At 44.0% G+C, this 288,358-nt stretch overlaps 2 protein-coding genes across 5 annotated transcripts; both read right to left on the bottom strand.

Moving 5' to 3' along the window:
* Positions 1–72,891: 72,891 nt before the first annotated feature.
* Positions 72,892–214,804, bottom strand: TAFA4 (TAFA chemokine like family member 4). Its single transcript, XM_080995943.1, has 6 exons — positions 214,596–214,804; positions 159,601–159,736; positions 156,737–156,852; positions 95,391–95,546; positions 78,279–78,403; positions 72,892–73,439 (listed from the first exon to the last, which is right to left on the bottom strand). The coding sequence occupies exons 2-6, from the start codon at positions 159,678–159,680 to the stop codon at positions 73,428–73,430; spliced, it is 489 nt and encodes a 162-aa protein (XP_080852069.1). The 5' UTR covers positions 159,681–159,736; positions 214,596–214,804; the 3' UTR covers positions 72,892–73,427.
* A 39,753-nt stretch (positions 214,805–254,557) lies between these two features.
* EOGT (EGF domain specific O-linked N-acetylglucosamine transferase) lies at positions 254,558–285,431 on the bottom strand. Of its 4 annotated transcripts, none has more exons than XM_080995804.1 (17): positions 285,116–285,431; positions 283,876–284,024; positions 281,128–281,352; positions 279,484–279,584; positions 278,783–278,891; positions 278,578–278,672; positions 277,542–277,646; positions 275,299–275,405; positions 272,527–272,630; positions 268,751–268,810; positions 267,560–267,631; positions 267,248–267,334; positions 259,791–259,859; positions 259,587–259,648; positions 258,201–258,320; positions 255,807–255,909; positions 254,558–255,417 (listed from the first exon to the last, which is right to left on the bottom strand). In XM_080995804.1, the coding sequence occupies exons 3-17, from the start codon at positions 281,335–281,337 to the stop codon at positions 255,271–255,273; spliced, it is 1,551 nt and encodes a 516-aa protein (XP_080851930.1). In that variant the 5' UTR covers positions 281,338–281,352; positions 283,876–284,024; positions 285,116–285,431; the 3' UTR covers positions 254,558–255,270. The 4 variants fall into 4 exon arrangements, with proteins under 4 accessions (XP_080851930.1, XP_080851927.1, XP_080851928.1 ...); XM_080995801.1 differs by having other exon boundaries at positions 268,718–268,810; positions 285,116–285,429; XM_080995802.1 differs by having other exon boundaries at positions 268,718–268,810; positions 285,163–285,429.
* Between the last annotated feature and the right edge of the window lie 2,927 nt (positions 285,432–288,358).

Below are 288,358 nucleotides of genomic sequence, written 5' to 3'. Positions count from 1 at the left end.
TTGCGAGATTAGCTTCTTGGCTCTGCAAGGAGAAGCCCTTGACTCCCAAGTATGGGGTTTGCACAGCTGGACTATGGAAAGTGACATAGAAGCCAATCTGGATGGCGGTGTAATTTTTATGCTGGCGCCTTTCTCACTGCTGCATACAGATATTTATAATTTAGAGAGCGTGGGTGGAAACATATTTGTAATCATGGAATGAGTTCTGCACTCGTGCTGGGACAACACTGCACACTTCTTTATTTATTTTAAATATTTAGATCCTGCCTTTCTTTCAGGTGCGTGTGTGTGTGCTTATATACCCCCTTCTCAAAATATCAGGGTGATGTACAATCATTAAAATGGCTGGCTACGCACATACAAAATATCCTTCATAGGCCTGCCTGGTGGCATGAATCAAGTCTTCATGAGAAACCTGGAAGTCAAAAGCGAGGGTGCCTGCTGCATCTCTGCTGGAAGCATGTTCCACAGCATGGGACCACTAACACTAAATACTTGACTGCTGGTTGAGGCCAGTTAGGCCTCTGCAACTTCGGGGACAAATAGTAGCGCTCCTCCAGATGATCTTAGTGATCAGGCTCAGGTGGTCCGTAAAGTATCCTGGACCCAAGGTGTTCAGAGTTTTGTATATCAACACAAGACCTATGAGAGAGAAGTGGGGGGAAGGGAGGGAGAGAATTCTCTGAAATTCCTCCTGTTTTGATTCATCAGAGTAGTTTGGTGTCAGAGCCATTGGGACCTGGTGCCAAAATCCAATGAAACACCACTTCTGTAATGATGGGTGCCAGTCTTGATTTTCTACAAGATGCCATCCAACTGTCTTTAGGACCCTGGATTTCTGTAGGGTTTACTCTGTAGCCATTTCTTCTCCCAAAGATATTTCACAAGGATCTGAGTTCTCCTTCCAGATGGGCTACCTTCCCATGTTGATGAGCCCCCTCTGCCCCACATTTCCCTCAATAGCACATGCAGAAACTGCCTTCTTGACCATTGAGCCCACTATTGATCTTGTCCTCTCAATCTGTTGGAGCCTATCTTCACATGCAGAGGATAGACAAGTCCCTAACTTACTGGTTTAGCCAGCCAGTCAATGTCATTCCCGGTGCGTGACCACTGTCACATGGTGACAGCTTCTAGGAGCCACAGGTGAGAGCTGAGTGCAGGGTAGAGAACCAATGGTGGACGAACTACCCAGAAGCAGCATGATGTGTATTGCACCACCGTGCATTGCAGGAGGGTGGACTAGTTGAGTCTCAGGGTCCTTTCCAATACTACAATTCTATGGTTCTGTGATCCCAGCTGCTACTATTAGCATACAGCTGCAAGATCTGGTCTTCCCCGGTATATGAAAGTTTACTTACTTTCCCTGAAGCCTTGGGGAGCGGGAGGGTATTAACAACAGCTGTTGTGAACAGTGTGAATCCAAAACTGTCAGGTGTAAGGCAGCTAGCAGTTTATCAGCCCCTGCTTATCCAAAACATCCCCAAACATGTCAGATACAATGGCAATCAACACCGAGTTCCTAATGAACAGGTCAATAGGAAGCTGCAACCTCTGATTCAGATGCTGGAACAGGCAGCTCCAATGCTTAAGCAGCAGCCATTAAGCCACAAGCCTCGGGTGGGAAGAGATGGCAAGCAATTGTTAACAACTCTAAGCATACAAGTGATCTAGTTCCCTAGCTGCTTCCAAGTGACACCTTGATAAAATTGGTATTGTGATTTCTTTTGATGGTCAGCTTTTTCTTCTTCTCCTTCGCTGGATTATGCAAGAGTCTGATGTTCAGCTGGTGTTTTTTTAAAACAACAACACTGAGTAAGTATATTTTAACAGAGAATGTCTTGGGCAGGCTATAGCGGATTAAAAGGCCCTATTGTACAAAAGAACTGAATAATACCAGAAGGGAATGAGAAGTACAGGGAGATAAGCAGGATGTCTGCTGACCTGCCAAGGATCAAGCCTTCAAGATACAGAGTATATTGTATTTCAAAGGAGGTGCTGCTGGCATAGCAAACCTTGCTAGACTGCGGTCATCTTATAAAAATATATGGGTCATGGACTGTAACAGAATGTGCTTTTGAGGACACACTCTAGCAGACTGGTTGCACCTCAGATCAAAAAGGCCACAGGGTAACTTTTAAACTCGTTTGGGATAGGGAGAGGCAATGGAAGCTGGTTAGTCTTGAATGATCTATCAGGATTGTATTATAGACTTCTGAGCACCCAGGGCTGGAGACATACTATTAATGGTGGCATGCCCTGCTTGTATGTTTCCCAGAAGGAACTCATTGGCCACTGTGTGTGAGAGAAAACGCTCATCTAGATAGATGGACCTTTGATTCTTCTTATATTCATGTGTTCTTGATAAGGCTTCTCTCAAAGGAGAACTTGAGCCTAAAATTTTAGTGTACCATCTAGAACCAAGAAGTGAGGAGGATGCTTGCGTATATTCCTCAGACTGAAAAACACGACCGCCAGCCTTACTCCTTCATCAAATTCCTCCTTTCATTGGGTAGTTCAAGACAATTGTTAAGTCCTATTAATTTCCGCATGAAAGTTAAGTGTGGCTGATAACTCACACTGAAATAAAAGGGCTTCCCGTGGTTTGATTACTGGCAAAAGAGGCCTGAATTTGTGTGCCGTTAATTGAAATTTATGCTTTGTGATTTTGGTCCATGTTTCCTACTGATATGCAATGCCTTTGTCGTACAGTCAGGGCCGGATTTAGGTTTGATGAGGCCCTAAGCTACTGAAGGTAATGGGGCCCTTTGTATGTCCGGCTGTCCTTTGTCAACAGTAAATTGTCGCTGTTTTTTGTGTTGAATATATGCTATATGGTAATTTATGGACCTAATAGGTATCTAAAGCCATTTGCACATAATAAAATATGTATTTTATCAAAGTAATTGCTGAACTGAAATACAATTAAGAATAAATATATTAACAGTGAAATACAATTAAGAAGAAGTATATTAATAGTGTTTTTTATCTTATATTTTGGAAATGTACATCCAGTTTTTTTATTCCCCAAGAGAGTAGGGCCCTAAGCTATAGCTTATTTAGCTTATACATAAATCCGGCACTGCATACAGTGGTTAGAGCACTGGACCTGGCGAGGACTATTAATATTGGTGCCAATCCTTGTTGTGATATTTGGTCAGTCAGTCTAAACAACATTAGGGGGGGGCAGGGAGTCTGTGCTCTTGGGGAATATGCAAGTGGTGTGTGCAATCATAGACTGTAGCCAACAAAGTTCTACTCGGTGTAGACCCATTGAAATGAGTGGGTCTCCTCTGTATATAACTAACATTGGATACAACTTCCTTCCTTTCTTTTTCTTAAAAAAAAAGAAGAGAGAAATTATGTCATTTCTTGTACTACATTTTGCACTTGATAAAATGTTAAAGTGCCCAAGTGCTAATTTCCTGTAAATCTGGGTGTTCTGGAAATGCTGACAGACCCTTAACTACAGTCCCGCTGCAGCTCTTTATAAATAATTCAGGTTTTGTGCTACTTTGACTAGTCCTTTCATACAATAGTGTGAATGGGTAAGAAAGCATCGTTTTTCAGCACTATAATTTGCCTTCCCTACATATGCATTAAAGAGCTGGGAAACAAGAATAGATGCCACAATTAGAGGGGGTCCAGGAGAAAGAGATTTCCTTTACAACAATCCAGCATTTTCAATATAACTTTGTGATTCCTGAAGCCTCATTAGAGAACACTTTTCAGCAGCCTGTGCAGGCCCATGGCACTACACAACATGGCCGAATCCCCCCAGTTATTTATTTGTTTGCTTCTTTGTTTAACCAGCTCATAGATTCTTTAAGAGAGAAACAGCAGTGGGAGCAGGAAATGGCCTGTTCTGGACATGGGGAGGAGGGAAGGGTTGTACTCTCCTGGAAGGAGTAGTTCCATAGTTTGGAGGTGCTACTGGATCCAGTATGGCAGACTCAGATACTACTACAACTACAACAACAACAACAACAACAACAACAACAGAGTATTAAACAGAATAAAACTTCAAACATTAAAAACTTCCCTAAACAGGGCTGCCTTCAGATGTCTTCTAAAAGTCAGATAGTTGTTTATTTCCTTGACATCTGGAGGGAGGGTGTTCCACAGGGCGGGCACCACTACCGAGAAGGCCCTCTGCCTGGTTCCCTGTAACCTCACTTCTTGCAGTGAGGGAACCGCCAGAAGGCCCTCAAAGGAGGACCTCAGTGTCCAGACTGAGCAATAGGGGTGGAAATGCTCAACTTAGTAGGGCCAGCTTGTAGCAGGAACCCCCCCCCCCATCATTCAGTTTGTATAAACTTCACACACACTCACACTACAAACTACATACGCTACGCTTCTGTTATAAATTCATAGAAAATCAACCATACATCAGATTTGCACTGTTCCACTTTTATTTTACTCCATGAAGGAAGGACTACAAAATGGGGAAGGTTTGATACAGGCCAGCCATAATCCCTTGAACCTCCCAGCACATCCACAGGAGTCCTGCCCAGTTGCTATGCCAACCCTGATGGTCCTAGACAGAAGACAATCAAGATCACAAAGAACTTCCATATGGGAGTGGATTCAGCATGGACTGAAACAAAGGACAATGATCAGATCTTCCCTCAGGGGGCAGGAAACTGCGACTACCTTTTGTCTTCTGAAAATGACTCATGGGGAGGGGGAGAAGGGAACCAGCCAGGTGACAGGACACTCAGGTTACCACCACAACTCCTCCCTCAACCCCTCCTTTCTGTAATGTTTGTTTCTGGGGGTGGGCTTGACCTACAGGATGGGAATTTCAAAAAGTTTTTATAAGGTCTTGCACACCATTTTTCTGTGTCTTTCCTCTCTCCTGCAAGTGAGGGGAACACCCTGTTGCAACAGTTCAATAAAGGCCAAGCCTACAGGCTGCTGTTTTGCTCCAAGTTATCCTGGTTGGTGTCTTTGTTTTTGTCCAAGGGAGCCCTCAGATTTTTCCGGTAACAGTTTGGCGACCATGCTCAGGGACACTTGGTCCTCCTGTGAAGGTGAGGGGGGAGATAGAGGGGATCGGGCGCCACTGGGCAACCTTAGCCCAGGGATCCTTCTTCCTCTCCCTGCCTCCTCTTTGTGGGCGGTAATCAATCGTCACCAAAAGCCCAGCCAGGGGGAGCAAAGGCAAGGTCAAGCCGGCTAAAGAGAAAGGATCCCGGGATCCACGGGGGACATCTACAAACGTGAGTATGGTTTAAAATTAATACATTGGGAGGGGGTGGAAAGGTAACATCTCCACGACAGCTGGACTTTTCTTCTTTCCATCTCTGATGTTTCCCCTCAGAGTCGACTAGGAACGTCCTAAACTCTCTCTTTCTCTCCCCCGATTTCCCTCTCGGAGTTTGACCAGGGAAACCGTGGAACTTTTGTTGTTTTCTGACGTCTCCCCTCGGAGTCGACCAGGAGCGTCCTAAAGTCTCTCTCTTTCTCTCCCCCGATTTCCCTCTCGGAGTTTGACCGGGGAAACCGTGGAACTTTTGCTGTTTTTCTGACGTCTTCCCTTGGAGTCGCCCGGAAACGTCCTAAACTCTTTCTCTCCTTTTCTCTTTCCCTCTCGGAGCCTGACCGGGGAAACCGGGGAAAGTCTCCTTTCCTCTTTCCTCCACATCTTCCCTCGGAGTATTAGTCTTGTAAGCAGCGCTGAATAAATTCCAGATCCGTGGTTATTTTCCGGGTTAAAGAGACCCGTGGTTTTCCAGGCTAGGGCCTGTGGTTTTCCGGGTTAAAGAGACCCGTGGTTTTCCAGGCTAGGGCCTGTGGTTTTCCGGGTTAGAGGGACCTGTGGTTTTCCAGGATAGTGCCTGTGGTTTTCTGGGTTTGAGAAACCCGTGGTTTTGCAGGCTAGGGCCTGTGGTTTCTAGACAAATTGCTTGTAGTTTACTGGTAGGCAGGGATTGCTTTAGCTGAAAGATAACTTGAATACTGATAGAATATTCTTTTCTCTACCCCCCCCTTCTTTGTCCCTTTCTTGTACCCGTTCTTCTACAGTGGTACCCCGCAAGACGAATGCCTCGCAAGACGGAAAACCCGCAAGACGAAAGGGTTTTCTGTTTTGGAGGCGCTTCGCAAGACGAATTTCCCTATGGGCTTGCATCGCAAGACGAAAGCCCATAGGGAAATGCTGGCGGTCGGGAGCAAAGACTTTCGCCCACAGCCGGCCTTCAGAAGAGGACCTCTTCTGAAGGCCGGCGGGGGGCAAAAGTCTTTGCTCCCCCCCGCCTGCCTTCCCCCCCGCCTGCCCCGGGCGATCTTAAAATGCTGGCGGGCGGGAGCGAAGCGTTCGCTGCCGACCCCCAGCATTTAAAAATCTCCCCGGGACAGCAGAGAAGTCTCTGCTGTCCCGGGGAGATTTTAAAATGCTGGGGGTCGGGAGCGAAGCGTTCACTGCCGACCCCCAGCATTTAAAAATCTCCCCGGGACAGCAGAGAAGTCTCTGCTGTCCCGGGGAGATTTTAAAATGCTGGGGGTCGGGAGCGAAGCGTTCACTGCCGACCCCCAGCATTTAAAAATCTCCCCGGGACAGCAGAGAAGTCTCTGCTGTCCCGGGGAGATTTTAAAATGCTGGGGGTCGGGAGCGAAGCGTTCACTGCCGACCCCCAGCATTTAAAAATCTCCCCGGGACAGCAGAGAAGTCTCTGCTGTCCCGGGGAGATTTTAAAATGCTGGGGGTCGGGAGCGAAGCGTTCGCTGCCGACCCCCAGCATTTTAAAATCTCCCCATGTCCCGGGGAGATTTTAAAATGCTGGGGGTCGGGAGCGAAGCGTTCACTGCCGACCCCCAGCATTTTAAAATCTCCCCGGGACAGCAGAGACTTCTCTGCTGTCCCGGGGAGATTTTAAAATGCTGGGGGTCGGCAGCGAACGCTTCGCTCCCGACCCCCAGCATTTTAAAACGCTGTTCCGAAGCGGGGCGGGGGGCGGGAACACCTGCCCCAGCCGCCCCGCTTCGGAACGCTGCTCCGAAGCGGGGCGGGGGGCGGGAACACCTTCTGAAGGCGGGCGGGGGGCGAAAGTCTTTGTCCCCCCTGCCTGCCTTCCCAGGGGCTTTTAAATCGCCCCGGACAGCGGAGAAGTCCTCCGCTGTCCGGGGCGATTTTAAAATGCCGCCCGCCAGCATTTTAAGATCGCCTGGACAGCGGAGAAGTCCTCCGCTGTCCTGGGGTTTTTTAAAATGCTGGGGGTGGGAAGAAAAGCCCTTGTCCCCCCCCCCCAGCCTTCAGAAGAGGTCCGGGGACAGACTGTCCCCGGACCTGGTCGGAAGGCGGTTTCCCTAGGAACGCATTGATTGATTTTTCAATGCATTCCTATGGGAAACCGTGCATCGTAAGACGAAAAACTCGCAAGACGAAGAGACTTGCGGAACGAATTAATTTCGTCTTGCGAGGCACCACTGTATCTCCTAGTGTAATCTACTGAGCAACCCCCCCCCCTTGGTATTAGAGGGAAAATGGGAGCTCACTTTTCTAAACACCCTAGTTGGACTCCTCCTGGCAACAAAGCTTCCATGAAGCCTTTTTGCCCCAGAGAGGATTCTGATACGCCCCTCCAGCTTGTCATCTCCAATTGGGAAAAATAAAATAAAATAAAATAAAATAAAGGGGCAAAATGGTCTTTCCAAGTACAAAGTACGAGACTGTTGTAACTTTTAGTGGGTGGCTTAGGCCCACCACCTGGAGCCCAGGGCACAGCGGCCACCTCAGGGATCCTTCAACAAAATCAGGGTGTGAACCCTTAGGGAGAGCTGAACACATCAAATTTGTGTTGTTAAACTATAACCTAAAGCTAGAACGTGAAACCGTAAACTTAATGGTGCTCAGAAGGCAGTAGATATAATAACAGCCCAGCCTGAGAGCCCACGCATCAGAGATCTTAGTTTTTCTAAAAAAAATGAATAAGAGATGTACTCAAAGATGTAGAAATATTTAAAGGGTTTGTGTTTACATTGGCCTCGGCATCCACAGACTGTTCTTAAATGCACATAGTTTTTAAATTGCAAGCTTGCTTCAAAAAAATTTAAATCTAAGGAAGCCATGTTGGGCCTTATCAATCTTAAACAGGACAAAAAAGATAAAAAATTGAGAATGAAGTGTGCAAATGTTTGTTATTTGAGAGAGGCTCCAAAGAGTCTTCCTCCGAGTAGCTTAAGTGAGGAGTATGATTTTAAGTTGATGGTAGATGATGTTTTGCTGCAACTTTTGAGTTTGTGAGTCTACATCCGTGTTCCAGTCTTTTTGTTCCAGTATTTTGAAACGTGCTGTGAAGAAACTAATGTTTCTGCTGCAAAAGCCTAGTTGAGCCAACTGCTCTCTCAAGTTAAAATGCAGTGTATGTATTTCATTAAGCATATGCCTATGAAAGTATGGCGTTCTTTCTAAGAAAATTGTTATTAAATGTAGAGGCTTCCATGGCCAGCAAAATTGTCTATCTGAGTCCAGTCCTGATATCAGTCTCTATAAGACTTCCTGGCCTCTTTTTATTAGAAAATGCCCCCCCCCCCCTTGTTTCATTCTGTCTCTTTCAGTTTTTTTTTTCTTTCTTTCCCTTCTTACTTCTGTGCCAGGTAAATTTACTCCCAAGTAAGCGTTCTTAAAAGGAAACTACGGGGAGGGGGGGCAATCTTTGCTAAAGGTACCCTGAATCTCACTTTCCTATGTGAAATTTCAAAAAGTTTTTATAAGGTCTTGCACACCATTTTCCTGTGTCTTTCCTCTCTCCTGCAAGTGAGGGGAACACCCTGTTGCAACAGTTCAATAAAGGCCAAGCCTACAGGCTGCTGTTTTGCTCCAAGTTATCCTGGTTGGTGTCTTTGTTTTTGTCCAAGGGAGCCCTCGGATTTTTCCGGTAGCAAGCTGGCACAGGTGGGTAGGTGCCCGTGCACACGTGACAGAGCAGCCATGTGGCCAACTTTATGTTTGAAAGGAAACAGTCTTCTCTTTGAAGGTGACCTCTGTCTGAGGCCCACCCAGTCCAAGTCTGGTTTAAAGATTAGGAAAAGTGGGGGAGCCCTGAATTTGCCCATCAGCAGTTAGCAGCACCTGGTCAGTGAAGTGAGCGAGCAGGCACACAAGTCACCCGGTGCCTTTCCCACTGTGATGAAGTGTGTTGTATTTCCATCTAAGTTATATTAATTCTGTTTAAATTTGCATTTGCACATAGATATTACCATACACAAATTTCATGCAAATTGGTCCCTTCTTTTGTCCTTTTCTGGCGATGCGCAGACATGCCTTTTGCAATGCATAATAGGCCACGTGTGTGTGTGTGTGTGTGTATGAGCTTACTTTACAAAAGCGAACAGAGCAATAATATGATTCAGCTAATCTGAATACAGAACACAAAATGGCATTAGAGCTAATATAATTTAATCCACTTGCTTATTGTTATCATCATCAATTATTAGCATCTACAGATTTATATGAAGCTATAAGCTCATGAGCTTATCTCAGAAAGCAAATTGGATGCTTTCTCCATTCCCCCCCCCCCCTTAAAGCCCAGAAGCATGTAACGTTCTGTGCATCCTTGCTATGTCGACATTAAAATGCAGCACGGGCAAATTATTCCGTGCTTGCATCAGCCTTGCCGAGAATGACCCACTTAGTCTTTTCTCATTTGACTATTCAAAAACCTATCTGCTCCATTTTTCAAAGCTTTAAGTGTGATGAGCTTGTGTAAAGATCTCTATTACAGCATAATAATAATGAAAAGCCTTCTTGCTTCGAAATGTCATGCAGTGCCCTACAGTGCGCGCGAGGAGTAACATACCCCCTTGGACCGATTCCTGCTACAGAGAGCAAAAGAGGCTGCATACTTCCGGAAACACATAATTGACCAGGGATCTTCTTAACATAACCAGCCCTGGAGCTCACTTCCTACAGCACAGATCCAGGTACATATAGAAAATACACACAGTGGGTTCTCAAGCTAAATGCAGGCACAGTGCACTCCCCTTATCTATCCAATAATGACATGCAATTTCTAAAAGGAAGAGTTCTGGGGCTCAAGCCATATTAGCTGCCTTGCTTCTTAATCCTTTCAAAAGAGAAACACAATCGGAAGCTTACTGTTTTCCCTACTGGCAAAGGCCATAATAAACTGCTTAGAGATTTTTAATTATATTAAGTGGCATAATTTTAAAAAATAAATAACTAAGGAGCAGAGCGTATGCTTTTGTATGCAGAATTTCATAACAACATCAGAGCCTGTCCAGGGGCAGGCTTTGGTCTTTCATATTTCAGTGGCACCTTGTGCAAGGCCAAAATTCTCCCCCTGCCGCCTTTCGTCTTCCTTTGTGCTCAATTCACTATGTCATCGTTGTGGCACCCCTGCGGCATCCCCAAGGCTTGGCACCCAGTGCGGCAGATCTGGTCGTACTGCCCCAAATCCACCAGTGTGGTGCAGTGGTTAAGAGTGGTAGTCTCGTAATCTGGTGAACCGGGTTCGCTTCCCCACTCCTCCACATGCAACTGCTGGGTGACCTTGGGCCAGTCACACTTTTCTGAAGTCTCCCAGCCTCACTCACCTTACAGGGGGTTTGTTGTGGGGGAGGAAGGGAAAAGGAGATTGTTAGCCGCTTTGAGACTCCTTAGGGTAGTGATAAAGCGGGATATCAAATTCAAACTCCTCCTCCTCCTCCTCCTCCTCCTCTTCTTCTTCTTCTCTATGAAAGGCATCTTTGTATGTTTAAATGTCCTTTGAAAAGCTCTTTTTTCAAATCCACCCTACATCTTTTTTAACGGGGGGGGGGGCTTAATGAGAAGGAAAGGGGTTCAGAGGCAGCTTCTAGGACGGAGAATGGATGAGAATGAATGGAAATGGGTGAATGCAAGCAAGATGCATCACATGAATTGTGTCTGCTATTTTAATTAGGCAAGCTAAGCTCAGTGTCCCTATTTTCTCTTTTCCTTAGGATGTCCCTATTTTCATTGGAGAAATGTTGGGGGGTGGTATGTTAGCTAATGATTCTGAATGAGTCTCCTGTCTATTAGAAAAATCAGAAGGTCTACTAGCCCAGAAAGAAACTGGCAGATGGAACTGTTTGCTTGTTTCAACAGAATTTATAAACATCTTACTGGAACAAAAGACCTTTATGCCATTTGCAGCAGACAGTCTAAAGTATTCATTTAAAAAACAGCAATACAAAACAAGCAATTAAAAACAGATTTAAAATACAGAATAAAAGCAATAACGTTAAAACATGTTGTCTAAAATCATAGACTATAGGGAGGGAGTTCCGAAGTTTAGGTGCTGCTACAACACAGGATCAAGTTCTTGAAAGTGCAGAACAAACTTTATGTGGCGCTTGTAAACGTGGCAGTTCCACAGATCTAAGCAGTCAAACGGGCACACAGGGCGAGGTGATCTTTCAAGTAAAGCATATAAACTGCAAACAGAGTGTTATGTACTGAGTTTGGATCCTAGAACAATAGACAATTAGGATCCTAGAAGGCAGCAACCTGATTGGTCTGCAGAAGCCGCCCAATCCAGCTTCAGGAGGAAGTGAATCAGCAACCCGATTGGTCTGCAGGAACAGTCCAATCAGGCTCCAGGAGGGGAATTGAATCAGTCAATCACATGAGACCCATTGTGTAAATAATGTATATATAGTCAGAGGGTTTGGGGGAAAGCACTCACTCACTGTTTACCATGAGCTGAAACAAAGAGCATGAAATCAGCACTCAACTCTTGAGTATATTTCACAGAGGTTGCTGATTTTAGCCAACCCTGGTTTAATAATTTGGTGTTTTGACAAGCCATGTGGCAGGAGGATAAAAAAAAAAAAAAGTAACTTTTAAAAAGGAAAAATAGGAAACGTTTTGCATAAATGACGACTTAAAAAAATTAAATAAAAAGAGAGGAGGTATTTGCTAATTTTGAAAATAGGCAAAGGTGTCCTGTCTATGAGTTTACATTTATCACACGTAAATGGTGATAGATTGCAAGGTATCTGAAGTTGTCATTAACATTCACGGCAATGTGACTGCACTTTTACAGTGCTGGAACTTCGCATTTTTAAAGAAAGGCGCTGTCATTAGCAAATGTTGCTTAGGCTAGTTTATTCTTGAACTATGGTGCTGACATTTAAAAGTGTGAAATGGATGTTTTAAAAAAGAGAGAAGAAAGCCACAAATAAGGCTGTCCACAGAGTATGGATGAATCAGTAAAGATCCTGTTGTAGGTTGATCTTTACAAAACACAAATCACAGGTTCCTAAGAGTTGTAAGTCTGACTGCTTTCTTTTGAACAGTCCAGGTGTTTGCTCTCAAGGCTGCCCTTCTGTGTTGCGGGTGTATTATTACCACTCCCCAGACACAGCATCTATTCAGGCCCTATTAGGCCTGATCACAGCAAGAAGGCAAATTTGAGTTGTGGTTTGTTAATTGTGTCTATTGTTCTTCCCAGCCAATCAATTGCTGCATGCTGGGCTCTGCTATGGGGTGCATAAAATCACCAAGAACAGAGCAAATCAGCCCTCTTGACACGTAGGCATTTGCCTGGAATATCATTCTTCCCCACTGTTAAGCCTACAAATACCATAAAACTCTGATTTGATTCAAGGATATTCAACTCAAACTTTTTAAAAGTTTCATTTAACTTTTTTCTTACCCTTGTGCCACATGGCTTGTCAATGCACTGAACCAGGGTTGGCAATAACTGGCAGTCTCTGTCTGCAGTTTATATGCTTTATTATGCAATGTTAGTTAAGAGAGTTCAATATCATCAGTAACAAATGCATCAGTGGGGTTGATATACCAAAGTTTCCAGGTGATAGATCCCCAGGTAGCACTATGGAAATCTCCTGCCTGAAGCCCTAGGAAGATGCTGCCAGGTACAGTCTCTTTCTTCTCTTCTCTTTGGCAATCATTTGTAGCCAAGTAAGATTGTAGGCAACCAAGCAGAGACATCACCTTGCCGACAAAGGTCCGTATAGTTAAAGCCATGGTTTTCCCAGTAGTGATGTATGGAAGTGAAAGCTGGACCATAAAGAAGGCTGATCGCCAAAGAATTGATTCTTTCAAATTATGGTGCTGGAGGAGACTCTTGAGAGTCCCATGGACTGCAAGAAGATCAAACCTCTCCATTCTGAAGGAAATCAGCCCTGAGTGCTCACTGGAATGACAGATCCTGAAGCTGAGGCTCCAATACTTTGGCCACCTCATGAGAAGAGAAGACTCCCTGGAAAAGACCCTGATGTTGGGAAAGATGGAGGGCATAAGGAGAAGGGGAGAACAGAGGATGAGATGGTTGGACAGTGTTCTCGAAGCTACCAACATGAGTTTGACCAGAGTGCCTGGCATGCTCTAGTCCATGGGGTCACAAAGAGTCGGACATGACTAAACGACTAAACAACAACAACAAGATTGTCTTCCAGCTGTCTTCCATAAACACGGTTTTAACAGTGGGTCCAATTCTGGATCCACACGTCCTTCCATAGTGGGGACATAGGTTTCTGGGCAGGAGTTGATTACACTGTGTATTTGCCAAGCATGCCTTCCTCCTAGCACATTTCTCCCTTTGGTCCTGAGTTCGAGCATCTTCAAAACTCATGACACCTTTGGTAAAGGCTGTTCTCCAATTGGAGCACTCACAGGCTAGTGTTTCTCTGTTGTCAGTGTTTATACTACATAGCGTCCAGGTGGAATTTCCAGAAATGGCTCAAATATCCAGGAAAACCCCAGATATATGGCAACCCTAGCCAACCCACGGCCAGAAAGCCTGAGCCAGGAGGGATTGTGGCGGCTCCTGGCGCTGCTTCCCCCAGGTTTGCAGTGGACTCGTAATCTGGTGAACCGGGTTCAATTCCCCACTGCTCCACATGCAGCTGCTGGGTTACCTTGGGCTAGTCACACTTCTCTGAAGTCTCTCCAGGCTCACTCACCTCACAGAGTGTTTGTTGTGGGGGAGAAAGGGAAAGAAGAATGTTAGCCACTTTGAGACTCCTTCGGGTAGTGATAAAGTGGAATATCAAATCCAAACTCCTCTTCTTCTCCTTCTCCTTCTCCTTCTCCTTCTCCTTCTCCTTCTCCTTCTCCTTCTCCTTCTTTGGAATATGCCAGCCCTAACCTTGCCAGTGCAGCCAGGCAACAAACTCTTCCCACAATTCCTGAAACAGATTTTCATCTCTTTTAAAACAGTTTTAATAAGGTAAACGATGAAAACATGTAAACTTGTCTTTTAAAAAGGAAAGAAACAGCCTGGGGTTACTCATTTCTCTCCACACAAACTGCCCCATTATTTGAACTCCATTTCCTTAGCTTTTAAAAATGATTTTGTCACTGAACAGAGAGCTGCCGCCACCTCCAGCACTAGGACTAACATTGTCAGGCCTCAGCTAACCCTTGGCTCGTGGAGCACAATTGCAAGCTGGCCATGTTCCTGTTTTGAAGGCAGGCGTCTGTTTGAAGAGATCTCGGAGATGGCAGTTCCTCAGTTTGAAAGTGTTCTCTATTTGAAGGCTAAAAGTCTGGCTAAAATGTTTTTTTAAAAAACAAAAGGTTCCTTGAAGTTGCCCATCAATGGGTAGCCTAATCCAGCAGGCCATTCTTACGTTCTCCGCCATGGCAAGATGTGTAGTATTTCACTTTAAATGACATTGAATTTGAAAACTTGCATAGCTACCTATAAATTTGCATAAGCAATTTGCATAAGCAATTTTTATGCAAATCAGTGTCTTCCCTTGTTTTCTCTCTGGCTGGTGATGCATGCCCTTTTCTAATGATGTGTAAATGGCCATCCTACTTACTAGGTGCACAGGATCAGGCCCATGCCCCATCTACTTCAGAGGCCTGTGGGAAACCCACAAGCGGGGCCTGAGCATAAGAGCACTTTCCCCACCTATGACTTCCACCAAATGGTATTCAGAAGCCTTGCCACCTCTGACCATTGGCCCAAGTATCTCAAGACAAGTTCTGTTTTGACCTCCAAACTCCGCCTTGGAGCTCATGATTATCCATGAGTATACTCATGAGTATAACGAGATTATACATTCTCCTCAGCTGCTTTTAGGGTCTTGAGCATGGACTGTCCCCGGAGAACAAAAATATGAAAGGCCTTCTAGCTCACTGGGCCAAAAAGGCACCTATGGAGGCATAGCTATCTACCATCAGAGCCAACTCCTAGGGGCCGATGGGTCTTTGCCCCCCCCCAATAAAATATTTGAGGGGGCTGTCGTCGTCCACCAAGTTGGTGGGCATTGCCATTTAAATAGTGTGTGTGCACCATGTCATGTGATTATGTGGGACAGGGCTTACCTGCTCCCTCCCAATATTTTATTCAAGTAGGCATCCCTGCTATCTAACAACCCCTAAGAGACTCAAAACTTTTCTTTGCTTTTTAAATATTTTTATTTATCAAATTTTCAACACTTTTTATCATGCAATTCATATATTTCCATTTATACAATACTAAAAGTTTCCCTCCCCACAGACTTCCCCCCGCCCCTCCCAGGTTTCCATAAAGAAAAACTTTTATTCCATGCATCTAATTATATTTTCTTAATTCTCAAATTCCTCCATTTTTGTATCTAAATGTTTTTTCCAGCATAAATGTTATAATAATCCTGCTAATGTTTCTATGTAATTAAAGTGAGCCTTCAGATATTCTATAAATTTTATCCAGGCTCTGTTAATTTTTTTGTCATTTTGATGTCTGATCCTGACAATCAATTTTGCCATTTTGGCATAGTCCATCATTTTTTTAAAAATCCAGTCTTCCTTTGTTGGTACTTTCTGTTCTTTCCACTTCTGGACAAGTAGCATTCTTGCAGCAGTTGTCACATACATAAAGAGTCTTTTAATATCTCTTGGTATTTCTTCACCTGTTGTACCTAGGTATAATTAGGTATATTAGGTGAGACTCACAACTTTTCTTTGCAGCACCCACACTCATCTCACAGGATACAGCTATAATTCTGGATGCAGCTATGATTAATTCTGGATGCAGCTATAAACAAACAAGCCTTGCTCTCCATTTGCAGTTTTGAAAGTATCTGTTCCTTTGTGCAAAGCTGTGTTTACATTTTGCCTGAGATTCTGGAAATATGAAATTTTCACACTCAGTCTTAGCAACATGTGGTGCTCAGACCTTGTGTATTTTCCCCAGATTTCCTCACTACCAACCACACACCTAAACACACACACAACGCCAGTACAGAACCAGCCATCTTATGTGAAGGGTTGGTTGTGGGGGGTGGAAGAAGATGGGGGGGGCTCACCTTCTCACTACTTGTCATTTCTCTATTTTCCACCCCACCCATTCCTTTAATCTGCTACCTAAATTCCCATTTCCCTCACCCTACAGATTCAGTACAGCTGCACTGCAGTGTAGAAGGCACTGACATTTCATTCAGAAACCTATAGCATAAGAAAATATGTGGTCTACAGGGGGAGGGACTACCCCAAATAAAACTAATAGTCTGAAAATACTGTAGAAAAGTTTAAGAACTGCTGGAGTAGGGTGTTGAAATTAACCTATAGTGGCCTTAACTGTTTGGCAGTGAGATAAAATGTTGTTCTTGTTGTTTTGAATATTCTGCATTTTTATGGCAACAATACACTTTGTCTAGAACCCAGATGAACTTTGTATTGTTAATACTTTAAATATTCATTAATGCCACAGTCCTGCATGCAGTTATTCATGCATAAATCTAATTAAAGCCTGATAGCAGGGTTGAACCCTAAGTTATCTCAGACTGCTACGTAAATGAGATCCAGATTGCAAAGTACCTTGTGTATTGTAATGCTGTAGAAATGATGAATACTACTACTATTAATACTAATGATAAGCAGGAAACAGTGGAATTTGTTTGTGTATTTAGAACAAAATAATCACACTCCGAGAAGAGTAGAGTTGTGCATCAAATGATACAGGAACAAAACAAAGTACTTTTCATAAATGGCAATATGCATCTTTAATCAATATCAACCCAGGTTCCCAAGAGGACCTTAGTATATTGCTGCTTTCATTGATTCATATATTAATATCATTTTGCATTCAGCTAATACAAAATTGATGATACAAAAGTGTTTTTCTATTACAGCTCCTCCACTGGATAATGTAGCCCACTTTTCATATTTTCTGTGTGAAATTTAGAAAGTTCATAGATACATTATACACTGAAATGAGCAAATTAACTATTGAAAAGCCTAGTACGTCACCGGGAGAAAAAATATCCTGTGTCTTCTGGAACCTGCAAGTAATATACCATGTGGAGTGGTGATTTTATATAAAAATAGGAACATGATTCTATGAGAGGCAATGGACTTCATAGATTATCAAGTCCAGCCTTCTGCCAGAGACAGGATTTTTGCCCAAAGCTATTCTACTCAAAGTAAGATAACCTTCATCCCTATTGATGGGCAACCTGAAAGATTAAACGGCCTCAAGTGGTCCTTTGGTCAATCTTCCTAGCTTGGGCATTGAATCCACCTGAATTAATCCAGTGTATTTCCATTTCTTCTCTAACTCCTTCTGATTGACACTAGCATGCCACTAAGTGAGTTGGCAACTGTTTCTAGACCTCCTCCCTAACGATGAAGGATTCACAACAAATCTTTCAGCTGTGGTATAATCTTCACATTGCATTGCAACTGAAATTGCAGGTATGGATACCAGCAAAATGAAACCTGGCTCAACCATTCTTGATCCTCATCCACATGCTTTAATTTTTCAAAGTGTTACATTCATTCATGCTTCACTTTATAAATAAAAAGACAAACTTTTAAAAAGAGAAATACTGTTTTCAGAGAGTAGGCTTTGTGTTGACATCATGAAGGGCAGTGCGTCAGCTTAGAATCAGAGGGATGTATCCAACTAAGTCATTGCACAAGCACAACATTCTGTGCTCATGAAATGGAACTTCCCTGCCCTCTCCTCCCTCTATGTGAACTCCTGTCCCCCGCCTTAAACAAAATCTGCTCTGGAGGTTCTCCCAACCACCTGGAGCAGATTTGAGGATGATGTGGAGGGCAAGCACAGAGAGAGAAGAGGGAAAGGAAGTTCAATTGCATAAGCAAAGACCTTTCTGCATGTGCAATGACTAAGATGGATTCCATCCAGAGAGTGGGAGAAGGAGATTGCGGCCCATCTGGTCCATCTCCTGCCTAAAGATTATGATCAAGCCTCTGCTTGAAGACTTCCAGTGAGATCCTTCTGCTTGACACTTGCAAGACTTCTTTTATTAACCAAGGTTTACTGCAAATTTTATTCTGTAAACTGTTTACAGAACGCAGTCCTTGAAAACAGATAGGAAATTTTGAAGCAAATGGGTTGCATTCAACACAGCGCCAAGTAGGAGTATGCAGATGTGGAATGGCGTCTGCTGGATCGAGAGGACTTTTCTACCCTTCTCCTCCCTTTGTGCACCCCCTAAACCTTTTATGGGAGTTCCCCCAATCCTCCAAAGTAGGTTGAGGAGGGGAGTGGTGCACGCACGAGGAGGGGGGAGGGAAGGAAGTCCCATTGCGCTAGTGAACCTCGTTCCACTGATGCAGAAAGATGAAAACTGCTCAATGTTGTGAGGGTGCTTCCAGGGCATCCCTGCTGCTCCAAGAATGTTCCATGAAATAATGCTAGCAACTGTTTCTGAATTTGTGTCTCTATGTAAAAAGTAGCATATGCAAATCTGTGCCTCCTTTTATCATCTTCTTTGCAACGTGTCTGTGGCCTACAGCTGTCTGTGAAGGCTGCCAGAGATTCAATACTGCAGATTCTCCAGCATTGGAGCACAGGCAACAGAAGACATCCATAGACTAGTAACAGTAATGTTCCATAACTAGAGCATGGCATGTCACTGATCTTCACTTTAAAGAATATACCTTCCCAAATGGCTGTGGTTATGTTGGATCACAGGCCTCCCATTCACAGGTCTCACCGAAGGCGCAAAGAGTTCTATCTAATACCTAATAAACACAGCAGGAGTCTTTCCTAAGTGAAATAAGATTGCCGCTTACCTTTATAAAGCCTTTCCCAAGGATCCCTGCATCCCACACTTGCTTAATCGTACATCTTACCCTTCCAATATGCAGCAAACAATTTCATTTCTTTTGTTCTACTTTTTAAAGAGACTGATGACTGCAAAAAGGGGGGGGTGAATACTCCCTCCAATCCATATAATTTAAATACATGTGAATATATCAGGACAAACCATATTTTAACTTTCTCTCTGCCTCCTCCCCATTTTTTTGCACCCTTCTGCAATGTTACCATGGCTTCCCTGAAGTGTCAGTTGTCAGGGATATTAGTTTCAATACCCACCCCCCCTTTGGAATTAGTTCTCCCCATTTAAACATATGCATCTTGGCAAGGGGGCACAGCAAAGATTCAATCTAGAGGTACAATCCCTGCCTACGGAGGAATCTTAGGAAGCTGCCTAATGACGAGTAAGCCCAAGATCCATCTAACTCAATATTGTCTATGCCCAACCCTCCAAGTGTCTTGATTTTCCAAGGACAGCCCCAGGATTATGAAATCCACTACATTGGCTACCCCTAAAGAATCATAGAATTGTAGAGTTGGAAGGGACCCTGAGGATCATCTTGTCCATGGCAAGGCAAACTAAGGTCCGTGGGCTGGATCAGGCCCAATTGCCTTCTGGATCCGGCCCGCGGACAGTCCTGGAATTGCCACCTTGCCTAGAGGAGGAAGGGGGCTGGGCTTTCTTGGTACCAGCAGCAGCAGCACTCGAGTGACCACCATTTTAAGCAGCCCCTCTCCGGAGTCCTTTCGCGCGCCGCCCATCATCCCTCCACTGCCACCCAGTCCCTGCTGCTCGCAAAACACAGGTAAGCAGCCACCGGGGCTTGTGGTGCTCTTGCATCATTCCCCCCCCCAAAAAAAATATAGTCTGGGCCCCCACAAGGTCTGAGGGACTGGCCCCCTGCTGAAAAAGTTTGCTGACCCCTGATTTAGTCCAACCCCCTGCAATGCAGGAATTTGCAGCTACCCCATACAGGGATTGAACCTGCAGCCTTGGCATCATCAGCTAAGCAGCTGAGCTATCCAGCCAAGAGTACTATCCTCTGTGAAGCAGGGCACTTGGCAACCCTAGATGTTGGAGGCCCTGATTGCTGGATTGCCTATTGCATGCATTCCACCATTTAAGGGGCAACCTAAGAACCAGTCCTCAAACTCCTAGGTGCGTAACGTGCTTCTGAGCGGAGACAGGGCATTTAGCCTACGCAGTCGTATTTCAATGGCGCGGGTTTGCCCCAGTTGCTTCATCTCTCCTTTCCCACCTCCTTGTCATTAATGTGCATCCAGCACTCAGAGGGAGAGTGTATTAAAGATTCATATCTCTCAGGAGCAGGTTCTGCATGCATAGTTCTAACAGCCCGTACAGTAAGTTATATCATTTCCATCAATTCCCTCTCCTCTTCCCCCCACCGCGCTCCCCTGGCATAATTTATGGCAGTCACAAAACACAAGTTAATGCATCTTTTTCATTACACCCTCGCCAGAAATTTATTATATATTTGAGCTAGTTGGACGAAGAGCAGAGGCACCTAGTATGTTTCTGAGTTATATACTGCATTTCAATAAAGCATGATGGTGAAGTACGATTCTCAGATGCCTTTGATATGCTGGGCCCCTATTCTTTAAAATGTCTCTTCCTTGGCAATGGCAGCAACATCAACAGTCCCATTAGCTTGAATAATGAAAGATGGTGGGCTAAAGGAGTCGTACTTGCTCCTTTCTCCCAAGCATATAAATATTCTTTCTTGGACTTCATGCTCCACACAAAAATAAAGCCCTATTTGCTCATTTTCCCGTTTCCAACGCATGAGAGGGGGAGAATAAGGTTGGCCCAGCCAGCCCAGACCCCTCCGGCACATCCCCATCGGAGTTCCTGGGGGATAAATGGCTACAGCGGGCAGCATGTTCTCTGCAGGATTAATAACTCTGGGAAGTCCACTGTTCTAAATTGTTTGGGGAATCTATTCAAGGAGAAGGAACTCCCTGCTGCAGACATTCAGGCAGGGCATACAGGAGTGGGCAGAGCCAACTCCTGCCCCTCATGTGACAGCAATCATGCGAGGGTGAGAGGGTAGAACAGGTGAATATATTTAACTGAGATTTTTAAAGTCAAATCCAAAGCTACTTAGATTTATTTAATGTAGCTACTGGGTCAGGCTTCGGGGAATCCTATCCCTCCCACGGTGGCAGCCAAGAAGCAGATAGACAATAAAAGTTCTTACCAATTGACTTATTCAATATTCACAGCGAGAGACGAAGGAATGCAGTCTTCCCGAGATAATGCCATTGCTCTGAGTAAAGTCCCACTCCCTCCGTCTCTCCTATTCTACATCATCGCTGTGCCGGCTTATCTGTGCTTTCTGTCTCTAAGCTTTCTGTTCTACTACTCTCAAAGCACTCCGGGTCCTGGGAGGAACGGGGGGGGGGGACAGGAATGCTTTCCAAAGACACTGAGTCTGGCAGCTGTCTCTCCCCTGGAGTTTCTTCTTCCTGCTGTTCCTCTTCCAATATTTCCCAGCTTCTCTCCTCTGCAGCCTCTGAACTATGACCTTCTGCAAACCACTGTTCTTAATCTATATTGTCTTCTTGTTCTCAGAAAGGTTCGGGGGGGGGGCACCATTCATCTTTAGTTCTGCCCCTGACATACTGATTATTTTGTATGTTTTATGTGTTTAATTTGTCTGAATTAGCAATGTTTTATGGATGATTTCTTTTTTCTCTGTTCTGTTATGATTTTTATTGTCTAAATTATGCCAATAAAGGCTGAATGAATGACACAGGTTGTCAGGGAACCGCCATCAGCTCAGAGGCGAGGAATAGAAGGGCAGTTGTGTTACAGGGAGCCTCCGAAAATCTTGCGAAGCAGTTCCTCTTCCGGGGAGGAGGAAAGTCCCACCTCTAGTGGGAAAGAGGTGCAAGGACCAGAGGATGCTTGTGGGAGCCTTAACACAAGGGCAAGGCGGACAGGAGGGAAACACGCCCTTGCCATCGCCCATCCTGCGCAGTAGCCTAAGGCACAAAGAGGGAAGGAGAAGGTTGGGGGTAACGAAACTCTTATATTGGGGGAGGTCCAAGAAAAGACCACTCCCAGATTCTGCTAGCATTTGAGCCAGACATGAGCTTTGGGGCTCTTCACTGTAAATAGTTTGCACCAAAATAAAAACCAGTAAAACACAAGTTTGGAGTCCTGCCTGGTTACTCTCAAGCAACTGCAACAGCCATCTGATGCAGGTGAATAGGATTTTATTAATCTAAGTGGTTGTTCCAAGGGGGGGGGGGAATGGTTGGTTGATTATTGCCAGTTACCTGCCCACCTGAATACAAAATTCAATACATCCATAAGCTGTGAGCCTACCAGCATTTCTACTCTCTGGGTGCTTTCATATTGAGGTTTAATTTGCAAGCAAGTAAATGAGATGATGCAGATGGGTTATTACTGTAACATGGGCAGTGCTTTCAACCATCAGGGGGTGTAATTGTCATTGACACAATAGTGATAGCAGTACCAAAAGGTAACAATGACAAACAAAAGCAATAATGTAACCATGTGTGGCCATCTTTATGGCCCCATATCTTCCTCTAAATATGATCTTGGATGCACTGAGGATGTAACGTATATGGATGCAGTCCTGACTGCAAGGTGCTAGGTTGCTAATAGCAACCCCTGTAATATTTTTTTAAAATTGGTTTAAAATACCATTATTTCTTTGGTGACATTTACTTAATATTTTGGGGCCTGGCAGTGCCTTTGGGCACTTCCTGCAGCTGAAACATTTCAGATTTGCAAACCAGATTCAATTGTTTGTTTCCTTTGAGAAATTCTTGAATGTATAGCATTCAACTGAGCATTTGTGTGAATATTTATGCCAGCATAACTCAGGTAACTAGAAGCCACATACTTTGGGGAGAGTGACATTTTACTGCAGCATTTCTATCCGTCGAAAATGATCTGTGGCTCTGCCGTGAACTTTCTTAGGAGTCAGCCCCACTAAACATACTGAGACTTAATTCTGAATAAATGTGCACGGATTGCGCAGAAAGCTGCGACATTTCTGACCTGGTGATGTGATGGTGAATCTCCCCCTCCCCTTCTGAGACTCCCCCTCCCCCTTTGTGCACAGTTCACTAGACACATTGCGTGGCTGTTTCAAGGCTGTTCCAGGGCTTGCTTATTCCACTGTTGTCACCTGCAGGCGTACCTAGCTGTGCAAAGAAATTGATAGATTTGAGAACAGGAAGTGAAAGCCCCGTGGGAGGAAAATGCAATATAGGATCATGTCAAGAAGAACTAATTAAACGGAAAAGAGTTGAAACAGAATTTAGAATGATTGGAATGAGTTTTAAAGCATAGAGATAAACTCTCCCACATTGCACCAATGTTTTCATATAGAAATGAAAAACAGCAAAGGAAAGCGGGGAGAAATAGAACAGGGTCAAATCTGGTTTGAAAAAAGAGCAGAAGAGACCCGAAAACGTCTCTATTAAGCACTGTGATCAGTCCCAAAGAGGCGAAGCTGGAAAAATATAATGGGCTTATTTGGCTGATGATGATATATGTGGGAGTCTTGGTCAATCACATATGTGCAAACATGGAAAACAGCTCATTGTTAGACTTTGTTTTTTTTGAAAGGGGTCATATGTAGGACTAGTTACTTAAGCAAATAACATAACATTAGGAGAATTACATCCAAACAGTGTCAGAAAGCTCATAAGACCAGAATACAACAAGGCTTTAAAAGATCTTGTTAGCCTAAAGAGAAACGGCAGCTCCACAATGCATTAGCATCAGAAATGGAATCCATCATATGGCATCTGGGAAGGTAAGAGTGCCATGCCTTGACCTCAGGCCCTGACCGTGGCCCCCAGGAGATTTCCCACAGGACCATGTGGCCCTCAAGCTGAAAAAGGTTCCCCACGTCTGGACATTTCCCACCATCTTCCCCACGACTCCTTCACTGGGTCCTCCTGCAATCAGGAAGTGGTAAGCCAGGATCTGAAGGCTCTCCAGCTGCCCATGGGTAGAGGTGCCCCTTCCCCAAAGACCAAAGCATTTGACCCTACCTGATCCTAGTTTCTAGATAGCAGGCACTGAGGTGGGGGTGCTATTGGCCCCGTGGAATTTTCGAAAAGCAGCAACTGGGATAGCAACAGTAGCAACATCTAAGGCAGAGGTGAAATGGTGGGTTCATCCTGAGGACTGAGTGCAGCAAAAATGAGGAATGTCAGCAGATCAACTGGTGTGAGCCTTACCTGTGTGCACAGACACACCTCTCCATCCTTCATTTTCAGGAGAAGAAGGAGCTGGCCACTGGAGCTGTGCAGTGTTTGGCTCTGTGCTTTTCCCCCTCAACATTGGGGGAGGCCCAGCCTCCTCCCAAACGATATCGAGGGGACCCAAAACAGCTCACCCCCCCCCAGGAACTGGCGCCCCTGCTAGCATGGAAATCACAGGTCTGAAAACAGGTGTGCGTGTTCCCCTGCTGACCACTGGCTAGCTATTCTGTCCTGCAAAGGTTTGATATATATATTTGATACTGTCTCACTTCAATCATCTAAACTCAGTGACGAGGAACAGAGTGGCAGAGACAGTTCAAACAGCCGTTCAGCACATGCCAGCTGGAAGAATAACATCAATATGTGCTGGCTGGTTCCTACATGAACCAAGCCTAGCAGGAGAGATGGAGGGCAGCACAGCCTGTAGCTGGGCAGTCTATTACAAAAGGACATTTTCACACAATTGGGAGTGATGGCCAAATATCCCATCCCAACTTGAGCACAATCCTGGGAGGATTTTGTGAAATGGAATCAGTAGAGCAGGGATGGAGAATCTGTGGCCCTTCAGCTGTGACAGGACTCCAGTTCTCACGAGTCCCAGCCAGCAAAGGAAATGATCAGGAATCATGGGAGTTAGAGTTTGATGACACTTAGGGGGTGCACAGATTTTCCCTCCCTGCAGTAGACGCTGATTCTCCCAACACACCCACATTGCTGACCTTCATGGAGCAGTGATGTAAAACCACTCTGAGCCCACATTTAATTATTTGAAGTATAAACTTCTGGTCGTCTTGCAGGAATTTTAAGCCTCAGATAGAAATATCAAAGTCTTTCAAAATTAACTAGGACTGAAATATAACAATTCCCCCCTTCCGGTTCCTGGATTTAATCAAACCAAATGCTTTTTTGTTATCCAGTGAGAGTAACAGGCTTGGCTATTAGAGAGGCCTGGGCTGAGTGGATTAATATTTTGCCTTATGCTATCAAGAGAGCTTCATCTACAAATAAATCCGGACTGATCTCTGTATATAAGAAACCAGATTATTCCAACTTGCCTGCAGGCTGAGATTTTTGTATTGGAACTGACTGGTGAACTGGGGCAGAAGGAAGCAGACAGTTTTTAATAGGCATATGCAGGCAGAAGACATTCTGACTTCTTCCTGAATCAGTCTTTCACAGTATAAGCACAAGAAGCCTTTGCCTGTCAGAATCATAGAGAAGAATACATTGAAGAAATGCCACCGTGAACTTACTAGCTTAACTGAAAAACAGCCTGCTGGACTGGGCCAGCATCTTGTTTTCACAGCGGCCAACAAGAGATGCCTATGGAAAGCTTGAAAGCAGGACCTCAGCCCAACAGCAATCTCACCCTCTGGTGGTTTCCAGAAACTGATATTCAGAAGTATACAGCTTCTGACAATGGAGATAGCACAGAGTCATTAGGATTAGTAGCTACCATTGGATAGCCAGCCTACCCAGACTAGCCATCAATAACTGAGCAAGATCCAGAGAAGGAGATCTTGGTTTACACTTAGTTCAAAGTGGGTAGGCATCCCCGAGACATTTCTAGGCTCTCTCACCAGAGGAAGGTTTTATATCCAGTAGCTCGCAATGCACATCAGGTGGGCATCGCAATCAGCCACCTCAAAAGGCCTTGTCAATAGAGTGGCCATGTGAAGGGCAGTGCTCTGTTTCAAAAGGCTGTCAGGGTCAGTGGCGTAGGAAGGTGGGGTGGTAGGGGCAGTACGCCCCAGGTGTCACTGCTGAGGGGGGTGACAATCTGGGGAAAATAAGTCTTTTAAAAATAAACTTATTGAAGCTCCTCTCCGAGAGGTAGTTGGGGCTTCCGGGTCCCGGATGCCACCCTCCTTGTCTTGGGACCGTCACCCCGCCCCCAACCCAGCTGGCCAATCAGCTGCGGGCTGGGGGTGAGGCAAAGACAAGGAAGGGGCTGCTGCTGCTGAGGCTGACTTCCCAATGGTTGGTTTTTTGGGGCTGCTGCGGTGGCCTGCCAAGGAAGCAGTGGCCCGCGGAGGCCGCCAACAGCAGTTGGGCTCTGGGACTCGCAGGTGCCACGGACAACCTCCTGGGCTGCTAAGCCAAAGCTGCTTATGCTCACAATGTTCAGTAAATAAAACAGAAATTAACACCTGCGACTGTATCTTATTTTTCCTTCTTTTAATAATTTGAATGTGGGGGAGGGTGACAATAAATTTTCCACACCGGGTACCACCTGACCTTGCTACGCCTCTGGTCAGGCGACATTCTCTGTTGGAAGGTGGCCTCTGCCTGAGGTCTTTTCCACACTTACCTGTAGTCAGTGCTTTTTTCCTTAAAAAAATGTTTACTCTCATTTTGATTCATTTTGACTCAAGAAAACCACCATTTTTTAGTTCAAATCGGGGAAAATAAATACAGTAAATGGATAAAAGTACGAAGATTCACAAAACATTTAGGGGTATGCATACCCCTTCGTACCCCCAGAAAAAAGCACTGCCTGTAGTCTCACTCTGTCCAGGCACAGGCCCATGCTTTAAAGCTCCACATCAGAGCATCTGGTTCTTTGCTATGGAGCTTTCCCCGCAAAAACACGCTCTTTAAAGCAGAATTGGAGGAAACGGCTATTTGGGTTACGTGTTACATGGTGTCTCCCCCACTACGGCGAGATGCGTTGTGTTTCTATTTAAATTGAAGCAGTTAGTTCTCCACTTGCCTCTGTGCATGTCAAATGCCATATACAGGTGGTATACAATTTACGCAAACTGGTGTCAATGCATAAGTGTCCATGTTGTTTAGTCGTGTCCGACTCTTCGTGACCCCATGGGCCAGAGCAGGCCAGGCACTCCTATCTTCCACTGCCTAACGCAGTTTGGTCAGACTCATGTTTGTAGCTTCGAGAAAACTATCTAACCATCTCGTCCTCTGTCGTCCCCTTCTTCTTGTTCCCTCAATTTTTCCCAACATCAGGGTCTTTTCCAGGGAGTCTTCTCTTCTCATGAGGTGGCCAAAGTATTGGAGCCTCAGCTTCACGATCTGTCCTTCCAGTGAGCACTCAGGGCTGATTTCCTTCAGAATGGATAGGTTTGATCTTCTTGCAGTCCATGGGACTCTCAAGAGTCTCCTCCAGCACCACAGTTCAAAAGCATCAATTCTTCGGCGATCAGCCTTCTTTATGGTCCAGCTCTCACTTCCATACATCACTACTGGGAAAACCATGGCTTTTACCATACGGACCTTTGTTGGCAAGGTGATGTCTCTGCTTTTTAAGATGTTGTCTAGGTTTGCCATCGCCTTTCTCCCAAGGAGCAGGCGTCTTTTAATTTCGTGACTGCTGTCACCATCTGCAGTGATCATGGAGCCCAAGAAAGTAAAATCTCTCACTGCCTCCATTTCTTCCCCTTCTATTTGCCAGGAGGTGATGGGCCCAGTGGACATGATCTTCGTTTTTTTGATGTTGAGCTTCAGACCATATTTTGCGCTCTCCTCTTTCACCCTCATTAAAAGGTTCTTTAATTCCTCCTCACTTTCTGCCATCAAGGTTGTGTCATCTGCATATCTGAGGTTGTTGATATTTCTTCCGGCAATCTTAATTCCGGCTTGGGATTCTCCTTCATGGATCACTGCCTTGCCGTGGCGAAGGGGCTTGAATAACTCAGAGAAGCCATGAGCTATGCCGTGCAGGGCCACCCAAGATGGACGGGTCATAGTGGAGAGTTTTGACCAATCGTGATCCACCTGGAGCAGGAACCGGCAAGCCACTCCAGTATCCCTGCCAAGAAAGCTCCATGGACAGAGACAACAAGTGTCCATCCTACTTGTCAATCTATTCCATGCATCTTATGAATCAGGATTATGTACATGCAGTTCATGGCCATAATGAAACGGGCCCTGTAACATTGTAAACTGCCCAGGGAACTTTGGCTAGTAGGTGGCATAGAAGTATAGCAAACAGGTAAATGGGCACATCTCTAGAGTGCCAAAGTAACTGCAGACCAATATTGCTCTTAAAATGTTGCTATCAACTAGGGAACCATTCAAAAGTACAGATCACTCGAAATAATCAAAAAATAACTGGGACAGTAAAGCTTCATACAGGAAGTATGTGAGGAGAAAGAGTCACAATTAAAAAAAAAATTCCTCCACAACAGTGTTGTGCAGTGTTTAGAGTGTGAGCCTAGGGCCTGGGCAACCATGGTTCAAAGCCCCACTCGGCCTTGAAGCACACTGGGTGACCTTGGGCCAGTCATTGCCTCTCAACCTAGCCTACCTCCCAGGGCTGTTGTGGGGGGGCGGATTAACTGAGGAACAGGAGCTCCTTGAAGAAAAAGCTGGGTTGAAAATGCAATAAAGAAACAAAATCTAGGAAACCAGGGTGAAACCTAGGCTGGAATCCCTATCCTTTATACGCTCATCTTCTTTTCTGTGCAGCCAGAAGTTATTTATGTAGTGAAATGATTAACGATCCCCCACTTTGCAGTCTGAACTAGTACAATCTGGAGTAGGGCTATTTCTGGGTGGTACATTTGCATGTATGAACTGGCTTTGACGAGGCTACTTTTCCAGAACTTGGGTCGATTTGTTCCCAATGCACTTCTCCTCCCAACAAAGCTTCATATATCTTGACAAATAGCCCAGAAATAACATTTCCCCCTGGCACTTGTTCACCTGGTTATTTCCTAAAGTTTAATGTCTCCCTTGGTACCCCAGGCAGTCTTTCCAGTAACTTCCTTGGGAGGTACAAATACTTGTGCTCGAGATCTTCACAAAGCAAAATCTAAAGAAGAGAAGGACAGCTGTCCGCCTGAAAAACATTGTTTCTAAGAACATAAAAAACAAAGTCAGCTATCTAGTTTTTCCTTGAGCTCACAGAATGTGATCTCTGGCCATATTCTGCCAGCTTTGAGTTGTGCCTCTCCCCCTGCTTCTGCTCAGAGCTGTGAAAGCATTTTAGCAGATATCAACCAAAGAAGGGGTAGCCAATGTGTTGCCCTCTCTGTGGTTGTTGAACTGCCAATCCCACTGACCCTAACCTCTGGCCATGCCAGCTGGGGCTGATGGAAGTTTGAGTCGAACAGCATCTGCAGGGTATCTCATTGGCCACCCCTGAGCTAAAGGGCTTTCAAAATCTGGACTCTGCTTGCATTAGCATTCATCTCAATTGCTCTCTTTGCCCATCTCAAGGTCATAATACTTTCCTGGCTATATGCTATGGTCACCCTCTATGGCCTACATGGCCTCACAGGCTATGAATCTCTGCCCTGCGAGATATCTTGGTTACATTTTGTGCATTAGTCCAAATCCATTTTGCTTGCCCTTTTCTGTCCCTTACCCTACTGCCGTATCTAGCTTTGTTGTTGTCTTTACTTACAAAGACTTCGTTGGGTTACAATAAGGGAATGGGAGGCGTGTAAAAGGAAGACATGTTAGAGATGTATAAAACTATGTGCGGCATGGAGAAGATGGATAACAGGATTCAGCTACATTGGTAAAGAAAAAACGCTTTAGATGCGTTATAACACTGTGACACCAGATGGCGCTGTGGAGTCCCATCTTTTGCAATGGGATTTCCCTTTATGAAGTTTCCAATGTGTTTAACTGAATCACTTTTTTGATGTGTCTAGTAGATCCAGCCACAGACCCTCCAAGTGTCCCTGTTTTCCAGGGACAGTCCCGGATTTACAGAAGCCATCCCGGTTTCTGATTTGATCCCGGAATATTCTGCTTTTCCTTAGGACATCCCTATTTTCATCGGAGAAATATTGGAGGGTATGGAGTTCTGCGACCCCTGAGTCAAGGAGATAAGTAAGTATGCAACCTTTCGAAGACATCTGAAGGCAGCCCTGTATGTTTTTATATATGTTGGAAGCCATCCAGAGTGGCTGAGGCAACCCAGTCAGGTGGGCAGGGTATTATTATTATTATTATTATTATTATTATTATTATTATTATATAACAGTTCCCTATTTTCATTGGAGAAATGTTGGAGGGTATGAGATAGGGGGAAAGTTACTTCCTGATCGCATAATACTAGAAACTGGGGTCGTACAGTGAAGCCAGATGTTGAAAGATTTGGAGCAGAAAAAAAGGAAGCATTTTTTCCTGCATGGCTACCAAGATGGATGTCTTCAGGTGGGGAGGGGTGTTAGACAAATTAATGGAGGTTAATTATCAGTACTAGCTTACTAGCTACTAGACACAATGGCTGTGTTCTACCTCCATAGAGTCCTCCCCACCCTTGCAAGCCTGGCCTCATGAGGAAGCTAGCCAGACTTATTTCCAGCTCTTGCTGAATTCATGAGTTTATGAGTTTGCTCAAATTCTACTCCTTCACTGAATGTGGAGATTATAGGGGTCTCCCACCCCTGCCCCCAAACTGGGCTCCTTCCTGAGATAGTTGGGTATCCTCACTGTTAATTTTATGCATTTAGGATAACCTTCCAGGAGTGTCAAGAATCCATCATCCATATTTGTGATGAGTTGGATGCAAGCACATTCATTTCCACTGGGTAGAAGGCAGCTTTATGCCTTGACATGCAATTAAAAGCATTCCATGGAACAAAACGATAAAGTGTAGAGGAATATGAAATACATGTAAAAGATCAGTTGTTAATATCCGAGTTGACAGAAGAGACATTAATCTAGTGTTTCCCTCACAGATTTTGGAAATCGCTCAGTACAACAAACGTAATGTTCATTTTCTGTTTATCATATAAATGCCATATGATTCATCAGCCTTCTATTCCTAGAGGCAGAGCTCTTGATGTGCCGTGAGGTGTTTCTGGAGCAATTACAACCGTAGGTTAGCAATCAGCCCACATTTGCCTCTGACACAAAAGTATGGCTCGTGTGAAGAACTCCCCAAGTAGACTTTGACATAAACACAGATGTAGATTCCAAAAATAAGAAGACCAGAACATCTAACTCATTCTTATTTTACTTTGGTAAAATAATTTAGCAAACTGAAATCTCAATTCATGACAAGCTGGAGACACTTCCAAAATATAGCTACTGAGGTCATTCACTGCGTGAACTGAACTTTTTTTAAAAGAAATATCTTATTGGTGACTGTAAGCCAGCACAATGCCACCTAGATGTTATGAAGTACCACCTCCATCATCCATTGGCCGTGCTGGTTGGGGTTGATGGGAGTCCAACAATGTCTAGAAGCCACCATGTTGGACACCTGCTGTAGGCTTAGGTGGGCCAATTAAGATATCAAATATTTCAAAACTGCTTTTGATTATGAGTTTTCCCCATTCAAACAGAACTCTCATTCTGCAATGTTAGAGACATTACATCGGTGAAAAGGTGCACCTGTTGTCTGCAAACAGCTCATTTTAAACACAAACAAATGTTGGATCTGTGCTTTCAATCCAGCCGTGGCAGGTATGGGAACCTTTGCCCCTTCAGTTGTTGCTGAACTACAACTCCCATCATCCTCAGCCATTAGCTAAGCTATGCTTGTGGGGGCTGATGGGAATTGTAGTTCGGCAGCCTCTGGAGGTCCAAAGGTTTCCCCCAGCTGCCTTATGGCAATGAATTTCATAGTTTAACTATGTTGGAAGATGTAAAAAGTCCAACATACTTTTTCTTCTGAAGTGGGGGTTCTTAGCCAGCCAGCCTACTGAAACTTTGAAGGGAAAAATCTTTAAACTCCATTAAATAATACAGTTTCATAGCAGGGATTTCTCTTGGGAAGGGCAGTCTTCTGTTCAACTGCCACATTATGACAAGCATGACAGAGCTGATAGCAATCTATTCCAATTCATGACATTGTTTAAATTAGGTCAGATGGAGAATATGTGCAGGCCTTCCAAGAAGAACTCCCAGGAGTCTGAGCACTTTTGCTAATGGCAGTGAATCAGGATTTCTTTCCAGCCTCATCTAAGGAGTCATAAACTGTGTTAACATGTCATGTTACGTATGTAACACAATGCTCAGCAGCAAGAAAACCAGCGTCTTCTTCTTCTTTGCATGTATTATACAGCCCAGACGGGCAATTGGAATGCATGTCTTTCTCCTTGGAGTGAATCACTTGACTGACCCTAGAGCTTTAAAAGCTAAGTGACTTATTTCTGTTTCCCCAGTCTTATTATTCAAAGGAGAATGCATGTGGCCTTTTCAGAGCCTTGTTTATTTGCAAAACACAAAATGAATTACCTTGTGCTTTAAATTGGAGAAATGAGGACCTTTATCCAACAAGGACCTCCCCCTCTCTCCCAACAATGTAATTATCTAAAAAGGCCCCTGTGAATGGATTCCGGAGCTGTAAGGATGAGTTAGTCTAATATAACGAAAACAGGAAAGAATATGTTTGGCACCAGAGCAGTGTTCCTAACACTGAGGTATTAAAGAAAGGAGAAGCATGGTGAGATACTACATGAATCAGCGGGATCTAGTAAGCATTTGATAAGCCCCTGTGTGTAGCCACTACAAGGAAGATGCATTTCTTAATCATCTTCTACATGGCTTCAGTAACGGGCAGTTCTAAGCCATATTAATTTACAGATTAGTACCAGAACCCAATGAAGCAATCTGCATTTACAGGTGAAGAAGCAAGGAGACATGCAGAGTTTGGGATAATGCTTTTACTTCAGGAAAATGCATGGACAAAGAGAGAAATCGCTTTGCGAGCTGGACCTTTTCTCTCTTCATCACTAGGAATTCCTACACTATTATTATTATTATTATTATTATTATTATTATTATTATTTATGTACCGCCCTATACCTGGAGGTCTCAGGTTCACAGAACAACTAGCAGCCACCCCGCCCCCATATATATATATATATATATATATATATATATATATGTTCCAGCAAGTAGCACTATCTAATGTTGATTTGCTGAAGTGGGAGGAATGCTTCTTTTTAAGGGAAGAAACATAACTCTATGGTAAATCACATGTTTTGTGTCCATAAGGTCTCTTGTTCAATCCCTGACATCTCCAGGTAGGCCTCAAAAAGACTCCTGTCTGAAACTGCAGAGTTGGCATATACCAATATTTCCCAAACTTGGTTCTCCAGTCGTTTTTGGACTTCAATTCCCATCATCCCAGGCCACTAGTCCTGCTAGCTAGGAAAACTGAGAGTTGTAGTCCAAAGACCGTTGGATTGATTCAGCAGAAACACCAGAGTGTGAGGAGATGCTGCGAACTTATAGAGGGGAATCATAGACATAAAATCCACGCACAAACACGTCATTGCTTGTTTTAACTCACTTGTGGGAACAACTCAAAGACTGTGAAAGGTTAACAACAGAGGAACCATCGGAAGTGACTATGAAAAGCAGTAGAAGTATGAGATGATCAGAACCCTCCAAACTTGAAGCATGGAAAGTCCTATTAAAAAAATTATAGTTTGGCAGAATATTCGGATTATTTGATATGTATATGTATAATTTGGAATATTTAATGTGATTTGATTGGATTGTTCAAGTGGAAAATTTAATAAAAATTATTTTTATAAAAAAAAAAAGAGAGAGAGAGTTGTAGTCCAAAAACAGCTGGAGACCCAAGTTTGGGAAACCCTAGCGTAGACCATGGATAAGGAACCTGTGGCCTTCCAGATGTTGCTGGACTGCTTCTATCATGCCTGACCATTGGCCATGGTCTGCAGAGGATGATGGGAATGGTAGTCCAACAGGCTCCCCATCCCTGGGGCAGGCAATACAGAGTGTAATGGAGCAATGGTCTTTCTCAGCATAAGGCAGTTCCTTCTGTTCCTGCTTCTTCCTTTTGATGGGGAAAACAAAGCATGCACATGTGTACTACTTTGCTAGATCTTGGCCTAGGAATACGAAATTGTAGCATGATGGATTTAGTAGAACATAGCATATGATGATGGTGTGTCTTAATAAGTCACCATTAGAATAAGGGCTAGTATAACCAATATTTCTGTGATGCACGCTTTGTCCCACACCCAAGATTGGGAACATGGTTGCAAATGCTAACTGCAAACTACACGGGGCTATTGCAGTCTTTCTAATAATAAGGGTGCTTTCTTTTCTTTCTCAGCAATAGTAATAAAAAGTCCAGGAGCAGGAGATTGCATCGTCCCAGAGGAAACAGCCACTGATTTTGTTCTGCCCTATTTTGTGAAATCTTCTTGCTTAAGGCTGTTGTTGTGCCGGCTCATTGCGAAGAGAATTACACCTTCTCTTTGCCAACCGTAAAAGAGAAAGGAAAAGCAGGGCTTCTCGACGTGGGCAGGAAAGGAAGAAAAATGTCCCCCTACGACACCTGGGGATTGTTAATGGATGGCGAGCAGCGCACATTTTGTGCCAAAAGAGCTGTCAGCACAATGCAAGCCTCTTCCGTGCCATTTCCCATCTGCATGTCTGAAATACACAAATCAATAGCAGGTAGTTTTTGTTTTTCTGCACTAATGATGAATGAGTCCCGGGCTCTCCCAGTAAATAATCTGAGGTGGAGAATTGTATAAAATACGCTCCCCTTGAGGTTTCGCTATAAAAAAGAGGGGGGAGACAAATTTCACTCCATTTCTTTGCCACATTGGGACTTGAGCCTCAATTTTTGGCACACACAACTTCTGCTGCCCAGGTAGGCAAAATCTATGCAGCTATGGGGAAGGGCTACTTCTGCAAGAAAAGGGTTGCAGGATAAGATCAGGGGGAATATCACACTAGATTTTGTGGATGTGACACCTGAGCTGGCCTTTCAATTAGGCTATAAAAAGGCAGAGGTGAGAGAGGAGCCCAGTTTTGCCAATACAGTGGTACCTCGGGTTAAGAACTTAATTCGTTCCAGAGGTCCGTTCTTAACCTGAAACTGTTCTTAACCACTTTAGCTAATGGCGCCTCCTGCTGCCGCTGTGCCACCGCTGTGCGATTTCTGTTCTCATCCTGAAGCAAAGTTCTTCACCCGAGGTACTATTTCTGGGTTAGCGGAGTCTGTAACCTGAAGCGTCTGTAACCTGAAGCATCTGTAATCCGAGGTACCACTGTATCTTGCTCTCAGAGTAAATACAAATGGAGAGAAATTGTTGCAAACAGAAGGTGATCCAAGGCTTCCTTGAGCTCTCTGTGTGTATTTCTCTTGCATCTGGTTCAAACAGGTTGTTGAAAACTCAGAACGTCCTGTAAAATCTGCTTCACAGAGGCAAAAGCTGGGTGAGTATGCACCAGGTGTGGGGAGCCCGCAGTTCTGCAGACGTTGCTGGGACTCCAACTCCCATCAGCCCCATCAAGCAACATCAGTGGTCAGTGATGATGGGAGTTGTAGTTCAGTCAAATCTGGAGAGCCACAGGCCCCACCCCTGGAGCTTGCACAGGTTGAAATGGGGGTGTATGTGTGGATTTCTTGAACATTCTCTTCCTGCACAGAATATGCCTCGCCCCATTTTTGCCAGTATTTGATAAAGCCTGCAGAATGGTTTAAAGGGGACATGTGTTGAGGGGGAAAGAATGTGTCCCCATTGCCAGAGCAAGTGGGCTTGTCCTTTTTTGTGTGTTGATCCAGTAGAATGTATTTGTTTGAGTATCATTTATCAGGGGTAGCATGCAGATAGGAGCATGCATCTGAATACCAATGCTGGGACAGTGTGTTTATTTCAACTGGTCATGCATTCAAGTGCGCATGCCCATTCACATCTTGCAGCAGCTACTCAAACCTCAAGCTAGATTGAAGTCCTGACATGCACGCACTCAGAATGAGGGCAACGCAAGGGTTTTGTCTGCCCTCTGCCGTGTCATCACGTAGCTTAATCTGAGTTGTTTGGTAAAGATATGATATTCACTGATTGCCTGGGATCGTAGCCTGAAAAAGCACCTTCAAGTTTCAAAAAAGGGACTGGGTAGGCTGCAGAAGGAACAATGTCTGCAAGAAGCATGGGGAAATTCCAACCCTCCTCCTTTTAAAATGGCAGCTGTACTAGTACAGTGGTACCTCAGGTTACAAACGCTTCAGGTTACAGACTCCGCTAACCCAGAAATAGTACCTCGGGTTAAGAACTTTGCTTCAGGTTGAGAACAGAAATCGTGCTCCAGCAGTGTGGCAGCAGGAGGAGGCCCCATTAGCTAAAGTGGTGCTTCAGGTTAAGAACAGTTTCAGGTTAAGAACGGACCTCCGGAACGAATTAAGTACTTAACCCGAGGTACCAGTGTACTCATCACTCACCCTAATTCCACTTGCAGACCACCTTCAGACTCACGAGAGGTGGGGAATTATTCTCTATCTCCAAGCTAAATTCACCTTAAAGAAAGATTTAGGCATTTATTGCTCATGATAAGCGATAACTCGGCTATTTTGATAAGCATTCCATTTAGGTTTGCCGTGCATGTATGCCAAATTACCCTATAAAGTTGTTCTTAAAGAAAAATCGCATCAATCAAGAGCAAAATGATGGGAAGAACCCCTTCCCTCTTTAAATAAATTGCACATGTCATATCAAAGCCGCAGAAAAGCGAAAATGAAATGCAAACTAATGCTGGTGGGTGTGGCACGTGTATAAGCAAGGAAAGCCATCCAGGCCCAATTTCCACCTTAGCTATAATCCACAAGGTTTCGGAAAGACTCGATTTAAATTCAGTCTTTGTCATCATCAAGAGGCAAAGGGAATGGGAAACGATGCACAGTCGTTCCTTTTCTCTGGTGCATTGATTTTGAATTGAAATGCCACCGCAAAGATTCATGAGATCTAGCCACACAGTAATCGCCACGTGTGGTGAGGCATGAATAGGGCACTGGTGCATTTCCTGACTTCTGAATATCTGCGTGTTGAGAATGGACATCTGCAAAGGAACACCCACAGGGTAGCATCTGCTCCCATGATGGACTATATCAGCCATAGGCAAACTCAGCCCTCCAGCTGTTTTGGGACTACAACTCCCATCATCCCTGACCACTGGTCCTGTTAGCTAGGGATGATGGGAGTTGTAGTCCCAAAACATCTGGAGGGCCAAGTTTGCCTATGCCTGGACAACTGAGACACCCACACAGTCAAGGTGTCCCAACAGTGCAGAGGCCTTGGTCCCATGCATAGGGTTTGCAGTTGTTCATGCTTCAAATGTGGAAGGCAGGACTGACCCAGGGATGGAAGGGCCTCAATAAAGTGCTTCGGTGTTTTTCACCAAAATTGGGAAGAAATGTGTTCTTAAAAATGAAGGAGAAATGAGTCATAGAATCAGAGATTAATAGAGCTGGAAGGGACCATGAGGTCCAATCCCTTGACGAGGCAGGAATCTTTGGCCCAACAAGGGGCTCAAACTCACAACCCTGAGATTCAGAGTCTTGTGCTCTACCAACTAAGCTATCAAAAGTCGTGTACACACCATATATTTTCAGCATATGGCTTGCTGCAAAGAATCCTGGGTACTGTATTTTACTCCTCCCAGCGCTACAGTTCCCAGCAGCTGCAACAAACGACACTTCCCAGGATCCTTTGGGGGAAGTAATGTGCCTTAAATATATGGTTCGTGCACAGCCAAAGTGTCTGTTTTTGGGACTTTTAAACGTTGCTATATCTGTGGCAATTTTTATTGGATCATTTCAAAATTTCACACTTGCATAGCCCTCATCAGGTATATCAGCAATGAGCCTGCTGGCTGGATCCACTTCACTAGATCAGACTGTGTATGCCAAGTTTCAAGCTCTTAGTCCAACAGATGTCAGCTTTATAAACTATAAGAATATTGGGGCTTATAAGGAGTGAACCTTGTTTTTGCTACACACCTTAACTGTAGGAGTGCTCTTGTGCTCCTATAATATAATATTTAGCATAATTTAACATAAACTAGCCCTGTTCAGGGGATGCGGGTGGCGCTGTGGGTTAAACCACAGAGCCTAGGACTTACCAATCAGAAGGTCGGTGGTTCGAATCCCCGCAACAGGGTAAGCTCCCGTTGTTCTGTCCCATCTCCTGCCCACCTAGCAGTTTGAAAGCATGTCAAAGTGCAAGTAGATAAATAAGTACCGCTCCGGTGGGAAGGTAAACGGCGTTTCCGTGCGCTGCTCTGGTTCGCCAGAAGCGGCTTACTCATGCTGGCCACATAACCCGGAAGCTGTACGCCGGCTCCCTCGGCCAGTAAAACAAGATGAGCGCCTCAACCCCAGAGTTGGCCACGACTGGACCTAATGGTCAGGGGTTCCTTTACCTTTAGCCTTGTTCAAGCACAGTCTTTCCTGAAACAGTACATTTAAGCTAACATCCTCATCATTCACAAAGTATCTAACATTGTTTCAAGGGCAGACAGTGAGATAGCCAAGCCCCTCTGTGTGCATCTGTGTGTGTCTATGCCTCCCTTTCTAATATATGCTGTACAAATATTTGAGAGGAAGCCGTTTCTCCAGTGCCCTCATATCAGATCCATAAAGTTTGGATGCTGTGGTTTTGCCTTGAGAGACTTCTCTATACACATGGTCTTTTCAAAACATGAAATACAAAGATCCCCAGATCTCAACAGCAAACACCTCTCACTAAGTGGAAACAGTGAAGCAGGTGTTATATTTAATGCAGAATGCACTCCCATCAAAATGGCGGTCGAAACTCTAGCCGTCTGTATCAATGGATAAAAGAGAGACAGTTTCATTCTCCCGACTTCTACAGCTGCATCTATGACATGAAAGCAAACTGGCCCAGCAGTTGCCAAGGAATTTCAAGGTCAGAAACTTACTATGGAATATTCTCAAAGTCGTGGATCCCATTCATAGCCCACCAGGATCAGAGACTCCTCAAGCCTTATGCAGGTGTAACTCATATGAACGAAATGGTTCAATCCTGCAGGATGCAGAACAGGCATAGGCAAACTCGGCCCTCCAGATGTTTTGGGACCACAACTCCCATCATCCCCAGCTAACAGGACCAGTGATCAGGGATGGTGGGAAGTGTAGTCTCAAAACATCTGGAGGGCCGAGTTTGCCTATGCCTAATGCAGAAGCAAGTAGGGGGGAGCCCAGAAGTGGAGACACTGAGTCGGCTTGCTCTGCTGGAGGGCTATATATATCACCTTGGAAAAGGTGAGTTGGAAGCGTGCATATGCATGGTTAATTAGCAGGGGGTGGGAAATCAGAGCTTCTGTATCTGATATTATTTGTTATACAGTGGTACCTCAGGTTACATACGCTTCTGGTTACAGACTCCGCTAACCCAGAAATAGTGCTTCAGGTTAAGAACTTTGCTTCAGGATAAGAACAGAAATTGGGCTCCGGCGGCACGGCAGCAGCAGGAGGCCCCATTAGCTAAAGTGGTGCTTCAGGTTAAGAACAGTGTCAGGTTAAGAACAGACCTCCGGAACGAATTAAGTACTTAACCTGAGGTACCACTGTATTTTTATTGTGATTGCGGCACTCTGTCCTTCAAACTGCAAATTACAAGTTTGCCATTTCCTGCACTTGTCCTGTTGCTTTGGGACTGTTTGCAAAGAAGAATCTCAGAAATATCCCAACACCTTGGCAGATTAGATGAACATTTGGACTTACTGACCCCGAGGTTCTCTGGCAAGAATTGGCTAATTTTCTCTTTGACTCAGAAGGACTTCTGCATTTTCCATGCATTACCTCCACATTTACCTCTCTGTGGGCAATTCCTTAATTATGATGGATCCAATTTAAGAAAAATTGCCAGTTTTATTCTACTGAAATCCCTTAAGACCCACACAGGCAGAGGTTAGAAAATTGGTGCCCATTGAGCATGGGGTCTGGAAGGGAATTTGCAAGTGTAAATTGCTGCAAAGAATACATGCAGGAAATTGGGGGTTGATCTATACAGAACTGCTTAAATGTTGATGTGAATTCCAGTGCTGTTAGAATAAGAAATTGGGGGTGGAAAATGGGAAATAATCATGGTTTTGCAATGAGGAAAGTGATGGGAGAATTCAGTAGAATGAGTGGAATAAGACTTGCTTTGTCACTCCGTCGTCTAACCTCCCCACAAACAAACTGGAACAAATGCCTATGAAGTAGCCAACGTTGTCTAATCTCCCTGCAAACTAATCAGGACAAATGTTCAATAGGCAGTTTATCTGGAAACACCTTTGTTCCCTCTGTGTGTGCCTTATGGTGTCCATTTAAAACATTGATGTTCCAGAGCACTTGCCAGTAACATAAACCAGTAACTGCCCTGAGATCTTATGAGGAAAGCTGGTATATACATTCAACAAGTAAATAAAATAAATTTGGAACACCCATGGTTCAATAAAAGCTTGTACAATGACAGAAAATATCAACACAAAGCAATTAAACAGAGCAAGAGCAATTAAACCAGCAGCAAATAGCAAGCAGATTTACCTGGTGTGGATTTAGTCTTGCTATTCAGGGAATGAAGGTTATTACTGTTTTTGTTGTTTTATAGCTTCACGGTAGTCGCCTGTAGCTTCTCCAGGATGGAAAAGCAAGGTATGTTAGCAAATAAGCATTTTATTGTCGAGGAAACACTATCCAGCACAGGGCATGTCATTTGGAAGCAACATGGAGATAAGTCTCTCTCCACAACAGGCCAGCCCACTCTCATAGGTGCTCCACGTCCACCTTTCATCCTATGTGGAGCTCCAGACTGGAGCGAGAAGCCTCTTTATCAAATGCTTGCCAAATGGAGCCTAGTGTGACTCAGGCCCTTCTGAAAGGATATGTTTTTGAAACAGCTTTATCCAGGATTTATTCCTGGCTGCTACATTTCTAGCTAATTAGTTCTTTCGGAGGATTCGAGATGGGGGGAGGGGATTCGCTTTTTGAAGTTCATGCTGTCAAATTAGGAAGCAACCTAATTCTCTCTGTCTCCAAACCCTGCCTCTTAGCAATTACGCATGCACGGGAAATGACTCGGGGCGGTGTTTTTCTTTCCTTTCCTTTCTGACAAACCCTCAGAGGCTTCTATTTGTCATGACTAGCGAGGGAAGCAGCTTGCAGCCCCACACGCTCCCCGGCTCCTGTTTTATCGCACTCAGGTGGGAAACAAAACTTTGCTGCCTGTATTTCACTTTTATGGGACACGTGGGTGGGAAAGTCCCTGTTCTAACCTAGAAAAGGAAAACACCCTGATCCTACAGGCACAGACACCTCGCATCTTTCTTTTGAGAAGAAAAAGCCAGTTGCTGCAGCATCATTATTTGTTGTTAAGGAACAGCAAGGGGGAGAGATGGCTGTCAGGCCTTGAAAATGTTAACTGTGTGCGTTTTCCTAGTACATATAATGTATGCTTGCTCATAACTGCTATTAGGAGGTTTCAGTGACACTCCTATATTACCATAGATGCAGAGGGAGCAGGTAGATTATGGATTAGCAACATTATCCATCCTTCATACAGCCCAAATGAGGAGTGGAAAGAACCACAGATACCAAGTGTGTCAATTAGGCTGCATGCTGCCATTGTTGACATTTCCATTCCACCTTAAGGAATAGGCATAAGATTGTTGCATGTCATATGTCTGTTTGCACTCCAGCACAGTATTTATGTTTAATAAATCTGTAGCTGTAGCATGACTTAATATGCCTCACGCCTACTTCTGTGTGTGCAGTACACTCTGCTAATTGCATGCCCTGGCTTCTAAAGTCCGGGTCGCTGACTTATGTTGGAGCACGGGCCAATGGAAGAAGACGTCCAAGTTGGGCTTGCCAGCTGGCCTCCCGACCCCTCTGTATGTTGACAGCAATGAGTGGTTTTGCTTGTCATGGGGGTTGCCAGGTCAGGAGCATCCCAGACTATGAGATTTCATGCCCAAACCTGAGACCTAGGAGATGTCACCTAGGGATGTCATGGAGGCAGGTACTGGCGATCCTTTCTCTACACTCCATTCCACCACTAAACCCTGGAGAGGGAGGTTAATTGGGAGAGGGGAGGAAAGCAAATCACTCCCCCTACAGAGTCTATGCAGCAATTTGCAGCCAGTTTCTGCTGGGCTGAAGCTTGCAAATTGCAGTCATACTCAAACAAACAAACAAATAAGGCACTCTAGCCCACCTGGAAATTCAATTCCTCCCCCAGCCAGCTGGAGAGGGGCAGGCAAACCTGGAGACTTCTGATCATCTCTTGAGGGCTAGCAACCCTACTTGTTGTCCTTTCCACTGCCATAGCAGGCCTACTTTCTACCAGGGTCGACTGAGCGAGGCAATTTAAACCAGTGATTTCAGTTGACAAGAAGAAAGACTGATGTAAATCAAGTTTCTCATTGATATTTGTTCACTTGTTTCCTAAACTTCTTGGGACCTGTAGTTTGCTAAGGGTGCTTGTTAAATTGTTAGATTCCCTTCAGAGAGCTACAATCTTCAGAGTGGTTTAACAATCAATCCTTCTTCCCAGGGAACTCTGGGAAGTGTAGTTCTGTGAGAAGAATAGGTGTCTCCTAACAACTCTCAGCACCCTTAACAAACTACATTTCCCAGGATTTTGGGGGGAAAGCCGTGACTGTCAAAGTGGTATTTCAGTGCTTTAAACGTATGCTGTGGATTCAGCCCTGGTCACTTGAATTAGATCATATGTGAAGATGATGTCACCCTGTTTGAATGAAATTGAATTCAGTTCCTTCATTTTGAGTAGGGGTGTTAAATGACAAGATTCCAGGCATGTAATTGATTTTTGTACTGCTCAGCTAGTTGGTGCATAGGGGGAGGAGAAATTTCAGTTTCAGATAAATGAAGAACTGGGGTGTTTGCAGAGCCTGGCCTTGTGATGTACATTATCATTTCAAATCTCTTTGATCTCTGCATTATTCCTGATGGCTCAATAGAGAAAGTAAAAGAAGTGGTTGAACCAATAGATCACACTTTTGAAAAAAGAAGAATTAAACTCAGCAGGGAGTCCATCCCTGCCAGGAATTTTATTGTGTTTTTAGCCTGATGTCTTGGACCTCTCTAGGTGCAACTTGTAGTTCAAGGAAAACAGTTTGCTCTGATGTGATAGTATTAGGTAAATTAGTTTGCAAAAACTCTGTAATGTCAGCAGTTGCTGGCCTCTGGAAAGTAGGCAAGGTTGCATATTAATTAGCAGATGCTTCATCTGGTTCTGAGGATTTGGTCAGGTAAGTATCTTTTGAGCTTTTTAATTATGGGAATCATTCCCATATCGATTTTCCAAGAGAGGCTTTTAGCCAGGAGAGGTTATCAGCTGCCTGTTTTCTTATGATCTCTCTGATTTCAGAAAAGAAACAGGCTCTTCTGTGTTTATTTCCAGTAATTTAAATTTGTTTTCTTTTTTTCTGCCTGGAAAATGACTGGTGAGTTATAGCACTGAGACTTTAAATCAAAAGCCATTTACCTTTAGAAAATAATAATCTGTAACGTATATTTTTTTTAAAAAAATGATTACTTCACATGTCTAGTTTCTAGGGTGACTATTTCAGCAACTATCTCTAGTCTCCTCTTTTGCTTTCTACAAAACTACAGGTGACAATGAGTGTCTAATTGACATGTGACTGCGGTAACAGGGAAATGGCCAGAAAAGGGGGCAGAGCAGGGTGGGATGGGGTGGTGTTGTAAACAAAAATTGCCCTTTTCCCTTATAGGGTATCCAAGAGCCCATATAGAGTCCTTACATAGGTTCCCTATTGGTAGGAGAAAATAACAGAGGCCAACCAGAGAATATTGAGAAGCAAAGCAGCTAGTAAGCTTGATCTTTATTGAACTGTTGCAACAGGGTGCTCCCCTCGCCCGCAGGAGAGAGGAGGGACCCAGAAAAATGGCACACAAGGCCTTATAAAGGCTTTTGAAATTGCCACTCTGTAGATCAAGACCACCCCCATAAATATCATACATACATCACAGAAGGGGTGTAACCCAAGACCACCCCTCAGATACATCATTCCTACATCACAGAAAAGGCGGTGTAAAACAGAAATTTGAATGTTGTTTTTCTCCTGTCATTGTTTATCTCCTGTCTGGCAAGTTACTTGATTGGATTGCCTGGGGAGCCTGGCCAGTCTTTTGTAATGATAAATACTTAGTTCCTGGGCCAGGTCACAGGCTCACACCCTATTCATATCTTAAATGTGCCCTTAAGACAGGATTTGTGAGGAAAGAGACAATGGGAGGTTTCCCACTTTGACCTTGCAGAGAAAACATTTGCTCAGTTTAGGAATCAAAATGGTTCCAGGTTGGTCTTCCAGTGCTGATCTATGTACGTGCTTGGTTGGTACACTTATGAACATTACCATATATCTAAGACCATAAAATTCCTATCACAGTGGGGAGGAGGTGTAATAGAATGGAGTGAGCTTATGCACAGCGGCAGTGCGGTGGGGGCAGTCTGCTCTGGGTGTCACCACTGAGGGGGGTGGCAAAATGCCAGGCGACATTCACTATGGGGTCTGCAGTGCGCCCGAGCCACGCGTCTCTCCTGGGAGTGACGCGGTGGCTTGGGCACCCGCAGGCTCCACGCTGCCCTAAACGGTCCGCCCGCTGTCTCCCCCTCAGCTGTAGGGTGGCTGAGTGTGAGGAAGCAGGCAGACTCCTTGGATGCCCTGTGAAGCATCCTGCCCCAGCTGGTGTTGGTTTCTGTGTGTTGCCCAGTGCAGCTGCTTGGAGTCACAGGACTCTGTTTACATTCCAGGGATTCCAGACTGTTGGAAGTCTCACGGAAGACGGGAGATGGAGGTGATGTTTACTGGTTTCCTGTTCCTTTGTTTCAATTGCTCTTTGCTTTCACAGAGAGAGGATGTATTTCTTTTCTGTCTTCGTAACTAGAAAATAAAACCTTGCGATGTAGCTCATAAATCTCATCACTTCTGCTGCTTTGATACTCTTTGTAATGGGAACATGCTTGGAGCCTTATCAAAGGCTCAGGTCGTTAATCATCGTCAGAGGCGATTTGGAAGGACTCGACCGGAGAAGGAGTAGCTCGGTCCAACGCAGGTTCTGACAGCTGGCCCCACCCCTGTGGGCAGGTGGTCCCGCTCCTGGAAGCAGGGCACGCGCGCTGCCCCAGGTGCCCAATCGGCTTACTCCGCTGCTGCTTACGTGTGCACCACCGACATGCACAATGACCCAGGATGCAACTCCCATGCAAATCAGAGTTGCCTGTACACTAATTCATTTGCCCTGTGAACAGATATACCGTAAATCTGTCAGGTGCTATGTCTTCCTCTAACCTTACTCCACAGTCCATGCTTCAAACATTTTTTAAGCAAGCCTATCAACATCTACATGTCTGGATAGGCTTCCTTAACATGTAGATGTTGATGTCTGGGTAAAGGTAAAGGTAAAGGGACCCCTGACTATTAGGTCCTGTCGTGACCAACTCTGGGGTTGCGGTGCTCATCTCGCTTTACTGGCTGAGGGAGCCGGCATACAGCTTCCGGGTCATGTGGCCAGCATGACTAAGCCGCTTCTGGCGAACCAGAGCAGCGCACGGAAATGCCGTTTACCTTCCTGCTGGAGCAGTACCTATTTATCTACTTGCACTTTGAGGTGCTTTCGAACTGCTAGGTTGGCAGGAGCAGGGACCAAGCAACGGGAGCTTACCCCGTCGCAGGAATTCGAACTGCTGACCTTCTGATCAGCAAGTCCTAGGCTCTGTGGTTTTACCCGGTGTCTGGATAGGCGTCCTTAAAAAGGTGCCAGAAAGAGTTCAGCGAAGGCGCCTGACTGATGTCAATAGGCAGGGAATTCCAAACTGTAGACTCTGCAACAACGAAAGATCAATTTATTATAACTGCAAAATGAGTAGCATGTAAAAGGTAAAAAAAGGTAAAGGAGCCCTGGGCAGTTAAGTCCAGTCAAAGACGACTATGGGGTTGTGGCTCTCAACTCACTTTCAGGCCGAGGAAGCCGGCGTTTGTCCACAGACAGCTTTCCATATTGGCCAGAAATAAAAAACTCAAGACCTCAGAATCTGGACCCTGTTTCATGCATGAGCTCTGGCACAATTGCACCATTATAAATCTGGCTCTAGCCAGAGGGAAGAGAGGAAGCAAGAAGATGATCAATATGGAAACAAGAACGCTGAACATCAAGAAGGAAAGTGCAATCTTTTTCCTACAGTGGATGGAGAAAAATACATCCACCAAGTTGTAGCTTTTTAAATAGCTTGCTAAAGAGAGACACCTCATGGGGGTCCCCCCCCCAAGTCTCTGGTATCTTAGACTTTAGCTCCGTTATAAATCAGTCAGTGGACTGATTTATAACAGAATTAAAATCTCCACCAATTAGCAAAGTGTCTTCACCAGAGGTTTCAGTGTGTTTTGTTGTTGTGTGGTTTTTCTTTTTTTGCAAAGTAGCCTGAATGAATGTACATTGATTAGAATCTAGGGTATATAATGAGTAAATAGTTAACAGAGCAGCTGAAGGAAGCTTTAATAAAAATAAATCTGCACTTAGGATGTATTTCAATAGCCATAATTCTGCAAGGAACATCTCTGGAAAGAAGAATGGCTCCCTTCTTGCCTTTTGTAGAGCCGGCTCTGGCATACTCGCTAACAAACCGTTCCACATTAAGAACAGAGATATGGTTCTTTTTCCAATGTGTTTCCTGCCAGCTTCTGGAGAGGCCTGTGTTAGACGTCAGCAGTTGGGTCAGCCTAGTCCCCCTCCCCACTGATGCTACTGCCAAATGTGAACATTGGGGACCTGACTTTTGTTTGTTAATTAATGTTACCTTGCATGGTGTGTTTTTTTTTTTGTACATCTAAAATCAGTATAAATGTGTTTGAGAGAGAGAAAGAGAGAGAAACCCCAATTCCTGGCATCTCAGTGTAGGCATTGGAAAGACTCCTGTACAAAAACCTGGAGAGGCACTTTTAGTCAGCGCAGACAGTAGGGAACGAGAGGAATCCATGGCCTAACTCACTATGAGCTTCCTGTTTTTCTACGCCAAATGGCAGTGGAAGAGCCAGGAAATGTTTGTAAAATAGACCAGGAAATGCCTAGCTAAAGAAATAGGTTTTGTACATTTAAAGCAGTACCGTACCACTTTAGACAGTCATGGGTTCCACCAAAGAACCACGGGAACTGTAGTTTGTGAAAGGCACTGACCACCCCCCATTTCCCTCACAGAGCTACAATTCCAGGAGAGAATTCTGGGAAGATGGATTGGTTGTTAAACCACTCTGCAAATTGTAGCTCTGTGAGGGGAAAAGGGGTCCCCCTAACAACTCTAGGCACCCTAAACAAAAAAACTTTCCCCAAGATTGGGGGAGCCATGACTGTTTAAACTGATATTATACTGCTTTAAATGTATAGTGCGGATGGGTTCTGAGAAGAGGTTTGACAAAAGGTGGGAGAGAGCGAGAGCAAGGGCCATTAAAACTGTTTCTAAACAGTATTCTGTTTTATTACACCTGCAACCTTATAAACCTTTTCCTACAGCCAAGTTGCCGTTGGCAATTTCCACGCGTGCACCGATGGTGTGTGCTCACGGAGTGGTCTCCTCAGAGTATTACCATTCTGACTCTTGGGGAGCATTGGCTGGCTGTCAGCATTTATTTTATCTGTTGCTGTTAGGCTGCACCTGTACTGGGAGTCTCAGGAGAGTGTCAAAGTAATAATCCACCTGACATCTCCTCTGTCTGCTGCACATTTTATTGTTTTTATAGCATACTCGTCTATAGAGTCACTGTAAGCATACATTTTGTGCAGGGTGACCTTGAGGGGAAAACCCATTGTCATGTAACCAACTCCATAAATCCACATGTACCACTTTATTTCTCCAGTTCCCTTTGTTTTGTGCCCCTGCAATGAGCCAAATGAACAAAAGTTCAGTTATCCAGCCTCTTCCACAGATGTGCTACCTGGCCTGAGTCATGGTATTGGTTGATAATTATTTTTATATGTCAGATTTTTGTTGTTAAAGTTTGGCTTTGCATAGCTGTGCTAGCTCCCCAGACCAAAGACACCAAAAATGTCCAATGAAAGCTGAGCATGCTTAGTGGCCATGAAATGACAGAAAACAGACAACCTGGAGGAAAGGAAATAGAAGAAACTTAACAGGAACACTCTGTGCTGCAACAGTTTGTTGCAGACCCCACTTGTGTTTGAAAAAAATTAATTTCCCCTTGCCCAAAATCACCCTTCACATAGAAAAGTAATGTGTTCCATCAACTTAAGCAGGAGCTGTTCTCCGGAAATAATAATTTTCTGTGTGCAAGGAGGTTTATTTTCACGGGCAGCATTTCAATGTGTAAAATTGCAGTCAGGAAACCGATTGTTATATAAACACATTGTCAAACAGCTTCTGCCTGTAAGGTAGAAGGTACTAAGTCTTGTGCAGAGGTGCTGTTGAGTTATCCAAGCATTGTGATTCTTTGGTCATTTGACCTGCAGCTGATCCAAAGGCTAATGTTGGTAAATCGAGAATAATGATGAGATCAGGAGTTAAGTGAATGAGATCATAAATCTGTTTTGTGTTGGGACACTTTGACACGGTTAATCTGTCTTACGCTGCATACCATTCAAGCCACCAGGTCAAGAAGCATCCTTCAGAGGGACTCTTTACCCATCGCTACAACCAATCCCTTTGCTTAAAACACTATGATAAATCATTGTCTATATATGTGGAAAGGTTGTAAGAATCATGCATCCCTTTAGCTCTCTAAAAGTATGAGCCCCATTAGTACAGTACAAGAATATTTCACGAGATGCTTAATATTGATTTAATGAAGGATTAATTGACGTATCAGGGACGTGGGTGGCGCTGTGGGTTAAACCACAGAGCCTAGGACTTGCCGATCAGAAGGTCGGCGGTTCGAATCCCCGCGACGGGGTGAGCTCCCGTTGCTCGGTCCCTGCTCCTGCCAACCTAGCAGTTCAAAAGCACCTCAAAGTGCAAGTAGATAAATAGGTACTGCTCCGGCGGGAAGGTAAACGGCGTTTCCGTATGCTGCTCTGGTTCGCCAGAAGCGGCTTACTCATGCTGGCCACATGACCCGGAAGCTGTACGCCGGCTCCCTCAGCCAATAAAGCAGATGAGCGCCGCAACCCCAGAGTCGGTCACGACTGGACCTAATGGTCAGGGGTCCCTTTACCTTTTTTAACTGACGTATCTGTGTCCTTCATGATATCTTGTAAGAACATAAGAGCCTGCTGGATCAGGCCAGTAGCTCACCTAGTCCACCATCCTGTTCTCACAGTGGCCAAATAGCCTTTGGGAAGCCCACAGACAGGACCTGGGCACAACAGCCGTCTCCCTGCTTGCAGCCTCCAATGCTGCCTCGAACAGTGGAGGTAGAACATAAGCATCAAGATTAGCAGCCACTAATAGCCATCTCCTCCGTGCATTTGTCAAATCCTTTTTAAAAGCCACCTGAGCTGGTGATCATCACTGCATCCGGCGGGAACAAATTCCATGGTTTATGTGCTGTGTGAATAATTTCTTTGCCTGCCCTGAATCTTCCAACATTCAGCTTCCTTCGGCGGACCTGCGTTTCTGGTGTTCTGAGAGAGGGAGAAAAACTTTCCACTTTCTCATCCACTTCTATCATGTCTCTCCTCTCACTCGCCTTTTCTCTGAACTGAAAATCCCCAAATATTATAACTTTTCCTCATAGGGGAGTTGTTCCATCCCCTTGATATGCAATGACTCATACATACATCACAGATCAAACGCCACAAGCAGAGCCTTCCTATTGCCTCATCCCAGCTCAAACAGTGTTCTTTCAACTACCCCATAACTGAAGTTCTCATGAGTTATTCACTGTCAGATAATGCCTTTTGCAACGGAGTCTGTTCTCTCTCTGGGCTCTTCCACACATGTTTGTGCCATGCCTAGAAAGGATAGGTCCAAAAGGTTTTCTGCTCGTCCCAAGCTTTCTAGACATGGGTCCGAGCAGTTTTGCGTTTGCCCCACAGCTTTCCCCAGGAAAACACACTACAGTGGTGCCTCGCAAGACAAAATTAATTCGTTCCGCGAGTTTTGTCGTCTTGCGATTTTTTTCGTCTTGCGAAGCACGGTGTTGGGAAAGTTTTGGAAAAGCTTCAAAAATCACCAAAGTCTTTAAAAACCTCAAAAAAGGCTACCACACCGTGTTCTATGAGTTGCTCCTCGAAGTCAAGTCGCAACTGTATTAACGGTGTTAAGAAAAAGGAAACAAACTTGCAAGACGTTTCCGTCTTGTGAAGCAAGCCCATAGGGAAAATCGTCTTGCGAAGCAGCTCAAAAAACAAAAAACCCTTTCATCTAGCGAGTTTTTTGTCTTGCGAGGCATTCATCTTGCGAGGTACCACTGTATTTACTGCTGAATCAGAACAAATGGCCATCTGTAGAAAACTTGCTTGCTTTTTGGTCCGATTCAGTGGTACACCACAGTTTTTCCTGGGCAGAAGTGGCGGGGCAAACAGAATTGTGGATGGGCCCTCTGAGATGATACATGTGTGTGTCCGGGCAACACTGCTTTGGACTGGAGGTCGCTTGATGGGATACTCCTGTACAAATAATCAACGAATCTCTGGACTTAGAAAAATAGCTTGAGCCGAAGAAGGCTAGGCTAGACTCCTTTGGGTTTCTACCTGGAGGGAATTTTTGGATGATGTGCAGCCTGAAACTGGTATCCTTCAGATCCTTGTTTACCAGGGCAGTGAGAACTGGGCATGTAACATGGTTGAAGTGGGATTATCAGCCAGGACTTGATAGATCTTGACACAGTCACAGTCTCTACTTTGCCCTCCAACATTTGCCACTAACAACAACAAAAGACAATTGTATCGCATGTTGCTGTTTTGGGGAGAAGTTGCTGTTTTATATATTCGTTTTAAATGTTATTATTCTGTTAATGATAAGCCAATTAATAGGCAACTGTGTATCCAGTGCTGCACCAATGGGGTTCCAGAACAGGACTTCTATTTCCTCTCCTTCCCCTGCATGCCCCCCCCATGATCTGCTCTGGGGGTTCCCCCAACAGTCCAGAGCTGCCTGGCTGGAGGGGACAGGAGAAGAAGATGAAGATTTCTTGTGCACGCAGAAGTCTGTTTTGCCAGTGGAGCTGTAGCATTGGATAGGGCCCTATGTTGTGAAGGATGTTTCCCAAATTGCATCCAAAAATAAGCACACAACAATGTGTTGTGGTTCTCATCACATAAGAACATAGGAGCCCTGCTGCTATGGGACCAATGGCCCATTTACTGCAGCAGCCAGTTATCACATTTGCCAATCAGATGCCTAAGAAAAGGAGCCAAGTACAAGAAGAAGAAGAGAGAGAGTTTGGATTTGATATCCTGCTTTATCACTACCTGAAGGAGTCTCAAAGCGGCCAACAATCTCCTTTCCCTTCCTCCCCCACAACAAACACTCTGTGAGGTGAGTGAGGCTGAGAGACTTCAGAGAAGTGAGACCAGCCCAAGGTCTCCCAGCAGCTGCATGTGGAGGAGCGGGGAAGTGAACCTGGTTCACCAGATTACGAGTCCACTGCTCTTAAGCACTACACCACAACAGGACTCTCCCCATTTGTGATTTGCAGCAGCTGGTTTACAGAGGCATACTGTCTCTGACACTGAGGGTAGACACTTTCTGCATCCCTTCATTAAGAGAGCCATCTTATTCTTCCCCCTGTTCCTTAGCCAGTTACTGATCCAGAAGAGGATCATAGGATATCCCATGATAAACATATCCCATGATAAACATACTCAGGAGTCTTGGGTGAAGGATTTTCTTGAAAGGCTTTCTTTCTTCCTCTTACATCCTCTGTCAACTGCATCCCCCTCTATCTATGTGTGTGCTTTTTGACACTTCCAAAGTACTCCTAAAGGTTATGGAGACAGGCCTTGCAGGAGCAAGGCTGGTTCTGCTTCAGCAATGCTGGTTCTTCTGAATGCTTGATAATTCTATACAGTGGTACCTTGGGTTAAGAACTTAATTCGTTCTGTAGGTCCATTCTTAACCTGAAACTGTTCTTAACCTGAGGTACCACTTTAGCTAATGCGGCCTCTCGCTGCCACTGTGCAATTTCTGTTCTCATCCTGAAGCAAAGTTCTTAACCCGAGATACTATTTCTGGGTTAGCGGAGTCTGTAACCTGAAGCGTCTGTAACCCGAGGTACCACTGTACTTAAGATTCAGCAACTGCAGACCCTACTAACACACTATGAGGCTTCTGAGTGGCCAGTGCCACATCAATTGACAGATGTGGAAAGAACTGGTGAGAACTGCTTGCAGTCTACTTTAGTAGACAACAAAAATGGGGCTGGCAGGCTTTGTCCATCGCCCTCCCTCCTTCCTCAAAGAAAGTGGGGCAACTGGGTCAAGGAGGAGAGGCTTGGGAAAACATTCATGCCACAGCTCACCAAAGCTATCTCTCCCCCCATCTTCCTTTTGGTGTTTTGCTTTCAGCTCCATTTGATTCCTTGCCTTTGTGCCTCTCGACTTTGCCGCGCCGTTGCTGACCAGCTCTTTAAGATATTCAACATGACATTTTAGACCTGCCTGCCTGCCATTTTTATTTGTTTATTCCCAGCGTTTCTACCCCTGCCTTTCCAAACACGTTGCTGCGGCAGCTTCTGCACTGTAAAACAACAATAATGAAGAGAAATCAAAACTGGCAGCAGACAGCCATTTAAAAGCAGCAGCAGCAGATGACATGTATTTAAAAGCGGTATCCTGAAATCCTGATGTAGCATTGTTCCCGCTTCCTGTTGGGAGTCCAGGCTATGACCTTCCCCGGCTGCCATGGAGTCATTAATAGGTAATGATTTACCTGCCGCACCGCAGCTATATTTGTGAAGCCCATCCACTTGGCTCGCCTGAAGTGCTGTCGGGGACACTTCATAAGCCTACTCCATTCATCATTAGTGGGATTTGCACTGTAAACAGGACGGCCACATTACCAAGTCTAATTACAAGCTGGGAAGACAAAGCGCTGCATCCCCCACATCACGTTGGAATTAGAAGTCAAGGTAGAGGAGAGAGGAAAGGGGCTTTTAATTAAGCCGTGACAGCTCCCTTTCTCAGAGAGCCGGCAATTTTAATTTAAACATTCTCACGGCAAGAGCACCAGGGTCAGGCCTCTTCCCTATAATCTCGTAAACCTCGGGACTGGCGATCTCAGACGAAACGTAATCATTGCCACTCAGCAGCAACCGATGTTTTTGTCGTCGTTTCAGCTCAGATATTTGCTGTTCCTGTTGCCCTAATGTTGGGGGCAAAGAAAACGCGGTGGCAACCTTCAGAGCGTGTCGTTTTTAGTTCGGGCACAATTCATCACCTATCACACAGGTGCGCAGAATGTTTCCGTAAAAGCTTATGAGGTGCGCCCGATAAGGCCAGTGTGCTATCATTGCGGCTGTTTTTGCAGTCAGAGGCCCACATTGTGCCAGACCCGGCTCTGGCATTTATGACTGTATAAATAAAAACCTCTGGAATTAAATGTGGAACAATGAAAGGAGCCGATCTCAATTGCCTGTGAAGTTTACTCTAATTTGCACTGTTGATAGGACTAAGTAAGCTGTTTGCGGTAATGGAAAACCACAGAAGCCATGGCTCTGAGTAGTCAGCGTTGACAAAAAAAAAAATAATTCTCAATATTCCTCGATGTTATCGGCTAATGATTTTCATGCCAACAAGCTAATTATAAAACCAAAGTACTGCGGGAATATCAAATTATAGCTATAATGCTTTGTATAATTGCTTCATATTTAATTAAATGAGATTCATGCTTTTCAAGGGGGGTGATAGCTCTCGTTGCAGAATAGGCTTCTGAGCGGCTGGTGGAGAAAATAACAACTCGGCTACAAGGGCTTCATGCAGGCCCACTTCGTGGCTCAGCAGACTGTACGGCTGCCACCCACAGTGGTTTCTGCTCAGTGTTGCTTCCATAATATATGTACTACTCTCATGTAGAGATGCGCAAAGCTGTCAATTTCCATTTTTCACAGCTTCAAGTTTCCCACTTCTAAGTTCAGTTCTCCTCATTTCCACATCTGTTTGCAAATTCTTTTCTTTCTTAAAGTCCTCATGAACATCCATCAGCATTTGAGTATGAATCTCTTACAATAGATACTTCCTCTGTAATTCCTCTGTAATCTGTAATTTAACTATTATATACACTTTTGTGAGGAAATTTCCTCAATATAATGTATCTTCATAAGTTGTTTTCATCGATGCAATGCATTTTTATGCACGCCTCAGATAAACTCTGCACCTCTTATTTAGAAATTAAGCCATTCCACATGACTTAAGTTTTAGAATTCATATATTGTTTACACCAACACATCCATTCTCAGAAAACCAAACTCACACAGTATGAGGAACATGTGGTTTCATGTGGAAAGTCAATGTAACTTTTCATGATCTAAAACACTTCTTTCTCTAAATTAAAAGAACAAAGTATTCTAATCAACAAGCCAAAATAATGCTTCTTTCATTTGAACCATGGCACAGCAGATCACAGCAAAACAAATTTGCAATGCATGGCTCTGTCCTGAAAATATGAAGCACAGTCACACTTCGGTTGTCAAACTTAATCCGTTCTGGGAATCCGTTTGACTCTCGAAACTGTTTGAAAACCAAGGTGCAGCTTCCAGTTGGCTGCAGGAGCTTCCTGCACTCAATCGGAAGCCGCGTCGGACATTTGGCTTCCAAAAAACATTTGCAAACCAGAACACTCACTTCTGAGTTTGCAGCGTTCAGGAGCCAAAACATTTGAGTACCAAGGCGTTTGAGAACCAAGATACAACTGTAATAATCTCTGCTCGTGTGCAGTGTGCATCACACCAAGGAGTAATCATAATCTTCTCATGTCTGAGATTATGGTGACTATCTTCCAGATTTGGGGAAGGATGTGGAGTCAGTCAGTGTGATATTCAGACAGATGTAGAGCCCAAAGTTTTCATTTTAGAAATTTGCTGACAAATTCACACAAAAAACGAGATTGTGGCTCTGAAAAAAGATTTCAAGGGAAATCTTGGTGCAAAATATTGTGGCATCCAAAATGGCCACCTTTCTCTCACAAGAAGAAACAGGATGTCCCAGTTTTTCCGGGACACTTGCAGGGCATGCGATTGCACATAGCCGTAACATACCTTCTAGTTGCTGGAGGGGTAACTGCAACCTGTGTGCTCACTCTCATTTGTAAGTATTTCCCAAAACTGAAAGGGGGTCTAAATGACCATATGCTTAGGCTGCAGCTAAACTGGTTATAGAGCATTATCTCTGAATCAGGCAATGCTTTGCGTCCCTCGTCTTTTCCATTGGGTAAATCTAAAGGCTGGAGATCAGTGTCTGGGTTGGAGCCAAATGGCATGTGCCAAGTCTGCCTGTAGCTCTGAGCTGCCTCAGAACAATGATAACTAAGTTGGTAATGAAACAGCTAGATATATGTAGAGCAGTGGCAAATGTTAATAGGGTGGCTTGCCTGGTTAAAGCATTTTTATTAACACAATATATTGCAGCTCAGGGTAATTATTTCCAACAGAAATGGCCCCTGCAACCATGACCCCGTGACACGATCTCATATCGGTGATTAAATCCTCATGTCACTAATAGACATAAAGACACTTACTGATGCTTGAGAACTAGTTAAGATTTGCAGAGCCATCCACTAGAATTTTGATCTTGGGTTGCCAAGGAGGGGGAAACATTGGAAGGAAAGCACCTGGTGATATCTATAGCTTTTATAATTCCAGGAACGGCCTGGCCCTGATCCAGTATGAAACAATTGTCCTGCCTTCAACCTTCAATGAACTGTGGGGCTGGCATATTTCAAGAGGTAAAAATCCAGACACGAAAAGTGGTTGAGCTTTCTTAGGGCAAACGCCGAGCCCAAGCCGCCCACGCCAAAAAAAACCAAAATCCAGTGCATTTGCTTTAAAGTGTAGAATTCCCCCCAGGTGGTCATGTACAACCCCCAAAAGAGGACATGTTCGGGAATTCCCAGACATATGGCTACCCTAATGAACTGCAACCCAAAGTGAAGGCATGGGAACATCATTTTGACGATTTACTTGCAGTCGGAACATGACTTACCTTTGTGGTGGTAGAGTTGATGGGGTTTTTGAATTGCAGTGGTACCTCTGGTTACAACTTAATTCGTTCCGGAGATCCGTTCATAACCTGAAATCATTCTTAACCTGAGGTACCACTTTAGCTAATAGGGCCTCCCGCTGTCGCCATGCGATTTCTGTTCTCATCCTGAGGTAAAGTTCTTAACCTGAGGTACTACTTCTGTCAGTGTTTGTAAAAAAAAAAAAAAGGAAAGGGTTCTGACCTCCCTTTGTCTCCTCAGCCTGGTCCTCAGACCCTTGTCAGCATAAAAGAGTCCACAAGAATATCCTTGCAGAGTGCTTTCTGCTTTTATTCTTAAAAGTCTTTGTGCAAAAGCAACTGACCAACTATACACATCAACACTTCCAGCTTTCACTAACCAACCAACCAACCCAACCAACAACAAACTAACATTTCTCACTCTATATATACAACCCGGTGCAGGCCGCTGACTCATGCTGACCCAGCTTTTTAAGCATTAAAGAAACAGCGGCCATTTTAGCCGTGACAACTTCCGGGTTAGCAGAGTCTGTAACCTGAAGTGTTTGTAACCCGAGGTGTTTGTAACCCGAGGTACCACTGTATTATTATTTTGCGTACTTCTGAGGACAATCCTATGCCGAGATCTGCTAGGATGAACAGCTTAGGATGCAATGGATCTCCAGCTCAGCCAGCTGATTCCTTGCTCATCCAGTGTTAAATTGCCATTGCCATCCCTCAGCTGGAGATACACCAGCATCACTTGCTCAGCTGAAAGTCCCCCAAAGCGGTGTTCTAGGGGTGAGGAGGGTTGGGTCTGGAGAGGGGGGACTTAGGCTGGATCCTAAGCCCATTCATCTCATTCATGTGACCTGGCAACCCAGCAAAGAACTGGATTATAAAGGCTTGTTTTCCCTTGGCAAGGCTTAGGCAGAGCAACAGCCCTGCTGCTGAATGGGGTTTGGATCTGGTGCAACTTTAAACTGGTCTTACACCAGCATGCTTTGCGCCAGCTTCTTGTTTGATATAGGATTGCTCCCTATATTGCTGTTGTTGTTTAGAATAAACGGGCTGCACTGGCGCTGGAAATGCAACCAGATGCAGAAATACTGTTGAGCTGTAGCTGATTTATTATGCAACATCATTATTCAACATCTGCCTCTGTCATGAATGGCTGTCTATTGTGTGCATTCTTCACATAAATTCGGCTAATGAACCACATTGATTGGCAAAAGCAGATTCTAACATATTTTTCACAATTGCTCAGCAATACTCCAGAGCTGTGTTCAAAGGCTTCTCGTTCCCTAGATCTTCACTTCCTTGATCAGTTGAATTAAGTGGATTCTGCCACATTTGACAGTCATTGGGAAAAGCAGCGAGGCTATTCATGCCCCGGCTTAGGAGTTTGTAGAGGTATAGGGGAAATGGGGGGAATGAATGATAAAAGCAAAGCACTTGAAGTCAGGACCAAGCCAGTTGGATATCTAGGGGTTTGCTTTTTTAAAAAAAAGCAGAGCTTTTATCTGAACTCTTAATAAAGGTACAATGATCAAAGCAGTCTATTTCTGAAATGGGAAATTATGGGACACAGCGTATTTCCTGGAAATTCTTCATCAGTTCTTATACCATCATTGAAAGTTGTGAGGGATCCAATGCTTCTCAAATTTTAATGGTAATGTTCTGCTGACCCTTGGCTGCTTTAGAGTCTCCACATGAGGAAAGAACATGCAATATCTCCATGGAGGTGTGGCCCTCAGGTGAGATACTTGGAGGAAGGGATTGGGCTGCTCCAGGTGATAAGTGGAATGCGAACCGTTGCTAAAACCATTTGCTTGTTCTATCCAGTTGGATAGTATTTAATTTAAATTGGAAATGCCAACTTTTGTCCTCACTGCTGTTTAGTTTTGTTTAACTTGCTTTTTATGGATTCTGTAATTTCTGCAATTATTTTTTTAATCCTTTTTCTGTATCTTTTTAGTGCTGTTTTATTCCTCATTCCGGGATTGAAATACTCAATAAAGAATGGGTTACAAATGCATAACAACAACGATTTAAAAGCTAGTCTGAGGCTCTCTGCTGTAATTGCAGCTTTAAAGCAACAGCAAGTTTTCTATTCACTTTTGTATTGTTCTTTTTAAACAAAGGCAGCTACCCCAGTCCAGTAGCTCTAATCTAGAGCCTTAGGCTGGTATAAAGAACACAATGGAAAAAGGCTTCTCTGTTAATTTGGGTGCATGGGGCAACACTTGGTCAAGTTGCCAGTTACATTGCAAAACAAACCCAAGATGAGAGAGTTTGGATTTGACAGATCTTAGACGTTCTAGGGCCATGCTGGCCTAAATCACTCACCACAGCTGAGCCCAGGTCTGCTGGCATAGCATAAGCCAGTGTAAGTAAAGCAAAGGGTGTGTGGCAGGGCAGGGTGGCATGGAATGGGAGAAGAAGAGATTTAAACCTATTCCAAAATCTGATCAGGTTGGTCATGTGACCTAGGGCCCAATAATCAAAACTCAGGCCCAGCTCAGCTGACAGTAGCCCCTCCCAGATGCTCCTGAAAAGATTTTTGAATAAGGATAAGTCATGCCAGCTTCATGTAATTAGAATTGTTCTGCTAGGTAATTTTAGACTCCAAATTTAATGGTCTTACGCTCCTTTTTTCTTTACATTGATGACCTTTAAATGGCTCTTGAAGACTTCTTTCCCACCCCGTCAACCTCCCAACCGTTTGGTACTGATATTTCTGTTGGTACTTTTCTGTTGTTGGCCCTTTTGACTGCAATCCTATACATTTCTACTTCTGAGTAGTCATGCAAAGGATAGCACCGTTAATATGATATTTCTACCATCTGCTATTTTAGTCATATGACATCATTGCTGTCTGCTTCTGTGGTGATTTTCAGGTGTGTTGTTGCACACCTGAATGATTTTAATATTTTTTGGTTTGTTAATGTCAGAAGCTGTTTTTAATGTGTCGGGAGTTGGAAACTGTTTAACTGTAATATGGAGGGAGGGGGAATCTCCAGACAATAGTCTGCTTGTGCGGTGCTCTTGCAAATTATAAATTATTAACCTCAGCCTCTTGTTAAAAGTTCCTGTTTACAAGGTTACTCTGTGAGTTAATATGCTTGTTTCCCCTCTAATCTCCTGGAAAGCATCAGTACACAGCTTTGTATGATGAAGTTGACAGTGTTGCATTTTGACAGCACATCTGTCATCTTTGCATTCTGTGTCAAGGGATCAGATTAGCCTTTGCTGTTGGTCACTTGAACCATTAGAGCTTACAGAGCTGAAATATCCTCTTGCACACAATTTTTTTCCAGACACGCACACACACACATACACATGCATATGCATACAGGAAACAGACTTTTGTTGACCATGGAGAATCATTATCAACATCATGATTTGTTGAATACCTTCACACACTAGAATATGCACATATTAGAATCTCTTCTTCAATCTACACTTCCCTCACTGTACATAGGGAGGGTCTTGTCACATTCCTCTCCTAATCTCCCAAAGCCCTACTAACTCCCAAGAGCAAAGGCTGATGGGAACTCTGGCTCAGCAACACCTAGAGCAGGTGGTTAAGAGTGGTAGACTCGTAATCTGGTGAACCGGGTTCGCGTCCCCGCTCCTCCACATGCAGCTGCTGGGTGACCTTGGGCTAGTCATACTTCTCTGAAGTCTCTCAGCCTCACTCACCTCACAGAGTGTTTGTTGTGGGGGAGGAAGGGAAAGGAGATTGTTAGCCACTTTGAGACTCCTCAGGATAGTGATAAAGTGGGATATCAAATCCAAACTCTTCTTCTTCGGCCCTCTAGATGTTTTGGACTACAATTCCCATCATCCCTGACCACTGGTCCTATTAGCTAGGGATCATGGGAGTTGTAGGCCAAAACATCGGGAGGGCCGCAGGTTGGGGATGCCTGACCTAGAGGGCTGTCGGTTCTTCATCCCTGGGTTAGAAGCATTTTGAAGTTAGCATTTCCTACCAAGAAAACTTTGAAATGTTGTCGCTACCCCAATGGCAATAGTTTTTGTCTCCTCCACCACCATATCAGAAGTGGGCAGGGTAATTCCTAGCATACAGGGGGTGCTGCCTTTTGTAGATGCCACGTGTAGTTGCACCATAGATTTGTATAACAGCATCCTGACACTGGCAATTTAACTTTCAATCCCATTCCTAATGATCCCTTACATGAATTCCCTACCCCCTTTTTTTATAGCCGCTACACTCCAGGTTCATATAATAGCACCAATGTACAATTCCATATAAATGGCACCAACGTACAATTTCAATAAGGGTCCATCAGCCCAGCACTTTCTTGGAGATTACCATGAATGAATTAATCCATTTTCCAGCTTGCTTGGTGTAATAAAAATAATTCCGTGTTAACTCTTTAAAAAAAAGCACAAAAATCCAGTAAGTGCACTTGTTTTCCTCCATCAAATGTTGGACCGTATGCTATGCTTTAAAAAAATCTAATTATAATGAAATATTGACAGTCAGGCTGATCTGTAGACCTGCTGTTCAAAAACATGACCTTTAGTTGTACAAAATTCAATTGTACTATAACTGGCTATAATCTAAGTACTCCATCTTAACTGTAGATGAAAGTAATAAGTTAGCTCATTAGAAGACCATTATTTACTTGCAAACATGTGTAGCCAGACCTAACTTTTCCTGCTTCTGAAAAGTCAGGGTTTGTTAAAAAATAAAATACTGCCTTTCTAGCGGATTCTCTCCTCCCGAGCCAAATACGTGACATTCAACAACATACATGACATGCATTCTGTAAAATGAACTTAGTAACGTTACTGGAGAACTATATTTTCTCAGAATGTTGCTTCTTAATGAGAACACACCAAAATGACTAAGACTTCAGAGAATTTTTTATTTTTATTTTTAGGATGGAGTATTACTGTGAAATACACTGCCATTTTTCTTTCATAAATCTAAAAAATGGGATGAAGCTCACCTCCCTCTAGGCATGCAATTTACCCCCTTTGTGTCTCCATCAATTTCCCCTGCCCCAAGTGCCAGTTGAATTCAGGGTGAAAATCAACATTGTAGAGTATGGGAGCAAATTTGTAAGTTCAACGAACTCAGTCCAAAAAAGCCACTTCCGAGCTCAAGAGGAGGTGGGGTTGGGGGCTGGCTCTCAGCCTCCGCGCGATTGAGGGAATTCCCGGCCGCGTCATCCCTTGGCCAGCCAATCAGCTGACCTAGGGGGTGTGGCCTGCGCTATTTAGTGCTGGCGCGGCCGGGGATCTCCCTCTTTTGGCCGCCTCAGCTGCTCCGGTTTCCCACCCTCCTGCACTTTAAGGTTTACCTTTTGACCTTGCTATGGATCTCAGTTGGTCGCCGTTAAGGGGCCTGGTAGGAATTTTTTCCACTTGGCAAATTGGCACCAGCCACTTGGTTTTTCGTCTACCTCATAGCAAATCATCACAACTTCCTCGGCATTGGCAGTTAGGCATTAGTATGGGTATTGTTATGTAGATGGGAGGGGGGATGCGCCATCACCTCCCCCACATATTGAAGGGTAGTCTGATGAAGGATTCCAGGGGGTGTGGCCCTGTCCGAAGCCTATGGAGGTGAGGGCCTAAGGCACGCCCCCGAGCGGTGACCCCGGCGGAGTTCCTAGTTGATGTGCATCAGCAGGACTCCCCCTACTGGTGGTTAACCCTTCCCGGACTTCAAGCAGACAGGCTGAAGCCAGATAGTTGGTTAGGACCAATGCCTAAGCCAATACCGCTTATTACCTGTAACCAATAAAGTTGTGGCCATTTTAGCCCATTAACCTAAATAATTGTGTCATGTGTCGTTATTTCCACTGGGGGGAGACGGGAACTCGCCACTCAACACCCTTACTCTGCATTAGCCAAGCACTGGGAAATCCAGTTCTGCAAATTTGCCATAGAAACCAGTTCTGGACAGATTGGGTGGTATCAATGATGCCACCAAGTAGGTCTCTGAAGAAAACTATTGAGGCAAATAATGAGGAGAGCATATATGTGACACATTTTAACAAATTCTACAGTGATTAGCCTTCTGAAACTTGAAGGAGGGGAAAAACCAAAAGTCAAACCAGTTAGAGTCATTGATATGTATGTCCATCATTCAAATTGTTAAGATCGGGGAAAGCCCAGATCACTTTGCAGCTGAATTTTCCTCTTATAATACAGCTGTTTTCTCCTCAGCTGCTGGTTCTGTCTTTAGTGTAGGAACGGAATCAGCTAAAAGAAGCAAAATATGCCTTTGTAAAAATTGTAGCTTTCAGCTTACCATAATTCTTTAGTTGACTGCCATTTTTTAAAAAATTCTGGGTGCCTGATAATTTTCTCCTCCTCTGAATTTCGGTTTGTTGCATTTTAATGCTAGATAATGACATAGCCTTGATCTATGTCTCAATATAACTGTAAAGTAAGTCTTGAATATTATAGACATGAATTGCTTTGCAAAATAAAAATTTGATCAACAGAATCACAAAAAGCACTTGCCTTGCCATAACATCGCTAAAAGGAAACCTGCCCTGTGCTATTGTATCCCGCTGTTTTGGTTTCTGATTTGAAGCTGGATAATGGCTTTGGAGGAGTTTTGGCATGCCTGGTGCGCTACAAAAAAAGTCAAAGAGTGTTTAGCAGCAGCAGCAGCATTGCTTTGAAGCAAACAGTTGTGCTGACAACTGCCTGCTGGGCGAGGCTTTCTAGAGAGCTTAAAAAACACCAGCTCATTCCTTACTGGAAAGTCTGTCAATAGTAAACCCAACCCTTCCTTTGTTGACTCGTAAAGACGCAATGGAAATAACCAGCTACAAAGCTAGGAACTAGAGGATACAGAATTAAGACAAACACGACGTCTAGGAATGGGACATGGAACAGCTGCAGTCCAGAGGTGGGAGGGAGCTATTTTATATCTGAATGATCAGATTTTTTAAAAGCAGCCTTTTAAACACAGAGAGCAGGATTAGCAGCTCACCCAACAGCAGTTGTTTGCACAGACCTGTCAGTTTAGCAGGACACGGTTCACCTTAATCACTCCTCAAAAATACAAGATCTATTTTTTTTATTTAAATACCTAGAGGCTTATTACAACCTAGAGGCTTTAAGGAATCAAAAAATGCTTATGGGAACAAGTGATCCATTTAAAATATCCTTTTGAAACCTTTAAAGGTAAAGGGTAAAGGGACACCTGACCATTAGGTCCAGTTGTGACCGACTCTGGGATTGAGGCGCTCATCTCGCTTTACTGGCTGAGGGAGCCGGCGTACAGCTTCCGGGTCATGTGGCCAGCAGGACTAAGCCGAGCAGCACACGGAAATGCCGTTTACCTTCCCGCCGGAGCGGTACCTATTTATCTACTTGCACTTTGACGTGCTTTCAAACTGGCAGGAGCAGGGACCGAGCAACGGGAGCTCACCCCGTCACAGGGATTCAAACTGATCGGCAAGTCCCAGGCTCTGTGGTTTAACCCACAGCGCCACCCGTGTCCCTTTGAAACCTTTAAGTTGGCGCAAATGTTCTAAATGGGTTTGCTAATGCTTTTTTTATCTCCAGGGGCAGTGCTTTTTTCCTGGTGCTACTCAATGGTAAGGACCCCTGGATGGTTAAGTCCAGTCAAAGGCGATGGTACACCGTACTGGCACCTTCCCCCCCCTCCCTCAAATCTTGTGATATGGGAAATGGACAGTGGGCAAGCAAGCAACCTTGGCTAAAAGGGGAGTTGCAAAAGGCAGGAGACTGAGGCGTTGGCGGCGAGGAAAATTGGAGGCTGTAGCTGCCGCTCTCAGTCAACAGGTTGCACTCTTCCCCCCTCGGCTGCCCCTCAATGCGTGGCTCCCCCCCCCCCCGGACGTGCTCCTATGCCACTGACTCACTGCACCACGAGCGGCCTGTCAAACGTGAAGACTGATTCCCTTTTAACTCTGCTCACCTTTTCCTTGTCTGTGGGGCAGCGGAGACGGAGGAGGCAAGTGCCTCTGCTGCTTGCCCTCCCTTCCGTGGGGCAAGCAGTAGAGGCAATCATGGACGGTGCAGCTGGGGTCTGGGGGAAGGGAGGAGAGGGAGAAGGGGTTTGGCAGGATGATGGCTGGTCACAAAGAACTGACAGGGCAAGGTGGGGGGAGGAGGTTGAAGAAGGGGGAGCACACATAGTGGGACTTTAATTAATTGAAAGGGTCTAACCAAGCTGTTAGACCAGGCTTCCACTTCCTCAACCTCAGCCCTCCAGATGTTTTGGGACTATGATTCCCATCATCCCTGGCTGCTGGTACTGCTAGCTAGGGATCATGGGAGTTGTAGGCCAAAAACATCTGGAGGGCCAAGGTTGAGGAAGCCTGTGTTAGACTATGCTGAAATGGCAAAACTGACCGGAAAGCTCAGGGACCAAGAAGACAATAACTTCAAGAAAGAATGGAGACCACTGTAAGTACAGTGGTACCTCGGGTTAAGAACTTAATTCATTCTGGAGGTCTGTTCTTAACCTGAAACTCTTCTTAACCTGAAGCACCACTTTAGCTAATGGGGTCTCCCGCTGCCACTGCACCACTGCTGTGCGATTTCTGTTCTCATCCTGAAGCAAAGTTCTTAACCTGAGGTACTATTTCTGGGTTAACGGAGTCTGTAACCTGAAGCATCTGTAACCTGAAGCGTCTGTAACCCGAGGTACCACTGTAGATGAAACCATTAGCAGGATTTTAATTAGCAGGAATTGATTTAACAAATACTATGGACAATATGGATATATTATGAAATAATATGCAGTTGAAAACGTTGACAATAGGACCCATGGAGGGGATGAGGGGAAGTCTCGAGATTCAGAGTAATCTCTCTCTATGGATATGTATTTGATTTTGTTATAAATTTAGATCTGTAAAATCAAATAAAAGAGATTTTAAAAAAACCTCTGGAACAGCTTTTGGGAGTGGAAGGAGAATTCCCATTGTGTTACCAGAATTCCGTTTGCACTGCATTGGCTACAGCTCTCTCCACTCTGCCTTTTCTACTTGTATGATATTCTTTTCTGGCGGATGGAGTGGCCGAAACTACACGCTATTTCAAATGCTGCTGAACCATCCTTTTCTACAACTGCCTGGTGATATTTTAAGGTATCTGAAAGAAGTGTGCATGCACACAAAAGCTCATAACAATAACAAACTTAGCTGGTCTCTAAGGTGCTGCTGTAAGGAACTTTTTTATTTTGTTTTGACTACGGCAGACCAACATGGCTATGTACCTGTAACTTGCATTATGATACTGACAGTATAAATTTCCAACCTTTCCCCTAATAACCCTAGGCACACTTACCTGGGAGTAAATCCTAGTCAACTCAGTGCCTTGCAGAGGTCTGGAAGCAGAACGTCGTCATCTGGAATGCAAGTGTTGTTTCAAAGAGCTCTACTTTTACTACACTGGGACTTAGATTAATGTATTTTACATTGATTTTGCCACTACAGTAGATTACTTTGAGGGTTGCTTAATTTAAAGGGTAAGCAAACAACAGGCGTGTTTGCTTATAAATCGGCCGTGAGGAGTAAAATAAATAAGAATAAAAATCTGGTGTTAAAACTCACTAAATAAAAGCAAGAGGAATACTTTTCTAACCTGGCAAAAACAGGTTGCTCTGTGTGCAGATAGGTGGTCTGATAGTTATATATCTGTTTATTTTATAGTGCCATTGTTCTGTATGGCACTTTGCTTAGTTTCACAGTTCAGACCTGTGAGGTGGCTGCTTTGTGCCTAGCTAGAAAAAGCACCTTCACCCCACAGTGTTGTGGTTGCTAATTCCTGACAGAACTAGCCACTTTCATCCACAGTGATGTGGTTGCAAGCTGTGTCTGATATGCCATTCTGTGATACACAACTCCTAAGGGAACAGACCCCCTTTCAGACTTGAGATGACTTCCTGGCCTGCCTTCCTTCTTCAGCCACCCTTGAATCCCTCTCATCTCTTTGAAACCCATAGTTTGTCCTCTTCTCCTTCTGAGGAACTCAGCCTTGCTGTCATTTTAAGCATTCCTCTTAGCCCCTTGATTCCTAAACCTTCACTCTGCTTATGACTGTGCCAAACAAAGGATTTCTGCCAATGCACCAGCACAACAGATGACCCATAACCTATGACTCAAGTACCAGGCAGTGTACGGCAGGGGACTCTGATGGTGTTTAGGCTGCTTCCTGTGGTGGGGAGCCATTGGTACTTTATTCAGGGCCCTCCTGGCCAGGGGCCACAGCCCTGCTACCATCCCATGGTTTAAAAATACTGCAGAGGACTCGTCCTCTATCTCTCCAGCTTTGCAGGAGTCAGAGACTGAAATTGTAGCCCTTAATGATCCATTCAAGGGAAGCAGGGTTTAGCATAAAGGTAAAGATAAAGGGACCCCTGACCATTAGGTCCAGTCGTGACCGACTCTGGGGTTGCAGTGCTCATCTCGCTTTATTGGCCGAGGGAGCCAGTGTACAGCTTCCGGGTCATGTGGCCAGCAGGACTAAGCCGCTTCTGGCGAACCAGAGCAGCGCACGGAAATGCCATTTACTTTCCCGCCGGAGCGGTACCTATTTATCTACTTGCACTTTGAGGTGCTTTCAAACTGGTAGGTTGGCAGGAGCAGGGACCGAGCAACGGGAGCTTACCCCGTCGTGGGGATTCAAACCGCTGACCTTCTGATCGGCAAGGACTAGGCTCTGTGGTTTAACCCACAGTGCCACCCGCGTCCCAGGGTTTAGCATACTCCGAGTCTTATCAGCTGCATAAGGTTCCAGTCTGCCAGTAAGGCCGCTTTGGAGCTGTCCAAGGTCTTGTTTTTATCTGCCTTCTGCTTAGACCTGACTTGTCACTGTCTGCTTCCACCTTGAGTCTTCAGCACTCACGGGACTGGACAGTTCTAGACTGAGAAGTTGCTTGCAGTAGCAGTCCCTGCAAGAGCATAAAAAGAACCCTGTTCTATCAGCCCATCTAATCCAGCATCAAGTTTTCACCACCACAGGTCAGAGATCTCCGGTAAGCTATAAAGAAAACCTACTTTCCACCCCCCCCAAGTTCCACTTTGCTATCATGGCCATTAGCTGTTGGCAGATCTGCCCTCTATGAATTTGTCTAACCTCTTCTTAAAAGCAATCTAAGTCAGTGGTCATTTTCACATCCTTGGATGGTGAATTACCGCCACAGGATGACAGTTATGAGAGTTAACTGCGTGTTTTGTGAAATACTCTTTCCTTTTGTCCATTCGGAAACTCCTGAAAACCTATTTAACTGGAAGGCTGTCGTTTGAGTATTATGAGATCTACTTATCTCCATACCATTCAAGTTGCTAATTAGACATTTATAGGACGACGCAGTGAATTTTCAGTGACCTTCTCGCCATGAGCCCAAGATCCTTTCCCTGGATGATCCTTGCCAGTTCACACCTAACAATATGTTTTTTATTATTATACAGCAATTATATAGAATTTCATTTCCCGTTTTCTTTCCTTTCCACCTAGTTTGGAGATGTCATTCCAGACATTATGAATAATTTGGTGCTCGCCACAACTCTGGCTAACTCCATGCCATTTTTGAAAAACCTAGCACCAGTCCCTTGAGAAGGATTCCTGCTTACTTACATCCAGTGTGAAAACTATCCATTTATTCCTGCACTCTGCTCTCTGTTTTAATAACCAGTTATTGATCCATGAGGTTACATGGCGTGGAGCATAGTTCATGGGCTTGCACTTCTGGTGGCTCTGCTAACCTACCCAGGAGTATAAAGAAGAATTAATTGCATTAATCTGCCTTCCTTGTGGAAAAGATACCGCCATATCCAAGCACTAGAAATCTCCAGGTCCATCTAGAATCTGGCAGTTTTATCTGCTAGATTCAATTTCATATTATTCGGGTATAGCTTCCTGACACAAACAGTTTTATCCGACAGATTTTTCCTTTCCTTCCTTTTGTAAAACTGGCACGTAATTGCTGTTAGTATTATGGAGAGTTAAAAGTGCACATATCAAGGCTAGATTAGCCCCTTAAGTGTTTGAACTGTAATATTAATTCTTTCTGTTGGGAAGGTTTTCCCTCATGCCTATAATAAAACTATATAATGGTGCATAAAACAGAAAGGTCTCTGAAGGTTGGTTCAGGCTGTTATTTTAAACTATTATCTAATGTGAAATTCTGTCCAAAGTTTAGCGGGATCATATGACTTAGCAGAAGTCAGCCATTTAAAGAACATTAACGGAGCCGTTCCTTATGTGGAAACTTACCAGTCTTGTGGGACACGATGTTCTTTCTTTGAGAACCAACTGAAATGACACGGCCAATTGTAGCCACTTTGCAGAACCTCTTAGGCTTATTGTGTTTCTTCAAACAGAATATTATGGGATGAGGGGTTTGAGTCAATATCAGTTCTACCCATTGAAATGAATGAACCACTACTAATTCAAGTCCATGACATTCAGTGGGTTTACTCTGTGCAAAAGTTACGTTGGATACAAGCCGAAATATTTAATTGCACACACATTTAAATCCTACCCTCTGTGATCCAAGAGAATAAAACCTCCATGGAATTCAGCATGAGAGATACGTTTTGTATAGTGCAAACCTATACATGTCTATTCAGAAGTAAATCCCACTGTAAGTGGGACTTATTCCCAAACCCTGGATGACTTGGAACTTTGACATTTGAAGAAGCCATTCCACTTATACCAGCCTGAACCATAAAGCTGGCAGGGGGCTGCTTGGAGTCCCATCCATGAGTGTAGCTCATCTTATGAGGACATGGAAAAGGGCCTTCTTTGTAGCTTTGGGGCTCTGCCTTCTAAGATAGTGACAATATTTATGGGATCCTGTCATATGGTAAATACATTTTTGTTTTCTCGTGCTTTTGAAAGTTCAGTTCAGTTAGCCACTAGTCTCTATTTCCATTGTTTGCTTTTATCGTTGATACTAACATTTTAATTGTAACTTGGATAGCTTTAAAAGAGGATTACTAGGGTTGCCATATTTCAAACAGTGAAAATCTGGACAGAGAAGTTGTTGAGCTTTATTTGGCCGAAGTTTTTGTAGTTTTGCCCAGCCCAAAGTTGTTGAGCTTCTTGGGGAAATCACAAAAAAATGCTTTTTTATGGGAAAACAGCAAAAACGGCATTGCCGACATGGGCTGCCATACATCTGTATTTTTTCCATTTTCCTGATTTCTGCCCGGACACTGCTGCCAACTTCAGTATTCCACGTATGTCTTGGGAAATCCGGACGTATGGCAACCCATTAGACACATTCAAGGAAGAGAGGACTAGCAATGGCTACTAGCCATGATGGCTATGCTCTGCCTTCTGTTAGAGGCAGCAAGGCTCCTGAATAACAGTTGCTAGAAACCACAGAAGCAAAATGTACTCTTGTGCTTGAATCCTGCTTGCTGGTTTCTCACAGGTATCTGGTTGGCCACTGTGAGAGCAGGATGCTGGACTAGATGGGCCATTGGCCTGATCCAGCATGCTCTTTTTATGCTCTTAACTTATAAAGTTTTTATTATTATTATTGATTTGCTTGTTGCATGGAAACTGTTTTGCGGGGTGTTATGTACTGAGTTGAATAGGATCCAAAAGGCAGCAGTCTGATTGGTCCTAGAACAATAGGATTCAGAATGCAGCAGTATGATTGGTCTGCAGGAGCCACCCAATCCAGCTCCAGGTGGAAGTGAATCCGCAACCTGATTGGCCCACGGGAGAATCCCAGAACTAGCCAATCACGTGTGGCCCACTGTGTAAATAATGTATATAAAGCAGATATTTTGGGGGAACATCCATTCCTCACTAATATGAGCTGAATAAAGAGCATGAAATCCACACTCAAGTATATTTCAGGGGGTCACGTGTGATGCAAAATGGTATACACAAATCTTTTAGCATACAGTTTTATATACAGTGGTACCTCGGGTTACATACGCTTCAGGTTACATACGCTTCAGGTTACAGACTCCGCTAACCCAAAAATAGTGATTCAGGTTAAGAACTTTGCTTCAGGATGAGAACAGAAATCTTGCTCCGGCGGCACGGCAGCAGCAGGAGGCCCCATTAGCTAAAGTGGTGCTTCAGGTTAAGAACAGTTTCAGGCTAAGTATGGACCTCCAGAATGAATTAAGTTAGTTAACCCGAGGTACCACTGTATATAGTTTTCTCAGTAGTCATTTGCTTCGACAATTAGAGCGGGTTGAAAGTAAAAGAATGCTCCAACCAGTCTAACAAGGTGATGCAGGCTGGGAAGCAAAGGAACACAAGATGCTGCCATATATATATATATATATATGTGTGTGTGTGTGTGTGTGTGTGTGTCAGACTGTTGGACCATCTAGTTCAGTATTGCCTACACTGGCTGGGAGCAGCTATCCAGGGTTTCAAGCAGAGGTCTCTTCCAGAATATGAGGATTGGACTGGGACCTTGCTGATGCCTGGGCAACAGCACTGAGCTATAGCCATTCCCCAAAGGCCATCTTTGTCTCTAGAAAACTTTGGCTCCAGGTTGGAATGATCTTTCAAGGCATTTGACATGGGGAGGGTGGTGGTGGAGAGAAAGTATTTAATAAACAAATGCAATAATCACCAGTAACCCCAACTAAGGATGTGAAACAAAAAAAAAGCAGGACTTTATTCTGGTTTTTAAAGGAGAGAGAGAGAAAAGTTCTACGAATATCTTTGACCGAATGAACATTGTATGAATATTTCAAGATGTTCCTTACGGAATAAGAGTCAACAATGACTATTATTCTAGACAACTTCACATTGTAGCAAAGACATCCTGTGCACAATTAAATAAATTAGTGCAACACCATCTCCATTTTTTTGGCATTTCTGGATCTCTAAAAATCGGCCTTATGTTAACACAGTGGAATTTACATAAAGCATAGCAATGGCTGGGTCAGTGACAGTTCATCTGCAGAGGGATATGTGTGCATCGCTGCATCTGAATGCATTCCAACGTATCTTAAAGTCAAATGATGTAACCAGGAACAGATGGGCTATAAATTCACCTCCTTTTACATTCCCACTTATGCAGGCTGATGACAAAACAAAAACGTGTAGCACTTAGCGGGGGTAGCGGGGAGGAGAGAGATGGAAACCAGAATGAGATACAACTAAAATAATAGGAAACAATTACATGTCATAAATTGTATGAGCTAGAAAATGTGGTCTGTCAAGGAACTGGACGTTTAATTATTATAATCATTATAAATAGCAGCTAACCGAAAGTGAAGATCCCCTTTCTATCTAGAACTTTGCTCATGAGCGTTTAATACGCTCCCTATTAGGATGCAGTCAGAGCAACAAAAATCCAGATGTCTTCCACTAATCTTCCTTGGTACGGTCTTGACAATTCGATCCCAAGTCTAGTGTGCTATGCAATTGGTCCTGCATTCTCCATTTTACTGCACTTGTGCCATGAGCAAATGTGAGGGTGTGATGGCCTGGGATTCGGACTCAGAGGCTGAACCTGAGGAATCACAGCCTGCACAGGAGTCCCCGCCTCCAGAACCAGCTGAGCCGGGGCTGGGGCTTGAGCCTGAAGGGTCCTCACCTGTGCTGGATCCTCAGGTGCAGGCACCAGCTGAGTCTGCTCTGGCTCCTGAGGTGATGGAGGACCCATTGCCTGCAGGTGCTCCACTCTCAGCCCCATCAGGGGAAGAGGAGGTTGCCTCTGGGTCTGGTAACCCTCCAGCCTCTCCTGAGCTGCAGAGGCTCAGGGCAGAGAGGCGGAGGGAACTAAGTTCCCGCAGGAGGAGTGCTCGCCTCCAGGCCAGGAGAGGCGAATCACCTGTGGACCGGGGCCGCCCTATGCCTCGGGGCAGATAAAAGCCAGCCAGCCCCAGTCCCTGGTTGCGGGAGCAACATTGTTGAGCTGCGTTGCTCTCATATTCTGACAGCCTGTTCCTGCCTGCACCCTGTCCTGCTCTTCTGCCAGAGCTCCTGACCTCACCGGACTCCCTGCCTTGGATCCAGCTTCAGCGTTGATGGACAGCCTCCATACCGCACCCTCAACCTTGGACTGGACTCGGACCTCGCCGCATGGTTAGCCCTCGGAACCAGCACAGAGATACTGCAGTGTCGCAGCAGCCAGGTCAAAGCCACTAGGAAGAGCCGCCCTACCCAGATGCAGCAAAGCACCAATGCACAAGTATTCTAGTGCAGCACAGAACTTAAGATGCTAAGGCCTCACCCTAAAGACTTTCTTGATGCTCTAGAGCCATCTATACAAGTGCATGACAAGTGACATTTAAGAGATTAGAAGGAAACTCATACAGCAGTAGTATAGTGTGCTTCATTTTCTCCTTTGCCCTATACATTTTGCTGCGGGAAAGAATCTAATTGTGCCTGCGGGGTGTGCAGTTCCAGTGTCTTTGACCTTTGTACTCCAGGCAGGCAGGGGGCTTCATCCCTCAGTCCTGCGCCATTGCACAATGCCAACAAGGTTCACTGCGGAGATGACCTAGCAAGCTAGCTAGCCCTACCATCCATTGGTGGAGCTGTCTTAGAGCAAAATGGTACCAGACTTGCTTAAGACACACCTCACATTTGTACGTAGGAGAATGTGAAGCCGTGACCCAAATGTTCATTGACTTGGGTGAAAATACCAATTTAATGGCTCCATTTTCTTTCAATTTCTGGCAGCAAAGCAGCAACAGTTTCTATTCTGCTGGACAGAATTCTCTGGCGTGCTAAAATCTATCTACTTTTCAAATGAGTGTTTTCATTACTGTCCTTAACACTGAACAAATGGAGGGGAAATATAATTGCACACACTATAACAGAATATGAAGATTGGCAAGGGGTACTTATTTATTAAACATCATGACTGACTTCTCTACTTTGATTGATACTTAGTAAATCGCAGGTAAAAATATATTGAAGCGGGTGTTCTAAGAGCAATTCGATTGTCTTCCCTATCATTTTCATGGTGAGGCTCCTTCATCTGAATTACCCTTGGTTTTTAACCTCACCATTCCTGCCAAGTAATTTGAATCAAGGTTTCAGGATTTACAAAGTCATGAATAAAAGTCCTGGAGATCTCTGTTGCACTTTGGAAGGAGTTCTGGTTACAGATGTTCATCTTGAGCATGAAAGGGTTAGACTCGGAGCTTCTGTCTTTAAAATGTATTCCATTCTTTGTAAGAAAGTCATAGACTGAGAAGTGCGGTCTCCTTGTTAAAAAGGAGCACTGCTCAAGTTTGTGCCAGCTGTTTTGAAAAGTTGGCAGTCCAGACTTGATACTTTTTTTCACAAAATGAACGTCTCTGGGCAATGCAGCTGTAAATCCCATCGGTCCAACTTTGGCACATGTTTACATTTTGCTACCGTGTTACCTGCAAACAAAGAAAAAGAGGAAAGTGACAATTGTGTATAAATAGTTTGATAGTGGCAAATACTGGCAGGAGGAGATGGATTCTCCAGAGATTTCACAAATTCCCACACGTTCAGGGTTTCAACTGCTGACCTGTACTTGCTAGATTATGCACATTTCTGAGCAATGTAAGCATTCTACATGCATACAGAAAGAGGAATAGAGAAAGGAGGGAGCTGCTTTGGGAAAGCAAGTCAGTATTAACAGCCAATTGGTGACAGCTTTTTCTATGTATGACCACAGACGACCATAGCACCTGGAGACAATCAGTCAGGTCATATATCCACAGCAGTGACCACAGGAGAAATGAGTGCTGGGAGGAGCACAGAAAGAAGAAGCACCATGGTACACCCACATCAGCACAACTGGATGCCTTCATCTGCCCCAGCTGCAACAAAACATGTCTCTCTACAGCCACAGGAGGCACTGTAACTCTCCAATGATTTGGCTTCATACCCAGAGGCACACTCTTCCATTGTCTCCCAAGACAGATGGATGCCAACAAGTTGTTTTTTCTATGCATTGCAGCAATTGCACAGATTGCACTGATATTTGTTCCAATAAAACAAATTTTTTTTATTGGGTTTTTTATTTTTGTCTGTGTAACAAAGCAAACAGATAAACAGGGAAAGGCACACCTATTGTCAGGAGTTCAGCCTACACTCGAGTAGGACTCTGGCAGAGACACATGCCCAACTGGCATGTTCTCTCCCTCCTGGTCGATCGTTCAGGAGCTTCATAAGCTTTCTTCAGCCCAAACATCACAGCGACACCGGCACACTTAGAGATCCGCAGAGTTTGCGCACCTTGCGAGACAGACCTCAGCAAATCAGCATTTTGGCTAATCTACTTTATTTACATATAAACACACACAGAGCACTGCAACATGGCTCCCTCTCTCTCTAGCATCAGACAGCAAAGAGAAAAAGAACAAAGGACAATAGTCCCACTTCACGGAACACAGTAACCCAAACATCCTGTCTCCATCACTTCCCACTCTGTGGAGTCAAAACATACACCATCGTGTAATAGACAAAAATCCCATGACTGCAATCATGGAGCAGGAATTCTAATACCTATTGCCTCCACTTTCAGTTCATAGTCTTTTTCACAGTTCGTTTGGTGAGAGTCGTTTTTGTCATAGACATCTTGCAGTTGGGGAAAAGGTGAGGGGGGAGAGAGATGGGGGATATTGTTCTTTTGTTTTATTGCCTATTCTTAGCGTCGGAGGGTTGGGTCCGCATGTTTGTGTATTTATTTATTTTTATCGATATTGCGTGGTTAGGGATTCCCAAGCTTGGTTGGTTGTGCTTAGTTGATTGTGATGCGGCTTATTTGTGTGAGAAAGGCGGGCTAGGTTGTTGGGTCAGGTTAGCCATATTGGATTCGTATTGGAGGGGATAGGCCATTGCTCTGTTGTGCTGTATGTATGTATTAAAGGGGAACCACAATGAGGTCAAGGCATCCTCCGTAGCATGTCCCCTTGCTACTTCCAATAAAACAATTCTGACCCCATTTTTGCATTTCACATCCGTGAACACAGTTTATTAACTAATGCACCGAATCTTCAAACTGGTTAAAAAATAATAATTCAACGTCCTGAAATCATTATCACCAAATTTGCGGTGATTTGCAAGCAGATGCCACAAACCAACCAGAGCCACCATGTACTTCACTGGAGATAAGAGACTTAAAGTGGAATTCACCACAAACGTTTCTCTGGAGGAACAGAAAGAACGTCCAGGCTCCAACCCCAGGAAGGGTCGTAAAGACATTTTGGAGGAGGAGCCCAACAACCCACTGGTGACCCAAGACCATTCACTATCCTGTTGCTGTTGGATCTGTACCCAGGCACCAATGAATGACCTCCATCTCAAACTCCACCTTCTGCTGAATCCCAGCTAGTGCATTGCCACATTCATTCCATTGCAGTTGTAGATCCCTCAGACACTCACCAAGGTCCTCCTTGGGGATATGAAATGCCATGCAGGTTTTCATCTACTACCTGTTATCACCAAAGAATTGATGCTTTTGAATTATGGTGCTGGAGGAGCCTCTTGAGAGTCCCATGGACTGCAAGAAGATCAAACCTATCCATTCTGAAGGAAATCAGCCCTGAGTGCTCACTGGAAGGACAGATCGTGAAGCTGAGGCTCCAGTACTTTGGCCACCTCATGAGAAGAGAAGACTCCTTGGACTCCTGATGCTGGGAAAGATGGAGGGCACAAGGAGACGGGGACGACAGAGGATGAGATGGTTAGATAGTTTTCTCAAAGCTACCAGCATGAGTTTGACCAAACTGCGGGAGGCAGTGGAAGACAGGAGTGCCTGGTGTGCTCTGGTCCATGGGGTCATGAAGAGTCGGACACGACTAAACGACTAAACAACAAACAACCTGTTATCTACTATCTACAACCTGTCGTTGGTTGTTCTGTACCCCAGGTCAGTTTCCTGAGACTTTGCTCAACATGGGGAGCCTCCACAAGCACAGGCCAGCTCTCCACTTCAGACAGTCACCCTCCTTTGTGTGGGAGCACTCATCCCTGCTGCCTCCCCCTTGCATGCTTATTCAACCTATTTAGGAAACACCTGGAGAAGGTCACTGTCTCCCTACTGCCAAGGCTGCAACCTTGTTTTGGAAGTGCAGTTTGGACAAGTTCTGGCTGAGATCAACCAGACAGCTCATTTAGAACCAGCAGCTGGCCTAGTGAAGTAACAAATGTATCAATAAACTGGCTAACTTTATACCATTATATATTTAAGCTATGTACTAGACACCAGTATTCAGCGTCGGCAGTACCGTCCTTTATCATTTTTAGAGAGAGAGAGAGAAGCTATTTATGACTGCCCATAACCCAAATGAATTTACTGTTATGGAAATCTTATTCCTACACAGAACTAAAACATGGTATACAGTGCTGGGCGTTTTTGCTTAGATTGACAGCAACATTTTAATGAATCCAGAATGATGATGATAATAAAGACCTTATATTGCTTCATGGTGACTTGGGGAATTGTTTCCTTCTTTAACTTACAGGAGTGCCATATACAGTGGCTGTACTTTGGGGAGTCAAAAGTAAAATCAAAATTTTATATTTCTCTTCCCCTCCTCCCCCCTCCCCAAAAGCTGGAGCCTCTATACCCTAGATACATGAGTCCACACTATAAAAGGTGGCTTTTGAGCCTTATCTGGATATCCCTTGCCCTTGCTTTTTCACTCCACAAAAGTATACTCCACAAGATAACAAGAAAATGGAAAAGGCCTCTTATCAATTAAAGATGCTTGCAGCACCTTTGGGTGCAATGCTAACCCATTAAGATCAAAGTAAGCGTTGCCACTGACTTCGATGGGATGTGGATTGCACTCTTGGGGAATCTCTTCTTTGAAGAGGGGAGTTAATAGCTTGTTACTTTAATGAGGCAAAGCCAGTTTAGGGCACTCCTGGGTGCTAATTCAGCACAGTAGTTGATCTCAAATGTGTGCAGAGGCCTAAATCTGAACTGGAAAGTTCCCTATGCCATGTCTGTGTTCCATACTCCACACATGTGAAGAAGAACAGTTCCTGCTCATTGTCAACCTAAGCTCTGCTGAGTCCTATACCCCCAACTGCCCCGGAATGGCTCTACATAGACTTCCAGTTGTTTCTGGTCACCTGTTCCTTCCTTATTCCTTTCTCTCTGTGCCCAGGTGCACTGCTGGATGCTTCTCATGATCAAGAATACAGCCGCTTCTGTGCTCCTGTAGCTTCTATCATCATTTGTGCTGTGCTGGTTGTTCCCAGGGCTTTTGTATGTGTACAACAGCTAGAGGGTGCAATGTGCTGGAAGTGAAACAGCAGAGATCATTCAGTGTGTGGTTTAAGGGTTAATTCTGTTACTTTAAGGTGTTGCAAAGCAGCTAGAGAAAGTGGCATGGTCTTTGGTGAGAGCTAGTGTGGTGTAGTGTTTAAGAGCAGTGGACTTGTAATCTGGTGAACCGGGTTCACTTCCCCACTCCTCCACATGCACCTTGGGCTAGTCACACTTCTTTGAAGTCTCTCAGCCCCACTCGCCTCACAGAGTGTTTGTTGTGGGAGAGGAAGGGAAATGAGATTGTTAGCCACTTTGAGACTCCTTAGGGCAGTGATAAAGTGGGATATCAAATTCAAACTCCTCCTCCTCCTCCTTCTTTGGTGAGGTAGTATGTACTCTGATAGGCTGCCAAGCTTTGAGGGAGTTTTCTTGGGGAAGTTTAGTTGAATTGAATTCTGCTCTCAACAAGCCTTGTCAGAAAAGCAAAACCCTTCTGTTTTTTTTCTGCTCAGCAGATATATTCTGTTTTGTTCGGTAAATGTTTATTTTTCTCTCTCAACTCCCGTCTGCATTATTCAAGTGCCTCTGCTAACAACAGCAGGTTGATGAAGGCTACTCTAGCATGACTCCAAAACAGAACCCAAAAGATGACCACACTGTTAAAGATATAACTTTAATATGCATAAAATGCTACGTTTGACTGCATTGTATTTAAAATGCTATGCAGAGAAGTTTGCATTAGGCACGAGAGGTTTGTCTACAGCAAATGCGGCAAGGAGAGTATTTCAAGCATATTGATGGCTCATCGCTGGAAACCCAAACTTCATTATCAGCAGGAAGATGTCCCTGAGTGCACTCCTGTACTTGAAGCCATTCACTCCTACAGGGAAAAGCAGATTGCTCCCCTTGGCTGGGGGCATTGTTGGGGCATTGTACTGGTAAGATCTACCCATGTTACCGAATGACCTAGTATTCACTGATAGGGAATGAAAAGGGTACATGAACTTGCCTTGGTAGTTTTGACTTTGTTTCCACTGCTGCATGACCAACCTGAGTAATCTGGAAGCACTTTACAGTCTTCTCCATCCAGGCAAGGGTTCATATGACACCACCACTTCTGGATGACAATGGCAGCTGGAAGACAAAAAGAAAATGGCTTGTCAAAGAGCAAAATGGAGCAAGTGCCATCACGCTGATTTATAAGCAAAGGCAATGCCAACAGAGTAAGTTCAATTCTCATGGGAAACTGTGGTTTGATGAAACTAGAAAGGAGAGGGCAGGGGGAGAGGGCAGAGGGAGAAGAGATACTTCAAGCTGTTGCTGATCCTCCAAAGCTGACAGCATACAGCAACTGGGCAGACTGAGAACATGGCATCTGAATGAAATCATCATGTTTAATTCAAGCTGAGTATATAGACCTCGTGCAAAAGTCATTCTAGGATCACTCCTCCAAAAATAGTTTCATAGATGGATCTTAACCATGTTTACTCAGAAGTAAGTCTTGCTAAAGTCAACGTAAACATACTTGCCAGTGTGGAAGTGCTTAGGACTGAAAACTCAGAAGCAGAAGAATGGTTTTCAAAGCAAAAGCCTGGTGTAACAAGCTAGAAATATATGGACCTTTACCAACAAAGCAGTTGAAGGTCAGACTATCAATCGCTTTTGTAAATAGGAGTAAAAGGCTTTTCTGAAAATAGGAGTCATACCTGCAGGTAACGGAAAATACAAATCTTACCCCAAACCACAGGAAATATGAATCCTTGACTTAACAGTTGCAACTATTTGGGGGGGGTTAAAAAGTTTTAACATTATATTACAAATGTCGGAAATTGATACTTTTTGTAGGTCACTAAAATTGCATATAGGGACACGGGTGGCGCTGTGGGTTAAACCACAGAGCCTAGGACATGCCGATCAGAAGGTCGGCGGTTCGAATCCCCATGACGGGGTGAGCTCCCGTTGCTCAGTCCCTGCTCCTGCCAACCTAGCAGTTCAAAAGCATGTCAAAGTGCAAGTAGATAAATAGGTCTGGCGGGAAGGTAAACGGTGTTTCCGTGCGCTGCTCTGGTTCACATGGCCACATGACCCGGAAGCTGTATGCTGGCTCCCTCGGCCAATAAAGCGAGATGAGAACTGCACCTCCAGAGTCTTCTGCGACTGGACTTAACTGTTAGGGGTCCCTTTACCCTTTTAAAATTGCATATATTGCTTTAACTGTTTTTATATATGTAGCTGTCTTATATAAATGAAATTAATAATAACGATAACAGGCAGCAATCCTAGTCCTACCACCTGACTGAGCACAGAGTAAGCTGAACCCAAGGACCATGCCAGCTCTGCCACACCTTGTAAAACCCCAAATTCAGCACCTGGTTTTACTTTCTTAGCAACGAGTCTCATTGGAATGGGCTAATCAGGATCCCTCCTTATGCAGAGGAGGTCTCTTCATGTACATTCTCGTGCTTGTCAAATGTGTGACTGGTGGGTTCATGAGCAGGGACCGTGGCAGGAACAATGGCAGAAGGCTAGCCCATGTGGCGCCATGACCTTCTCGCACATTATTTTAATGTGTGTGGGAGGAGTAGTCCGAACCCCTTCTACTGTTATCTCAGCCAATTAAATATCACCTTGCGACTGTGACACTGGTGCTGTGTAGCCAATCACATTCTTGCGTCAGGGATGGAGCATCTCTGGCCCTCCAGGTGTGGCTGGACTTCAACTCCCATCATACCTCGCCAATGTGGCAAATGTTCAGAGATGATGCAGTTTAGCAACATCTGAGGGGCCACAGGTTCCCCAATCCCTGGGTCTGCATGGTGATGTCTGCATGGTGGTCTCCATTGCCAGAACCACTAGACCAGGGGTAGGCAACCTAAGGCTCGGGGGCCAGATGCAGCCCAATCGCCTTCTCAATCTGGCCTGTGGACGGTCTGGGAATCAGCGTGTTTTTACATGAGTAGAATGTGTCCTTTTATTTAAAATGCATCTCTGGGTTATTGGTGGGGCCTGCCTGGTGTTTTTACATGAGTAGAATGTGTGCTTTTATTTAAAATGCATCTCTGGGTTATGTGGGGCCCACCACATGGTCTGAGGGATGGTGGATCGGCCCACAGCTGAAAAAGGTTGCTGACCCCTGCACTAGACTAATGCTTCTGCTGTTACTGCACACCATAGTTGGTTTCTTTTGCCTGCCAGAAACATAAGACATGGCAAGACAAAGTGTGTAGGCCTGTTTGTCTGTGTTCCACCTTCCTCACACAAAGCCTTTCTATTTCTTTTCCTCAGCAGGTGGTGTGGTGGGGAGATGTATTCCAGTTGCCACCAGAACCAGCCTGAAATTCCCTGTTTTGGTGTGCTGCAGCTGTTTCAGCGCATCCATCGACCAGCCCAGGGAGCACTAACCCAGCTGGACTGGCAATGGAGATTATGGCTCATATGGTACCACATCTCTAATTTTATTTCTAAGCTATTATGAGAACCATTGTTGGCCACTGGACATTTTATTCAGTTTACAAAGAACAAGATAAGTAAGTAATAAAATATTCTGAACACAGATTTTAGTAAGATACGTCTCTTTCTTTTAAGTAATGCTGTTTTATGCCCATGATGCATTCCTGCATAATATTAGGCTGCTTAAGAGTGCAATCCTGTGCACTTTTACTCAAGTATGTTTTCTTGTGTTGAGCTTCAGCCAAAATCCATTTAACTTCAATGAGATTCAAGCAGCCTCTGTACATGATTGCTGGCAAAGACAGTTGCCCTTCATCAGTCTTCTCTTTCATTTTCATAATGTGATCATTAGTATTTTCATATTTTTTTTCCTGTGCAGGGAGACCCCATAAAGCGTATTTATATATCCCTTATTAGATTTGATTCAGTGGGTGCAATTCATCAATTCATATGAAATTACTTTACAAATTTAAATTGAATTTCAAGCTAAAATATGGAAATAAATGATAGATAATAGATAATAGATAAATTCTGTTATCTAACATGATTTTACTGTGTATAGCTGATTAAGGTGACAATCCAAAATCCACTGACCTGGAAGTCTGTCCCACTGAGTTTAGTGGGACTTATTTCTGGGTAGACATACATAGATTCTTTAGTCTTTAGTCTACAGTAGCATACCAAACCACAATTCTTACATGTAAAGGACAAAACAAACTATTATCTCACAGGGTGCCCCCCCCCCCTATAAATTATGTAACAGCAGGTTGGCAGTGGTAAATTCAGTAGCTTTTGATACTGATTCAATTATTTCATTTCTGCTATGCATTTTCAATGTGGGTAACAGGGGTGTCTTTGGATGGGAGTCTATCATTATGTATTGTAATTTCGTTACCTGAAGTTTCATTTAATAAAATATGCATACAATCTACCAGATCATAATATAATGCTACCAGCAAATATTTATTCCAGTTCCTTAGTTGGCTGCTACTTAGTTTTTGTAGCTTATGAAACTGTTTAAATGTTGCGATCGTTTTGAATGATATTTGTGTCTGTTAAGTTACTGCAAGCTACTTTGTTAGGGCTTGTTTCAAAACTGGGAATCTAAATCTGGAACATACCTTGTGAGGGTATCCACTCTATTTTAAATAAACAATAAATAAACAATTTCTCTTGAATGACTTCTTTTGCTGATCTCCCAGATGCCACAAACATCAAATTTTCCAGGAGCAGGTTCTCTCATCCTAGGTACCATGGCTTATGCAAACAGCTACTGGTTTAGCAGTGCAGTCCTAAACAATGCCTACTCAGAAGTAAGTCCTGTTTGGAGGTTCTAGCTGGGGAGCACATCTATCGCATACCCTTGACAGAAGAAGAAGAAGAAGAAGAAGAAGAAGAAGAAGAAGAAGAAGAGGAGGAGGAGGAGGAGGAGGAGGAGGAGGAGGAGTTTGGATTTGATATCCCGCTTTATCACTACCCGAAGGAGTCTCAAAGCGGCTAACATTCTCCTTTCCCTTCCTCCCCCACAACAAACACTCTGTGAGGTGAGTGAGGCTGAGAGACTTCAGAGAAGTGTGACTAGCCCAAGGTCACCTAGCAGCTGCATGGAGGAGCAGGGAAGCGAACCCAGTTCAGCAGATTACGAGTCTACCGCTCATAACCACTACACCACACTGGCTCTCAACGGTACACGCCTTCTATCTGGGGTGGTCGTCCTCTTCCACCGAGTGCGCAGCTTCAGGAGGGATGCACATGGAGCAGTGAGGAAGGGGACACCCGCCTAGCCAGCCAGATCAGCTGAATCAACCCTGGCTATCAATGGGGTGACAGATGTGCCAGCCAAATCACCCTCACAGCATTTGGGGAATTTCAGTAATAGTTGCAAGTTAGACATGAGAGTTAAGATATATTAAGAAAAAGTTAAATTATGATAAAAGTGTGTATTGGCAATAAGTAATATAAAATCGAAATAAGGAATAGACGGGAGGTTGGGTCTATAGTGCTAAGACCAATTTATGTTTTATTGTTTGTTAAGAAAATTTTGTATTTATTGTTATTCTTGTGTCTAATTTTGTATTTGTGTTTTCCTTTTTATGTATCAATGTATCAGTCAACAAATAAAAAATTTAAAAAAAGAAGTAAGTCCTCTTGAGATCAGCGTAGCATATTCCCAGCTATAGGACTGCAGGCTAAATTGTGTGTGTGTGTTTTCTTTCACAGCTAGAAACACACTAAGGATAACATCTGTTGTCACTTTTTTTGTCAGGGAATCCCAGTGGGGTTTAGAACTACTCTTGTCTCGCTAGCAGTGTTCAGAGAAGCTCTCCTAATTACGGTTTTCTAAGGAATGAAGATATCAGAAGGCTGCTTTCGTTTTGACAAAAGACTACATCTTGAAGGCGAAGATTTACCAGTATACTGGGATTAAATCCTCTGGGTTTCTCTAGTTCCCTAGATGCAACAGAAGTTTTCTTTAATGGAACTATTGTTAGTGCAGAGTGTACCACCCTTCAAAGTCCTTTGGCACATGGAATACTTCGGCTTGGGAAGATTTACTCACAGCCACATTTTACACACTGGGAGAAGGCAGTTACACAAGGCTTATTAATGCTTTATCTTCTCGTAGCGGCTGCCAGCCAAGTTCCAGGTACTAACCCGAGAGTGTTTATTCCCACAAAAGAGAAGGGGGGGGGAATAAAGCCAAATCCCTTGATGATCGCTTTAAAGTCAAGTGTTTGCCGCTTGTTTAAGTAACACAGAAGAGGTTGACCTTTAATGAAACACAATAGTGTGTGGCTCTGTTGGACTCCTGCAACTGCAGCGCAAAGGCAGTTAAAAGCTGCTGCTATCCCTTCCCTTTCTGTTAAATGTTTTATTCTCCCTTTTCATTTACAACGCTGCTTCCAGAGCTCAGCAGATCGATACATCTGTGGGTCAGCTGGTGGGGAGGAGAAGCATGAGTCAGGCCCATTTCTGGAGACTCAAGGAGCCCCTAGGAAGCAGAAAGGGGTACCGTAAGTCCACCTATAAGGAGCTCAGAGACAGTGGCGTGTCCTGTTCTACTGCTCGGACAATGCTTTCGCCTGCCCTTCTTTCCCATATTTTGTAGCTTGCAAGATTCTGGCCTGTTTTCAATCCACAGGAGAGCGTGGCCAGAGAGTAGACTGAGACCTGTAATGGGAAAGAGATGCCGTAGACCCCAGCATCTTTAGAGGGGGTGAAGAATTCCTTCCGAGAAGCAGATCAATAGGGCCTGCCAGCAGTTTCAAACTACCCCCAATTTTTCATCTGTTCTCTTTGTTCCTTGCTATCCTTTTTCTTTTAATGAGCTGCTTTTACTTCCATCACTATCTACATTTCGTAGCTGAACTGGGGAACGGCAAAGTGCTGCACTAACATCAATTAAGCCTTGCAACATGATGACTATTATTAGACCCATTTCACAAATGAGATAGTTCTTAAGGAAAGACTCGATGGATAAGGCTGGCGTTTCACTTATTTACAGCACGCAAGGCTTTGGGCCGGATGGATTTCAAATTTTAATTACTGTTTGTGTTTGTTCCTGGTGAGTGCTATTGGTTCCTGACAATCTACTTAAACAAAGTTTCCCATCCTAGTTAAATCAAAACAGTGCAAATCTCTTTGGTTGTAACCAAAGTTTGCCCAGCTTAGGCATTTATGGCCTGTTTGAATCCACAACTTCCTTGAAAGTTACAAACTGGATTTTGAACCCTTGCCAGTCCTGCAGGTAGTTCAGCCACAGGCACCTCAGATGAAACTTCATCCATTTCGATCTGGATTCAGGCTCAGTTTGGGGAAGGGAGAAGAACAGGACGAGTGTGATACTGCTCATTGCCCTTGATCTCTCAACAACGATGGAGACGTTTAACCACAGGACCTTCCTGGACCATCTCTGTGAGTTGGGGACACTTTTTTAAGGTGCTCACTCTTATTTATATGAGTATTGGGTGCTTGTGCCTCTGCACCCTGGCAGGGTGCTGGATTTAGGGCAGTGCAGGCAATTCCCCTGCACAGGGCTCTGAGCTGAGCAGGCACAAAGCTGAGAAGATCCATAACTGAGAAAATCCATTTGGCGATGCCAAATTTTGGCCTTGCACAGGGCGGCATACTACAAAAGATGACCAAAGTCCGCCCCTGCCACAGGGCATGATTTTGTCCCCAATGCTAGTTAGTGTCCTTACAAAGCCCCCAAAGGCAGTCATTAGGAGATTAGGAGCATAGTTTCACTAGTATCCTGATGACACCCAGCTCAATTTATCTGTAACATCTGAATCAGGAGACACCATGCATGACCTAAACTGGTGCCTAGCAGTTCGAAAGCACATCAAAGTGCAAGTAGATAAATAGGTACTGCTCCAGCGGGAAGGTAAACAGCGTTTCCGTGTGCTGCTCTTGTTTCGCCAGAAGCGGCTTAGTCATGCTGGCCATATGACCCGGAAAAACTGTCTGCGGACAAACGTCGGCTCCCTCGGCCAGTAAAGCGAGATGAGCGCTGCAACCCCAGGGTACAGGGGTACTTTACCTATACCTTTTTAACTCTCGCTATGGGTTAGATCAGGGTGAAACCTGACAAGTCAGAGACCCTATGGATGGTTGGTTCCCAGGTCTAGGAATTGCATTGTTCATCTGCCTTGGATAGTGTTGGACTCTCTCTGAAGGACCAGGTGTATCACTCAGGTGTGCCATGTCGCTAGAAGCCCAGGTAGCCTCAGTGGCTTGGAGCACCCATTACCACCAGCTATCATAGTTTCTAAGACGACTTCTCCATCCAAAGCCTGTGAAGCCTGCATATTGGGGGCATTCCAAGTATTTCTACTGCCATATATGAAAAAGCATGACTATAGCCTACATTTATTGATAGAGAGAGGAGTAAAATGAAATCATTCCAAAGAAGCCAAACAGCTATGTTTTTCTTTTAAAAAAATCATTTACAAAATAGGTTCAAGTTACACAGTGCAAATCGGGGGTGGGGTAAGCTCTTTGAAAGGGAAATGAATAATGAAAGTCTTTCATGATACTGAAAATAATTAGTTACACAAGTGGGGCCAGGCGGAGACAAGCTTAATTAAAAACCTCCTTCAGGCTTCTGCAGCATGGAGGCCTCCACAGGGTTGGGTTAGATCACAAAAAAATAAAAAATAAAAAATTGCAAACTGTAAATGGACATGCATGGGTTTCTGCCCTAAAGTACCTGAATAAATTACCTCAGTGCTTACAGTATAAATAAAGTATGCTAAGCCATCACACTACAGGGGGAAATACAGGGGTGTCTGCTTTTATACCTCTGGTTCTTGCATCCATAATGCTTTCCTTATTAAAATCTAGAGTACAGGCACCAAACTGTTTCAGCAAGGATTTGTTTTGACAAAAAAGATGTAATGTCCAGTTTACCTCTGCAATTAGGATATCGTCACAAAAGCCAAGAGCTCTACCTTTCCTACGCTGATGCATATTTTAGTAAATATCTATTTACTGTCCACCATAAAGTCCTGCTTTAGTGTTGCAGGGAACATGGCATAAAATGTGCAGGCATTGCCTAGCATTCAGCGCTCACACACACACACACACACACACACACACACACATATATATATAATGTATATTGAGTAATTAAATCTGAGTTGCATGCACACATAATACGGTATGAAAAATGTAAGCATCAAGGCAAATCTAATCTCTAAATAAAAGAAGAGGCTATGTGGCATAGAGAATATGTAAATATCTGAAGAAAGTCTTTAAATAGCAAACGCTTGGGCAGCTCATGAAAAACATTTCTCCCACCCAACTCCTGAGTAGCGTACTCATGCAATTTTTTGTAGGTGCAGGGAGGAGTTCTAGACTGCCAAGGAAGCACCATACTACCTTGGGTACAGCCACATCCACAGCGCTCAGAGACGCCATCCATTATGGCTTGATGCCATAGTGAACAGTGGACATGTTAAAGAAGGTCTCCACCATTTATTGGTATCCAGCCTTATGCACTGCGACATCACCATATTCCATATTGTAGGAGAATCATTAGCATAGCTGTCAACTTTTCCCTTTTCTTGTGAGGAATCCTATTCGGAATAAGGGAATTTCCCTTTAAAAAAGGGAAACGTTGACAGCTATGATCATTGCCAAAAGGCTGGAGAAGCCTATGGCACTGGATAGCACAACATAATACAGTGAGGTCACATGGGAGTACATGGTAGAGGACCCAGGTGGGTCTATCAGCTGCAGAAGCTCTCCAGCTGCCCCCTAATAACTCTATAATTTTACCTCTGTTCTCATGGCTACGGGGGTTTCTCCACAAGAGGTTTCCCCACAAGAGGCTGGGTTAGATCATCAGATAAATATAAGACTTCCACTTACACACGTCAACCTTTTCCCTGTCCCTCCCCTTCAAGAAGCCCATCTATTGTGCGATTATATCCAACTAGCGCAACCTCCAAGGTTGAAGGGTGGAAGCTGTTACCATAAAGCACCAATGCTGCAGCAAGCAAAGACTCTAGCAGCTCAGCCAGCTGCTTGTGGCTGGAAAGCCAGACAGGATGTTTGTGACTGTTGCCATGGGAACAAAGGGGCAGTCCATTCTGTACTGAGCACCGGATGTTAGCTCAGTGTGTGTGTGTCATATGACCCGTACTGGATGTACTTGGGAGGAGTTTCTTTCTTGCTGTTGTTGAGTGCAGACATGATTCTCTGTACTGATGTAAGAGGCAGAAATAAATGATGTAAATAGTTTTCTGTCTGCTTCTTTCCCCTCCCTGGGGACACCAAAGGGGAGAGAGGAAGAACGGTGTGTTCCTCTCATACATCTGAGAAGAATCGCCGGACCTCGCCTGCTTATCAGCAGAGGTTGGGAGACGCGGGGAGGTCGACAGGAATATCTGCCGGTGCCTACGCTTGTGGCACATTCCTCTGACCCAGGCAGAATTCCAACAGTGGCAGCCTTCGGATGGTTGCGATTCATCAGACATCTGTATGAGAGGCTGGTGGATTGTCCTCCTCTGCTCCAAGGAGGGAGAAAAGCGTCTGAGAAAAGCTAGAGGCTCCACAGACAGCTGGTGGAAAGAAGAGGTGTTTTCCAAGCAACGGAGTTCAAGGTATGCTGCATTTCGGGCTAAAAGTGTGAACGCAGGAAGATTAATTCCCTGGTTCACGGAGCTGCGTTTCAAAGAAAACAAAAGCTCCGGAGGAAGAGGCCTGCAGCTTGGAGGCTGAAGCCTGCATTCCACAAATTTTTGTGGTAGATAAGAAGTCCCATTGAAATGCATTGTTGCTAGGTAACGGAAGTGGAAATTTACTGGCTGCGCAGAAGGCTCTGAGTGTAAGCCTGGGAAAGCGAAACAAAACCAGAGAATGTTTTGGCTACAAGGTTTACGTGCTCTTGGAAGGGACTTTTCAATAGCAGCCTGAGTTTAGCTGCCAGGTGCAAAAAGCACAAACAATTTGCAGTTTGCCTGCGTGAGAAAGAAAAAAACAGCTGTTGGATTTTGCAGCTTGTTTGGAGGTGAGAGAGGCTTGGCTTCAAGATGGATGCCAAGAAAGGGGGAGGTTTGCCTTGCCCTCCTTGCTTAACCAATGACAATTATTCATCTTGGTCTGTAAAGATGAAGGCCCTGCTGCAGAATCAGAGGCTTTTTGATGTAATTGAAAACCCCATCCCTGCAGCACCAACCAGAGGTTGGGAATCACGGAATGTAAGGGCCAGGACTGCTATAATTCTGTGTGTCTCAGATGATCAGTTGGTGCATGTTCAGCATTTAGAAAATGCGAAAGAGGTATGGGACACGCTGCGTACAACGCATCAGAGAGATGCTGGTTCTTCAGCGTTGCTGTATTTTGAGAAATTGACCAATCTGAGACTTGCGCCTGATGGAGATGTTCAAGCGCACCTGACAGAAATGAAGTTTCTGCGTCAACAGATGGTGGAACGCAATTTCCGTCTTCAGGAGGAAGTGTTTTGCTTCATGATGATAAACAGCCTTAGCCGCACCTACAAGGTTGTTGCCAGTCAGCTTGGTTCCCTACCGGCCGCGCAGCTGACCGCGGAGAGAGTTTGTGCTGTGGTCCTGAATGAACACGACAGACTTGCTGCACTGGAAGAAAAAGACAGGGGGAGGGAAGAACAGAGTTCTAATTCCCCCACTGCTGATGCTACTGGGGAGCATGGTGTAGCATTGAGTGCTGTCCGATGCTACAATTGTGGACAGACTGGGCATCTACAGCGAAACTGTAAGAAGCCGCGTCAGTCAAGAGGAGCAAAGAGCAGCTCTACGAAGCCTCAGGCGTCAGGCAAAAGCCGTACCAAATGCCAGGTGAAACCTGCAAAGGCTATGATGGCGAAAGGAACCACGCCAGATGTTGGGAACTCGTTCATAATCGACACGGGCTGTACAAAACATTTGTGCCCGCACAGAGGACTATTTTCGACGTTGAAGAAGCAAAGCTTCACTGTGAAACAGGCCAACGGTCAGGAGTTGGAAGCGACTGGAATTGGGACTGTGTATCTTGAGAGTCTGAACTTGACTATAAGTGATGTTTTCCTGGTTCCAGAACTGAGATTTAATCTGCTGAGTGTGTCGCAGATTGCAAAGAAAGGACTGAAACTGTCCTATGATGCTAAAAGCTGCAAGATCTACAAAGATGGAGAACTGTTTCTTACTGCCAAAGAGAAAGATGGACTGTATTTGTTGACTTTTGATCAAAGTGATTACATGAAATGTAATTCTTCTGATGTTTCTAACGAAATCTCTCTCGCAGGCGTGACCAGTGTGAGCACCAAGACCAAGAAGGTCGACAGAGCATTTCAGCGGGTGTATGCTGATGTGATTGGTCCTCTAGAACCATCTAGAGGCGGTGCACGATATTACCTTTTGTGTGTGGATTGTTTCACTAATTATTCTTGGGTTTATATGATGGAGAAACCGCAAGAAACTTTAGAAAAGTTTCAGGAGTTTTGTGACAAGGTTAAAAGTATGCATGATGCTAACATTGATTGTCTTTTCACAGATCACAAGCAAATTTTTCTGTTACAGAAGTTTCAGAAGTTCCTGGATGGAAAAGGGATAGACCACAAAGTGGCAGTTTCGCAAGAAGCGTGGAACAGGGGGGTCTGTGTAAAAGTGAACAAAGAATTGCAAAAGGGGATGAATGCGCAATTGCTGAGTTCACATTTGCCACATGAATATTGGGCCGAATCGCTAGCGTCCTATCTTCATGTGTGGCTGAGAAAAGTCTCAACAGAGTTGGGATGTTCTCCTTTTGAGAAGCTGTTCAATAGAAAACCTTCTGTTGCCTATTTTAAGGTTTTCGGGTCTCATGTGAGAACAGAAGCTCCAGGTGGAGTAAAGAATGCCAGAGGCATTTTTGTGGGTTATGAAAAGGGTCTCTACAGAGTAATTTTGTCTGAATCTGGTCAGGTGATTCTCACAAAGTTCCTAGAGAGTGCTCCAGAGCGAGAGCGGGTTGTAGAACAAACATTTCCCACAGGTGAGGATTCTGATGATGATGAGTTTGATCTTATTGAGTTCAGTAGTACTGATGATGACAGCGATAGCTCAGAGAGTTCAGTTGTAACAGTCATTGAGAGGAAATCTCACACAATGGATAGACCTTCACAGGTGAAGGAAGAACCACTGATTGCTACTGGTTCTCAACAGAGTCCAAAGGTTGAACCAGTGAGCACAGAGGATCAGAACCTCTTACGTAGGTCTGAGAGAGCAACGAAGGGTGTACCACCCAAGAGGTATTCAAAGGAGTTTGCTAACCTTGCATATGTTGCTATTGTAAACGACCAAGGACAGATTGAAGCTGTGTCTGAGTCAGAGACAAAGGCACAACAGAGAGTTGTTAACCGAGGTAATGCGAAGTCACACAACCAGAGAGGTACATTGGTTAAACCAGTGGCGGGTAGTTCCAAGGGTGGAACTGAAACAACAGGGGAATGTTATAAATATAACAACTGTTTGTTTTCTTCTCTGGATGACGCTTTGCTCGCAGCACACATTGATACTTTAGGGGGAGTATGTTACCATAAAGCACCAATGCTGCAGCAAGCAAAGACTCTAGCAGCTCAGCCAGCTGCTTGTGGCTGGAAAGCCAGACAGGATGTTTGTGACTGTTGCCATGGGAACAAAGGGGCAGTCCATTCTGTACTGAGCACCGGATGTTAGCTCAGTGTGTGTGTGTCATATGACCCGTACTGGATGTACTTGGGAGGAGTTTCTTTCTTGCTGTTGTTGAGTGCAGACATGATTCTCTGTACTGATGTAAGAGGCAGAAATAAATGATGTAAATAGTTTTCTGTCTGCTTCTTTCCCCTCCCTGGGGACACCAAAGGGGAGAGAGGAAGAACGGTGTGTTCCTCTCATACATCTGAGAAGAATCGCCGGACCTCGCCTGCTTATCAGCAGAGGTTGGGAGACGCGGGGAGGTCGACAGGAATATCTGCCGGTGCCTACGCTTGTGGCACATTCCTCTGACCCAGGCAGAATTCCAACGGCAGGAGACAAAAAGACACGCCCCAAACACACCTGGGGATTTATTGCAAAAGGCTGGGACAAACAGCTTTCCAACGAACATACAGGGCAGGCAAGAGGAAGTACTTACAGTGGTACCTCGGGCTACATACACTTCAGGTTACAGACTCCGCTAACCCAGAAATATTACCTCAGGTTAAGAACTTTGCTTCAGGATGAGAACAGAAATCGTGCTCTGGCGGCGCGGCGGCAGCAGGAATCCCCATTAGCTAAAGTGGTCTTCAGGTTAAGTACAGTTTCAGGTTAAGAACGGACCTCCAGAACGAATTAAGTACGTAACCAGAGGTACCACTGTACTTATTCATGTATCGCATAGTTGAAAATATGGAACTGACTACTGCAAGGTGGTGTGACGGCTACCAATTTGGACTGCTTAAAAGTGTTCAGGAAGTCACGTAGGAAGCAGAAACAGGGCATCCCGCCATAATTCCCCAAGCGTGAGAGCACATACACGGCACCCCACCCGGGGAGTGACCAAGGGGGCAGCAATAGACATCTGCAGAGGCAGTTTAGCAAGTCAGATGTTCCGAAAGCCCATCTTCAGACAAGACCAAAGGCAAGGATATGTAAAGAGTTTTATTGTTCTTTTGGTGATGGATACTTAAGAGGTGTTGGGAAAGGTGTCTGATAAAGTGACCTAATGTTGAACTTGTGTAACCATTGTATACCTCTCCCCATTTGTGACATGCTAGTGATGTAGTGATGATGTATCAATTATGCTGCTCAAAGTTCTAGTTACAGTTAGGTAGCCGTGTTGGTCTGCCGTAGTCGAAACAAAATAAAAAAATTCCTTCCAGTAGCACCTTAGAGACCAATTAAGTTTGTTACTGGTATGAGCTTTCATGTGCATGAACACTTCTGATGTATCTGAAGAAGTGTGCATGCACATGAAAGCTCATACCAATAACAAACTTAGCTGCTCAAAGTGTATTCTGGGGGAAAGAGGGAAGTTTTAAAAGAGGATGTCACCCCATGCTTGGGGTTCTTACTCCTGTGGGGACTTGTGGCGCAACAATAAAGATCATGGGCTACTGACCACTGTTTTGCTCCTAATTACTTGGCTGGAGCTTCCTTCTTTTACTGACCACATGGACCTGCGGGGGACTTGCACCCCGACGAGCTGGGCTGTTGAGTAGTCTCTCACCCCGGAATTTTTCCTTAACAAAAGCTAGATTTGTTGTGATGTCTATATTAACTCCAGTACCAGATGCTGAGGAGCAAGAGTAGGAGAGGGCTACTGTGCCCATGACCTGCCTGTGGGCTTTCTATAGGCACCTGGTTGGCTGCTGGGAGAACAGAATGATGGACTAGCTGGGCCTTTCGTCTGTTCCAGCAGGCATAAGGCACAAATCACCCCTTCTCCTTTACTATTTATTTACCTGTTCTTCACTGTGAGGTCCCAGGGTGAGTTACAACAAATAGAATATACAGTGGTACCTCAGGTTACATACGCTTCAGGTTACAGCCTCCGCTAACCCAGAAATAGTGCTTCAGGTTAAGAACTTTGCTTCAGGTTGAGAACAGAAATCGTGCTCCGGCGGCACAGTGGCAGCGGGAGGCCCCATTAGCTAAAGGTTGCAGGCTTGATCCCCGTATGAGGCAGCTGCATATTCCTGCATTGCAGGTGGTTGGATTAGATCAGGGGTCTGCAAACTTTCTCAGCAGGGGGCCAGTCCACTGTCCCTCAGACCTTGTGGGGGGGTGAGCTATATTGGGGGGGGGGATGAACGAATTCCTATGCCCCACAAATAACCCAGAGATGCATTTTAAATAAAAGGACACATTCTACTCATGTAAAAACACGCTGATTCGGGCTGGATTTAGAAGGCAATTGGGTGGGATCCAGCCCCTGGGCCTTAGTTTGCCTACCCATGGATTAGATCTTCCTCAGAGTCCCTTCCAACTCTACAATTCTATGATTCTATGACTCCGCTCATCCTAAGCCCTTCTAGCTGACGTTTCATCCCTCTGCCACACCTTCTTTCATCTGCTCCTTCCCTGTGGTCTTGTCCTGCTGGCTTCTCCTGGGCCCCAATGCTGACAAATTTATTCCCCTCCCTCAAAATCCACTTGCCAATAATCTTGCCCCACTTATTTAGTGCAGTGAGGCATCTGCTCATCTATATTGGCTTCAAGGCAAATTTGGTTTCTCTTCTGAATTAATCTGTGCAGTAATGCAATTCATACATGGATTTTATGTATGTACAGATTGGTGGTGGTGATGGTGCTATTACAGTGTTTGGGGTGTGGGGTGTTTGTTGCGAGTTTCCATTTATTTATGGGTTAATTCACAGAATTAAAACATCAGGGGAAGTTAGGAAAAACCCGGGGCTCTTTGTTATTTCACTTTTAAAGGTCATGGTTTTGTGTGGAAAGCAATGAAAACTGAAGATAAGTCTCTTCCATGTGGATTAACAAATATGATTTCTATGTCAATATTAATTAGCGGCAAGCTATTAAAACATTGCACTGCTTTCCTTAAATGTAAATCTCACCACATTTTACATCTTAAGATTCCTTCCACTGGTGCTGACAGAAACCCTAATTAAGACTTATAGGTGCCATTTCTTAACATAAAGCTATCCCGTAAAAAGGGAAATATGCTACTGTGTAGTTGCTGGAGGGAACGGGAAGGAAAAGTGAAATATTGAGCAATTTCCTGAATCTTTTCAGCAAGCTAAATTTCAGCCATAAACATGCATTTAACCCAAGGAAGCGAACACCTTCATGTTTTCATCAAAGGGGCCATGGATAGAACCGGTGCAGCAATTCTAATAATAGTTATGATATCAGGATGTTTACTTGCCCAAGCACTACTGTGATGATTACCAGCAATTATAACCAGGCTTGCATATATTCCGTTATTAGCAATAATGACATCTGTACCCACGCAAGCAAAATCATGTCTTTTTTCCTCATTTGCCTTTAGGTATCTGATCTTTTCAGAGGCTTTCGTTCTCTCATTCTTGTCACAATTGCTGCTGTTGTTTATTTATATGTTCATCATGACATCTGTTTGTGTGTGTTTTTAAAAGCTTCGCACGTGGCTTTGAGATTTAATAAAATGTGCCCTGGGATCCTATATGGAACAACTTTTGGGGTCCATCCATCTCTCCCAGTGCCACATTTCCTCATGTAACTGACAGAAATGCCAGTTTTGCATGTAGAATGATGGCATAAATTAGTTCTAAGGGAACAAGGTCCTGGACTGAGAGGGGCAATTCGCAGAGGCACAGTGCCCAGAGCTCCCTGTGATGAGGGATTGACCGTTAAACCTCTCTGGGAATTGTAGTTCTGGGAGGGAAATAGGGGTCTCCTAACAATTCCCAGACCCTTAAAAAAGCTACAGTTCCCAGGATTCTTTGGAGGGAGAGTCGTGGCCTTTTAAAGTCGCATCACAGCCCTTTAAAAGTATGATGTGAATGTGGCCCTGGAGTGTGTGATGTCAGGAGCGTGGCTGAGAATTTACAAACTCACAGAGTGAATTAACCCTTCTTCAAAACAGGTCTACTAATGCCCCCAAAATTGATACTATTTATAGCTTGAGAATTCTGTTTCTCATATTCTAAACAGAACAAGTATTTATTATTATTAGTGGCAAGGGAAAATGTGTTCAGGAAAATTCCAGCATAAGGGCAAGGATAGGCCCACTCACCACACAGCTCAGCTCACTGATAATTGAACTATAGCCCTGATCTGGTTTTGGTTGAGGCTACCCTCATAGTGCAGTTAACTTTTGGGTTGATCTGCCCTTGCTTGGCACAAGAAAACCTGTGTCATGAGGATCACCTGCCTCTCCCTGGTAGAACAACAAAGCGAGAACTGAATTCCCTTGGTTCCAGTTCTGCTTTACAATCTTCAGTTCAAAACTACAAAAAACGGAATAAAACCGACGAAGAAATCTTCCTGGCACCAAACGGGCGAGTACATAAATTAAGGAGATTAATTGCACCATGATTCAGGCACATACTCATTATCATTAACAAAGAGAAATGTGTCCAAATTTAACAAAGGGGAGGATTATTATTATTTTCCCAGGCAGCAGGAAATCAAAACCATCAAGGAGATTTGGGGGGGGGGGTTGTTTCTAAGCCGGTGTGACAAATGGGGCTGAAGCTGCTTACCTTCGACGCAGGAGGGCTGCGCTCTTGTTGTGCCAGCCACCTGACCTGGGAAGCAGGAGCACTTGACCGTCTGCGACCGCTCTTCAATCCTGTTCTTGTTGCAGCACCGATGCACTGCCACCACTTCGCAGGTCCCTTGCTTAACTTGGTGGTGGCCTGTTGACGACAAAGGGACGTTCTGCTGAGCCAACTGCGGTTGGTTACCAAAGGCACCCTGTTTGCTTATTTATTTGGAGAAGTTATACCCTGCTTTTCACCTCTGCGACCAATTATCAAAGCAGTTTACATGGAAAATGGAGTGCAACACACAGAGTGGGGTCCCGTGAAGTCACTGTGGTAACAGAACAACTCCAGCTCATTCAACTTCCTCCCTGCCCATCCTATCTGCTCTGCAGCTTCCCTCAACCCTCCAGAGAAGATTTTGGGAGGTAGGGGGAATGCAGGGAAAGGAAAAATGTCACAGTGTGAGCAGACATCATTCTGCTCATGCAGTGACTGTTGGATTTAAGCCACCATAATCAATAAAATCCAGTTATTTAAACCAAACTGGGGTGGGGTGGGAATACATAGTCAAAATCAGAACAGCAAGAATGGGAGGGAAAGGTGTTGGTAAACAACTTCGTTTTTCACTTCCAACATTTGGGACTGTCTGGATCTCTGTTGGAGTAGGCGCAGAGTAGGCGAAAAAACTCCCCCACCAAAAAAAAAAAAAAATCAGTTTAGTGACAAATTCTAGGCAATCTTATCACAGCCACGCCCACGCTGACACTCTCAGATCTCTTTTTGACAACCAACAAAACTATTCATAGGAGCAACGTGATTGGAATTCATGGCACAACCCCCGTCCCTAATCTCACAACACTGAACAGCCATACATCTCAGAAGTAAGTCCCACTGAGTTCAGTGGTAGGAATGTATTATAAAACATCTTATTAAACTGATGTCTGGCTAGGTTAGGCCAAAAGCATTGCTTGCTTTTGTTCTGTTGCGGGGGCGTCAAATAGAAGCACTTCCTATCTTATGTGCAAGTAAGTTCTACATTACTGCAGCCTCCTTCCAAATTTGTTGCTAGTTAGTCTTGTTAGCATCCTGGAGTTGTTCGGGTAAGTGCACCACTGGATAACTGTGGCAATGTCCTTTGTTGGGTTTTTATTCTCGCCTTTCATTACACAGAACAAAATGTCAAGGCCCCCTGTCTGCTCGCCAAAGGAAACCGTAATGAGAGCTAAGTACTTAAGGCTGCATCCCTATACCCACTCAGCTGAAAGTGAACTCCAAAGTACTTATTTCTGAATATCCATTCATAGGAGTGCGTAATAAGCACTGAAAGCCTGAAAGCCTGCTCAGACTTACCTGGGAACAAGCTTCAATGAAATCAATGGAACTTACTTCTACATAGGCACGTATAGGAATCCAGTATAGTGGAATGTACATGCACCGGGCTTATCTACATTTCTGCTTGTCCCGTGACTAGAAAGCATGAGCCCAATGTATTGCCAATGGCTCTCAGTGGCCTGTGTTGTTTCTTAATAGCTCTAACTTGGTCAGGTTGTTTTTGCATAAGCTAGCTCAGAACTCCTCTGCCGTTGCTATTTCTCTCTTCACGTCCCAAATAATCAAACTCCTATCATTTATTAATTTCTAGGGTTATTAATTTCGGGGGGGGGATTCCCCCCACAATCTATAACATCTTATCTTATTAGTGCATGCTATAACACTAATATTAATCACATGGCAGGGGAGGGAAACAACTTGCCCAAAATCATGCAGGGTCGTGCCATTCTGGGATCTAAACAGAGATCCAAGGCCAAGCCACTGGGATCCTCTGCCTCTATAACTTCCATATCTGTAATAAGGTGTGATCTGTTAACTGGCATGCAGACCAAGGTTGGTGGGCTGAAAGCTACGCAAGGGGAAATGGAGTCTTCCGTTTTCACGCTGAATAATGTATTTTTAAAAAATGTAAGATTTTATTCCACCCTCCCCTGCCCCCACTGTACTTTTAAACAAAATATGCTACAGCTGCGAGATGCATAATGCATTTTACAGGAAGTTGGGAAAACGTTGATCACAGCATAAAAGTGTCTCTCACAGCCACTGTATTATGTTTATTGGCAGGCTGTGTGTTTTCATGGAAGCGCCTGATACCTAAGTAATAGCAATAAAAGGGCTCCATTGGGAAACCGAGGCACTCATTGTAAGTTGAGAAATGAATAAGAGGAGATCACGGCTGCATCCTTCTCTGTTCCGAAAAATCAATCCCTAAAATCTTCCAGCGAACACTATCAAGCGTTAATAAATGGAAGATTAAAATTGTGCAAACAACAACATGACTATCAAGAATGGATTTTGTTATGGAGACTGGAGACTATTCTGTTAGGCAGGGATGACTGGCTGATGTTTCCTCAATAGGAGCTAATGGAAGGAGATGTTTCCTTGATTCCTGAGAAGTGAGAGTTCTTCTTTCAAGTTTTTAGGCTGCAATTCCCAGTTAGGGACTCCTACCTTGAAGTGAACAATCCTCTGTTTGAAAGAGTTCTTTATTTGAAGGGTTGACCAAGGCAAATCTGGTTTAAAGGTCAATAACCATAAGGGGGGGGGGGCTTGGAAGTTCCGCCATCAACACCTAGAAAGCGGACTTAACGGGGACACAGGCCATCTGCTCACGTTCTTCCCAGTATGGAGTGATGTAATGTGTTTCTATTAAAATTACAGTAATTGCTTTGAAATTTTAATCAAGACATATACAAGCATATACAAATTTTATGAAAACCTGTGTCCTCTTTGGTCCTCTATTTTGGCAAAGCATTTCAATTTGTGGGAAAGGGGGATTGATGCAGAAGTGGCCACTCTATCATCATTGGAGTTTGGAAAAGGGCAGCCTCCAGTTTAGTGGATGGGGCAGAGAAAATCTGAAGGAGGTTGCATGTTGGCTTCCAAGAGAGAATCAGAGACAGGGAGTTTTATAGTAGTGACCTGGCTTTAGCTGCAGCACCTTCAAGGTTGCTGCCTGCTTTTAGGATCCCACTTGCTTCTAGAAGACAAAGATCTGTTTATATCAAGTAGGTGGCGCTGAAGTCTAAACCACTGAGCCTTGGGCTTGCTGATCAAAGGGTCGGCGGTTTGAATCCCTGTGACGGGGTGAGCTCCTGTTGCTCGGTCCCAGTCCCTGCCAACCTAGCAGTTCAAAAGCATGCCAAAAAGTGCAAGTAGGTACCGCTCCAGCGGGAAGGTAAACGGCGTTTCCGTGCACTGCTCTGGTTCGCCAGAAGCGGCTTAGTCATGCTGGCCACATGACCCAGAAAAACTGCCTGTGGACAAACACCGGCTTTCTCGGCCTGAAAGCGACATGAGCGCCGCAACCCCAGAGTCATTCGCGACTGGACTTAACTGTCAGGGGTCCCTTTAATAATAATATTATAATAATTTATTATTTATACCCCGCCCACCTGGCTGAGTTTCCCCAGCCACTCTGGGCGGCTTTCCCTTTACCTTTAGATGTTGCTACAACCCAATGAAGTTTGCAGTACTCCAAAGGCAACTAAACTTATTAGAGTGCCCCTGGGATGCCACCACTGAGGAAAATGAGGAACACATAACAATATTAGCGACCACCACCATTTATGCACATTCTACTCGCACGTGACCACATATATGCGGCCCTGGGGGAGAAATAAATAGAATCATGTCAGGAAGTGGTGGGAGAGAGCTGGAGAGTCCTCATGTGGAGACTCTCCCCTGAGCCCCAAGAGGACGTCACTGAGGGTGGAGGAAGCCCCAAGGAGACCAGAGGCACAGTGGGGTTTGTTTGGGCTGCTCAGCCTCCCTGCTAAACTGCTGACATGTGAGATAATGTAGGAGCAGCTGCTTTCTTGCACTGCCTCCAGCCATCTCCAGGCCTTAAATTCTATATATTTTGGTCTGGACTGGAGAGACAGTTGGAGAGCAGCGAAAAATAGGTATTTAGAGGCTTCTCTCCACTTTGCACAATTCCTCTTATGCACACGGGGGCCTGGGACGTAACCCTCACATAAGTGGGGGGGATGCCTGCACTTAAAAAAAAAGAAACATTGAGAGCCTCTGGTCCTAATGACCCTCATAATCCATGAGGACCTCCAGATACTCAAAAAGGGTATGAAAATATAATTACAATGAAACATTAGTGCTGCCTAGATTAGAAGATCTTACACAGTATCATGTATCAGTTTTGGAATATCCTATTTAAGTGGAACTGATTTCATTGTTAGAGATTATCCATACATCTATATTTGTGCTTGTCGTGATGTTATGATAGCGGCCTGCTTGCTAAGCAGTGTAACACACAAGGCAGGAACTTGCATGGCACCACCATGGCAACTTGAACAAACTGGGCTATATATCTTCTTTCACCGACTTCTCTAAAATTGTATTGTACTTCTCATATGAACCACAACTTCTAACATATGAACTGGGTCTTAGTGTGCTTGTGATATTATTCGGGGTGGGGGTGTCAGTCTGGATGAAATCCTGGATCCAGACCTTGTGATCCTGTATCTGAGGGTAGAGTGTAAAAGGAGAAGCTTGTCAAACCAGTTCCTTCCTTCAGGTAATGGCTTGGCTGGCCAGTTAAGTGCTCATCAGCATATCAAAGAATGAACTAAGTGCTGGTGCTCTCCAGGAAAGATGGGAGTCACTACTCCCTACTGTCTTCACTTGGCTGGAGGCTGTGGGATTCTAGGTAGAAGAACAATAAATAGCCAGCGTTGGTGCTAGGTGTGGTCCTTAAAGCAGGCTGAAGGTGCAGAGAGAGATGTGTTTGCTCTGCGCTGGAATTGGGAGCTCTCATGGATACCTGAAAGGGAAGCAAGATCTATGGGGGTTGTTAATGCTGTTCGCATTGTGCTCAAGTGGGATACTGTTGTTGGCATCCATCTGTCTCAAGAGACAATGGAATGTACCTCTGGAGTTGAAGTCAAACTGGTGTGTTAGCAGCACCGAAGTAACCTCTCCGGTACACAATCCTGGACTGTGCGTGTGGAGATCCTGGGCAGAGGTTTAGGATCAAAGCCTTCTGCTACCCTACGAGGTTGACAAGCCCCATCTGCCCCTCACCTCCCACTACATCATGTGCAGAAGCCGCCTTCTTGACCATTGAACCTACTATTGGTCTCATCCGCTCAATCTGCCAGAGCCTGTCTTTGTATGCAGGGGAAGTCCCTAAATCACCAAGGTTTTGAGACCCATTGGCTACCCTCACCTGATTTAGCCAGCCAGTTAAAGCAGTTTCCTGGGGTTTGTTCGCTGTTGTATGCTGGCAGCTTCTAGGAGCCACAGGTGAGAGCTGAGTGTAGGGTGGGGACCAAAGGTGGACAAACTACCCCAGAAGGAGCATGGTGTGTCTCCCGCCAGAGGTACTACCTTAACACGCCATACACCCCATATTCCCTAAAGATACCCATGATCTTCATTCTGAGGGAACTGGATCCTGGAAAAGCTCTTGTAACCCCCAGGATCTCTCACTGCTCAGAGACTGGGGAGCTTATTGATAAGTTTGGTTGGACCATCATTTATTTTTATTTTTTCTGCAGTGAGATCAAATATTCTCTTGATTGCTCCTATTCTCCTCTCAGAAAGGCATTGAAAGCAAAATTTGAGTAAAGCCATTGTTGTTGGTTTGCTCGCAGAGGTCACTGAAAAGCTTAAGCCTGGCTATGAGATATGTGCCATTCAACTGATTCACCGCTTGGACAAGAGCTCTCCCCCACCTCCTGCCAGCACCAACCATACCTACACATGTATTTTGGTATCGACACAGATATATACTATGATCACTGAGCACCGGGTAAATTTACGGCAGGTATTGTATGAAATTGAAACAACTCACATTGAAAGCTAAAGTGCAGATAAATTACAGCAATGGGAGCATTGTGCTTCACCACAGAGCTGAATGCTGGAAGATGACAGCTGCGGTCTCACATAAGTCAGAGGCACTTCAAAACAACTGTCTGCAGAGAGTAATGTGGGGAGGGGGAGAGAGCGGGTTGGAGAAACTAACAAATGGAGAACTGCAGATGTGCCAAAAGGGAGAAAACAAGATGTCATTGGCTGGGTCTTATATGCGGTATGGCATGTGGTGTGTCCTATCAGGGCATTCAATTGACAAGAGTACAAGGAAACATGTGAGGGGAAGGCTGGAGAAATTCATCCCACTCTACCAATCTGAGCAGTATCTGCACTATACACTTAAAGCAGTATCATACCACTTAAGTGGCCGTGGTGTCCCTCAGAGAATCCTGGGAGATGTAGTTTGATAAGCCTGCTGAGAGTTGTTAGGAGACCCCCCAATTCCCTTCACAGAACAGCCATTCTCAAAGTGGTTCAGCAGTCAATCCCTCTTCCCAAAGAACTCTGGGGATTGTAGCTCTGTGGGGAGGAAAAGAAGAGGAGTTTGGATTTGATATCCCACTTTATCACTACCCGAAGGAGTCTCAAAGAGGCTAACATTCTCCTTTCCCTTCCTCCCCCACAACAAACACTCTGTGAGGTCAGTGGGGCTGAGAGACTTCAGAGAAGTATGACTAGCCCAAGGTCACCCAGCAGCTGCATGTGGAGGAGCGGAGATGCGAACCCGGTTCACCAGATTACGAGTCTATTTCTCTTAACCACTACACCAAGTCAACAAACAACTCATAGCACCCTGAACAGTTCCCAGGGTACTTTGGGAGAAGCCATAACTGTTTAAAATGGGATGATATGACTCTACATGTACAGTGGTACCCCGGGTTAAGAACTTAATTCGTTCTGGTGGTCCATTCTTAATCTGAAACTGTTCTTAACCTGAGGTACCACTTTAGCTTAAGAGGCCTCTCGCTGCTGCTGCTGCGATTTCTGTTCTCATCCTGATCCTGAAGCAAAGTTCTTAACCCGAGGTACTATTTCTGGGTTAGCAGAGTCTGTAACATGAAGCATCTGTAACCTGAAGCATCTGTAACCTGAGGTACCACTGTATAGTGCAGATGAAGCCCCAGTCCAGTAGGAATGATGGAGGTGCATGATTGACAGTGGCAATATGTAGTGGTGTTGCAGGTAGCAGCAGTGCTGGGCATTGTGGGGGTGGTAGGCATGGCGATCGGCACATCTAAGACCCTGGCCTTGTCAGGAGATGCCCGTCCATGCCAACTCAACACAAATCCTGTCAAATACCTTATTTCCCATTTTCGGTAAAGACACAGCCAGATCGCTTGAGCTAAGAAGTTTTGCTGGAGAAGAATCAACATGGCTTCTGCAAAGCTCTGCCCCATTTCACTAACTTCTTAGAGTTCACTGAGAGTGTTGACAAGAATGTGGATACAGATGATCTAGCAGACATTATATCCTCCAGCTTTCAAAAGGCTTTTTGACAAAGTCGCTCATTAAAGGCAGCTCAACTTTATCAATGGTTCAAGAACAAGGCGCAGAGAGTAGGAATACAGTTGTCACAGTGGAGGTGTGCTAGTGTGCTAAGTTGTGGGGACTGGTGCTTTTCAACTTGTTCAGGAATAACCTAGAATCAGGAGTGAACAGTGAGATGGCTAAGTTTGATGCTACCAAATTATTCAGGGTGTTAAAAAGAAAAAGGAGTTCAAAACACTCCAAAAGGGAAATGGTCAATCCAAAGGGAAATATGGTTCAGTGTCAGTAAGAGTAAAGTAGGGACCACAAAGAAACAAACCCAACTTTAGCTACATACTAGCAGGCTCTGAACTGGTGATGATAGACCAAAATCTTGGGGTAGTAACGGATAACTCAATGGAAACATCAATCCAGTGTGTGGAGCTGTGGAGGACAGCTTGACAACAATGTTGATTCGGCCTGTGGCAGAAGCAGAAAAGGCAAACCCCATGCCAGGAGTCATTAGGAAAGGGAGGAAAAATAAAACTGTTGCTATTGTAATGCCTCTACACAAATCCATGGTTTAATTACACTTGGAAGACTGCAAACAGTTCTGCTTGCTTCATCTCAAAAAGAATATTTTTGAGCTGGAAATTGTGCAGGAAAAGGCAAGCAAAATGGTTAAAGGGATAGAGTAATTCCCCTATGGGGAAATATTTCATTTCTGGCTCTCTTTTCATTTAGTTAAAACATTTCCATCTCTCCTTTAAAAACTCAAGGAAACAACAACAAACTTACTATAAGGAACAAAATACGAAAAGGGGGAAGGCAGCCATTCGAACAAGTAGACATTGTCCAGGGATAAAAAACTGTTCAGTATAGCAAGTTAAAACACAAATCAATGGAGGATCTTAAAACCATTTGTATTCCAAAAGCCTTGCTAAACAGAAAGGTTTTACGAAGGTTATTAATGAGGAGATGAAATGAGCACTGCTCAGCTGGGAGCTCTAGAGTCACTCATTGTCATGGTGGGCTAGTAAAAGCTAGAGCTTGGCTACCAAACTGTCATAATTTGCAGTCTCCCCTGGTTGGATGATTTTTTTCATGTTTGCTCTTTGATACTTGGTTGTAGTGAGCAAGCCCAGAGTCAGCACAATCGCTCTTCATGCCTTTGTCTCACCCATGTTCAGATTTCAAAAAGGCCCTGTTCTGGATCTGGAGTAACTGCTTGCAACCTTTGAATGCCAAAAGCCATCCGTTCAGCAAACAGGCTAGCTGCCAATGTCGGCTACCTGTTTTGCAGCCTGCAGTCAAGTGCTCCAAGGCAGAGCGTTTCAAAAAGAATGAACAGAAAAGAAAGCTGGTGGGTTTCCTCTCCCGCCCATTTGACACCCAATCGTTTCCCAAGCAACAAAAGCTTCCAGCTCTTTCTTTGAGTGGCACAGCTTTACTGCAGGAGAGACCAGCTCATGAATAGCCTCAAAGCATCTTGTAATCAGTGTGCCACAACTCGGCAAGCCAGTGGAGCTGAGAAGTAGGAATGGAGAAGATCATAGAGAGTGAATTCCGTGAGATATCAGGGAAGGATAGAAAGTGGAAGGCGCTCGCTATAAATTCGCATGTTGAAGAATAAAGTCCTTAAAATTGGGTGGAAGACAGTGTGTTCTTGATTAACCTCTTAAATGGTATGACACAGTGGTACTCAAAAAGTTTATAGTGCCAGTACTACAGTGGTACCTCAGGTTACATACGCTTCAGGTTACATACGCTTCAGGTTACAGACTCCGCTAACCCAGAAATAATACCTCAGGTTAAGAACTTTACTTCAGGATGAGAACAGAAATCGGGCTCCGGCGGCGTGGCAGCAGCAGGAGGCCCCCATTAGCTAAAGTGGTGCTTCAGGTTAAGAACAGTTTCAGGTTAAGAACAGGCCTCCAGAACGAATGAAGTACTTAACCCGAGGTACCACTGTACTGCATTCCAGTAAGCTGAAAACAGGGCTTAGTGAGCTGGGAGAGTCTGTGAAGTTCAGAATCTTTGTGGAAGAATATCAAGAAGGAGTTTAAAGACAAAAGAACAGTTTGACAGGGACAAGGTTCCTAGCATGACAAAGGTGTGGAGATTTTTTTTATATTTACCATGTGCTTGTATTATAGGTGGAAAACAAATACCGATCCACTTTGCTACCCTTCATGCTGAAAAGTGACAAGCTGAGGAAACCACCTGCGTCTTACAAGCAATTTATTGGTGTGGAATCATAAGGGTGCAATAAACTAGAAGTGTATTTGAAATCAAGGTGTGTGACCTCAAGTTCTGGTAATGAGAGACCCAAGAAGTTAACTAAATCAAAACCATGACCTTTCATGTGTACTAGCAAAGGAAAATGCTGACAGCACAGGAGCAGACTGTACAGCACACTAAATTCTTTGGTGGGTGTCAGAGGCCACATCTGTATGGAGATTAAAGTCCACTGAAAATAAGTAGCGTGGGTGACCTTAGATCAGATATGAGCCAAAAGCTTCACCAAGAAAAAGAGCACAGCACTGGATTGGAGTGGTCGATTAATCAAAGCGGCTTTGACAGTAGTGGGTGCTCCAAGCCGGCAAAGTGGAGACTTCTTGTATACAAATAGAAATTGGGTGGGAAGTGACCCATAAGAAATGAAAAATAAAACTAAGGACATCTCTGCCAGCTTAGGTCAGCTAGAACTTAATACACAAGTAGGTATCTCTTTTGTCAGGGTGCCGGGAGCTGGCCCAGTTCCAAAATATGCCCTCTACGTGTGGCATCCATTCCTACAGTGTTTTGTGATCTTATTTCAAGGTTCCAATGCCCTTATTTTAAGGGTTCAGTTTGATTCATCTTGGACATTATTGTATACAGGTGACAATGCAATTCTGAATAGAGATAAGCGTCATGATGCAGTTTTACAAATCTCTTGGGTCCTAATGCTTACTCTAAAAGAACAGGTATGAAGGGTGCAGGGCTCTTTGCTACATAGTTTCACCATGAAGCCCTTATGTATTTCTTATGATTCTGAATCTGTTAATGTGTTTAGTTTGGTTTTATACTTGCCCCTATCCCTAAAGCTCTGGGATGGATACAACATTCCAGAAGGCAATCATATAAGCTGAAACCTCTATGGTTTGTATCCTCTTCCCACTAAGTGACCATAACCAATTTGTTCACATACCTCTCTCTAAGGCCACCAAATCTCTTTCCTTTAGAAGCACAAACCAAATTTATGCTGCAAAACTAGGGCTTCTGGATGTTCTGAACCCAAAAATATATTGGATCTCTCTTTACAACATCAGGGAGCGAGTTCCACCACTGGAGAGGGAGATGAGATGTCTGATACCTCTCTTCTGTTGCCTCAGATACCTCACTTGCCTTGTCTTGGCAAACGCCCAAGCTCTGATCTTGGTAGGAATCAAGGAAGTGGGGGGCATCAGGGTGGTTCAGGGGTATACCAGGGAAAGACCAGGAAATGGTTTGGATCAGAAGGAATGGTTTAGATCAGCCACACATGTCCCCAAACTGGACAGAGATTTTCCCTGATTTTTTTTTAACCTGCAAAACAGGTGGAGAAGCATGAAAGCCCTCATCCACCCTCACTTCCACTTTGCCAATGGAAGTTCTGGATAAAATGGTTCACTTGCTTCTAGTTCTCTCCACCACCACAGTAGAACTTCATCTGAAATCTTTTTGTATTACACCTGAGAAAGGAGTCCTAGCCACTTTATGATCCCGTTTCTTTCTATCTTGAGCCATACATCCATTATTAAATCCCCTTCATTTTGTCCCCACTGCCTCTCAGTTCATTCCACTCAGCTCTACCCTTGAGCCCATTTAAAGCCATAAATTTGGAATCAGGTATCTAGGAGACCGCCTTGCCCATGATATGGGACATTGCCCTTGAGGTGAATGTTGCTTGTGTTAAAAACTGGGCTTTCAGTACCAGCTCTTTGGAATCTGCTACCAACCTAAATTAGACAGGCACCTAGCATGGTGGTGTTTAGGTGCCCACTAAAGACATTTTTGTTTAGGAAGGCTTTCTGTAAGGTATAACCCAGTCATTTATGGAAGATCAATTTTATATTTGATGAAATATTTTCTTTTTCTTTTTTGAATTTGTATGGATGGCTTTATTGGGTTAGAATTTGTTGCATAGACTTTATAGTTCTTAGGGTTTGTGTTTCTGTGTTTTATTCTATTTTCACCCTGTAAATCTCTTCCTACAGCTTTATGCCATAAATCAGTCTATAAATTTATTTATTGATGATTATGATGATGATTCATTAAAGGGCCACTCTGCTACTTAACCCTGCAAATCATCCATTTAAAAAGTCCTGGGACAAAAGGATCAAGAGATGAATTGAGCATTATCTATAAACAAACCAGTGGAACATTGGCTCATCTGAGTACATGCATTACCTTTTGTATAAGGGGAGTTGACAAATGCTTTTGAGGGAGGGCACAAGGACATGACTGAGCCACAGAAGTCCCAGTATTAATTAAAAAGATAATTCAGTGCATACTTTGTAACACTAGAAGTTTGATTTGATCTCTTCTCAAAATGGGATTCTTTCGAGAATAATTGAATTCATAATGGAATTCGTAATGGAACACGCCGCCTCTGAGATGTGCTTCTTGTGCAGACACTGCAGGCAAAAAAAAATGTGGGCTAAAGTCGCACCAAATCAAGATGAATGGTAGCAAAGATCAGCGCAAGGGAGCCCATAGTTATTCTTGATTTCTCAAGAGGAACAACATGAGCGACTGCTCTCTCTCCCTCCTCGTTCATCAAGAACGATGTGATAATCTGCAAATGCATTTTATAGAACTGCAAAGGCAGCAGAGGTGGCTTCGTCGAGAGCAATCTACTTTGTCTGGAAACAAGAAATGACATTTTAATATGAGAGGCATGCATTAAAATCTAAGATGACTGGACTGCCGGAAGATGTTTCAAGCAATCAGGCTGGCTTAATGTCCTGGGTGGAGGCTATCAAGTGCTTCTCAGCTAGTCATTAATCCTCCGGAAAGGCCTTCGGCCTTGAAAATGCTGTTTAATTACTTTCAGAGTTTTGCTCATTTTTATAGCAGGTCTTACATCGCTTTTCACAATTGTCTTGGGCTTGTTCAGATGAAACGGATGAGAACAATATCCCAACTGTTCCAAGTTTAAAAATCCACTTGTTTACCATAAAATAATGACCCATAAAGTCTAAACAGCCCAAAAACTTTTTAAAAAAAAAGAAATCTGAAAGAACACTTTCAAAGGTTTAATATTGCCACCTTGCTTGCATGGCTATTCGAAGACTGAATGCTTATATATTCTTTTTCATGCAGGCCCATGTGTGAAGATGCAAGCGGAGAGGAAACGAACCTTTCTCCTTTATTGCCGCTCTTGAATTACGGCTTTAAAAACATAACTGGCATTTTACATTCCACTGGATCCCATTCTGCAGCCATGAATCAAGAGCTACATAAAATCATCATCAGAGACAGATAATGCTGCAAGAATCATAAAAGCAGCCCACAGTTTCTCACAGGCTTATATTAGAATCCTGTGTTGTAATGTTATATGGCTCTGAAGTTTAATTTTAAAAGTGGCCAAAGTTACAGGGTTCCTGTATTTGCTCCTGGACAAGGACCTGATCCGACGACATCCAAAGGTCTCGACCAGCTGTTCCTCTTTGGGGTTAAAAGCAGGGGTTGTTAACCTGTGGTCTGCATGACCAGTGGTCCGGGACAGAATCATAGAATTGTAGAGCAGGAAGGGACCTCAAGGGTTATCTAGTCCAGCCCCCTGCAATGCAGGAAGGACAGTTAAAGAATCTCTAACAGATGACCATCCAACCTCTGTTAAAAAACTTCCAATGAAGGAAAGTCCACCACCTTCCAGATGATGGGAGCTGTAGTCCAAGGACCATGGGGCAAGCTGGCCAGCCAATGGGGGCAGTGGTCCAACAACAATTTGACAGGCCACAGCTTAGCCACTTCTGGAGCAAAGTGCAGAGCAACTGAAAGGCTTCCTTTCCATGTAACCAACCTACCTAGGGCTCTCTTCTGCATGTGTAAAGAGAGAGATTTTGAAAAGCAAAATTTTAAAGGGGTAAGGGATACAGTTTGCCACAGGCAAACAGTATTCTGCAGTATAACTCCACAAACATTTACGGGACTGCCTCTCCTGGTATGCCCCTCAGAGGACCTTAAGGTCCATGAATAACCATAGTTTAGAGGTCCCAGGCCCTAAGAAAGTCAGACTATCCTCCACCAGGGCCAGGGCCTTCTCAGTGATGGCTCCAACCTGGTGGAATGCTCTGTCCCATGAGACCAGGGCCCTGCAGGATTTAACATCCTTCCGTCGGGCCTGTAAGACAGAGCTATTCCGCCTGGCCTTTAATTTGAACTCAGCCTGATCTTTTATTTCCCTTCCCTTCTCTTCTCTTCCCTCCCCCTCCCCTTTTATGAAGATTACCCGCTCTGAGACCCCACAGCTAATTTTCCCCTAGCCTCCTCGCTGGCTTCTGACCATGGAGGCAGAACCCTCCTGCAAAACTAATCAGTTCTAACCAGAGACAAATGCACAAGTAATCCAAATAAATTCACCCAACTGCATCACATAAAATGTTGATGTGAAATTTCACTTTGCCTTGGGAATTTGAATTCAAACCAGAAATGTGAAATGTTATCCTCAAAACAAAGAGCTTCAGACATGCACGTCTTGAATTCCTTTGATCTGGCATGGATCAAAACTTCATAAATTGTTAGCCATCAATTGCTGTAAAAAGCTCAATACCATCGCAATGTTAAATGAAAAGCAAAAATTCTACAAATTTTTGAGGAGCCTATTTTTTGGAGGGGTGTGTGAGAAATTTAACTTCACCTATAGTTTATAAACCACCCTTCTAGAATGGCTGGTATAAATGAAGGTTGATCTGGAAGCTGCAGCCTGAGGTAAACCCAGCAGTTTGACTGTTAACTGGAGCAGCATTGTGAACAGGTGACATTCAAAGAACAGCACTAGCTGCCAACTTGCTACTCGACCAGGTTTAAGGTTCTGTCACTGATAAGTCCTAAAACAATTTGCAACCTGGTTACTTTAAGGAGCCCCTGTTCCCATACAGACCTGCCTGATTTGTGAGACCTCAGGATGATGATGATGGTAATAATAATAACAACAACAACAACAACAACAACAACAACAACAACAACAACAACATATTTTTACCCCATCCATCTGGCTAGGTTTCCCCAGCCACTCTGGGTGGCTTCCAACAAAAAATTAAAAATACATTAAAACATCCAATCATTTAAAACTTCCCTAAACAGGGCTGCCTTCAGATGTCTTCTAAACGTCAGATAGTTGTTTATTTCTTTGACATCTGATGGGAGGGCGTTCCACAGGGCAGGCACCACTACCGAGAAGGCCCTCTGCCTGGTTCCCTGTAACTTTGCTTCTCGCAGTGAGGGAACCGCCAGAAGGCCCTCAGCACTGGACCTCAGTGTCTGGGCAGAACGATGGGGGTGGAAACGCTCCTTCAGGTATACTGGGCCCTCCTGGCTGTGTCACAGCCTGCAAGAGTCCATTTGACTTTCCATCTGTGGGGCAGGGCTTTGTGCTGTGGCAGCTGGCTCGTGGAATCATCTCCGCCTTGAAATAAGGCAGGTGCTAACTCTGCTGAGTTTCTGGCACCTCCTAAAAATGCATTTATTCAACTAGGCCTTCAATAATAAGCTACTGAGAATTGTCCAGCTACTGCAGCTGTTACAGTATTTACTGTAATTATTGGATTTTTATATTTATTGTTGTTGTTATATATTCATTCCACTTATTGCCAAACAGGCTTCTAGATGGTTAACAAAGTATAAAAAACAGTTACGCAAACATTAAAATATGAACACCCATAATTAAAATAGGCAATAAAACAATCCAGCTGAAACAACATAGCAATTAAAACAGGAGGCTCAGTTCAAGGGAGTGCCTGTTTAAACAAAAGCCAGCAGGAAGCATGTTCCATACCATGGATATTTATGTGCTGCAAACCATCTTGGTTTTGTTTGTTCTTAAATCAAGAGTGGTATAAAAATGATTTTAAAAAATAAGGACAAGTTTTAGAATCACAATATTACTTATAATGGTGATACCTTGGAAGAAACTAAATTATTTTTCTCAGGTTAACAAGGGGACAGACCTATTTCCTCCTCCTCTGAAAATCCATTCAATCTAACACATGCATATTAGACAGAAATCCTTACAAAGAACTTCAGTCAAAATAAAAAAAATCCTTCCAGTAGCACCTTTAAGACCAACTAAGTTAGTTCTTGGTATGAGCTTTCGTGTGCAAGCACACTTCTTCAGATACACTGAAACAGAAGTTGCCAGATCCTTCTATATAGTGAGAAGGTGGGGAGGGGTATTACTCAGAAGGGTGGTGGGAATGGGAGATTGGCAGATAGCTGAGATGAGCCTGCTGACGACTCTTAACGACTGTAATAGGTCTAACAGGAAAAGGCAAGGGGTGAGAAGGTGAGAAATGGCTTAGTCATGTATAATGGGATAAGAATCCGATGTCTCTGTTCAGACCAGGTTTCTCCATTGTTTTAAGTTTGGTAATGAGTTGTAATTCAGCAGCTTCTCTTTCCAGTCTATTTCTGAAATTCCTTTGTAGTAAAACAGCTACTTTGAGATCTTGTATAGAATGTCCTGGGAGATTGAAGTGTTCTCCTACTGGTTTCTCTGTTTTGTGATTCTTGATGTCAGATTTATGTCCATTTATTCTTTGGCGTAAGGTTTGGCCTGTTGAAAGAACTTCAGGTAATTTAAGTGAGAAGAGAAGCGCCTGAGGCGAATTACAGAATTCACTGCCACAAGATGCGGTGATGGCCACTGGCTTAGAAGGCTCTAAAAAGAGACCTAGTTGTGGAGGAAAAGGCTATCAATTACTGCAAATCATAATGCCTACACACCACTTCCAAGACCAAGAGCGCCATGCCTCTGAAAACCAGCCACAGATGAACAACAGCAAGAGAAGGTAGAAGTCTATCAATGGCTCCTAATTGGTGGCCTAGTTCTGACATAGCAGGAAACCATGGTTTCTTGCTCTGTGCTTGCATGAGCACTAGGTTTGCATACTTCTCCCTCCTGTTGCTACCTCTTTGTTTTTGTCCACAGGAAGTACACCCATGTTTAAACAAACTATAGCTCCCCATCACTGAAACCACAGCACAATCCTGGTGTGTTCTCAGTCACTAGCATTAAAACCACAGTTCAGATGCAACATAGAAATGCTCTTTGTTTAAAATCAGAATCAAAAGATCCTGATATCCTTCTTTGATACACACAAATAAAAGAACAGGTGAAAGACAGTACATCAACCTAAAGCTAGACTGGTGGCTAAATGTTAAGAGGAGTTCCTCAGGTTTGAGGAACCTTTGGTTTCCCTTGAAATCAACAGGTTCTCTCACTGGGTGGATTCCCCACCCTCACGCCCCAAAACCCTGTTGTGACCAACAGAAGGGATAGAGACGAATGAGAAGGATCATTAAATAGATAGGGCACAAGAATGAGGCCAAAAGGGCAACTAGGATTAGATTAAGGAACAGTGCTTTTCTGGAACAGCTGCAGGAGTTAAGAAATTGGCATGTAGAAGCAGAACATTAATATACACATTGCCCTGCTTGCGTTGCCTCAAGCTTTACAAACTTCTCTTCCTGAATGTGATTAAAGGTGACCTGATACAATGGACATTATTCCGCTGTCTCTAGAAACATCTAATTAAAATGGCTATTCTCCACACAAATAAGTATTTCGCTTATTTAGAAGCTTGTCTTGGATTGCCTCGTTAAGGAATAACAAGTTCTTGTTAATATGGCAGAAATGCTTCTCAAAGCCACAGGAATCTTCAGGCCATAAAAGTATTACAAAGGTAGCTTAGCTACTTACAATGTGTTAGTCCCCAATTAATGAATGAATAACAAATGATAGACTTTAACACATAGTTTGCCCTGAGAACTGGAGAAGCAAGAAGAAGAGCACTCCAACTCCTGCCCCCTGCCAGAGGATCAAGGGCCACTGAGAGGTCACAGCCTTTTCCCTCCAAGACATCATGGCAAGGGGGAAACCATCCTGGTCCAACACATCATCCAGAAAACGAGAAGCTGCTCCAAACGCCTGTTGTCCTGGGAATCCAGAAGTGTGAGGAAGGACACTCTAGCCCTGTTCACGCTTTCCTTCCACATGTTGACTGAATGCGGAGAAAGCAATGGAATCACATCCATTGGAGCTGGACCTCTAATTTATTTGGGTGTACAGCTTAATGTGCACATAAACCCACATGCTGTGGTATGAGGCAGAGTCTTGAGAATGAATCCATTGCCCCAGCCCCACCACATGCCCTCATCTCCACAAGTTGAAGGCTGAAAATATGATGCAGGGAGCCTTCTCTATTTGTGTAGGCTCTGCAAGTTATTTAAAAGGTAAAGGTAGCCCTGACCGTTAGGTCCAGTCGCGAACGACTCTGGGGTTGTGGCTCTCATCTCGCTCTACAGGTCAAGGGAGTCAGCGTTTGTCCACAGACAGCTTCTGGGTCATGTGGCCAGCATGACTAAGCCACTTCTGGTGAAACCAGAATGGCGGAAAGGCCATTTACCTTCCCACTGGAGCGGTACCTATTTATCTACTTGTACTGGTGTGCTTTTGAACTGCTAGGTTGGCAGGAGCTGGGACCGAACAATGGGAGCTCACCCCATCGCGGGGATTCGAACCGCTGACCTTCTGATCGGCAAGTCCTAGGCTCTGTGGTTTACTATCCCCAAATAATTATGGTGTGTGTGTGTGTGCGCACACACACACACACACACTGTACTGTACTGTACTGTACTGAAGAGGGCTACTGAGATTGACATGAATGACATGAAGTCTTAGAAGGCAGTGACCAAACTGTCCGCCACTCAGTCCCATCACCCAGTCTAAGAAAGGACTTTCTTTTCTCCACACCTTCTTCCCTGCCTGCATCTTGAGGGCTTCTCTGTTTCTCTTACTCCTGGGCAACAGAGTGCTTTACATTCTTTCTATTGGATGCCTGTGCACCTGCTTTGATGGTGCTGCCAAGGTATTGGCAGCCTGGCAAGCCGACAGGCCATGAAGATGACTCCAACCACGTTTCCAACCATGTCCTTATCCATGTGGTGGGAAGGAGGAGATGTGAACGTTTCTCAGCCCTGCATCCAAAGATTCACAGCCCAATTTATGAAAACAGCTATAGCTTCCATCAGTGCCAAAGCTTCAACTAATCAGTCAGTCCTCCACTTGAGGTGTATCAGATGAAGCACTACTCCCATGTATTGTGTACATCACACATTCAAGAGAGGTGACAGTATCCCACATTTGTGCATCTTTCAAGCTTTTCAAGATTGATGGACATTTTCAAGATTGATGGGCATGGCAGGATACAGTGGTACCTTGGGTTACAGATGCTTCAGGTTACAGACGCTTCAGGTTACAGACGCTGCTAACCCAGAAATAGTACCTCGGGTTAAGAACTTTGCTTCAGGATGAGAACAGAAATCATGCCGCAGCTAAAGTGGTGTCTCAAGTTAAGAAAAGTTTCAGGTTAAGAACGGACCTCTGGAATGAATTAAGTTCGTAACCCCAGGCACCACTGTATTGTTTATTCACATACATACACACACACATATATACACACACCCATGCAGAGTGAGAAAGAGAGCTATTATATCTTAAGTCACATTCTTTTTGAATATGTTAGAAAATAATCTTTTTAGGCCTTGATCTCCAAACTCGCTACATCTCCTAACTTGCAGCATCAATGCTTAAGATGGGATGCACTAACCATTGTGTTGTAGTTGCACTAATTATAATGCACTAATTATTTCATATTAATATTGTAGAGATGCTATACTATACCCCAAAGACAGACACGCTGTCAAATATTTAGAACTGGTGTGTCGTAAGTCCTACAGCTTCTGTCATATTTTTACTATTCATAATCTAAAAGCAGAAGTCATTTATTTTTCTTAAAGCTTCAAAATCCCTTTAACATAATTGCATATATTTTTATCAGTCAACTTAAAGACCATGTCTGGCTTAAAAGTAATAGCTTTCTCAAGACTTTTTACATGATGCCTAATTTTTATATAATTTATACATATATACACACACACATGCATGTGCAGTGCCTTAAAACATATTCATTTACATATTGTTTATCAGCTTGTTTATGTTGCACAGACCAAGAAAAGAATTTGATAGTTTTCATTCCCATCCCCAAGCTTAGATTTGGGTGTGAAGAGATTAAAAAGTGTTCATTTCATTTAACAAAAAAACCTCATGCATATAAGACATATTATTAGAAATAGGGTTTTCATGATAAGAAAAGCTCTTGTTAGATATATATATATTTATCTGGGTTGTGAGATTGGTGGCAGATCAGCAGATGGCCTGAGGTTATCATAAATATGTAAGTTCCAGGAAACGGTCTTATTTGAACAGCGTCCAGAAAGATAACAGCATGTATTACCAGCACGGCTAACACACAAAATGCTTGACCAAAGCAGGAAAACAAGATATGTCATGTTCTTCACTTAACTTTGAAACCTCGATGGGCAGCTTGAGCTAAAGATGTTTCTCTGAATGCGAGTTGCCTGGAACTGTAAGTGGGGAGATCTTCCTTATCAGCTTCCTGTTGTCATCTAGTTAAAAAGGTAAAGGTAAAGGGACCCCTGACCATTACGGTAGGTCCAATCATGACCGACTCTGGGGTTGCGGCGCTCATCTCGTTTTATTGGCCAAGGGAGCCGGCGTACAGCTTCCGGGTCATGTGGCCAGCATGACTAAGCCGCTTCTGGCGAACCAGAGCAGCGCACAGAAATGCCGTTTACCTTCCCGCCGGAGTGGTACCTATTTATCTACTTGCACTTTGACGTGCTTTCGAACTGCTAGGTTGGCAGGAGCAGGGACCGAGCAAAGGGAGCTCACCCCGTCGTGGGGATTCGAACCGCCAACCTTCTGATCGGCAAGTCCTAGGCTCTGTGGTTTAACCCACAGCGCCACCCGCGTCCCACTGTCATCTAGTTAGCCACTGTAAAAACAGGATACTGGACTAGAAGGGACTTTGCCTTGATCCAGCAGAGCTCTTCCAAAGTTCTAGCACACATCAGCGTTTTTGAAGTCGAATTTGTATGGAAGAAGGGATGGTGGAAGAAAAGCTGCATTGAATTTACTGCTAGGGTGGAGCCTGTCACTGCCGAACTGTCATTAACCCCACATGCCCCTCGGGTTGTTTACGGGAGTAGAGAGTCAGACTTTTAGAGATGAGAGTTAGCACAAAACTTCTCCTTGCTAGTCCTTCTCTGTTTTATGTGCACCCATAGCCCAGAAACAGATGGAAACTTTAAACAAAGTGGTTCTGGGTGTAAAAATCAAGGCACCTGCAACCAATCACAACTGACACATTCCCTGTACAACACAAGTCTTCCAGAGACTTACTGGAGTTGTGAAATTACAGACAAAGCAGTTCATTTCCTGCCACCGAACTCCTGACCCAAGAAGATATGAACACCAAATGAATGGCCCTCAAAAGAAAGATAACATATAAGCCACCAGCCAATGGAGGTGTAACAATAGCTGAAGGGACATTTGTGTATGTGCTTGTCACATTCACACTTTGTATTTTAAGGTGTACACTCAAAACGTCTTTCCACATAAAGGAATGTAATGTGCGCACAGGTCCAGTACTACAATCATCTGTCTCCCTATCCTGGCATTTAAGATTGGCCTGAAATAATTTTCTATATATTATACAAGGATTGAATAAATATTATGCCAATGATCAACATTCAAAATTACATTAGGGCTCAAAAGAGGATGTGGATCTAGCTTGGCAAAGCGTCAAACATCTTCAATGGATATTTGGGAATCCAATCACGACAAACAATAAGCCTGTGAGCGCAGCCTTCAAAGATGAAGCCTTCTTGTGGCCTACCCCTAAATTACTGTGTTCTCACAGAGACAAAAAATGAATAAATACCTCAGACATTCCCTCCTTCTTCCGCTCATGACATGGATGTGTCAGAAGCTAGCTAGTCTGCACAGGTAGAGATCTTTGCCACAGGCTAGTCGAGTTATATTCATTTCAGTTCCTTCTGCTGCATCCTTTAATGTCAATTTTCACTCTAATACATTCCAGGAGTGCAGAGATAAAATTAGAATTGTCACTACACAAGAAAAAGCAAAGAATCTACCATGCAATTGCCTCAGGTTCTTCTGCCATGATGACACACACACAGGGAAATAGATTGAACAGAACCGCAATGGTGCCCAAAAGAGGAACCTTTTCTCCCATCAAACACCGAATCTACAAAACCATTTTCAATACCACGGTGAATCCCAGATGATTAAGTGGAACCAGCCACCACAGGAGATATATCGGCCAGTTATCAGAGTGCATTAAAATAATGCAGGGAAAACGCTGTGGTACAAAAAAGAAGAAGAAAAAGAAAAAGGCAGAGAATAAATTAAAAATCGTAGATAGTCGATGCAATGCAATTCCTCTCCCAAGAAATGTTCTGAGGCTATCGTTGTTGTTGTTGTTGTTGTTGTTGTTGTTGTTGTTGTTGTTGTTGTGATTTCCATCTAAGTCATAGAGTAGACCTACTGAAATTAACATGTATAACTTAAGCCCACTGATTTCAATGGGTCTACTTTGAGGACGACTCACTTTGGCTATCACACATTATTTATTAGTTTTATGTATGTAGCTATCTACAAATACACATTCCCTGAGGTGTTTACAACAAAATATTTCAAAGACAGTATGCAGTAACAACTATATCTATAACCTGAACATGCCTGCGCTATGCACACAAAGCCTCTAAGCATGAAGATGCAATGGGTGGAGACCACAGATGATATTCCATGCGCTCATTGTACATTTTCTAGACCATGTGGAAAGGACTTCAGTGTTAAAAGATGGAGGCTAGACTTCACTTTTCCATTTAGGTGTGAATGCCATCCATTCACCGATTTGGGGGAAATAAAGGGATGCACTCACAGACATAACTAGGTTAGTGGACAAGACCTGCTGTCTGCTCCTGACAGTCAAGGCCATTCTTGCCTTTTCAGTGTGACATGTTGTTCCAAATTGGCTTTTACACACACATACACAGAGATGCCAGTATTTAAGGATTAAAAGGACTTTGGAGACTACCAGTTGCAAGAAAGAAGGAGATGAAAACTGTTAATTTTTTGGTAGAACAATATTCGCTAAATATTTAATCAGGCATGCTGAGGTCCAGAAAGGCTTACGCCAGCGTGGCAAGATAGTGTACTAATAATGACTTCTGCTAACAGTCTATATACATATAGTTTAAGGCTAGATAGTTTATTTTAATTATTCAGCACAGAGACTGAATGAGGTTAATGTTACCCAGCAGACATCTGTGCATTTTTAAGCCCTTGCTTCTTCATAAGTGGCAACTGGCAAACAGTGTCGGTTGTGTGCACATGCAATGCACTGAGCTCACAGTTTGGTGGCATCCAACAGAGGTAATTCATCTAGCTGTGTGAGTCCCTTCTCATGGAGTAAGAGCCCTCCTAGGCCAAAGGTTTGTCTGATCTAGAAGCCCACTTCTGCTGTGTCCATTTGCCTGTCACCAGCGGCGGAGCAAGCTGATCGGGCACCTAGGGTGGCGCACGTTAAATGTGTACTGTGTAGTTGACCTCCCTTGCAATGTTCTATTTTGAAATCTTTAAGATAACATTTTAGCTTCCTGTTAATTATGTTGCTTTGAATGTATCTTTTATATTTGACGTTATTCAGCAACATTTTATTCTGGATTGTTTTATCTGAAGTTTTAATGTGTTGTTTAAACACGCTGGAGATTTTTTCCTAAAAATGAAATAAAAATGAAATGAATAGTAATAATAATAATTTGCCGCCCCCGTAAGTCCAGCAACAGAATTTAAAGGCAAGAGACCCTTGTCACTTGCTCTGTTGATTCCAAGGTAAAAGTAAAGGTAAAGGACCCCTGGACAGTTAAGTCCAGTCAAACTTGACTATGGGGTGCAGTGCTCATCTCACTTCAGGCCAAAGGAGCCGACGTTTGTCCACAGACAGTGTTCCGGGTCATGTGGACAGCATGACTAAACCGCTTCTGGCACAACAGAACACTGATGGAAACCAGAGCGCATGGAAACGCTGTTTACCTTCCCGCTGCAGTAGTACCTACTTATCTACTTGCCCTGGTGTGCTTTCGAACTGCTAGGTTGTCAGGAGTTGGGACAGAGCAACGGGCTTCCAAGAAACAAATATTCGGTGTCCATGGAAGTTCCACATAGCGATTTTGACTAATAGCCATTGATAGATTATGTCTCCCTCCTCACCTCAAAGTGCACAACTGCACTGTAACAATGAAGACTTATGGTGTTTTTGTAAATGTATTTATCACTTTTACAAGAGAAACACAATCTCAACACAATCTACAATGCAATCTGCACAATCTAAAACAAGCACAAGCATATCATAATATTTGGTAAGATAAACCTTATGAAACCTGCTTGCATTATGGTTCTTTAAATGATAGTTGAGGATTTCAGCCTGTTCGTGAACCTGAAAGATCTAATTTCTTGGGCTAGGAAAGAATTTATCTCCCACTATCCGTGTGTAAGGGACGTGGGTGGAGCTGTGGGTTAAACCACAGACCCTAGGACTTGCCAATCAGAAGGTCGGCAGTTCGAATCCCCACGACAGGGTGAGCTCCCGTTGCTCAGTCCCTGCTCCTGCCAACCTAGCAGTTTGAAAGCACATCAAAGTGCAAGTAGATAAATAGGTACCGCTCCGGCAGGAAGGTAAACAGCATTTCCATGCGCTGCCCTGGTTCGCCAGAAGCGGCTTAGTCATGCTGGCCACATGACCCGGAAGCTGTATGCCGGCTCCCTCAGCCAATAAAGCGAGATGAGTGCCGCAACCCCAGAGTCGGCCACGACTGGACCTAATGGTCAGGGGTCCCTTTACCTTTACTAAGGTATCTGAAGAAATGTGCATGCACACGAAAGCTCATACCAATAGCAAACTTAGTTGGTCTCTAAGGTGCTACTGTAAGGAACTTTTTTATTTTGTGTGTGTGTGTGTGTGTGTGTGTGTGTGTGTATGTATTCAATTGTTTTGCGAGCCAATTTTTATCCTGCCTTTCCTTGTTCAGAACCCCAAGGCAGGTTAAAAATGTGTAAAAACAATAAAGTGAGGTTACAGGGAACCAGGCAGAGGGCCTTCTCAGTAGTGGCGCCCATCCTTCCATCAGATGTCAAGGAAATAAATAACTATCTGACTTTTAGAAGACATCCAAAGGCAGTTTAGGGAAGTTTTTAATGTTTGATGCTTTATTGTATTTTTAATATTCTGTTGAGAGCTGCCCAGAGTGGCGGGGTATAAATGATCATTACAGTATTATTATTATTACTACTACTACTACTACTACTACTACTACTACTACAATACATTTCCCAGGAGATTGTGAATAAGTGCAGACATTATGTCTTCAACATCAAACCATCCCCCTACATCACAGACATTGATGCTGAGGTCTGAAGTGATAAATAGTTTGCTCACTATTTTGTGACATTTTGGGTTAGTCCTAAAAAAGTTGTTACCTGACTGGATTCTGATGGCAGTGCTCCTCTTAAACACACACAAAAATCTCTCAAAACTTTGTGTTGGATCATTCAACCCACAGAACAAACCGTTCAAGCTGGTTAACACATGGAGATTTTAATTAAGGCTTGCTGTGCCAGGATATCAATGACATGGATTGGGTGTTCCAGGACATTCACTATGAAGTACATGGTCATGCTGGCTGGCAGTAAAGGGGCCGTTTGCATCCTGAAGAGATTTTGCACCACAGAGCAGCTGTACTGCACAGAGTCTTAAAAACACCGGACCCTTGATACTTATAGGAATGTTTACTCTTAAATAAAAATCAGATAGAAAAGCCCTTTCAGACTCACCATGAAATTCTCTGGGGTCTTGTGCTGTGTGTAATAAAGGAGAAGTACAATCAGAAGTTTCTTCTTAGAAACCATTAGTGGTTCATTTTGTATTTTAAAAGGTGGGATTTAGTGCAAGTGGGGATTCCCTCTCCAACCGGAATAAAATTAGCGTGTTTAAATCTTCATTTTGCTGGGTGATTCTTTTTTTTCTGTCCCTGATTGTCTTCCCTTCTTTTCATTCCTCTTTCCTGAGGCTCCATGACAGGCTTAAAGAACCTTTAAAGGGGGGGAAGGAAGCAAGCTCTTGTTTGGCATCTTCCGTCCCTACTCTTCTTGGCTCTAATTACAAGGCAAAGATTAAAAAGACAAATGGGTTTTATCATTGCCTCCTTGGCCTTTTGGAAAGGAAGGGAGCAGGAGAACTGCAAAACTAAAAACAAACAAGCAAGCAAACAAACAAACAGAAAACCCCAGCTGAGCTTCCTAACCTTAGATAAACTGATGAAGTCAGCAGCTCTCAGCAACTGCAGGCAGTTGAAATCCAATTTACAGGGGAATTTCGCTACAAAGCCCACAAGCCTTGTGGCAGTCTTGCTTAAGAACAAAGTTTTTCGTTCGGCATGCAGGTGACATAATTAGGTCACTAGGGGCAAGGATGCTTAGAACCGCTGCGGAAAGAAATCCGCAAGACTCCTCAAATTAGACTCCTTCAGGTTCCAAGGGTAGGCTTTTCCCTTTTGCCTGCTGGGTATTCAAAAGAGTGGCACGGAGCTATTACACAGCTCCTGTGCTTGCAGCCTGGTTATCGCGTGCCGATCCTAGCAGATGAAAGCCCTTCCCTGCTCCCAATGTAGACTGCGCCCTGGTCTTGGAATGGTGGGTGCCACTGAGATTCAATATAATTTGCAAACTTGGCACAAAAGCCCAAGCTTGATTAAAACGGAAATATGTTTCAAACAGGCTGCTGTCCATCCATCCATCCATCCCCCTCCCCAACACCCAGAGAGATGAGCTTGGATCGAGTAGTGACATAACTGGAATAATCAACATAGATGGCATGAGGCTGATTGAACAGAGGTTCCCATAGCATCAACTACCTAATCAGTTGCTAGCAAAGTGGCTGTCAATGCAACACTGTGGTACCTCGGGTTAAGTATTCAATCTGTTCCGGAGGTCCGTTCTTAACCTGAAACTGTTCTTAACCTGAAGCACCACTTTAGCTAATGGGGCCTCCCGCTGCCACCGCGCTGCCAGAGCACGATTTCTTTCTCATCCTGAAGTAAAGTTCTTAACCTGAGGTATTATTTCTGGGTTAGCAGAGTCTGTAACCTGAAGCGTATGTAACCCGAGGTACCACTGTACACCTATTGCTTTTTTTTTTTTAGGAAGACCCCCCAAATTGTTGAACTTTTAAGAGGAAACCTGTTTTCGATGTTTTTTCCATCATGTTGTCATACGTCCGGGACATGTCAGGAATTTTCCTGACATATGGCAAGCCTATACCTATCTATTTGTATATACAATATTTATTTACATATGCAATACAAAATACATATTTACTTGCTCCTGTGGATCTAATGAGAGGGGGGAAGCAAGGGGCTACTATTAATAATATGGCACACCTGCCTCTGGTTTCATAAGAACACCTGCCTCTGGTTTCATAAGAACATGAAAATCTGCCTTAGACTAAATCAGATCATTGGTCCATCTAGCTCAATATTGTCTACATCAGGCATAGGCAAACTCGGCCCTCCAGATGTTTTGGGACTACAACTCCCATCATCCCTGACCACTGGTCCTGTTAGCCAGGGATGATAGGAGTTGTAGTCCCAAAAACACCTGGAGGGCCATGTTTGCCTATGCCTGGTCTAGAATGAATGGCAGAGGCTTCCCAGGGTTCCAGACAGGGGACTTTCCCAGCCCTACCTGGAGATTGAACCTGGCAGCTTCAGCAACCATAGAACTTCTCACCATTCAGATGTGAGAGGTGCACCTGGAGTCCTGTGTGTCCAGTTCTGGGCACCACAGTTTAAGAAGGATATTGACAAGCTGGAATGTGCAGAGAAGGAGGGCGACCAAGATGATCAAGAGTCTGGAAACCAAGCCTTATGAGGAATGGTTGAGGAAAATGAGTACATCTAGCCTGGGAAAGAGGAGGCTGTGAGGAGATATGATAGCTGTCTTCAAATATCTAAAGGACTGTCACATGGAGGATAGAGCAAGCTTGTTTTCTTCTGCTTTGGAAGGTAGGCCCCGAACCAATGGATTCAAGTTATAAGAGAGTCTGACTAAACATCAGGAATGACTTTCTGACAGCTGTTCAACAGTGGAATGAACTCCCTCAAGAGGTTGTGGACTCTCCTTCCTTGCTATTACCCCTCAATAGTCCCACTTAGAGCACAGTGATTGTCCTTCATAAACGTCAATGAGATGCACTGACATCTGTGTGTAGAAAAAATGGAAATTATTTGGCTCCCTATAGGAGAATGCAATGGGGCTCTCGGCTGACTGCCTTCCCTCTCCCTCTCACCATCAGCTTTCCTTTTTCCCTGATCCTTGTCACCTTGTCACACTTCAGCATGGCAGCGATTGCTCTGACAGTAAATAATGAGACTCTTAATCTCAGGGTTGTGGGTTTGAGCCCCACACTGAGCAAAATATTTCTGCACTGCTGCGGGTAGGACTAGATGACCTTCATGGTCCCTTCCAGCTCTACAAATCTATGATTCTGTTAAACAGGTTGCCTAGAATAATCTAAACAGACATTTTTGGTAAACGTTGTGGCAGTGAAAATGACTGCTGTTCTCAAAATTACTTTTATCATGTATTACCTGTTTGGATATCTGATACACTTTTGGCAATTTGGCAAAAGGAAACAGTGGATTTTATTTTTGAAAAGAAGAATCCTAGGATTAAAAGGCCACTGTTATATCAACAAAAGCAGTGAGTGGGGAGTTCCTCATTTAAGAACATATTTTGATGCCCATCAGCTTTGACAGCTAATATCCCTCCGCTTGGATAGCACAAGGGAAAGATGGGTGCAGCTGGAGAATAAAGTGATAAATGGTCTTCCGATTAGTGCATTGCTTTTTTGGCCTTAATAAGAAACTTACCGTGCAACAAATGGCAGAAAATCCATTTACTAATGCATTAATTAACTTTTGGAAACATAGAGGTTCCCAGTTGATTTCTGCACAATCTACTTTCTTTTATATTACTAAACACAGGAAAAGTATCCTGGCAGTCTTGGAGGTCAAAGGAGATTTATTTATTTATTTTTGGCTTTGATATTGTTATTTTTTTGTTGTTAATAGCAGACCCATTGCGGAACAGAAATTACAGACTCAATTGGAGGGAAACCCAATTACATGGATCCAATAGAGGCAGCTACATGATTTCCTCACTTGCCCCCAAACTAGGGTGCAAACTGCAAAGTATCAAACTGCATTAGAAGCAGTAACACTGGTGGCCAGACACAGAACACAAGACATAATCTTTTAGGCTGTCTACAATAATGTCGATTTACAATAATGGCTGTTTACAATAATGTTTACAATAATGTTAGCTACCTAAGGGGTGGGGAGATATCCAGTCTTAAATGGATGTGGGAGTGGGATGGTGGGGGGGGGGTGAATTGAGGAAAGCAAGTGCTCTTATTTCTGGAACAAGCCACTACTGCACATGGCCTCTAACCAAGTTAAAGAATCCATGTTTAAGTTGACACACATTTGATATTGAACCCCTATATGTTGAATGTGTCTCAACTTGACACAATTCTTGGTACTTATCATCATATGTGGCAGTCCTGCCCATGAGCGCAAGTATTTTGGAACGTGGTTTTTGACGTAATTCAAAAAATTATACAATAGCCCGTTGACAGAACCCTACGGATAATGTTACTAACCCTCTTCTCAGGCTCCAGTAGTGAAATGAATAACAAAATCTTGGTTGGTCACTTGTTAAAAGCTGCCCAATAGTGAAACACTGGAAAGATTTAAAGGGGGCAGCATTAGAATACTAGCACCATAAAGTGTGGTATTTAGCGTTCATGGTGAAAGTAACTCAAAAAGGGGCATTTCAAAATCTGACATATTTGTTGCTGTTTGGTACTCTTTTATTACGTACATAAACAATAAAGAACACAATCGCAGTCCCCCAACTCAGTATTGCTGTGATGCTGAATGTTGTTTTTATGTTGAATAATATCTATCTGGTTTTAAATTTCTTTTATTTTCCGCCACTTTCCCTTTGAAACTTCCTCTTTTCTCCAGAAAAATATATTGTCATATTTATTTTTATTATGTCTTCATCTATCATTTATTTTTAGTATGTCATCAGGATTGGCAATTTTCTGGTTTGGTGTTTTATTACTTCAAATTCAAGGTGATGGGTGACTTTTTTTCTTGCTGGTTTGTTTATCGAAGTTACTGTAAAACATATTGTAATACAACACTGAAAATTAATAAAGAATACTTTTTTAAAAAAAAGGTTGCCTAGAAGCAACCTTCCATCTCCAGTTTCCCTTTTTCCTCTGAAGTGACAAGTCAAATCCTCTGTGTCCTGGAAGCTCACAGAGCCCTATCAGGCCATTTGGGGGTTTGTATGTTTGTTTTCAAAACTACACACACACAATTTTTCTTTTGCCTTACACCCTTATATTCCTCTGTGTACCTTGGGAGTCTCCTGAGTATGCAGAATCAACTATGTTATTTTCAGGTGGCCCAAAATCATTTTGCTTTCAACATGATTGGCACTCAGTACTTAAAAAGGTAAAGGGACCCCTGACCATTAGGTCCAGTCGCGACCAACTCTGGGGTTGCGCGCTCATCTCGCTTTATTGGCCGAGGGAGTCGGCGTACAGCTTCCGGGTCATGTGGCGAGCATGACTAAGCCGCTTCTGGCAAACCAGAGCAGCGCACAGAAATGCCGTTTACCTTCCCGCCGGAGCGGTACCTATTTATCTACTTGCACTTTGAGGTGTTTTCGAAATGCTGGGTTGGCAGGAGCAGGGACCGAGCAACGGGAGCTCACCCCGTCACGGGGATTCGAACCACCGACCTTCTGATCGGCAAGTCCTAGGCTCTGTGATTTAACCCACAGCGCCACCCACGTCCCTATTCAGCACTTAGTTTGGTATTAAATACAGGTTTATCTTACGGATTACTGACAAATAAGATACATATTGTAAAGCACCTTGCACTGTCAAAGAACTATAGAAATTATTAATAATATTATTTGTGTCTCCATACAGATTTCTACTGAATACAAAAGAGCCAGGCTTTCTCCTTTGTGGGCCTCATTTGCCACTTGATGTGCAAAACAGAGATCCCAGCCTAAGCATTAACAGCATTAACAAGTTATCTTAGCTGGATGACACAATTAATCTTAATAAAGAGATTTTCTCTCTCTCTCCATTCCCTTCCAAAACTGTGTGTGTGTGTGTGTGTGTGTGTGTGTGTGTTTTACACCTTTCTACCTTTGGATTTATTAAATTAATCAGAAGAGCTAGACAGTTCAAGCAGTCTTAAATACCAAACAGCTCAACTTTCCATGGTGAAGCGCAGGGTAATTTATTTAGCCCAAAGAACGTTCTTGCACATCAATAAATTCTCGCAAAAGGAGTTTTGTAACATTATCACTATTTTTATTTGTTATTGCTGTCCTGCCAGACAGCCTGTGAGACGGGTTCACATAGTATGCAGATGACACCCAGCTCTACTTCTCCTTTAAATCAGAACCAGTGAAGGCGGTGAAGGTCCTGTGTGAGTGCCTGGAGGCAGTTGGAGGATGGATGGCGGCTAACAGATTGAGGTTGAATCCTGACATGACAGAAGTACTGTTTTTGGACGACAGGGGGCAGGCGGGTGTGGGGGATTCCCTGGTCCTGAATGGGGTAACTGTGCCCCTGAAGGACCAGGTGCGCAGCCTGGGAGTCATTTTGGACTCACAGATGTCCATGGAGGCACAGGTTAATTCTGTGTCCAGGGCAGCTCTCTACTAGCTCCAACTGGTACGCAGGCTAAGACCCTACCTGCCCGCGGACTGTCTCGCCAGAGTGGTGCATGCTCTAGTTATCTCCCGCTTGGACTACTGCAACGCGCTCTACGTGGGGCTACCTTTGAAGGTGACCCGGAAACTGCAATTAATCCAGAATGCAGCAGCTAGACTGGTGACTAGGAGTGGCCGCCGGGACCACATAACACCGGTTCTGAGAGATCTGCATTGGCTCTCAGTACGTTTCAGAGCACAATACAAAGTGTTGGTGCTGACCTTTATAGCCCTAAACGGCCTGGGTCCTGTATACCTGAAGGAGCGTCTCCACCCCCATCGTTCAGCCCGAACACTGAGATCTAGCACCGAGGGCCTTCTGGCGGTTCCCTCATTGCGAGAAGTGAGGTTACAGGGAATCAGACAGAGGGCCTTCTCAGTAGTGGCACCCATCCTGTGGAACACCCTCCCTTCAGATGTGAAGGAAATAAGCAGCTATCCTATCTTTAAAAGACATCTGAAGGCAACCCTGTTCAGGGAAGTTTTTAATATTTAATGCTGTACTGTTTTTAACACTTGATTGGGAGCCGCCCAGAGTGGCTGGGGAAACTCAGCCAGATGGGTGGGGTATAAATAATAAATTATTATTATTATTATTATTATTATTATTATTATTATTATGCAACCCAGCCTATTTTGCTATGAAATTGGAGGGCAGAAACCAGCAGGCTCTACAGCAGCCTCCTCCAAACCTGGTGGTCTCCCTATGCTTTGGACTAAAACTCCCACCAACCCAGGCCAACGTGGCCTCAAAATATATGGAGGGCACCAGGAAGCAGGCTGTAGTTTGGAATCTGAATTAAGTCCAACTTCCTATCCAGTGGGATCTGCCCCACAAATCTGCTAATTCCTTCCGGTGTCCTCCTGCTGAAGTGATACTTGCCTTGCAATCTAAAGAAATAAGAAGATCCCATGGGTGAAATGCTAGGCCTGGGGGAGTCTTAGAAACCCATTTGCCTGCACCAATCCTCGCAGCAGGTAGTAGAAACTGGGACTCGGGGCATTTTCACATGTGAGGTTTAAAAATCGCCCTTGAGCATCTCTTGCTCTGGTTAATGTCTGCTTGCTGTTCATGCAAAAGTAGAAGTGTTTATCCTGGTCTCTGTCAGTTTTACTTTCCCATTACAGTGGTACCTCGGGTTACATACGCTTCAGGTTACATACGCTTCAGGTTACAGACTCCGCTAACCCAGAAATAGTACCTTGGGTTAAGAACTTTGCTTCAGGATGAGAACAGCAGCAGCAGCAGCAGCAGCGGGAGGCCCCATTAGCTAAAGTGGTGCTTCAGGTTAAGAACAGTTTCAGGTTAAGAACGGACCTCTGGAACGAATTAAGTACTTAACCCAAGGTACCACTGTACAAACCCCTAAGAGCATTCCTACTGGATCAGACCAATGGCCCACCAAGTCCCGTATCCTGTTCTCACAGTGGCCAACCAGATGCCTGTGGAAATTCCAGAAGCAGCACTCTCCCTGCTTGTGACTCCTAGCAACTGATAGCCAGCTTGCTCTATCCAAGAAAATATCTAGCAGCACCAAAAATATAGTTGTTCCAAAACTACCTGACGAAACTGTGGATAAATTACCACTGCAACAGAAATCTGAGCTGTATCATCAGATTTCCTGACCCAAAACTATTTTCCCCACTGAAAGGTAAAAAGTAAAGGACCCCTGGATGGTTAAGTCCAGTCAAAGGTAGCTATGGGGTGCAACGCTCATCTCGCTTTCAGGCTGAGGGAGCCGGCGTTTGTCCACAGACAGCTTTCAGCGTCATGTGGCCAGCATGACTAAACCACTTCTGGTGCAACGGCACACCATAATGAGTGCCAGAGCGCACAGAAATGCCATTTACCTTCCCATCACAGCGGCACCTATTTATCTGCTTGCACTGGTGTGCTTTTGAACTGCTAGGTTGGCAGAAGCTGGGACAGAGCAACAAGAGCTCACCCCGTTGCACCGACCTTCTGATCGACAATCCCAAGAGGTTCAGTGGTTTAGACCACAGTGCCACCTGCTTCCCTTATTTTCCCCACTAATACCATGCTGAGAGTTCAGCTGGATGGTCCTGAGAAGTTTATTCACCTCCAGTCTGCAAAACAAGGATGACATCCATGTGTTACATCCATGAAGGGGTCTTCACACAATTACTGGGCCACACCAAGCCCTGCTCCCAACATTACACAGTTTCCACCAGCCCCATCCTCAGCAACCATACATTAGGGACAGATATCTTCATAGGTAAACACATGGACCTCTATGCATATAGACTACTATAAGACCAGGAACCATGATCAAGCAATGTAGAGGCTCACATTCTCCCTGCAGATGGCCATGTGTACTCCACAAATGTAGAGTTGAGGGCAAGACCAACAGTGATGTCCTGCTCCCCTGAAACCATGTGAAAACCCCTTCATTCATATAATACTTAAAAGATGGTTTATATGTCAAAAGATTGAAGTGAGGATGAAAAAGTAAAGCACTAACAAGGAAGAGTAAATGAACAATAGCAAGCAATTAAATGCCTGGAGCCTGTTGACCTCCCCAGACTACAACTATGAAGAACCCAGCAGCTGAAGAGTAAGAGGATTCTTGAGCCCTGTGTTCAACCAGGCCTGGCCTCAATCTCCAAATGCAGTCTCATGGATAATGAGATGCACATACAGTTTTCATATTCATAAACACCATGCAGGCAGTACATCGAATACTTGCAGCTTGAGGGTGTGGCAAGTTGTCTCTCATATGATCACTGCAAACAGCTGAACACCTGCATAGATGGCACCAATGTTTGTCAATTTCCTTATCTAATAGCTCAGGGATACAGTACATGCTTTGGTCCTAGGTTCAATCTCTTGTGATTCCTTTTTTACAGTAATAATAAAACCATAGAATTGTAGACTTGGAAGGGGTCCCGAGGGCCATCTAGTCCAACCTCCTACAATGCAGGAATATGCAGGTGGCCTGTATGGAAATCGAACCCACAACCTTGCAGCTATTGGCACCGTGCTCAACCCAACTGAGCCAACTGGCCAGGAGTTCACACAATGCAAGACTAGGAAAGACCTCTGTTGGGGAAACATTGAGAGCTGCTTCCAGTCACAGTCTACAGTGCCCTCCAGATGTTTCAGACTACAACTCCCATCAGCCCCAAGTGGCATGACCTGGGGTCAGGAATGGTGAAAACTGTGATCCATAACATCTGGAGAATACTACATCAGCTACCCCAACCTAGAATGGACTAATGTTCTGACTTTGTACAAGACAGCTTCATATGTTCCAATTCTATGTCGGTGTGTAATGCCAAGATTTGACATAATCCTCTGAATTTTAACCTTCATGAAACTGGAAGCTTTTGATGTAAGTGGGGCGATGGCCTTTACTGTACCAATCTCTCCCCTACTGTTCTGTGGATTTTGCAGGATGCCAGAAAATATAGCTTCATTGTGAACTCCCCCGCTTTCATCTTAATGGATTGTTAACTTCAGAGGCTTACAAAGCCATCATTTCAAAGCTAGTACTTTATAGCCGAGAACTCCAGGTCCACAACAACTACTACTGCAAAACCATCAGTATAAAACACCCGTGTTTCAAGATGGTGAGTGCCACGGCTGCACCGAACTCCTAGGGACCACCAGCACCAACCGAGATGCTTGGCTGGTCCCTGCACCACCATCACTGCCACCACCGCGATCAAAGGGGAGCCTGGGGAGGCCAAAATGACAAGTGAAGAGGCTGTGCAGAGCCTTCGCCCCAGATGATCCCGATCCCACCGGGACTGAGAGTGTCCCAACAAAGCTCTGGAGTCCAGAGGCCTACGAAGCTAAACAAATAATGAAGCAGAGCAGCCACCACTTGTTGCACACCAACTTACCGCTGCCACCACCAAAGGAGAACAATAAATCACTAAATCACAGCCCAGACAAGAAGAAAATGGTTGCCTAACCCCGACGCTCTGAAAAAAGCCACCAATCAACAATGCCTGTACAGCCCTCAAATTCCACAACACCCAAGAACCACCACCACCTCGTTTGTGGGTTTACAGGAAGCTTTGTGAAGAAATATGTATAGAAACATTGTAAAAAAGGGAAGAGGGGGAGTAGGTGGATTTTAAGATAAAAGGCAATGAGAAATTTCGAGTTTGCAGAATAAAGATGAGAACACGGAGGGTTCACAGATGAACTGATGGAGGTCAAAAATACGTATTTGTGATTGTATTGAAAATGTATGACTAAATTTTGTATTGGAAATTAATAAAAATAATTAAAAAAAAAGAACCACCACCACCTAGATGCCAAACCACAACACCCCATCCCAAACCAAGACCATCAAGACAATAGAGATAGCACCAACCAGGAAGATGATGAACGGCAAAGAGATCGCAACACACACACACACACCATGATGACAAAGGTCCAAAAACAAAATGGGACCTGAGGGACATGGAACTGAGAATAGCCACGATCAAAATGATCACCTTCACAAAATTAACCTACTTCTTCCAAACCCTTCCAATCTGGATTCCACCAACGCAACTCCGCAAATAGCAGAAAATAACTACACTCATTTATCTTCTCAGACAAAAAGTCAAGAATAAGCCCAAGACACCTGCATCTCCCCATCTCAGAAGGAAGATGGGGAATCCCCAACATAGAACTATACTACATCATGCACCAAGTGCGCCACATAATCCCATACATTACAATAGAACCCTGACTTACCACCACCCCTACTTGCGAATAATCTGACTTGTGACTGTGACAAACCCGGAAGTAAATACCGGGTTTGCCTCAATTTGTGCACGCGCAGAAGTGGCTTCTGCCAACTGAACATGCGCAGAATGGTGCTGTCGCCGAATGTGCACATGCAGAACGGCGCTTCTCCTAGCAACCCGGATCGACTCACGAACGGACCTCCGGAACAGATTCTGTACGTGAGTAGCGGTTCCACTGTATAGAAATGAGACGAAACAATGACAACACTTGTAGAGAGACATAATCGAAAACACCACCACCACAGCATACCCTTTCCTCCAAAACAAACTAAGGAAAATCCCCACAACACTAAACTGGTTCACACAGCCCATGCTTAAAGCAAGGAAGGAAGAAGAAAAAGGTGAACTGTCCCCAACCCCATCCCCGCTACCCTGTAGCTTGGTCATGCTGGCCACATTATCTGGAAAAACTGTCTACGGACAGATGCTGGCTCCCTCAGCCTGTAAAGCGAGATGAGTGCCACAACCCCAGAGTCATCTGCAACTTGACTTAACTGTCAGAGGTCCTTTACCTTTTTAACTACACGCCTTCTTAAACAATCCAGTAGTAAAATCAACAGCCACTAGCCCTTGACCACCTTTGGAAACCTTCTCCTAACAACAACGGGACATGGCAAGGGGATGGTATCCATAATACGCAAAACACTGCTCCAAAGCCCCACAAACCCCCTTGATGCAATCAAAAAACAATGGGAGGACGACATAGGCTATGAAATCAAGCCCACCCAATGGTCTAGAATGTGGTCCAGTGTCTCACAACAAATGTAACTGATCTGTAGAAAACACAACCTGAAGAGAGAGACAATGCATGCGCTTCTGTAAACGAGGAAAATCTTTAATAAAAGTTATTTTTTTATTTAATAAACACCATTTTCAGTTGTGAAACATTTTACGACGCAATGCAATTGTGCAAAGCTCCGTAATGTTTTGTCGCAAATGGAAGGATCTCCAGTAAGTAACACGAGAAACGGGAGGCACATGAAGGACAAATACATTTACAAAGTCAACTTGGAAGGTATGCTACTGGATTTTTTTTTTAAGTGAAAAATCAAATTATTTGTCTGAGCTCAGTGGAAACAAAATCTCTATCCATTTTAATTGAAGCAGCTTGATATAAACCGAGATAGGAAACCATTCTCCCCACCCTCTGTAGGATTCTGACCAGGCTAGGCTGTTCATTTCTGGAGTATGACCCATGAAATGCATCCTGGCATGTCTCTAATAGACGATGTATGATTCAGCCACCTGCGTCTTTAGCAACAGACACAGAAATATCTGTTTTTCTGATCCTCGCAACAATTATTAAATTAAGGCATTAGTGGTATCGTATGGATGCACAGGGCCAAAACTGGGTTGGGGGGGGGGGAGCAAGGAAACACAAAATCACCCATAAAGTTGGAGAGGGGGGTAATGAGGGTGTAAACTCTTCATTCCACCTCGAAACAAAATCCCAGAGCATCTGCTTTCTGTATGTTCTTCTACTGCCATCTTCTGCCCAGGATGAATATAAAAGTAAACGTGGCTGGCTGCCACTATAAAAAAAATATGGAACCCTATCACATGCATGACTTAATGTTATTATTGTGTACTAAACAATCAAGGGAAAACAGATTGGATCTTTAAGAGCGCTACTATGGTATAGTCCAATTTGCATGTAGTATAGTCTTCAGTTGGTAAAACAACTACGGCCGTTCCTGGATTGGGATAGCTTGACCACAGTTGTTCATGCTCTGGTAGCATCATAGTTCGACTGATGCAATGCACTTTAAGTGGGACTACCCTTGGGGTTGATTCAGAAGCTGCAGCTGGCATCAGATGCAGTGGCTAGGTTGGCTGCAGGGGAAAACTACCACCAACATATTATACCTTGTTTGCAGGATTTGTACCAGCTGCCAATTCGCTACAGGGCCAAGTTGAAAGTAAGTCCCTATACAGCTCAGAACCTGGCTGCTTAGGGAGCCGCCCTATTCGTTATAAACCCTGCGCATCACTCTGGTCTATGGGAGCTTCTCCTGCAAGTTTCAAAGATGTCAGAAACTAGCTCTGTAGTAACTTAGAGCAGGGCTTTAAGTGTGGCCGCCCCTGTCCTGTGGAATATCAAACGACAGGTGCGCACTCTCTGTGCTTTCCAGAAACAGTTGAAGACATTTTAGTTCCCACAGCTCATTTCATTCCCAGCTGGGCAATTGAGTGTTTAGCATCAGTGTCCATTTACAAGCATTTTAGTCTTGTTTCAGACGTATTGGCTGGGTTTTTTGTGTTTTTAACTGCTTTAACTATTTTATATGCCAATCGCATTGAGACGTCAGCTTAGAAAGCAATTAATACACTGATTGCAATAACAGGAATAATAATAGTCCTGCTTGCATATGGCTGCAGCACTGTATAGTGGTACCTCGGGTTAAGAACTTAATTCGTTCCAGAGGTCCGTTCTTAACCTGAAACTGATAACCTGAGGTACCACTTTAGCTAATGGGACCTCCCGCTGCCGCCATGCTGCCAGAGCACGATTTCTGTTCTCCTCCTGAAGCAAAGTTCTTAACCCGAGGTACTATTTCTGGGTTAGCGGAGTCTGGAACCTGAAGCGTCTGGAACCTGAAGCGTCTGGAACCTGAGGTACCACTGTACAGGAAGCAGTGTTTGGCATGCCTAGCTTTCAGGACATCTTCCACAGCTGCTCCAGTCTTTCAGACCTGGCTATATGCACATCCCATCTCCGAGGAGACTTCAGGCTCAGCGCAGGGATTACTAGACGAAGTTTCAAGGCTGAGTTTATTCTGGGGATCAGAGAAGATTGCTCAGTGATTACTGAGCGGTATTACTGACAGGAAGTAAAGGAAATGAGACCTTCTCACCACTACCCACTTCCCTGTGCCTTTAAAGGATTTTAAAATGAAAGCCAGCAGGTCCTAAAAAAAAAATAAAAAAAAATGCAGGCCTCACAATCTGAGCACAAACTTCATTGATATTAAAACCTGTTAAAAACTCTTCATTTTTAAAAATATTTTTGTGAATCACCAAGCTAGAAGGTGCTCAAAAAAGCCAAGTTAAACCCTTTCATGAGGCCATGTCACTGGCAATCAGAAATCAGGAAAAGTCAATGACAAACCTGGCACAGGTAAGACTTAAGGCATAAAACTGGGTCTAAATTTACTTATGTTTTTAAGGCATTTACACTTCTCCCTCTGTCGCCTAAAAGGGCTGTCAGAGCAGTGCACAGATAACAGTACTAAGATGGTCCCTGCACTCAGGCTCACAGTCTAAAACGAGAGGGCACCAAAGTGACACCCGCAGGCACACAGAATCCCACAGAGGCAACCGCAGGGGCCTTCCTTGCCCTACTGATAATAGGCTTGAAATAAGCCTTATATGGTAGCCAATGGAATAGGCTGTAGGCTAAGCTTGTTTGTGGTGCCCGTCACAGTTTTCTGATTTCCAGACTGCCAGCAGGCCCCGAAAGGTTGGTGACTGCCGAAGAGACATGGAACACGAGGAAAATGGGAACAATATCCAACAAGGTCTGGCACAAAGCTGTCAACTTTTCCCTTTTCTTGCAAGGAATCCTATTCGGAATAAGGGAATTTCCCTTAGAAAAAGGGAAAAGCTGACAGCTATGGTCTGGCAGCAAGAAGTCTCCTTGGTTTGCTCCATGGCTCATTGTTTCCACGTGTTTGTTTTTGAGAACTTCACAGATATGAAAAGTAACTATTATTATCCAGTGGAGTCGCGAGGAGAGAGATTTTGGTCCTTATTGCAGAAGGTTGGGGAAGGAAATATCAACAATCCCAGATCCAGGGTATGGTCTGTAAGCACATGAAGCCATCCTGCTGAAGCTAAGCAGGACTGGGTCTAGTCCATGGGTAGGCAAACTAAGGGCCGGGGGCTGGATCTGGCCCAATTGCCTTTTAAATCTGGCACACAGACAGTCCGGGAATCAGCGTGTTTTTACATGAGTAGAATGTGTTCTTTTATTTAAAATGCATCTCTGGGTTATTTGTGGGCCATAGGAATTTGTTCATATATTTTTTCCAAAATATAGTCTGGCCCCCCCACAAGGTCTGAGGGACAGTGGACCGGCCCCCTGCTGAAAAAGTCTGCTGACCCCTGGAGTAGTCTGTATATAGATAGGTGACTATTGGGATGCCATCATGTATACCACTGGAAGTTCCATAATGGAAGAATGGTGGCTGAATGTAAAAATGAATGAATGAATGAATGAATGAATGAATGAATGTAACTTGTGTCCATGTGGTGGTGATGGGGGTGGGAAATAAGACTTCATCATTATTTCATGGTATGCTGTTCAAGTAGAACATCTGCCACTGCTATGAACCAGAACTTCATTCTGGTCAACTACCTCAAGAGCTGTCTTCTACTCTGCTATCAAGTGAGTCATTGGTTTTGCAAGAGCAAAGGGTCCGAATGTTGTTTGCTTGGGCAAACATTGTAGTTCCATTTTAAATTCTTCACTGAAATAGTGCTGTGATACCGCAACATGCATGCATGCCTTGTTTTTAGTGCGTTTGTGTGGCTGGGTGTTTAACAGAAGAGTCAGGCAGAGTATGCGACACATTCTTAACCTGGCGCATTTTACGCAGGTTGTTTTTAGAATAGTTCTGCACTCAAACTTCATTTCTTGAAGAGAAAACACACATACCAGGAAAGTGACTTAACTGTAACAATACTGTACATTTTTCACAACACAATCCTATGCATGTCTTCTAACAAGTAAACCCCACTGAGTTCAATGGGGCTTATTCACATGTGACATAGGATTGCAACCATGCTATGCAATACTAAATATGAAAACTCAGAAGTAAATTCGAAGAAATTCAAGGAGTCTCTCCACCAGGTAAGTGGCTATAAGGACTGCAGCCTTAATCTCTTATTTCAGTCAAGAAGAGATGCCATCACTAGAGCAGACCTATTTATCTCCATCTCGTTTCATCACCCGGTAATTTAAATCTGATTTTCTGATTCTCAATCTGCTTATCAAGCACTAAACAACATCATGAGATCCTGTCTCTGCCGAAAATGATTTTCCCTTTTCCCTCCTTGCAGACTGTCATGTCCTATTCACTTTATCAATCAGCTTGACATTATCTCCATTTCACAGTGCAGAGAGTTTAAGTCATGAGATTTATGCCAGAACTATATATAATAACAATAATAATATTACAACACAGAATGGCTCTTATAGTGGCAGAGAGCTCTCCAGAATTGGACAGCATCCTTGATATAGAGAGCATTTTCAAGGTCCCCTGCTTTATCAGTATATTTTCATACCCTCTTGTCTTTTCCTCCCAGTCTGTGGTTTATTTGCTACATGTTGCAGTATCACAAACCAGTGAATTGTGGAAGTGTCCTACCTAACTGCCTCAAAAGGCGGGAAATACAGATCAAAGGACAAAAAGCAGGCAAAATCAGCAACACAGCGATCTTTAAAACTAAGGTTGCAAAGTTCTGAGTAAACCAAGTAGATCAAGTAAACCAATCACATAATCACGCAAGCCTACATATGGGAGGACATCCCATTGAGTTCATAGGGTCCTTCTCCCCGGCAAGTGGGCATTGGATTGCAGCCTAAAATAATAATATTGCTAATAAAATGATGCTAAGTTGGGTAGCAGATGTTTGGTGTTAATGATTGCAACGTATGTACTTAGGGACAAACAACCACATGCTACATTAATTGCATGTGTGCAATGATTAGGCTTTGGTTTTTTAAGTTGCAACAGAAGTCATATTGAGAGACAGCAATCAAGGATCAAGACTATGATCTTGGGGGAAGAGATTTACCTCTTCTTCCACTACAGTAGCTGTCAGCTGGTGGGGTGGTGTAGTTGGGGAGCTGCTGCTCTCCCAGCTTCCAAAAGCAGCGTGTCACTCAGCACTGCACAGTGCAGTGGTTATTCATATTGAGGTTAATAATATTGCGCATATGGGAGCAAACTAAAGGAATAAAAACTGACTTCTTTGAAATAAAAAGTGTCCAGTTCAAAAATATGGTTCAAAAGCTTTACTACAGAACTCTACTCCAAAGCAACTTGAAGCAAACAAAGTTACATCCAGATAACTGCATGCTGATCCCAGCATAGGTAAAATACCTTAGATTATGGGTATCTTCCATCAAGAGCTAAAAAAGCAAAGATCTGTCTCTTCTCCATTCCAGCCTCCATTGGCCTGAGGCTGTTTTCCTAGAGAAGAGATTAGCATGTCCATTCTGGTCAGTAGCTTGAGAAACAAAGACTCACTCCACCCAAGATGAAGACCTATATATGTATTAGTATCTCTTTCATGTGACTGAGCCAACAGATACAGCCCCACTTAATGATTAACTTGTTAGACCCTCTTCTCAGCTGTTGTTGTTATTTAGACTTTTAGTCGTGTCGGACACTTTGTGACCCCATGGACCAGAGCACGCCAGGCACTCCTGGCTTCCACTGCCTCCCGCAGCTTGGTCAAACTCATGTTTGTAGCTTCGAGAACACTGTCCAACCATCTCGTCCTCTGTCGTCCCCTTCTCCTTGTGCCCTCCATCTTTCCCAACATCAGGGTCTTTTCCAGGGAGTCTTCTCTTCTCATGAGGTGGCCAAAGTATTGGAGCCTCAGCTTCAGGATCTGTCCTTCCAGTGAGCACTCAGGGCTGATTTCCTTCAGAATGGATAGATTTGATCTTCTTGCAGTCCATGGGACTCTTAAGAATCTCCTCCAGATTCAAAAGCATCAATTCTTTGGCAATCAACCTTCTTTATGGTCCAGCTCTCACTTCCATACATCACTACTGGGAAAACCATAGCTTTAACTATAAGGACCTTTGTCAGCAACGTGATGTCTCTGCTTTTTAAGATGCTTTCTAGGCTTGTTATTGCTTTTCTCCCAAGAAGCAGGCGTCTTTTAATTTCAGGACTGCTCAATGGAAGTTTCCATGCCATGCTTCACAGTATACATACAGACACATTACAGAGTTATTTTCCATTTCAATGTACATTAAACAATTATATTTAACACGGTAGAGCCAATCTGCCACACTTGCCATCACACTCCTGCACAGTGCCAAGGTGACTCTCACTTCAACACCAGGGACAGGACATTGTCCCATACTATGCCAGAGGGCAGCAGGCTAGCTTAGGGGGTTGTGAGGCAGGCTAGTTTAGGAGTCTCAGGGGGAATGGTATGAGAGATGGGACACAGGAAGTTGTGTTACACAAAGTCAGATCATTGATCCCTCTAGCTCATCATCTGATGCTGATGCTCTGCCACTGATCTACATCTACCATTGCCCGCCCACCCCAACATCCACCACCTAAGGCAGCTGATTCACTTTGCCCAATGGTAGGGCCAGCCCTGGTATGGAAAGTAAGCAGTAAAAAGAACCTTCTTCCTTCCTCCTCTGCCCTGTTTCTCCTGCACTGCTCCTACCCTTCTTCCCTATGTGGTTTCTAAACACTTTCTTTATAGAAGCATTATTATCCATTTACTCTGATCCCTTGAAAGGAATCAGCAACAACAGCAAAGATAAATTGGTGCTTGGAGCAAGCAAAAAAAAAGAGGAATTGGCAGGAACATTTCTGGGATTTGTTGCCCCACTGATGGTCACAGATACATTCTTTGGGTAGATTATAAGGCCCTACAAGGGAGCATGTTTCAGAGCAAATGGTATTCTCCCTCTTCTGGCACTGGCATCCAAGCGATTCATTCTGATAAAAAGGAAGGCTTCTTGACATTAGCGAAACAGAGCTATTCGCAAGCTGCAGACTAATTATGTTGGCTCCTCGTCTGGGGACTGGAGCTTCGTTTGCCATAAACAGCATTTTGCTGAAGCTGGTGTTTCTTCTGAGCTTCCACAGGACCTTCACTGGCAGCATCCCACCCAGCTGAAAAGATGTAAGAAGGATCCCCCACACCTGTCAAAGCATCTGCTAACAAAAACACCACACAAATGTCCTTCCATCTAGAGTTCAGATGGAGGACAGGAGGGCCATGTGAAGTACAAGGAGGGGGCTGGCAGGAAAAGTCAATCCAATCTCTGCTGATTCTCTTCTCCTGCTTCTCAGTCTCAAGCAACAAAACAACCAAAGCGGCGAGGTCAGGACGAGGAAGCAATTAAGTTCACCAAACTTTCCAGGCACCGACGATCCGCATTCTTCCGAATCTCGCTAAGGGGAAACCTTCCAATTCAATTGGCATTTTGTTAAGAGCAAAATGCTCTCAGCAATTAAAACTAAGAGAGCAGGATGGACTATCATTATTACAGAGATGCCGGCACTTATTGCTCGGGGAAAGCTCGGATGATTACTACTCAAGAAGGGCCTTCGAAGGATCAAAACCCTCTTAGGCCAAGACGCTTGAAAAGCATCCTACAGAAGAGGCTTTTTAGAGGGGGTGACAAAACAAAGCAATATGCATTGTCAACAGGCAGTAGCTAAGCACAAACTTTCAAAGAGAACAGAAGAAAGAAGCAAAAAGCTCTCACTGGCAGATAAGGGCTGAATTTTCAGAAAATCTCAATGGCAAGCATATTCACACAGATTTTTGATCTCCTTGATCTCAATGAAAAGTAATGGTCCCCCCCCCCCCGTTTTTTTGCACGAAAAATACAAACAATTATTGCATATTATATGCATTACTATACATATCATATTATATACATAGAGATGCTAAAGTAACTAGTACAAACAGATGCCTACAGCGATGTATACAACTATATAAAAATAAATGTGTTAGTATACTTATAAAATTATGCTGCAGAAATATGGCACAGCTTGGGACTTGACTCTTTTATAAACATTGTATTTATAGTATGTTTATTTATTCCATATAATTTTGCATATAATTAGGCTTTTTTAAAAAAAAATGCATCCGCGGCTCAGACATGAAGATGCACAATACAAGAGGCAATCTGATGCAAGCAAAGCTCAATTTGGTCAGAACCACCAAATTTGGTGATTAAATCCATTTAAAACAAAGGCCTCCTCCATCCCTAGTCCCAGACATACTAAAATATTGAGTGAGTTCTATCTCTATGGCTAGATTAATTGGCTAGAGGAAGTTGCTCAGCTCTGCACGTAATAAGTACTGCATTAGATCCTTACTAAGAAACACTGCAAATTGTTCTAAATCTGTCTCAGCCTTGTTATTTATACCAGTAAGGCTAGCTGGAACCAGTACAGGATAAGCCCATAAAAGGAAGACTTCAGAAAGATATAGCATCTCTTGTGGACTATGCCAAGGAGCAGAAGCCACACTTAAGCGGTGGGTTGGTGGGTGAGGAATTCCTACCATATAAGCACTACTGTTTTCGTTTTTAAATCTGCTTCATATTTAAGCTTGCTTCTTAACCCCAACTGCATGTGCATGAATTCTGCCATCAACTGTAAATTCTTTGGGGCAGGGACCTGCCCTTCCCCCACCCACAGCCCAGAGTAGCCCTTCACCTCCACTATTGGGGACTGCCATAGCTCAGTGGTAGAACATTTGCATTGCATGCACAAAGTAAAGGTAAAGGTACCCCTGACCGTTGGGTCCAGTCGCAAATGACTATGGGGTTGTGGCACTCATCTCGCTCTATAGGCCGAGGGAGCCGGCGTTTGTCCGCAGACAGCTTCCAGGTCATGTGGCCAGCATGACTAAGCTGCTTCTGGCAAACCAGAGCAGCGCACGGACACGCCATTTGCCTTCCCGCTGGAGCGGTACCTATTTATCTACTTGCACTCTGATGTGCTTTTGAACTGCTAGGTTGGCAGGAGCAGGGACCAAGCAACGGGAGCTCACCCCGTCGTGGGGATTCAAACCGTCGACCTTCTGATTGGCAAGCCCTAGGCTCTGTGATTTAGACCACAGCACCACCCGCGTCCTGCATTCACAAGATACCATATTCAAATTCTGCAGACCTGCTACCAGTCAGTGTAGACCAGCCTTTCTCAACCTTGGGTCCCCAGGTGTTGTTGGACTACAACTCCCATCATTCCTAGTCAGCACAGCCAGTGGTCAGGGATGATGCAAGCTGTATAGAATCATAGAGTTGTAGAGTTGGAAGGGACCCCAAGGGTCATCTAGACCAAGGCTGAGAAAGGCTAGTAATGGGCCATAAGGACCCACCAGTCTGACTCAGCATGAGATAGCTTCCTCCATTCCTATTGGACACCTGTCCTGTACACATGAACTCCAAGAGAATTTAGCTGAAGGCTGAAACATGGGAAAGAGAAACAACAGCCATCACCGGCTTCACTTCTTTTTGGATCTTGCACAGCAGGATAATGGAAGATGAAATCGCAAGAGAAAGGAAGGGTTTGATGCAATGCAAGTGTTGATCCTTGAGCTTCTCGCTCATAATTTGTTTTTTCTTCTTGGGAGCATTGTTAAAGATTGCTATCCCGGAAAGTTAATGAATACCAAATGTTGGTTCCATTCTGTTCTGACAGGTATCATTTCCAGCACGATGAGAAGAGATTACCCAGCAGAGCACAAGATGAGATGTCTAATCTCCTGCCTTAAGAAGACACAGCCCTCCAATTGGTCACTTTTCTGAAACAAAACAGGCTGCTTGCAGTAAAATCAAGAAATTCCTTTAAGGGAAGATTTCACAGGAATTTATTGGAAGGGAGCCCAACTCAAAATGCTATGAATGCTATAAATTGCCTACTGTTTCAAAGACGTCATCCATGGAATAGAAGCGGAAATGACAAGAGAGAAAGGGTTGTGATGAATGGGTCATTTCTGAAGTGTGGGCTGCTTCTAGGACAAGGGTAGCCAGTAATCTCCATAATCTCGGCCATTGGCAATGCAGGCTAAGGGGAGTTGTGGAGGTTAAGACCGCTATTGGTAAACTCTGAACTTACATGTACCATGGATGAGATCCAACTTTCTTAGTCCCCCAAATACACAAAGAATCTCTTATGTGCAGAGGCAGTTCCATTTTTTTCTATACCAGTAATTATCCACATGTGCAAGGGAGAATCTCATTTTACTCAGCCAGATCCAGATGGCATCCATCCTAGAACTCAGATGTTAAACTGGTGATCTGCTAATGAAATACGTAACTTGTCTCTTAGATCTGGAGCTTCTCTCTTAGATGTGGAAACTACAGACCAGTTAGCTTAAGTCAGCCCTGGGAAAACTGGTGGAAACCACTGTCAGGCATAAAATTACCAAGCACATAGAGGACGTCTTTGTAAAGTACAATGAGCATGGCTTTTGTAATGCTACGTCCTGCCTCACTGACCTATTAGAATTCTTTGGAAGTGCCAGCAAGCATATAGATAGAGGTGATCTGGTTGACATTGCGCATGTAGACTTTCAAAAAGCTTTCGAGAAGGTCCTTCACCCAAGACTCCTGAGTCAGCTTAGCAATCATGGAATAAGGAGATGAATGAGCAGAGGGGATGGCACACATGATGCTCACCCAGAAATCCAAATGTGTTGACAATTATGTTATTCCATGCCTAAGTGCATGAAGGTTCGTATAGTTAAAGCCATGGTTTTCCCAGTAGTGATGTATGGAAGTGAGAGCTGGTCCAGGGGGTTACGAAGAGTCGGACACGACTAAACGACTAAACAACAACAAATGCATGAAATGCCAGTGCATAGGTGTAAATGCTTTTAGTTTAGCTGCAGAAACATCTGCTACATAACTTCTGGATAGGATATCCATCAAAGGGCTGTCTCCCATTACAGCAGAGGTAGGAAACATCTAGCCTTCCAGATGATCCTGGACTATAGCTCTCATGGTCCCGGAACTGTGACCATGTTGGCTGGTGCTGATAGGAGTTTGAGTTCAATATAGCCTGAAGAGCCACAGGTTCCCCATCCCTGTCACTACAGATATCAAGCTCCGATAACAGTGCTGTCCATGTAAACTGACGAAATGTGCACTGAGTCAAAGAGGCCTGCATTTTTCCAAGCTTCCCCGGAGAAGTTGTGGAATAGGATCATATTATTTGGGGCGTACAGGTTTGGTTGGTAGGACTTTGGTTCAGTTCACTCACCAGCGGGACAACAGCGTTGGCCATTCATTCGCTGCTTGGGGCTCGATAATTTAGAAGTTCACCCTACTGTTCTATAAGGAATGTTATTCTTTTCCTGATCATTAAGAATCCTGGCCCATGAAAGCTACACATTAATCATCCAATCTGTAATTTGTTTCCAGCTCCCTTGAATACATAAATTCATTCATACAAGAATGCATTTGTAAAGTGCACATTCATGGAGAAACTATACCAGGGGCTATATTTTACATTATAAAAGACCAAATTAACATTGAATTGCTCCCAAAGGAAAGCATACCTATGCATTTAAATTGAAGACTTTGTCAAAACCTATCCTGTGTGTATTACGGTTCCCCATAGTATTTAAAGAAGATAAAACTATGAATTCCCTCCTCTCTCTCTCTCTCTCTCTCTCTCTCTCTCTCACACACACACACACACACACACACACACACCATGTCTGTATTGTTTGGCAACATGCATATTCTCAAGCCAAATATTATATTGTTTAAAAGAGTCCTTTTTGTTCTACTGATGTGCTCTTTTCACTGTCTTACTTGAAGAGATTACAGACCTAGCCTTCCACGGTGGCCAGCCTCTGAGGGAGGAGGAAGCAAGGCAATAATACCCATAAATAGAGCACACTGAATAAAACATTAAGACATAAGTGGAGTTAAGTGTAACAAAAGGCTAGAACATATTTGCGCGCCATTCATGTCTGACCCATGAAAAGACAAAGGACCCGTCACTCTGATTAGCAAATTGCAGAGTTATGACTTCCATCATTAGACAGAGAGCTCTGTCTCTCTTTGGCAGCCCGTGAATGGTTTTTAGTCTTGCAGAGCCCTCTAGCGGGATCTCAAAGGCTTCTCCCCTTTAAAGAAGGTTTTCCACTTGGGAACAACAATGGTTCTTGACAACCAAGAAAGCAAAAGGGAATACCATGGGTTTGTTCAGGCGAGAGGGGTCCCCTGCACCTTGGATTTTAGTCCTGCATTTAGTAACAGAAGAGCTCTACTGCCTAAAGTCTAAATACTTCAGGTAGTCATCATCAACAACAACAACAACGTCAACATTTTTAATTTGTATACCGTCTTTCTATCTTACAATACTCAAGGCGGTTTATAAGCTGAAGATCTTATAACAATCTAATGCAATTCAAAAATGTGATAATAAAACATAACTTTAAAACAAGCAACCTACATCAAAAAGTAACACTCAACAATTATTAGAGTAGTCCTGTGTGTGTGTGTTTTAAATGCCTTATAAAGGTTATGACTGCTATTGCTCATGAAATATGACATGAAATCACAGAATGTCATTGCCACCTTAAAAAAGAGAGGCAGAAACAGCATTTTCTCCTAGATTTACAAATGAGAGAGAAGTGTAGTTATCAGGTGGAACTCTTACTTTAAATTAGCTTCAGACTGGTAGTAAGGAGGTGGAGAAAGGCTGTGAAATCAAATGCTTGTATTTTTTCTAGATAGTCAGGGGAGGGTGATGGGAAGGTGACATTCACTGCAGCTCAGTTCCCCCCACCCCCTGCCCTGTAAATGACACATATTTCCTATCTCCAGATATCAATGTCATGATGTGGTTGTTTGATTAGATGATGAAGGGAGAATTGAGCTATAGGTTCAGGTCTGTTGATGTGCCCTTTATGTCTTGCTGAAGCAGCCCTCCTTCTGTTCGCTGCTTTGAAACCTGAGTATCAACAACAGGATTCTTACCCAACACCTCTCTCTCCAATTATGTGAATTGATTTTGCGTTGGGGGCTGCAAAGTACGGCCTCATAATGTTGTGGAAACAGTCACTGGGGCTGCACATACACCATACATTTAAGGCACATAACTTTCCCAAAGAATCTTGGGAATTGTAGTTCTGTGAGAGGTAAACTACAATTCCCAAGATTCTTTGGGAATTGTAGTTTACCTCTCACAGAACTACAATTCCAAGCACCCTTAAAAAGCTGCAGTTCCCCGGTTTCTTTAAGGGACATCATATGCTTTAAATATATGATATGTACACAGTTAGAGTTCACTTCAGGCCCTGATCTAACACACTGGAACACTTTGAGAAAGAAGGATCAGTCCTCACCAGATACTACTCAATTATAATTTTTTAAAAGCCCACCAGATTAAGCGCGGAGTTAAGTCTATCTCATCTTGACTTAAGCTCCACAAAGTCAGGAAATTGGAAGCTATAGCTAATGCCTTAACAAATACACCCCATTATCAGCAATGCAGTTGTGCAATGTCACAAACTGTGTTTGCTTACAAGTTACCATCTGTGAAGTAGTTCTCAGAAGATCCTAAACTACACTATTTCACAGGGGTCCGTAATATACAGTTATCTCCATCAAAGCAGGACTGTGTTTGCCCCAATCCTAATTGCAAGTGTCCCTGTTCAAACCCCTGAGAAATACCTACTACGCATATTAGCTGCAATACTCAGAAGACAATTACAATGTACCAAGCAAGTGTGCTATACAAGTCTGTTGCTGCATCTGTATGGCTATATGCAGCCACAGAACATGTAACTAGAGACCTGTAGCCCTGCGTAATGACAGTCATACAAATCAAAATGTGACTTTTAACATTTTCACTATCACCTCTCTTTACTTGTTGCCTCTAGGCGCACAGTGCAAAAATCCCCAGTTTTCAGAGTTCCTTCCCGTGTCCTCAATGATCTCGCCAACATCATACAATGCCTCCTGCCCTTTCCCTCCGTGATCTGCTTTCCCCCTGCTTCTCAGTCTATAGCCTGCCCTATTCCCTTCCTTCAGCCACCACGCTTCCTAGATTCCCCCTGTCCCTTACCTCCTCTCGATCTTGGGGCCTCTTCTCACTTAACCTTTAGCCACAAGCCTCCCTCATAGCTCAGCACCCACACTTCCTGTCTGCCAATGGCTCTGGGCTCCTCATTTGCAAAGGTTTCATGGTCTTTCAGCATTCTGAACAGTTAGAATGTTGTGAACATTCTGTGACATCACGGCAGCTTAGTCAAGACGGTGCGGACACTCTGAGACAGAAAATGGCAGGTAAACATCAGTCTTCCCTTTTGTTCAAGGGAAGTTTGCTTCAATTGAAGTTTGCTTCAATTTTTCAGAAGGAACAAAATTAACAACGGCAACAAGGTATTGCTTGTTATATTCCTTGAGGCTTCCAGAAGCAATTACCTTACGGTCATCTATTTTTCATTCACATAAAGTTGTTGTCACTTCACAAACACTTTAATATTAAGAGGGTGCCTATTGAGAGGGCTAAAAATCAATCTTAACCCTACCAAAATAATAATAATAATAGCACAACCCCACATACAAGCAAAGTCTTGAGCGGTAAAAGTTAAAGAATTCGCACTGTGTATGAGTATTCATTCTGCATGCACACAAAAGACATCATCATCATCATCTTCCCATCACAGGTATTTCCCCTGGGAATGGATGGAGAATGAATTTTAAAGGGGCGTGATTGAATCCTAGGTTGGAAACGAATTCCAAAGTCAACATGTTTTTGCCACTGCTAATTCTCTTGCATGCTAGAAAATGCAAACTGAATGGAATTGGAAAAACATGTGGAAACTGAGGTTAACAAGATGGGCTGTGGGGTTGCGGGCGTGCTCAGAACATGCAAATTAATTTTGCTCATTAACTGTAGCTGGAAATTTTCAAGAAATAAATAGCCACCATCGACTTTTTTGTGGGGGGATGGGGAGGAAAACGAGACCATGAAGTGACGGCTTCGTATAAATTTACACATTCAGACATTGTTCACGCACCAATCACCACCTTGTGAAATCGCCAGCGACTTATCACCATGTCGCTGGGCTCCCAGTTGTGGAGTGTTTGTGGATAAAGTAGTAGGTATTCACGTGCTAATTGATGCCAGCAATTTCATATATTTTTTGTTGCAATGTGATAATAACTGAGGCTCCCAAGAGTTTATTTTTAACATGGAAACTTGCCTCTAAATGAGGTGATTTTGGAAATGGTACCAAAGCAGATGGTACAGATTTTTTTTATATAAAAAAAACTCAAAACCACCCTAATTAACTGAATGCTGAATTGTCATAAAACTATATGTAAACATGACAAATGTGGAAAAAACTACAGTTTTTGTGCAGCAGCCAAGTTAAGCTCTAAATTATTCTGGGGGGCCCCACTTCTGCATCTGGGATAATGTTTAAAGAAACAGATTTGCATACATTTGCATAGGTTATTTTGGTCCCACCATTTGTTTGGCAGATTTTCACTGCTCAAGGTTTGAGAGTTTTGTTTATTCTTCTCATTGCTATGGTAACAACAAAGGGTCCCTACACAGGCAGCCACTCTAAACACACCCCTTCCATACTGCCTAAGCGTATGGAGAAACTTTCCAGGTTTCTCAGAATAACCAGGATGTCAAGACCTTTCCTGTTTTAAGTTGATGTGATCTTATATAAATGGTTTTCTTTCTGTGGTTGGTACCCTGGACTGGAACGCAAACTGCGGTTTAGAAATGCAAATTCTCATATGCTGGCCTGGCAGCAGCTCCTCCATTAAGCCACAGCAGAGGTACAGAAGAGATGCAGGGCTAGCCCATTGGCTCTGCTGAGACATAAGATGCTTTTACCTCCTCCTTACCCTATGTTATTTCCAACCCAGCTGATCCTTTTAAGAACTTTGTGAAGAACTGTTGCCTGGGCTTGGTTTTTTCCTCCTCCTTCCCTGTCCCCTTTTCCTTTTGTGCCTTGTCTCTTTGATTGTATGTCTTTTATTGTATTATTATTATTATTATTATTATTATTATTCCTCTGTAAGTTGCCTCTGGGAGCCCTTTTGGCTGAAGAATGGGGTAGCAATGCAGAAAATAATAAATGTGCTGTGGCGTAACACTTGTGATGCTTATAAATAGTCACAAGGTGGTGCTAGAGTGCTATATTCATAGGTAAAGGTATAGGTAAAGGTAAAGGTAAAGGGACCCCTGACCATTAGGTCCAGTTGTGGCCAACTCTGGGGTTGCGGCGCTCATCTTGCTTTATTGGCCGAGGGAGCTGGCATACAGCTTCCGGGTCATGTGGCCAGCATGACTAAGCTGCTTCTGGTGAACCAGAGCAACGCACGGAAACGCCGTTTACCTTCCTGCCGGAGTGGTACCTATTTATCTACTTGCACTTTGACGTGCTTTCAAACTGCTAGGTTGGCAGGAGCTGGGACAGAGCAACGGGAGCTCACCCCGTAACAGGGAGTCGACCTTCTGATCGGCAAGCCCTAGGCTCTGTGGTTTAGAGCACTGTGCCACCCACGTCCCCTTATATTCATAGGTACTGCACAGCATTATGTCACAGAACAAGGAACAGGATCCCTCCTCCTTGGGGGGCGGAGTGTTTATCGTCAGCGTGTTCTTCATGACAAGGATGCAGTTCTAGGGACCCAGGCTACACTCAGTGTTAACACAAACTAGCATCCAGTGGGGGAAGTCCCAGGTTTAAACTCTGCCTGAGGCTCTGGAGAGTCACTGCCTGCCAGAGTAGACAATAGTGGACCAAACAGGTAAACAGTATGGCCTGATCTAAGAAACGTTCTTACATGAAAAGGCTTTTCAAGGGAGATAATCACTCGAAGGGACATATTTATTGACTTCAGCTAATCATGCTGCTACTTTATCCCATATTATCAAACAAGAATGACAACCACTCTGGACTCACGTCTTTGAAGATCAAGGAGATGGAGTGACTCCCCTGTGAGCAAAAGGCTACAACATTTGGGTTGTTGTTTTTTCGTTTACAGAAAAGACACATAAAGGGGGAGCATGATAGGAGCGTATAAAATTATGCATGGGGTGGAGAAAGTGAGAAAAGAAAAGCTTTTCTCTCTCCCTAACAACTCTAGAACTTGTAGACATCTAAATTGTTGTGTATTGAGTCAAAGGATTTTATATCTGTATTATTATTGTCTGTATTTGCATTAGGGTAAAGTAACTGCCTTTTGGTTCCAGAGGGTACAGCTACTATTGGTTCATTTAAGCTGCTGTATTTGGATCCTCTGTCTTATTGGTTCCCTCCAAAAGGCAGGACTGTGATTGCCTGATATTGTTCCTTCCAAAATGTATCCTTTCTTGCTAGTTCCCTGTCCCTATAAATGTAGCTTTCCTCTCCCCAGTCGTCAGTCTTGTTGCTTTAATAAAGAAGTGTTACTAGAGAACTGTCTCCAGCATGTTATATCAGGAGAGCTGAAATCACAAACCCCACGTCACAACAACTGGCGACGAAGGTGGGATCCGGAATGCTGAGGAGCAGTTAAACGCAGCCCTGCCTCAGAGTCCGGATTGCAGCTAAGAACAAGACTCACTGGCCAGCTGAGAAGACAACCCTGCCACAGGACAATGGAGAGTCCAAGGGTATTGGAGCCCTTCCAGCCATCAGAGCCCGACACGTGGGAAGACTACGTCAAACGCTTCGAGTTCTTCGCAGAGGCTCATGGGATCACCGATGCCAGCAAAAGAAGGGCCACATTCCTGAGCTACTGTGGGCCTGAGACCTTCAAGCTGGCCAAGGCATTGCTTGCTCCAGCGAAGCTAAGTGAGACATCTCTCAAAGATATTCTTGCCGGCCTGACAAGCCACTTGGCGCCTACTGAGACCAAGATGGCTCGGCGGATGGAGTTTCATAAGAGGCAGCAGCATGCTGGGGAGTCTGTATCTGCATTTCTGGCTGAACTGCGGAAGCTCGCTCAGCACTGCGACTTCCAAAATCTGGAAGAGACTCTCCTGGATCGGTTTATCGGTGGTCTGAGCAGCAAGAAGGCCAGAAGACGCATCGTGGCTAAAGAAGAGGTTACCCTTGCTTCAGCCTTGAAGGAGGCCACCGCCACGGAGAATTATGAAAGAGAGGAGCTTGATGCCAGTCGCAAGGCCCCTAAGCCACAGATAGAAGTTGCGCATGCCATGGACGAGCTAGAGGCTACTCCGAGCCAGAGCCCAGTCCGTGGGGTCGAGTCAGTGAGTCAGGCCTGCACAGTGCACAAAGATCACCGAGGCAGGTGCCCAGGTTGTGGTGGAAACCATGAGCGGAAGAGTTGTCGTTTCCGGGATGCTATGTGCCGGACGTGCGGGAAGACAGGTCACATCGCCAGGGTCTGTAGATCGGCGGCGTTGGGAGCGACAGGAGCACCTAGACCGGAGCATCGCAGACGGCCCGCAGCAACCCATTTTCTAAAGGACTGCCACTACGTTACGGAGATCAACGGGAGGGTCGTGCAGTTTCCAGCACAAGGCAAGGCACACGTCAAGGTGAAGATTGAGGGTCAGCAGTGCGACATGGAGGTGGACTCCGGATCTGGATTCACTATCGTGTCGGACCAGACCGCGAGGACATTCTTCCCCAGGGGTAAGTTGCCCCCTCTGGAACCCTTCCCGGCAACCTTGCAGTCATACTCAGCGGGCCGCATCCATGTTATGGGAATGTGTGCCGTGAGAGTACAGTTCCGGGACAAACAGGCTGTACTCAAACTGGTGATTGCGAAGGGCAGTCGCCCCAGTCTCCTGGGCACTGACTGGTTCCCCGCCCTAGGACTGAGTATATCAGGGCTTAATTCAATCCAAACCTGCCCTGAGATGAGCGAGGCATTATGCAAAGAATTTGCTGGTCTCTTTAATGGAAAACTGGGTTGTTATAAAGGGCCCCCAGTTGACTTCGAGTTGGACCCTGGGGTGGCCCCAATCCGACTCAAACCAAGGCGAGTGCCATTTGCACTGCAACCCAAGATCGAAGCAGAGCTGGAGAAATTGGTCAAGCAGGGAGTTCTCTCACCCGTGGACTCTGCTAAGTGGGAGACTCCAATCGTCACGCCCCTTAAAGCAAATGGGGAAGTCAGGATCTGTGCAGATTACAAATGCACTATCAATAAGGCACTCAGGGGAAACTCATACTCCATTCCAGTCGTATCACATCTGTTGGCTAAACTGGCTGGGGGCAAGGTGTTCGCCAAAATTGACCTGGCACAAGCTTACCAACAGCTGCCAGTAACCCCACAATCAGCGGAAGCACAGACTATTGTCACACATAAAGGGGCGTTCAGAGTTAACAGATTACAATTTGGAGTTTGTGTGGCCCCAGGGATTTTTCAAGGGCTCATGGAACACCTGTTAAGAGGTCTGCCGGGGGTCTTGCCATTTTTTGATGACGTTTTGATTGCTGGAAAAGACCCACAGGAACTGGTTGCGCGTGTTCGTGCAGTGTTGCTCAAGTTCAAGGAGGTGGGGTTGCAACTGAAAAAGGAAAAATGCAGTTTTGGGGTGCCAACTGTGGATTTCTTGGGGTTTAAAATTGATGCATCAGGCATCCACCCCACAGATGCTAAGATTAAGGCCATCATCGAGGTGCCACGACCACAGAACAAGACGGAGTTGCAGTCATTCCTGGGACTTATTAACTTTTATCATTCGTTCTTACCCCAGAAAGCTTCGGTAGCTGAACCATTACATAGACTGTTGCAGAAAAAGAATGTGTGGCGATGGGGGCAGGGGCAGCAGAAGGCTTTTGACTCCTTGCGAGGAATGCTGAGTAGCAGGAGTGTCCTTGCTCATTATGACGAGTCAAAGCCTCTGGTCCTGGCATGTGATGCCTCTCAATACGGCCTGGGGGCGGTGCTAAGTCATAGGGAACCGGATGGGTCGGAAAAGCCCATCTCTTTCTATTCCCGTACGTTGTCGCCCACGGAGCGCAACTATGCTCAAATTGACAAAGAGGCGCTTGCAATTGTGGCAGGAATCAAAAAGTTCCATGATTATGTGTACGGTCGCCATTTCTACATTGAAACGGACCACAAGCCACTGTTAGGGTTGTTCAACCCGAACAAACAGACGCCACAAATTCTCTCCCCCAGAATGTTACGTTGGTCTATATTCCTGAACGGGTTCCAGTACACCTTGACTCATGTGCCGGGGAAACGGTTGTGCCACGCGGATGCGCTGAGTCGATTGCCCCTTCCTGGCGGGAGCACTGAGGATCCTGCTCCAGCGGAGCACATAATGATGCTGGAAACACTTCCGGGGGCTCCTGTAACGGCTACTGATATAGCTGAGGAAACGAGGAAAGATGCTGTTCTCTCCCGTGTGCTCACTTGGGTGGGGAGGGGGTGGCCAGGTGGTCCGCATGAAGACAAATTCAGGCCTTATGCGACTAGGCAGCACGAGTTGTCCATGCATAAGGGTTGTCTCCTGTGGGGAGATAGGGTGATCATCCCAGCACCACTGAGAAACAGGGTTCTTGAGACGCTTCACATGGGACACCCGGGAATGGTCAGGATGAAGTCGCTAGCCCGATGTTATGTGTGGTGGCCTGGAATGGACCAGAACATAGAACAATGGGTACGAACATGCAAGGCATGCCAAGAGGTGCGCCCGGAAGTGGCCAGAGCACCAGTCCACTGGTGGGAGCAGTCCAGATCTCCCTGGAGCCGGCTGCACTTAGATTTTGCTGGGCCATTCCAAGGAAAGGTCTTTTTGGTTATCGTTGATGCATATTCCAAATGGTTAGAAGTGGCGATGGTCCCTAGCATGGCATCAGCTGCCGTCATCAAGGTGTTGAGGCAGCTGTTTGCAACCCACGGGTTACCTGAGACCATTGTATCAGATAATGGGGCAGCTTTTGTATCCCAAGAATTCAGGGCATTCTTGGCTGATAACTTCATAAGAGGGGTCACATCCGCGCCCTTTCACCCATCCTCCAATGGGCAGGCTGAGCGCATGGTAAGAACAGCCAAAGAATCCATTGCGCGCTTAATGGAGGGTAACTGGTCAGCTCGCATCGCGCGAATGTTATTTTTGCAGCATGCGACGCCGTGTACCGCAACGGGCAAGTCGCCAGCTGAGCTGCTCTTGGGTAGGAGACTGGTAACGGTGCTGGATTATGTCCACCCGGATAAAATGCCAAACCATAATTCAAGAGCAACCCCCCAGGCTAAGACTGACACAACAAGGTATCTCGCCCCTGAAGATCTGGTCTGGGTGAGGAACTATTCACGAGGTTCGCGGTGGGTGGCTGGTGTGGTCACCCGGGCTAGTGGACCTGTGTCCTATTATGTGACCTTGGAAAATGGGCAAGTGTGGAAGAGACATATAGATCAGCTGAGGCGCCGGGCGCTCAGCAGGGAGGAGCCAGATAATCCATCCCTGGCTAACGACGCAGAGCTGCAAGACCAGAGTGAAAATGGCACAGAGGTGCAATCACCAGGGGCTTTAACAAATGAACCAGGGTCTGCTAGTCCTCACGATGACGAGGTACAGATAGGGGACCCTGAGATGTCGGGGACTCCATCTGTTCCTGACGAAACCCCTAGAGCAGCCCCTCTACCACAGGTAACACCCAATTCAGAACCTGCAACACCTGTTGTCAGGAGATCAAGTAGAAGTTGTAGGCCCCCACAGTACCTGAGAGATTACGTCTGCTGTGCTCACTAGGGGGGAAGGGGTGTTGTGTATTGAGTCAAAGGATTTTATATCTGTATTATTATTGTCTGTATTTGCATTAGGGTAAAGTAACTGCCTTTTGGTTCCAGAGGGTACAGCTACTATTGGTTCATTTAAGCTGCTGTATTTGGATCCTCTGTCTTATTGGTTCCCTCCAAAAGGCAGGACTGTGATTGCCTGATATTGTTCCTTCCAAAATGTATCTTTTCTTGCTAGTTCCCTGTCCCTATAAATGTAGCTTTCCTCTCCCCAGTCGTCAGTCTTGTTGCTTTAATAAAGAAGTGTTACTAGAGAACTGTCTCCAGCATGTTATATCAGGAGAGCTGAAATCACAAACCCCACGTCACAACATAAATGAAGCTGGATGTTGGGAGATTCAGGGCAGTCGCTTTGCTCACACCGCACACAAACTATAGAATTTGCTCCCACTACCAAGATGTAGTGATGATCATCAGCTCAGATGGCTTGAAAAGAGGATTGGACAAATTAATGGAGGAAAAGGTTATTGGTGGCTACTGTGCTTCCACAAAGCGTGTTCTCCATAACAGAGAGCACGTGTTGCGGTGGGGGCCTGCAGCCACCCCACTGTTGTTTGGTTAAAGGCCACGAACTGTGATTGGGCAAAAGTGTGTTGCTGGGGAGTTTGTTATGTTGCAAACTGGTGGGAGGGGTCAGAGGGCTTAAATACAGGGCACGCAGCTTGGGGCTTTCTCTTGGGCTGTGTGCACCGGATCACCCGCCCACCCTCCCTGAAAAGGGGGGGTTCATTGCTCTCTGACCTTGCTATGCCTGTCATGGGGTCGTCTGCTTTTGAGGCAGGGGCCTGGTAGGAATTTTGTCCATTTGGCTGATTGGCTGTTGCCATTTGGTTTTTTGCCTACTGCGTAGCAAATCGTCACAACTTGTAAGGTTGGCAGTTAGGCATTGGTTAAAATTGGTTGGTGGAGGGGTAAGTGCCCACCCCTCCAATGGTGGTGCTGCATAGGGAATTCCATTAAAGGAATCCAGGGGTTTGCCATCTTTTCGTCCTAGTCCCTGGCATTGGACTTGGGCCGTGCAAGCCCCCCGGGGGTATGAGGGTGAGAAATGAGGGACTGATGCCCAGCTTCTTTTCTCCCCAATATTGTTTTCCCTGACTGGCTTCCGCTGGAATCCGGAAGTCAGTTCTGTCCCTGGGGCAAGGACAGATAGTCATAACCAATGCCTAAGCAACCACTCACGTGTGTGTATTTAAATAAAGTTGTGGCCAAATTCATGCCAAAAAACCTTAAACAAAAATTGATGTGTGTGGTGTGAGTTATTGGGGTGACTTGGGGACCTCAACGCGCAAATAAGTTCAAACAACAACGAACCTCCAGTGAACATCGTCCGAAAGAAACCGCACTTGGGAAAGTGTTGCACTTTTGGAATTTAGAGCTGCTCAGAATATTGGAGTGAGCATTGCACTTCCTCTCTCTCTCTCTCTCTCTCTCTCACACACACACACACACACCATACAAAGGACTTTGAAAAGTCTGTCTTGTTTATTCCCACAACAACCCCTGCAACTCAAGTGAGGCTCAAGGCACTCTTTACCAGTCCACAGGGATTTGAACCCCAGGAAAGGCCAAGCAAACAGAGGGGGAAATACAGAAATCCTGGTGGGGCAGAGCTGCCATGCTACAATCCTGGCAGGTGGGAGTCCCTGTTAATTACTAGGAGTGGCATGGCAGCAGGGAGGTCAGCATGGTGCAAATGAACCAGCAGAGCCAATCTGGCGCTCCTGGCAGTGTGCTTGTAGAGCAGCCATTTTTTGCCACCTTACCCTGCCTTCTCCTGGTAAGCAACAGCAACCCGCCTACTGGGAAGCGAGCAAAATGGTTCTGTCCTGCCTGGCAAGCACTTATGGCTCAAAGTCTAAAACCTTCTACACCAAATTCTCAGGTGAGCCAAGTAGCTTTCATTTACAGAAAGGGAGCACGCTTCGGCAGGCTGGCGGCTCCCACAGCCCACAGAAGAGACACTGTGGGGAGACACAGTCTTCAATTCAACAGATTTGGGCGTGCATATGATTCTGGCTGAAATCCCTAGATTGGTGAGCAAGTGGTCTCAGGAGGTTCCTACCCACTAAACCCTCTCTCGGAAGATTCCTTAACCCAGGTAGTGCATCTCCCCCCCCCCCCCCCATAACTGATATCTTCATCTGGGAAAACCCAGTCTGTTTTTCACATCCTACAGAGCCTGTCAACTGTGCAGGGCTGTCACAGCTGTTATAAAAACGGAATTTATTTTGTTAGAGTAATCAGCTTATCACCTGAAGGGGAGGAAACTAACGTGTGAAACATCACTAGTAAGTTATCATTATTATTTTTTCTTTCCCCCCCCCACCCGACCTACCTTCATTTTCTGTAACAAAAGGGTTTATTTTCTGCTATACGAAACTGAGATCTATTTTGCTTTTGGTTACAAAGGAGAAACAAAGAAAAACACCGCAAACCGGGAAGATGTTTTGAAATCACTTGGGAAACTGCCCGACATAAACGTTACCATGAACTCTTTTGAAATCTGAGCAATAACTCATCCCTTTCTTTCTTTCTTTCTTTTTCCGTACACATGTGTTCATAACCTTTCCTGCTCCGATTGCAGCGCAGTGTCAACAGCTTCATCAATTATCCATGGCTAAAAAGTGGACGCTAACATTCAGTGAGTGTTATTAATTGGCCTCGGCGGCGCGTAATGAGTTTAAAAGCTCCTACCTGGGTGCCCCCGGGGATGGTGGCTAGTCGCGGACAACAATTTACAGCACACCATTAACACATATGCCAGGAACAGCCACTGAGACGGAAGCATTGATTTGGCACAGGACCTCATCCTGCAGGCAGCGGGGAAGGGGTGGGGGAAAGGAAGACAATGAGTGAGACGGACAATATATAATTTGGGAGTAATGTAAAAGAAAAAGGGGAAAGCTGCAAAAGGGGGGGGGGGCTGGTGACAGACTGGAAATTAATTGGAATGGATTATTAAAAACATAATACTTAAGGGGATGGAATCACATTTGCACCTAAGCCAAGATCAATTCGCTACCAGCCGTGTCTCATAGTAAGAAGGGATTCAGAATAGCAGCTGAGGCTTCCTCCATATACACAGCTGAAAGGGTCTCTGGGTGTGATTCTGTTCGAAGGGCTGGGCATGGCTCGGCATGAGATCTTTACAACACACGCATACAAATAAAATACATGGGATTTCTTTTAAGTAACGTTTTGGAACAGACCATTCAAATCACTGGTCTGCAACGGATCAGCCATGGTAGCTCAAACCAGCACTGCTATGACTATCTTCTGGGGAAATGAAAGATGACGAAAAGTGGTTTGTGTGTGAGAGAGAGGGGGGAGGTGGGTAACTTGTGGTGCTGCTGATGCTGTTGGATCCCAACTCCCATCCATGCCAGCCAGCATAACCAATGGTCAAGGATGATGGAAGTTGTAGTCCAAGAACACCTGGAGGGACACTGGTTCCTAACCCCTGGTGTAGAGAGATACTTTTATTTTTATTTTAGTGGTTGGATTTATGGGTTGGGCATCATTTTCTACTCTATCCTATATCCATCACTTGCAGCGCTGTTTCTTTTCTGCTGCAGTTTGTATCCCATCAAGAATTATGCTATTCTTGTTGATGTCTGCTGTGGACAAGTTACATAACAGCATAATATATGTAATTTGAGACATAGATTACATAAGTTTTGACATTATTTCAACCCATTTCAAGGCAAAGGAAACAGTGCAGATGGGGGGGTGCAATCAATTACACATCACTAATAATAATAATAATAATAATAATAATAATAATAATAATTTTATTATTTATACCCTGCCCATCTGGCTGGGTTGCCCCAGCCAGTCTGGGTGGCTTCCAACACATATAAAAACATCAGTGGCAGATTGAAAGCAACAGCAGCAGCAGCAGCAGCAGCAGCAGCAGCAACAGCAAATACTGATCATATTCACTGGGTTGATTTGCAGTCCAGACATGGGACAAACGATTAAAGATAGGGAATTTGTGCTCCCGTTTCCATTTTCATCTGAATTATCCCTAGTCCTAGGTCTAGAAAACCTGAACAACACTGGTTTTAAATTACAGAAATGATGCCACAGGGAAGAGAGAGGGAAAGAGATTTTAAAAGGACAGAATGGAAATTGTGTGGCATGAAAACATCCAAAGTACCATTGCTCTGGACCCCGGCCAAAGATTGCTGCTTTGCCATCTGCACCTTCTGGCTGAACAGGACACTGGCTTACATCCAAGCAACAATGTGGCCACAATATGAATTAGATATTCCATGGCATGAACCAGAACTATAACCTGTGATGAGTGTGGTGGTGAGATGGGAGGTCAGGCCCCTAGATGGAAGGGGTTGCTGTCTCTTAAGCAGTATCAGACAGTTGACTGGAGAACATAAATTCTGTGAATCCCAGCAAGTCCCAGCTTTGGCTTTGCTCAATCTTTCTGTATGGAGCCAGGGACATAATTTCAGACAGCGCTAACAAGAGCTCAACCCCTCTGCAATGCATTTTAAGGCCAGGACTTAGCATGCAATGCCATAATGAAGGTGCAAGCACCTCTGGACATCTGCAGAGTGCCTTGCCCTCACTGAGTAACTAGGCCATGCACAGGGCTGGCTCCATGTTGGAAGAAGACCTGGACAAAGTGTCCTCCAGTGGTCATCCTCCTCTGTCAGGACCCTGCTGGACACACCTGGCTGGGGAGGCAACACTAGGCAGCTGAGTCTAGCCAACCTTTCAATTTCATAGAATCATAGAATAGAATCATAGAATCATAGAGTTGGAAGAGACCACAAGGGCCATCAAGTCCAACCCCCTGCCAAGCAGGAAACACCATCAGAGCACTCCTGACATATGGTTGTCAAGCCTCTGCTTAAAGACCTCCAAAGAAGGAGACTCCACCACACTCCTTGGCAGCAAATTCCACTGTCGAACAGCTCTTACTGTCAGGAAGTTCTTCCTAATGTTTATTAGAGCTCCTCAGAGTGATGCTAAGTTGGGAGCACTGTCAGAAAGGAAAGGAGTGCCAAGACCCAGCCACTTGGTGCAGCTCAGAGTGACAGGCCAGAAAAACAATAAAAGGACTCCCATCAGTTGCTCCAGGGATAGCCCACCCATGAGGCAAAGTGAGGTGACTGCCTCAGGCAGCAGGATCCATGGGGGCAGCAGATCCTGGTGTTGGGGTCTGCCTCAGGTGCTCTGATAACTGCCCAAGGATGCCAGGTACTGATAGAGGTGGCCCTGCTCCTGCATATCTGGGCTTGGAGAATATTTCTAGATTTACACTGGTATTTTCAAAATTTGGTACTGGTTGTAGCCCAGGAATATGAAGAGAAATCTCTCAGGAACAAGAAGCAACTCTGAAAAAAGTAGGATTGAATCTTTAGAACCAGGTAATCAGAGCTGAGTAACAGCACTCCAAAAAAATGCATTCCAAATCATGTTTTTCCACCTTCCCAAATCAGTTACCTGTGTAACGTCAATTGAAGGTCATTAACATTACCCATCAGACATTCTAGGAATCCTCATAGTCTATTAAAAAGATGAAGCATTCCCCTTACCTTAGCCCCTTTTCCAGGTTTTGACTGTAGTTAAACAGATTTATCAGTGTACATATCCTGCAGTAAATCCAAATTCCCATTTGAAAATAGGCAGAAGCATTTCTGCATATCCCAAGCTTTCCTCCACATCCAGGGTCTAGAGAAAAAACAAAATTAGGCAGCAATTAACGAGGGCTTAGACAGGTGCTGGTAGAAACTTTGTAAAACTATTGTTGCACAGTGCCACATCTTCAGAGCAAGACAATCCCACAGCAACATTCTATGAAGAAAGTCTATAGGCCTTATTTTAACAGCGCAGTGTCAGTGACTTGGCAATATCAATTTTTGTACCTATTCATTTTTAACTCCAAAGAGCTTTGTATCAGTGACACAGAGATATCCCCAAAGTTAATAAAAGGGTGCACCCATGCACTCCCCCATCTTAAAAACAGGTAATTCTTGCCAATCTGTGCCCACCTTGATTATGTATCTTATGCAAGAAATCTGTACAGCCAGCTCCTATAACCTTGGTGTCACTTTGCTCTAAGAACAGCCTTCTGGATCAAGCCAATGGCTCATCTTGTCCCACACCCACTTCTCACAGTGGCCAACTGGTTGGCTAGGGGAAGCCCGAAAGCAAGACCAGAGCACAATAACGCTCACCCCACCTGTGATCCCAGTAACTGGTATTCAGAGACATAATGCCCACAACAGAACTACTGTAGCACTATAATGTATGTTCATGTTCTGGCTCCTTCCAAAGCCAATAGAAAGCAAATATTCTATTGTATAGCACAGCAGGTACCAGAACTGGCTTAGTATTACATAGAGATCCTGAAACAGACATTTACTCACAAGTTAGCACGTTTGAAACTTGTGACTCCCGTTCTCCAAATACTGTGCATTCTTAAACTCCGTATGTGTATTGTAACACACAATAGACTGTTCTGCCGCAAAAGTTTGAAACTCAATTCTTGTGTGGTAATGAATTCTTTCACCCACAAGAATTGAGTTCCAAACTTTTGCTGCAGAACAGTCTTAAAAACTAGTTACAGTAAGATAAATGTTTCAAAATAACTTAAGTAATGCATTTGGGAAGGAGGCGCAAGGCTCTGGCAGGGTCCTAGAGCCCTCACGCCTTCTTCTAGAGGTAAGAACATACAGTGGTACCTCAGGTTAAGAACTTAATTTGTTCTGGAGGTCCATTCTTAACCTGAAACTGTTCATAACCTGAAGCACCACTTTAGCTAATGGGGCCTCCTGCTGTCGCAGCACCGCCGCTGCACGATTTCTGTTCTCATCCTGAAGCAAAGTTCTTAACCCGCGGTACTATTTCTGGGTTAGCGGAGTCTGTAAGCTGAACCGTATGTAACCTGAACCGTATGTAACCCGAGGTGCCACTGTAGTAGGCTTTGGGAAGGAGGTAGAAAGGTGCCCCCTTAGTCCCTGCACCCTGAGCAGGGGAGCCAGTCACATTCCCCTAAAGCTGCCTCTGCCATTATAAAGTGGAAGAGTTCTCTTCTCTGCCCCCCCCCCCGATTTTCATTACATAAAGGTCCATAAGGAAGGCAAAAAAACATGAGAGGAGAGATAGCTTGGCCTTAAAAATGCCTCTTTCCTTTGCAGGGGGAAACATTCCTTTTAACAATCTGTGAGGCTGCCCTTTGCATCAGACAAAGTGACTCTGGGAAGCCCAATTCAGTGGTACCTCGGGTTAAGTACTTAATTCGTTCCAGAGGTCCGTTCTTAACCTGAAACTGTTCTTAACCTGAAGCACCACTTTAGCTAATGGGGCCTCCCGCTGCTGCTACACCGCCAGAGCACGATTTCTGTTCTCATCCTGAAGCAAAGTTCTTAACCCGAGGTACTATTTCTGGGTTAGTGGAGTCTGTAACCTGAAGCGTATGTAACCTGAAGCGTATGTTACCTGAGGTACCACTGTATTGACTAACACACAGCATAAACAACAAGCTCACACCTGACCTTTTAATAGCAAAGAACTCTACTGGGGCAGTGCGGTTTGCAAACACAGCCCTTCCCTAGAGCAGGTGTCCACAACCTGGGGCTGTTAGCGCTGGCTGGGGCTGATGGCAGCCACCCTCCAAAGTGTCTGGAGGGCACCAAGTTGGGGAAGTCTGCCCTACAGCCTTGACACCATGCTATGGAAATATATGAACCTGGAGCTCCATTCACAGCTTCCATGAGCCCGACCCAGAGATGCACAACAACTTGATTTAACGGCAACAGGAAAAGTCAATGTGCTGGATCCATGGCTTCAAAGCACACTAGTTCGAGGTCGTACTCCAGGAGTTAAACTTTGGAAGATCACATTATAAGAGGACTGAATTCTCTCCTTAGTGGTACTTCTGAGAGACGTCTGCGCTGTATGGCTGGCCACCACAGCTACAGGGCATTTAGAATGCTACTTAAGCCTGATCACAGCGCAGCATGCTCAATACATAAGAGACCATGTGACACAGTTTTCTGTATCCCTTTGCATTGACATCGCACGCTTACCAGAGCTGCGGGCATTCAGGTGACAAAGGGATTCACAAACAACTGTGCATTTGTGCCCTAGAAAGATAATGGAGTTGCAATGTAGCTCATGAGATTTCGGTGCCAGTTCTCCAATGAAATGACTTGTGCTCATAGCTGAAGAGCTGCAGTTTAGTTTTTGATTACAATCACTTTCTAAATCACATTATTTCTTCCCGCTAAATGCCGAACGTTCCCCCCATCAATATTTACATATTACAAAACGCATTTTTATAGCCCCCCATAATATCATCTGCTAACAATTTACTCCCATCACATTTTATGGTATCCTTTATAATGAGCAATTAAAGATGATGACTATGCCAATTAAGGAATTTATGAATGTGGATTTAATTCTAAATTGTTCCCCAGCTTGTGCGCCTCTTTAAAAAGAAGTGCCCCGTCTTCTCCCCCTCTCCCTTTTAAGAACTGCTTACTTATCCTTATTTATATCAATGAAATAAGCAGGCACACTGCGTTTTTAACTATTACAGAATGAGGGCTGTTAAAACAAGAGCACAGAAGATATGGATTAATGCTTAACTTTTATGTAAATGAATTAAACATTCTAAAGAGCTCAGAGGAAACAAGCAGAGGATGGGAGACAAAACACCTCAAATTGCTGCTGATCAGGTAGATTTTAAAACCATCAAGGCAAGTAAGTGATGAATTAAAAAACGGAAACTCACTTACCATTAACCTGCTGTCCAACCGAGTTTGCCCTTTTAAATGGGCTAAACAAATGTGAACTGTAATGGATATTTAGCTATAAATCCCTAAAGGCCTAATTATCCCTGTTTTTGTTCTACTTTAAAAAAAACAAAAACCGGACTGGCTTTTTTTAATTGGACTTTGGCCCTAAATTTACATACAATGAATACATCCCATTGAATGCCCAAGAAAGACTATTCGTGAGTAAACAAGTAAACTCGTGAGTGCACAACCTCTGTGCATTATTCGCTTTTGCCATTGTAATCCTCATGTACCAACATCATTCAAATATAATGTCTCTTCTGAATCAAGTATAAGCTTGTAGCAAAAGCAGGTTCAACTGCTATCTCCTCCTTGAACTGCTTGGACATCTTTGTTTGGTGGGTTTGGCCACACAATTAACACAACACGATTCAGACTGTCTGAAGCACACACTTTGCTCACAAAAGATTTCAGGCTCTATCCTTAGCATTTCTGTTCAGATAATCTTGAGTCCTAAAAAGCCTTCTCTCTGGAGAGCCATTGCCAGTCAGAACATACAAAGGCCAACATGCTGCCTTAAGAGTGGTGGACTCATAATCTGGTGAACCGGGTTCGCTTCCCCGCTCCTCCACATGAAACTGCTGCTTGGGCTAGTCACACTTCTCTGAAGTCTCTCAGCCTCACTCACCTCACAGAGTGTTTGTTGTTGGGGAGGAAGGGAAAGGAGATTGCTAGCCACTTTGAGACTACTTAAAGGTAAAGGTAAAGGTAAAGGTAAAGGGACCCCTGACCATTAGGTCCAGTCGTGGCCGACTCTGAGGTTGCGGCGCTCATCTCACTTTATTGGCCGAGGGAGCCGATGTACAGCTTCCGGGTCATGTGGCCAGCATGACTAAGCCACTTCTGGCGAACCAGAGCAGCGCACGGAAATGCCATTTACCTTCCCACCGGAGCGGTAACTATTTATCTACTTGCACTTTGACGTGCTTTTGAACTGCTAGGTGGGCAGGAGCAGGGACTGAGCAACGGGAGCTCACCCCGTCACGGGGATTCAAACCACAGACCTTCTGATCAGTAAGTCCTAGGCTCTGTGGTTTAACCCACAGCGCCACCCGTGTCCCTTGAGACTCCTTAGGATAGTGATAAAGCGGGATATCAAATCCAAACTCTTCTTCTACTCTTCTTCCTCCAGATATTGTTGGGCTACAGTTCTCATCATCAGCTGGCAGGCTGATCACAGAATCATGGAATTGTAGACCCTGGGGTTCATCCAGTCCAACCCCCTGCAATGCAGGAATACGCAGCTATCCCATAAAGAGATCAAACCTACGACCTTGGGGCTAGGAGAATCATGCTCTAACCAACTGAGCTAGATGGTTAGATGGTCTACTAGATGGATGCTGGAGTCCAGTAACAGGGCGCCATGTTGGCTGGAGTAGACACTGCTAGTTGGGGAGGACAAGTGATCTGCCCAGTGTAAGACAGTGTTGCATGTTCCTACCAGATTTCAGAACTTGTTGTATCAATGGGTGGCTACTCCCATTGAGTAGAAACAAGGAATTAAGGAGCTTAAGAACTGCTTACATCTAACCCAGTTGGGGCAACACAAGACATCTTGTGTTGTCTTGTTTGCTTGTCGGCAAAAGGCAAGGTGCCCCTCACACAAACAACGCACATATGGAAGCCTGCAGAACTGGCAGCTGAATCGTTGTTTCAACACTGGGGATAGGACACTGGATTTGAGACTGGAAGACTAGCCATGCAGGGGACACATAGCAGTGTCTTCTAACACCTCACCACCATTCCCCAGCCTCTCAACCTCTGCCGCCTGAGGCAGCAACCTCATTCTGCCCAGTGGTAGGGCCGGCCCTCTACCATGAATAATGGCCAGCTGGCTTACCTGGAGAAGCTCACTTTGTAGAATCTGGTGGTAATTCCTGGTCGCTGGACCATAGCACATAGTGGACAAAGCCATATTTATTTTGAATTTGGTGGCTACTTTTCTTTTTAGCTGTCACAGAGTTGGCAGAGATCTCAAAGGGCATCTAGCCTGAGCCTCTGTCAAAGTAGGAAATCGCCTGATTTGTCTCCCTTGTTAAAAGCTTTAACAAAGAAGAGTCCACCAGCTTCATGGCTTATCTCTTTGACTTATCTCTGTCCTCTATAAATTCCATTGTGTACCACCCACCTTGGTACCCTTGCTGAGTATTACACAAAAAGCATGCAACTTTCTACCACAGCAATTCCTACTGGGTCCTATTTTGAGCTTCCTACTGGGTCCTATTTTAAGAGCCAGTGTGGTGTAGTGGTTAAGAGCGGTAGTCTCGTAATCTGGGGAACCGGGTTCGTGTCTCCGCTCCTCCACATGCAGCTGCTGGGTGACCTTGGGCCAGTCACACTTCTCTGAAGTCTCTCAGCCTCACTCACCTCACAGAGTGTTTGTTGTGGGGGAGGAAGGGAAAGGAGATTGTTAGCCGCTTTGAGACTCCTTCGGGTAGTGATAAATCCAAGCTCTTCTTCTTCTTCTTCTTCTTTCCATGAGTACGAAAATTGTTGTACTTGAAATCCTCAAGTTCTTTGGTCATACACTACGTTGTTCTGCCTAGCACTCAGCCATGCAGTATGCTACATTCACCTGAGACGGAGAGGACTAGGTCTGGGATGGAACAGATTTATGAACACAAGCAAAACTGAAATTGAGCAGAAACGGATGAACCTGCCTGTCCCTGAACTGAGCTGTGCCCCTCTTCCACCTCCAAGATGGTTCAGAGATCACCAGTGGTGGTCCGATTCCTGAGCTAGAGAAAGGAAAGCCCATTCTGTATTTTAGCAGGAACAGAAATCTCATGCACTGTTCTCAAGGTACCTGAAGACACTTGTAAGGAACACAGCTTGCACCTATCTGCCCACTGTGCTGCTGTATGTTGTCTGCCTTGGTAGCACATAGCAGGCATTACTCCATACAGAATCCACATACAAAAGTTTGGTTTCTTTTATTGCATCGAAAGCAAGCTACCCAGGGGCAGCATATAACTATAAACTCTATGATCACTGGGGTTTCAAACAACCCTGGGGCTAAGGATTAGGGTTTTTTATTTAAAAAAATCAAAAGCAGGTTAAATAACTGCATTTCTATACAATATATATATTTTTAAGAGTAAACACCGCAAGCATGTGATGTGGCTGTCTGGGTTTAGCGTAGCAAGGGTGCCCTCTTGTGGCTTACATAAGAGATTTCTCAGTCAAGTTACAGCATCACTGGCTGTATCTATTTGACTTGGGCAGTTCATTATAATTTCAGCTGTGTTTTTAAAGTAATCAGAGAAAAGGCCTAAACGATATTAATCCCTGCCTTAGAGTCAAATTAAGTCATCCCTGACTTATGGGAGGGAAGGCAGCTAAGCAGATTGTGCATACATAATTTATAGTGATAAAAGATATTAAATATTTCCAATTTGGGTCATAATCTCATTAGATCTCATCCAGAAGAATGCACAGCAACACTATTCCTTTTCTTAATTTTTCAGTAATAATAATAATAATAATAATAATAATTCCTCCTTTCTTGCTCTTCCCTCTCAGACAAATCCTTTCAAAGTCACTTGCCTTTGCCAGAAAGCCACTAATTTGAGAATTCTCTTTTGTGTACAGATGAATCACCCATGCAAATTAAGCTGTGTCATTAATCATATTAATGTGCCAATGTCACGGATGCCTCCAATTCATCCTCTTTTCTGCGACACCAAAGCCTGTGGCATCACAGGTTTCCAGCCACACATCTGCCTACACACACACACACACACACACAGAGCCGTTCTCTGTTCTGACCAAGCCCCAGAGCTCATTGTCTTCAATGTGCCGCGCCAAAATAAATACAACTATTGGGAACAGATTCCCTCTCCTCCTCAGAGTCGCTGGCCTCTGTTATCCTCAGCGGAAGCACACTCAAATTCAGAAAGCATTAAACAGCCATTTGGGCTCAAGTCCACAGGGCATATTTCCTTCCAGCACGTCACCTTTTGGCCTCCATCAGAAAAAACAGGGACAGGCGATGCCAGAAAGGAATCTGCGATCCCAAAGCAGCAACTAGATGGCTCCTGTGCAATGGCTGCTAACTTGCGCAACTTGTAAATAAGGTCTATGGCATCCTGGCCCCAAGGTTGTCCCCACACTGGTTGCATCTATTTAGGATTCTGGATACACAGAAAACAAATGGAAGGTGTGTGTTTGTCTCTCCCTACTGCCTCCTCTCTTGTCAAAAGGTCACAAACATTAGGGGGGCAGTCAGTCGGCATGCTCACCCACCCACATGGGAGCCATTTTACCTATGTTGCAGTCGCAAGTGGATCCAGAACATGTGTGCAGAACAAGACGGGACTAACTGCATGGGTTTTTGGCACCCACCAAAGTGCTGGTTGAGTGAGGAAGAGTCATGGCATCAGCCTTGCTCACAACTCCTTTCAGATGTGCCCCTCCCTCCGCTCATTGGACTGGGAAGTAGAGACACATCTACTGGTCCCATACACAATAGCAACATGCCAGCTGGCTCTGCCCCCTGCTGAAGTCGGCCATTCAGTGCTGACAATATCTGAACAGTCCTATCTGAGTTTCAATGACAGAAAAAAAAGCAGCATCTCTGAGGTAGATGTCCGGAACCCATGTAATAAGCAACTGCACACACTGATGCTCTGATGGAGTTGGTTGGGATAAGTCGATGAGGCATCCTAAGCGCAACACTTGTGGAAAGCACATCAAATAAACAAAGTGAATGGAAGAGAAAAAGCGAAAGATGTTGGCATAGCGCAATAGCGCATGAGTGTCAGCTGGGAAGTAGCCCAGGAAAATGAGCAGATTTATTTCCCCACTTTAAACATCCTTGAGGTTGCTTCAAAACAGTACTAGACTGATGCCGCAAGAGGGCCTGTAGATAAAACAGGGATCCCAGGACAGATGCAAAAACCAGTTGAAGGTCAAGAATAGACAAGATGATGCCACACGATGCATTTTGGTTCGGGAAATGTGATCAATATGGATTTCGTAATAATTGCCCATTTGCCAAGCAACACCTTAAATCCGCACCAGTTAAAATGTGTAAATTTCCCTAGGAAAACATTATGTTCTTTACACATTCCGTAGGCACTCAGCAAAGGGGTGGGGCACAAAATATATCCAGTGCTACTGATGGGGACTAATAGCAGCTTCAGGGAGGCAAACTTTGTTGAGACTGTGGTTGGAGAGGGAAGGGCTAAGCTTCTACAAACCCCACCCCAAGGGGGGAAAGCACATTTTTAAAATTTATCTTTAAAATAAATTTAATTTAATTTAATTAATTATTTTATTTTATCTTATCTTATTTTATTTTATTTTATTTTATCTTATTTTATCTTATTTTATTTAAATATTTGCATGCACACATCTTATCCTGAGATAAGGTCGTGGAGATGTTTCAGAAAGAAAAGATATGGCAAGCTCCCTAAAAGAGGCACACTCTTCATCATGGAATCTCACCCAGTGGGAACCCTGTTTATGTTCCAGTCAGTGCTGGACCACTTAAGATTCCCTTTACATGTACCTTTATCAGCATGGCTATTATCGCCTCTGCGAATAATCCTGGACAAGTCTGGGTCTGTGAAAAGGCTCCTTTGAAAACGAGTGCATTGCTACTGAGGAACCGCAAAATTGTAGAACTGTAGAGCTGGAAAGGACCACAAGGGTCATCTACATAGTTGTCAACTTTTCCCTTTTCTTGCAAGGAATCCTATTCGGAATAAGGGAATTTCCCTTTTAAAAAAGGAAAGCGTTGCGAGCTATGGTCATCTATAATAATAATAATAATAATAATAATAATAATAATAATTTATTATTTGTACCCAGCCCATCTGGCTGGGTTTCCCCAGTCACTCTGGGCGGCTTCCACAGAGATCAAAAATACACTAAAATGTCACACATTAAAAACTTCCCTGAACAGGGCTGCCTTAAGATGTCTTCTGAATGTCAGGTAGTTGTTTATTTCTTTGACATCCGGTGGGAGGGCGTTCCACAGGGCGGGCGTCACTACCAAGAAGGCCCTCTGCCTGGTTCCCTGTAACTTGGCTTCTCGCAGCAAGGGAACCACCAGAAGGTGCTGGATCTCAGTGTCCGGGCAGAATGATGGGGGTGGAGACGCTCGTTCAGATATACTGGACCGAGGCAGTTTAGGGCTTTAAAGGTCAACACCAACACTTTGAATTGTGCTCAGAAACGTACTAGTCCAACCCCCTGCAAGGCAGGGGTCTTTTGCCCAACGTGGGGCTCGAACCCACATCCGTGAGATCAGGAGTCTCATGTTCTACCGACTGAACTACACCTGAGTAGCAGAGCATCTGCTTTGCATACAGAGGCCGCAAATTCAATCCCTAAGCATCTCCAGGCAGGACGGCGGGGGGGGGGGGAGAACAACCCTAATTAGAAGCACTGGAGAGCAGCTGCAAGCCAATGTAGACAAGCCAAAGGATGAGCAGCAGCTGAAAACACGCCAGTTAGGATACATATTAAGGGCGGGAGGAAGAAGGTAGCAATTTGTCTTTCACAATTACTGCAGGCCTCATGTTTAGGTGCCTTTGCCCTCCACTCTATCTATCCCTTGCCTTCAACAACAGCTCTGCTACCCAAGTCCACAGCCCCTTCAGATCCCTATAGAAGCCCAGCCAGCGGTTTAGGGAAGTGGTGCTCATATAAGCAAAATTCGTTTTAGCTTCTCTATATAAATTGGCACTGCAGCCCACGGAGAATGATGTAAATTAGGTAATAAAGGAATCTACGTGGCCCAGTTCTGAAGGCCAAAAGGCATTGGGTGAATCTCAAAAGTCAATTCTGCCAAACCGGACAATGTGTTTGAGGCCAGATTAGCAATGGATCAGACAAGGCAACTGCCCAGGGCTTTGTATGTTTTATGGAAATGCCCGCATGTTGAAATGTTAGAACTCATAAGGGCTCTGCACAATGCCTTCCCTGCTGGCAAATATTTAACCAGATATTCCTAAAGCTCAAACACCTCTCTCTCGTTCTGCCTTCAAAACTCAGCGCTATTTTCCTTCTATTCAGCTTAACTTCAAGCTGCATCCTAGAGTGCCATTCAAAATTTTGTATAGATAGGAGAGCATTTAAAAACACTGCACCGGAACTATGCAGTCTGGGTGGACTGTACAGTGGTATCTTGGGTTAAGTACTTAATTTGTTCCGGAGGTCCGTTCTTAACCTGAAACTGTATGTAACCTGAAGCACCACTTTAGCTAATGAGGCCTACCACTGCCGCTGCGCCGCCGGAGCACGATTTCTGTCCCCATCCTGAAGCAAAGTTCTTAACCCGAGGTACTATTTCTGGGTTAGCGGAGTCTGTAACCTGAAGCGTATGTAGCCTGAAGCGTATGTAACCCGAGGTACCACTGTATGTGCAATCTATCTGGGCTGGGGATTGTCATCATATTTGAGTTTTCCTGGATGGATTGTTAAAGCGTGGAGGAATGATGAAGGGGTGTGTACATGCAAGTATGTAAGAGAGACACATCAGTTTTAATCAGGCCCTATATGTTTAGTGTTAAACTATTGACAGGAGAGAGATGCACAGATGCACAGATTGGAAAGCATCACAGTGCAGTAAAGGAAGGCTCCCCAAACTTTTTGAGTTCAGGGATACACATGGAAATATATGAAGGCACCACAAAATATCCATACGGCAGAAGAAAAATTTCCAATGTTCAGAACCCTCACTCCCAAGCAACAGACAAGACATACACCAAAACAAATGGAATAAGGAGAAAAAAGCAGGCCATCTCAAAAAGCCCCGAACATTGCTTAAAAAGGTAGGGGAGGGAATACGCAGGATGTCTTGGCAGGCGCAAGGAGGGTGTATGTGGATGCCATAATGCACAGAAGATGAGAAGGAAACAAATACCTTGACCCTCTCTCATGATCAGGACTCTTTTTCAGCCAGAACTCACCGGAACTCAGTTACGGGACTTCTCAAGTGGGTGCCATTGCCATTATAAGAGAACAAGGGAGGTGTTCATGCTGAGTTCTGGCTCCTCTTTTTCTTGAAAAATAGCACTGCTCTTGATCCAGATGGAACAGAGTGTTAAAGCTGGGTGTCATCCATATAACGCTGACATCTCACTCCAAATCTCCTGGCGACAGCTCCACCACTCATATCTCAGTTCATACAAATAGCAGGTATGCTCTGAGGTTTCCAGATGGCAGCCCAGAAATCCTCTTTAGTGGAGCAGTGAGAGAAAGACCGTCTGCTTCCCCCGTTTTCCTGCTTCCTCTTCTGCTCCCTTTGCCAACACCCCCTTCCCTTTTGCCATCAGCAACAACTTTCGTGCCACTTTCAATAGAGGCATCAAGGTGATGTACTTAAAGTAGTAATATGCCATTTTAAAACACAGAACTCCAGTAAGTAGTTTTATGTAACAATAGGAAGTGGGGATCAAAGAGAATAAGGATGGCAAGCAAAAATAAGTGCATCCTCTCCTCCTGTGAAAACCAGTGCATCTTCTCCCAGTAAAAGGCGAGATCACAGAATTGCAATCAGGCCCTACAGATAGTTAATGGGACTCAAAGCTGCAAACCTCCATTTGTGCTTGGGGGGGGGGGGGGACTCAAGTGTTGATCCATAGAAGCACATCTATAATTCATCATCCTACAGACAAATGGGAAGTGGACAACTTGAGAAGTCAACACTGATAGCCCCTGTTCATTATTAAGGCTACCGTACCAGAAATCAGCGCCTCACTTGCATATTGTAAGAGAAGGGGTTGTAGTTCATTCAGCTATATATCTATCACAGACTTCAAGAGACAGGAGGACATGTGTGGGAAGTACAGGGGTCTCATCATGGAGTCAAATTGGAGGGATTCCCTGAATCTCAAGTCGTGATACAAACCCAGTGAAGGGCTTGTGTGCAGAGAAACTGTCAATCAGAATGGAAACCTTTTCTTCTTTTTAAATACAATTTATTAATTTTATAATGACGAAAAACACACATCACAAACAAAAATTCAGATCATAAATCTCAACTCAATTGACTACCCTCCACTCCCCCCCCCCGTTCCATTGTTTTATTCTTATTCATGCACGTCCATGAAACCTTGTATTCTTAACAATCCCATTTTAAAACCTTATTCATCTTAATACAAGCGACTTTTAAAAGTTCTACTAATGTAGAAGTCTGTACACAACACTTGAAAAATATGCATTAAACATTTCCAGAATGGAAACTTTTTCAACCAAAGTGTTCATGTGCTTATTTAATGAATGAAAAACAGGGAACCCTTGTACTAATTATTTTGACCATAGCTACATTTTAAAGGTAATGCTTGTATTTTTACAGTAGATAGCGACAGTGGTTCCCCCCCCCCCCCCAAGAAAAATAGGTGCTGGTACGCAGCATGCAGTGCCGGATTTCCGTATAAACTAAACAAGCTATAGCTTAGGGCCCCACTCTCTTGGGGACCCCCAAAAAAATTAAAGGAAAAAGAACTGGATGTACATTTCCAAAATATAAGATAAACTTCTTAATTGTATTTCAGTTCAACAATTACTTTGATAAAATACGTATTTTGTTTTGTGCAAATGGCTTCAGATACCTAGTAGGTCCATAAATCACCATGTAGCATATATTCAACACACAGAAAACAGCGACCATTTGTTGTTGACAAAGGACAGCTGGACATATAAAGGGCCCCATTACCTTCAGTAGCTTAGGGCCTCGTCAAACCTAAATCTGGCCCTGGCAGCATGCCACCACCATTCCCCGCCAGCCACTTTCCTGCTCACCCGCTCGATTCCTCCCCGCCTCGCACCTTTGCTGCTTCCACTTCCACCACATTCCACGGCTGCAGACACAGCTTCCCGAATCAACCCTGGCGATCAATGGGGTGACAGATGTCGCAGCCAGATCGCCCTCACATCCCAGACACAGCTTCCCAAAGGTGCTTTGGCTCGGCCCTTTTATAATCACCAGGAAGGTGCCTGATGATCGTAAAAAGGTTGCACCCAAGCGCCACTGGGAGGCCATGCCTGCAGCCAGGGAAAGTGTTGGCAACCAGCAGAGGAAGCGGCAAAGGTGCTGCGAGTGGGCGGGTGAGTGGAGGTGGCGAGATGGTGGCGGTGGGGGGGGGGGAGAAAAGAGGTGGCAGTACAGGATACTGGCGTGTACCACTTCAAAAAGAGCACCGGCTATCTATATTTCAATTAATTAATTGACAACAGAATGTGCAACTACTTGGTCTACTGTTGCTATTCAAAAGAAAAGCACAATTCAGCCCCCTGGATATTATATTATTTTATTACTTAATCAAAAGCACTTAAAGGTAAAGGTACCCCTGCCCGTACGGGCCAGTCGTGTCCGACTCTAGGGTTGTGCGCCCATCTCACTTAAGAGGCCGGGAGCCAGTGCTGTCCAGAGACACTTCCGGGTCACGTGGCCAGCGGGACGAAGCTGCTCTGGGGAGCCAGCACCAGCGCAGCACATGGAAACGCCGTTTACCTTCCCGCTATAAAGCAGTACCTATTTATCTACTTGCACTTAGGGGTGCTTTCGAACTGCTAGGTGGGCAGGAGCTGGGACCGAAAGAGGGGAGCTCACCCCGCTGCGGGGATTTGTTTTTTTTTATATATAATATTTATTGGAGTTTACAATAAGAATACATGTAACAGACAATATAGCAAATGTCTTAACATAGTTTCACATTTTTTGGACTTCCTCACATCTCCCGCTCCCACTTTCATCATTGTAACTTTTTAGCAGCAATTTGTTATCTTATTTACATTCTTATATCCCTTCTATATTTCATAGTCTTCCAGTTCTCAAAAAAAAAAGAATTATATTTTCTTAATCTCTCTTATTTTCTTATATCATCTAAGTTAGTGGTGCTCAATTTATTTATGATCTAGCATCCTGCTTAGCATTCACTCAAGTTACAATGTTTTTGTAAATAGTTCTTAAATTTCTTCCAATCCTCCTCCATCCTCTCTTCTCCCAGGTCACGGATTCTGCCAGTCATCTCAGCTAGTTCCATATAGTCTATCAGTTGCATCTGCCATTCTTCCAGTGTGGGTAGATCTTGAGTTTTCCAGTACTTTGCGAGAAGTATCCTTGCCGCTGTTGTTGCATACATAAAAAATGTCCAATCCTTCTTTACCACCCCTTGGCCGACAATACCCAAAAGAAAGGCCTCTGGTTTCTTAGTGAAGGTATACTTAAATACCTTTTTCAGTTCATTATAAATCATTTCCCAGAACGCCTTCACTTTAGGGCAAGTCCACCAGAGGTGGAAGAATGTTCCTTCGGTCTCTTTACATTTCCAACACTTATTATCAGACAGGTGGTAAATTTTTGCTAGTTTGACTGGGGTCATGTACCATCTATATATCATTTTCATTACATTTTCTTTCAAAGCATTACATACAGTAAATTTCAATCCAGTACTCCACAACCTTTCCCAGTCCTCAAACATAATATTATACCCAATGTCCTGTGCCCACCTTATCATAGCCGATTTGACCATTTCATCTTGTGTATTCCATTTTAACAGCAAGTTATACATCCTTGAAAGTACCTTAGTCTTTGGTTCTAACAATTCTGTTTCTAGTTTCGATTTCTCCACCTGGAACCCTAGTTTCTTGTCGTTTTTAAAAACTTCTTTAATCTGAGCGTAATGTAACCAGTCTCGCACTTTATCCTTCATTTTCTCCAAACTCTGCAATTTCCAATTGTCTCCATCTTTTTCTAATATTTCCCAATATTTAGGCCATTTAGCCTCCATATTGGGTCTTTTTCGGGCCTTAGCTTCCAAAGGTGAAAGCCACCTTGGAGTTTTATTTTCCAGCAAGTCTTTATATTTTGTCCAGACATTAAACAGTGATTTTCTGACAATATGGTTCTTAAAGGCCTTATTTGCTTTAACCTTGTCATACCATAAGTATGCATGCCATCCAAAAGCACTGTTAAACCCTTCCAAATCCAACACGTCAGTGTCTTCAAGAAGTAGCCAATCTTTTAGCCAGCAGAACGCTGTGGCCTCGTAATACAACTTTAGATCTGGCAGGGCAAAGCCCCCTCTTTCTTTCGCATCGGTTAATATCTTAAACTTAATTCTGGGCTTTTTGCCCTGCCAGACAAACTTAGAAATATCTCTTTGCCACTTCTGAAAGCACTCCGTCTTGTCCAAAACCTGAAGTGTTTGAAACAAAAACAACATCCTTGGCAATACATTCATCTTAATAGCAGCAATTCGGCCTAACAAAGAAAGTTTCAATTTTGACCAACTATCTAAGTCTCTCTTAATTTCTGCCCAGCATTTTTCATAGTTATCCTTAAATAGACTTAGGTTTTTTGCTGTTATGTTTACCCCTAGGTATTTTACTTTTTTAACCACATTAAGTTCTGTCTCTTTCTGAAACCGTTCTGACTCTGTATCTGTTAAGTTTTTCCCCAAAACTTTAGTTTTCTGTTTATTCAATTTAAATCCAGCCACCCGACCAAAATCATTAATCAGTTGTAATACTCTTTTCGTACTAGACTCTGGCTCCTGCAAGGTCAAAACCAGGTCATCTGCAAAAGCTTTTAATTTGTATTGTTTCTGTCCGACCTGGATTCCCTCCACCAACCGGTCCCCTCTGATCATATTTAATAGCACTTCCAGAACCGAGATAAATAACAAAGGGGAAATAGGGCAACCTTGTCGTGTTCCTTTTTCAATTTTAAACTCCTCTGTAACCACATTGTTAACTATCAGTTTAGCTTTCTGCTCTGAATATATCGCCTCAATCCCATTCTCAAAACCCCGTCCCACTCCCATTTCTTTTAAGTTTCCCATCATAAATTTCCAGGAGATGTTGTCAAAGGCCTTCTCCGCATCTATAAAAATTAAAACTGCTTTTGTGTTTATATCTGTTTGCAAAAGTTCCAAAATGTCAATAATGTTCCTTGTATTAGCAAACAAATGTCTACCTGGGAGAAAGCCTGCCTGGTCCTTATGGATTACTTCATTTAAAACTTTTTAAAGTCTACTTGCCAAAATGTCTGCAAATATTTTGTAATCCATGTTTAAAAGAGAGATGGGACAATAGTTCTTGAGTTGTGTCTTTTCAGCTTCCGTCTTTGGTATTAATGTGATAAGCGCTTCCTTCCACGACTCCGGTGCCCTCTTCCCCTCCAAAATTTCATTGCTGACCTCCATCAAAGGTTGTATCAAATAGTCTTTTAATGTCTTATAGTACTTGGAGGTCAGCCCATCTGGCCCTGGGGATTTGCCCAGTTGCATGTTCTGAATGGCTTGTTCAATCTCTTGTCGTGTTATTTTGCAATTCAGGATTGTCCTATTTTCTTGTGACAGTTTTGATAGTCCATTTTTTGCCAAAAATTGTTTAATCTCAGCCTCGTCTTGCGGCCCTTGGGTGTATAGTTTTTTAAAGTATCTCTGGAAACACTTTCTAATGTCCACAGGATTCTGAATGTTTTTTCCTTCAATCTCTAAATTTGTAACCGTATTTAATCTTTGTCTTCTCTTCAACTGCCAAGCTAGCAGTTTTCCACATTTATTCGCCGACTCAAACGTTTTTTGTTTCATTAATTTGACCTTCCATTCTATTTCCTGATTTATCAATTTAGAATATTGTGTTTGATAAAGTTTAATTTCTCTCAGAGTTGGCTGTGACTTCGGATTTAATCTTAACTTCTTCTCTAATTCTTTTATTTTATCCAGGATCTTGTCTTTTTTCTCATTTTGTGTCCTTTTCTTTACGGCATTCTGTTGTATCAAGAATCCCCTCATTACAGCTTTACTTGCGTCCCAGACGATTCTTTTTCCACCGTAGTATTCATGTTTATCTCAAAATAGTCCTTCAAAACTTTTTGGGCCTTCTTGGTAATTTCCTGATCTCTGAACAAATTGTCATTCATCTTCCATCTAAAGGAGCCGGTTGGTAGTAGTATCATATCCATCTTTACTGCATTATGGTCGGAACAGGTCTTTGGGCAGATTTCCACTTTTCTGGCCTTAGGTGCCAGGCCTCTAGATATCCATATTTGGTCGATTCTTGTCCAGGTCAGTTGGGCTTCAGAAAAGAATGTTCCCTCTCTTCCTAGTGGGTTCTTTGTCCTCCAAATGTCAATCAAGTCCATATTGTCTGTCATTTCAAAAAAAGTTTTAGGTAGTCTGCAGTCTTTTGTGACATTTTGACTTTGTGACTTGTCCATGTTAGTTGATACGACCCCATTCATATCTCCCATCATTATGATGTTGTTGTAGTCCAGATAATCCAGCATAGTCTCATGCAGCTTCTTGTAAAATTCCGATTTCCCTTCGTTAGGTGCATAAATTCCTAATATCAAAAGTTTCTCTCCTTGGTGTTGTATCTCAATTGCCAAAATTCTTCCATGTTCATCTTTAAATAAGAATTTGGGTGACAGGCTCTCTTTCGCATATATCACCACACCTCTCTTCTTCACTTTGTCCGAAGATATAAATTCCTGGCCCAATCTTTTATTTATTAACACTTTTCTGTGGAGCCTTGTCACATGTGTTTCCTGTAGGCAAATAATGTCCAATTGTTCTTTTTTTAATATATGAAATATTTTCTTCCTTTTTTCCGGAATGTTACAGCCATTTATATTCCAGCTCAACAGTTGCAGAGACATCCTGAATTAATCTGATTATTTTTCAAGGGGTGGTATCTTGTTCACAGGATCTTCGGGTTCCACAGGTGCTGGTACTGCCGTTGCTCCAGGCCCAGGAGGTAGTTCAATTCCTTTTTGAAGGTCCTCTCCGTATGTAGACAGAAATTTGTCTCTCTCTTCCGGTGTTCTAATTTTGACCTTTTTCCCTCTAAAGGTAAAGGATATTCCTTGGGGGAATTCCCACCTAAAAGCAATTGCGTTGCTCCTTAATAATTTGGCAAGTTCAGAATAGGCGGCTCTAAGGTCCAACAGTTGTCTAGGAATATCTTTGTAAATTTCAATTCTTCTGTCCAAAATGTCCAGTGACTTTCCGTAGTGTAGGCCCAAAATCTTGTCCCTTTCCTCCTTTGATCTCAATGTTATCAGGCAGTCTCTGGGCCTCTCCTTTTTTATAAATCTTCCAAGCCTGAAGGCTGACACAATTTTAAAATCCTTTTCCTCTAAATTCCAGAACTTGGAGAATTCTTTGGTTAAAAACTCAGCTAGGTTTCCTTCTTCTGCTTCTTGTAGCGACCTAATCCTCAAATTATTCTCACGATTTCGCAGTTCTATCATAGAGAGATAAATCTGATGTTCCCCTACTTGTTTGGTGAGTGGGCTTACCTCTTGTTCTAAGTTTTCTAATTTTTGTCTGGTATCCTCAGCCAATTTCCGATTTTCTGCTGTGGCCTCCGTCAACTGTCCAATTGCCTGTATGTTCTGTGCCACTTGTCCAGTTAATTTATTTAGGCATTCTGTATTTTGGTCAATCTTAGCTGTTTGCTCATCTGCTTTCTTGTCCAAAGCTTCCAATTTTTCAAAAATTTTCTCTAAAATAGAAGCAGATGCTCCTGAGGCCATATCTTCCAATTGTAACTGCTCTATTTCTCCCTCTTTTGCCTGTGACAAGGCAACTTCTTCTACTTCTGAAGGCAGAGTAGGTACAGATGATCTACGTGTCTGTGAGGCTGAGGTTAGAGTTGTCAAAGTTGTTTGTCTAACTCTTCCTCTTCTTCTTGTGCCACTCATTCCAACGTTATCTATCAGTCAAGGTCACACTGAGTTATTCCCATGGGAATAGAGAGGCCCAGAGAAAGCAAGCAGCCGGGGAATCGAAAGTAAATGTAAAGTCACTGTTTTAAATCTCCAATCCTCTAGAGGGAGCTTAAGATGTCTTTCAGAGTCTAATTTAATGTCCAAGAACCTTCAAATACAAGTATTTAGCAGAGTTGATATTAATAGTCACTTTGTTTCAAACAGTGCTTACTGGTCTCCAAAAGATGTTTCAAATTAGGAGGTCTAAGTACCCTCAGATTGTTGCAAGTTCCAATACACAGTATCCAAATCTGCAATACTGACAGCTCAGTCTCTCAGAGCTCCGGCAGTTCCGGACCCTGGATTTCACCTTTTAATTGTAATCCAATGAAAGAAGGAAAGTCAAATGCAAATAATAATTCCAAGTCATAAACTTAAAGTCTTTACTTTAAATTGCAGGTTCAGTGGGTGCTTAGATCAATAAAGTTAAAAGTTCTTTTTTCAGCCTCCACTCCTCCAGCTCTTTGCTTTTTAAAGCTCAATGGCAGCGGAAGACGGACTTCCTGTTTCCACGTCTCTCCGCTCTCAGCCAAGTTCAAATCTTTTAATTCAGCTTTTAGTCTCAAATTTAAAGTGATTCAGTCTTTACTCACGAATAGGTTGGTTTTGATTCCGGATCCAGAATTTGCAGGAAAAGGGATCAGCGCTCACCGGCACCAGCAGCGCGGCTTCGCTCCGCAGATTGCGAAACGGCTCACAGCGCCGCCACCCCCCTCCACGCTCCGGAGCCCCTTACGGGGTTCCTTTGACGTTTGGGAGGTCGCTTCTGGCGCCCACCGAGCCTCGAGACCACAGGCTCTTGCCGCCTGTGGGTTACCGGAGTGGGTCTCCGCTTCGCCGTAGCAGACGACCCAGTTTCTGCGGAGCCTCCTCCTCACAATTAGAAGAGGACCGCCATTGCCGTTCACGCCGCGCCCGGAAGTCCCGCTGCGGGGATTTGAACCGCCGACCATGCGATCGGCAAGCCCTAGGCGCTGAGGTTTTACCCACAGCACCACCTGCGTCCCTGCCAAAAGCACTTATATACCTCTTAATATTTCCAAAATCTCTATACAATGTACAGCCCAAAAAAGCAATATAGTGTGATTAAAAGCTGCACCTAAAGCTAGTAAAACAGCACTCTAAAAAACACATAAAAGTTAATAAAACAGAAATTCAGAGAATTCACAGAGGGGCCAGTCTTATGGGTCATGGAAAGCCTGGGTGAAGGGTCTATGTCATATTGTTCCTATGGTAGCCTAACATTGTTATCCATAAATAATGCCCAGTTGCAAAAGTTCAGAGTATAATTTTATTGCTTTCTAAGTTTTTCACCTCAGTGTTTTTCTATTAACACCAGCCTCTTTTTAAGCCACTGCCGTCTCAAACTAATATTTTAAATATTTGAGAATTTGGGGGTAGTCTCTTCTAATTCCTGGATTCAACAAGTATCCAACTGCTGGAACAGCCAGACAAGTGTAAATACAGTGGTACCTCGGGTTAAGAACTTAATTTGTTCCGGAGGTCCGTTCTTAATCTGAAACTGTTCTTAACCTGAGTACCACTTTAACTAATGGGGCCTCCCGCTGCCGCCACGCTGCCAGAACATGATTTCTCTTCTCGTCCTGAAGCAAAGTTCTTAACCTGAAGCACTATTTCTGGGTTAGCGTAGTCTGTAACCTGAAGCGTCTGTAACCTGAAGCGTCTGTAACCCGAGGTACCACTGTAAACCATATACAGTGGTGCCCTGCAAGACGAATGCCTCGCAAGACGAAAAACTCGCTAGACGAAAGGGTTTTGCGTTTTTTGAGTCGTTCCGCAAGACGAATTTCCCTATGGGCTTGCTTCGCAAGACGAAACGTCTTGCGAGTTCTTGCGATTTTGTTTCCTTTTTCTTAAAGCCGCTAAGCCACTAAGCCGTTGATAGCCGCTAAGCCGCTAAGCCGCTAATAGCCGCTAAGCCGCTAATAGCTGTGCTTCGCAAGACGAAAAAACCGCAAGACAAAGAGACTCGCGGAACGGATTAATTTCATCTTGCGAGGCACCACTGTATCATAAGGACACAACAGTCTCCGCTGTCCCTCATTCTGAGGAAACCAAATCCTGGAACCCCTAGAATCTCACAATGTTTGGAGATCAGGGTGCATTTAGCAGTATTTTCACATATGAATTCAGGGAAGCATTCCTAACAGCATCCCTAGAGACTGGCCAACTTTTGTTCTGAGGATTTTGACCAATCACTGTGTTGTCTCCAACTAAGCTCTATCAGAGTAGACCCGCTGAAATCAATGGACCCAAGTTAATCATACCCTTTGATAACCTTTATACTTCAGATGGAAATGGATGTGTAATGCTAATGTATGAAACCTACTTCTGGGATTTTATAAAGCATCTTAACTACCACCCTTAATAAAGTACTGAACACTTAATAAAGTACTGAGCACTGGCTCCACTGAGGCCGCCATGCTGGCTTTCCCTGGAGAAACCAACATATCAGAAAGTACCTTTAAGTATTGACCTCACATTACATTTCAGCAGAAAAAGCTAGACGGTAAAGAGCGTGTCCTTTCTTGGTTGTTGCTGTTTTTTAAATAAGCATAACAAATATGTGCTATAGTTGGACTTTCTCATCCTTTCGAGAAATATGGGCACTTGCCTGTTTCTGGAATGGGCTTAAAATATATGCTACAATATGTTGTTATTTTTTTCTACAGGGCAATAAGTACTCTTCAGTGGCAAAGGAAAACACTGATTAAGTGGCAATGATGAGCGTTATCAGTGGGGGGAAAGGAGGAAATCATAGGATCAAATGATGGAAGACGGCTGCTCTCTTATCCTCTTCTTTCAACCCAAATCCTTTCAAATTATTTCTTTAGGGGAAGCACTGCTCTCACTGGGAACGTGTTTTCTTCCTAGCGCTGAGGAATAATTTATCATTTCAGAGGATCCTTTCATAAAATTATTCTGAAAATTAAAGTCTCTGCATCTTCTGCAACTGGAGGTGGAGGCGGCTTGACGGCGATTTCTACCACTTCTTCATCTTCTGCAGTTTGGTAATTATTCCTGAAAATGGTTTGTTTAATGTCACTCTTCATTTTCTATAATTCACGGACTGAAAGCAAAACACAGCTAAGAGGCTAGAAGGGCATTTGTACCAGTGTGATGATTCAAAGCCCGATCAATAAATAATTGCACTTAAAAGATTAACCCAATCTCGTCCAATCTTTTCCCTAGTTAAGTAGCTAAAAATACATTCAGAAAAGGGTTCCCGCAGATCTTTACCTCTTTCTGGTTTACCAATACCAGACAGGGCAACAATGGATAATGTTACATGGGTGCTTTCAAAAATTATGGCTCACTGGAACATTGATTTTTCCCTGGGTCTTAACTGCAGGAGGCAGACACTGAATATTGATAGCGCAGATACTGCTATCCCTAGGGCATTTTTTTCTAGCAGAGAAGAAGGCGCAGTGGGCTTCATCCAATGCCCATTGAAGACAGTGGAAACGTTTCCATGGCCTTAAAAAGACAGAGGATAGATGCAATAGCGTGTGGCCATTTCTGAGGTAGTATTTGTGACACACGGCTCAACTCAAATTAGTTTCCTGGGGGTATACCAACGACAGCAGGACAGCAGAGTTGATTTTTATTTTTATTTTTAAAATGGAACTTCAAGAAGGTCTGGAAAACTAGGAACTGTGTTCTTAGACATAGGAAACCAGTTGGGTGCACATTCAGTTTCATTTCACACACAAAAAACCTACAGGGAAACGTCGCTTTGCGGTTACTTCCACACATTGACAAATAGATTTGAAAATCATACCTCAGGTAGGAACCAATAAAGAGCCAAAAGATTAGAAGGTACACCAAAGGCCACTGAGGCTACAATCCTGAGGGTAAGTGCCATTAAATTCAATAGGATTCACTTCTGAATAGGATTGAGCCACTAGTCCACAAAGTTTACAAATCTTGACTAGTGGAATCTATTCATGAACGTGTTTCACTTAGTTCACCTGCTTTTGCTGAATGTTGGGCAATTCATGGAACCTCCAGCATTAAGAGCAGTGTGTCGTTGAATACCACTTTCTGGGCAGACAGCGGGAAGCTCATTTCATTTCATTTCTTAGACTCATGATAGAAGCCTGCTTTTAAAAAAAAAAGCTAAACTATGTTTGCCGCCCCCCCCCCCCCCACACACACATATTATGCAGGACTTTTGAGAGCTATGGAATTCATGCTGTGAAAGGTAGATATTACAGATCTAGAAACGAAGGAAAAAGGAGAGAGATTGCTCATCAGCTATGCCTCTAACTTGGCTAGTGTTGTGGAGGGTGGGGTGATTAAAAAATAAATAAATAAATCCTCCTGTCAGACTGGGAATATCCCCCTCACTCACCCAGTTTAGAATATTCCATCATTTCTCATCAGAGTTTCGTTTTATTTCAGCAAAGTAAGCGGCTCACAACTACGTCAAACAAAGCTATAATAATAATAATAATTGTCGTAACACAATAGCCAACTATCTGTGAGAAACTAAAACAACATCATGAGGCAAGAATAACCATTGGCCTCTCTAGGAAATTAACTGAATACCCGAAGGGAGGGGCCGACTCCAGAGCACAGCGCCAAAGCCCCGCCCACCAGATGCCAGACATTCTACTATTCAAACTAGGTCCCGGTGTCCTTCTTACAGCTAGAGCACCCTAAGGCTGGATCTAGACACACCAAAGAAGCGGTTCAGTTAAACGCATTGTAAACTTCTTTTTAAATAATAATAATAATAATTTTATTAGCTTTCAATTACAATCCAATAATAGCCTCATTATAACAATACCAATTTATAATACAGTTATTAACACCCATTGTTCAAATACCGAAGTATATAATTGAAACAAATTGCCCCCCGAATGCTAGATTTGATGGTTTAATTATTTGCTTTATTTCTGCGTTCCAAGATTAATTAATTTCCATTACATTCAAGTCATAATAATAATCCCTTATACAACAACTGCAATATTAATAACTTCTATTTGTGTTGACACATTAAATGATTTATAAAACTACAAGTGAGGAACTCAAACTATAGCGTTGTAAACTTCATACAGGGAAATCCCGTTGGCAAAAAACGGGACTCCACAGTGCCATCTAGTCTCACAGTGCTATAACGCATATAAAGCGCTTTATCTTTGCGAATGTAGCCGAGTCCTAAACTGTGCGTTTCTTCTTTGCAGTTTCCTGCACAATGATCAAACCCATATTCCTTTCAAGACTGCAGGTCTACGCAAGTTAAGGTACAACACGTTTTGCAAATGAGTTGCAAAGGCATTATTCACTATGCAACCTGCGGTAGCTTTTCTATACAGCCTGAGTTTTAAAAGCATGTCTCACTGGGTCAGATTACAGCTCCTATGGGCAACCTGTGTTCAAGTGCATCTCCCATCATCCCTAACCACTGGCCATGCTGGTTGGGGCTGATGGGACGTGGAGGCCAACAACATCTAAGGGCCACAGGTTTCCCCTCCTGTAGCCATTATTCTCTCCCCAAGAGTGGGAGCCCCAGATGGGATGCTGTTTCTATGCCCCTATTGTGAGCGCAAAGCACCCTATAACTAAAAGTCCAGTCCCTCTCATAACAGAGACTCAGTATGGCTCTTTGTGGCTAATATCTAATGATAAACCTATCATCCAGGAACGGTGTCATTTTTATAGGTCACCTTGAGAAGCCCAGAACTGCTGTACTATATCAAACCTGATCTTGCAAAAGATTAGCTTTACATGAGATAAGGTGCACCTTAACCGAGATTAGCTCTTACAAAGGAAGCAGGACAAATCTGCTATCTAGCCTTAAAATACTCTGAGGCATCTTAGCATTTTGGGTGCTAACATTACAGTTAGGAAGGTCGACCGAATGAATGCAAATGCAAAAAAAAAAAAAAAAATACCGTACATCATGCTGCTTTTACTTTCAGTCTGGTTTAAATACAGCTGCTGCAAGGAAGCTACTGTACTTACAAACATCTCCCTCTTGTGGCACATACATATGCTGTAACATTTGCTGCACCTTAACACACGGATCTAGTCTGTTTGCACAGAGTTTCATTGCTTCCACCTGGATCATCCATCGTGGAGACTTTTCATAGTTGAGAGAGCCATATGCTGTGTGTTGCCTTCACATGGCAATAATAATGCGCAGACTGGGGTTTTCACAAAGACATGATACTTTTGTTGAAGATGGGAGATCTTAAATCTTCCGGGAAATAATCCACATACACAGCCTAGAGGTCAGGCCTGCACAGATGGAAAATATGGACCATCTATACCTGCAGTGGGCAACCAGTGATCTCCAGGAAGCCCAAAAACAATACAAAGAGGCAGTAACTCCCGCCTGCTGTTTTCCCCTCAGCAACTGGTACCCAGTTGCACACTTTCTTGGAAACCAGCAGTTTCATATCGCCACCATGACCAGTAACCATATAGATAGCTAACCTCAATGAATTACTCTGACCCAGGGGTAGCCACATTGGCTGGGGCTGACAGGAGTTGGGATCTAAAAACATCTGGCGGTCACCACATTACCTATCTCTGATCTAATCTGTTTGCCTTTTGTTTTGTTTTTAAGCCAGTGGACATCTACTGAATCCCATGGGATGATTATGCAACATATGAACTGGTACTTTCTTATGTCTGTCTTCAAAACTACCAACAATCCACTTGTCAGAAGACCATGATCAATAGTATCCATGTTAAAACCCATTATTTTACCATTCAGAAGAATCTGTGGCCCACCAAGGAAAATACAGGCCACCAACCATGTATTGCAGCCTCCTAGGTGTTTGACGATCTCTCTGCAACAGGTTGTAAGTTAATCAGACCCAGAGAAAAACATTTTTTAAAAAATAGTCTTGCATTGACATTACTGTCTTACAGCACATTTACAATGAAATATAGCATCATCAGAAATCTTTCTTGTTTTAAAGACAGGGAAGAATATAAACCCAATATGCAAGTTATGTTTTCAAAAAACACCTCACTTGTTTTTAAACCCTCATGAACGCAGTATGAATGAATAAAAGTGAGATTCACAGTGACTACTTTTGATATATAGCAGAGGCGCCATTTTCTCTAGCGCATTGAGGGGGCCCGACACAACTTTCTGAAGTTGCACACACCACATCACAAGGAGCCAGGGGGCAGAGTTGAAGCCCTCCGAACATTGAGGTGGCCTGGCCCCCTCAAAAAAAAAAATTAGGGGGCTGAAACTGCCTCAGCCCTTAGGAGGAGGCGCCTATGTTATGTAGTAGTATTTTTTTTCCATGTTGTATGCTGCCTTGAGCATGGTTTGAACTGTGGAAAGGTGGTATACACGTAAAATTATGTATGTAAGTACAGTATGTATATATTATGTTGAGGTTCTGGTGCTCGGTATCATTTAGAGAGACAAAGATTGGAGCTGATTCACCATCTAGCAGGAACTCCAGCATGTGGGCGAGTTTTCTTGTTTTTAATTTCATGCTGCAAATGAACTGCAACCCTCATTTTAAGAAGGTGATTCTTCTTGTAAATCAGCCAATTAGGCCCGCTTAACCTGCCACTGTCTCCTTTAATGATTGATGTAGTGGAACGCAAAAGTGAAACTCTTACACATTATAACTGCTCCCTGCTGAATTCCCTTCAACGCTCAAGTTCCGCAAGAGAGCATCGTTTTGTTTTGTTCTTTTTTAAAGCAAATAAATAAATAAATAAAGCTTTGGGAAGCAGATATCGCCAACTTAAACACAAAGTTTATAACATGTGTGCAGGTACTTTAATACCATTTTAATACAGGCAAGTGGCAGACCAAGGAAAGGACCATTAGTGTAACAAAGCTATTTGAATGAAAATTTGCTCTTATTAAAACTGAGCTGTGTGTCTCTGACTGCGAGAGAAATTTGTTAAACCTTCTGCTGTACTTGTGGCCGCTAATGAAATGTGAAACAGCAATATAATTGTAAAAAAAGAAGCTTCAGGTAAATTGTTTTAGATTTTCATTCTCTCTCTCTCTCTTTTTTTTTTTTAAAAAAAATCCTCTTACATTTGAGAGGCCTCTTGGCAAGATCATTATAAAAGCTACTTGCACATAATCAATGCCTTTCTCATTGGCATGTGCTACCATCGTCAAAAGAAATAATAGAGTGCTTTAGTTCAACAATACCCAGAGCTCTGATGAATCAGATGCTAGGTGCTTGTCTTTAAAGGACAGGTTACAATCCAGGATATACTGGTGTGCAAAAGGGCTCTGAAATAAATGGAATGAGGCACACTTGCACCTACACTGTGTTGTGGCTGTCATGACACCGTTTATTTCAGACACTCCGGTTCCCAACTGTCCCATGTCTTTTGAGATTTTGAAAAGGAAATCCTTTGTATCCATCTATATTGAAGTCAGCATGGGTTTTATCATATAGAAGGGACGCGGGTGGCACTGTGCTCTAAACCATAGAGCCTAGGACTTGCCAATCGGTCCTAGGCTCTGTGGTTGGCAGTTGGCAGTTCGAATCCCTGCGACAGGGTGAGCTCCCATTGCTCAGTCCCAGCTCCTGCCAACCTAGCAGTTCGAAAGCACGTCAAGTGCAAGTAGATAAATAGGTACCGCTCCGGCGGGAAGGTAAACGGCGTTTCCATGCACTGTTCTGGTTTCACTTGAAGTGGCTTAGTCATGCTGGCCACATGATCCAGAAAAACTGTCTGCAGACAAACGTCGGCTCCCTCGGCCAGTAAAGCGAGAGGAGCACCACAACCCCAGAGTTGTCCGCGACTGGACTTAATAGTCAGGGGTCCCTTTACCTTTTTTTTTACCTTATCATATGGAATCATAGAACTGTAGAGTTGGAAGGGATCTTTTTGTTCAACCCGCTGCAATGCAGGAATCTCAACTAGATCATACAGGACAGGTGGCCACCCAACCTCTGCTTAAAAACCTCCGAGGAAGGAGAGTCCACCCACCACCTCTCGTGAGAGCTTCTTCCACTGTCGAACAGCTCTTACTATCAGAAAGTTCTTCCCGATGTTTAGTTGGAATCTCCTTTCTTCTAACTTGAAGCCATTGCTCCTGGAGCAGCAGAAAACAAGCTTGCCCCATCCTCAATGTAACAGCCCATTAGATATTTGAAGATGGTCATCATATCTCCTCTCAGTCTCCTCTTTTCCAGGATAAACATGCCCAATTCCCTCAACTGTTCCTCATAAGGCTTGGTTTCCAGACCTTTTTATCATCTTGGTCACTCTCCTCTCCTCTGCACACGTTCCAGCTTGTCAATATCTTTCTTAAATTGTGGTGCCCAGAACTGGACACAGTACTCCAGGTGCAACGCTGACATCTGAATGGTGAGTAGCGTTATGGTTGAATGCAACAGATTTTAGTTTCTTTTCAATGAGAAAGCCCTGGAGACACTACAGTGGACCCTCCAGATACAAACTTAATTCGTTCCAGGAGACTGTTCGCACCCCGAAAATAACATAAATAGAGGAGCGCTTCTGCACATGCGTGCGGCGCGATTGAGTGCTTCTGCACATGCGTGCATGGCGAAACCCAGAATTTGCCATGGCCATAACCCGAAGATTCCGTATTCAGAGGGATATGTAAGTAGAGATATGACTGTATTTAAAAAGACGGTGGAGGCAAGCAAGCACTCCTATGCTGGGCAGCAAATTACCAGTCACCTGTACTGCCCTGCGTTAGATCTCCCTAGGTGCTCTCTTTCCGTTTCTTTCTGCAACCTCTTCTTCTTTGTCTATTCAGACTCCAAAACTGCTCTCACTCACGCAGACACTCACATCCGACAGAGCTCCAAACCTGACCTCAGCCAGTAAATTGCCCATAAAAAAAGAACACAAAGGTTCTTTTGCGACAAATCTGTGGTTCTAGGGAAGACCACTAAAGATAACCCCATTCACCGTTTTCAGATATCCCATGATATAAGCTGAGAAATTGCTGCTGTGAATAAAATTCAGCTTCCGGGGGGGTGGGGGGACCTGAATGGTGAAGATAGCCTTGAAAACACATAGTAAAGCCTGTAATGTCTCAAAAGGCAGAAGGTGGCTAAGCAGTACAGGATGGGCTTCGATGTACTTCATCATTCTTTATGTAAGGACATAGGAAGAGCTTGCTGGCCAATGCCCCACCTGGTTCTGCATTCTGGTCTCACAAGGGCCAAATAGATGTGTGTGGGAAGTCCAAATGCAGAACCTGAGCACAACAGAACTCGGTTTCCAGCAAACATTCTACCTCTTGACAGTCTAGCAGAGGAGCAGAATACTTGAAATCCTGGAACTGTGTTGTTGTTGTTTAGTCATTTAGTCGTGTCCGACTCTTCGTGACCCCATGGACGAGAGCACGCCAGGCACTCCTGTCTTCCACTGCCTCCCGCAGTTTGGTCAAACTCATGCTGGCAGCTTCGAGAACACTGTCCAACCATCTCGTCCTCTGTCGTCCCCTTCTCCTTGTGCCCTCCATCTTTCCCAGCATCAGGGTCTTTTCCAGGGAGTCTTCTCTTCTCATGAGGTGGCCAAAGTATTGGAGCCTCAGCTTCACGATCTGTCCTTCCAGTGAGCACTCAGGGCTGATTTCCTTCAGAATGGAGAGGGTTGATCTTCTTGCAGTCCATGGGACTCTCAAGAGTCTCCTCCAGCACCATAATTCAAAACCTGGAACTGTAGGTAACCCCAAATATCTGCAACAGCAGGTCTACCAGACATCGTGGTCCACCAGATGTCACTGAACTATACAGAAGTGGCCGTATTCTTCCAGCCCTAGTGGGGCTGCTTTTCTCAGTAAGTGGATGAAATGAGGCTGCAGCAATGTTGGGGATGTACCAAGTTGGTGGCAGTAGCAGGTGTGTGTGCTCTGGCAGGGCTGCCACCAACCCAGGGATCCCCTGACCTTGCCGTCACCTTGCCCCATCCTCCAAAAGTGCAGAACTGCCACATGCGCACACCCTCACAAGCCGCCACTGGCACCATGCGCATCATCCCTGGCCACTGGCCATACCCCTCCCTCTACTAAAGCCTTCCCTCTTCAATATTTCATTTCCCACTTCAACCCATGGTCCTTGCTCTGGTAGGGAAATGAGCAAAATAGGGCATCATATTAAGGCTGCAACCCTAAACGCGTTTAACCAGGGAGTTATTGCGCCACTGAGCACAGTGAGACTTACCTCCAAGCAAGCAGGCTTGGTTTTTGTAAAGCTTTTAAAGAGATTTTCCAATTCTTAACAGTCACAGAGACTACGTTCTGAACACAGCGCCTTTCTGACTTCTCTGAATGTCATCTAGTTCCTGAAAAAATAATCCACTCTAATTCTTCACCAACAAGACTGATCCACAAATGCAGCAAGGTATTTGAGCAAAGAAGTGTTATAAAAACTATTTTTTAAAAAATAGGAAGCAACTTAACTATACCTTAAGCAGATATTAATTCATGGGCTTTACACAGATTTATTGTACAGCTATATTTTTTATATTTGGGGGGAAAGGAGAGAAAGAGGGTGTCCTTTATTGTATTACTTCTCTAACATTATCTGTGAAACGGTGCTTCCTATAACTGGGGGGAAAGTGACAAACTAGACTTGACAGGTTTACAATTAATTTCCAGCAGCTCCTATTTACATCTTTGATTCTGGCAGTTTTCCGTTTCTCTGAACTAAGAACATCAACTCCCATTCTGTTGCTTCAGCTGTAGCTAAATCCATATTAGAGTAGCAGGTGTTTATTACTTCTTTGCGCTGACACCAAATATATGTTTAATCAAAATTAGAGCTGGGAGATGTGCCAGCATAATAGAAAGAGGAAGAAGGAAAGCAGTGCTGGAACTAACAACCAGAGCTATATTCAGCCCCTTAATCCCACTGGCAGAGAGAGGCAGCATGGTGTGGGGACTATTGTGTTGAGCTCTGACCAGGAAGGCCTGCGTTCAAATCTCTCCACAGCCTTGCAGCTCACTTTGATCGATCAGGTTGAGAAAGGGTAAGCAACCTCACAGGGCTGTTGTCTGGACAAAAGAGGGGGATATGTGTTCTGAGGAGAGGTAAGTGATATCACTGCCACAAAGTGAAATGATGGGGGGGGCAGGAAAGCATCGAAGTTGGGGCTGTGAGGGTGCACACGTGGCGTTAATCTGGCACTCCTGCCCATCCACCTGCTCTCACCAGCATATTTCCCCCCACACCGTCCCAATAAGTATCAGCAATGCCGTTATCACGATGGTAGTAGTTCGGCACCACCCAGTCCTGTGTGTGCCGCCTGAGCTTTTGGGAGGAAGAGAGGGGTGCAAAATGTAAACATTGGGAGCCAGCCCTATCATTAGGCAGAGTTAGGCAGATGCGGAGGTCCATGAGGTGTCAGGAGCACAAAACTGTGTGTGCCACCCAACCTGACCTTCTTTCCCCAGCTGCTGCAGAAGACGCTGTCCAGTCCCCCAGTGCTGAAATCAGATTCCACTGCCAGTTGGGTCAGCTTTAGTACATGGAATGGAGAGCCGTCCTGTGCTTTGCACCAAGCGTCAACATTTCTTGGGCCAGCCCTGTAAATAATAATAATAATACCTAATGAGGTACATAGCAGCCTGCAGTTGCCAGTTCTCAATTTCAAATCTGTGGTACTTGGACAGGTACCCGTGCCTGGCAGGCTGCGACGGAAGCAGAGCCAACAGCAAGAGTTTGCTGCCCGCCGGCTGCTGTGGCCGTTGCTGGCAGATACGGTGGGCTGTGTTTTGTTCCCAGTGAAGGAGCTGCACAAGGAAAGGAGGCGTGAGAGAACAACCCCTAAACAGTTGGTCTGTCAGCTCCTACCCTCATCTCAACCAAGTCTAAAGGGGCAACCCTAGAGAAAGCACGAGAGCCTTCAGGGATCCAGGGAAATGCTTTATTGCAGCAACTTTAGTATGAGGCAAGTACTTGATGGCTGCCTGGTCAGATCTAGCTTGGGAAGAGAGCTAGAAAGAGCCTGAGTGTTAAATAAAACCTGGGCTGGGACTGCTCTAGATTACAGTGTGTTGAAACTACTAAGAAAGGATGAAGAGGATTTCCAGCTATTAAAAAGAGCACTCTGTAACCTCTCATGGAAGCACTGATGAAATGGGGAGCTTGACAGCGTTTGGCTCAGCAACCTGGCTCCTTACCTTACACAATTCAAGCACATGTTGTGCTTGTTATGTTTTATTATTTATTTATATGCTACCTTTTGGCCGGAGAAGGTCCCCAAAGCAGCTCACAAGCAACACAAATAACAAAGCAATTGCCAATGCAAAGTATTAAAATACATTCATTTCCCTGCCAAAAATGCAACAGATCATTCCCCAGGAAAACATTAAGAGGGAGCAAGAATATGGATTTAAATAACAACATTTCAAGTGTCCCAGGCAGAGGGGTGGGACAAGGCAGGTGGAATAGCTTACAGCAGTCTTCCCCACACACTGGCTCCCCCCATCACCCAACTCCAGGCACCACTTTGTACCACTCCTTTGTTCAGAATGCATGGGGTGCATGTCCAGTCTTGGCATCCAATGAAACGTGGGCATGTAGGAGACACTGAGCTGCAATTGTGTAGGAAGAGCAAACAGTCTTTTATGGATTTGTGGGTTTTTTGAGGGTCACTATCCTATCAGCGGGACATGGGTGGCACTGTGGGTTAAACCACAGAGCCTAGGGCTTGCCGATCAGAAGGTGGTGGTTCGAATCCTCGTGACAGGGTGAGCTCCCATTGCTCGGTCCCTGCTCCTGCCCACCTAGCAGTTCGAAAGCACATCAAAGTGCAAGTAGATAAATAGGTACCACTCCAGAGGGAAAGTAAATGGCTTTTCCGTGCACTGCTCTGGTTCGCCAGAAGCGGCTTAGTCATGCTGGCCACATGACCCGGAAGCTGTACGCCGGCTCCCTTGGCCAATAAAGCAAGATGAGCACCGCAACCCCAGAGTCAGCCATGACTGGACCTAATGGTCAGGGGTCCCTTTACCTTTTCCTTATCCTATCAACCCCACCATGTGGCAATGCTTTGCAGACGACCGCAGTGCCTAGAGACAGACAGTCAGGCCATGCATCCATAGCAGTGACCAGAGGAGCAATGACCGCTGGGAGGAGCGCAGAACATCAGTGGCAGCACAATCAGATGCCCTCATCTGCCCCAGCTGCAACAAAACATGTCTTGCCTTGTATCAGTCTCTACAGCCACAGCAGGCACAGTAACCTTCCAACAGTTTTGACTTCACCCCCAAAGGCACACTTCTCCACTGTCTCCTGAGACAGAGGGATGCCAACCACAAAACTGGAAGTGCTGGTGGCCCCACCTTGGCAACCCCTGATCTAACACAAGCAGAACTCTGTACAATCACAGTCTAGGAGGGTCATAATAATTTACACACAACAAGCAAACATATGCAAAATACAATATACTGGATTTTCTTTACATATCAGTCATCATGCACAGTTTAAGAGAAATGAACTCTGCTTTCAGATCAATAAGCCTTACATTAATCATTACAGCCATCTACGTACTTGCCATCACATGTGATGTTATTGCTCAACAAAAGATGGTTGTGTGCAATGGGTTGCATTCAATGAAAGCATTAAGGAGGGTGTTCTATCAGCGCAAGGATTTCTCCTTGTGCAACAGAAGGTTCTCTCCCTCTTCTCCTGCTGTGCAACCTCTAAATCTGTTATTGAACTTCCCCCAACCTTCCAGAGCAGATTCTGGGGTGGGGTGGGGCTTGCATGGGGGAGGAGAGAGGGAAGTCCTGTTGCACTAGCACTAATTTATTGATTTGATTTTAATATCTGTATTCCGCTTTTCCAACAACGTGTTGAGCTCAAAGAGACTCACAATAACAAGAGCATTAAAAGTTAACAAACATTACAATCCATACCGTACAATCCACACTATAATACTATCAAAAGCACGGTAGCATATAAACAATGTTAGAAACTCAGATCTATAAGCTAGGCACCAAATGGCTCCTTAAACCAAGGAGCCAAAACAGATGGCCTAGTTGCCATTTGGGGGCCAGGTGGCTTGAAAGTTGTATTTTTCAAGAAGACTTTTTGGTTCCTGAAATTCATTCTGACTGTGCAGATAAAATATAATGGGTAGAATTCTACAGGATGTGTCGCTAGCATGTGAAAACAGTCAAGATCCAGGATCCCCAGCCACGCACCCTCAAATGATGGCGATGTCCTGGGCATCTTCACCTGGTTGTAAGTGGCCAATAGCCAGGTGCAAAATGGGCCTGGTGAATTCTGAATGCTGCATATATATAAAAAACCAAAACGAGAACGAAATCCATCAAACAATTAATACAATTCAATAAATACAACTCATAATGATACAAAGTATCAGAAATAGCTGTTGAGCACCAGCCCTATGCTTGCCTAAGTTGAATATATAAGTGTGCATATGTTTGTAATTGTAGTTACCTTTCCAGTTGTAAAATAACAGTTAGCAGTTATTGTATTACTCAATGAAGCTAAAAAGGGGGGGGGTATCTACTTGAGTACCACCCAATATGTGTATGTTGAAGCATCCAATTAACATGTACCCATGCAGTCTGAATTAAAATTTATTTCAGTATTGTTTTACATTAAATTTAGTTGAAATAGTACCCATCTTTATTTAAGGCAGCTTTTCTTGGGGCAGGGGCACTCCAGAACAAGTAGCAACCCTATTATGTACAGTGGTGCCCCGCAAGACGAATGCCTCGCAAGACGAAAAACCCGCTAGACGAAAGGGTTTTCCGTTTTTCGATGCGCTTCACAAGACGAATTTCCCTATGGGCTTGCTTCGCAAAACGAAAAAGTCTTGCGAGTCTTGCGATTTTTTTCGCTTTCCCCCCCTTTTTCTAAGCCGCTAAGCCGCTAATAGCCTTTTAGCCGCTAAGCCTTTAATAGCCGCTAAACCGCTAATAGCGCTAATCCGCTAAGCCGCTAATAGGGTTGCTTCGCAAGACGAAAAAACCGCTAGACGAAGAGACTCGCGGAACGGATTAATTTCGTCTTGCGAGGCACCACTGTAGATGCCTAAAAACTCAGTTTGAAAATACAAAAAGTGGGGTCAAACTTTAAGGAGTTCTGTTGAGTTAAGCAGCTAATACACCACCTCTTTTGGCTTGGGGGGGAAAAATCTTCATCTACATACTAAAGACTAATGCTATTATTCATTTCTTAAGGAAAATCAATATTATCTTGATTTCCTATGGCTTCGATAAATCGGCAATTGTTAGTTAAGATAAGGAGTTCCATAATAAAAGAATGTGCCATTAACAAAACCTTAATAAAATTCTGGGTCATTTTGTTTTGTTTTTAAGATATTCTCTTTTTTCCCACCAGACGGCTGAATTATGTATTTCTGCTTACATATTGGCTTGTATGATTAAAACATGATGCTCTTTCTTGGCTTTAATAAGGGCATATTCAAATAAAATAAAAAATTCTCTTAAATGAAATATAGTATAGCATTTGTCCTTAATGTAGTTTTCAGAAAAACCATTAGGTTTGGTACACGGAGGTACGATCAGGCATTTTTAAACTAATCTATAGCTCTGCTTGAAAGCCAGTATGTTCATTCTGTGGGCCCTATAGGATTCTGCAATATTTGCACATCAAAATACGCTCTGGTTTTTACACTTGGGATACTTAAGCTTTGTAAAAGAAACTGTGAAAAACAGTAAACTTTGAATCTTGGTTTCTTCAGCAGATTTTTTTTTCCTAGCCATTGCTAAGTGTCCTTTTCTTTTCAGGGTGACCTTAACTTTCATATTTGTAAAATGCTTGAGTGTGTGTGTGTGTGTATGTGTGTGTGTTTTCAATTCAACGGGTGTCATAATGACTATTTATCATCTTTAATGTATTAGACAAATGCACTGAGAGAAATCTCTTAGGACCCTCTTGTTTAAAAAGAAAACCAAGCTTTAAGTCATTGCTGATTTAGACCGAGTTTCATTTATTGACAAATAAACAATCATGAATACATTTGCTGGAAAGCCATCTCGCAAACACACACACACACACACACACACCTTTCCCTCCCCTAATGGTTTTGTGCATCAGCTGTAATTTCACACGTCTACATATTTTTACACTGACCAAGACATTGCTTAATACAATTTGCAGAGAAGGTTTTGCACCCGTACATCTTGTGACATCGGCTAAAGCATTTGAAAAAACAAATTATGCCATGTCTCTGCCTGCAAATGGATAAAAACATTTTGCTCAAAAACCATGCTTATTCGTACAAAGAGCAAATCAATATATTTCATGCGATGAATGGGACAGTGGAAAAAGTTGAAATATTAAAGTATAGCTCGATGCTTTGACATTTTGCATTGCTAATTGTGATCTCAGCTGTTTCCTGCTAGGTAATGACCATAATGAATAAACATGCTGTGCTTATGAAGGACTTAGACCTAACAAACTGATCAATTGTTAATTCTATAAACTGACGGGAAGGTGTCCTCACTATCAATAAATAAATCAACTCCTGTTTGTGGGATTAAGACACTACATCATCTCAATATCCTCCGGCTTCCCTTGGACTTCTTGCAATAATGCAGTTAGCATTGGGTTAGTGGCATTTATAAAGTCAAAGATGTCGTAATGTTTCAAAAGCTATTGCATGCTAATTAAAGAATCCACTGACACAGGCAAAACTCTAATTATTAGTAAAGTCACCTGGAAATACGGTACATTTCCCTAACAGCAACTCTTTTGTTAAACCTCCTCGACAATAAGCAAACAGCAATTCCAGGAGCAAATTTCAAAGTATGTGTCGTCCTTTGTTACATCTTTTGCTTGAGGCCAGTGCTTATAAGCAAAGCAAGATTATTCTCAACAAATCCAGAGTACTTTTTATCCGCAAAGTGTTATTTGTGGAGGAAATGTATTTTCAATAGAGCAATTGGGTTCTATCTGGCAGGGAGGAAAATCCAAAAGGGCAAGATCCTATTTTGCAGAGAGAAATGTTCTGAAAGCCAGTCTCTTACAAATAGCCATCATCTGCTACCGTTCCAAACAAGACTTAGCATTCATAGTTTATTCACCAACAAAGGTCCAATTTAAGAAAGAAATGTGTGTGTTCAACTTATAGGCAGTCATTTGGGTGCTAAGGAAAACAAAAATACATTTCCACTAGTTTCTGTAACCCAACAAAGTGTTATGAGTGTTAATTCTGCAAATGACAAAAATCTGCAAACTCCAAGTTATTGGACAAAATTGATCCCAGCTTCCAAGGAATATTATTAACCGTAAGCAGTCAGAATCCCCCCCCCCCCCGAAATAGAAATAGATTGACAATTTTGACCCATTGCCATTAATCATCATCAGTGGATTATTTGGTATACAAGATCGAATCCTGGTACTGCTACCTAGTACAGCATTTTTATAAGTCCAACTCTTGCTGGCATTCTCTTTTTATCTTCATTTAAATTTGAATATAAATACACATTTTTTAAAAAATAAAGCTAACTGGAACTCTACTTGCTTCCACAGGAAGACAGACAGAAATAGGCACAGAAATCAAAATAGATGTTTGGGGATTTTGTAATCTAAAGCCCAAAATGGAAAGGAATCATTAAAAACAATAAACTGGGATTCTTTTAAAACTCAAACAGCAGAGCCTCATTATGACTGAACTCTAGGGGCAAACAGCAGGACTGACGCATGGCGTGTAACTGATGGCAACCCTAGCAAAATAGTTAAGAGTAGTAAAGTAATTTGTGGCGGAACCAGTTCTGCTGCTCAGACACGAATTGAAATGCAAATAAGAATATGAGGAGGCAGGAATGGTGGGGAATTTGTGACCGTCAAGTTTTTGTTGGCCGTGACCAGCATGGCCAATGGTCAGGGACAATGGGAGTCGCAATCAGACAGAATCTGAAGGGCTGCAGGTTCCCCATCCCTGGCTGCAAGTTATTGTCGGAGGAGAGACATGTGCTGCCCTTTCTCTCCATATATGTACTGTAGCCACACAGGCAAAGTGAAGCACATGATCTGCTTGTCAAGCAGCTTGGCCTGTCAGCATCGCCCTTGAGCCAGTGCCATCAACTGGACTCACACACTTCAGCCCCGACTGGGCTAGGCGAGCTGGGTAGCACTTCCAGAGACCACCTTCTGCACAGGAACAGGTCAAAGTGCTGTGGACTCACAGCTTAGAGTTGTGAGCACCGGATTCACTCCAACAAGTAGACAGTCATCACACAGCAGATATAGCAGAGCATAAATGACTCGGAGAGCAGCTCTGTAGAATATCTTCTTTAGTCTATCCACAACTATAATACACAACAATATACAGAGCTAAATGAGGTCTAAACGAAAATGCTGAACTGCACTGAGCGTCTGCAGCTGCTCTTAGCAGCAACCTTATCTATACACACTATCTCTCTCTAACACTCAGTCTCTCTCTCCGACACTTTGATATGAGGCTGGAGCGGAATAAGTAGAGAGCAGAAACCGCCCCTCCTCTCTGAAGAATCAGCAGAGAACATCAGCAGATTCTTGGATATGGGAGGGGTGAAATCTCCTCATGCCCCAGGGAAGGCCAATGACAGCTTGGCATGGTTAAGGATCTGCAGGGGTCTCCCTGTGGAATACCTGGGTGCCCTGGGCGCACCACTGCTCCTCTTGCCACTACCACCTGCTCAATGGCTCCGTCTCTCTGGGTGAACAGCAAGCAATGTGAGTGGTGAAGAAGGAACAGCAGCTGCCATTGACAGCTCACTCATTTTCTGTATCTGTCTTTCTCCTGGGACAGCAGGGGGGATTGGGCCCTGATGCAAAAGGACATTAACTGAGCTACTGCATGGAAGAAGAGCGCCCCACACACACCTGATTGGTTGTTTGTGGCATTTTTACCACACATTCACAGTGAGTTCTCTGGCCTATGTAGATCTTGAACAAAACAAAATAAAACCCATTAAAAAATATACAGCAACATGAAAATAAAATCAAACACCAGTTAAAAACAACATCAGGATAAACCAGAAGTGCCTTGGCAGGTACTGGTTCAATAAAGCTCAAAAGGAAGGTTTGGACAATTAATGATTGGGAGTGGCTGCACCATTAAACTTCAGATAACAGACTTGCACAAGATCCCGGATTGGAATGGAGTCAGAGGAAGCTGCGCTGATAAAAAGGCAGTTGGAAAAATATATACTAATAAAGCTGTATTCGACGGATGAAAGTATATGATGTTTGACATGATTGAGAATCATGGGGACTTCCGGGTTGGCGCGATCAGGAAATGGCGGATTCCCTCCGAGCTGCGGAGGGAATCGGCTCCGCTGAGGACGGGTCTTGCCGCGCCGGCGACGCGGGGACCCTTAGAAACCGCAGGCGCTGAAGCCTGCGGACGGGAAGACTCGGTGGGCGCCTTAAGCGCCCCCCCGACCCACGAAGAGCCTTTTTAAAGGCTGCGGAGAGGGTACGGAGGGTGGCGTGGCGCTGAGAGTCGATCGCTACCTCGGTGGAGCGAAGCCGCGAGCCAGGACTGGAGAGCGCTGACTTCCTTCCTTGAAAATTGGACTGAAAAAGAATAACCCGTGAGTAGATGGAATTTGGCTTTAAGAAACTTTTCCTGTGAATTCGAGACGACCGGGGGGTGTGCTAAAAGGAAGTCCGCACCCCCCTTACTTACAGACAATTCTAAGCAAGGAACGGAGAACTAAGGTGGAGAGGTTATTTTGTTTAATATAAAAGAAACTAACTTCCACGATTTGACAAAAGAAGTGTTGTACTGGAGAGTGAGAGTGGAACTTTGGAAATTTTTGATGAAATCCCCCCCCCCCGGACCAGGGGGAGTCCCGCGTTTGAGCCTGTTGAAGAGGAATAAGGAGTTTGACAGCTGTCAAAAGAGCTGTCAAAGGGACAGTTTCAGTTAAAAGTTTGTTAACTAATATCTCTCTGGACTAAAAGTGCTATAAATTGAAACAAAGTTGTTGGAAATTTGAAAGAAAGAAACAAAAAAGATTTGGACTGTTGGAAAGAGTTTACAAAACAACTAGAATCCCCCTAGGGGGATTCTTAAGGTATTACAATGGCTGCAGATGGAAAATTACAGGCACAGATAGACAGGATGTTTTTTCTCGTGGGAATATTGCAAGAGCAGAGCTTGACTATGAATAAACAACTCATGACCTTGACCTCTGGAATAAGCAACTCTGCTGAATGCATTAAGGACTTGACAGGAAAGGAATCTGCAGCTGAAACAGAAGTGACATCTCAAGAATTGGAAGAGAAAGTACAGATGGGAAATATCAACAAAAAGCCTACAATGGTGGAGTGCAAGGAAAAAGACTCTTGGAGTACATGGATTATAAACCTGCAAAGGATGTTAAAGATGAAAGAGGGGGCCCCTAAAGTATTTGGAATACAGGAACTTAAAGGAAATAAGAAATATGATTGGGGCTCCCCTGTTGAACATGAAAGACTGGTTGATTTTTGGCAGCAGTTGTTATCAAGCATCCTGGTGGGAAGAAAAACTGGAGTGACGGGGATTGAACTGCTTCGAGACCTGACGACCAACATAAAGGATTTCCAACAAAACCGGCGGAGAGGAACTGAAAGAGATTTGAAAGCCTCGGACATGAGGAATCCAGGCTAAAAACTACTGCTGACTTTTATTTGAGAAGGGACTAGTACCTGGGGAGGGGGGGAGGGGAAAGCAGAATTGTAAAAATGTTTATGAATTTTGGGTCGGGTGAATAGGGCCTATATCTAATATAAAAATGAAATCTGTGGAAGGGAATTTGGGTCGACCTTAGGAAAGAATCTAAATGTTTATAAGAGATGGGGATAAGAAAAATGGGGTTAACTAGGAAGAGTTATATCAAAAATATTAATCTATAGGTTAAGGAGGAGAAGCTAGAACTTGCTGAGCTAATTATGGGAATAGGGATGTAAGAAGGGGGGTGGGGGGGAGTCCAGGGAACAAGGTTAGGAAAGTAAGGTCCTGAGAATATGCTTGTCTTGTTTTGTTTTTGTTGTATTTTTGTGTGTTTGTCTTTAAAAATTTTGAAAACCCAATAAAAATTTATAAAAAAAAAAAAAGAGAATCATGGAACCAGGGACGGATAATTATAAAGCGTTAAAATCGAGATGTGGAAAATATGGAAACAACGAGGAGAGGCAGGACTGGGATGTGGAGATATGCTTCAGAAATCCAGACCGTGGGGAGCTCCAAAAAACTGATAATTATAATTTGGACTATAATTTGGACTTTTCTATTTTAGTTTTTTATTTGAATTGGAGTATTATGATTGGATATATTAATTGGATGGTTTTTTATTGGAAAATCAATAAAAATGATTTTTTTAAAAAAAACATAACAACCAGAAGTGCCCAAGTTCTAAAAAGCATTCAAACGTGTTTTGAAACTGAAGAACCTAAGAAAATAAAAAGGTCTTCACCCAACACAAATGAAACCGCAATGCAAGAACATTGGAAGAGCTGTGCTGGACCAGGCCAAAGGCCCGTCTAGTCTGCCATCCTGTTCTTACAGTGGCCAACCAGATGCCTATGGGAAGCCTGAGATCTCTTCACTTGCAGCTCCCAACAATTGGGACCCAAAGGCATACTGCCTCTGTCAGTGGAGATAGAACAAAGCCTTATCCTCCATTAAAATGTCTAATCCTCTTTTAAAGCCATCCAAGTTTATGGTCATCAGTACATCTTGTGAGAGTAGCTTCTGCTGCCACACAAGCACAAGGCAAACTTCTCTCATTGTTTCAGTAACATAAAACATTTGTAGATTTGAGATTACATAAGGCCTAATTTCTCAGATCTTCTCTCGGCCACCTGAAGTAAGACAGAGTACCCTCCTCTGTTCTTCCTGCTCCCTTACTAGATAGTGAGTCTTTCATTTCTCATGACACTGGGGAAGGCTTTCCACAATTGGGGTGCCACCATCGACCGGCTCCTCTCCTTGGTAGCTACCCACCTCATCTCATTGGGGCAGCTGGAAAATGGCACTTGAAGATGTTGTCAGGGTCCAGGCAAGTATATATACAGCTTGCCAGAGTACCTGCAAAACCCAGAGCTGGAACTAGCTCCAAGTTGCAATGCCACACTTGTGATTTTCATTCCTTGTAGGCCTCATTCTCCTATTGTCGCCATTTATGTAGTGCCATCAATATGTGCACACTTTATAGGCCAACATAGGCAAAAAAGACTTACGTCTTTCAGGGAAAGGACCATAGGTCAGTGGGAAAGCATTCCAGCTAACATCCCTGGCATCTCAGACACGCAAAAACATGTATGTATGGAGATTCCCCTCTCCAGTGAAGTGAATACAGATGTCAGCATAGACAGAACCTCATACTATGCACCAGGGCACACAGGTGGCCCTTGACTTGGGCAAGAGCATCTTGATCTGCTCTTCCCCAACCAGATACCCTACAGATATTTTAGACTACAATTTCCATTAGCCACAGCCAGCATGGTCAGTGGCCAGGGATGATGGGAGTTGTGGTCCAAAACATCTGGAGGGAACCAGGTTTAAGGGAGGCTGGTGTAGAGGATCACAGTTTAACTGGTATATTGTAGTATGAGCCATGGGCAAGAGCCTAGTGCCAGGACTAGTGGTCTGGAGGTGTATCAAGACCAAGAATGAGCTGGAGAGGACAGGTGAGCTGGCTCACTGCTAGACTGGCAAGCAAGAGAGATAGCAAGGCAATACGTTGAGAGGCAAGTAGAGGCACCCTAATCTTCACCCCGACTGGAACTGAGGAGTCACACCAGAGTCTGGGGGGCTTTATCAGATTATTGATCCCTTCTATCAGCAGACCCTTCTTGAGCCAACAGCAGATAGGCCAACCCTTTCTGGCAAGCACCACGATAGCCTGGATCTAGCTGCCAAACGGCACTGCTTGACTCCTAGCACCTTGAACAGAAACAACAGTGGAAGTATATATGGGTTTACTGGAAGGTAACAAGGTGTGAACTTAAAGCAAAGGGAGTGAAACACACACAACCTTATAGCCTAGGTATTAAAGCCACACACTTGATTGAAGGAGCTCCAGCTGTAATGCACTGTTCTCTCCCAAATATTTCGTACTCACCACAACTCTGTGAGGTAGGTTAGGCTGAGAGATAGTGACTGTACCAAGGTGAGCATTGTGGCTGACTGGGGATTTGAACCTTGCTCTCCCTAGTCTTAGCCTTTAAGCGCACTGGCTTTCACACATGCAACTTGGGCTATTCAGGGTACATTTTTGTTTACTCCTGCAATGCTAGTAGTTTTTGAAAGGTATGTGGCAATTCACTGGAACAAGTGACACTGTGAATTGTGAATGAGATGAGGAAAGAAAAAACTTGATTATTATTATTTCTTTAAATGTATTACAGGAGGGGTGAGTTTGACGATTACCTCCGATTATTTAATGCTTGAGGCAAACAGAATTAATTTCTGTGTATATTATTAGCACCTCACCCTGCTGAGAATTTCCCATTGTTACACTACGGAACATTGTAGTCAGACCGCTCACAGCTATTGTGCATGCTTTTAAAAGAGGTAAATCTAAATAAATTACGTTATTAATATATTATCCTTACTGGAGAAGCAGCAAGGGGCCAATTGAAAAGTGACCCCTACTGTGACTGAAACTACATGGGTATAAAGTATTAACGCCATCAGAACGCGACACGGGGACCAAGCACAAACAAACAATTTTAATTCCTTTTGCAAATGCTCTACTCATTTGCAAATATGTATCCTATCTAATCTTTTCCTGAAACTTATTTATTCAGACTTTCTATTCTCATCCCATACTCTTGACTACAAAAAAGAACAGCCCTAGTTCTATTGCAGAAGGAAAGCTGCTATGACTTCTCCAGTAAGGCTTTCTGGAGAATCACCTCCTATGATCTAACTGTTGTTGTTGTTGTTGTTGTTGTTGTTCGGATTATTACAAAGAAGCATTTCATTCTTCATCTTTTCCAACAAGGCTTTCTGCAGAATCTGTTCTGTTGTTGTTGTTGTTGTTCTAATGTGTGGATTATTCCAAAGAAGCGTTTCATTTCTTAACTTCAGTTAAATGGGTAGAGACCATAAATCAGCCAGTGATAGAACACATGACTGATATGGAGATTTCCCCAAGTCCAATCCTTGGTATCTCCAGCTTAAATAATCACATGGCAGTTAGGGTTGGACAAATCTGTCTTCCTCCAGCTCATCACTTTAACATGTGTTCATTAGTAAGCCCATTCTATCCCATTTCCACATTAGTGACCAATCTTTGGACAAACAAAATGCCTAAGACAATGGGGATTTTTCTTCCGTGTATATTCCTTTCCAGGAAGAGAAGTCCCATCCCCAGTTTGCTCTCAAGAGATGAGATTTAAGTCCCCAATTTGCGAAGAGCTGCTTTCACAGTAAGAATAGCTCACTCCATCCTCAGATTTGTGAGGGAAAAGCAGGAATACATATCTGCCTGCTCAAATTTAGGCCTAAAATTAGGCCTGAAGAGAAATCTAAACAGAACTAGGGTGCTAGCTGAGGTAGAAGTCGATTTAAGGTAGGATCAGACAGACAGGTTCATTCCCTCCCTTGAGGAATTTCTCACATTAAGAATTGTAGGGTTGAAGAACAAGAAGGGACTATGTGGGTCATCTAGGGACGCAGGTGGCGCTGTGGTCTAAACCACAGAGCCTAGGGCTTGCTGATTAGAAGGTCGGTTGTTCGAATCCCCATGACGGTGTGAGCTCCTGTTGCTCGGTCCCTGCTCCTGCCAACCTAGCAGTTCGAAAGCATGTCAAAGTGCAAGTAGATAAATAGGTACCGCTCCGATGGGAAGGTAAACGGCGTTTCCGTGCACTGCTCTGGTTCGCCAGAAGCAGCTTAGTCATGCTGGCCACATGACCCGGAATCTGTATGCCAGCTCCCTCAGCCAGTGAAGCAAATGAGCACCGCAACCCCAGAGTCGTCTGCGACTGGACCTAACAGTCAGGGGTCCCCTTTACCTTTACCTTATGAGGGTCATCTAGAACAACCCCCTGCATGCAGGAATCTTTTGCAAACGTGGGGCTCAAACCCACAACCCTAAGATTAAGAGTCTCATGCTCTACCCACTGAGCTATCATTGGCTGATTCTATACAGGCAAGTCTCCACAGGCATTCCAGAAACCAACAGGAATATGATGCACTAGGCATAACCACCAGGAATATGCAGTGCTAACAGCCCATAGTTATGTCCAGGCTGAGCCATAGAAGTGAGCAGCAGGACAGGAGCCAGAAGCTGAGACAGAGCTGAGGTGCCAGAGCCCATGAGACACAGAAAAATACACCAGAGCCAGGCAGGCCTTGATGCTCAGGCAAGGCCCTGCTCAAACAGGAAGACTTTTATAGCCCTATCATGTTCAGGAGGGCACAATGGTTAGTGGACAGGACTCAGACCACAGCTTGAGAATATTTCGCTGCCACGAGCATTTTCCAAACAGCAGTTCATGTAGAACCAGGGCCTCTAACATAGGGGTACAGCTGTACTGACTCCACACCAGCAGGGGCAGCTTTCATTTTAAAAAACAAGTCAACCAGACATTTCTGGAGAAAGTTAGAGGACAAAGTGTGGAGGCAGCTCTAATGTTTCAGGATGCATGTTGACCACCACCAACCCCATTTGGGACTCAGGACGGGCCCCTCCCAGAACAGAAGCAGCTGGATAAAGGATGGTATTGGGGTATGTTTGTTAAAACACTTTCCTCATGTCCACAGATCCTGTTGGCATCCCTGCTTAGAACCAAAAGTCTTCAGTTACAGCAGCTCCCAACAAGTCAGGAAGATTCACATGTACAGCCCCACAAGGGAGCCAGATGGAAGCTGTTTCTGTGAACTACCACATGAGGGCTGAAGCATACCTTCCCCTCAGTGAGGGGAAAGTATAGTCGTACCTTGGTTCTCAAACGCCTTGGTACTTGTACGTTTTGGCTCCTGAAAGCCGAAAACCTGGAAGTAAGTGTTCCAGTTTTTGAACATTCTTTGGAACCCAGACATCTGACGCAGCTTACACGGCTTCCAATTGAGTGCAGGAAGTTCCTGCAGCCAATCAGAAGACATGCCTTGGTTTTCGAATGTTTCTGGAAGTCAAACGGACTTTCGGAACGGAGTATGTTCAAGAACCAAGGTATCGCTGTATAGGATATAAAACAGGCTAAATATGCGTTAGGCCCATGAATGGTCCAGCATGGTACAGCCTGCATGCCTTAAAAGAAGAGCAAAGCTACAAACAGAAGAGAATGCTAGAGTAGCTTCCCAAGGATTTGCTGGAACTCCTGAAGGAAAGGTGACAAACACATGCCTGTACACAAAGCAAATGCAAAGTATACATATACATATGTGAGACACATCCTCAGCATGAACTGCCTTTGTTTGTGGAACACAATTCCACAAAGGCACTGTGCCATGGTTTGCTTAACAAATCCACGGTTTGCTTAACAAATGCCACAGAGGATCACATAAACCATGGTTTGTTTCTCCAAAGTTTGGCTTGTTTTCCTGCTGCGCTTGTCTTGTGCTTTTGCAGCTTCCTTAGCCATGGTTAAGGAAGGGTATTTGGGTTCACACGTTAACCACAACTTGTGGTCCGCAAGCCAGCCTAACCAACCTAACAAATTTGTTGTGAGGATTAAATAAGTGGCTGTGTGTGCTACCCTGAACTCCTTGCAGAAAGGGTGGAAATAAAATACAAGAAAATAATTAACTATGTTTTTTTTAGTTATTGTAATCATTTTACACTGACAAATATCTATTTTTTTTAAAAAAAATCAAACCTGTTGAAGATTATCTTCCTTGTTATAATATTAATACTTTTAAAATGCAACATTTGGTCAACATTAGACTGGTCAAATACCCCTTCCTGTTGTAAATATCCTTGTTCTTTATAACACAAGAAGAAAATTAAATTACTACTAGTGTCAATATATGCAGTGTTTTACAACTTACAGGCATTTACTAATTGCTATCTCAATTCTCTGAGTGTGTTGTAGCCAAAATAGGAAAATACAGAGAAAAGGAGGATGTACCCGCTGACTCAGGAGAACCACCAAGATTTGCTAAAGTACAAAAAAAAATTTGAGAGGGGGACCCCTAAAAGGGGGAAGCACATGCAAAGCAACCCAGTGAAGACTGAGGTTGCTCTCGGATTACCTGTTGATTAAACATTTGTTCTGATTCAGGTGTGGAGACATACTACGTTGTGTAAAGCAGTTGCTCTCCCATACTTTCTCTCACCACCAGAGCACCAAATCAACTTTAATTGTACAACCTGAATTTGCAGGTTTGTGATTGAATTCCACCTGACAGTAGTGAGAGTCTGGAAGCATCCTGAGTGTATACAGGGTCCCCGGAATGCTGACTACTGTTAGGGGGCAGGGAAAGGAGGAAATAGTGAGAAGAGAAATGGAATGGAGTATCCGGAACAGGGGTGCTCCCTTTTACAACATTTTTTTTCCCCACTTATTTAATTAGATTGCATCAGGATACTTCTATTGCAGTTTTCTCCTCCCAGGGGGACCAAATTTAGCACCAAGACTTGAAGTTCCCCACCCCTGGTCCCAGGCCACCATTGGAAACCTCTGGACATAAATAAAATACATGGATTGCACGGTGCTTACATTTATCAAAATTTATATACGCTTGATTACAGTAAAACCTCCAAACGGTTTACCCCCCAAAAAATAAAGATTTCAGGAAAAGCAGTCAAAGATAATTAAAAGTAACACCAAAAAATGATTAAAACATATCTACATGCCTGGATAGGCTTGCCTAAACAAACAAAAAACATTTTAGGCGTGACTCCAAAGGATTGCAGTGGAGGTGCCTGCCAGGTGTCACAAGGCAGGGAGTTCCAAAGTGTATGTGTTGCCATACTAAAATATTGATTTCTTACAAGTGCAAAAATCAGAAAGTAGCGCAGTTCTCTGAGCAGAGGTGTTATATGCTCATGGGGTCTCGTTCCTGTCACGTTCTGTGCCAACAGCAGTTTCTGGGTCACGTGCAAGGGAAGCCCCACACAGAGTGCACTGTAGTAAATCCAGGCTTGAAGTCACCAGTGCCTAAATCCCGATGTAACACTTCTATCCAATGAACCAAACCCCCACATGTATCCCCTACAGAGCCGGATTTAGGTTTGATGAGGCCCTAAGCTACTGAATGTAATGGGGCTCTTTATATGTCCAGCTGTCCTTTGTCAACAACCAATTGTCACTTTTTTTGTGCTGAATATATGCTACATGGTAATTTATGGACCTAATAGGTATCTAAAGCCATTTGCACATGTTGCAACCAGTCCATGCAGAATGTAGGCACCCTATATATAGAAATGAGCAAACCAGTGATATTTTTAGGGAGCAGGCTAGCAAGCAGGGCCCATTACTTACATCACAGGAGCCTACACAACACAAAACACTGTTGCTGTATGTAGGTTTTATTTTATGTTTTTTATCTTATATTTTGGAAATGTACATCCAATTTTTTTTTCCTTTAAATTTTTTTGGGGGCCCCAAGAGAGTGGGGCCCTAAACTATAACTTGTTTAGCTTATACGTAAATCCGGCACTGATCCCCAATAATCTTATGCCTGATAACATGCCCTTCTTGTTCTTGGCTTCCAGACTTTCAAAATGCTAAGGGCCAGTACATTTGTATGAGTTGTTTTAAAATTTTTAATCCATTAATCTTTCTAGAATGCACAACCTGCTAAAACTACAAAGCTTATCTCACCAGTGCAAAGTGAGTTGCAACATTTTCAACAGGGGGAAGGGGCTTAATCCAGACATACCAACACCTTCCCGAAGTGCCACCGAGCTACAATACTGCCTGCCTAAGACTTGCACCACCATATGCATACACACATTGGACTTCAGCCTGAATTGGGTATCATAAGCAACAATATTAGATACATAAATCTGATGGGACAAGATCTAAACACCAAAAAAGTATGCCACAATTAAAAATCTTTTAAAATAATCTAAATCCTCATGATGATTTCTTTATCAGCAGGAGCCCTTGTAATTTTCTAAGTGTTTTTTTTAATGCCACAATAGATCAAAAGATCATTACTATTCAACTTATTTGAATATTTCCTAATTCCCTAAACAGTTGCTTACTGTTTTCTAATTTAAAGTAATTCATTACATGCACATCTTGCATTTTATGTCAACTCAAAGTGAATTATACATTCTCTCTCTCTCTCCGATGATTCAGTGGCAACATTTCAGTCATCCATATGGTTCATTTTATTTCAGTATACAAATCGGCAGTATATATATAAATTGGCAGCAACATAAAGCATGATGGAAAATTACCCCTCTTTAATAATGCTAAACAATTCTAATGATCCCATAGGTTATGCTAAACAACAACAAATATGCAAATAATAAATATGCAGATAGAATGCTGTTTTTCAAAACTAGAGCTTCTCCCAGGCAGCTCGTACTAGAATAGATGCAGTAAGTTTGTAAATGTTTTCAAAACATCCCTGCAAAGTTTGAAGGCAAGGACAGAACAGTCTTCTTCTCACTTCAGTAGTGAATTCTCTAGGTATATTTAACTTCCAAGTGAGCATGCATAGGATTATAGTCTAATGCACTTTGTGGCCTGCAAAATCATTAGTATCTTTCTTCCTCTGAACTCAGAGTGGGATCGGGGCAGGCCTTAAAATGTACTAGTGCATGGAGCAAATGTAGTGTTGCACTATAATTGCTAGAACAGTTTTGGAAGCAAGGCAACCCTTTAATATCTTCTGCTACTGGTATAACAATCTCAGCCTTCAATAGCAAGGGGCCCTCAAGATGTTTTGGACTTCCAACTCCCATCAGCCTCTCCAGCACATGCATTATGGAAGTTGTAGTACAAAGATTCTAGAGGGCACCACACTGTTGAAAGCAGTATTACCTTGTTCAGAGTAAGTAGCTCTTTTTTTCTTTCCTTAATAGAATGCTACTTGTTGTTTTTATGAAGCTTTACATCAGATAGGCTGTTCAGATGCTGTGAGACTCCAGCTCCCATCAGACCCAGACACCATAGTCAGTGGTCAGGAATTAGTATTATTATTCAATGTATATACTGCTTAATGCCAAAACAAGTTTCTAAATGGCTTACAAATTATTATTTAAAAAACAAGCTGCACCAACCATTGCAAGATAGACCTTCACAATGGGAGTTGGTATAGTCCAGGAACATCTAGAGGGCCACAGTTTCCCTATCCCTGAATTATATAGAATCATAGAATCTCAGAGTTGGAAGGGACCCAAGGGTCATCTTGTCCAACCCTCTGCAATGCAGGAATCTCAACTAAAGCATCCAAGACAGATGGCCATCCAATCTCTGCTTAAAAACCTCCAAGGAAGGAGAGTCCACCACCTCTCGTGGGAGTCTGTTCCACTGCCGAACAGCTCTTACTGTCAGAAAGTTCTTTCTGATGCTTAGTCGGACTCTCCTTCCTTGTAGCCATTGGCTCAGGTACTACTCTCCAGAGCAGGAGAAACAAGCTTGCTCTACCCTCCATGTGACAGGATATTTGAAGATGGCTATCATATCTCCTCTTTTCCAGGCCAAACATACCCAGCTTCCTCAACTGTTCCTCATAAGGCTTGGTTTCCAGACCCTTGATCACCTTGGTTGCCCGGCTCTGCTCACGTTCCAGCTTGTCAATAGCCTTCTTTCATGGTCCTAATTAATTATATGCTTCCATCAACCTTGTGAGGACAGCCCATCTCTTCATTTCACTGGAAGACAGCAACCTGTCCAAGGCTACCACAACTGGGCTGATATTTGGAACCATTCCTTCAATGTCTGCTCTCCAGCTTTCTTCCCAATTTACAGTGGGGAACAGGAGGATAAATATTAGGGTGAACTAATAAACTGGAGGAAATCAGTGAAAATAAGCGTGCAATAAAAGCATACTGTGATCCTTCACTATAGGAATAGCCTTTAAAATTATTGTCAGCAGAGCAACCTTTTGTTATGCGTTTGGCAAGGGGAGTAGGCTGTATGCCTGAGCCTCCCTTCTAATTCCAGGATCCAGCATGGATTCAATTGCTGAAATAGCCAGGCCAGCCTGGTAAGGGCCTGCTACATAGTATTGGTCATTAAGGTAACAAAGGGAGTGGCTCTGTGCAAGGCGCAAATGGGTGGGACTCCCTCCCTCCCTCAACTGTCTGCTACTTAAAAATAAAGTATGAAAGGCCAGAGTGGTGAGTTGAGTTATGTGAGCTAGAAGCTTGAGACAAAAGCTGCAGGATGGAAAGGCAGAGAGAGAGAGAGAGTGAGAGAGAGAGAGAGAGAGAGAGAGAGGGAGAGAGCCATGCCTGATTTCTGCTGGAATATGGATATGGGAAAGGCAGGACACTCTTGGGTGTTGATGCTGTGAAGACCTCCATCCTAGGCTGAGGTTGTATATATGTGTAAATATGTGCAAATGAACCATATATCCTAAAGACACCACAGTCTCCGCTGTGCCTCGTTCTGAAAGAAACACAAACCCTGGAAACCCCTGGAATCTCGCACCACTCAGAGACTGAGGTAGTGTGCCACACTATACATATCTGTTTTGTACTACATAGGTTAGATAGGACAGCTCAACAGCACTGGTGCAATTTAATTAGTTCCAAAACAAAAATGCATGGATAAACAGAATCAGAGAGGATGCTGACATGATGTCAGGAACTATCTTTAGTTATTTAACATGGTCCACTTTACTAATCACTGTGACAAAAGGAAAATTATGATTGTCCTTAAATCAAGAGATGGAATCTTTGATCTAGCCAAGCTTTCATTCTTTCTATCTATCTATCCATCCAAGGTATTGGTATTCCACCCTCCAGCTTTTTTAAACAAAAAACCCAAGGGTGCTTAACATATGGCTGATTAAATCAAATTTATTTATTTATTTATTTATTTATTTATAGTATTTATAGGCAGCTTTTGGTCCTAGATGGTCACCACACAGTTCACAGAACGATTGGGCGGCGAGGTGGGGGGACTCATCAGTCAAGTAATACTCATCAGTCAAGTTGCTTAAACAAACAAAAACCACCAGTAAAAACAAATTCAATAAATTAGGCATGATGCAACTTACTTAAAATGCCTGCTAGACTAGAAAGGTCTTCATTAAAGCACCTAGAGAAGGGGGAAGCGTCTGATCTCAGCTGAAAGAGAGCTCCACAGAGTCGCGCTCACAATCATAAACACACAGCTCCTGGTGGATCTGAGCCATTGGGAAACACTAGCAGAAACTCCTTCAAAGATTCCATTGATCAGGGATGGATGTAAGGAATCAGGCAGTCCTTAAGACATCCTGGACCCAAGCCGTTAAGGGTCTTATGAATTCATACAAGGAGCTTACACTTGGCTTGGTAGCGTAATACAAAGTGACAAAATATAATGTATGGAATTAACTCAGCAAAACAAGAGCACCAGATCAAAGAGGAAGAGTCAGTAAAATCTGTAGAGGACCGCTGGATGTTCTGCTGGGTAAACACAAAGGCTTTCTGGGAGACACATCAGACTCTGTTGCAGGTTAACCTATCTTGGGAAGGCTTTCCACATTGAGGATACCATATAAACTAAGCAGGACCTCTTTGATCACTATCTGCCTAACATCAAGGGACTCAGAGGTGGATCTCCAAAGATGACCAGTTAATTTGGGAGGAGGCAATCCTTTGGGACCCCATGACCTTTAGGACTTTGCTTACCATTAAATAACTTTAACTGACTTAGAAGCAGTACAGAAATCCCCAGGACATATTTCTATGTAAATGGGACTGAATTGCCAGATGCATATTTTTGTTCGGGGTAGGGGGTGGAACTGTGTGGTGCTGGGAATGGCACTCAGAACTTGTTCTCAAACTGAGATGTTCTCTGTACGCTTGTCGCAATTACAGGGAGTGGAATGAAACCACCAAATGCATATTGCAATATGGCTTTGGCCAGGGCATGGTTCCAAAACACCTGATTGGCTGGCGATGATGTCAAGCGCATGCTCAATCTCTAGTGGATGCAGTTTCAACATCACTTATCCTCAAGGAAAGTGTTAGCATAGGAGTTTCTGCCATAAGTAGCAGGATCTTAACCAACATGTGGAAACAAGAAGGGCAGTTTTTCAAACCTCATTTTCAAAACTGAACTAGTGCTTTGCTAAGAGGGCCACTTGTAAAAGCATCTTTCTTTCCAGAAATCTCATTGGGGGGAGGTGTTGTTTCTGAAAATTCAACTATTCCAGAAATCTTGACATTCAGCACCTGAAGCCAGTTCATGTCACAACAAGAGGTTTGCATAATTTCAATTTTTCTAGCAAGGGCTAACAGTGCACTTGTCACGATGCAGCATGGAGTATATTATAGTATACTTACGCTGTGTATAAACAAAATAATCTCTAAATTGGATTCTTTCAAGCACATTGGCCTATGTGTAAAAGTGAGGCCTGGTCCATTAGGGCAAATGAGGCACTGCCCCACCAAACCTCAGCTGCCTGTCTTCTTACTTAGGCTCAGTTACAGCAAGGAAAAGGATGAGGACAAAACTGGAATTTGTTGGCCTTGCCTCTCATTGGCTCCGGTTCCGCCGACTGTTGGCCTCCCTGAATTCTGCTCCACCAGTCTCAATGGGCATCAACCACCACTGCTTGTACATGGTGGTGACAAAAGAAGGCTAATCCAAATAAAAAATGATAAAACTCAAGATTCTAAGTATATTTTTTGAATATTAAAATGAATTGCCACAATATTTTTTCCCATACAAAGACCAGACAGGCTGCAAACACCCAGATGGTCCCTGTGTTGCTGTCTTTAATTAGGCTTAATATTATCATCATAAATATAAGTCGCCAAAATGGACCCACTCGTTCCCTGGGCTGAGGGGTAACTGTTTCCTCTCTTGAATGATTTGGTGAGAGAGAGAGAGAGAGAAGAATACCCTTTCATGGGTCTCTATATACACAGGTTTACCAGAAGACTACAGCATATCAGTAAAACATTATGCTTTTTAAAAAAAAAACACACACAAAAAAATGAATTCAGTTACTTCCCATCAAAACATGCAAAGGGGGGGGGGGAGAATGCCAGCTACGCAAATACAACTTGTGCCAGGGAAAATGTATGTCAAAGCAATTTGAAAACACATCTGTGCAAAGGTTTGCATGCAATTACTGTGTGCGCACCTTGGAATATATTGAGTGGCATACTGGGAATACGCTGTCGTGAGTTATTTATTTTTACAGCGTGTGGAATCGGGGGGGGGGGGGAGCAAGCAGCCCACAACATCTCAGCTGGCTACCTGAAAACTAAGGAGTATGATGGACAGGAAATGCTTTCCTAGCCACAGACACCTGCACTTACCGTTAAGCAAAGGACACCACACAATTAAGCATGTTAATGCCAGGGTACCGGACTGCTAATACAAAAGTGAGGACTGATCAGGTCTATATATCTGTGGCTTGGACTTTCTAGCAATTAGTTTGATACGCTGCCCTGATTTACACATACACCCTCTCACCCTCTCTTGTCTCCCAACACTTCCACTGCTCCAGCTAGGTAGCTCACTATGTTAAATTGGGCTTACTCAGAGGTAAGTATGCATAAGATTGCCGTTTTAAGTCAATCTACTCCCACCATGGTATAAGCTTCCTGGGTTGTAATACACAGTTTGCAAATAATGCCAACGAATGCATGCAGAATTTATTTCACACAGGCCAGGTAGCAAACAGGCTTTAGTGGCATGATGACATCAGTCACTGTCACAATAAACTGGGGCTAGTGGTTCCAGATGCTCCTTATGTTAAGGGAAGTTGTCCCTTAATACATATCGTCGCAGCAACACAGTACTATTTGTCTCGCTCCCCCTTGAGAAAAAACGTTCCTATAGTTTTGATGTGCGCACACCTCAAAAGTTGCCCGGTTGAGTGGGTGGGTTTTATTCTGTTTTTCAGCTGTGATTAACTTACAAAATGGAAAGACTAAACGGGAAGAAGGATTCTCTCTCCGCACCCACACGGATGGGAACTCTCCACTCACCTCCGTCTCATGTACAGTACTTCATTTCTAAAACGATCTCCTGTTAAAGCACAGCTCTTCGTCCGCCGATAAAATGAATGAACACGCACTTTATCTCCTGCGATCAGCCATATTAACCACGCTTGGCTGGGGCTGTCTGCGGATAAAGGAGTATAACAGCAGGAGACCCACTTCGTGCGCTGCAGGCGGCGAGAGGAGAATCCAAAAAAAGTTTTATTTCACTCTTTCCGGGGTGGGGGGAGTCTTTACCTCTCGACGTACCTCCTTCACACCTCCACTTATCCTGGATAGGTTTCAGGTTTCAGGCAAGAAATGAAACCGTATGCGGCGGTAGAGGGAGGGAAAGGCGACAGCGGATGGGAAGGGAAGAGCCTGCCCGGCTACTCCGCACCTCGATCTCGACCAACAAGAGAGGACACATCATCCATCTTTCTGTCTCTCTCGCTGATGGATCCTCACTCCTTTACAGGCTTGCCACGTTTCGCCGCTGAACGGACAAAGGAGACTTTATTTTACACCCCCGTCTCGAGCAGGCTGGGAACTGCACAAGGGAGGTGGCAGGGAAGATAGGTCTGTTTGCCCGCGCGCCTGCCGGACAAACACGATCGCGCTTTCGGAAGTGCTGCGCTCGAGATCATTTCCCCAGGCCCCTCCAGAAGGCGCTCGCACTCTGCGTAAACTGGAAACACCTTAGCTCGTCATTCCGGCCGCGCTTTGGAGGGGCCGGTAATGGTTCTGCGCGATCAAGTGCACTCTGCACATGCTCCGGGTCTCACCGCTCCGATCTCGTGCAATGCGGCGCGTTGGCTTTCCAAACAGACTGAGCTCCGCACGTTAAACCCTTCCTACGACAGAAGAGGCGCTGGCCTGCCAGGACTTGGCTGGGCATCACAGTTAGCCAGCCAAATGGCTCCCAGAGAGCCGAGGCACAAACGCTCTCCCGGCCTCCCAGTGCCCATGGGCAGCTGCTTGGCCAGGCTCTCCCACAAAGCGGTCCACTTCAGCTGTGGCTGGCTCCGCCAGCTTCTGCTCTCCAGCAACTATTCCAAGCTCATCGATTTTAAAACAACCCCCAAGGCTTCCTACATCTGGCCCCAGAATCCAACACAACACAACCCACACACACAAAGAAAGAGAGAACGAGAGAGAGAGAGAGAGAGAGAGAGAGAGGTAGCTTCCAGTCACACCTGCCCACAAACAACTATCCAATCCCTTAGGAGGGATTGCTATTTTACGCGCGCTCTTGCCTGGAGAGCAAGTGCCACTGAACTTGGTGGAATTAACTTCTGAATGAAGCTTTGTCTCCAAATGCGCCACCCGACAGAGTACTGGTCGCCAAAAGTCTGCCGGCGCACCGGCGCCTCAGATATTTAATTCTCTCAAGCCTCTGGAATCGCGAAAGGGAAAACAACAGATACAGAGCAACCATGTGCGTGATTCCTCGGAAATACGTGACATTACTCCCAGGTAAGTACGTGTGTGTGCGCGCGCAGGATTACAGTATCAATATAGGTCAAGTTTACAGCGCTCTACCTGATGGGCAGACGGTCATGCTTAGGCAAAACATAGGAGTTGCTCGCATCCCCTTGCTTGGAAGACTAGTTTGAGCTCTCCCACGACTCAAAAAACCGAAAAAAGTTCCCTCTTTTTACGCCCAAGCGCAAATAGCAATGCCGTCGGGGCAGAAGTCCAGAGCCCCACTTAGCGGAAGGCCTGCAAGTGCAGCAGGGCATTTTGAAGTATGCGACGTATACACATAACCACCTAAACAGGGGTGGGGAAAAACCCCTTTCAGTCCACAGTCTGATCACCTAAGGGCGCCACTCCACGCCCCCCCCCCCCTCGCGCGCATACACGTTTGCTGCTGGTGCTTTCCAGCTCGCATCACGCGCGCTTCACTTCCTCACCGCCTCGCTCCCCACGGCACGAGCGTGGATTCGAATCGCCACTTTCCCGGCACCTAAGGATCGGGAAGAAGCAGGTTGCCTAGCGGACCTGGTTGTGGGAAGCGAGTAACTGAGTAGAAGGCGATCTCTCTGTCATCGGCTCCGTCCGATCTTTTCTCCAGCCCTGGGACAGCATCGCCGGAACTGCTCCCTGCACAGGTTACGCCGAGCAAGACAACCAACGGCCGGCTGCATTGCACAGCCCCACCACTACCAAAGATAGATAGATAGATAGATAGATAGATAGATAGATACCCCGGAGGTTGGCGGGCGCTTTCCTCCCTCTGGCGGGAAGAAAAAAAGCTGCTTCCTGGTGCGCCCTAGAGAGCGCAGCGTCTGCAAACCTTACCTGGCGCGCAGCAGCAAAGATGAGCCGGGATCTAGCCTAGCCGCTCCGCCGGAGGAAAGGCAAGCGCACCGATCGCCCCATCCAAAGCCGCGCTCTTTTTCCAGTATTAGGAAACCGCTATGTGCCACCGGCTATGTCTCCTCACGGGGCCAGGAGACAGGCAGGCAGGCAGAGCCACCTGCGCCCGCCGGGTGGAGGGGAGCTGGAGGCAAAGCTCAGTCGGCAGCCGAGGCTCCGAGGAACCCGCAAGAAAGATCCGTGGAAAAGAGAGAGAGAAAAACGTCAAGGCTGGTGGGTGGGGAACGAAGGAGGGATAATGAAACCCGACGGAAAGTTCGACGGGGTCACGCGTCTCCACGAGAATCCCAGCGCGGCTCTGCTGGCAAGGGAGCGGCGGCCGGAGAGCGCCACCAGCGCGCTTTGGAAACTACCGCGAGGCTCCTTGGCTTTCCCAGCCGCCTCTCCTTCGCTTGTTTCAAGGGACTGCGAGGCGGGCGGCCCTGATAGGGCGGCGGAGAGCGAGGGCTGCCCGCCCCCTTTCCGGGCGCTGTCACTCATCTTCCTCTACCCCACGCGGACGGCCACTTAAGCTCCTCCCCCCCAAGGCGTGCCCACGTGGCTATGTCACCGTGATCGTCCAGTCCGAGGGAGGGAACTGTGGGGTGAGGATCAGGCCTTGAAATGGCAGTGTCTGGGACTAATCTCTTGCTTGTGGGGTTCTGGTTGGCCGCTGTGAGGACTGGACATGATGAGCCTATAGCGCTCTTCTGTTGTCAGATAAAGAAATACATAATGTTGTGAGTTTGGTTAGTCTGATGGCTTGATCCCAGAGTTACTAATCCCTGGAGTCGTGGATCCAGCAAGGGTTAAAATCTAATGGAAGATTCTGTTGTTGGACTAGTCAGGCAATTGCTTTGGCATTAATGGACTTATGGACTATTGTTACTATAACGAAAGAAGTTGCCCTGTGCCAGAGGGCACATGGGTGGTACTGAGAGAAACCTGTGTGAGAGAGCTTGAGAGCAGCCAGGAGAGAGAGAGAGAAAGAGATGCTTGGTTATCTTCTAGAATCTAAGGCTGTCACTGGTAGAAGCAAGAACTTTTGGGGTGTTGATTCTGTGAGCCCCTCTATCCTAAACTCGGGTTGTATATATGTGTAAATAAACCATATGTCCTAAAGACAACGCAGTCTCCGCTGTCCCTCATTCTGAGGAAACCAAAGATTGGGTAAGCGCCTGGAAGCCCTGGCATCTCACACTGCTTGGAGATTGAGGTGGCATCCAACAGTATGTTGCTAGGAGTACCCAGGCTGAAAGGTGCTGCTACCTCCCCTGTATAATTTCCCTCCCTCATCTCACCAATAGATTTGGAATTGAGCTTCACTGAAATCAATACCTGGTTGGTTTCAATAGAAATTTACTTACAAGTTTGTGTGCTTAAGGATTGTAACTTAAAACTGTTCAAAGCTCCATTAGGAAGGCCAGGAAGGCACATGGATTTAGGTGGGTCTTTACCAATTACGTGTGTGTTTAGAATTGCAGCCCAAATCCTAAACACATGTTCAGGTGGATCCTCTTTAATCTTTTAGTGGCAATTCTCAGGGTTCCCTTTCTTGGTTATTGTTTGGCATTTGTTATTTTCATGTAAGCTGCCTTGAAACTATATCGTGTAGGGCAGGTGTGGGGGACCTGGTGCCCTCCCAATGTTGTTGGACTACAACGCCCATCAGACCCAGCCACTGGCCAGTGGGGATGATGGGAATTGTAGTCCAGCAACAGCTGTTGCCCCTTCTCTGTCATAGGCAATAGATACATTGTAGGGTGTCCTTTGAAAATAAGACTAGAATGTTTACTCAGATGCTAAGTCCCACTTTGAGTTGCATGAGACTGCAGCCCTACATGAAATTTTCTCCAGCATCATCTAATCTGATTTTAATTGAGGACATTATATGCTGATGACTCACTGTAGTAATTGTGTTATTTTTATTCTAAATACCCTTTAGTTTTATTAACTTTACCTCTGCTGGTGATATGTTCTTTTGCTGATCCCAACCCATGATTGCTGTATAAGTTATTTTCTGCATTTGCAACTCTCTCTGTTAACCGTTGGATAGCTTGGATTTGATAGCAAAAGTCAAGCTTGCATGGCAGAAGTCTGAGTGTGTTGCCCAATCTTAAACCTTAAATGGTAAATTCAAGAATTAAGATTTTGCAGCATTTATAGGGTTGCTACCTGCTTTTTTAAAAATCACATTAGTATCTGAACTGAAGTGTTATGTTTGCAGTCCAGATCCATGTACCTGAAATTTGCAAATTGTGTGAGAAGAGGGAGCAGATTGGCTAGAATAGTGTTCCCCCTCTTTCCAAATCGTTTTATATCATTTGATGTCCTCCCAGCTGCTCAGTTCCATACTGGAGCCTGGGAGTTAACAAGAGCATGAGAGAAAGAGAGAGAGAGAGATGACTTAGGAAGAAGGGACTCAATTGATCAGGGTACCGTTTCTCCCTCCTTAGCCGTTCCCACCCCATGCTGTCACTTCCCTTACCCTACCTGTGCTGCTCCACTGGGCACTGGGTTGTGTTCAGGCAGAAAGAACGACTCAAATGGCAGTACAGGCAACAAGGCAGAGCAGGGCAAAGCACTCCTGAAACCAGTCTGCTCCCTTCCCCAGACACGTGAATGAATGAATTTACTTTATTCAGTCCCAGACCAGCATAAGCAAAACATCTAAATAAACAACACAACAGTATGAATCTAAGTGAATAATTATTAAATAAATGGGAGCAAGAACCAGCCGTAGATTGAAACATATACATAGAATACTTGATTAAGCATAAATAATGGGTGAATAAAAACTAATAAGAAGAATTTTAAAAGACTAGTTAAAACAGCTACAGTGGAACCTCGGGTTGCGGATGTAATCCGTGACGGAGGCATGTTCGCAACCCGCAGCATTCATAACTTGCAGCGCCGCGTCTGCGCATGCGCGTGACACGATTTGGCCTTGTGCGCATGCACGAGCAGCGAAACCCAGAAGTAACCCTTTCCAGTACTTCCGGGTTTCCCACAGTCCACAACCTGAAAACACATAACCCGAAGCATTTGTAACCCGAGGTACCACTGTATATGGAGTGGGACTTCAGTGATACAGATCTAACATTATGGGCCTTCATTTTAGGACTGATTTGTAGCATGGACCATCATTTGAGGAGTATCTATCATGGCAGTGCAGAATCTGGAGACTGAATATGCGACTTCTGGGCTTTCGTCCTGTAGTAATAGGGAGATGTTGTGTTGTTCTGAACGCCCAGGGAACTTATATAGGATGGGCTGGATAAACCTGGCTCGAATATCCCAGACACATGTATATCATCATCATCATCACCATCATTATTATTAATTTATTAATTGCCACTTAAACCACCATGCCAAGGCAATCTACACATAAAATAATTAAAAACAGTGTATATATTTGCCACGGATGACAGAGAACATTAAAAAAAAATCCTGATGGATCAGACCAAGGGGCCAGCTAGTCCCCCATCCTTTAACACTGGACAGCCAGATACCCATGAGATTACAAGCCTGACATGCAGGTAACAGATCTCCCTGGTTGTTTTTCCTCAATGCCTGGAATTTAGGGATATAGCGCCTCTGGACTTGGAAGGTGCATTTCGGTATTGTTGCTAATACTACTGATAGACATGTTCTCTGTTAATGGGACTAATCCTTTACAAGGCATCTGTTTTGCCAAATGCCCGAGTTCCTTAGGATTCAGTGGCAGTAACGCTGGTGCGGGAGGTTCGGTGCTTTTCTTAAGTAGCAGTCTTGAATACAGAATAAAAACCAGTGAAACAATCTTTAAGCAGAATAACATAGCGCAAGCCAGATAAAATACTTCCGTGTTCGGATATTGGTTGCTCCAGGGAATGACAAAGGAGTGACTGCAGCGTGATTGTATCCTGATAAAATCTGTTCATGCCACCCGTCAAGTTTTTATCTGATTTTTGTTTTAGTGATGTTCATTTGCTTTACAAGTCAAGCTTTGTTTACATCAAGGGCATGCAGATGTTTTATGTACTAATTCTTATGTACTAAATTTTATTGTGATTTCTTTACCATTCTGAAAGTTGTGATTGTCCTGTATGTTGTTACTTTACTCTGCTGTGGTCTATGTACTAACACAATAAATATTATTTTGAATTCTGGCATCCAGTGAAGTTGAACATTTGGAGGATTGGGGACAGAGAAAAGTACCGTATTGGCCTGAATATAAGCCGTACCTGCAAATAAGCAGCACCTTTAAAATGCAAGGGGGGAAAGGGGGGGGGGGAGACAATACCCCAATATAAGCTGCTCCCTCAAAATTGGGTTACAGACTGAAAATCGCTGCGGTTGGTAGAATTGTAACTCCAAGCCAATTTAAACCTTTGATCTTGCAAGCCCACAAAAGTTACCGTACAATCGCTAAAATCGCAAATCGCTGTTCAATCGCTACAATTCCGCAGGCACTCACTGGAAAATGAACAGTCTCAAGCTCGCAAATTGGCAAGAAAACATTTTTGGTTCCATTTTACTGTATGTCTGTTTCAGCAGCGATATCGTAAAAGCTGATTTTTGTAAGGTCACGAATTCATGCCTCGCTTTTAACTTTTCACGGTCGGAATTTGGGGGAAAAAGGTGTGGCTTATATTCAGGCCAATACGGTATGTGCTTTTTCACACAGTGCATGCTTAAACTATGGAATTGAGCCCCAAAAGAGGCAGTGATGGCTACCAACTTGGGTGGCTTTAAAGGAGAATTAGACAAATTCATGGAGGATGAGGCCATTAATGGCCACTAACCCTGGTAGCTGTGTTCTACCTCCATAGTTGGAGTCACCATGTTTCTTAATATCAGTTGCTGGTGTTTCTGCCGGAAGTGAGAGAACTGTTTCTCTCAGATCCTGCTTGTGGTTGGTGCCACTGTGACAATAGGATGCTGTACTAGATGGGTCAGGGGCCTGATCCAGGAGACCCTTCTTGTGTCCCTATGATAATGCAAGGTTCATGATCACAGCGAGGCAACAGCTGAACATTCTTAGAACCTCCCTTTAGTATTTGCACTAAAGACATGAGGATTTATGATTGAAGAGGGTTCTCCATCCCTGATTTTCACCATGTGAGCCTATTCCCTGGTATTGTTTCATGGGATAATAGCTCAAACGCAACACAGCAATCGCGTCCATATTGGCACACCTTTCTCTGCACCATTACGACTGGTGCATAAATCATGGTTTGGGAAGTCCAAAACTGAAAAAGAGGCAGACTGTTGCTGCTGTCCGTTGTTGATCTTCTGTCACTTACAATCATATATACTTCGGATTTTAAAAGGGGTTTGTAGACTATTCTAACCACAGGGTACATGAGACATGAAGTAATGGCGCAATATTAGATAGTTCAGCGTTCTTAACATCAGAGCCCAGACGCTATGTCAATACTATCTATGCAGCTGTCAAATTATTCTTAAGTGCATCTTTTGCGTTCTCATGCGCACCATCTTTTAGCAAGCGGTGTATTGATATTGAGAGCATGAGTCTTCAGAGTTGTATTCTCCACTGGAATATATGTTTCAACGCGCACAGGTTTTACAAGGGTCATGGTTCAAGGAGAAGTGGGTCACTGGATGCCTGGCACACTCAAGACATGGTAGCATCAATATGCACTGAGTCTTTTTGTATATTTGCACCAACAACTGCTGGCAGTTGGAGCCTCTGCCAATGAATCCTCTTGAAACATTCTTCTTCCCTTTCTTTCTCTTTGACAATCACTCATAGCCGAGTAAGATGGCCTTCCATGAATATGATCTTAATGGTATGTCTGTAACTGACTGTGGAGGCCAATTATGGATCCACACGTCCTTCCACAGTGGGGACATAGGTTTCTGGCAGGAGTTGATCACGTTGAGGGTTTGCCAAATGTGCCTTCCTCTTAGCTTGTTTCTCCCTTCTTCTTACTTCACGGGGCCCCCAGTTTGGTGGAATTTTACTACATGGATCTAAAATTAAGAGAAGGCGCTTTTCACTTGCTGGGCTTCTTTAAATTCCTTTTCCCTAAAATCCTTGCCATGTTTTAAAGGGATTGTGGACCCAAACAGGAATCAGGCCCAGGGAGCCAGGTGTCAGAAACAGTTTCAGGGTCAGCACCAAGCACCAACCTACATTTCGTATAAATAAAGGAAAAGGACTCCACCTTTGCCAAAATGGCTACCATTCTACTCAGAATCCCCCACTTTTTCTAAACACAGATTGTAACTGTCCATATATAAAGGCAGGCATATAGTGTTGGAGTTTGGTAACTATATTGTAGCGATGTGTGGAGAGAAATAGTCTGGTAAGGCTGCTAGTGGAAAGGATAAAGAAAGATTAAGTTTTATAACTGAGGTAAGCAAAGCCATTCTAGGTACGTGACCAAGATGGATGCACAGACTAGCTCATACTAATCAGCTTGAACTAAATAAACTTGGAGAAGAAGGAAGGAAGAGCTGAAAGGAAGCAATTTACTTTAGCAGCAAGTAGGAACCAGTGAGGAGAAAGAACAGGTTGCTTTTCTGTCTACACACACACACACACACACACACACACACACGGGTAACTTATTGCAAGTTCTGTTGCTTTGCTCCCAATGTAGAGTGTACATGCATATTGCAGGGATAGGGATTATTATTGGTATTATTTTCAAGAAGGTTAGAGTGATCATAATACTCATTACTGCCTCTATTTTGATTTTCTCTTTGCTAAATGAAATGACGCAGATTGTAAGTAAACAATGATTATTAAAGAATTGCCATTCTAAAAAGCATCCTTTCTCTTTTGTATGGTGTTTTATTCAGAAGCCCGACTCCTGTAGCCTCACTGAATGCTAATGAACAGCATAATAATCTGCCAGGACTAGCAGGGGCTGATTAATTAAGAACAGAGGGGCAGAATTCAAAAGGTTTGAACTATACTTTCCCCCCAAAATAATTCAGTTACATGCTGTAAGCCCAACTGAAATCAACAGACGTTTGTCGGTTACATCACACATCCCACCCCATTTGTTCCTATCAGGACAGTTTTCTTCCTTGCTTATAAGAGGCATAAATGGGACACCCAGGTGTGATGATTCAGATAACGGAACAAAGCATCCTTGCCCTTATGGCCCATCTGCATCATATCCTGGCTTCAACATGGTTACTCTTGGCTGGACATATTCCAACATTAATGGATCAACGCAACAGTTCTTACATTTGGACTGCAGTGTTATATCACAACATAAGAAAAAATACCTAGAACTTGACAAAGCCTCAATAAGTGTAACTGCGTAGGTGCATATTTGCCCCCTATTGTCAGAACCTCTATTTCCTTTGCTCCTCAAAACAGACACACATCTTTATTGTTTACGTTTCTCTATAAAATGCACCCATTAAGTGCTTTTCTCATCCGAGTACTAAAGCAGTGCACAGCATGAATAACAATGGTGATTCAAACCACAAAATGAAAGGATACACTGCAGTCACAAAGAGAGAATCCATTCCACGTCCCCCTGCCAGAAGACCCAAATGCCAGAGAAAACATTGCCCTCATTCCCTCAGGGATGAGGGAATAGGCCTTCCTGGCAGTAGCCTCCAGGTTATGGGATGCACTGCCCAAGCAGACCCAGCAATCTGCTTCCATGAGTAGCTCTCTCAAATGTAGGAACAACATGAATACAATGTGGGACTGCCCATTTAGCCACACTGTCATGGTCATGTGCCTCCTGATGGAATGATCTCCCTGAGGGGACCTGCCTGGCACCAACCTTGTCATCAGTGGCTCAGTGCATCTGGCTATTAACCAGAAGGTTGGTGGTTCAAGCCCACCCAAGTTCTGTTAGATCTCAGGCCAACCTTGCCTAACCTCTTCCATCCATGGTGGGGAAGCTGTAGCCTCTGCACCATGTAGTCATTGGACTACAACTCCCATCATTCCTGACCACTGGCCAATCTGGCAGGGGCACATGGGAGTTGGAGCCAAACAATATCTGAAAGACCACAGGTTCCCAGCACCACCTTTTATTAACACCTTGTCCATTACCTATAAAACAAAATACTGCCGAGAACAGAGTTGTCTATTTTGGACGGGGGAGCCACCTCTCTTCTCGATAGCCTTTGAGTAGCTAGCAATAAATAATGAACCACAGCGAGAAGCAAAGATGGCAGCACTCAATTTTTCATTCAGTTTATTAAAGTCCAGCTTTGATGAACAACTGGGGAAAGGCACCGGAAAGGGGTTTAGCTATGTCTGCAACTGGATGTTTAATTAATGACTAAATGCAAAGGATAAGTAAGTACAGTCTCGCGCTTGAGAGTTAAATATCTGATGTACCAATGAAATATGCTGTATCATCGCAGCAATAGCATCCGTGCTCCGGATGCTTGCGGGTCATTCATTTGCCACACTTGTTGCTGCTGGATGTCAAGAGCCATGCATGGCAGGGCAGGGGGCTGGGGAGCTGGTGAGAAATTAATCAGGATCCATCTGCTTCCCTTCTTATCCCGGACAATTTCATTACAACTAAACCTAAGATTAGAGGATTCTCATATCTGCTTTTTGTCCCCTCTGCGCAGTTTTGGTGCTCTCTGTCCTGGGTGATTAAAGCCGCTTGGTTTAAAGTAAGATTATTTCCAATCTTCCTTTCTTAAGGGAGATGCATAATGAGAACAGCCAGGGATCAAAAGCCGTTCTCAATTACCTCGTGTACAAAAAAATACTGCAACTCCACTTAAAGGGAGGGAATAAGCGCTAGTGGAAGGCAGACCCTTTGCAGAACAAGCTCTTCTGTGATTGAGATATTAGACAAAGAGCCCCCACCTCACCCCCATCCACCATATTGCCATTATTTAATCTCATTTCCCTATGAACTTCTACAGATTCTAAGTACAACATCAAATGGTATTATATAATCGTCCGGCCATGTGACAAAACCAGTTGTCACCCATTTCATTCCCCCCTCCCTCTTCCAGATCACTATCTTGCTATTAATCCTGCATTTAATCTTAATCTTCTACATCTGTTCAGGGTTTAGTCAGTTCCTCCAGGGAGGGTCCCAAAACTATACAGAACGTAATGAAACTGCATGAGTTATTCTCAGTCAACATGACACCCACATGAAAGAGCAAACCGGAAAGACTGTTCAATGTCTCCCTGGATGCAGCTAATGGAGAGAGCAGCAGTTTATCATTCATTAATGGTGGTTGGGAGGGAGGGACATTTAACCATTTAGGTCCTCTGATGGTAGAAGGCATAAACCCCAGACCTTTATGAGAGCAAGGCAAGGGCATAGGAGACCTGGAGTCAAATCCCTGCTCAGACATCAAGTCCACTGTGTCACCTTGGGCCAGCTTCTTCCTCTGTCTCTATAACTTACCTACCTCACAATTTCCTGAAGCGACGGCAGTTTCTGCCACGTCTTGATTCTCAGAGGAACGTAGACACTGGGGGAGCACCTGGAACCCCCTGGAATCTTGCTACTACTCCACAGTGGGGGCGCTGCCCAGCTTTTGGTACAAAACAGAACACACAGGTTTCTATGCCATGTGGGAGAGACACCACAAGTAGAGTAGCCTTCTCACTGAAGATGGCTGCCTTCAAACTCATCGATGGAGAATGGGAGAGTTAGCATGCTCATCGCCACTCTTCCCTCTTGCATGCTCTACAGTCCAATACCTGGATAAATTTGAACACTTCTAAGCACAAAATTTAGCATGTGCTTAGCAATCCCCCAATGAAATATATGGAATTTCAAAAAATAATGATGATAATTCTGACAGGATTGTGCCCGTCGTTGCATTTTTTATTTTTTTTTGTTCAAAGTCATTTTCTGACAGGGCCTGGATGTACAGTGGTACCTCAGGTTAAGTACTTAATTCATTCCGGAGGTCCGGACTTAACCTGAAACTGTTCTTAACCTGAAGCACCACTTTAGCTAATGAGGCCTCCTGCTGCTGCCGCGCCACTGGAGTATGATCTCTGTTCTCATCCTGTAGCAAAGTTCTTAACCCAAGGTAATATTTCTGTAACCTGAAGCGTATGTAACCTGAAGCGTATGTTACCCGAGGTACCACTGTATACCCATTACTAAAACCAATACTGTTGGACTCCATTTCCCATCAGTTGCAACCAGCACAACTAATGGAGAACAACATTTGAAGGGCACCACTTTGGCTAAAGCAAAGAGTGAAAAGTTCCTACAGGACTTTCCTGCAGCAACTTTTTAAAAGTTACAGCATTCCTGGCAACATATATGGAAGGTACTAGAGTACAGATCTAAGCACTTGCCGAAAGTTTTTAAAACCACCACTGTCCATTTTTGCACATTAAAAGCCACAAAGAGATTTATTTACCACATTAACCCTCATCTCTTCTCTCTTACTAGATGTTTAACTATTAAAATATTCATCACACAATCCAAACCTTAATGCCAAGTGATTTTTTCCCCTTAATACAACCTTTTAAAGGAAGAGCATCTGCAAAAAAATACCTTTAAGTACAGACATTAGTTTGCAAAATTGTAAAACCCCAAGGGACTAAACAAGGCATGAGTCACACACAGAGAATGACCACACATGAACTCATTAAATACAGCCATTCATCAGATCCAGCACATGAGTAAATTCTAGAGATCTTAGTTAAGAACTTAAAATGAGGCAGTCTGTTGCTGTTTCTGGTAGCTAGCATTTCATTAGTCTTCACATTTCGTTAAATGTAGCTGGACACACAAAATTACAGTTATCTCTTATAAACCATAGAGCCTAGGACTTGCCGTTCAGAAGGTTGGCGGTTCGAATCCCCGCGACGGGGTGAGCTCCCGTTGCTCGGTCCCTGCTCCTGCCAACCTAGCAGTTCGAAAGCACGTCAAAGTGCAAGTAGATAAATAGGTACCGCTCCGGTGGGAAGGTAAACGGCGTTTCCATGCACTGCTCTGGTTTCACCAGGAGCGGCTTAGTCATGCTGGCCACATGACCTGGAAGCTGTACGCCCGCTCCCTCGGCCAATAAAGCAAGATGAGCGCCACAACCCCAGACTCGGTCATGACTGGACCTAACGGTCAGGGGTCCCTTTACCTTTACCTTTACCTTATATACAAAAAAAAACACAAAAAACCCCTCAAGACCCTAAAGGTCAATACACACATGCACACAATTAAAAATCTCACATGGTCAAGATTCTTGAGTTAGAATATGTGAGGGTCTTGAGTTAGAATTAATCTCAGGTTTCAATTTTTTGTTTTTAAAAGTTTCTAGCTCATATGATTACATTAGAAGGATCATTGAAAGCATTGATCTTTCCATCCCACACGCACACACCAATTCAGACTCTCACAAGTTTAAATTTCTTGAGTTGGAGTGCAATCTACATACTTTCATAAGAACCAATGTGAAAAGTATAATTATAAGAAAATGAGTACTGGTGCATTCCTAAACACAAAAGCCTCTCTTACTTTTGTTTCATATCAGATTGGAACCAAAGCAAACTATATGAAACGAGGTTTTCTATGCCGCCACCTCTGAACTTGGCAGTTCTGCTCCTCTGTTTGCCAAGCAACTGAACTTTCCCTGTGCATTGTCTAATAGAATGTCCAGGGTTGCCATGTGTCCTCTTTTCCCAGGACACGTCCTCCTTTTCAGGGGTAAAATTTCTGTCCAGGTGGATTTTTTTAAATTTGCCAAAATGTCTCTTGCTGTACTTCCTGGGTGAGACATAGACGTAACTGGTGGTTGAAGATCTGCTTTCCTCTTCTCTTCTCCTACCCCACTCAGCAATATATCGTAGCTTCTACAGCCTACATATAGTAGGGGTATTTAAAATGAGAGTCGTCATAGCGTCCTCTTTTTTGCTCTTCTAAATATGGCAACCTAAATTCACACCTCTTAGTTGCCACCATCTTTCAGGAGAGCAGAGCCAGGACTTCCTAGTCCCATTGCTTGATCCTGCTTCAGCACCTGGTATTCCAGGTATGTTGCTGTTAAGGGCTATACTGAAATACTTTATTGTCCCCTGTACAACTTGTATACTTATATATCACTTGCTTATAAAACTGGGTTCATTATTGGGAAGTGCTTTGAGAAACATTACGGCTTAAAAGCGGTGTGAAAATATTGTTAAATAGTTTCCAGAAGGTTGTCACAGTCCTAATCCATTGCAGCAAGGACAACAAGGTGCTTGTGGCAGCTGAAAGCAGTGATGGGGAACCTCAGACCTGGGGAGGCCATCACAGTCTTCTGTGCCTCTCTGTCTCCCCAGGGCAGACTCTTTACTGGCCTTGCTTTGCATCCCCAGTGTTTTTGCCTGGCTGGAACATGTGCTACATAGAAGGGCCAGTCCTGGAGTAAAGAAGAAGAGTTTGGATTTGATATCCCACTTTATCACTCCCCTTAAGGAGTCTCAAAGTGGCTAACATTCTCCTTTCCCTTCCTCCCCCACAACAAACACTCTGTGAGGTGAGTGGGGCTGAGAGACTTCAGAGAAGTGTGACTAGCCCAAGCTCACCCAGCAGCTGCATGTGGAGGAGTGGGGAATCGAACCCGGTTCACCAGATTACGAGTCTACCGCTCTTAACCACTACACCACACTGGCTCTCAGTTCGATGGAGTTATATCCAAGTGGTTAGCAACCGAAACCATCTGATATTAACGGAACATTTCATTGCCAAGTAAAAAGCCAGGAAAATCTAAGGCAAAACATGCTGTTGTTGCTGTTGTTTATTAGATTTTTATACCGCCTTTCATCATAAGAGCTCAGGGCGGTTCACAGAATAAAATAAAATGTTAGAGAAACAGCATTCCCCTCCCCCTTTAAACTAAAGCTGCAATCCTAACTATGTCAAGTCCAACTGAATTATCTCCTAGGTAATTAGTGTTAGGATTGCAGCCTCTGTTTCTTCTCCCATCCCTCTTTTTTGTTCCTGTTTCTTTTGCTATCACACAGCCTTCGTTGTGGCTTGCACCAAACTCAGTGTTTCAGAGAACAAGCTGTTTTCCTCTGCATTAATTTTCTGCAAATCCTTTGCTTATTCCTGTTGCATTAATCTTAGGGCTGGAGCCTGTTACTAAGTTGCAATCTTCAATTTCAATGACATTATCTTTTAATTAACCCCAGGAAATTAATGCTTATAGCATTACAAACTAGCCACAGATTTCCTTTCCCACCCCAAGTAAATATTCATTGAAAATGTACATGACCGTTCAAACAGGCCTTTTAAAAGCTGCAAAATGCTTTTGCACAAAAGCTGGGATCCAAAGGATGACTTTAAGCACACACTCAAGGGCTTGTGCATGCTCAGAAAGATTTTATTTTCTTTTTAGATTCCCCCCCCCCCCCTTTCCTTTTGAACAACAGGCCCCAGTTCCGTATTGCAGTTTGCTTTGGGGGAAAACCCTCTGTCTCAAAAACTGTTTTCAGTATTGGAAAAGGGGTGCAGCAGGAGGCTCCATTATGCTATGCCATACATCACTACTAGACAAACTGAAAACTGGTGAATTGGTGGGCCTGGATGGCATCCACCCTTGTGTTCTCAGAGAAGTCACATGTGAAATAGCTTATCTACTATTTATAAGATACTACTTATCTTCACGGCCTAGGACCCTCGTACCTACGGGACCGCCTCTCCCGGTATGCCCCACAGAGAGTCTCAAGGTCCATAAATAGCAACACCCTAGTGGTCCCGGGCCCTAAGGAAGTTAGATTAGCCTCAACCAGAGCCAGGGCCTTTTCAACACTGGCCCCGGCCTGGTGGAATGCTCTGTCTCATGAGACCAGGGCCCTGCGGGATCTGATTTCTTTCCGCAGGGCCTGTAAGACAGAGTTGTTCTGCCTGGCCTTTGGCTTGGAGCCAATTTGATTCCCTCCCCCTCTTTCTTTTTTCTTCCTGGTGCAACTTGACTTCTCCGCGACCCTTCCCCTCTGCAGGGAGGTGGGACCGATTCGGATGGTCCGCCCCCGCCACTTAATGGATCCAAATGGTTTCCAGAGAGCGGTAGGGGATGCTTTATCCCATGTTGATGGCCTTTCAGCTGATTCCCTGGTGGCCCGCTGGAATGTGGAGTTAACCAGGGCTATTGACTGTTTGGCTCCGAAGCGCCCTCTCCGATTGCATGGAGCCCGGATGGCCCCGTGGTTTTCCACGAATCTGAGGGCAATGAAACAATCGTTGAGACGGCTAGAGCGCCGGTGGCGGATGACCCATTCTGAAGCTGACCGGACACAGGTTAGAGCTCAGTGTCGAGCCTACCAAGTGGCGGTAGCGACGGCGAAGAAGGCTTTCTTCGCCGCCTCTATTGCATCTGCAGAAAACAGCAGCAGGAGACTTTTTCAGGTGGTCCGCAATTTAGCGGAACCACCTGCTACATCGGGGCCCAATACGGGCCACATGATCTCCTGCAATGATTTTGCAAAGTTTTTTGCAGATAAAGTCGCTCAGATTCGGGAAGAGGTAGACGCCACCGTGGGAGCAGGGCCGGGGCGGGGGAGTGCTAGAGTCCTGTCTAGTCAAATTGTGTGGGATCAATTCCAATCTGTTACCTCCGAGGATGTGGACAGGCTGCTTGGACGAGTGAAACCAACCACCTGTCTCCTTGATCCTTGCCCATCCTGGCTTATAAAAGCTAGCCGGGAAGGGCTGGGCGATGGGCTTCGTGGGGTGGTGAATGCTTCCCTCCGTGAGGGAGCCTTCCCAGACCCGCTGAAAGAGGCGGTTATTAAACCGCTTCTTAAAAAACCATCTTTAGATGCGGCCACGATGGCCAACTATCGCCCAGTCTCACATCTTCCATTCCTGGGCAAGGTGATTGAGCGAGTGGTTGCTGAACAACTCCAGGCACGCCTGGAAGAAGCGGACCATTTGGATCCCTTCCAATCGGGATTCAGGCCTCATCACGGGACTGAAACTGCCTTGGTCGCACTGGTTGATGATCTCCGGCGGGCTAGGGACAAAGGTGAGAGCTGTTTCCTAGTTCTGCTGGATCTCTCAGCGGCGTTTGATACCATCGACCATAACATCCTTCTGGACCGTCTTGAGGGGCTGGGAGCTGGGGGCACTGTCATACAGTGGTTCCGCTCCTTCCTCCTGGGCCGTGTTCAGAAAGTGGTGGTGGGGGATGAGTGTTCAGACCCTTGGGCTCTCACTTGTGGGGTGCCTCAGGGTTCCGTCCTCTCCCCCATGCTTTTTAATATCTATATGAAGCCGCTGGGAGAGATCATCAGGGGGTTTGGACTGGGTGTTCATCAGTATGCAGATGACACCCAGCTCTACCTCTCCTTTAAATCAGAACCAGTGAAGGCGGTGAAGGTCCTGTGTGAGTGTCTGGAGGCGGTTGGAGGATGGATGGCGGCAAACAGATTGAGGTTGAATCCTGACAAGACAGAAGTACTGTTTCTGGGGGACAGGAGGCGGGCAGGTGTGGGGGATTCCCTGGTCCTGAATGGGGTAACCGTGCCCCTGAAGGACCAGGTGCGCAGCCTGGGAGTCATTTTGGACTCACAGCTGTCCATGGAGGCACAGGTTAAATCCGTGTCCAGGGCAGCTGTGTACCAGCTCCATCTGGTACGTAGGTTGAGACCCTATCTGCCCGCGGACTGCCTCGCCAGAGTGGTGCATGCTCTGGTTATCTCCCGCTTGGACTACTGCAATGCGCTCTACGTGGGGCTACCTTTGAAGGTGACCCGGAAACTACAACTAATCCAGAATGCAGCAGCCAGACTGGTGACTGGGAACAGCCGCCGAGACCATATAACACCGGTCTTGAAAGACCTACATTGGCTCCCAGTACGTTTCCGAGCACAATTCAAAGTGTTGGTGCTGACCTTTAAAGCCCTAAACGGCCTCGGTCCAGTATACCTGAAGGAGCGTCTCCACCTCCATCGTTCTACCCGGACACTGAGGTCCAGCACCGAGGGCCTTCTGGCGGTTCCCTCACTGCGAGAAGCCAAGTTACAGGGAACCAGGCAGAGGGCCTTCTCGGTAGTGGCGCCCTCCCTGTGGAACGCCCTCCCACCAGATGTCAAAGAGAACAACAACTACCAGACTTTTAGAAGACATCTGAAGGCAGCCCTGTTTAGGGAAGCTTTTAATGTTTGATGTATCATAGTATTTTAATATTCTTTTGGAAGCCGCCCAGAGTGGCTGGGGAAACCCAGCCAGATGGGCGGGGTATAAATAATAAATTATTATTATTATTATTATTATTATTATTTTTCCTTTCTCCTCCTGTGATGAGGCTGCATTTAAATATTTTAATGTTTCAATATTTTAATGTTGTATTTTAATTTTGTTTTTAAGTTGTATTCATTCAACTTGTTTTTATTATTGCTTGTTAGCCGCCCTGAGCCCGGCCTTGGCTGGGGAAGGCGGGATATAAATAAAAATTATTATTATTATTATTATTATTATTATTATTAACAAAAAAATATTAAAGTTGCTGCTAAGATAAACTTCCATACCTGAGAATGAGAAAGTAGCCAGTATAACAGCAATTTTTAAAAAGGCATCCACAAGGGATGATGGATGTTACAGGTTAGTTAGCTTAACATCTGCCCCAGAGGGTGAAAAGTATTGTTAAAGATAAAAGAACAAAAAATATGAAAGAAAAAGCTTTGTTGAAGAAGAATCAGCATGGCTTCTACAAGTGTAAATCCTGTCTCACTAACCTATTAGAGATATTTGCAAGTGTCAACAAGCATATAGAGAGAGGTGATCCAGTTGACATAGTGTCCCTGGACTTTGCAAAAGCTTTAGACCTCCCCGAGGCTCCTGAATGAGCCTAGCAGTTATGAAATAAGAGGCGAGGTCCTCTTGTGGAGCAGGGATTAGATTAAGGAACAGGAAGCAAAGAGTAGAAATAAATGGACACTCCTCCAAATGGAGAGAAGCGGAAAGCGTAGTCTCCCAAGGATCGGTATTGGGATCAATCATAGAATCATAGAGTTGGAAGGGACCTTGAGGGGCATCCAGTCTAACCCCTTGCAATGCAAGAATCTCAGCTAAAGCATCCAAGACAGATGGCCATCCAACCTCTGCTTGGAAACCTCCAAGGAGGGAGAGTCCACAACCTCCATGAATTTGTCTGCAAGTCATGATCAGAGGCACTAACACTTCTGAATACCAGTTACCCAAAACTGCAGGAGAGGAAAATGCTGTTGCACTCAGATCCTACTTGTGGGCTTTCCATTGGCATCTGGTTGGCCACATCAGAACAGGATGCTGGACTAGATGGGCCACTGGTCTGATCCTGCAGGCCCTTCTTAAATAATAATAATAATAATAATAATAATAATAATAATAATAGTAAGAATGTTCTTCATGCATAATAGTTATTCCCAAATGGCCAGGATTTAATGTACATGGGCTCTTACCACCCTCTTACCACCACCTTGATTTGATATTACATTATCAAATCAAGATAAAAACATTTTTCACTTCAATACTGCCAAAAAAGTTAGATCAAATTGTCTCCTCAAGTATTCAGTTTCATCAAATTGGGTTTATACTAGACCACTAAATTTCTGATCCCGTTCAGTGAGTCCCTAATATAGTCTACGTATTACAGTAAGCAAACTAGCAGTCTCATAGTATTGGTAATGACAAATGCTTATAAAGCCTTTGATTGCTTAGAATGGGGATTTTTAATCCAGAAATTGAAAACATATCAATTGGGGAACAAGTCTATAAGCACGCTATCCAAACTTTATCAAAGCAATGCAGCAGTGGTATAAAATAATTCCTTGGAATCAAGGAACAAAACCCTGCTGCTCTGCATCCCTTTTTACAGCCTTTGGTGGTAACAAAACAAAATCCAGTAATTAAAGGGTACTACTGGGTGAACAGCAAAGAACACCTTTTGATTTTATTTGCAGATGGAGTAGCTCTCACTTTGAGTGACCCTGTAGTGGTGATTCCAGTAATACAAGTCAAGAAATATGAAAACCAGATGGTCTCCACATCAGTTTCAACTTCCCTTTAGTCATTCCTTTTCAATGCATTTCCCTGTCACTTTCCTAACTGCAAAATGTCTGTTTCTTTTTTCAAAAAGTGTTGCACTTAAGGCAACAAAGCACCTAAAAGCATTTTAATTGCATTGATTTAAGTTTACAGTATACAACTTGAAAATCTGCCTTCTAAACTGCAGCAGTCTGGAGGCCCCCTGGATGTGATAATGCTGAACTCTCTGTTGATCTAGGTTCTAGAGCATAGGTAGATTTTCACATTTTCTCCAGCGTTCAGGACTTGCTGCCGTTACCTACAGCTAGTTTCAAATACTTCTTCTGATCTGATCGATGAAACAGCTTTACATCAAATGACCAGAATGATATAACACCCCCTTCTCTTTTTGTGTGTTTCAAAACTCTCTCCTGGATTCCTCACTTCAAAGAAAAGCATTAAGGTTATTAAGTGTAGTAATGATTGATTTATTACATAACATTCTGAAGTGTTGTCTTTGAAGCCCGAATTAAAAGGTCTCGTATTCCCATTTTTTTGTCTGAGGGTTGAATGCTAAAAATGCTGAGCGGATCATATCAAAGGCAATATTGTAACCAAGGGCATTGGAAGGAGGTTTCGGAGCATCTGTGCCCCTCTGCATTTACTTATCAGTATTTTAATGAAATGCTTAATATTCTGCCTAGGATTCTGGCAGTAGATCTTTCTTCTCGGAGTGGGGAAAACGGGGAGGAGATGAAGCAAATTGTAAGGGGATTCAGATCCAGTTTGGAAACCTTCTTACATGTGTGTCTCCGGTGGAGTTTTCAAGTTATGCGCTGAAGGAAAGCCAGCTCTGTTCCTCATGCGACTGCAGGCTGCATTCACACAGTTTATTCCATGTTTATTCCATGTTCACGCCGTTTCCCTACCAGGTAATTTCCACATTATATCTGAGCTTTCTCACAGCCACTTCCAGAACTACAGTGGTACCTCAGGTTACATACCCTTCAGGTTACATACGCTTCAGGTTACAGACTTCGCTAACCCAGAAATATTACCTCAGGTTAAGAACTTTGCTTCAGGGTGAGAACAGAAATCGTGCTCCGGCGGTGCGGTGGCAGCAGGAGGCCCCATTAGCTAAAGTGGTGCTTCAGGTTAAGAACAGTTTCAGGTTAAGTACAGACCTCCGGAACGAATTAAGTACTTAACCCGAGGTACCACTGTACAGTGGAATGCAGCACAAGTTTAGCACTTACTTCCATATTCTTTGCAAACAGGGGTTTTTCTGGAAGCAAATCACATGAATATATCCTCTTTATATTCTACTGTACTTCCAGAAGTGGCTTTTATGTCATGTGAAAACTCCAACATAATGTGGAACTTACGAGTTAGGGGGAAGTTGTGAGACGTGAATGCAGCCACAGTGCTCGACAGACAACCTGGATTGCTAAGTGAAATCCCAGCGTTATGCTAATGCACTGCTCTCAGATTTGACAAGACACACATTCAGCATTTCTCCCCCACTCCTCCTTTCAGATGATGCTTATTATCTTACCGAGTAATTAATTATAGCAAAACAATGCTTTTAATACCCTGATAACAATGCCTTCCACTGAAAAGATCCTGGTCCACTTTACAAGCATTAAGGAGGAGAGATTTCCAAACACTCATGCTTAAACTGTTATTGATCCACAGAAAGAGGAAAGGTTAAGAGTGTTGTTGACCAAGGATTGCAGACCCTCCAAGTGTCCCTATTTTCCAGGGGCGTCCCTGATTTAGAGAAGCTGTCCTGGTTTCTGATTTGATCCCGGAATGTCCCACTTTTCCTTAGGATGTCCCTATTTTCACTGGAGAAATGTTGGAGGGTATGCAGTTATCCAACCCCTGAGCTGTCTGAAGGCATTTCTGTATAGAGAAGTTGTTTTTTAATGTTTAATGTTTTATTATGTTTTTATATATGTTGGAAGCTGCCCAGAGTGGCTGGGGCAACCCAATAAGATGTGTGGGGTATAAATAGTAAAATTATCATTATGGAATGGGACGTCCCTATTTTCATCGGTGAAATGTTGGAGGGTATGGGGTTGGTATTCTGTCAAGTCCTACTCAGAATAAACCCCCTGAAATTATTAAACCGAATTGTAGAGTTGGAAGGGACCCTGAGGATCATCTAGTACAACCCCCTGCAATGCAGGAATATGCAGCTGTCCCATACGGGGGTCAAACCTGCAACCTTGGCATTATCAGCACCGAGTTCTAACCAACTGAGCTACCCAAGTCATTTTAATGAGTTTGCCTCAAGTGAGATTAGCATGGCATACCACCCCAAGGTTCACATTGTGAAGTCAGGGCTGGTGAACAGCCTTGGTTGGGCTAGATGATCCTCAGGGTTCCTTCCAAACAACTCTGATTCTATGAGATATGAGAGATGAGCATATAGTACTTCCTGTCTCTCTCTTCTTGTGACGAGCCATGAGGGTAGATGTGCCATCTGCTTGCTCCATCTCAGGCAGGTGCCTGAAACTTGCACTTTGAGGTGCTTTCGAACTGCTAGGTGGGCAGGAGCAGGGACCGAGCAATGGGAGCTCACCCCATCATGGGGATTCGAACCGCCAACCTTCTGATCAGCAAGTCCTAGGCTCTGTGGTTTAACCCACAGAGCCACCATATTAATTGCAATTTATCCCTCCAGGCGCCTACATGTGGTGGTTGAACAGAGTTTCAAAATCCCATCCTTGGCAGCAAAATTAATAGCAAAGGGATTAGGCTATAAAACCTTGTTCTGAACAAGTCCAGCTAACGAAGAAAGCTGACATCCCCCACCTAACAAAGAACCAGGCAACAATTTGTAAAACTAAGTTTTAAAATAAGTTTGCTAACTTGATAATCGTGCATTGGCTCATAGCAACAGTGGCAGTAAAAACTATGTGGGGAAAATACAGTATATTTATATACTGTAAATATAGGTAAATAAAAGGTAAAGGACCCTTGGATGGTTAAGTCCAGTCAAAGGCGACTATGGGGTTGTGGCGCTCATCTCTCTTTCAGGCCAAGGGAGCTGGCATTTGTCTGCAGGCAGCTTTCCGGGTCATGTGGCCAGCATGACTAAGCCACTTCTGGAGAACCAGAGCAGCACATGGAAACGCCGTTTACCTTCCCGCCACAGCGGTACCTATTTATCTATTTGCACTGGTGTGCTTTCGAACTGCTAGGTTGGCAGTTTGAAAGTACTGTATAACCAGCTGTCAATATAACCAGTTTCAGGCACCTGCCTGAGATGGAGCAAGCAGATGGCACATCTGCCCTCATGGCTCGTCACAAGAAGAGAGAGACAGGAAGTACTATACGCTCATCTCTCATATCTCATAGAATCAGAGTTGTTTGGAAGGGACCCTGAGAATCATCTAGCCCAACCATCTGCAATGCAGAAATATGCAGCTGTCCCTTATGGGGATAGAAGCTGCTCCTTCCTCTCCAGAAGAGCAGGGGAAATGACATCACACAGAGCCCTCTCTACAAATTGTATTTCTATGGTCTGAGTATCTGCCTATCAGCAATACAGCTCTGTGAACTTCTCCTGCTATCTAGCAAGAGTATGTATTTGTTAGGTTTGGCTGCTAATCTCCCACAGAATGGTCCTCTTTGCTCTTCAGCAAGACATTCTGAAACTTGGAGGAACCCCAGGAGCAGCCTCTAAAGCACAAGGAGCTCGTGTTTGGGAACAAAGAAAAAACAGCAGGGAAATCCCAGCAAAGATGGGAAGCATTCTGTGGACTTGGAGGTTTATCATCAAAATGGATGGAAGGTAGGGAGCTGCTTTATACTGAGTCAGGCCACTGGCCAATCTATCTGAATATTGTCTACACTTAGTGGCAGCAAGTCTTCAAGATGCCAGACGGACAATCTCTGTGGGAGTGATCCAGCCCTTTGCCGGTAAACCTTGCTGACCCCTGGTCCAAGTTCTACCTGATGATGCCCAAGGATTGGAATTGGGACCGTCCATCTGCAAGGCAGATGCTCCACCACTGAGCTGCAAATGAACATAACATGAGGTTAAGCATTCGTCAAGGAGTTTTTCAAAGCATCCCATAGGTGCAAGTGTATAGTTGTTCAGATGAGAGAGAGAGAGAGATGTGCTCAAAGGTCCCTGATGGTGTATCATTTCTAACAGGAGATATGTGTGGGAGCACCAGGACCAGATAGGTTAAAGGAAGGAGACCATTACTAACCAGCAGGACTTGTTGCTTGCCAAAATGCTTTTAACATTACTATGCAAATTCCCAGTGACAGCATTAAACTACAAGGGGAGAGGAAAGCTTGAAAAAGTCAAGTAGGATCCAGGCCTCTTTAATAATGAATAATGATGCATCAAAGGAAAGAGATGTAAAAGGGCCGATAGGGCAGATCTGGTATTTTAAAGTAACTTAACACCATGGTAAATAAATTATAAGAAAGGTTTAGTACAACCCTGCATGTAAAGGAGGTTAGTGAGAAGGAAACTTTGGGCCTGCGACGATGTCATTTTCATACTCCAAGAATTTTAAAAGTATGCTTTGAGTCCTTCTACACACAAAAAGGGCTACTTTTTCTGGAGCTCCGTTTCATGAATAATGGGAATCTGGAATCCTGCTTACAAAGCTGTCTAGATAAACTTGCAGGTTCCATGCAATATTTCCTTCTGCAGATCTTTTGTGACTTGAAACAACAACAACAACAAAAACCCTGCAAAAAATATGCATTATGTCTGACTCAGCCCTTTGTTTTCTACATATAACCAACCGCCCTGCTGAATGAAATCAGTTCTACCCCAGCCATGCAGAGACCTTATTCATCCAGTGAAGATGAATGCTGGAAGGATTCAGGTCAGGCCAAAGGAAATGCTTGTTCACACATCACATAGTTAAGCAGCGGAATTAGTGGCCACAGGATGCAGTGACAGCTGCTGAACTGGTGACTTTAGGGTTAGACAAATTAGTGGAGAATAGGGCTAGATGAATACCAGCTGCTGGGAATCACAAGTGGAGAGAGTATTTGGGTATCTGGTTGGCCACTGGGGGAACAGGACACTGGACTAGGTGGACCTTGGGCCTGATCCAAGAGGGCTCTTTGCTGCTGCCCACTTCTCCAGCTGAGACTATAACTTAACGCTGCACAAAGGGGGTGGGCAAGAAGTCTACTGAAAGGGGTTTCCAGATTCCTCATTCATAGCTGACTATTTGAGGAAAACCCATGGCCAAGCAGGAATTACCATCTCTTCAACCCATGCAACGTTGCCTGTCTTCCTGCAAACGTTTTAAAAATAATCACCAGAAAGACAGTCCTCCTTGGCTGCCATTCCAAACGGGCACTTAATAATTAAGTATGACTTCTATTTTCTTCTTCTCCTATGAGTAGCTCTCATTTATTTAACAGGACAATTTCTAACCCGCTTTTCAAAGACTCTCCAAATGGCTAAAAAGGATCCAACACACAATGAAACAGCAGTAAAAACAAAACAACAACAGAAGCAAGAAGAGCAGCTAAAAAATAATAATAGATGTGGGGGGTGTTCGGGGGGGGGGGGAGATGAGATCAATGTTACAGTGTGATGTAGTGATGTAGATGTGCCAGTGTGGTGTAGTGGTTAAGAGCAGTGGACTCGTAATCTGGTGAACCGGGTTCGCTTCCCCGCTCCTCCACATGCAGCTGCTGGGTGACCTTGGGCCAGTCACACTTCTCTGAAGTCTCTCAGCCTCCCTCACCTCACAGAGTGTTTGTTGCGGGGGAGGAAGGGAAAGGAGATTGTTAGCGGCTTTGAGACTCCCTAGGGAAGTGATAAAGCGGGATATCAAATCCAAACTCTTCTTCTTACAAACAATAAACTGCCCTGAGATCTACTGGTATAGGGCAGAATACAAACTTAATTAAATCAGCAGCAGCAAGAACTAAATATCCTTGGGCAAATAAAACAGTCTCCACTTGACACACAAAAGGCAACAGACTACTCTTTTGAGAAAGCATATATCACAAGAAGAACTTTGTCTCTTTCAAAAGAAACAAACGGCAACAGGAAACTTCGGAGTCCATCCAAATACACAGCTAATTCTATATACCATAAGTTCCTCCACTTGGACTTAGAAATCGGAGGACCATGTGGTCAACAGCCCCTATGTGGTCATTGGAGTCATGCAATTCTACCAGCATCCCCTGCTCACCTTTGTGCAATCTGTCACATCAGTATAGCCTTAGGTTTTGGGGTACATTATGGAAACATCATGTCCTCTTACCAAGACATATTTGATTTGAATGACTCTAAGACTTGGATGTTCAGACATCACTTGCAGAATCTACTTTGCAAGGGTTTCTTCACCTGTAGGAAACGTGTATCTGCTTGACCAGGATGCTGAACTAGACAGGCCATTGGCCTGATTTAGCCGGACAATTCTTACGTTCTTAACTCCATGGGGTCCAATCAGCTAGAACTAGGTGCCAAACAGTGACTTAGCCAGGTAGGCAGTCCACAAATTGGTGATTGGAGCCAGAAACAATCTCACAAACCATTTCATTCCAAAGTCTACTCCCCAACAACTCTTTTTTTTTCAGCTGTCCATTGCTACTACTACTACTACTACTATTACTACTTTTTAGATGCTGCTATTGTGAAACAATTGCATGTCAGAAACCCACACTGATCTACTGAGAACCACCTGGAGCTCTACCAAAGGATGTCAATCCTCTTTCTGCCCACCGCTGCTTTATTTGGCTGCATCACAGTTCACTTAAAGAGCCTTCCCTTTGTTCAGATCTCCTCGGTACCTTTCCATTTCTCTAATGCACTTCAGGAAGCAGGCTATGACGCCACCTGTGACCCGGCTGAGTAGGAAACAAAAGCAGCCTTGCCTGCATTAATGATCACTCACAGCTTCGCCTCCTGCTGCCTGTGTCTGTGCAAAAAGTCTCACAGCTCTTCAATTGGAGCCCGCCTGCTTTTCTTTCTTCTCCTGTCCAGGACAAAATATCTGCGGCATGGCTGTTTGGCTGGCAGGTTAAGGAACTCTGTCAAGAAGCCTTGGATCTTAGCTCACCTGAGCATTGCCCAGTCACCTAAAAGAACTAGTGTACAATGGATTTGACGTTCTCGTATTTGTAGGGCTGCAACATTTAAGGCGTATAAATCTGAAGGTTGGTCAATTAAAGCTCGAGTTGATTAATGGTGGGATGATTTTAATCAGTGAGGGGCAAATATAAAAGCTATTTTGGGTCTGAAGAAGGAAGCATCAAAGAAGGCTTTGCCTTCTACCACAGAGTAGTAACCAAAGCTTTAATCACACATACGTTTAGTCACACTGAAAAGTCAATGAAGAGGCTGGTGAGGAATCCTGCAAAGAACTGGCAGCCCTAATCTTTTTATTGCAGCAGATTTTAGTAAAATTAAAACCAGGGCAAGCATCTGGGATCTTCCAGGTGGTGCAGAAAATCTCCATGCCAGGGCCTTGAACCAGCATTACATAGTGCTCTTGAGATCTGCCTCATCGATAGTAGCAATATCATGGCTGACACACTAGTTAAGCCAGCCTTCCTGCTGCCTTCTAGAGGTTCAATGGTCAAGGATGGTGTGCTTTGTAATCCAAAACATGTGGAGAAGACCAGATTGGGGAAGGCTGAATAGTCTTATGAGGTGGCCTTTCCGCTCTGAGTATCTCACCAAAGGATTGTTTACTTGAGATACAGTTGCTGTCAATGGTAAGGAAAGGAAACATGGTCCATTTGTTGGAGGAGCCACTTCCATATCTGCTCAGATCATCAGCTGAGGCTGTTCTCTTTGTGTCTCCCCTTTTGACTCGGACCCTTCCCTTGGCCCCAGACAGCTTGCTCCAGATGCAATGCATCCCTTGACAGCCCAAAGGTTGCCCATGCCTGTGGTGAAACTCTCATGTCATAATGTTTTTTTTTATCTTCTGAGCCTGCTTCCATTTTTATGCTATTGTTTTATTTCTTCAGAGGGAGTACCTTGCAACAAGAGCCATGCAAATGCCTTGGAAAGGGTGAAAGTACAGATACTCAGAAATGCATAAATAACAAACACATTTTATTCACCAAGACACTTTAAAATCGCGCTCGTGGTGCTTTGATTACCGCTGCGGCTATTTCATCTGATGTTTAACCTTGACGTTTCATGAAAGAGTTGGGGCTTTGAGCGTTTCGCAATATGGGGCTTTTAAATTGTTGCTTGCGATTCTCCTTGATAGGGCTGTGCCCTACTACACTGCCGAGTTTTTCCTTCGTCATGTTCTCGATTCACTGGAAAGTGCCCTGAAATTAAGAACAGAAAAGCATTTTACATAAAATAAAACACCTAAGATGCCCGTCACTTCCTGCACGGGCAATTACTGCTTCCCTTCAATGAAATCGTAGCGCTGTAAACCAAAGAAATGCAGTTGGGACGACTTTGACAACGGACAGAATTATTACAGCATCAAGAATCACATCCCACCATAAATGAAAACATTTCCATGCACACCCAGTCTGCACAAAGCTCCTGATCCCAGCCATAATGATCTCTCTCATCGAAGAACAGCATCCAAGAGGTTAGCTGCTGCTTGTTGCCTGCTAATCTATTTAACCTGCTCTGCAAAAAGACAAACAATTCAAGCTGTGATCATCAGAGGGTGACAGGCGCGTCCTTCCGTCAGCAGACGGCACCTCTGCTTTCTAGCCTGCGGCGTTGGGAGCCCAGTGAAAAATAATAAGAATAATAATAAGCAGCTCTGATTAAAGTGGGTGGAATCTCCAGCTAGGCTGAGCATCCAATGGGCCTTGCCAGAAGCAGCCAGCCAGCGACAGGGTGTGCAGAAGCTTGGCTAAAGATGCATGCCTTGTCAGAAGAAGTGGAGGCAGCGCTCTGTCCCCGCATGACGAGTGGCAGGAAAGGACAGTGTCACGGAAACTTGGTTTCTAGGACAGCCTCGTGATTTCTGGAGCCCGGTGAAGCTGGGATTGGGCCCTGTGGCAGCAATCTAACCTGCCTGAGGTAGGCGGGAGAGGAACAGGTGGCATCTGAAACGTCAAGGTTATGCAGCACAAAGTGACTTTACATCATACTTGCAGCTGTGAAGGACTGGAGAGACTCTGGTCGCATCCATGCCAGATATTAAAAGCACAGGGCTTCCCCCAAAGTGTCAGGGGAATGGTAGTTTGTTAAAGGTGCTGTGAGGGATAAACGACACTTCCCAGCATTCTGGGGAGGGGGAACCATGTGATTTAACTGTGTTTAAAATTATGGGGTGTGTGCGCTTTGTATTAGAGGTGTTACCTGCTTGCACATCCCAGTCACACTCTTTGCATTCCATCTACTGTCATCTCTGTACAGTGGTACCTCGGGTTAAGTACTTAATTCGTTCCGGAGGTCCGTTCTTAACCTGAAACCGTTCTTAACCTGAAGCACCACTTTAGCTAATGGGGCCGCCTGCTGCTGCCGCGCTGCCGGAGCATGATTTCTGTTCTTATCCTGAAGCAAAGTTCTTAACCTGAAGCACTATTTCTGGGTTAGCGGAGTGTGTAACCTGAAGCGTATGTAACCCGAGGTACCACTGTAATGTCGGTTTCCAGTGTCAAGATGGAACAAACTGCTGGCAGGCCTATGTGTTGGAAGGTGTCGTGAAGGTGTTGCATACGAGTCTATATGAGCATTTGGCCCATGTATGAGTGATGGCTTCCTTAAGGCTCAAAGCTTATAACACTTCCCTGTTCTTAAGTCGCATTTAACTCAACTGAACTCGCTTCAGAGCGTACTTGTACAGGATTCTGCTGTACATGGCTGGTAAATGTAATAACAAGAAGTGCAACCTGATGATGCAACCATTTTTTATCCCTTTATTCCAATCCAAGTTTCCTCTCTTGCATTAAAGGAAGGCATTAAAAAAAATATGCAAAAATATCTCAGTTCTGCAGGTTTGTAGCAGAAGCTGGCTGTGTGTAGTGCTGATTGGCCAGCACCTGTGATGTCACTTAGACAACACACACACACACACACGGCACCAGTTTTTCTATTCCAATACATTTCCTTTTTTAAAAAAGTTAATAAAACACCTTTTAATTTAAAAAATATAAAAGACTTATCGCCTTCCCAGGTGGGGTATATCTGATGGCTATATTAGCATTAAACTCCTTGGTATATACATCCATCCTTTGAACTAGAATCCAGGTAGAAAACAGGCTCACATCACAGTTGAAGAATCTATTCCAAGTCCTCCTTTTATATTACATCAGTCATCACCCTAAATTATATCAAGTCCTGGGGAAATGTGGTATGCCATTCCCACCTGGTGCTAGTCTGGGAAGAAACGGTGCAAACAATGCACAGCAAGTCTAATTTTTATAGAAAAACTGGACATAATGATGGATCCCAACTCCCCAAATGTCATTACTCTCCAGGCGGGTGGGGAGAGCTCTGGTGGCATCCTTACTAACATACAATGCTCAACTCTTCCCCTAATGCAAAGTCCAGTCAGTTCTATCACACACAGGTGCTTTTCCTTTCTTTCTCTCATTTCTTGACTTCCATTTGACTTTCCTCTAGAAACATTCACTTTTTGCTTGAAGGGTATTTTCTACCAATCTGGGTTCTATGCAACTGCGAATGAAGGCTTGATATCTGTCTATGCAAATCAATTTCATTACTAATGATTTCACTTTTTCTTCCCTCTCTACTGCAGGCTTTCCCCATCTACCAAGCTTGAGTAATGCAAAAGACTAAATATATTCAAACTGCCTTCTTCAAAAATTCATTTTGCTTTGTAAAATTGTTGCCATGAAAAGGAGAACTCACTTCTATTCCTTTCGGTTCTGGCAACTGCCCCAAGTTACCTTAGGTGAGTCTTAATGCTTAGATACTCAGAAAAATCAAAGCCAGTCCCCATTCAGCCTAACAGCAGAGACTGGCTGAAGCTGATAACCAGGCTATTTGGATAATGTTGCTTTGGATATAGTCAAAGACGGGTTCAACTGAGAACATCAAATATGATGGTCAAAACACTCCATGGTATTTTCACAGCATTTCCATCAAAATTTGCAATATCTTCTATAATCCTGTAGCAACTTATACCGCTGCAGAGAATAGTGTTTGTTGTCATCTCCCAGGCTATCATTTGATAGCAGAATAACTTGAGGAAGAGTGTTGCCTATTAAATTCACTTTATACATTTTTAGAACCTTGGGTTTGTTCTTTTGCTGGGCAGGTAGTACCCCTTAACAAAGAACATGGAAAAACACCTGTTTGTTCTTTCTCTCTACTTTCTGTCTAATTGAAAAGCATGTTCAGGACACACCAAACTTTCATTCTTGCCAGTGTGGTGTAGTGGTTAAGAGCGGTAGTCTCGTAATCTGGTGAACCGGGTTCGCGTCTCCACTCCTCCACATGCAGCTGCTGGGTGACCTTGGGCCAGTCACACTTCTCTGAAGTCTCTCAGCCCCACTCACTTCACAGAGTGTTTGTTGTGGGGGAGGAAGGGAAAGGAGATTGTTAGCCGCTTTGAGACTCCTGAAGGGGAGTGAAAGGCGGGATATCAAATCCAAACTCTTCTTCTTCTTCCTGAAAAATAACCCAAGGGAATCACTCCAAAGAAACAGGCCACTTGAATTGTCAAGGAATCACATCGTGCAACCTTTCCAAGCACAGACTGCGTTTCAATAGGATGCAGCAGGAAATGGGAGTTTGCAGAGTGTGTCCTATTTTATCCTCACAACCACCCTGTGAGGTAGGGTAGGCTGGCTGTTGCAAGCCCCCCCCCCCCCCGGCATTCTTGAGAGTTTCGTGGCTAAGCAGAGGATTTAAACACGTTTCCATAGTCTGGTGCCAGGACACACATTCACCAACATAATACACCATACTGGGGCTTGGGGTTTTGATTGGTACTTCAGCTGTTTGGTTTTCATTGACTGACAAGGACCTCATGAAGGAGATGTAGGTGGTTCACAAAGGATGCGTAAGCCCCACTTTAAGAACTGCAGTACTCATGATCAGAAGCCCCATCTGATGTCTCTGTTGCTGGATTATTCCACTGCAGACTCTAGGTGAGATACCAGATGTTCAGCTGTTCCCCTGGCCCAATAAAAAATTCATTGCACATACAAAGCTGGCATGTCAGGAAGGTTCTGAAACAAATCTTCGCAACATGCTCATTTTGAATGCGCAAGGAGTTTTAAATATGAAAGACAAGAGCATTCAAATATGAAATTCCCTCGGCCTACACCCAATGCTAGTCCTGTATGCAAGCTAACCCCCTGGGAATAATGGCAGTCACATCCATTAATCGTAAAGGATCTACTCTGAGTAGGACTAGCATTGGCTGTGATCCTCTGTGTCTGGAGGCCCAATCCAGCAATGGAGGCATCGCATGAAGCTGCTGACTGGTTGCAAGTCTGCATAGCCCCCATTGGCCAAAGAGTTTACCCTGTTGAGTGCCAGTATTAGTGGCTGAACACCCTTTTTGGTCTTGTCCGCAAGGCATCCTGTGGGCCTATGCAGCTGAAGGAAAAGCCATTGTTGGACTCTCTAACCCCATCAGCCACAGTAAGCATAGTAAATGTCAAATATGATGTGAGTTGTAGTCCAAAGACGTCTGGAGATTCACAGGTTCCCTGTCCAGATGGTAGCTAACCAACTGATGCTTTATTTATAAAAAATATATATATTTAAATACCCCTGTTTCATAAATATATATCGCAACAATATAAAAACCTAAAAACCAGACAACAAAATCATAAAAAGTTAAAAGCAAAAAGAAACCAAAAACAAACACCACTAGACCATTGTGGCTGATGTAGTCTGAATTGTCTGCATAGGCCTGGCAGAACAGAAGTGATTTCGACAGGTGTTTACAAGTTGGAACAGAAGGCGCCCGCTGAATCTCTAGTGGCAGGGTATGCCTCAGGACTGGACCAATGACACCAAAGATTGATTTCTCGTTGTTGTCAAACGAGCCTCACCAACTCTAGGAACCAGCTTGCTCTTGAGCCTCTTGGGCTTGCCGATCAGAAGGTCGGTGGTTCGAATCCCTGCAACGGGGTGAGCTCCTATTGCTCTGTCCCAACTCCTGCCAACCTAGCAGTTCGAAAGCATGCCAGTGCAAGTAGATAAATAGCTACCACTGCAGCGGGAAAGTAAAAGGCGTTTCTGTGTGCTCTGGTTTCCATTACGGGGTTCCATTGTGCCAGAAGCGATTTGGTCATGCTAGCCACATGACCAGGAAAGCTGTCTGTGGACAAATGCCGGCTCCCTTGGCCTGAAAGCGAGATGAGCGCAGCAACACCAGTAGCCTTTGACTGGACTTAACCATCCAGGGGTCCTTTACCTTTTACCTTTACCTATAAGGGTACAGTAGATCCCTGAGGTATCCTGGACCCAAGTTGTTTTAAGCAATGCAGTTGCTTTGGGGGACTATGTTATGTCGGAATACGCAGCCCCTGAGATGACACAATCCTCTCCAGGCATCTTCCTGAAGTTGCACAGCTCTGGGACATCCATAAAACATCAGTGTCGGCACGCTCCAGCGACACATAGCAGATGCCTATGTGCATGTACACTCAGCAGAGTTTAGCGGAAACGAAGTGGAGATTGGTGTGCTCATTCTAAGCTTTTATTAAGCAGTATATACAGGACAAAGCGAACATGGCGTTCTCCCCCTTCAGCTCTGAGAGAGAACAGAAAGTAAAAAGTACAAAAACACAACAGAGCGGAAGAGGTAAGGCTAGCTTCCGTTCTCAAGCTTTCCAAGCCTAGAAAGTAAATACAGACATGTGATGTAAGTCACACATCAGGAACGGAGGAGGGAAATGCTAACAGGAATGAAATGCTAACATGTTACGTAGGCCAAACCTGCCTGCCCTCAATCTGGCTATGTGAACAAGTCGTGTAATGAACAGCCCCAACTTGGCTCACAGGTCCGTCAGGTTGTCTGACACTTGGGAAAAAGACTTTATCTGAAAACTGCTCTAAAAGCATAATGGAAGCAAGTTTTTTGTTTTCAGTGGTAAATATGTTTAGGATTGCTACATTAAGATTAATGTTATTACAGCACCTCTATACATGTGAAAGTTGAGCTATTTTAACAAAGGTAAGCATTGGCTCTCAAACATTCAAAGCATGTGACACATATTCAAAGCATACTACTTCCCCCCCTCCCAAAAAAATATTGTGAACTGTAGTTCTCTCTCACACACAAAGAGCTACAATCCAAAGCACCCTAAATACAGTCCCAGAATTCTTTAGGGAAAGTCAGGTAATTAAATGGGTGCTGCGTGTGCTTTAAATGTATGGCATGGGTCTGAGGCATTGTTTGAAAAAAGTCTTGCTACCTGAGAATCAAGAGATGTACAGAAGTTGCGTGTAACAAGGCTATCAGCCCTGAACATCTGTTCACAGGGACAGTTCCAATTAAAACTAGCATTTTAATCTGCCGTTAAATACATTACAATGTGCTATTTAAGCTGTTATCTTGTTTGGGGGGGTTGATATTCTTGGTATGTTACAGTTTTAAAATTATGCTTCTAAGACACTCTGAGAACCTAGATGGTTAAAAGGTGGGGCATAAATCTGAAATATATCAAATGAACTATATGACCAGCTAGTTAAAAACTGAATGAATAGCTACTAATGCTTCTACAGCATGCTTTTTCGCTCCCGAATTTCATTCCTTGAAGATATTTGACAGTATTCTAGCTCCACCTACTGTCCTAACCTCTATGATTTAGAAGTAGCTGGAAATTGGAAAGAAAAGCTGTCAACAGTTGGAATTTTCTTATTCATTAATTCATTTTTTTATTTTAAAAAATGCTGTATTTCAGTGTTTACAGTGAGGAAAGAGAAATTATTTCACAGAATAACACTTTGTAGACATTTCAAAAAAGTTAGCGAGTCATTAGCAGAAGATATCCTAAATGCCACAACCAAGAGACAGAAAAGTACCGTAAAACATTTAACTTTATTTCAAAACCAGAGTCAAAACTTAACAGTCAAAATTTCAGCGACAAGAAACAAAAGGATTATCAGACATTATGTCATGAAAGAATACTTTCTGTTCATTTGACTTGTTCAGAAGTTGTGCAGGACAATCAAGGACACTGCTTTTGGAATGCATTATCACCTCTTCCAAGCCCAAATTCTAACCAATCAAAAAATGAGCTATTCCATTCCTCAAAGAGTTCAGATTGGTTTACATATCACGAAACGTTTGCATAGACGGGACTTCCACATAAGGAACACTATCTTATGCATGTAGACCATACCTTAGCCACGATCCTATGTATATCTGGATCACTGCCATGTACACGGGTTGGGAACGTGGTTAACAGTGCTGTGCCAGCATGCGTCCATGCAGTCATGATGGCACACACCGCAATCTACATGTACATTAACTCTTCCAGTTCCTATGCCTTCCGTCTTTGTAGGGATTGTGTAAACATATGAAGTGGAATTCTGTGTAGTGGTTCAGCACCATGTGCAAAGCAGCCTATTGGCCTCAGCAGACTACTGGGTGGAGAGGTATTCTTACAGTCCTTAACATAGTGGAATCCCAGAGCTATCCTTTCTCTCATCAAATGTGGTAACTCAGCACACCATGCAGTGTGATGCATGCGCTCCAGGTGTGGCTGCAGCGCATGAATATCCCTGTAGATGAAATGAACTAGTTTTGACATCAGCTAATCCACTGGAGCAGAGACACCGTTGATATTTGTAGATGTAGAGCAGATATTTATTATCTTTATAGATTTTGCTGGAAGCCACCCAGAGTGGCTGGTGAAATCCAGCCAGATAGGCAGGGTATTATTATTATTATTATTATTATTATTATTATTATTAACCAAAGCATCACTGAGTCAATTCCCAAGGAATTGAGTTCGCTACTGGAATGAGATGTGCATTAAGTGCCATGCCCTTTGTTCAAGACAGTAAATGATTTTGCAACAATAACCCTGTAAAATATCTATCCTTCTAAACCAGGGGTTGTCAACCTGGTCCCTACTAATGGGCGTTTCAGGGTTCTAGGTGGGCGGTAGGGGGTCCTACGGCACAAGCTGAATCCTCCTTCCATCGAGCACTGGGAAATTTTACTATCAAGAAAGATGCATTAGTGGGCGGGAGATACAAAAAGGTTGGCTACCCCTATTCTAAATTGTGACAGAATGGTCCACTTAACTCTTAAGTGCATGACAATACTTATCCTTTGCATTTAGTGTTTAATTAAACACACAGATATGCTTAGCCCATTTTCCAGCATCCTTCTCCAGTTGTTCATCCAAACAAAACTCCCATCAAATGAAAACTGAATGCTACCATTTTTTATTCTCATTGCAGCTCATTATTTATTGCTACTTCAAAGGCTAGCAAGTGAAGTCCTTAAAAATAGGCAACTCTGTTTTTGCCAGTACTTTGTTTTACAGATGGTAGACAAGGTATTTGCAGCAGGGTGGGGGGAACCTGTGGCCCTGCAGACAGAGATGGACTCGAACTCCCACCATCCTCCAACATTTAATGGTACAAATCTGATTTTTTAAAAATGAAGCTTACAGATCAATGCAATATATATATATTTATTTAAAAAACCAGTGCATTTCAGAAAGTTTTTTTCCATATGCAAAAAATACACTTTTACAGTTCCTTTCAAGTTCTTAATCAATTGCCCTGGTGCAAGGAGAAGACAAATATCATAATACGTTTCAGAGATCTGTAGCTCAACCTCTCCAGTACTTCAAGTCACGAGAGACCTATGTGTAAGCTACTCTTACAATAATTCATTCTCTTCATCCTCCATAGGCAGGGCGGCAAATAGGCCCCACAGTATATAAATTAGCTCATGATTGTTAGAAAATGGATGTCAATAATAGCCATGGTTGTCAGGTACATACCACTCAAGTATTTACATTTACTATAAAACTCTCCTTCCTGCTTCTGCATACCATTCTCTTCCTCAATGCCCTGATTCTAGGCTGCAATATCTGCTGATCAACTCACTTCAGAAGCTCAAATCATGCACGTTTGCACCAACATAACATTCTTGGGGGAAGGGGTGTTTTGTGCTCATATTTTTGTGCACACAAAAGTAGCATAGGGCCGCAACCCTATATTTGCTTACCTGAGAGTAAGTCCCACATTGAAGCTAATGGGCCTTACTCTTGAGTAGACATGCACAGGGTTGCTCTGTAAATCAAGTTACGTGTCGTACAGTATTTCGATCCTGAACAAGGGACAACTATACTACGGATGTGATTGACAGCTAGCTGTATTTAGCCCCCAAGACACTACACACAACTCAGTACTCAGCGGCTCTGTGCTGAGGGATCTCCTTAAACCAGCCTCCTCTCCTGGGCTACAAGTAGCTGGTGCAGCACTGTAACACCGCAGTGCACAATGAAAAACTCACAATAAAATACGTGTGAGAAAAAAAAAATTCTGCAAATTAGAGCGTATGTAAAGTTAAGGTCAGATCTCTTTAGAAACCTGGCAATTAGGTAAAACTATTGCAACAAGAGGCCCAAACAGAATGTACTTAATTGTTAGAAAACAATAGTCTTCTGGCATCCTAAAGACTTACAAATTTTATTATGGTATATGCTTTTGTGGACTGGGTTGCTTCCAGATGCTGTTTATCGAGCATTCGTTCATCCTTATCTGTTTTCAGGTAGGTTATACAGCATTGCATCTAACAATCATTATCCTGTGTTTTCCACTGCAATTTCCTTCACTTTCCTTACTGCAGACATACCTTCTTTATTTTTAAAAAGGTGCAAAAGAGCAGCAAACCCACTTTAATGAATTCATCAGAGTGCAACTGAACCCCACTCATAAAATAATGATAGTCTGGAAGTGACCGTAGAGTCCACAAAACTTATGCCAAAATAAAATCTGGTAGTCTTTTAGGCACAAGACTCTTGGCTGTGTTTGTGACAACAGAGAAACACCTGTGCCTCTGGAAAAAGTTAGAAAGGGCACATGTAAATCTAGAGGGATAACAGTGCAGTTAACTAGACAAATCAGAAGACCACAAGAGGGGCAAGTCTTGCCTAAACTAGGAAAATAAAGGACACAGACCAAAGTAAATTGGCAGCTTGCCTCTACCTGATTTTGCCAGTCTTCCTTTTTCTTAGTTCCTATGCTGCAGCCCCCATTTAGCAGGGCTACCTGAGGAGAGGAATTCAGGAGGACTGGGGGAGCCATGCAGGGATGAAGTGAGGAGCTCAGCATCCTCCAGCCTGCCCCATGCACTTGGATCCAACCCACTGAGACAAACAGTATCTGTTTTGTTATAGTGCAGAGCTATATGACAAAAGTTGCAAAACGAGTGAGGAACAAACCACTTCTGCTGTCATTCGCCCTATTTGTCTTGCTCTTCTTTGAGCTTGCTAGTGCAACATGCTAAGGAACACTGACCAGGTACTTGCCATGTCTGCAGCTAAGAACGGGCTGAAATGTAACGTATGTCAGAGAGGGAGAACCGTGGCATAGAAGCACAGCTGGCAAGGGCAATGGGTTGGTACACACAAGTGAGAATCCGCTACAATCTGCGGCATAACAGTGATTCGCATAAGGACTTGGCTCACAAGCATTCAACCAGATATACAGTGGTACCTCTGGATGCGAACCGGATCTGCTCCGGAGCCCCGTTCGCATCCAGAAGCGAAAGCAACCCACGTCTGCGGGTCGCGATTCGCTGCTTCTGCGCATGCGCGTGATGTCATTTTGAGCGTCCACGCATGCGCAAGTGGTGAAACCCGGAAGTAACACATTCCGTTACTTTCGGGTTGCCGTGGAGCGCAACCCAAAAACGCTCAATGCTCAACTTCAACCCAAGGTATGACTGTATCTGATTAAGTCAACAGGAGCTGCTTGAAAGCAATTGTGTGAAGACATGTACTCATGGTTATATTTCTTTCAAGGCACTATTATAGTGCAAGCATGAATTATGAAAAGTTAAATTATTTTAAAGCTTTGGAGACAAACATAGTTCATGTATTAAGCCATAGTTTTCATACCTAACAGCGGGACAGTTTAAAATAAAGGCACTACCAAGAAAAACAACGACATACCCAACTTCCTTGCCAGGAAATGTCTTCCCATCAAGCTCAGCAGTTCTGAATTTCAAGGTTTCTTGGTGGGGACGCAGAAATTTGGCATTTGCCCCATGACTGCACCTCACTCCCTGCCCCAAGTGCACTATGGCTTGATATCTTAGTTAATTCAGTTTGTATATGACTCATCTTAACTTTGAAATGGGTAGACACTGATCGCCGAAGAATTGATGCTTTTGAATTCTGGTGCTGGAGGAGACTCTTGAGAGTCCCATAGAACGCAAGAAGATCAAACCTATCCATTCTGAAGGAAATCAGCCCTGAGTGCTGACTGGAAGGACAGATCCTGAAGCTGAGGCTCCAATACTTTGGCCACCTCATGAGAAGACTTCCTGGAAACACTGGACAGTGTTCTCGAAGCTACAAACATGAGTCTGACCAAACTGTGGGAGGCAGGGGAAGACAGGAGTGCCGGGCGTGCTCTGGTCCATGGGGTCACGAAGAGTCGGACGCGACTAAACAACAACAACAACAAAGTAACAGAACTGAAAAGATGAGGAAGCAGATTAGGGTTGCTTAAAAACCCGCAGGAGTGAGAAATACACAGGACCAAACGACATGTTATGATAAACACAGTTTTTCCTGAAAGCATGCTTTAGGTAACCACTTTTATTCTGAAGGAAAAGCAGCCAGAGGGTTCCTAATCTGGATCAGGGCCCTGCACTGGGTTCCTACTAAAAATCCACTTACTCACCCAAGCCCCTGCTTGCCTCCTGGTGGCCCTGTGCTTAGTTTAAGCTCGCATTTAAAAACCACGTTGTTTGTAATGTGTAGTTTGGCCTCCCAGGTTCAGCTGAGTTCTTTTTCCACGGTCTCTCTTAGTGTTGTGGAGTGCCTTGCAAAAACAGGAGTGTGACGCTATACAAGTCTACTCTGAAGTAAGTCTCAATGAGTTAAATGGGACAAGTATGTTTCAACCTGGAAGTCTTAAACAAAAAGAAGAAGAAGCAGAGAGAAGGAAAACGGACCCACTGCACTTATTTGTAACTTCACCCTTCTTTTTAGCAATGGGGGCAAACCCCCTAAAATAAATAGGGAGGGAAGTAGTGCAAATATTAGTCATCTTAATAAATACACCTTGCAAAATGCAAATTTCTCAAGTAAAATTAGGAAAGGAATTGAGAACATTATTGGGTGGGGCACACACACAGAAATAACAGCGTGAGGGTGGGAACCGTGATATGCAACTCCCAATCCTTTTAACACTTTTCCTCCCGAGAGAAAAAAATATATAATTGTGTATCCGAACAATTGACATTTTATAACGCTGCTGTATTTAAAATACCCTGTGAAATTGGGCAATTCATCTAGAATTCGTCGCGTTTTCTCCTAAACGGCCATTTGGAATGCTGCGATACATGATCAGCCGCCGAAAGCACCAGGCGGACGAATTCTTCCACGTCGAAGGAATAATTTGTAAACTTCGGGTGTTTTCCTAGTGTTGGATGATGCCCCTGAAGAAAAGGGAGTTAAGATGGTTTTAAGGAAGCAAAACAAGTCAGCTCTTTCCCCCTGGAAAACAAGCAGCAAATTGAGCACGCATTTTAATTCATAACCGCTGATTTATCGATCCTCCCTAAAGCAGCAGCGTCAGTAAGAAAACACCTAACAGCACTGCTATTGATAGTCTGAACTAATGGCCAATTAATTTCATTTCTCTCCCTCCTCCAGCTATTCATATAAAATGATCCTTTAATCAGAGCAGAGAATTTAATTTGGGCTGAAGCAGAAGAATCATATTTCATGTGGAAGAACTGAGATGGGTAAAACATTTTTTTTTAAAAAAAACATCATCATCATCATCACACACAGAACCAAAACACCTTTGCATCCCACCCACTACCTCATCCTGAGGGAACACTTTGTCCTTCTTTTGCCAGGTGATGTAATGGACGCCTCTCAGCCTTGCAAGGTCTAAGTAGCAGCGCTCGTCTTCACAGTTGTACCTGGAGAGGAAATGATGGGGATTCATTAGCAAAAGGAGCAACGGTCCTCTTTAGTGCCTGCCCTTCTCCTGCAGGAAACAGAAAGGAGAATCATTCTACTAGCAATTGGAAACGGACGGGCTGCGGCTTCCCCTGCTACAGCTCTTGCTACAGAGAGAGCCAGGGTGGCGCTGTGGTCTAAACCACTGAGCCTCTTGGGCTTGCTGATCAGAAGGTCGGCTGTTCGAATCCCCGAGATGGGGTGAGCTCCCATTGCTCTGTCCCAGCTCCTGCCAACCTAGCAGTTCGAAAGCACGTCAAAGTGCAAGTAGATAAATAGGTATCACTGCGACGGGAAGGTAAACAGTGTTTCTGTGCGCTCTGGTTTCCGTCAGTGTGTTCTGTTGTGCCAGAAGCGGCTTAGTCATGCTGGCCACATGACCCTGAAAGCCATTTATTTATTTATTTATTTATTTATACATACATACCACTTATGAACCAAAGTCTCTAAGCAGTGTATATAAGGTAAAGGGACCCCTGACCATTAGGTCCAGTCGTGGCCGACTCTGGGGTTGCGGCGCTCATCTCGCTTTACTGGCCAAGGGAGCCTGTGTACAGCTTCCGGGTCATGTGGCCAACATGACTAAGCCGCTTCTGGCGAACCAGAGCAGTGCACAGAAACACCGTTTACCTTCCCGCCAGAGCAGTACCTATTTATCTACTTGCACTTTGCACTTTCGAACTGCTAGGTTGGCAGAAGCTGGGACTGAGCAATGGGAGCTCACCCCGTCGCGGGAATTCGAACCGCCGACCTTCTGATCGGCAAGTCCTAGGCTCTGTGGTTTAACCCACAGCGCCACCCGCGTCCCATCAAGCAGTGTATATAAAAATCATTAAAAGCATGCAATGGATAAAATAAAACATGATGGTTCATACAAAACCCCCAGAAAACATCCTTAAAATGCCTGCTGAAGAAAGGGCTTTGTCAGGTATTCAACTGGGGAAGGAGCGGGCTGCCTAATCTCAGCCAGGAAAGCGTTCCATAGAATCAGATCCACAGGACTGAATGTATGACTCAGTGGAGACAAGCCATGCACCTGAGTCATGGGGGCCAGTAACACACCCACACCCTCAAGATCTCAGTGACTGGGGAGGGATACAAAGGATTGGGTGGTTCTTAACATAACCTGGATCCAAGCTTTGTAAATTAATACAGTAACTTTGAACTTACTAACATACAGCTCAGAGGTCAAGGACCTGCGTACGTGCATGGTAACATGGAAGTCACAGTTCGTATGACGATAATTTAGATAAAACTGGGCTTTAAAGAACCTCCAAATCTAGGGTTCAGCTACCCCCATCGTAGGACTAAAAAAAATACCCGATGGCACACTTCATTGTGCCTGGCTTCTATACCATGGAGGATTATTTCAAATAATAAAGACCCTTTCCTATTAGTAAGGTGAAACTCAGCTGGAAGCAATGGCTTTAAAGATAAGATGGCGAGGAGGGAAATGTAAACCTGCCATACACAGTTTTAGAGCAACAAGCAGTAATCCAAGAACCATATCCTCATGAAGAAAACTTTACAGAGGCCAGATCGATACAGTGAAGAAGAAGAGTTTGGATTTGATATCCCGCTTTATCACTACCCTAAGGAGTCTCAAAGCGGCTAACAATCTCCTTTCCCTTCCTCCCCCACAACAAACACTCTGTGAGGTGAGTGGGGCTGAGAGACTTCAGAGAAGTGTGACTAGCCCAAGGTCACCAAGCAGCTGCAGGTGGAGGAGCAGAGACGCGAACCCAGTTCACCAGATTACAAGACTACCGCTCTTAACCACTACACCACACTGGCAAAGAAAATACACTTTGTCAGAAATCTTTATAGAACTTCTGTGGGTTCATATCAACAGGCCTCGGGCAAGGAATTAAACTATAAGTTTTTAAGGACTTGTTCAGCTCTCTATGGTTTTATTTCTCTAATTCATTTTGCCCCCGGGGCATTCCACATCGCTGGCTGGGTTTAACGTGGAGGTTTCCAGCTGCCAACCTCTGCCCAGACAAGTTGGCCAATGAACAGAGTTGTCACACTCCTGGTACACATCAAGGAATGCTTCTTCAAACTGTATGACCGAGGGAAGTTCAGTATCTGCTCTGATGGAAATATAGAGGCGCCATCTCACCCTCTGTGACATGTGTTTGCTTAAAAGCACGGTTTATAAGCCCTTCTTCGGATCAGGACACGGCAGCCCAATTTTCATGCAAATACAAAAAAAAGGAGCTATTAAACACATGAGCACATGGAGGCTTACAGTTCAAAGATGACAGCCCAGTCTGGCAGAAAGAGAAGGTGGGTGAGTCCTGCTCCATGCATCCCAATGAATATATCAGAATTGTGCGTGATTTTCAGCTGCTCCTTAAATTCGAGCTCCCTAGAGAAAACGTATAATAAGAATGGCTCTAACATGGGTATGTGTAAATAGAACAACAGATCATTGTTCAGATAGGTCAAGGATATCTTATGGGGTGAGGAAATAAGCTATACACCGAAATAAAATTCCTGGTGATGCTCAAGATCTTAGGAGAGCATATTGTTGCACTGGAGAAATTAAAAGGTTGCCATGCAAATGCACCCAGTCTAGTCCTTTTTTTATTTTTTAAAGAAATGTACATTATTAAAAACAAATGTTACTCAAACTCAAATCCATTACTAGCCTCAACATCAATAACGTACAGCTCATTCATAGTTTTCAAACTTGTACTTCAGAGGGCAATCAGCAGAGCAATCCGACCTGCCCTCCATGTTGGGCTGGGTGAGGGGAGGGGAGATTAGACTAGCCAGAGCTTTCTAAACTGTGTGTCGCGACATGTTAGTGTATTGGCTGCAGTGTGTAGGTGTGTCACACAAACACTCCCTGCGCTCCTCCCGGGGCTGGATTAGTTTAAGCTCCAGATTGCTAGGAAAACTGAATTACCGTGTCGCAAAATGATGCACGTCTAAAAAGTGTGTCACCAACAAGAAAAGCTCTGGATTAGGCAGAGTAGAGGTGTTCCTTTGTTCATTCTGCGGGACATGTGATCAGGTGGGCTGCTGGCAGGAGCCAGAGGAAGAGGCAAGGGCAGGGCTGAGACAGCCCTGGATCCTGAAACCCTATTGGTCCCATCCAGGGGCTGACAATCCTCTCCCCGCCCCTTTTCTGCCCAAGTCACCGGGAGCAATAGGGCTGCAGTTGTGGCCGTGGCCCTGCCCTTCCACAAAGCACTGAGGCTGGAAGGGGGAAAATGTTCTCTTTATTGACCCTTAACAGCGTACACTTATGCATGTTTGCAAGTCCTAATAATACGTTCAGTGGGAATTACTCTCTAGTCCATGTCTGGGATTGCAAACGTTCCAAAGATTTCAACAGGATTTACTTCCAGGAAATTGATCTGTATCCAGTAATGGCTTTACACAAGCAGAAGAGGCAGTTCTCCTTATGGCAAGGTGGGGCAGGCCATTTTCACTGATCTCCTGTAGCCCTCTGTGCTCCCTCAAAATTAACTCCTCTGACAAAATTGAGTGCATCACCTGAAGTGAGCAGAAGCTCTTTCCGCTAGTGCAAAACCACCATGGGCCACAACCCGTCATGCGGGTGCTGAAAGGTGAAAGTCAAGTTAGGAACAGCTGCAGATCTGCTACGCCTTGCAGGTGTACTTACTTGTACTTGTAGTTTACTATTCGGACTTCAAATAACGGCAGCGTTTTCAAAGCGTTGGCAAGCTAGGGAGAGAGGGAGGGGGGGAAAGCAACATTTCTGCATGATAATTGCTGTTTTTATTTCCCATCCATTTCCTGTACCCACCACGGCTTCCTTGTGCCCACTGCTCTTTGGAAGCCTTTACTCAACAGAAAATAATCTAACCTCATTTTGGTTTAATATCTTCCTGTATTCTGTACTCCGGGCGAGTATTGTAACTCTGATTTTCCCATCCTGTTGGAGAACAAGCAAAACAAAAAGTAGCAAAATGAATCCATTTGCAAGTTGAGGAGGAGAAAGACCAGCTGACGGACAATGAATAAATTAGTGCCCTTGATGTAAAAACAATTAGCAGAGTGATTAAAATGTCTTTTCCTTTTAATCACCTCGTTTATATCACACACAGGAGAGAGGCACATTCCTTAAAATGGATTGTTCTAATGTGCACTTTCTGTCGATCCGCCTTCCCCAAAAGCAGTATTTGCAACCAACGACTAGTAAGTCATTTAAGAGTCCCCTTATGGACCTGATCAAGTCCCTCAACTCCCAATGAAACCACAGAGAACTTGATAGCACTACCAGCAGCAAAGGTTTCCAAACCCCTTTGTTATATTCAAGACAAAATGGCCCACGTCACCACAAACCACTGCAGTATCTGAAAAAGTGGAAGTCACACAGACAGACACAGTATGCTTTATATGTTGATGAATTATTGGGGTGCGGGGGGGGGGAGGTGTTAGCCCACCTAACAAGGTTATTATTTCCCTTCCCAATTTAAAAATCCATCGAACCCTCGGGGGTAAATTGTGTAAAAAAAAAGAAGAAGAAAGAAAGAGTTACAAAGGTTTAACTGCATGACACCTATTAATACCAGCAGGAAATCAGGGCCAAATGGTTGCACACAGCTCAAAAACACCAGCCCCTTGTGATAAGCATGAAAGTATATTCTCCAGAAAATATTTTAAAGAACTCAAAAGCAGCCAAATTGATTCCCTCCCCCCAGTATACACCCTGTGCGCGCGCGCGCGCGCGCACACACACACACACACACACACACACACACTTGTAGCCCTTTTACTGGAGCCAGCATCTTCCTGTGGATTCAGATATTGGACAAAAAGCAAATGTCGCCCCCTGATTTAGCCAAGGATTTACTGGGTGGCTCTGCTGGGCTTGTTGCTGCTGGAAAACTTGTTCTGGCAGCACCAAGCAAACCATGCAACTGCAGAAATGACTCAAGGGTTCAGAGCTATGCCTCCTGTCTTCATAAAGAGATAGAATTTCGGAAGACCCATTTCGGAAAACCCCAGGCAGCAAGAGCCTGGGGTCTTGAGGCTCGGTGGGCGCCTTGAGCGACCCTCCAAGCGCTAAAGGAACCCCGTAAGGGGCTCCGGAGCGTGGAGGGGGGTTGCGGCGCTGAGAGCTGCTTCACAGTCTGTGGAGCGAAGCCGCGCTGCTGCTGCCGGTGAGCGCTGATCCCTTTTCCTGTCAAATTACGGATCCGGACGAAAAGCAACTAATTTGTGAGTAAAAGACTGAATCACTTGAAATTAGAGACTTTAAAGGAAAAATCTAAATTGGCTTGAACTTGGCTGAAAGCGGAGAGACGTGGAAACAGGAAGTCCGTCTTCCGCAGCCATTGAACTTGAAAAAAGCAATCAGCTGGAGGAGTGGAGGCTGAAAGAAAGAGATTCTAAACTTTACAGATCTAAGCATCTATTGAACTTGCATTTTAAAGTAAAGACTTTAAGCTAAAGATTTGGGATTATTACTTGCACTTGACTTTCCTCCTTTTATTGGATTACAAATTAGAAGGTGAAACCCAGAGTCAGGAGCTGCCTGAGCATTAAGAGATTGAGCTGTCAGTACTGCAGATTTGGATACTGTATATTGGAACTTGCAACAATCTGAGGGTATTGAGACCTTTTAAATTTGAAACATTCTTTTTGGAGATAAATAAGCACTGTCTGTAACAAAGTGACCATTTATAAACTCTGCTAAACATTTGTATTTGAAGGTTCTTGGACATTAAATTAGACTCTGAAAGACATTTTAAGCTCCCTCTAGAGGATTGGATTAAAACAGTGACTTTACATATACATTTTACTTTCGATTCCCTTGTTGTTTGCTTGCTCTGGGCCTTTCCATTCCCATGGGAATAACTCAGTGTGACCTTGACTGACAGATAACGTTGGAATGAGTGGCACAAGAAAAAGAGGGAGAGTTAGACAAACAACTTTAACAACTCTAACCTCAGCCTCGCAGACACGTAGATCATCTGTACCTACTTTGCCCTCAGAAGTAGAAGTTGAAGAAGTTGCCTTGTCACAGGCAAAAGAGGGAGAGGGTGAAGCAGAGCAGTTACAATTGGAAGATATGGCCTCAGGAGTATCTGTTTCTGTTCTAGACAAAATTTTTGAAAAATTGGAAGCTTTGGACAAGAAAGTAGATGTGCAATCAGCAAAGATTGACAAAAATACAGAATGTCTAAATAAACTAACCATACAAGTGGTACAGAATACACAAGCAATTGGACAGTTAACGGAGGCCTCAGCAGAAAATCGGAAATTGGCTGAGGACACCAGACAAAAATTGGAAAATTTAGAGCAAGAGGTAAGACCACTCACTAAACAAGTTGGGGAACATCAGATTTATCTTTCTATGATAGAACTGCGAAATCGTGAGAATAATTTGAGGATTAGATCATTACAAGAGGACATCTAACTGAGTTTTTGACCAAAGAATTCTCCAAGTTCTGGAATTTGGAAGAAAAGGACTTTAAAATTGTGTCAGCTTTCAGACTTGGAAGATTCATAAAGAAGGAGAGGCCCAGAGACTGTTTGATAACATTGAGATCAAAGGAGGAAAGGGATAAGATTTTGGGCCTACATTACGTAAAGTCACTGGAGGTTTTGGATAGAAGAATTGAAATCTATAAAGATATCCCAAGACAACTGCTGGATCTTAGAGCCGCCTATTCTGAACTTGCTAAACTACTAAGGAGCAACGCAATTCCATTCAGGTGGGAATTTCCCCAAGGAATATCTTTTACCTTTAGAGGGAGAAAGGTCAAAGTAAGAACTGGAAGAGAGAGACAAATTTTTGGCTACATACGGAGAGGATCTTCAAAAAGGAATTGAACTACCTTCTGGGCCTGGGGCAACGCCAGTATCAACACCAGCACCTGGGGAACCTGAAGATTCAGAGAAGATACCACCCCTGGAGAAATAACCAGATTGATCCAGGATGTCTCTGCAACTGCTGAGTTGGAATATTAATGGTTGTAACATTCCGGAAAAAAGGAAGAAAATATTTCATATATTAAAAAAAGAACAATTGGACATTATCTGTTTACAAGAAACACATGTGACGAGGCTCCACAGAAAAGTGTTAATAAATAAAAGATTGGGCCAGGAATTTGTATCGTCGGACAAAGTTAAGAAGAGAGGAGTGGTGATATATGCAAAAGAGAGCCTGTCACCTAAATTCCTATTTAAAGATGAACATGGAAGAATTTTGGCTATTGAGATACAATATCAAGGAGAGAAACTGTTGATATTAGGAATCTATGCACCTAATGAAGGGAAATCGGAATTTTACAAGAAGCTGCAGGAGACAATGCTGGACTATCTGGATTACAACAACATCATAATGATGGGAGATATGAATGGGGTCGTATCAACTAACATGGACAAGTCACAAAGTCAAAATGTTACAAAAGACGGCAGACTACCTAAAACTTTCTTTGAAATGACTGACAATATGGATTTGATTGACATTTGGAGGACAAAGAACCCACTAGGAAGAGAGGGAACATTCTTTTCTGAAGCCCAACTGACCTGGACAAGAATCGACCAAATATGGATTTCTAGAGGCCTGGCACCTAAGGTCAGAAAAGTGGAAATCTGCCCAAAGACCTGTTCCGACCATAATGCAGTAAAGATGGATATGACACTATTACCAACTGGATCCTTTAGATGGAAGATGAATGACAATTTGTTTAGAGATCAGGAAATTACCAAGAAGGCCCAAAAAGTTTTGAAGGACTACTTTGAGATAAATATGAATAATATGGTGGAAAAAAGAATAATCTGGGACGCAAGCAAAGCTGTAATGAGGGGATTCTTGATACAACAGAATGCAGTAAAGAAAAGAACACAAAATGAGAAAAAAGATAAGATCTTGGATAAAATAAAAGAATTAGAGAAGAAACTAAGAGTGAATCCGAAGTCACAGCCAACTCTGAGAGAAATTAAACTTTATCAAACACAATATTCTAAATTGATAAATCAGGAAATTGAATGGAAGGTTAAATTAATGAAACAAAAAACGTTTGAGTCGGCGAATAAATGTGGAAAACTGCTAGCTTGGCAGTTGAAGAGAAGACAAAGATTAAATACTGTTACAAACTTAGAGGTTGATGGAAAAAACATTCAGAATCCAGTGGATATCAGAAAGTGTTTCCAGAGATATTTCAAAAAATTATACACCCAAGGGCCGCAAGACGATGTTGAGATTAAACAATTTTTGGCAAAAAACGGACTATCTAAATTGTCACAAGAAAATAGGACAATCCTGAATTCTAAAATAACACGACAGGAGATTGAACAAGCCATCCAGAACATGCAACTCGGCAAATCTCCAGGACCAGATGGGCTGACCTCCAAGTACTATAAGACATTAAAAGACTATTTGATACAACCTTTGATGGAGGTCAGCAATGAAATTATGGAGGGGAAGAGGGCACCGGAGTCGTGGAAGGAAGCGTTCATCACATTAATACCAAAGTCGGAAGCTGAAAAGACACAACTTAAGAACTACCGTCCCATCTCTCTTTTAAATGTGGATTACAAAATATTTGCAGACATTTTGGCAAATAGATTTAAAAAAGTTTTAAATGAAGTAATTCATAAGGACCAGGCCGGCTTTCTCCCAGGTAGACATCTGTTTGCTAATACAAGGAACATTATTGACATTTTGGAACTTTTGCAAACAGATATAAATACAAAAGCAGTTTTAATTTTTATAGACGCGGAGAAGGCCTTTGACAATATCTCCTGGAAATTTATGATGGGAAATTTAAAAGAGATGGGAGTGGGACGGGGTTTTGAGAATGGGATTGAGGCGATATATTCAGAACAGAAAACTAAATTGATAGTTAATAATGTGGTTACAGAAGAGTTCAAAATTGAAAAAGGGACACGACAAGGTTGCCCTATTTCCCCTTTGTTATTCATTTCGGTTCTGGAAGTGCTATTGAACATGATTAGAGGGGATCGGTTGGTGGAAGGAATTCAGGTCGGTCAGAAACAATATAAATTAAAAGCTTTCGCAGATGACCTGGTTTTGACCTTGCAGAAGCCAGAGCCCAGTACGAAAAGAGTATTACAACTGATTAATGACTTTGGTCGGGTGGCTGGATTTAAACTAAATAAACAGAAAACTAAGGTTTTGGGGAAAAATTTGACTGATACAGAGTCAGAACGGTTTCAGAATGAGACGGAACTTAATGTGGTTAAAAAAGTAAAATACCTAGGGGTAAACATAACAGTAAAAAATCTAAGTCTATTTAAGGACAATTATGAAAAATGCTGGACAGAAATTAAGAGAGACTTAGATAGTTGGTCAAAATTGAAACTTTCTTTGTTAGGCCGAATTGCTGCTATCAAGATGAATGTATTGCCAAGGATGTTGTTTTTATTTCAAACACTTCAGGTTTTGGACAAAACGGAGTGCTTTCAGAAGTGGCAGAGAGACATTTCTAAGTTTGTCTGGCAGGGCAAAAAGCCCAGAATTAAGTTTAAGATATTAACCGATGCAAAACAAAGAGGGGGCTTTGCCCTGCCAGACTTAAAGTTGTATTATGAAGCCGCAGCGTTCTGCTGGCTAAAAGACTGGCTACTTCTTGAAGACACTGATGTGTTAGATTTGGAAGGGTTTAACAATGCTTTTGGATGGCATGCATATTTATGGTATGACAAGGTTAAAGCAAATAAGGCCTTTAAGAACCATATTGTCAGAAAATCACTGTTTAATGTCTGGACAAAATATAAAGACTTGCTGGAAAATAAAACACCAAGGTGGCTTTCACCTCTGGAAGCCAAGGCCCGAAAAAGACCCAATATGGAGGCTAAATGGCCAAAATATTGGGAAATACTAGAAAAGGATGGAGACAATTGGAAATTGCAGAGTTTGGAGAAAATGAAAGACAAAGTGCGAGATTGGTTACATTACGCTCAGATTAAAGAAGTTTTTAAAAATGATAAGAAACTAGGGTTCCAGGTGGAGAAATCGAAATTAGAAACAGAATTGTTAGAACCAAAGATTAAGGTACTTTCAAGGATGTATAACTTGCTGTTGAAATGGAATACACAAGATGAAACGGTTAAATCGGCTATGATAAGGTGGGCACAGGACATTGGGCATAATATCATGTTTGAGGACTGGGAGAGGTTGTGGAGTAATGGATTGAAATTTACTGCATGTAACGCTCTGAAAGAAAATGTAATGAAAATGATTTATAGATGGTATATGACCCCAGTCAAACTTGCCAAAATTTACCACCTGTCTGATAATAAGTGTTGGAAATGTAAAGAGTGTGAGGGAACGTTCTTCCACCTCTGGTGGACTTGCCCTAAAGTGAAGGCGTTTTGGGAAATGATTTATAATGAATTGAAAAAGGTATTTAAATATACCTTCACTAAGAAACCAGAGGCTTTCCTTTTGGGTATTGTCGGCCAAGGGGTGGCAAAGAAGGACCAGACATTTTTTATGTATGCAACAACAGCAGCAAGGATACTTCTCGCAAAACACTGGAAAACTCAAGATCTACCCACACTGGAAGAATGGCAGATACAACTGATAGACTACATGGAACTGGCTGAAATGACCGGCAGAATTCGTGACCTGGGAGAAGAGAGGATTGAGGAGGATTGGAAGAAATTTAAGAACTATTTACAAAAGCATTGTAATTTGAGTGAATGCTAAATAAGATGCTAGATTAAAATAACTGAGCACCACTAAATTTAGAAGTTTTTAAGAAAATAAGTAAGATTGTGAAAATTTAGCTCCTTTCGAGAATTATAAGATTATGAAATATAGAAGGGATATAAGAATTTAAATAAGATGATAAATTGCTGACAAAATGTTACAACGATGAAAGTGGGAGCGGGAGATGTGAGGAAGTCCAAAGAAAATGTAAAACTATGTTAAGACAAATGTTATATTGTTTATTATGTTTACTTTTATTGTAAAACCCAATAAATTGCTTTAAAAAAAAAAAAAAAAGAATTCGCTACGGCGAGAGAGCTGGTGTACATTTATCACCCTGCATGTACAAGACGCCGCAGGGAGCACAGAAGTACTGCAGGCAAGAGGCATCTCCTTCAGTATTTAAATTCTTTGCATCCCCTTCGCCATTGCAAGGGAGCTTTCATTCGTCAGGAAGATATGCAAGTCAGTGGAAACAGGAGTGCTCAAAACTACAATGAAACTTAGGACTGTGGGCATCGGAAAAGAGAACTTCTCAAGCTGTGAGCACGATCCGAAGCAAGAGAGAGGGCGCATGCAAACTCAAGCTTCATTCGCGATTCTTACAGAATGGCACAGAGCATCACTAATACCTTGGGTCCTTCTTGTGTGACATTTAATCTGTGCAGCACATGCTGGGAAAAGGCTCTGAATAATCCTGTACCATGACAGCTGGATATCTGAAATCACAGCAGACATATAGGAATAAAATGCACCCATGTGCTATAATTTTATAATTTTTTTGCTAGTAACAAACCGCACCCCCACCTCCAAACAAAGTTTTTATGAATTGCAGTCCTTCTTCTTTAACACATCTATTTAAGAAGCTCACAAATCTTATTCAAAATTTCTTTTTTTATTTTAAAAAAAAGTGGGTGGGCGTGGAACCCAACGTATTTACTCACCAATGGTGTATTATAAAATAAGCCGTACCTCATTCGAGGCAACAGTGTAAAAACTGCTTCTTTGAAGCATACCTGAAAAAGGAGATCATTAACAAGTTACAGCAGAACTCCTGATATATAATTAAAAGAGGTGAATATAAAGCAGGACCTATTAATACTGCAACAGAAGCCAGATCACAGCACCAATCTGAGCCCCCCGCCCCCCCTTGCGTTAAGCACTGAACAAATGACTGAAACAGAAACAGCATCTGACACAAAGACCCGAGAGGGTAAGATGAGGAAACTTTATAATGGGGGGGGGGGGGGGGCAAGGTGAAAACTTTCCCGATGGGGCTACATGAAACAAAAGGGGAAGGGGAAATTAAGCGCAGCAGACACAATGGAAAACAATGGCAGCTTGCCCCTGGGTGGCAGTGGATCCCCTCTCCCACATTCCTGGAGCACAGACATGCAAAGGTTTGAGAGGTCCTGAGCCTATGCTCATATGCACAGCACACTCAGACTACGTGCCTAGAATTAGGCGGGGTAACTGCTGTTGAAACCACACTCTTTTAAAGGAGGTTAGAAGTCATTCTTTAGTGTCCTTTGTTTCTATTTCTCTTAACGAAAGGCAAATTGAGAAAGCATAAATGTGCAGATTCCCTTGGTGCTCCTCTGTCCAGATTACTGAATCTCCTATTTAATCCTATGCAAAACCATAAACATAAACCTGTGTGTGTGCAACAGGTCTGCTGCAAGGTACTTTTCTCTCACCTGCACCTGCAGAAGTGGACCGTGCAGGTGTAGCCTTATAGTATGAATGAAAATTTTAAAACCCTCTACAGTAGGCATGTCCAACAGGTAGATCGCGATCTACTGGTAGATCGTGGAGTGTTCCTGGTAGACCCCGGTAGATCTCTGGCCCCTCACTGATCCCCTCCCCACCCCCAACAACAATGGGTAGATCACTACCAGTTTTTTTATACTGTGAGCAGATCACAGTACCTTGGGAGTTGGATGTCCCTGCTCTACAGCAAGGGTGGTTCAGCTGTAGTTTAAGGACCCATATATATTCGGTAACATGATCACAAAGCTGAACTAAAAGCACTGACTTCTGGGTACAGCCATCTGTTTTTTTTTTTTTTTTGTTTTTTTTTGAAAAAGCAAAATATTCCTCACTCTCTTTGAATCGTAGGATTTCAAATGTATTATTTCGTAGTCTGTAAATGCCTTCCACGTTTCGCTGAACAGGTCTCCGTATCCATAGGCACTCTGTGAAAAAACAAAAACAAATGGAAGCACAAGTGAGGTTTTAGTGAGAAACAACTGATGATTATTTTCACAGCTTTCAGGCTTATCTATAACCCTCCTGCCTTAAGGCTAGAATCATAAACACACTGAGCAGAGCAGGGCAGGGCAACCTGTGGCCCTCCAGATAGTATTGGACTACAGCTCTCATCATTCATAACCATCGGCCATGCAGGCTGTAACTGAGGGGAACTGGAGTCCAACAACCTCTGGAGGACCACACATTCCCCATCCTTGTAATAGAGTATCCCCAACAAGCCCTATGAACTTACTCCCAAGAAAGCATGCATAGCATCGAACAGTCCGTAATCACCAGCATCCTGCTCTTTCGTTTCCCAAAATTAAAGGGTAGATCCAAACTTTGAATTTGGGTATATTAACGTTAGACCAGCTGATAAACAAAGAGGATGATTTTTTTAATACATATTCCATCTTAAGAGACAAATACAGATTACCTACAAATGTTCAATGGCAGTATCTCCAGATAAAACACTTGCTAACTGCCATCTACGGACCAGCAGCTTTTACAGCCTCAGAGACCCCAGAGATATTCAAGCAGTTGATTGATTCTTACGCAACAAAAAAACAGGCCATCAACCTATATAAATCTTTGTTATTAGCAAACCAATTTGATATACAAGTACTGAGGGAGGATCAGAATAAAGAATTAGAGATCTCAATTTCGACCACACAGTGGGGAACTTTTTCAACTGCTATAACAAGGGTGTCTCTGAACCTTAAATGGAGGCTCATACAAAATTTGAAAAGGGGCGACATTGATCATCCTATTCATTGCTCTGCCCGCATTTGCCTCTGGCCTCCCCCTCCCCAGGCACTGTGGCCCTCGGAAGATTACCCAGAAAGGAGTGTGGCTCTTGGGTAGTAAAATGACCCCCAGCCCACCAAACACACACACACATTGTACACCTTGCCATATTTGTTTGTTTGTTAGGAAACATGCTGGGTACATGTCCCTCACGGAGTTCCTGCTTTGTTTCACTCACTTATAAAGAAACTAACATTTAGTAAGAACTGTAATTTTGCAAGAGCCAAAAGCTACATGCATTGCATAAAGTGGGGGGGGGGGGGGGGAAGCCTCACCGCCTCTGTTCAGCTAGTTTAAGCAGTTACTTGGCACCACCGTCTGGCAATGTAAGGAATTAAATGCATCTCTTTTGTCGATCAGAATGGCATTACAGAATTTCTGAGTGACTGCGGGGAAGCAGCATACATTCTTAAACAGTGCCGTTTCCCAAGAAAAGGTAGTGAGGTGGGAACCCAAGTCATATGCGGTTGACAGTCCTAGAACGGAGAGCGCTAAGTATAGCAGGACTGGGTAGGGATGAAACCAGGGACTCTGATATACAGGTGCAAATAAAAACATTTTTAAGTGTGTTGTAAAGTTCAATATACAAATGTGACACTAGATGGCGACAGTGCGCTATGGCAATTTCAATGTATTTTTCAAAATGTTGTTTTTTTAAAAAAAAACCACACACATTTTCACAGCTTTTTTTTATACGTGCGTAGATTCCACCCGGGAGCACCACTTTCCATGCCAAAGATCTGCATCATTCGCAAATAAAGCATCAGTTCCCTGTTGCTTCTACTGCAGGTTCTGCTGGTTTTCCAAATACTGGAGTGGCTACACTGTGGCTCTCCAGATATTGTTGGCTGCCAGCTACCATGACCATAGGCCATGCTGGCTAGGGCTGGTGGGAGTTGCGATTAGATATATATTTTATAGGGAAAAGACATGGGTAGACCAGGCAGCTTCAGTACAGTGGGGAGAAAAACCATAAGAGTAGTTTGCTGGAACTGGCCAATAAGCCCATTTGGTCCAGCATCCTTTTCTCACAGTGGCACAAAATCTGCTATAAGCGGCCTTGTGAAGAAAATATCCAGCAAACGCGGGTGGCAAAGAACCCTGAAGACTATTGGTAGGCCTGGCAAAAGGGTGTGGGCAGTTCCTTGAACTGCCCAGTAGGTGGCAGGGACACAGTTATTTTAAGCATCAGTTGGTGACAGGAGGAGGGCGAGAGACAAGGAGCATAACACAAGAAAAACAGGAAACTCCAGTCTTTCATGCAGTGATTTCCTGCAGGATATTCACATAATGATTCTACATAGAAATATACACACAGTCTTTAAAACATTGTCAAACTAGTGACTCGTGGGTAGAAAGATATGCTAGTAATCATGAAGTGCATCTGTTTGTAGTATACAGTGGTACCTCGGGTTACATACGCTTCAGGTTACACACGCTTCAGGTTACACACTCCGCTAACCCAGAAATAGTGCTTCAGGTTAAGAACTTTGCTTCAGGATAAGAACAGAAATTGGGCTCCGGCAGCGGGGCAGCAGCAGGAGGCCCCATTAGCTAAAGTGGTGCTTCAGGTTAAGAACAGTTTCAGGTTAAGTACGGACCTCTGGAACGAATTAAGTACTTAACCTGAGGTACCACTGTATTTACAACCTAAGAGATTTATTTATTTATTTATTTGGGGGGGCGGGGAATGGTGGTGTTGAAAACACGGGAGGGGATGAGGGGTGGGGGTGGGGGGAAAGAGAAGCCTTAACTTATAGAATAAGAGAACAATAAGAATATACGTTTAAAGAAGATTGGAAAACGTTTAATGAATATATGGGTGAAAATTGTGTACTTTTGAAAACGTTGGCAGCATTAAGATAAATTCAACAGTATAAATAAGTTTGATGGATATAAAAATGGAATACTGAATGGTTATTTTATGTAAAATATGCAGGGATCTGTGGCGTGCAAACTGAACCATGGAAGGAGAAGAATGGAAGTCATTGATATTTTAAGGTTGTTTAAATGAATATTCTAAAAGGTAAAATAGAAAAACTTAATAAAAATTATACCCCAAAAAAGGAAAAAAGGAAGTCACATTCAAGTGCTAAGACAGAAGGCAGCCACCCACTCTGGCTGATATATGATATATAAACTAGGCATCAAATGGCTCCTAAAAGCAAGGCTGCAGTTGCCAAAACGGAATGTCTAGTCGCCATTTTGGGGCAAGATGGCTCTCGAGTCTTATTTTTCAAATGACTGTGGTTGATTCACAGTTAAACATCTGGCTATTCAGATGGCAACCTTGAGGTAGCTTAAGAGCTTTGAGAACTTAAAGGAAGAAAAGCCACTTGATCCTGGGACAGTCCACGTATATATTGGCCTATTCCTACCTCTTTTTCCTAATGGTGATTCCTGCTCCTGCTGCGCAGAAAAAGCAATTTGGTTCCAGAAACTCATTCCGATGGTGCAGATAAAATAAAGCTGATAGAATTCTACAAGGTGGGGTATTAGTGTGTGGAAACAGTCAGGATCCAATGATCCCCCGATGGTGGAGATGGCAGGAGCCATCCTGGCACCCAGGCATTTTCACTTGGTCGCAAAGTGGTCCACAGCCAGGTGCAAAACGCGCCTGGCGTCTGGCTAATCTTGAACACTGACTGTATCCCTCCTATACAACCCTGTTGGAAGGATAGTTCACTTAATCCAGTTCGCTAGTGACAATGGTTTATACCAGTCTATGCACAGAGCATCTGGCACAGGTAGGAGTAACTAAGCTCCTTGCTAATACTGCCCGTGGTTTACATCAGACAGTGAATACACTACACCTATGAACACCAGCGTGTTGTGAACAGAAGATCTTACTCACGGTATCCCACATGACAATGTTGGTGTCCGTGCTGAACGAGTTGGTAATGTGCTGAGTGATGTAAAGATTGACAAAGTCACAGAAATGGTGGTACATGTTAACACCTGAGAGAAGAAAGAAAAACGAACCTTGTCATGGTTTTTCATTTCAAAACCTCTGCGTACTCTTAACACTTTCTCCTCACTTCACTGGAAGAATTTTACACCAGGCCCATCTTTAGCATTTAAAACTGTTTCTATGAATGCATAAGACCTAAGATGACTATGAATGTCACATTTGGAGTCTTATTTGCAAGGATGAGTCTTTGCCCAGTTGGATTTTGTGAGCATTTCTATTAACCCATTAAAACAGTGTTCTATTAACCCATTAAAACGTGTTCTTCCATCCCTGTGGATCTTCATGGTTGCTAACAATCCATCATAAGATACAGTATATATGTGTGTGTGTGTGTGTGTGTGTGTGTGTGTGTGCGTATCAACATTATCTGCGTGAGACAATTATCTGCAACATCTGAAGAGATTAGGCCACAAACCCAGGAAGAAACCTCAAGAAGACTGCACATGCAGAAGGGCAACCAAAATGATCAAGGGAATATAGCAACTCTCCTATGAAGGAAGGTTGCAAATTTGGGCCTCTTTAGTTCTGAGGAGAGGAAGTGGTGACATGATAGAAATTTAAGAGATGCCATAAAAGGACCAAACTCCCCCCCCCCCCCATTTTTGCAGGTCTTGATTGTATCTCCAAATTGTCCACGTTTCCTTTTAACCAAATGAAGCCACTAAGAGTTACCAATAATCTGATCTGGCCAGTGATGCTGGATGAAAAGTGTTTACTCCTTCCCTGCCATACCCTTTTCCTAACCAAAATCAATACACTTACCCCACAGACCTCCATAAGGCAAACAAACATGATGGGGTTGTTTTTATCAGGAAAAGTGAAACGGAGTTGGGGGTGGGAGGGAAGGCCTGAATAATGTTGTTGAATTCAAACTGGCAACAGATACACACACTGCATTTCATTAAAACAGAAAACCATGAGAGATTAAACCATGCATCTCCTAAACGGCATGCAGGACTCCTGACCATTAGGTCCAGTCGTGACCGGCTCTGGGGTTGCGGCACTCATCTTGCTTTATTGGCCGAGGGAGCCGGCGTACAGTTTCCGGGTCATGTGGCCAGCATGACTAAGCCGCTTCTGGCGAACCAGAGCAGCACACGGAAACGCCGTTTACCTTCCTACTGGAGCGGTACCTATTTATCTACTTGCACTTTGACGTGCTTTCGAACTGCTAGGTTGGCAGGAGCAGGGACTGAGCAACGGGAGCTCACCCCGTCACAGGGATTCGAACTGCTGACCTTCTGATCGGCAAGTCCTAGGCTCTGTTGTTTAACCCACAGCATGCAGTTTACATCTAATCATGAGGCTGGAATGGTGAAGCGGCAGGTATGTGCCAAAGACTGTGACTTGGGTCTAGAAACCACAGGCTCAAGAACCATCTCTGCCAGTATCTAAATGGCCTTGGGAACCATTCTTTCTGGTGGGAGTGGAGGAAGGAAATTCTACCAATACCATTTCTCTGCATTCTTGCTTGAGGAGGCAAGCACAAACAAAGACTGCAAAGCCCTTTGAAAACGAAAAGGGCTACAACAGTGAAGTGCAAGAACACTGGTGCAGCCCAGATGTTAAAAAAGAAAATTGCTGGGACATCTCTGTTCCAGATTTATTCCATTTATTTATTTCAAACGTTTCTATGTCCTTGGACAGGAACCCTTGCTTTTTAACTGTTCTCACTCAGAGTGCTGCTGCAAACTCAGGACAAACAAGACTTTGAAAACACAGCCCTGCTTCTGAGTTTTAAAGAGCAAGGAGCTCCATTCAAGTCAACCGGTGAAGATCATCTTAGACTGAACCAAGTTGACCAGAATGTCGGTGCTGACTGAGAACAGGCTTTGAACCAAGCTCTGAAGCTTCACAAATAGTTTAGGATTTAATAATAATTATTATTATTATTATTATTATTATTATTATTATTATTAATACCCCACCCATCTGACTGGGTTTCCCCACTCACTCTGGGCAGCTTCCAACAGAATATTAAAACACAATAACCTATTAAACATTAAAAGCTTCCCTAAACAGGGCTGCCTTCAGATGTCTTCTAAAAGTCTGGTAGTTGTTTTGACATCTGGTGGGAGGGCGTTCCACAGGGCGGGTGCCACTACTGAAAAGGCCCTCTGCCTGGCTCCCTGTAACTTGGCTTCTCGCAGTGAGGGAACCGCCAGAAGGCCCTCGGTGCTGGACCTCAGTGTTCAGGTAGAATGATGGGGGTGGAGACGCTCCTTCAGATATACTGGACCGAGGCCGTTTAGGGCTTTAAAGGTCAGCACCAACACTTTGAATTGTGCTCAGAAATGTACCAGGAGCCAGTGTAGGTCTAAGAAACTTAAAAAAGAAGTTCAAAATAACATATAGCAGGGATGGCAGGCAGTTCTTGTCCACATTGACTTCAGCCTGCGTGCGGCATGCATAGAAGTGCTATGGTCATGTGTAAGCTGCCTATGCCCACAGAATATATCATAACTGGCTTTTAGCCTGCCCCTAAGTGTGCTGGGGCAATATCCACTTTGCTGGAGCATGCTACAAGATAATGCAATACATGCAGAATGCTGTGCATATCAATGACCTTTACATGACCACCTCCAAATATCTCATCCTGACATACTGCCAGGAGTCGTACAGATCTGCACATACGAAAACCACACTGGCTTGTACCTGCATCAAGCTTCATGAAATAAGTTGGCTTGTCAATAATAACATCACAACTGCCATCTTCCATAGGCCTGGAGTTCAGTTCCGTATATGTCTGGAGTTCCGCAAACCTGTAATTACAGTCATTTAATAGAAGCTGCAAATAATTATTTTTTTAAAAAACCACCCGTATCCAAAGACAATTAATTTAAGCAATGCACCAGGCAGACTTCTCTTCACAATGCTGGTGAAGTTAGACAAAGTTTGACAATTAAAATTATTTTTAATTGTAACTGAAGCTTCTTCAGTAAGGCTTCAAAAGGTTAAACTCTGCCTTTGATCTCAGGAGCAAGCAGCATCTTTGATCTATAAATCAAGAGCTGGGGAAAGTTTCAAGAGAGAGAATCTCTCTGTCCGTGCGTTTCCAATATCCAGTTAATTTGAATATATCTACGCTCATGTCAAGTGCGCTGACCATGATTTTAAAGGCATCTCAGCAAAGACACAAGTTATTCATGACTGCAGGTACAAGACCAATTAGCATGATCCATTTAACAGCCTAGCAAGTCTCCGCCATGACGTAATACCATTTGTACTGGGCTCAGCTAATGGAACTTGAGCCCTGCAAGATATATTTCTAGAAGATGATAGCTAAGAGGAGAGGGTTCTCTTCTGGATCAGGTATTGTTTCAGTAGCAGGAGATATGAATTGGCAGTTCTCTAAATGGAGAAAGGGCTTTTTAATAAATTATCTAGAGTTGGGGTTAGCAGTGAGGTAGCCATAGCAAATTGTTCACGGTAGTTAGAACGACAAAGAGCTCCAAAAGCATGTCTCCGAACGGAGTGAATGGCCTGTAAATCTTAATACACGGACACTGAGATCCAGCGCCGAGGGCCTTCTGGCGGTTCCCTCATTCCGAGAAGTGAGGTTACAGGGAACCAGACAGAGGGCCTTCTCGGTAGTGGCGCCCACCTGTGGAACACCCTCCCTTCAGATGTGAAGGAAATAAGCAGCTATCCTATCTTTAAAAGACATCTGAAGGCAGCCCTGTTCAGGGAAGATTTTAATATTTAATGCTGTACTGTTTTTAACATTTGATTGAGAGCCGCCCAGAGTGGCTGGGGAGACTCAGCCAGATGGGCGGGGTATAAATAATAAATTTCATTATTATTATTATTATTATTATTATTATTATTATTATACACACACATGGTGCTTGAATTGGTGGGGACTGACCAAGTCAGAGGTTGTAGCAGACAGCTCAGTGAAGATGCTGACTCAGTGTGTGGTGGCTATGAAAAAGGAAAATCCCAAGCTAGGGGTCGTTAGGGAAGGAATTGAACACAAAACTGAAGCTCTCGTCAGGCATTTATGATGTGACTGCATTTAGAATACTGTGTACAGTTCTGATTGCCTCGCCCCCAAAAGGATATTGTAGAGTTGGAAAAGGTCCAGGAAAGAGCGACCAAAATCATCTAAGGGATGGAGCAACCCCACTAAGAAGAACCGCTGCAGCATTTGGGACTTTTTAGTTTGATGAGCAGGAGGTAACATGACAGAAGAACTACACATGGCATGAGGAAAGTAGAAAGTAGGGGAGTTTTTCTCCCTCTGTCATAACACTCAATCTTGTGGACCTGGGAGCAACACCTGACAGACCAAAGGTTCCCCACCCTTGATACAGGCTATACAAAACAGGCCACATCAATTCCCAGGTTTCCCTATTACTTGTGGATTTTCATGTTAAAAAACAACAACGGTTCCCATAGAAAAGAATGTAATGCAGCCACAATGACCTGCTTTTCGTTGCTAACATTCTAGACTGGAATAACCATCACCTCAGTAATTGTCCCTTTGCTCCACCACCACAGAAGCCTGTTTCTTTCTTTAAAAACAACTGCACCCCTAACTACTGCTGTGACATGTTGTGGGAGACAGGCACACCGGGTTCTGCCCAACATGGGGGGCTAGGCCTGGCAAGTGCGCATGACGTCATGCATCTCACGATGGTATGGGCCCACAGGAGGGCCCAACAGAGCCTGCAGTGCCACAGGAGGGCCCAATGGGGCCTGCCTGGCTGTGGAACACTGAGGGGGCCTGGCCCCGCATTGAAAATTGGGGGGGCCTCCACCCCGCCCCCATAGATGGGTGTGCCTGGTGGGAGAGAAGGGGAGTACTCAACTGAGCATAGTACTGGGAGCTGAGCTTTTCTGCAAAGATGTCTATTGTAGAGAAACAAGAAATAGCAGACAGCTACAAATCTTACCAAGACTGTAAAGGGCTCTTCCGCTGCCCTTCAGCAAGGAAACCTTGAATGTCTAAACTGCAGTGGCCTCCAATTTCACCCTTCTGGAAGAAGTCTTCATTGAATCTATTTAAAGAGGGGAAACATTATTAGCAGAAGTTCAAATCAAGTGTCAGTTCTAAACTGGACTACCTTGTGAGCACTCTCTTGATTAATGATGTACATCAAGGCATTGATTCATCATCACACTTTAACTTGTCACTCTGTACAACGAGCATGCTTACTCAAAATTAAACTCTGTGGTATTCAATGAAGCTCACTGCCAGATCACTGAGCACAAGCTTGCAGTCAAAGGCTACGATCCTAAACACCGTGACTTCCATATAAGCCCCGCACTGAATATCGCGGGGCTGACTTCTGAGTAAGCAAGCATAGGATTTCACTGCATGTGATCTACTGGAAACATGGGTTGCATGGATCCCTGAAGTGTCTCGCGTGAACCAAAATGGTGATGTCATTGCTTCAACATGCATCCAGGCTACAGTTCAATCAACACAGTTGCAAATGTTTTAAAGGTCTCAAGAAATAAGTGTAACGGTCATACAATGACTATATATAGACACACTTTTGAGGGTATGAACGTAAAACCGAAACAAACTTAAGAACAAAAGCATGCTTCGTGAATTAAAGCAAGTACTGAATAAAACCAGCCATCTAGAAAATAACTGTGTTTTTCCAAATTCAGAAAGATGTTTGCAGAACCTGCTATAGCATTGTAGCTCAGCAACCCCTGGAGAGCGCAAGGTTCCCCATGTCTGTTCTACAATCATGAGGGTCAGCAAATGATTCTTTAAAAAGTAAAAAAAAAGAAGAGATTTTTAGACATCATTCTTGGATGATTAAACCTATGCAGATTTCTGAGTCCTGGCATATATCTGTTAATGACTATTGGAGAAGTATTAAAAAAAATAGAAGTCTTTTGTAGATGAGCAGAATTGCTTAATAGGGATATTTAGTGTGTCTGTTTCTCCTGTTGAAATGTAAGTAAGGTACGTACCTCTCATGGTTTCTTTTGGGGTTTCTTAAATCAATGTATAGATTTGTTGCTCTGCAATACTGGAGGTAACGAGAACATTGAAGTGAAGAATCTCCCTATAAGAAAATGACAAAAGCAACATATATATATTTTTAAGAAGAATTGGGGGGAAGTGGAGCATAGCATCAGGAAACAACTTTCTCTGAATGCATACAAGCATACTTACCTTTGCCTGAGGTCTGCAGTGAGTCTTCACTTCATTCATCCTCTCCTTAACATAACCAAAGTCAGCTTGCTTCCAGAATACATGCTGGGCCTCCTCAATGGTGTTAGCCCTTACATGGTGAAATAATGCAAGTGTGTCCATTTGAGAAAACATCAAGCTTTAACTATGGGAATAAACCCAGTCTATGGGTTAATAAATGCCACTGAACAACCTTATAAGCTAGGTTTACGGAGTGTAACAATGGACAAGAGCGAGTTTCAACATATTCTGCCTAGCACAAAAAGGGTACCACTTAACTGATCTGCAAGAAGGCACAGGGGCGCCTGCTTGGCATTTGGGATGGGAATAGATCAGTAGTGGAGATGTTAGCACTATTATGCGCATATTGTTTTTTGTTGTTTAGTCGTGTCCGACTCTTTGTGACCCCATATGGATATCTATATCTATAGCTATATCTCTATCTATCTATCTATTAATTAAAATGTTGCACTACTATATCCCTGGTATATGTTATCAGAACCTGTGGCTCTGGAAAAACAAACGGCAGCATATAAATTGGGAGGCATTTGCTCTAATTTGGGTCTTGTTTCATGTACCAAAATAAATAAATACCAGCAGAAGTTCTCTATATGCAACTGAGTGTTGGGTTTGGCTTGGGCCTGAGTTTGCAGGAGGCACGGGGGCGTGGAATGTGCGCTTACCATCCAATCTCAGCATAATCACATCTCGGATATCCAAAACGGTTTTCAGGCTTGCATGATTTCTCATAACCCCAACAGGCTTTCAATTTCTTCAAGTATTTCTGGAAACACAGGAAAATGCCAACTTTGCTTTGGATGTTGGTGCCATGTTGCCGAACGAGCAAGCTTGCAAAAATGCACACGTGATCTACAAATAACCTGTGTGTACTTTTTACCTCTAAAGATTTGAGCCTACTTCCAGTTCTACACATGGACATACTGTAAGTCAATCAAGGTGTTTATTTCATAAAATCTATATACTGCTTGACTGTAGGAAACCTCAAAGCTGTTTATGAAAAGAATAAAATAGTTAAGATTGTCAAGAAAGAAAAACAATTGAGAAAGAAAAAGGAGAAGAAATTGCAGAAGAGAAAAAGAAGAGAAGAACAGAAACAAATTTACATACATAATCTTCCTATTAACGTCTTAATAAACAATTAAATAAAAAGACTTCTGTCAAAACAAGTCTTCCAATCATTCTCATTGTACTGTTTATAATGTCCTTCTTTTTGTCACACAGTTTCATATTCTTTAGTATTGTTCCTATTTACTCCAAAAGCAATATTTGTTATGTGTTTTATTTACAGGTATCACTGGAGTTCTGCTAATATGGTATGGTGGGTACAATATGATCTTATATAATTGCAATATGAAATTGTAAATCCTTTGCAAATATTTTGTATATGTGCATAATTTAAATCAATAAGGACTATTAAAAAAAACAGTTAAGATTGTCAGTAAAAGCAATCAAGGCGTTCTAAACGTTAAAACCAGCAATAAATTAAAAACACACCAGCATTCTATGTATCTGGGTAAAAGGTAAAGGTAAAGGGACCCCGCTTTATTGGCCAAGGGAGCCAGCGTACAGCTTCCGGGGCATGTGGCCAGCATGACTAAACTGCTTCTGGCGAACCAGAGCAGCGCACGGAAACGCTGTTTACCTTCCCGCCGGCACAGTACCTATTTATCTACTTGCACTTTGACGTGCTTCCGAACTGCTAGGTTGGCAGGAGCAGGGACCGTTGCGGGGATTCGAACCACCGACCTTCTGATCGGCAAGTCCTGGGCTCAGTGGTTTAACCCACAGCGCCACCCGCGTCCCTATGTATCTGGGTAGGGTTGGATAAACAAGTATGTTGTTAGCAGCAGCCAAAGAGAATATGGAGGAAATTAAACACACATGGAAGCATGTATCAGATTAAAGGCTCTAGAGCAGCCTTTCCCAACCTAGTGCCCTCCAGATGTCAACCCTGATCATTGGCTCGGGCTGATGCTAACTCCCTGTGCACTCCATCCTAATATTCTTACCAGATGCAGACACAGATAGCTTGGGCACCCGTCAAATGTATTTCTTTCTCTTCCCACGCCCTCTTTTGGCACCTTACATTTTTTTAACTCCAAGCCTGATTAAGCGTTATGGAGAACTTGAAAGCTTGCACACTATTTTGTGACATTTTGGATAGCCCTAACATGGAGTCTGGAATCATCAACATCATGGTTTCTGGAAAAGAAGCCAGTTATCATCACTTTCAACCTCTTTGATTCTAAGAACACAACAAATCGGCATTAGGCTCCAGTAAAAAAAAAAAAAAGAGGTGTATTTACTTTATATGGGCAATGAAGATCGTTCTTGCAGGCTGTGGCAAAGGGCTGGTTATTGTGCAAAAAGTATGGGATATGTTCTTCGGGCAAGTTGATGTTTCCATAGCTATACAATGGCACTTGTGGAATGTTGCTGCCATCAGTAAGACTTTCACCTTGGGTCCTGGCCAAGATTTCTTGAAGTAGGACTCCAAATGCAAGCAGCATTAACATGGCAATCTGGAAAACCTAAAGCAAACACACAGAAAAACGGTTTAAGTATGGCATACCTACGACTTCAGTTAATTGATTCTATTCAACCATAAACCTAAAGTCTGTGTATGTGTGTTTTTTAAAAGCATGCAGCTATAGATCTCTTGGCAAGAAACTCTCTCCTCTTGGCGTAAACATGTGTTCATATAGCATTTATCGCTGTCGCAGTTGCGGAGCCAATAGGCGAAGGGAAACTCTTGCTCCCAAGAGATGCCTGGGAACTCAAGTCAGGAAACCGTGCAGGACTCTCGAGGGATTTGCTTCCTCTGCATCCAAGAAAAGAATGGAAACCAAAACAAACGGAGGGCAGAAAATGCCGGATCAGATAGCCACATTGCCTTTTGTGTATGTGGAATTCATGGGATTTTGCAGTTAGTGCTTTCATGGTTCAAACTCTGTCCCTGAGAACCTCTTAAAAGTCAAGGGGTGAGAGGCAGTTCTGATACAACTTTCCACTACCCCAGTAGTTTTTGAAATGTTTCTCGTGTACGCAAACAAATGGGAACATAATCATACCATAGCTAAAGCAGCATGTAAGAAAAGGTGGGAATTTAATATGGAAACGTAAAGCCATAAAGATGGATGATCATCCACATGGATGATCACCTTTTTATACTGGGCCAGGTTGAAGGCTAATCTAGGCTGCATCAACAGACATATGGTATCCAGATCAAGGGAAATAATAGTACAGTGTACCATTTTGAGCAGGGATTCCATTCCTGGTCCCCACGTGTCTCAGCAGAGCATGCATAAGCCTGTTACGCCCCATTACACCTCCACCCTGCCCCCATTCCTCTGTCTTCTGGGTCAAAAAGGGCCCATGCGTCAGCAGTTGAGCATCAATTGGACATGCCTAAAATGGTCGCCGCTTGTACCATTCTGTTCTGCCTTGGCCAGACCACACCTGGAGTAGCGTCCAGTTCTGGGTGCCATGATTTAAGAAGGATATTAACAAGTTGGAATGTGTGCATATGATCAAGGGTCTGGAACTCAAGCCTTATGAGGAATGGTTGAGGGACTTGGGTGTGTTTAGCCTAGAGAAGAGGAGACTGAGAGGAAATATGATAGCCACCTTCTAATATCTCAAGGGCTTGTTTCCTCCTGCTCCGAGGGGAGGGGGGAGAAGGACTCGTTCCAATGGCTTCCAATTACAAGAAAGGAGACTCCAACTAAAAATCGGGAAGAACTTTCTGAAGGTAAGAGCTGTTCGACAGTGGAACAGTCTCCCTTGGGAGGTGGTGGACTCTCCTTCCTTTGAGGTTTTTAATCAGAGCTTGGGTGGCCACCTGTCATGTATGATTTAGTCGAGATTCCTGCATTGCAGGGGATTGGACAAGATGACCCTGGGGGTCCCTTCCAACTCTACAATGCTATGATTCTATAGGGTTCTTGTACTACGGCACAAAGTACCGAACAACTTAGGTCAAGGGTACCGCCTTATACATACAGTGGTACCTCTGGTTGCAAACGGGATCTGTTCCAGAGGCCCATTTGCAACATGAAAAGAACGCAACCCGCAGCAGTGCGTCTGCACACACGCGGGTTGCGATTCCCCGCTTCTGCGCATGATGTCATTTTGCACTTCTGCGCATGCGAGAGCGGCAAAACCTGGAAGTAACCCTTTCCTGTACTTCCGGGTTGCTGCGGGACGTAACCTGAAAGAACGTAACATGAAGCGGACGTGACATGACGTATGACTGTATCTGAAGACAAGTTCAAACTGAACAACCCTTTCACAACCCCAAAAAGCTCAGCTGGACAGTTACTTGGGTTTTCTTGGCCACTGCCAAGTAGTACAATTATTCACTTGCACCTCCATTCAGTGGAATTCACTGTGAGATTTCCAAGCTCTGTGCTCTAGCTACTGGCTGACCTGTTTCAGTGCCTGCAGCTGCACCATGATGGAGAGGACGCTCAGGAGATCATGTGGATAATCTTACCCATCTCGCCATTGCACAATGAGATTAGTGCCTTGACAGAAACACTAGCATGCAGTCGAAAATTCCTCTGCTCTTAAAGAAGAGCGCATATTCAGGTTCGGTTATGCCTTTCCTGTGCTAAAAATTTCAGAGCACGCTCTTTTCCTTTCCAAATTTAATACATACCAGTTTGTCACAGCTATTCATCCCAAAAAAGTGTCTATGGCCCACTAATACATTGTAAATGTACTAAGAGGAAGAAAAAGGACCACACAAGTAGTTTCTGGAGTAAATTATATATTGACTTCAACGCATACCGTTTAATATCAACTACATTACCTAACGCAATTCTCTCCACCATAATCTGGACTTTTTTGAGCTTTTTGAAACCGAACTGCCTTCTCTTGAAAGTTCTATGAATGCAAAGCTTCGCCCCTATTCCACAACACGCCACAAAATGCATAGGGTTAGCATTATATTCTGTCTCCATGAAAAACATAATCAAGTACAGCAACTCCGTATCTTCTTGGATTTTGATCTCTATGTCCATTTATGCTGGAAGACACCTGACAAACCTTACCTCTGTGGTTAATGGCTCTGGGTCCTTAGGAATGGGAAGATAGAGAGAGAGATGCTGTCAGCCTCCCTGCCTGCTGCAGAGCTTTCAAACGGGACTTAATTTGCACCAAGGCTCATTGCCACAATATTTTTCAGTGCCAGGGTTCATACCTGTAACAATAAAGAAAAGTGTTTCTGAGCATATGCAGAATACAGAATCACAGAGTTGGAAGAGACCATGATGGTCATCTAAGTCCAACCTTCTGCAATGCAGAGCACCCTAGAATAATCTGGATCTAGTAGATATGGTCTGCACATAAAGAGCTGCAGGTTCCACAGCCCGACTTTTTTTTTCTCTTGCTGCCTCTTATTGCTTGGATCCCAGAATACCTGTGTACTGACCCCTCTCTTAGTTCATTCACATGTCTTCAAAATACACCTTTTCCCCCACAAAGTCTTTGGCGCATTCCCCTAGTTCCCATGCCTTAACATAGTTAGGAACCCTTTGGCCAAGCATAAACGCATGCAACTTAAACAAGCACATGTATTGCTTCTGCCTGCTTCCTTCCTTGTTTCACATTTTGGACTAAAAGCTCCCCAGGATCAGGAATCTCTTGCACGGTGCCATGCAAACAAGAAGGATAACAATAATGTTGAAGTATCCAAGCGGAAATATCAGGCAGTCAGAGATATGGAACAGGGAGAGAGGAAGACCTGCAAAGTATAAGGACAGGTCCCTGAAGACAACAGAGGAAGGGAAGGGAAATGAAGGCAGCGACAAACAGACAATCACACACTTGCTTCACAGATTTAGCCTTCGCTGCAGCATGGAAAAAGCAGGGGAGCCAACCGCGAGTCTTCCAGATACTGGGAGTACAACTCCGACCAGCCCCACCCCAGCCAGCATAGCCAATGATCAGGGATGATGGGAGCTGTCGCCCAAAATGTGGAGGACAGAGGAAGGGGTTGTGCTGAAAAGCCTGCAAAGGCAGCCCCAGACCTTCAGGCTGCAAGGGAAAAGAAGTCATTTGGAGAAAAGTGCCGGGGGGGGGGTCTTTCATTTGGGCCACTGGACTATAAAGAGCGGAGCTCAATGGGATTTGCTCCCAGGTCAATATGCACAGCTAGATCCATGCCCGATAGGATCGCATTGAGCTAAACCCTCGCCCCATCTTCCATCCGCCCGGTTCTCTCTCCAGAGATGGAATTTGCAGAGAGGCGACACCTGCACTCAAGAAAGGAGGGAAGAAAGCCACACTCACAAAAAAGGGGGTTGGGATGGGGAGAGAGAAACCAGAAACTCTTATGCCTGCTGCCTGCAGAAAACTCCAAACCGACGCGAGGAGACTGCGCGCCAAGGAGCCCCGTCCTCGTTGCACCTCCAGCCCCGGAGACGCCCCCAAGCGGAGCGTGGCGCGCTCTCCGACCCAGGCCTGCGCGCCTCCTCGCAGCTTGTGCCTCTCGGGAGTCGGTGCCAAAGCCGCCGCCGCCGCTCCTGTGTGGAGCTCCCCTCCACCGGCGCCGAAGGGGGAGCGCTAAGCGACGGCGGCCAGCGGAGGAGGGAGGGAAGGAAGGAAGGAGGGGCCACCACAAGGCGCAGGCTCGGCCCTCCGGAAACCCAGCGGCTTGGCGCCAGGCCCGGAGCGCGCCGCCGCCTGCGCCACCTTTTGGAGACGACCAAGGCGAGGAGAAGAGCCAGGTGGGGACTAGAGGCGCCTCTCGCGGACAGCCTGGGAGGCGAAGGGAGCAGACTAGCGAGGGTGCTACAGTTCCCGGGTGCCCAGAGCACCCACCTGACACATCCACCACTGAATTGGTCGCAGGGGGCGGGAAAGCAGCCGCTTTCGGCTCGGGAAAGGGGTCCTCCTGGCTCAAGGCGCGCGCGCTCTGCCGGCTAGGCGCGCCTGGCATCGACATTCAGGGCAATATACGGTATGTTCAAAGCTATATATCTACATATAGCCTTGAATCTATTATCTCGATGCCTTTTAGTAGTGCTCAGTCAAACCTTTACCCGGCTGAGGGCCTTTCCAGGTGTTCTAGAGATCTCCAGGTCTAGATCTCTTCAACCAAAGTTAATGCCACACCAAGGACTCAGCTACACAGCTGCCAAGAAAACGTTTTAAATGTGTTGTAAAGTGCAATACTGTACGCAAATGTGACACGAGAGGGCTAGAGCGAGCTATGCAAAATTCAATGTCTTTTTCAAAACTTCTTTTAAAAAGCGTTTTTTAATGTGTGTGTAGATTCCACTAAAGTAGCGTTGTCGTATCTTTCCTTCGCCTCAAGTCGAAACGTACCACGTTACCTTTGGGAGTTTCACCGAAGGCTGAGATACAAAAAAGAGGGAAGGAGATGCAAGAAAGAAGTTACTGGTGTAGGACATCGAGTCTATTAGCCCATTGCATTTGGGGATCTTGAAACAAGCCTTTTTGCAAATTAAAGCATTGCCTTCATAGAATTGTAGAGTTGGGAGGGATCCTAAGGATCATCTAGTCCAACCCCTTGCAATGCAGGAATATGCAGTTGTCCTATAAGGGGACCAAACCTGCAACCTTGGTGTTATCAGCACCGTGCTTGGTTGTACCAGTAATTTTAACAGCACCACAGTACTGGGAAACAGAGAAGTGATAGCTGTAAAATGAGACAATCAAACACAGTGTGATTCAAAGTGTTGTACTAGAACCTGGGAAACTAGGGTTTAAATATTTATTTTACAGTGATGTTCATTAACATAATGGGCATTATTTCTAAACACATTTTAAATATTGTAGTGATGCTGAAGCATAAAGGTTCACTTATAATTATGGCTCTCTTTGTACCAAAAGCAAAAAAAATCTCTTCAAAATGCATATAGAAAATTCTTGGTGGGAAACCTATTAATCAAGGCAAAGCCTGTTGACAAGGCTTTCAGCATATTGCTGTTTCTGCAAGCACAGGAAAACTCTCTTTTCCTTCCAATGCTAGGAAGTGAGACCAGTCCAAACACATTGTTCTCTTACCTCAAAGTCTTGAACCCATTTCCTTGTTTCTGCTTCAGCTAAACACTATAATCTTTAAACTAAAATTGCACCGTAGGAAGTTTGTGATCTTTCAAAACAAGATTCTGGTGTTTTGCAACTACATTAAGAATGTAGTACGACTGTAATTGTTTACTACAGTTTTCCTAATCTTAAAATGCATTTCAAAAATGTAAATGTCATCTGATGTTTCACAGGAAGAGCTATATTGTAGTAGCAAAGCAATCACTTGTGCTCCTGCTTGCAGTTTTTTAGACAAGGTAAAATAACTGCAAAAGCCTATTAACAATATATGCTGGGAGATCCATGCACTTCTGAGAGTGAATGAAGTCAAGTCTATTTGTTTTTAAGAGTATAACACAGAAACGGCTTTCATTGCTTTTATGTGCCTTTAAGACCCTCCACCCGATTGCATGCAATACAACATTAGGGGCTATAGCTCAGTTGTAGAGCATGCACTTTGCATGCACCTTGTCCCATGTTCAATCCCTGACACCGCCAGGAGTATCAGGGAAAGACCTGAGATCTCCTTCCAGTGAGTGTAGGTCCAGGGTCCCCAACCATTTTGGTCTAGAGTGGAGGTTCCCAAATAGAAGAGGAGGAGGAGTTTGGATTTGATATCCCGCTTTATCACTACCCGAAGGAGTCTCAAAGCGGCTAACGTTCTCCTTTCCCTTCCTCCCCCACAACAAACACTCTGTGAGGTGAGTGGGGTTGAGAGACTTCAGAGAAGTGTGACTAGCCCAAGGTCACCCAGCAGCTGCATGTGGAGGAGCGGAGACGCAAGTCTGTCGCACTTAACCACTACACCACACTGGTGTAGGGGTCTGCAGAATGTACCCAGAGGGTCCACAGCTCCATCCCTTGCCTCCTCAACTAATTTTTGTCATTTTTGTACAAATTTTATGGTCTATTTTAGTGCTGTGTTATTTTTAATATATTGACCAAAATCGGTTTTGAAATCACACCGTGATAATGGTATTGACCCAGCAATATATCGCTCCTCATGCGGGGGGTGAGGGTGAAGCAGGGCAGCCAATTTCATGGCACCTCCGATATTGAACGATGATCTCAACTGATAACGCTGCTGATCTGAGCTGTCTTCCCTCACTGTGAGGGAGACCAGGGCAGCCGATTGCGAGGCGCTGCCTTCCCCTCATGCTGAAAGAGAACAGGGCAGCTGATTGCCCTCACTTCCGGCAACTCCTGCAGCCAAGCTGGCACCAAACATATTTCTTTGCTTTCCTTTGGATCACATCAGCAAGACGGGTGGGGTGAGGTGGGTCTTCTTGTTGTCTGGGCAGCCCAGGACCTCCATACATACTGCTCAGGTTTGCAGCCCAGGGAGATCACTTTGGTGCTGCTAACACGGTGATTTCACTTCACTCCCGGAGGTGCACTCCATTGTCTCTCAAGACAGGCAGATGCCAACAAGGTCTGGCTCTAATATGGGCGAACCTGTGTTCATGTATTACATCACATCCT

Source organism: Podarcis pityusensis, assembly GCF_964106645.2.
Source record: "Podarcis pityusensis genome assembly, chromosome: 2".
Taxonomy (NCBI): Eukaryota; Metazoa; Chordata; class Lepidosauria; order Squamata; family Lacertidae; genus Podarcis; species Podarcis pityusensis.
Note: the sequence above shows the minus strand (reverse complement) of the source record. Positions and strands in the feature narration are given on the sequence as shown.

Coding starts and splice junctions, on each gene's coding strand:
- TAFA4 (XM_080995943.1), bottom strand. CDS start 159,680: ATGGGAATTTGGATTTACTGCAGGATATGTACACTGATAAATCTGTTT. Junction 95,547..156,736: donor CCATCCCCGGGGGCACCCAG/GTAGGAGCTTTT, acceptor TGTCGTCAACAG/GCCACCACCAAGTTAAGCAA. Junction 78,404..95,390: donor GCAGCCCTCCTGCGTCGAAG/GTAAGCAGCTTC, acceptor TTTGTCTTCCAG/CTGCCATTGTCATCCAGAAG.
- EOGT (XM_080995801.1), bottom strand. CDS start 281,337: ATGTTAATGCTGCTTGCATTTGGAGTCCTACTTCAAGAAATCTTGGCC. Junction 267,632..268,717: donor AATCCTACGATTCAAAGAGA/GTGAGGAATATT, acceptor CTCCTTTTTCAG/GTATGCTTCAAAGAAGCAGT. Junction 258,321..259,586: donor ATAGTAAACTACAAGTACAA/GTAAGTACACCT, acceptor CGTTTTCTCTAG/GGAGCTCGAATTTAAGGAGC.